This window comes from Gobio gobio (genome assembly GCF_949357685.1).
Source record: "Gobio gobio genome assembly, chromosome: 9".
NCBI lineage: Eukaryota > Metazoa > Chordata > Actinopteri > Cypriniformes > Gobionidae > Gobio > Gobio gobio.
In genome coordinates this window covers 13,377,816-13,663,863 of record NC_137115.1, presented here as the reverse complement: position 1 = coordinate 13,663,863, position 286,048 = coordinate 13,377,816, and the positions used below count along the sequence as shown (strand labels likewise).

Below are 286,048 nucleotides of genomic sequence, written 5' to 3'. Positions count from 1 at the left end.
CATATGTTATAATCGCATTGCGCATTATAACCAATCACACGTGTTTCTATTGAGTTTATAAATGCAATGTCTAATAATCAGAGGCATTCAGATTAGCTGGAGTTTTGTTCAGAGCACAATCTCACTCACTGAAATCTGCAATGTATGTGCAATGTATGCAGGAGATTGATTCATCATACAGTGGTTGACTGTTTTTGTTCAATTTCAGCAGCGAAAATAGTTTGAAACAAACACAGCAGAACCATAGTGCATCTGAAATTACTGCCATAAAGTTGGCTTGACGTTGGACCATCTCTAAATTGACATACAACATTGGTATATACGTTTCTAACTTCAATAGCATTTGAAGACAATGACTTACGGTCATAAAACTGCCTTTAAAGTGTTCATCTGGGTGTCAGGTATTAATATACCTATTAATATGGGAAAAATAACAAGCCCAAAGATACCTACAATAAGTGGACATGGCAACGTTACAAATGCACTCTTGGTGAAGCTTTACGAGCATAAACAAAGACACAGCAGAGCGAGATGCGAGATGCGAACACAGCGGTCAAATATCTTTTTTCAAGAGCATGTTTACATTGAAAAAACATGGAAAATTAGCACAGTGGAATGGGAAAAAAACCTTAAGGTTTAGCCAACAAAATTAACTAATAGTATATAGGCTATGGTTATACACCAGGGGTAGGGAACGTTGATCCTGGAAAGCCACTACCCTGCAGAGTTTAGCTCCAACCCTGAAAAAATTTATTAGGGTTGGATCTAAACTCTGCAGGGCAGTGGCTCTCCAGGATCAACGTTCCCTACCCTTGTTATACACACTCACTCACACAGCCTACATTACTCACATATCCTGTGATAGCACAAAGAAAGCACAGCCATTTGCATTTGCACTTTGCAACGAAAATATAAATGAACACTCCCTTGCATTTTTAATAACTTAAAAAAAAAGTTAAAACATTTTTTGCAGATATTTACTGACAACTATAAGCTGTTTGATCAGTTATTGGGTACTCAAAGAGCTCTACTGGTTACGGTATACAGAGACTCGTATGGAAGAGAATCTATGCCAGGAAAAAATGCAATCATTATAAATACAGTTTAACCAGTTTGTTGAGATGCAGTTACATGAAATCCGTTTTATGCGTGTTCCATTCCACATCCGTTTTAAGGTATTCCATGCAGGATATACAGTCATTTTCTCTACATTTGAAGCAGGATTTTTTTTTGGCCATCCCAATAAAATCACTAGGTCTTACCTGGCCATCTCTGAAAAAAAGTTCTGGCTACGTCCCTGCTCCAAACATCTTTTTTTTATATTGCTTAAGTTTTTATAATACAACATAAAAAGAAATAGAACTACAAAAATTGTTGCGACCATGTATGAAAATGCATATTTTATATATTAAACAGAACTTGAATTATGTGTGTTCCATACATTAGGTAATTACTCATCATAAATAATTAAAAAATAACATTTGTTACTTTGTCATTAGCGTTAGCAGTGTTTAAAATAAAATATAATAAGTTGTGAAACCTTGGGGTCAGTTCAGAGGAATAAAATGTGATTTTCCTCACTTCATTAAAAACATTTCATTATATATATATTTTTTTTTTCACTTAATTTACACAGGTCACTGGTGTTCCAGATTTCAAATATTTATTTAAATGTGTTGATTTACTCTAATCAGTGATGTGGGTTTTGCAATGCTATATTAAAATCATCTGAAATTATCTTTTATAAAAATGTGTCACTGCTGTTATGTTTTCGAATCACTCACACAAAATTGTTCCCTTTAAGGTACAAGTGTCCGTCACTGGGGTGGTACCCTTAAGGGTACGTTTTTGTACCTCTAAGTCAAGGGTAGGCAAGTTCGGTCCTAGATCTGCTGTCCTGCAGAGTTTAGTTCCAACCCTACTAAGCCACCATGTGGTATAAAACTCATGACTCCCAGCATGCATTGCAGCATTAAGTATGTCACCACTGTTGAGATTCATATGCTGATTCTTGATATCTGTGTGGGTCTTAACTTTTTCCCCCTAGAATGTATTTAAAAATCAGAATTCAGAATGTCTGATCTGTGGCAAGAAAGTATTGTTGGTGAATATTATCTATTAACATTTTTAGTCAGTGATGAGCTTAGTCAAACATTTTTCTTTATGACAGTTTTTGTTTATGGCTTCTTTTGATTTGAACAGATTGTGTTTTGTTAACACTGTAACAAAAACCACAAACTCACATAAAAAGCCAAGGTTCAAACTGCCAAACTAAATGAAACACCAGACATCCCAAGTCTCCCGGAAGTTCCGGGAGTCTCCCGCATATTTATAGCGGCTCCCTGATGCCCGCAAATTAGTTAAATTCTCCCGCAATCTAGAGCGAGCGAGCAGGAGAGCACATGCGAGACACAAACTGTGCACGCGCGCACGGCAGAGAGGGAGAGAGAGCGAGAGACCTTGCGTGTGTGTGTGCTAGTGTGCACCTATTGAAGCGCATGTAAGACGGAGAGCATCCTGATTGGCTTGTTTCGGTAAGTCAACCAATCAATTGTCAGTGTGGGCGGGCTTTTATCTCTTCTCCCGAACCGAATTAATCAGTTCAGTGTATTTAGAAACTGGAGCGCCATGGCAGAGGGAGAGTGCCCCAAAAAACGAAAGTATAAAGTATAAACATAATGGCAATCTTGCACGCTGTACAGTTTGTAACTGAAATGTTATTGTTGAGTTAAACAAGTTTCATTTCATGTGCATATTTTTCAGTTCGGCTAGTTGCCAAGGCTATATGAAAACAACAAACTCCTTAGACCTGTTTAAAGTTGCAATGAAATATAAATAAAAGCAGTTTACATAAATAAAAGCAGCTTATGTAAATAGTAAAAGTGATCTACATAATTTTACTTTTTTTTTTTTACAAATAATTGCATAGGCCTATAGAAATTATATATTAATGATATATTATATTATACTATACAAGTAAAGTCATGTTCTGTGGTGAAATTCGGGATACCTTTCCTCCTTTCATGTTTTTTTGGGGGGGGGGGTTGGAGAGATACCTCCCTGAAATGACTTTTTTCAGGTTGGGATGTCTGAAACACTGATCACCATGATGTTTCAATAAAACATCAACATCTAAACCTCTGTTAATTCTCAATAAGAGCTTATATAGATGTCTTTCAGGGTTGGAGCCAGACTCTGCAGGACAGCGGTTCTCTAGGACCGATCCCCAGGGAACAAAATTGTACCTCCACTATACCTTTTTTTCTGAGAGTGATGAATTAATTACTTTGCATTATATATTTTACCTGAGGCTCACCCAACCATCATAATAGATGACGAATTTGGTCAGTTTTAGACTCACACACTGACTTATTTGTTTCTCAATGATCATCCTCCACCACTGTAGAGTTAAAGCAGTCTACACAGCAGGATCAGACAGAACTGGAGAGAACGGAGTGAAAAATTAGCAGAATAGAAGGACAAATAGAGGAGAGGGGGCACTGGGGCAGGAAAGCACAGTTTCTTCTGGCTGTGGCAGGGAATGTGGTTGGACTGGGTAATGTGTGGAGGTTTCCTTATCTCTGCTACAGGAATAGAGGAGGTATGATACAGCCTAAATATACATATTTCATTATACATCAATCAGGCATAACATTATGACCGGTAAAGTGATTATCTCTTCATCGCGGCACCTGTTAGTGGCTGGGATATATTAGGCAGCAAGAGAACATTTTGTCCTCAAAGTTGATGTGTTAGAAGCACGAAAAATGGGCAATCATAAGGATTTGAGCAAGTTTGACACGGGCCAAATTGTGATGGCTAGACGACTGGGCCAGAGCATCTCCAAAACTGCAGCTCTTGCACTTGTACCTGGTCTGCAGTGGTCAGTGTCTATCAAATGATGACAGGATCATGGGCGGCTAAGGCTCATTGATGCATGTGGGGAACGAAGGCTGGCCCGTGTGATCCAATCAAATAGACGAGCTACTGTAGCTCATATTGCTCAAGAAGTTAACCCACTGAACCCTGAGCTGTTTTCTGGGCCCTGGTGGTGTTTTGACATGCCCTGACAATTGTGTTTATTTCTGTTAATCGTAACATTTTCATGGCTAAAGTCTGATTACACTGTATTCAGCACAAACTGCTACAATAATATGTGAGCAGCATGCATGTAAAAGTTTGTAGTTTTGAGAAAATTACTTTTAAAAAAACCTAAAGAAAAATTAAGTCACTGAAATAAAGGAATGAAACCCATACTGAATATTTGTTCACAAGACTTTTGATAACTGGATCACGTAGGCTAGAATTTTTGCTTCAAGCCGATGTAAAAATCCCTCTGGCCACTCATTCACATAAAACAATATACTGATTTAAAATGTGTCCATCCATCCATCCATCCATCATCTTCCGCTTATCTGGGTCCGGGTCGTGGGGGCAAAAGTCTAAGCAGAGACGCCCAGACTTCCCTCTCCCTAGCCACTTCCTCCAGCTCTTCTGGGGGAACCCAGAGGCGTTCCCAGGTCAACCGGGAGACATAATCCCTCCAGCGTGTCCTAGGTCTTCTCCGGGGCCTCCTCCCAGTGGGACGTGCCTGAAACACCTCCCTGGGAAGGCGTCCAGGAGGCATCTGAAATAGATGCCTGTAAAAACGGCCATTATAGTCAGAAAATTAGTATGCCTTCTGAATAAATCTCTCTCTGTTTGCCGAGATTGAGTGACACTCAGCATCCAGCACAGCAGCCAATCAGCACTCACAGATCAACGTGCAGGCAAACATCCCGCCCACCGCGCTCAGTGTGAAGAGAGTCTGTCCGAGCGCTGATGCCGATGCTGAACTTTGCCGTTGCATAACACATATCATTTTCCTTTTTGTTCATTGTCCGGGTGTTGTGCGTCTGTTCAAAGTAAGTGTGTTATTTATCTTGTTAGAGATCGCGGGTGCGATATGCCGGACTAAGCTGTCTATCACTATTTGCTATTATAACGGACGTTAGTTTATTACGGCCAACGATAGGATATAATTCTGTCTTTAGCAGGATGTTGTGCTGTATCATATATGTTTCCTTTATTTGTAATTGCTTATATTGATGTTCTTATGTATATTTTTATTTTTATTTCGGTGAAAAGTGCCCTTTTTTTGAGGTATTCTAAAGTTGTAAACAACTTAATGCGCATGCGCGCAGGACATGTCCAGACAGAGCGCCGCTGATACAATACAGAACAAATGAAGCTATTTACTGTTTAAAGTAATGTGTATGACAAAGTGAGTTTTCTTCAAATCATTACACTGGTAATTCTGTTTTAATGAACATTAATCATGTGTATTTCGGTTAGAACATTTAATGTTATCATCATGTATATTTACCCTGCATTTCCTATGTTTATAGAAAAACCACATACTAAACACCTACAAATAAGGACAACTGTTCAACCATCTCTAATAACTGAGTTGTTGTGGTGACTAATAAACGGGGTACTCCCATATTGCGACCATCTTTGACTAAGTCTTTTACCGGACATCTTGTGGCGGGTTTCAAACCTAACCAGCAACATGCAACAAATGTGAACAAGCTACTAATAGCCACATCATTTCTACATGGTCCTTCGAGCCGGAGTGAGACTTGCTGCAAGTATATAAGATGGCAGCACATGCAGAAGCTGAGCCAACTGGGCGTGTCAGAAGGAAGCCAGCCCTTCCTGTCCGATATGAAGATTATGATCTTACTGGCTTTGCCTTGCCTAAGATGTATCCCGAACCCGTGTCACCACACACTCAGTTACCCTCCAATTTATCAGAAGGTGAAGAGCCACAGGAGGGTGCAACTGCATTCAGTCTACTGCAGATCTCAGGTGAAGAGCCTTATAGTTCAGAGGAGTAGTCCGACACTGAACAAAGCAGGTCTGAAAGGGACGTCATTAAGCAACGAAATATGAATCTTCGCCATGCAAATGAGAACATGCGTCACACTGTACAGATCATCCAGCAGGAAAATGATGCATTGCAGCAGACAAATCAGCGATATGCTCAAGAGCTCTCTCAACTTAAGCGGCAGATGCAGCAGCTACAGATTTATTTTGATCATCAACGGCCTGTAGCTCAACCCCTACCATCTGTTATACCAGCACGTCAAACATGTTCTAGCCAGCCTGTTCTTGCACCACGCCGTGGAATGAACATGCATGCAGCTGAGAGAGGGTTTAGGCCAGTGCCAGCACCACGCTTCAAACAACACGATACCAACTCCAATGATGAACCTTCTCCAGCATTGGCGGCGGCTCCCAGAGGCACAATTTACTCCCCCTATGACACTCCAAGTGCCAAGCCACTCATTTGGGGGGCTCCAGAGGAAGGGGGACATTACCACCATGACGGTGATTATTATTCCCCATACCAGCAGGAATATGAAACCTCCTCACCTTACGATCCTGCCTGGCGACCACAGCTCATAGTTCACCTCAAAGTTCACCAAGTCAAATGCCAGAGTCAATGTACAAAGGCCCTACTCCCATCATACCAGACTTTGTACATCCGAACCCGAGAGAGTTTTCACGGTTGAAAATCGCCTTAGAGAACATACTCCCTGCTAATGCCACTGAAAGATTTAAATTTCAGATCCTCACCGACCATCTCAAACTAGAAGAAGCGCTACTCATTGCTGATTCATACAGCCATTCTCAGAACCCCTTCACCAGAACGATGGCTGCACTGGACCAGCAGTATGGTCAGCCACACCAGCTTGCCTTACAACGAATAGCGGAACTTATGGATGGCCCAGATATCAGCAGCGGAGACATAAAGGCCTTCAGACTATTTGCTCTCAAGGTTCGTTCTCTTGTTGGCATGTTGGGGCAACTAGGAACTGAGGGCACTTACGAATTGCAGTGCGGCTCCCATGTCTCCAGACTGTTGGCAAAATTGCTGCATGATCTTAGATCGAGTTTCCGCCGGTTTGCCCATCCACACCATGTTCCTATTCCAACCCTTCTCGATCTCTCTGAATGGTTAGAGTACGAAATCCAAGTACAGGAGGACACTTCAAGGTTCGTAACCAGTCAACGTAGAGGGCCTACTGTACGAACCAGAGAGATAATCAAAGACCACAAATATTCTCAAAAGAATGCTAACATTCTGCTTAACACTGAGAATGTACTGCTTGACACAACCTCATCTGCTACCATGAAAGCTGTTCCAAAGCCTTACTGCCCCTACTGTGATCACACAAAGCACTCCTTGAATAACTGCTCAAACTTCAAGCAACTAACAACAGATCAAAAGCGCAATTGGGTCAAGGAGAAGAATCGGTGTTGGCGTTGTGGTAGAAGCCATCAAGCAACAGAATGCAGTCTAAAGATGCGCTGCAAGCAGTGTAACAGTCGACATCTGCTTGTTCTTCATGACATAACTGTGAAAAGTGCTACAAGTACACAGACTGTGCAAAATCAAGCTGCTAACGCTACTACCAATTCGTGTCTTCTCAGTACCATGAATGAGATCCTTCTCATACGAAAGCCTCCTGCCAGCCGAAAAGTCCTACTGAAGATCAGTACAGTAATCCTCAGGAACGGAAAACACTGCATGACTGCCTACGCTATTCAAGATGACGGTTCCGAAAGAACCATCCTGCTACAAAGTGCTGCTCAGCAGCTTGGCCTCAAAGGTAAACCAGAAGACTTACCGCTCCGCACAGTCAGGCAAGAGCTCCAGGTCCTCAGTGGTGCAGCAGTGTCATTTTCTATCTCCCCACTGTCGCAGCCCAAGAAGGTATTCCACATTTAAGGTGCATTTATGGCCCAGCAGCTAAGCCTGGCTGAGCATACACATCCAGTCAGAGCATTGAGAGAAAAATATCACCACTTGAGGGGGCTTCCATTCCATCTAGACACTGTCCGTCCTGTGCTGCTCATTGGCTCAGACTACCCTCATCTCATTACTCCAGTGGAGCCAGTACGCTTTGGTCCACCAGGGGGACCTGCGGCCATCAAGACACGTCTTGGCTGGACGTTACAGGGTCCAGTGCATAATCTCCAGCTGGAGATCAATGAACAACGCTGCTTTTTCACCTCAACTTCATCACCTGAGACAGATCTTTATAAGCACGTTGAAAGACTGTGGCAGATGGATGTGCTACCGTGGCACAGTGAGAAAACCAGCACAAGATCCAGACAGGACCACGAAGCAATGGCACTCCTGGATGCCAAAACAATCAGGGTCGAGATAGATGGGGTGAAGAGATATGCCACCCCTCTATTGCGGGTAAAAAACATGCCACAGCTAAAAGCGCCAAAAGAGGCAGTGATCTCACAGTTGAGAGCTACAGAGAAGCGACTGGTGAAAAATCCAGAACAAGCAGCTGCTTACATAGCAGAAATCCACAAACTGGAACAAGCAGGCTATGCTGTTAAGCTGGACCCGTATGCTGAACAGGACTCTGCCTTCTCATGGTACATCCCACACCATATGGTCCACCATAATGGGAAAAACAGAGTAGTTTTTAATTGCTCCTTCAGTTATCAGGGTCAAAACCTCAACAAGTTGCTGCTCCCAGGACCAGTGCTGGGACCATCCTTACTCGCTGTTCTGCTCCGATTTCGGGAACACTCCATTGCAGTCAGCAGTGACATACGTGGTATGTTCCACCAGGTCAGGTTGCTCCCAGAAGACAGACCACTGCTGTGCTTTCTCTGGCGAGATCTCAAGGTACAGGAACAACCTTGTATTTTCGAGTGGCAGGTCCTTCCCTTTGGGACAACCTGTAGTCCCTGTTGTGCAGTGTATGCCCTTCAAAAGCATGTCATTGATCACAGTGAACCTGAGGAAGATGTCAGGCATTCAGTTTTGAAGTCCTTTTATGTCGACAATTGCCTGCAAAGCTTCACTACGACAGAAGCAGCTAAAAACTTTGTTGACAAACTCAGGACTCTACTGGCAGATGGGGGCTTTGAATTGAGACAGTGGTCTAGTAATCAGCCGGAAACCATAAACCATCTACCCTCCGAATTGAAATCAGCTAGTACTGAGCTCTGGATTTCTCACGGCCAAACGGATACTCAAGAATCTGCTCTGGGACTGCTCTGGAACCACCAAACAGACACCATTTCCTACAGGTATCGTCCCATAGAGAGTGCTGAGACCACTATGCGTAACATCTACCGAACCCTGGCCAGTCAATATGATCCCCTGGGCTACCTTATTCCATATACCACTAGGGCTAAGCTCATAGTCCAACGTTTGTGGGACAAGAAAAGGGACTGGGATGATCCAAATCTTCCTCCTGGTCTATTGCAGACTTGGACAGAGTGGGAGGCAGAGTTACCATCTCTACCGCGCATTGCTTTCCCAAGGTCTTACACCAGTCCAGCCAAAGACAGAGAAGAAAGTCAGCGAGACATACACATATTTTGTGATGCCTCTGAACGGGCATATGGCTCGGTTGCATATTTGAGGACAGAAGACCAGCAGGGGGATGTGGAGGTCTCTTTCCTTACAGCAAGATCGAAAGTAGCACCGATCCTTACCTGGCTCAAGTCCGAGTCGTGTAGATTCAAGGTCTTTGTCGGCACCCGGGTGGCAGAGATCCAAGAGCTCACTGATATACACACATGGAGGTTTGTGCCATCCCCCAGTAACCCAGCTGATGACATCACCTGGGGACGAACCTTGAATGAACTCGGTCCAGACACCCACTGGCATCAAGGCCCATCATTCTTGAAAGACTCACAGAGTTCATGGCCTGAATTACCACATCCTGTGGATGTAGATGGAGAGGAGCTGCGCAAGACAGGCTTGTGCACACTAGCATGCTTCACAACCAGCACTTCAACTTCTGACTTAAATCAACATAAAACTTTTCAAGAGTTGATCGAGTCCACCGCCTCTCACGGGGCGGCTGCTAGCAGCCTGACTGCCAGTGCCTACAGAGATGCTGAAGTCTCTCTCCTACAACAATCCCAACAGGAGTCTTTCGCCTTAGACATCGAACAGTTAAGGGCTGGTAAACCTCTCTCTCACAACAGTCGCTTAAAAGCGTTGGCACCTGAACTTGACAGTGAGACCCAGCTAATTCGAGTTGGAGGTCGCCTACGTCACAGTCCCCACCTTGGAAGAGACACTGTACATCCCATCGTTCTTGAACCAAAGCACCCAATCACACTGCTTATCATACGAAGTTATGACGACAAACTCCACCACCCAGGGTATGAGAGAGTATTTGCAGAACTTCGACGCAAGTACTGGATTCTCCGTGGTAGGGAAGCTGTTAAGCAGTTTCAACGGTCATGTGTAGAATGTCAGAAATGGAGAAAGAATCCAGAAATCCCCAAAATGGCAGACCTCCCTCCAGCCAGACTACTATTATTCCGGCCTGCATTCTATTCTACAGGTATGGACTGTTTCGGCCCTTATGCTGTCAAGGTTGGTAGGCGGACTGAAAAGAAATGGGGTATCATTTTTAAGTGCTTAACCACTCGAGCAGTGTACATTGATGTTCTACATAACCTCGATGCTGACTCTTTCCTCATGGCCCTCAAACGTTTCACTGCCAGACGCGGAACCCCCTTTGAGCTCATATCAGATCAGGGTACCAATTTTAAGGGAGGAGAAAGGGAACTCAGGGAAGCCTTTGCAGCTCTTGCCCCTGAACTTCAGGCACAACTAGCCAGACAACAGATCAAATTCCGTTTCAACCCACCAAATGCTCCTCACTTTGGAGGTTGCTGGGAGCGAGAAATACGCTCTCTCAAGCAGGCACTGACAGCCACCATTGGAGCTCAGTCAGTAACCTTTGAAGTGTTACAAACAGTGTTAGTGGAGATTGACGGAATTCTAAACTCTAAACCCTTGGGTTATACTTCCTCTGACATTGCAGACCTAGACCCAATCACTCCAAACTCTCTCCTGATGGGGCGGCCGGATTCCTCTCTACCTCCAGTGGTATACCCAGAGTCTGAGCTTATAAGCAGGCGGCGATGGCGCCACAGCCAAGTTTTGGCAGACTACTTCTGGAGACACTTCCTAAAGTTTTACCTTCCGGGTCTGCAAACCCGTCAGAAGTGGCAAGGTGACACATCCGACGTTCAAGTTGGCACCACAGTGATGATAGTTGACCCACAGTTGCCCCGAGCACTTTGGCCGGTGGGACGAGTGTCAGACGTCTTCCCTGGGGCTGATGGCCGGGTGAGGACAGCTAATATTAAGGTGGGAGGAAAGACATACACACGCCCAATAGCACGTATTATACAATTGCCCAGCATTTCTGAGTAATGTGTTATTTAGAGGCCTTTTGGTAGTTGCACAGATTCTGTCCCCAGAATCTGGGGGCGGCTGTAAAAACGGCCATTATAGTCAGAAAATTAGTATGCCTTCTGAATAAATCTCTCTCTGTTTGCCGAGATTGAGTGACACTCAGCATCCAGCACAGCAGCCAATCAGCACTCACAGATCAACGTGCAGGCAAACATCCCGCCCACCGCGCTCAGTGTGAAGAGAGTCTGTCCGAGCGCTGATGCCGATGCTGAACTTTGCCGTTGCATAACACATATCATTTTCCTTTTTGTTCATTGTCCGGGTGTTGTGCGTCTGTTCAAAGTAAGTGTGTTATTTATCTTGTTAGAGATCGCGGGTGCGATATGCCGGACTAAGCTGTCTATCACTATTTGCTATTATAACGGACGTTAGTTTATTACGGCCAACGGTAGGATATAATTCTGTCTTTAGCAGGATGTTGTGCTGTATCATATATGTTTCCTTTATTTGTAATTGCTTATATTGATGTTATTATGTATATTTTTATTTGTATTTCGGTGAAAAGTGCCCGTTATTGAGGTATTCTAAAGTTGTAAACAACTTAATGCGCATGCGCGCAGGACATGTCCAGACAGAGCGCCGCTGATACAATACAGAACAAATTAAGCTATTTACTGTATAAAGTAATGTGTATGACATAGTGAATTTTCTTCAAATCATTAAACTGGTAATTCTGTTTTAATGAACATTAATCATGTGTATTTCGGTTAGAACATTTAATGTTATCATCATGTATATTTACCCTGCATTTCCTATGTTTATAGAAAAACCACATACCAAACACCTACAAATAAGGACAACTGTTCAACCATCTTTAATAACTGAGTTGTTGTGGTGACTAATAAACGGGGTACTCCCATATTGCGACCATCTTTGACTAAGTCTCTTACCGGACATCTTGTGGCGGGTTTCAAACCTAACCAGCAACATGCAACAAATGTGAACAAGCTACTAATAGCCACATCATTTCTACAATGCCCATGCCACCTCAGCTGGCTCCTCTCGATGTGGAGAAGCAACGGCTCTACTCTGAGCTCCTCCCGAGTGACCAAGCTTCTCACCCTATCTCTAAGGGAGCGCCCAGCCACTCTGCGGAGAAAGCTCATTTCGGCCACCTGTATCCGGGATCTTGTCCTTTCGGTCATGACCCACAGCTCATGACCATAAGTGAGAGTAGGAACGTAGATCGACCGGTAAATCGAGAGGTTCACCTTACAGCTCAGCTCCTTCTTCACCACAACAGACCGGTACATCGACCGCATTACTGCAGAAACTGCATGGATCCGTCTGTCAATCTCCCGTTCCATCCTTACCTCACTCGTGAACAAGACCCCAAGATACCTGAACTCCTCCACTTGAGGCAGGAACTCTCCACCAACCTGAAGTGGGCAAACCACCCTTTTCCGACTGAGAACCATGGCCTCGGACTTGGAGGTGCTGATTCTCATCCCAGCTCCTTCACACTCAGCTGCAAACCGTCCCAGTGCACGCTGAAGGTCCTGGTCTGAGGAGGCCAACACGACAACATCAACATCACCGCCAAAAGCAGCGACGAAATCGCATGGTCCCCAAACCGGACACTCTAGGGGCCTCTGCTATGCCTAGAAGTTCTCCATAAAAATTATGAACAGTACCGGTGACAAAGGGCAGCCCTGCCGGAGTCCAACATGCACCGGGAACAAGTCTGACTTACTGCCGGCAATGTGGACCAAGCTCCTGCTCCGGTCGTACAGGTACCGAACAGCCCTAAGCAGGGGGCCCCGGACCCCATAATCCCAGAGCACCCTCCACAGGACGCTACAAGGAACATAGTCGAATGCCTTCTCCAAATCCACAAAACACATGTGGATTGGTTGGGCAAACTCCCATGAACCCTCCAGCACCCTGGAAAGGGTATAGAGCTGGTCCAGTGTTCCACGACGGGGACGAAAACCACACTGTTCCTCCTGAATCCGAGATTCAGCTATCCGCCGAATTCTCCTTTCCGGTACCCTGGCATAGACTTTCCAGAGGAGGCTGAGAAGTGTGATCCCCTGTAGTTGGAACACACTCTCCGGTTCCCCTTCTTGAAAAGAGGGACCACCACCCTGGTCTGCCAGTCCAGAGGCACTGTCCCCAACCGCCATGCGATGTTGCAGAGACGTGTCAGCCAAGACGGCCCCACAACATCCAGAGACTTAAGGTACTCAGGGCGGATCTCATCCACCCCTGGTGCCTTGTCACCGAGGAGCTTTTTAACTACCTCGATGACTTCAGCCCGGGTGATGGACGAGTCCACCTCCGAGCCCTCAGCCACTGCTTCCTCAATGGAAGACGTGTCGGTGGGATTGAGGAGATCCTTAAAGTATTCCTTCCACCGTCTGACGATATCCCCAGTTGAGGTCAACAGCTGCCAATCTCCACTGTAAACAGTGTTGATAGGGCACTGCTTCCCCCTCCTGAGGCGTTGAACGGTTTGCCAGAATCTCTTTGAGGCCAACCGATAGTCTTTCTCTATGGCTTCACAAACTCCTCCCAGGCCGATTTTTTGCCTCCACGACTACTCGGGCTGAAGTCCGCTTGGCCTGCCGGTACCTGTCAGCTGCATCAGGAGTCCCACAAGCCAGCCAGGCCCGATAGGACTCCTTCTTCAGCTTGACGGCATCCCTTACTACCGGTGTCCACCACCGGGTTCGGGGATTGCCGTCTCGACATGCACCGGAGACCTTACGGCCACAGCTCAGAGTGGCTGCGTCGCCAATGGAGGTGGAGAACATGGTCCACTCGGACTCAATATCTCCTCGGGATCCGGTCATATCATTTACATATAATTGTACATATAATCGATCATCGACCTCCGGTCTAGGATGTACTGGTGCCACGTGCACTGGTGGACACCCTTATGCTTGAACATGATGTTCGTTATGGACGAGCCGTGACTAGCACAGAAATCCAATAACAGAACACCGCTCGGGTTCAGATCAGGGGGGCCGTTCCTCACATTCACGCCCCTCCTGGTGTCACTGTCACCGCCTACGTGTTCGTTGAAGTCCCCCAGTAGAACAACGGAGCACTTTCTAGCACCCATCCCAGAGACTCCAAGAGGGCCGGGTACTCCGCACTGCCGTTCAGCCCGTAGGCACATACGACAGTGAGAGACCTATCCCCGACTCGCAGGCACAGGGAAGCGACCCTCTCGTTCACCGAGGTGAACTCCAATGCATGGCGGCTGAGCAGGGGCAGGGTTTTTCCTGGGTCAAAAATGGTCTTCAGTGGTGGCTGACAGACATGGTCATCCACACACACAGTAAAATGTACCCTACCCACGTGATCTGCGAGCGCAATACTGGATATAAATTTAAAATAAATGCAAAGAAACAGTTTGTAATTTTTGCTTATCTTATTTTGATATCCTATTTTTTTACACTATTAGCATATAATTGTTTTGGTATATAATTATATAAATATTAAAAAGTAGAATTAAAAATGTTCTGCCACATCCAATTTAATAAAATGATCAGCTAGCTAACAACAACTTTGTTCTGGTTCCACCTCACTCTAGTCTAAACTAAATGATTTTAGGCTATTTATTGTACTACACATTGTCAACATAAATAAGCTGAAAGACTGTATAATTAAAACTAATTCTTACTATCCACTCTTGCTAAATTGGGTAAGCACACTTGTGTTCTCATTTCAGATGTGTTCTGAGTAAATGATTAAACTGAGTTCAGTGTTGGACAGATCAGATGTTTTAACCAGTCTTTAAAATGATTTGGTTCAAAGGAGTCATTAGGTATGTGTGTGAATCGCGTCTGTTAGAACATCACGAAAGATTTGTCAACACACAGAAAACAGTTCATAACTGGATATAGTTTATTTCCCATTTATTGCAAGTATGGTTTATGTCAGCTGGTCAGAGAAGAGTCAACGTTTTTTGAACGCAATTCACACCCAGCGGTAATTCACCCAGTGGGGCCACCAGGCGCTCGCATACGAACCCCAACCCCGGGCCTGGCTCCAGGGTGCGCCATGCTGGGCGACGTCTCAGTCCTTGTTTTAATTTTGATCATAATGGGTTTGTGAACTGCTCTTAGTCTGGCCCATCACCAATGACCTGTTTGCCTTCGGAGACCCTACCAGGGGCATATAGCCCCAGACAACATAGCTTCTAGGATCATTCGGGTACTCAAACCCCTCCACCACGATAAGGTGACAGTTCAATTTAAAATTTGTAAGACATGTTTTGTGTCAGGAATGCTTATGCGGGGAGGGCGTGAATACTCATGAATATTGATGTTTTTCACACATGTAGACAAAGACCCCTCCCCTAATCCTAATGACCCTATATCATCTGAATGACTGTGAGGGAACTAGAACAAAGAATGTGAAAAGATTAAAAGAATGGATTTTTGAATTGTTTGCATTTATTTACAACACAACATAACAAAGGACAAAAAGTGGGACAAAAATAAGGGATAATCGTGGTTAGTTATAAGGGACACTCAAAATGTTTGTACTGTAGCTACCACACTGTGTATGTAATTTCAGTGTCTGCAGTTAAGTGTGTGTATAAAAGTCTGTCAGATATAAACACATTTGTTTTGCTCAACCTAATAAATACAAAGCAGTATCAAGATGCATGTTGACTAAATTCAAGCATTAAAGAGAAAACAGTGTCTTCACTTTTATCTTTTTACACATTAATTTCCCACATATAATTGAATGAGGTAAACAGCAACAACAGACTAGCATGTTGACTACTTGAACATACATTTTGCTCTCCTTTCTTTCTAGCCAGAAAATTTCTCAATGACTCTCTGATTAAAGTCAGTCATCTCAGTAGTGTCATGACGTTTGCATTTTTCAGCCAGATATTTGAGGTCTCTTACCCCCGTTGTCCACAAAACTTCAGTACTGACACTTTGAAATAAAAGACATGGAAAGCAATAAAGGGCATTGCTAACAACACATCCAGCCAGCCACCTACGTTTCTCATAACAAGAGCGTGAAGCTCCGAGTTTAGCTTCATCCTCTGTCACTGGCCTGCTGCTGGATTTGTAAATCGCGTTGGTCCGGTTCGGGATCCTTTATCCTTTTTTTTCTTCCAGCGAACGCCTTGTGAATGAATTTATAATGAATATTTATGCAATAATTATGACCCATTTTTCCCATTGAATATAATCAAAAAAATTATATATATATATATATTATTTTTTTTATTATTATTAAAGCTGTATTTCATTTTAGAGTCAAGCCTAGGCCTCATGAAAGCAATTTTTTAAATGAGATCGGTGACATCCAGTGGACACATTGAGCATTTTTATCACGCAAAAGCACATTTTTACCACTATAGTGTATCTTGTGTTTTATTAAAAAAAATGCTTCATCGGAATGGTCCGAAACTTTGTGACTTTATTGGTACTTGGTATATGAACACCCCCAAAAAATGGGGACAGGATTTGAAAAGTCTAAGTGGTCGTAAAAAAAACAGTCACACTCAGGACCTTTGGGTCAAAAATGACCCCCATAGGAAATGAATGGGAAACAAATCAGTCATCAAGAGTGCAAAACAGACAAAAAAACCTCTCACACACACACACTTATACACACAAAAACACACGCACACACAAATTAACGCGTGCCATTCCAAAAGCTAATTGTGTTTTTGTGTGTGTGAGTTTTTTTGTCTGTTTTGCACTCTTGATGTTTTAGAGATTCACCCCTTCACTGTTGAGTCCTTTTTTTCTGCATCCTGGCTAATTTGTAGGTTGTATGCACACTAACAAAAAATGTATTTTCATATTTTTGCCAATTTCCCATTCATTTCCTTTGGGTGTAATTTTTGACCCGAAGGTCCTGAGTGTGACTATTTTTTTTACGACCACTTAGACTTTTCAAATCCTGTCCCCAATTTTTTGGGGTGTTCATATGCCAAGTACCAATAAAGTCACCAAGTTTCGGACCATTCCGATGAAGCTACGATTTTTAACATTTTCTATTTTAAAAAATTAAATGACAGAAATGACCGAAGAGCCCCAGAGGGTTAAAAGTGGCTTTCTCAAAGCGCTTTACAAGCTTACATAAAACAGAGAAAACAACACACTTTAAGTACAACAAATAAAATGAATATTCAAATAAAATGTTTTAAGAAGAGATTTCAAAGTTACTAAAGTATTTGCTTCCCTGATATCAGCCGGGAGAGAATTCCAAAGTTCAGGAGCATAGGAAGAGAATGCTCTATCACCCCTGGAACGAAGCTGTGTCTTGGGAACAACCAAGAACAACCAAGAGACCACTCTGTCTACACAACATGGAGTGTAAGGCATTAGTAGATCAGTCAAGTACTGAGGAGCCAGATTGTGCAAAGCCTTATATGCTAACATAAGGATTTTAAAATCAATACGGTACCTGACAGGGAGCCAGTGCAGAGACTCCAATACAGGGGTAATATGGTCACAAACCCTGACCCCAGACAGAACTCTAGCAGCCGAATTTTTTAAATATTGAAGTTTGTCAATTGAGGATTTAGATACTCCAGCTAGAAGACCATTACAGTAGTCAATACGCGAAAAGACAAAAGAGTTTATCAACCTCTCAGCAACTGAGAACGTCAACATAGGACGTAGACGTGCTATATTTCTGAGATGGAAGAAGGATGTCTTTACCGTATTCTGCACAAAAGGCTCGAATGACAGCGTGGCATCAAATATGACACCAAGATTTTTTAATTTGCTTTGAAACTCCAAGGCAACACCATCAACAGACAAAGTAAGAGAACCAGCATTGTGCAGTTGATGAGGAGAGCCGAGGAGCATAACTTCCGTTTTAGAGCTATTTAAAGACAGAATATTATTAGACATCCAAATCTTGATCTCAGTGATACAGTTCGAAAGATGCACAATGTCCACATGTTGACTTGGTCTTGAATGGATATAAATCTGCGTATCATCAGCATAAAAGTGATAGTTAAGGTCAAGAGATGTTAGTAATTGACCAAGTGGGTAAATGTACATATTAAAAAGTAAGGGACCCAATACTGACCCCTGTGAGACACCAGTATGAACAGAACCAACCTTGGACCTATGGTCACCCATGAAAACAAATTGACTGCGGTCAGTAAAATAAGACCTGAACCATCCAAGCACTGTCTCGGACAAACCAAATAGATTTTCAAGACGATAACAGCATATGATCAATAGTTTCAAAGGCTGAACTAAGATCCAAGAGAATGAGAAGTGACAGGGAACTGGAGTCGGAAGCTATTAGCAAGTCATTAACAAGGTTTTGTCGGAGTGACGGTGTCGCCCGCACACTTTCGCTTTAGTGGCCAAGAGCGTAAAGCTGAATGACAGGAGACGAGAACCAATAAGATTGGATAAAATAACAATCATCCAATTCTGATTCGCCAGGGACGCAGCGACCTGCGTCCAGAGGAGGATCTTTAAGAAACCAATTAGAGACCAGCTTCAGGTCACATGCTGCCCGTAGATTTTTGGACTCAGATAGACATCCATTTGTCCGGCGTCCCTCGCCCATGAAACCGCATGAAACATATTGAAGAACATATAAAATAGTTAACCGATCAAAACCAGTTTTTATTAAATGCTGAGGCTCTTACTAACAGCCGGCACATCATATGAGTAAACAATTTTATTTTTATTTAATTTTTATATCATTTTTGTATTCATGGGATGATATCATTTTGATGGGGGCGGCGCCCCAGCGCCCTCTATTGACAAGCCGCCACTGTTAGGCACAAAAAACGGGATGTCCCGGCTTATACAGGCAACCCTACTTTTATATCATGCTGTGTTTAATATTATAGAGCATAAAAATATCCCCATGTCGTACGTGTATCTTTATTTAGCATTGAAAGGTTGTCTACCTATTTCACATTTCAACATGTTTGATGATTTCACACATTTTAGTCTGGCAATAGTTCAACTAGTAGCACAATAGTACAATGTGAAGTTGATGCATCAATAATGCTAATATAAGTGAGAAGAAATGTTTACCTTAGAAATGTTCATGTTAAAATCACGTTCTGTTTCTGATGTAAATCCAAGGTAAACTCAGCGTGTCTTCCAAACTTGAGGAAAATGATGAAGCTGATTCTTTGTTTTGAGGTGATGGGGGGCGTTTACAGTTTTGCATTCCTTCCATGTGGACGATTTGCATGTGAATCCCTTTGGGTTGGTGTGGTCATATTAAAGATAATGAGGCTCTGCTGGAGGAACTGTACCTCTTGCTGTTTTCATACGGATTACATAAACAGAGAATATTTTTTATTTAATTTAATTAAAAATTAAAAAAGTAAAAAAATTAAAGTCTTCATTTAAAAGTAGACATTCCAAGCTTTGTAAAGAGATATCTGTTGTGTCTGTATGGCAATTTTTTGTTAAAGCTCATTTTCTGCCGCATTTCAGAGAGGACTTCACAGGGAGACAGACGAGAGAACGTGCATCCTGTTTGTTTGTTTTCTTTATTTAGCGAAAAGCACAACAATTAGTTTTTATTTTGATTGTATACAAATAAAAGTAGAATAAAAGTTTGGCCTCACAGACATGGTTCATGTCTGTGAGGCCAAAAATGACAGATTTTTAAAAGTTGTTTTACACTGTCATGAGGAAAAATCCAGCAAAACGAGCAGGCGCGTTTCTCGGGGCCAGAGGGTTAAAGCTGGTTCTGATAGAAAGGTGTCAGAATACACTGTGCATCGCAGTTTGTTGCATATGGGGCTGCATAGCCGCAGACCAGTCAGGGTCTAACCCCTGTCCACTGCCGAAAGCACCAACAGTGGGCACGTGAGCATCAGAACTGGACCATGGAGCAATGGAAGAAGGTGGCCTGGTGTTATGAACAATGCTTTCTGGGTGCGTGTGTGTCGCTTACCTGGGGAACACATGGCACCAGGATGCACTATGAGAAGAAGGCAAGCTGGCAGAGGCAGTGTAATGCTTTGGGCAATGTTCTGCTGGGAAACCTTGGGTCCTGCCATCCATGTGGATGTTACTTTGACACGTACCAGCATACGTGCATTTTTTCATACGTAAGTATTGTTGCAGACCATGTACACCCTTTCATGGAAACAGTATTCCCTGGTGGCTGTGGCCTTCAGCAGGATAATGCACCCTGCAACAAAATGGTTCAGGAATGGTTTGATGGAGCACAACGAGTTTGAGGTGTTGACTTGGTCTCCAAATTCCCCAGATCTCAAACCAATCAAGCATCTGTGGGATGTGCTGAACAAACAAGTCTGATCCATGGAGGTCCCACCTCGCAACTTATAGGACTTAAAGGATCTGCTGCTAACATCTTGATGCCATATACCCCAACACACCTTCAGGGGTCTAGTGGAGTCCATGTCTCGATGGGCAGGCCCGTCGCGACAAGGTAGGCAAACCAAGCAATTGCTTGGGGCCCCGAGCTTGCCTGGGGCCCCAAGACAATGACAGGTTAAGAATAAAATGCAACGACAAACTGGGTGAGCTCCCCTTTGATAGTCAATGCAGTAAAGTGCAATGACACTGTTATCGGGAACCCCCTTAAGGAGGCCCCTCTCAGTAGTCGCTGACAGCAGCCAGCCAACCACGCGATCTCTGCCTGCCGGCAAAATACAAAACCTCCTCGGCAGTCATCATTAAGCGGAATTATGCTTCAGGAAGCCAGAAAAGAAAAGAGAGAAAGGAGGAGGAGGATAAGAAAAAACAAGATAGTGGTAAGTGATAAATTACACTGGATAAAATAGCTCTACTTGTCTTGTACAAAAATTGTGTAATTTTGCAGCAGGTAGGCTAGCAAAAATATGTTTATGTTAGCTAACTTACCTGCTTGACGGCAAATGCTGCTTGTAACGAACAGTTAGTGCAACTTTTTTTTTCGAACGGACGGAATATGTTTACATACTGTAATATGTTTTTTAACGGGATAAGGAAGACGCAGATCTGTTCCAGAATCACTGTTTATCGTATTTAATGACATTGCTATAGCTTTGTATGAACTGATGACAATCTGCATAAAAACGCTATATAAATAAAGTTGACTTGACTTTGTAATAGGTTTTGATGAAAGTGGCATAGCATGCTATACTAACTATTATTTATGCTATGCATAAATAACCTGGAATAGTTCATATAGCAGTCTATATTAACTATTATTATAAACATTATTTAACCCGAAAGAGGCAGAGGAACATTATTTTTTCATAGCTTATCTTAATGTGCTAGTGTCGGGATATATACGGTAGTGACAGTTCATGCAAATATGACATTATTTTTATAAGTTACCAATGGATCTTGAACAGTTACTTTATTCTGTGTGGCAATTTTTACACTGTAGTAACACTTTTGAAGTACAGTATCAGGACAACCCACATGTTTTACTGGTACTGTTTATTAACTATTTAACAAGGTATTATAGTCATCTGTTGCAACTTTATAATAACCATCCAGATAATGTTTATAGACAGTTTACAAACCAACTAGTAACCCTTAACTAAGTATTAGGAATATCTGGTCCGTCTAACTATGTAATGTTTATAGATGTTTTAAAAATGGTTTCTTAAAGGTTTACAAAAAAATTTTTAATGGTATAATGGTGTTTTTTTGCAAATGTTTAATTGTTGAAAATGTTCAAATTTTATGCACATTATATGTAACAGCAGTATTTGCACTGTAAACATGTTTTATTTATGCACAGTATATGCAACAACAGTATTTACACTGTAAACCTTTTTTATTTATATAAAGTGTGGGTGAACTTAAACTGTATGGCATATGCTGTGGTTCCTGTCGGCTTTGCGTGCGTGTGTGTCGGGGGTCTGGGGGTGGTATTGGGGGGGGGGCTCCATGTCCATTTTGCTTGGGGCCCCCAAATTCCTTCAAACGGCCCTGTCGATGGGTCAGGGCTGTTTTGGCAGCAAAATGAGGACCAACACGATATTAAGGTAGGTGATAATGTTATGCCTGATCGGTGTATCTGCACATTGCTGAATGTAACATGTTACTGAAGGGTGAAATACTTAAACAGGATAAACTTGGTATAAAAATGTACTTAAATAATGTTTTACAAATATTGTACAGTTCTTAGATGTTGAAGAACATAGTCTTCATACCTTCCAAAGGATTCTAACATTTGTTAAGTTGCTGTTTATTTTCAACAAAGTGCCTGACTGGCTCTAGTCAGCGCTTCAAAAACAGGGTAGAAAATGGCCATTTGTTTCTAAATTATGACTGTTTTTATGTAAAAATCTTACCAACATTATAAGTGGACCTTTGAAGAACATTATAAAATAAAAAAGTGCAACTGATGACCCCTTTAGATAATGTATTATTGTACTGTTGTGTTCATACCCTACCTGGTGTTCCTGGTTACCTGTGGGGTGCCTCTGTTCCTGCTAGAGACCGCAATGGGACAGTACACACAGGAAGGGGGCATTACATGTTGGCAGCGCCTCTGTCCACTGGCTAAGGGTGAATCATTTAAAAAATAAAATAAAAATCTTAGTTTATTTAGGAATAAATCATCCTTTATGAAGAATTACAAATATTTAAAGAGGTGATGAATTGAGAAATCAACTTTCCTTTGAGCCTTTGATATATAAAATTTAATCGTGATATAAGAATATACTGTAAGTTTCAGAGCTGAAAACGTCCTTGTTAGTCAAAGAAAAGCTTTTATTGACACCAGGCCCAGAAAACTCATTCATTCATTGACTCGTTTGTGAGTCGATCCTATTTGATTAATTTGGATTTTGAGACTTTCATTTCGCCTTGCACGATCCACACACACAGCTGTCTTAGAAAACCTTCTGCCACTAGATGGCAGTATTCTGCCAAAACAGACACCGGCACCATGATTCTGCCTATAAGACGCTTTAGTTTATGTGTCTTAAAACGCTTAACAGGCTAATGTTAAAAAGGTATTAAAGGCTACTTTGGCAAGCAGATTAAATCAGGTTTTGAACACAACATTGTTCATCACAACATTTTTCTCCCACAGAAAACCATTATAAAATGCTTAATATGAAATATAGCACATGTTCAATAAAGTATAGTCTACTTTTAATATCACCGTTTTGAACAACATCTAGGAAGCCCGTAATAAAGTAATGGCCTCATCTGTTTTTATGTACATATAGGCTACTACATAGCTACTCTCCTATTCTTTATTAGTGAGGTATGTACTACAGATTTTGTTCTTTTAAAGTCCCAGTGAACCGGAAGTTGCAACCGACTTTATTTCAGTGATTTGATGTATTTCCGAGAGAAACGGAATACTAAATGAGCAGAACAGAGGGCGTGGTTTGTTTTTTCCTCCCTGTGACCTGATTGGATATAGAAACATAGGCGTTTCATTCAAAAAACGCACCTCCTCGCCATCTCTGTTTATTAGCTCGCGGGTCAGTTGGATGGGCGTGTTTAATGATGGCATGTCGGCGTCGAAGCCCAAGCCGTCAAAGAGACGTCATCAAAAAAGGCCTACCAATGAAGAGGGGAGGAGCATTTTCAGATTTTGATTAATGATTACGAAGCCAAATAATTTTTTGATGCGGATTGACTTGCACGGATGGATTGTTCACCACAAAACTAGCAATTTGCGCTAACAAAGTAAATATGGTCAATTTTGATTTCACGAGGACTTTAATATCCCTGTCTGTAATTAAGCCATGTTAAGCGTGCAGGAAAATGCTTTAAACGTGTAATTATAATCGTGTTGCGTTCATATTCTGGGCTCATCTGCCTTTTTTGTGTGTGTATGCTTTATTAATAAGAGCATGGTCTTGCACTGTCTTCTTTATGCGTTTTTCACATTAAGCGTTTTAGAATATTCCCGAGGAAACAATGTGAAATTTTGCATGTTTTGGGTTCATATTTTATACTTGTAATTATCGCTGTCTTAATGCATAAATGCATCCTGGGCTCATCGTGTATAGCTTCATAAGCGTTTTTCTCCCATAAAGTCTATTATAAAAGAACACACATAATGTGGCTTCCTGCAGTAAAACGGTGATATTAAAAGTAGACTATACTTTATTGAACATGTGCTATATTGCATATTAAGCATTTTATAATGGTTTTCTGTGGGAGAAAAATGTTGTGATGAACAATGTTGTGTTCATAACCTGATTTAATCTACTTGCCTATACAAAGTAGCCTAATACCTTTTTAACGTTAGCCTGTTAAGTGTTTTTCTCGTCTTTTATAACAAGGACATATAAAGCGTCTTATAGGCAGAATAACACTCCCGGTGCCGGTGTCTGTTTTGGCAGAATACTGCCATCTAGTGGCAGAAGGTTTTCTAAGACAGCTGTGTGTGTGGATCGTACAAGGCCAAACAGGCGAAATGAAATTCTCAAAATCCAAAAGAATCAAATAGGATCGACTCACAAACGAGTCAATGAATGAATGCGCGTCACCGGATCCACAAATGCACATCTTACTCGTTGCACCAACAAATTCTGACCTACATTAATACAAAATCGAATTTTGCATTCACAACTATGTCTTTATTTGTACAAATCGCTGCACATTCGTGTGCTTCTGTATTTTGCACACACAATTCAAGTTGTTTTCGCTGTCAGGAAAAAATGCCAGTGACCGCGCTGGCGCCTTCATGTCATGTAATCGCGCTATACTTCAGCTTCTACACTCCTCACAAACACTTGGATATGTTATAATTACAACGCATATTTATCTAGGTTAACATTAGAGCGAGTGGCCAAGCCAGACGGATAAGTTATCTTCATGCTTAACAAATCAAATCATGCATTTTCTACAGTTTGAAGAAGGCGGCCGATGCGAGGTGGCGAAAGCATTACCAGCGTAACGAGAGAGGGGGGCCCACTAAGGGGGATGCAGAGATGTCGCTGCATGTTTATATTACCATTTCTGATTGTTTAAATGATCAGCCCTCGGGGGCCCCCTCAAAATGCGGGGCCCCAGGCAAGTGCCTGCCTTGCCTGCCCCAGAGCCGTAGAAAAAGAGAGTTGCGACACTCTTTGATCTCGCCGCCACGTGGTTCATGGAGCTCTCAATAGTTCCAAACAACTTCCGTGTCTGAATGTCTGTTTTTGCAGTATTTCAATCACTACAGTGGGACGTTTTTAAAATGCTTAACGTGAAAAGCACTATAGAGTGAGCAACTATCTCCAATATTTAGAATTTGGGCTGCAGTACCCATTTGGACTGTCAATCCTGCATACCACACCTTTAAGATTACTTTTTCTATGGCGTACGTTATTGTATTCACGCTGTTCTTATGTGAGCGCGCACGGACAGAAAGAATGCTTGCGTGAAGCGAGAGATGACCGTTCTGCAGATGACTGCTGTTACTATATTAATGTGTTGATCTCCACTTTGATTTGTAGCATTATCAGAGTGTTTTTTTTCTGTTTATACACACTTTTTTAAAAGAGTGCTTGTGTAGACCATCTATAAAAACTTGTGGGACAACCAGTTAATTTGCCTCAGGTTTTCTTTCTTGCTTTTTTCATTTTCATCTTGGCAGACTTCAAACCCTCTGACAGACGTTACAAATTGGTGCCTGAACAACTGGATTCATACCGGTCATCTTCTGTTCTTTGTCTACATGGATGTTCGAATTTTTTGATAGAAGATTTTGTTGCTGGAGTTTTTCCGTTGCTCTGTGGCTGCCGGACCGTGCTGACTAGCTTGCTAGCTATGGGGACCATGTGGTCCCTGCATGACTGATTTTCAGGTTTTGTTAGTGTTTTTCTGACTGATTGCTTATACTATTTTCGTGGATCGCCCGAATATTGACTGTTTTGATAGTCTCTGCAAGCTTGGACGTATTTTTCGATGTTTTTGCCTTCTGGATCACTTATTGAACTGAACTATATTGTACTGCATAATGACTTAACAGGAAAACAGCGTATCTTTTGCGTTAATAGGACATTTATGCACGAATGCCAAAAAGGAAAGGTGAAACGTAAAGACTGAAAAGAAATCCACGCGTGGCATACAATTTGTCTTTCTCTTTTTTCTCTATTTTTTTGATGGTGTGCATCTGCTAATTTCAAGCCACCACATGCAGAAAAGATTGTTACTTGCAATGACAGTTGGTTGAGTAAAAATGTTGTAGTTTATTGTGCAAATCATCAGTGTTTCACCGTATTTTTCCTGATAATTTTTTTATATGGATCATATTGCTGTGTTAAACTGTTGGAAAGCATATCTTGGGTTGCTGTTAAAGGGGAAAATCAAGGTGCATGTTGATTATCTAAGAATATTTTACAGAAATACTGCAGTTTCTTTTCTGTGGGTGTTAAAAAGTAAAATTTTACAGAGTTAGTACTGCTTTTGATTCCAATATTTGTGGGAAATTTACTGTTTTTCAATGTATTATTTGCATTGGCTAATTGTGACTGTTTTTCTACATAATGGCTACTCACCCAGACTTTCAGTCTGACCTAACTGACCGGCCCATAGCCGCAGATGGTTTTCCACAATAGGGGGAGTCACAGCATACTCTAACAAACCTAGATGATTTCACACCAAGTAATCAGACATATGGAGAACAGAGGGTACATCACACCAAAACGGTATAGAAAAATTTCACTTTATTGATAATTTAATACAGCTAAATAGAAAGATCTTTTAAATAGCATTATTATATAAACATCAGTCTTATGCGCCCTCAACTAGGAGGACAAACTGCCATTAAAAGTGAAACTCATAGCACTGCACTGCACTCTAGTGGTTACTACGCATCCCACACTGCATTATCTACCTAAATGGCCACTGTGATCACACCCAAATCGTTGCAAAACAGTGAAAACGTGGAAAGCTTAGCCCAGCTCAGCGCATATAAAACGGTAATGTTTATACTTTTACAAAGCACAACTACAAGATTCATTCATAAACATACAAACACAAAAACAAATATAGCTGCAAGCAGCAATACCGGGGCCAAGCGCAAAGAAGAAGACAAGACATGCCAAAATGGCTGGCAGTGTCAGATCAACTGCAGCAATGAGCAATTAATCACGTTTTAAGATGATTTTAGGCAAAAGGCTAATAAATGCATTGTAGTCTGAGAGTGTCAGACCAACTGCAACAATTAACAATTATACAGTTTAAGAAGATTAGGCAAAATGGCTGAAATATCATATATAGAGTCACTGATAATATAAGTTAATGGTTTATCACTTTTGACCAATAGGTGGCACAGTTACGAAATTGATGTGCTGTGGTCAGAATAAGGGAACAATGACACATGCAAAGTTTGATGCCAATATGTCAAAGCATTGCAGAGATACAGCCTCAAGAGTCATTTTGGCATAATGGCTCAACTTCGTCGCTGCGGTTTACAAAAACGGTTTCATCTATTGATGCAAAATCCCTAACTTTTTGTTGACACAGTCTGAAGATGATACGATTCCATTTTGGTGGAAATTGGACAAACGGTCTAGGATGAGTTTGAAAAAGTAGGTTTTGATCAAATAAGAACATTGAGGACAGGATGTTTGACCAAATATGGCAAAATTAGTATCTCTGTTCTCGGCATGAGCCAATAAATGTATTATGACCAGTTTCATTAAACTAGGCTAATTTAATCAAAAGTTATTAGCATGTTTATAAATTTTGTTATAACCTCTGACCACAAGGTGGCACTGCCCCAAAACTTTTTGAGTACCTTCAAAGCATGGTGCGGAAGACATGATTTTTGGACAAACAGTTCAAAAGTTATAAGCAAAAATAGCCATTTTTTGTATCTACGGACCAGTAGGTGGCGCTGCGCCGAAACGCTGCATGTTGCTTCAGGTCATGCTTGTGATGACACATACCAAGATTGGTTTGAATACGATAAAGCGTTGTGGAGATATAGGCTTATGAGTGTTTTTGCAACCGCTACGCAAAATTTGTGTGCGCGTTTATCGAAAACGATTTGACAAATCAACTTGATTTGCAAGATTTTTTGTCAGCATGGTCTGAAGATGATCTGGTTCAATTTTCGTGCAAATCGGACAAACCGTCTAGGACAAGTTCGTAAAAGTAGGTTTTTTGGAAAAATAAAAATGGCGGGGAAATTATCATGACCGAAAATGACATCATAGGTTGCAATTGAATCGGCATGAGCCAATGACTCTATTATGACCAGTTTCAATATACTAGGCTAATTTAATCAAAAGTTATTAGCATTTTTGTCAAGTTTGTTATATCTTTTGACCACAAGGTGGCACTGCCCTAAAACTTTTTGAGTACCTTCAGGGCATAGCAAGGAAGTCACATACCGAGTTTAGTAACAATATACTAATGCATTTGTAAAATATAGCATTTTTTGACAAAATTCAAAATGGCCGACAGCCAAAATGGCCGATATGGTAAAATTGAATATCAGACGACTCGGCATGCCGTCCTGAATGTAACGAGACCACTTTTATGATTTTTGGACAAACAGTTCAGAAGTTATAAGCAAAAATAGCAATTTTTCGTATCTCCGGACCAGTAGGTAGCGCTGCGCCGAAACGCTGTATGTTGCCTTAAGTCATGCTTGTGATGACATGTACCAAGTTTGGTTTGAATACGATAAAGCGTTGCGGAGATATTGCCTTAAGAGTGTTTTTGCAACCGCTACGTAAAATTTGTTTGCGCGTTTATCGCAAATGATTTGACGAATCAACTTGATTTGCAAGATTTTTTGTCAGCATGGTCTGAAGATGATCTGGTTCAATTTTCGTGCAAATCGGATGAACCGTCTAGGACGAGTTCGTAAAAGTAGGTTTTTCGGAAAATTCAAAATGGCGGGAAAATTTTTATGACGGAAAATGACGTCATAGGGTGCAATCGAATCGTATTGAGCCAATGAATCAGAGGAAAAAAGAATTTTGTTTCTAGCCCTTATGGTTCAAAAGTTATTAGCATAAACATGAGTCAAATTTTGGACTGATGGTGGCGCTAGAGGGATTGAGTTTGAGACTCCAAATTTGCTACGGTGACATTTCAGACTGTCCTCTATTAGTGTGCCAAATTTCACAACTTTTTACCATACAGTTCTATGGGCTGCCATAGACTTCGTGGCGGAAGAAGAAGAAGAAGAAGAAGAAGAAGAAGAAGAAGATGAAATATAGCTGCAAGCAGCAATACCGGGGCCAAGCGCAAAGAAGAAGACAAGACATGCCAAAATGGCTGGCAGTGTCAGATCAACTGGAGCAATGAGCAATTAATCACGTTTTAAGATGATTTTAGGCAAAAGGCTGACAAATGCATTGTAGTGTGACAGTGTCAGACCAACTGCAACAATGAACAATTATACAGTTTAAGAAGATTAGGGCAAAATGGCTGAAATATATTATCAGTGACTCTATATATGATAAGTTAATGGTTTATCACTTTTGACCAATAGGTGGCACAGTTACGAAATTTATGTGGTGTGGTCAGAATAAGGGAACAATGACACATGCAAAGTTTGATGCCAAAATGTCAAAGCATTGCAGAGATACAGCCTCAAGAGTCATTTTGGCATCATGCCTCAAATTTGTCGCTGCGGTTTACAAAAACAGTTTCATCTATTGATGCAAAATCCCTAACTTTTTGTTAACACAGTCTGAAGATGATACGATTCGATTTTGGTGGAAATTGGACAAACAGTCTAGGATGAGTTTGAAAAAGTAGATTTTGATCAAATAAGAACATTGAGGACAGTATGTTTGACCAAATATGGCAAAATTAGTATCTATGTTCTTGGCATGAGCCAATAAATGTATTTTGACCTGTTTCATTAAACTAGGCTAATTTAATCAAAAGTTATTAGCATTTTTGTAAATTTTGTTATAACCTTTGACCACAAGGTGGCACTACCCCAAAACTTTTTGAGTACCTTCAAAGCATGGTGCGGAAGACCCATGCCAAGTTTCGTAACGATAGACTAATGCGTTTGTAAAATATAGTATTTTAGCACATAATTCAAAATAGCCGAGAGCCAAAATGGCCGATATGGTAAAATTGAAAATCAGACAACTCTGAATACCGTCCTGAATCTAACGAGACAACTTTTATTATTTTTGGACAAACGGTTCAAAAGTTATAAGCAAAAAAAGCAATTTTTTTGTATCTCCGGACCAGTAGGTGGCGCTGCGCCGAAACGCTGCAAGTTGCCTCAAGTCATGCTTGTGATGACATGTACCAAGTTTGGATTGAACACGATAAAGCGTTGCGGAGATATAGCCTTATGAGTGTTTTTGCAACCGCTACGTAAAATTTGTGTGCACGTTTATCAAAAACGATTTGACGAATCAACTTGATTTGCAAGATTTTTTGTCAGCATGGTCTGAAGATGATCTGGTTCAATTTTCGTGCAAATCGGACAAACCGTCTGGGACGAGTTCGTAAAAGTAGGTTTTTTGGAAAATTAAATATGGCGGGGAAATTATCATGACCAAAAATGACGTCATAGGGTGCAATTGAATCGGCATGAGCCAATGACTCTATTATGACCAGTGTCATTATACTAAGCTAATTAAATCAAAAGTTATTAGCATTTTTGTCAAGTTTGTTATAACTTTTGACCACAAGGTGGCACTGCCCCAAAACTTGTTGAGTACCTTCAGGGCATGGAGTGGAAGTCACATACCAAGTTTAGTAACAATACACTAATGCATTTGTAAAATATAGCATTTTAGCACATAATTCAAAATGGCCGACAGCCAAAATGGCCGATATGGTAAAATTGAATATCAGACGACTCGGCATGTCGTCCTGAATCTAACGAGACCACTTTTATGATTTTTGGACAAACGGTTCAGAAGTTATAAGCAAAAACAGCCATTTTTTTTTATCTCCTGACCAGTAGGTGGCGCTGCGCCGAAACGCTGTATGTTGCCTCAAGTCATGCTTGTGATGACATGTACCAAGTTTGGTTTGAATACGATAAAGCGTTTCGGAGATATAGCCTTAAGTGGGTTTTTGCAACCGCTACGTAAAATTTGTGTGCGCGTTTATCAAAAACGATTTGACAAATCAACTTGATTTGCAAGATTTTTTGTCAGCATGGTCTGAAGATAATCTGGTTCAATTTTTGTACAAATCGGATGAACCGTCTAGGACGAGTTCGCAAAAGTAGGTTTTTCGGTTAATTAAAAATGGCGGGAAAATTATCATGGCGGAAAATGACGTCATAGGGTGCAATCGAATTGTCTTGAGCCAAGGAATCAAAGGAAAAAAGAATTTTGTTTCTAGCCCTTATGGTTCAAAAGTTATTAACATAAACATGAGTCCAATTTTGGACTGATGGTGGCGCTAGAGGGATTGAATTAGAGACTCCAAATTTGCTATGGAGACACTTCAGACCGTCCTCTATAAGTGTGCCAAATTTCATAACTTTTTACCATACGGTTCTATGGGCTGCCATAGACTTCGTGGCGGAAGAAGAAGAAGAAGAAGAAGAAGAAGATGAATAATAATAATAATAGGAACGGGAACGGTTTCAATAGGTGCCTTCGCACCTTCGGTGCTTGGCCCCTAAAAATAACTAAAATATAAAACACTTCCCCATCTCCAGAAAACAAGACGCCATCGCAGGGTCTAGGGCAGGGACCCTCAAATCTGGCCCACGAGATCCACTTTCCTGCAGAGTTTAGCTCTAACCCTAATCAAACACACCTGAACATGCTAATCAATGTCTTCAGGATCATTAGAAAATCACAGGTAGGTGAGTTTGATCAGGGTTGCAGCTAAACTCTGCAGCGCATTGGCCCTCCTGGGCAAGATTTGAGGAACCCTGGTCTAGGGGTAGAAGGCCGTCTTGCCCAGTCTGCGTCCACAGATCAATGTCCTTCTCCAAACTCATGGCAGTTAGGCAGAGACAAAGGGGCCGCAGTCCATATGAAAGTGTTGTGAGTCCACAGTCTTTCTCAGCATAATCGCAAGTGCTCAGACATCCAGGTGCAATCAGCAAAGAAGAAACGAAAAGGCAGCGCTCCTATGTACCACTTCCACACTATCTAACTAAGTCCACAGATACTTAACTGTCTATCTTCATCGCCAGACAAACCCTAATGGTCTTGAGCGACATATAGCGTTCCCACTTTCCCCCGTGAGCGCAAACGCAGTCAACATTTTCTCACCTGGCCTCCCGTTTCTCTAGCTGCTTCTCTCTGCTATCTCCTCCACTACAGGTGAATTCAATCATCCCAGAGTTCCGTCACAGGGAATTTAACACGCTGACGGAATACTCCAGTTGGGAGGAGAAACATTCAGGGACACAAACACCCCACTAAAACCACAAAGTTCGTTACAATACTGTAGGGGACTTGCAGTCTCAAGTCAAGCTGTTACAAGCAGAGGTGGCAATGCTGCAGTGATGCCTTCGTGACTTGATTGACCTACAAAAATTAATTATGGACCATTTGGCACATCAAGAGTGTAGGCCTACCGTACCTGTTGCTCCACATCCAGCTCCCTTGGCCAGCTCAATGCCTTACAGTTTGGCAAGTTACGATGGCCTCAAAATGAGTGTATGAGAGTCAATGTAGTTTATAGTAATGTGCCCACATTTGCTCAGCCACTTGCTGTGGATGTGAATACCACGACCAATGCACTCACATATGCTTCACCAATCACTGCTCGAGCCACCCGTGTTCGCTGCAGATGGTTCCCTGAATCCTGAGGAATGGCTTCAGTTACTTAATGTATGCAGAACCTCCCTGGATCTCATGACATCATGACTTTGCGTAAACATACACGCCACTTTCTAAAGCCAAATGGCGTGTTATCTGTACTCATTTTCAGCTATCCGCGTGTATGTCTACGCCGTGTGATTCTGCGTGTATGTCTACGCCGTGTGATTCCACGTGTATGTCTATGCCGTGTGATTCCGCCTGTATGTAAATGGATTTATAAACATACTAAATTATGTCTTTTTGAAAATGTAAAAATGCAGAATGTTTCTTGTGATGGGTAGGTGCAGGGGCAGGGGCAGTGTAGGGGGATAGAATGAAACGCCGTTGATAAACACGCTAAAAAGCGATTATGCGTATTGATAGCATGCCAAAATGGCATACGAATTGGCGTGTCATACATACACCATTTCATGAGATCAGTCTGCCTAAATTCTCCTGGAGCTCCCACGTTTTCTGTCGTCAGAGTCAAGAAAATGGTTTACTGTGTAAATTTGACCACTTGGAATCAGTTCAGTGAGTTTTTTATGACTGTTTTTCTGCCTTCAGACAATCAAGAATGTATCCTGAGGGGTATTTTGGACCGTATGCAGATGCCTAACGAACCACTGGCGACTTTTGTCGCTCACATGTTGGGTGAGTTTCGTAAGCTAAAGACCCCTCCATCCCAACAAGAGCAGATATATTTAATACGGAAGCATGTGCTTGAGAAATACAGAGTCGCTCTTTATGGCACACCCATACCTTCAGTCATGGACTTTCTTTTGCGGGCTCACAAGCTTCATGCAGTCCTTGGTCCAAGTGTCGGTTGTCCGCCTCATACTCAGGCTAGCAGTACGCCCTCAAGGGATGGTCACTGTTTTAAATTCTCCTTGCCAGGATTTACTACTCGTACTTGCCCAAACTGTAGTCCAGGAACAAAGCCGTGTTGGTCTCCTTTTTGGTGCTTTACTCTTTACTCAACATTTATTTCAGTGAAAAAAATAACTTTCATTGAAATATTACACATTAGACAAAATAAATCCTCTACCTCCCAAAACCATCCTTACAACCTCCAGCCTGACTGATGGCTGTCACAAATAAAATAAGAAAATTAAACCAAAATGAACAATGAACATTAAGTACATATATATATATATTTTTTTTTTATGAAATCCAAACTAACTAATCTAGCATTTCTTTTTAAGAAAAATCAGCACGTCGACACTTTCGATCACTTAACATTCACTGTGTCCCCCGCTGTAGAGAACACGCGTTCTAAGGGCATAGAAGAGGCCTGGACACAGAGATACTTTTTGGCCAAGCTGGCCAGCATTGGCATTTGGTCCCTCTTCTGCCACCACCACAGGATAGGATCTTAGGACTTGCCAGGAAGCTCCGGTAAAGCCGTACCTCTTTCTTGGCCTTTTCAGTGACTGAGGGGCCACTGACATCCATCTTCACCGTTTCCAGCAGGGCCTGGTATTCGTCTTTGAAGAGCTCCCCAAGAGCTGTCTTCAAATAGATAAAGGCTTTGATAATTCATCAAGCATTATGTGATCAGTACAACAAGTATGTCAGTAGTCATGTCCACATCTTACATGTGCTGCTACTGCTGGTTTTCTGTCTTCTGTGAAACAATGCTCCTCCTCCTCCTCCACCTCCTGCAGCAGCAGCTCTTTTCCTTTTTCCTTCTGGCTCACATCTCCACCCTTTAATAAAACATACACAATAGCAAATTAAAACAATATGAATAGAATAGAACACATAAGTCTATTTTATGATCATGAACAAACCTTGTTTCTGTTTGCAAATGTGACAGCTTCTTTCTCTAAGCGGGCCCAAACAGCCTCATCCTGAAACTTGGTTTTGAATCGAACATCCAGAGCTGTAGCCTCAAGAAACCGTTGAAGGTTATAATTTATTTTATCCTAACAAGTTTAAATATTTGTAAAATTTTGATAATGCATTTTAAATGTTGATAACACAAGTGAATGAACTACTAAATTATTATAAATGAGCTACAAACCGTGTAGCGTGGGGAGAGATCTGTCCAGACCTTCTCCTTGATAGCTCTCTTGAAGGCAGAATCATCTTCCTCCACCTTAAACTTCTTCTCAAGTTTGTCCAGGATTGGGAGGATCTACCCTGCAGTAGAGGTCTTCACGGGTCCAAAAATTCATACCCGAACCCGAAGAGACCCGTAATGTGCTTAACGGAACCGACCCGGACCCGTCTATTATTTCAAAAGCTGGACCCGGACCCGTGAAGATCCGAGAAATGCCAAAAACGTAGTACCCGGAACCGACCTGGACCCGTCTATTATTTAAAAGCTGGAACCGAACCCGGCGTGAAGACACAGACCCGACTGGACCCGTTTGTCACATATTCCACAATAACTGATATTAACAAGTCAATAAACAAGTTATGAAAAATATAACTTTTTGTCTTACCTAGCCGTCGTCTCCCTTCCTTGTAACGTTACTTGTGATTCATTACATCCTTGCCAAAAAGTTAAATCCATGTTATTCCTCTCTTGTTATTCCAAGCATGCTTAATTCACTCATCATTTCAGCTTTAAAAGTCCACTTTATGTCACGGTGACGGATGACAAATGCGTCTTTGCAGATTTGCATTTCGCCAAGTTAACTCGCATACTAACTTTGACTGTTTGCCTTTTTGAACTATAATAACGATTGCTCGTTCGGTGGCCGCTGACGTCCGCATTATTTATTTGCTATCATCTCTGTGAGCCGAGTCTGACCACCAAAACTTTAAGAAATAAGATGGTTCATTCATATTATTATTAAAGTCAATCACAGCGGAAGCTCGGGTTGCCATAGAAATGACACGCGCTTGATACTGCACATGCGCGGTGGCTGGAGCAACCTGAAATATGAGCTTTTTTACGCAATTTGAGCATCATAGAAAACATTTGTGACAGTTCAACTGAGATTTTGTTGCTGATTTTAAATATATTATTTAAATATAATTTCAAATCAAACTTCAACAGTGCGTCACACGTAGACAGCACTTACTTTTTTCTCATGTTTGTCCACAATATGCATGAAGGATGCCCGGACAGAAGAGGTGCCCGTGGGTTTAACTTCTTTATATTCGTTGTTTTTTAGCTTTTTTCACACATCACTCATGAAGGTAACCATTATTATTACCGTGCGCTTGCAGAGAGAGAGAGAGAGAGAGAGAGAGAGAGAGAGAGAGAGAGAGAGAGAGAGAGAGCGCGTGAGGCGAGCGAGCAAGAGAGAGAGAGAGATCGCTCGTGTTTTTCTTCTTTCTTTTTTTTAAACCTTATTTCCCGGCTCACACTTTTCTTATCCTAATTTTACAGTTGCAAGTTACAAAAAACACACAAGCAGTGCTGACTGACTCTGATCACGGGCAGGTGTTCTCCGAGTCCGGATCGACTCGGGTATTGCACACAATGTTAAACAGACCCGGGACCCGTAGTAATAGATTGGGACCCGACCCCGACCTTGGGTCCCGGGTCCACGGGTCTCGGGGGCTCCGTGAAGACCTCTACCCTGCAGTGCCACTCTTGTCAGATGCCACACAGAACGTAGAGTTGTAAAGGACCCTCATGGTGTCGATGAAGTCCTCACACTTGCTCATGTCATCATCTGACACTCTCTCCAGTCTGAGAGGAAAACCAGTATTATGTTTTAGAATCAGTCTAATTCAACTTTCATGATTGGTTTTTAAATCATTATTCTATACCTGTCTGTCCTTCACCCTCTTCAGCCATGGGTCCATTGAAGCTGCCTGGATGGCAGGGTATTGTTCGAGAAAGCGCTCTACCATTAGGAAGAGGCTGTTACATACTTGTTCAGACATCCAAGATGAGAGCCTTTCAGGGGCCCGTTCTTCGTATGTTGCTTATTACATCTGAGATGATTTGACAGATCCCAGATCTTTTAATCGTGATAACTGATCTCAGGCTAATTTGGTTCTTCAAACGAATTTGCGGATTGGATTAAAATATCTGGATTAAATTATCTAAGATCACTGCGCGTTCTTGTGTTCCCTGAAGAGGGCAGATGCATCGATACTCGAAACCACGATCAGCAATGCAGCGATTGGCTGGCGTCAAGACAGCAACGTAATGACATCATATAATTGAAAAAGCCACCTGGCAAAAAAACAGACAAATTATACAATAAAAACCCCCCGAATTTCTGGACCTTTATAATGAAACAGCCAAACCACCAAACCAACATAAAAGTTATAATAGATAAATGATAAATGTTTTTTGTTTTTTTAACATGATTACCAATTATTTATATTCACGATTTTATACAGTATTTGTACACACTTTACATTTTTATTTCAATGTTGTAATTTAATTTCTAATTCAATTTGGAGCAGATTTGTAACGTGACAGTATTAAAGTTTCTTAAGGGTCAAGATCAAATTATCTGCATCTCTTGCGCTGCATCAAGCCATCCCATAATATCCGTGATCACTTAAATTAATGAACGGCTCAGAGTAACTGTACAACATGTGTGTAAACCTCCAATAAAATTATAAAGTAATTATTCCATCACAAATAAATCGCTCAATCAAGTGGCTGTGTCTATATTATTATATACAACATTATAATATTATATACATTCTCATATACATAAACAATATAAAATGTTAATATTATTATTATTATTATTATTTTAAATTATTATTATTGCCCCTGGTTCAGTAATGAACTCATGTAATAAAGTAGCAGTGGCTGGGACAGATTTTAAGTATCACCTCAAGATGCAATCTAATCCTGTTTACATGAAATAAGGCTGCTCATGAGCAGGTTTAAGCTTACGGACCTGTTACTATGACAGCAAGTCCAGGATGAGCTTCGAAGAACCAAACAATCCGAGATCATGTTAAATCTTCAACAATCAAATCCAGCTAACTGAGTTAGCGATGTACGAAGAACGGGCCCCAGGAAGGCCTTTAAGAACACAAACAAAAACATACATTAAAAAAAAAATTGGGGTTTGATCTTAGTGGAAAATAGTAAGAAAGAATATAGAAGAATTGTGGTGACAAAAAAAAATACTAATAATTATACAAAATAATAATATTATTAAATATGATTACAAAAAATATTTTAACTAAACAATGTATAAAAATGTATTCAATGTGTTTTATTATTGACTTCATCAAGTTTACAACTTACCTCTGGTTTTCTTTGAGGACAGGCTTGGCGAGGGTAGCTTTCCTAAACCACACGACAGCAGCCAGGAAGTCCTTCCAGACCAGCTGGTGACCGTTTTCACATTGTAGAGCTTTTGGGCTGCTACATTCAGTGTGTGTGCAAAACATCCCACCTTCATAATCTGCATCCTCTTTACTACCACATCCATATTTGCAGTGTTGTCAACTGTAATTGCAACTAATTTGACTTTAGGCCAAAATCATCTAGAATTGTATCTATCTCCTCCACTACAGCTGCCTCATCCATCACCATTCACTGCAACATGATCAACTGCTCTGAGCTCCTGCACTTTTTCCTTCTCAATGCTATACCAAGCTGGTATTATGGTTTTTTGGAGAGAACATCTCTGGAGGGGAGGGGGGAGTATTTTGGGTTCAGGGTTTTTGTCATCTCCCTATCATTATAAAAAGACAACAGAAATAAGTAATTAAACTACACAGCATTATCATCAGAGGTGTAAAAAGTACTCAAAAATGTTACTCAAGTGAAAGTACAAGTACTGGATGAAATTTTTACTCAATTAAAAGTAAAAGTATCTGGCCAGAATCATACTTGAGTAAAAGTAAAAAAGTACCACATTAAAATTGTACTTGAGTATTAAAAAAGTAAAAGTAGCAGCAAGAATGAAAACTAGAGATTCTTCTTTAAGCTTTTAATCTCTAAAAACATTAAGTGAATGAACCACATACAAGGTTTTATCTTGCTTTAGAACTGTTTGAATTTTTAATTTATTTAATTATCAAACTATAAGACTACTACCTAATGCCAGTGTGCAACATGCTACTCAAAGTTGTAAAACCCCGGATTTAACTTAAAGGGATAGTTCACCCAAAAATGGAAATGTTATGTTTATCTGCTTATCTCCAGGGCATCCAAGATGTAGGTGTTTTTGTTTCTTCAATAGAACACAAATGAAGATTTTTAACTCCAACAGTTGCAGTCTGTCAGTCGTATAATGCATGTGAATGGAAACAAAATCTATGAGAGTTAAAAAAAAACATGCACAGACAAATCCATATTAAACCCATGGCAGCTCGTGACGACACAGTTTGTGCGAGAAACCGAACAGTATTTGTAAAAAGAATTTACCTCGAATACGTTCTTTGTCCGACACCCGTTCAGCGTGCCATCACTTCCGGTAAGTGAGGTCAATGTACACAATCTGGCGTAGAGATACGTGCGAGAGATCACTTCCGGCACTCTGTCTGATCATTTGCTAGCAGCCATATCACCCTTTTGCCCAAGACTTGTTTCCCACTGAAGCTAAGCAGGGCTGAGCATGGTCAGTACCAGGTGTCTGCTGGTAGATGTGTTAGTGAGGCCAGCAGTGGGTGCTCACCCTGTGGTCTGTATGGGTCCTAACGCCCCAGTAGGGGACACTATACTGTCAAAGAGCACCGTCCTTCAGATGAGACGTTAAGCCGAGGTCCTGACTCTCTGTGGTCTTAAAAAAAATCCTAGGATGTCCTTCGGAAAAAGAGTAGGGGTTTACCCCCGGCATCCTGGCCAAATTGGTCTCTGTCCATTATGGCCTCCTAATCGTCCCCACATACCAATTGGCTTCATTACTCCGTCTCCTCTCCACTATGAGCTGGTGTGTGGTGGGCGCTCTGGCGGAATATGACTGCTGTCGCATCGTCCAGGTGGATGCTGCACATTGGTGTTGGTTGAGGAGATTTCCCCCTTCTATATGTAAAGCGATTTGAGTACCTAAAAAAGCGCTATATAAATGTAACACATTATTAGGGGTTCAAGCATGAAATGCTGAAACCCTATTGTAATTGTAAGGATTCGTAAAACGCATCGTGCAGGCCAAACCGTAAGGCCTAGAGACTTGAAACCTGGCCAGATGGTGGGCCTCAGTTTGGGGACAACCTATCAGAGTATGACCCCGAATGGCCCATAGGTGGCGCTACAGCAACCAAAAGTTCAAAATTGCTCATAACTCTTAGACTGTTTGTCTCAGGATCAAGTGTCTTATATCGTCGGAATCCTTGGCTCAAGGCAGACAAAATGGCTATCTCCGATTTTGATGTAGGCAGGGAAAGTTTTCTGCTATGTCGAATTTTGTCCAAAACCTACTTTTGCAAACTAGTCCCTGGTTTTTCGCCCGATCGGAACCGAACCAGTCTAGGACAATTCTCTGGACTCTCTAGATCAATAATTATCAAAAAAAAAGTTGAACTTTGGCATTTGGGTGGCTGTAACAGGGTCATTTAAGAAAGGGGCGTGGCAAAATACACTAAAAAGCCTATTAATCCCAAATGAAAACTCAGAACTTCACCAAAATTGATGACCATATGTGTCAGAACATGGTGAGGAAGCATGCAGAGTTTCATGGAGATCGGACCATAGGTGGCGCTATAACTGGCAAAAAGCCTTCCTTCTTATTAGGGGTTCAAGCATGAAATGCTGAAACCCTATTGTAATTGTAAGGATTCGTAAAACGCATCGTGCAGGCCAAACCGTAAGGCCTAGAGACTTGAAACCTGGCCAGATGGTGGGCCTCAGTTTGGGGACAACCTATCAGAGTATGACCCCGAATGGCCCATAGGTGGCGCTACAGCAACCAAAAGTTCAAAATTGCTCATAACTCTTAGACTGTTTGTCTCAGGATCAAGTGTCTTATATCGTTGGAATCCTTGGCTCAAGGCAGACAAAATGGCTATCTCCGATTTTGATGTAGGCAGGGAAAGTTTTCTGCTATGTCGAATTTTGTCCAAAACCTACTTTTGCAAACTAGTCCCTGGTTTTTCGCCCGATCGGAACCGAACCAGTCTAGGACAATTCTCTGGACTCTCTAGATCAATAATTATCAAAAAAAAGTTGAACTTTTGCATTTGAATGCCTATAACAGGGTCATTTAGAAGAGAGGCGTAGCAAAATACACTCAAAAGCATATAAATCCTAAAGGAAAACTCAAAACTTCACGAAAATTATTATGTATATGTAACATAACATGCTGAAAAAGCATGCAAAGTTTCATGGAGATCGGACCATAGGTGGCGCTATAACTGTTAAAAAGCTTTGAAAACCATGTATTCCTATGGTGAAATGCCTGTATTGGCTGTAAATGGTATTCTCCATCTCTGTAATCAGGTGGGGTTAAAAACATCCACATAATATGCATAAATTATGATAGATCTCCTCATACTGAACAACTTTGCCTCAAGAACCAATACTGTCAATCAAATCGTTATTTAAACATTCACAATTATGTTAATAACCTACTTTTGCAAACTAGTCATAGATTTTTCAACCTGATCAGAACCAACCCAGGGCAGTACAATTCTCTGGACTCTTTAGAGCAATAATTATTTTTAAAAAAAGTTAAACTTTTGCATCTGAATGGCTATAACTGGGTTATTTCAAGATGTGGCCTTGACCAAGTGTCCCCAAATGCCTATATCTATTCAATGAATGCTCAGATATTCTTAAAAACAAGTCAGAACATGTGTACTATGCCTCTAAACAAGCATGACAATTTTCAGACAGATAGGACCATATTTGCCTCTATAACAGTTAAAAAGCTGAAAATTATGAAAATAATGGTATATTAAGCCAATAAGTGGTCGTTTGCTGCCCCCCGCTGTTCATTTTATTGTACTACACTCTAATATTGATATACAAGTCATTTTCAGCTTTAAATAAATCACTATTTTAACATTTGCTATCACATTTAGTTAAAATTAATCTATTAAGTATTACTATTGACAATTGTCACATTGAGAAATGTGAATCTTGAAGGAGACTTGGAGGAAACATTTTGTTTACTGCAACATCATAAAGTTCAAATGTCTGTAACTACAACAAAATGTGTGTGTGTAGTCCTATGTTTCTGAATACATTTTTAAAAATCTGATTAATAGTTACAAAGAGCTATGTGAAATGATTATAGACCATAGCATTAAAAAAGTGTGTGTGTGTCTGGCCTTGACCAAGTGTCCCCAAATGCCTATATCTATTCAATGAATGCTCAGATATTCTTAAAAACAAGTCAGAACATGTGTAATATGCCTCCAAACAAGCATGACAATTTTCAGACAGATAGGACAATATTTGCCTCTATAACAGTTAAAAAGGTGAAAATGACAGAGTTCATATGAAAATAATGACCAATAAGTGGTCTTTTGCTGCCCCCCGCTGTTCATTTTATTGTACTACACTCTAATATTGATCTATGGTTATAGATACATGGTTAATCATAGTAAATAATACTAGAACGTGGTGCATTTCACAAAAAAATGTGACATGCTCATAGACCATTAAAAGATATTTTCACAATAACATATCTCAAAAATATTGTGTGTGTGTGTGTGTGTGTGTGTGTGTAACCATGCATAATGGAACAACTGGTTTGAAGCCTGTTTCAGAGCCTATTTTACTAAAAGGGCTATAACTCAGGAACGAAATGAGATATCTTCACCAAACTTGGTACACTTGTGTATGGGATGAGTCTTTGGTCAAGGTAAAAAGAATTGTGAGGATTGAACACTTGGTGGCGCTATAACATAAAAAAACATGAAAAGGGCTATAACCACCCGACTGCCAGTCCGATTGACTTGAAAGTTGGTATGCAGTGTCTTGGTCCAAGGTACCACGCATGTCTATAAAGGAAATTGGCGTAGCTCAAAAAACATGGCCGCCATTGGCCAATGAAATGTAAGCACTTATTAGACAAGGTTAACAGAGGCTGATCGGAAAAAAAGTTGGCGAGCATGTTTGACTCAGGGTCCTAGAGGTCTGTAATAATTTTTTAAGAATTTGGCCACTAGTAGGCGCCAATTAGTTTTATGGCTCTGTAATCACGTGATGTTTCACATATTCTCACAATATTGATATAATTTGATAGATCTCCTCATACTGAACAACTTTGTCTCTAGAAACATTGCTGTCAATCAAATCGTTCATTAAATATTTGTGATTATGTTAAAAACCTACTTTTGCAAATAAGTCCCTGTTTTTTTGCCCGATCGGAACCAAACCAGTCTAGGACAATTCTCTGGATTCTCTAGATCAATAATTATCAAAAAAAGTTTAACTTTTGCATTTGGATGGCTATAACAGGGTCATTTCGAAAAGAGGCGTGGCAAAAAACCCTCAAAAGCCTATAAATTCTAAGGGAAAGCTCAAAACTTCACGAAAATTGGTGGCCATGTGTGAGATTAGATCCTTAACAAGCATTAAACGTTTTATAGAGATCGGACCATAGGTGGCGCTATAACTGTTAAAAACCTTTTAAAACCATGTTTCCTATGGTGAATTGCCTGTAAATTGAATTTTCCATCTATTATTTCAGCGTTTAAAATCTTGCTAAATAAAACTTAATGTCTTTTGATGCTTGTGTGCTTAAAGGCCTTAAAGGCTTGAACCCCGCTAAATGCTGCTTGCAGCTTTAATTATTATTATTATTATTATTATTATTATTATTATTATTATTATTATTATTATTATTAATTATTATTATGTACATTGACCACACTTACCGGAAGTGATGGCGCGCTGAACGGGTGTCGGACATAGATCGTTTTTGAGGTAAAAATATTATATAAATACTGTTCGGTTTCTCGCACAAACCGATCGTTTCATGTCTTAGGACATCAATGTGTTGTCACGAGCTGCAGAGTTTAATATGGATTTGTCTGTGCAGGTTTTTTTTACTCTCATAGATGATGCTAGTAGTCATGTACCATTCACATGCATTATACGACTGCAACGGTTGGAGTTAAAAATCTTAATTTGTGTTCTACTGAAGAAACAAAGACACCTACATGTAAGCAGATAAACATCACATTTTCATATTTGGGTGAACTCTCCCTTTAAGCAGAAGCTGATTTTCAAAATTGTGAGTGTCAAACGTCTTTTGGGGCTGAAAAGCTATCTTGCAGTGCTGAAAAGCCTCTCACTCTAATTTCCAGGGCTGCGTTTCCCAAAACCATTGTAAGCTTAAGTTGATCGTAGAACAATTGCCACCAATGGTCTCACGATCAATTTAGGCTTACGATGGTTTTGGGAAATGCAGCCCAGGTCAAGGTGCTGCATTGTGGTAATTGATGCGACATAAAGTCACTTCCAAAGGACCAATTAACATGTCTGACCAATTTCATGGAATGTGAAAATGAATCTCATTGGCAGAATAAATACATTTAAATTAAACATTTAAATTAAACTGGGCATCAGCGCAATTCAATTGGTTTGGTAATATTAAGGGGAAATAGAATGAAGTGATCTCTAAAAAAGAAGTACTTTTTGACTGTAAATAAAATTGTAAGGAGTAAAAAGGACTTTTTTTTTCTTAAAAAATGAAATTAAGTAAAAGTAAAAGTATTGATTTTTAATTGTACTCAAGTAAAGTAAAAATCCCAAAAAATAATACTTAAGTACAGTAATCAAGTAAAATTACTCAAGTACTTTACACCTCTGATTATCATTATAGTAACTTGGCTTCCTCATCAGTCATCTCATCACACACATAATCACTCATTTATGCAGTGTGATAATTTACCTAAACCATGGGGCCTCCACTGTTGAGAAAGGCAACATCCCTTTAACAATAAATGCTGTCACTGCTCTATGGCAGTCATTGACTCTCTGGCGAGGTAATGATGAAGACTTCAGCGCCAAAGTGAAAGGTGTAGCCTCTGCTGCTCTCACTGTGACAGAATGGCAGGTTGACAGTGGGACAGGATGACCTGTCAATGAAGGCGAGTGTAAATAACATGACTCACAAGCTAACAATGAAAATAATAATTATATTTCAAAAATATATTATGCAATAGTAAAACCCTATATTACTAAAAGGAACAATGGTATTCTTCAACATGGGCACTATTTTTTTGGCTTTACTTTACTCAAATTACCCTTTAATAGGCCTGCATTTAGAAACAAGCATTTATTTTAGGCATGTTTACCTCAATAACTGTAAAGCAACTAAGTCATTTATGGATATGTTATTGACATTATGCCTGAGCTGCCTGGTCGCTGTCTGCCATCGTTTGTGATGTTTTTATACTGTAATATTTACAGTACTAATATTTTAAGTTAACCGCATTAACTCACACTAGTAAAAATGCTACGATAGCGTCAATCAACACAGTGAAAATTTTGTTTTCTCCAACAACAACTTATCAAATTAGTTAGGTTAATTAATTACTTGAAGATGTTGAAGTTGATGTCAACACTGATGCCTTGCTTAATGTTTCATCGTGGTCCATGAATTGAACTTCGGTAGAATTGGCACTGGCTGCAGCTGCTGGAGGGACTTTTGCCATTTTGCGGGAGATCAGGCTACCAAATATAGTACACTCTTGAGCTTTTAAATAAATCTTGTGTTTAACTAGGTGTTACCTCAGGTTAGATGTGTTGCCATGGCCTGCCTTGCATTTAGCATTACAAATGTTGCAAATAGTGTTGTCTGCATCTTGTTTTGTGAAATGCAACCACACTCCTGAACGTTTTCGATTAGCCATCATTGCCCTGCATGTTGTGTTTGAAGAAGTTGCAGAGGTGACGTCACGTGGTCTCTCTCTCTCTCTCTCTCTCTCTCTCTCTCTCTCTCTCTCTCTCTCTCTCTCTCTCTCTCTCTCTTTCTCTCGTACGTTACTCAGATGCGCCCAGATGCGTTCTCAGGTACCACAATTTGACACCCACTGATTTAATGTGAATCGGTACTCGGTAGTACTGACGTAATTCAGAGTTCGGTATCCAACCCTAGCTGGGTATCTTTGGGTTTTCTTGGGCCGGCTTTTCTATCATCGCTTTACTGTTGCCCATAATCTTTCTTCTTCTGTTATTTTGGGAATGGACTTTATGTTGAGATCTTCAGTCACAATTCATGTTCCATCCAGGATAGTGGTGCTCGGGGATAAGCCGGTGACCCTTGAGGAGTAAGGGATAAAAAAGGTATCCTGCCAAATGAGGACAAAGTGAGGGCAGTGACTGATTTCAAAACCCCTACTAACACAAAATAAGTCAGTTTCTAGGAATGACCAGCTACCATAGATGCTTTATCCATGAGTATGCCCGCCATGCTGAGCCCAGACTGATCTAATGAAATGGTATATGTATGACACCCCAATTCGCTATGCCATTTTGGCGTGCTATCAAGACGCATAATCACTTTTTAGCGTGTTTATCAATGCTGTTTCATTCTATCCCCCTACACTGCCCCTACCCCTAAACATACCCATCACACACACACGCACACATACAAACACACACTGCCCCTGCCCCTAAACATACCCATCACAAGAAACATTCTGCATTTTTACATTTAAAAAAAAACATAATTTAGTATGTTTATAAATCCATTTACATTCACACGGAGTCACACGGCGTAGACATACACGCGGAATCACACGGCATTGACATACACGCGGAATCACACGGCGTAGACATACATGCGGATAGATCAAAATGCATACAGATAACACGCCATTTGGCTTTAGAAAGTGGCGTGTATGTTTACGCAAAGTCATGATGTCATGTTGCAGAGCCACTCTTTCAGGTTGACCAGGTCGGATGTCCCCTTCGTGTGGTCAAATGAATGTCAGGCGACCATGAATTTTTTCAAAGAAAAGCTGTCTTCCGTGCCTGTTTTGACATTCCCAGACTTGTCCATTTTTTATCCATACGGATGCATGCGACAGTGGACTTGGAGCCGCACACATGCAAAGGGACAAAAATGGCAGAGTTGTTGTGGTGGCCTACGCGAGTCGTGCCCTGCATAAGTCCGAAAAACCATATTCTACTCCAGAAAAAGATTGGTTGGCCGTCATCTGGGCCCTCGAACACTTCAGGCCTTATGTCAAGGGTCTTCATGTGACTACCTTTTTTCGTACCACAGCAGTTTGAGATGGCTGATGTCTCTCCCAAACCTCTCTGGCCGGCTGGCTTGGTGGTCTCTCAGATTGCAGATTGTCCATAAGCCAGGGACAAGTAACAAAGTGCCTGACGCTCTTTCTCGTAACCCTGTTCCTTCCTGTGGTGAACCCTTGGAACTTCTCACTGACTATGCCATAGTTGGGGGCCTTGACCTGCGTACTCCCCATAATTTTTTCAGAACCGTAGTACCTTAGGCAGCTGCAGCTCAACAACCCAGTGACGGGAAAACTTCTGCAGATGTTGGAGGGGCAGGCTGAGAGTAACGCTGAGGAGTTGTCTCAGTACGAGATCCAGGATGGACTCCTGTACTTTGTGGATGAAAAGGTGTCCAGTAATCTTCACCCTATGAAGCGCCTTAAACTGTAAACCCCTACGGCTATTAAAAGGAGTTTGATGGAGTATTATTATGATCACCCGATAGCTGGACACTTGGGAATGACGAAGATGATAGTGAGACTGAAACTTTGTTTTTAGTGGCCAAAGATGTCATCTGATGTTAAGAAATATGTTGCCTCCTGTACTGTCTGCCAGTTCACAAAACCAAGCCAGAGGAAACTTGCTGGGTTTATGGTTCCCATCCGCCCACAAAGACCTTGGGAGTATACTGGGGTGGACTTTGTGGGGCATTTACCGCGCACACCCAACGGAAATGCGTACTTCCTGGTCTTCGTGGGCTATTTTTCGAAGTGGGACGAGGTCAGTGCAGTGAGAGAAGCGACTGCCCAAGTTGCCGCCAGCAAGTTGCTTAGCGAAGTTTACGTGCAACATGTTGCACCCACTTACCTGATCTCTGACAGAGGGTCGCCATTTGTAAGTGAACTCTTCAGGCATGTACTCACCACCCTTGGTTCACGACTCACTCACAACTGCATATTACCCCCCAAACAAATGCGACGGAGAGGGCGAATCGGTCGCTGAAAACCACCATCCGTTCTTATGTTGCTGTATGGCCGAGAATTGAATACTCCTCTCGACATTATCACCCAGCCAAACTGTAAAGGAACGGATGAGCCTGGTATCCCGTACCCAGAAAGCTTGGAGTCATTAATCAGAGAAGCGCATGATCATGCTAGATCCATTTTGGTTGAAAGCCATGCCAAAAGGAAGAAGTACTACGACCATAGACATCGGCCTGTATCTTACTCCGTGGATGAATTGGTAATTGAGCAAAGACTCATCCCCTATCATATGCACCGGCAAACTTCACAGCTAAGCTAGCACCTGTGTAAACCCTACCGAATTGCACAAAAACAGTCGGAAGTGAATTACAGACTCATAAACATGAGTACAGGGTTGGACGCAGGTGTATTTCATGTCGTAAATCTGCTGCCTTTTCGTACCTGGGATCCGCTTGAGACAGAGACTGTGCCCACAAGTAGTTCCGTTGTAGAAGCATCAGCTGACATTTCTTGGTTTGATGAAATGCCTGATGAAACATGTAGTGGTGCTACCGCCATAGACATTACAGACTTGCGAGTTGAGAATGACTATAGTTGCCCTGTGACAACCAGTGTTCATGATCTGTCTGAAAGAGTGGACAGAGTTGATTGTTTGCCTGATCTGCAGGTTGGCTCTGGGACTCAGAGCGATGACTTGACTGTTAATGATGATGATCTTGACATACACCACTATGACTTGAGACCTCAGACTGGTCGACTAGTAGGTGAATGAATGTGTAACACAGAGACAGACTAGACCTTAAATCAGTGGTCACCAACCTTTTCAAGCCAAAGATCCCTAACCTCGGCCTTGATGAAAGGCAAGATTTACTTATCGAATAATAGATAGAAAAACATAGCCCAGATTTGCCTTCCAATTTGAGGCCTTTTATTTAGTATTTTAATTGTATTTGAATTACATTTTCAACTTTTTTCAAACTGATGCAACCAAGAAAATGCTGTAAAAATGTAACAACACTGTAACACTTGCAGTGATCAGATCATATGAAATGGCACTGAACTGAAAAAAGTGCCATTGTCAGCAGTAAATGTACTACCATTAACATTTTATAGATGAACTAACAAAATGCTTGACAATCTCAATTAAGCTAAGTGCAGTTATATGTCCCATCTTATGCAACATCACTTTTCACAATGCCCTCAGAAGGCAAAACTGCTGCAGTAATGTTAATCACTCATGTCAGTGTGATGGCTGTGACTGAAAACTGTCTGTGAGTCCTCTGAAGTCTGGCTCATAGCTAGAGACAGCAAGTTTGAGGCAGTCAGTGAAGTGTCTGTCAGTGAGGCGGGTCCCATACTTTGATTTAATTATTTTCATCTGTGAAAATGCCATTTCACAGAGGTAAGTTGATTCAAAGTAGGCAGACACTTTTAGTACACATGCAGTGAGGATAGGAAACTTCTCTCTGTTGACAAGTCCCCAAAAGTCACTGTCCCTTGATCTGGCTTTCAGCTCTATGTCATTTTGCAAATCAATCATCTCCATGTCAACTCCACTTGACAAAGAAAATACTTGCTGGAATTTGGCTGCAACCCATTCTACATCAATGAGCATGAATGGGTTTGAGACAAATGCAGCAATACATGCCATTTCGTTCAACTCACCAAAACGCATATTTAACTCTGTTGCAACTTTGTCCAGGTGAGCACAGTATTTCTCCGGGTGAAAAACATCCTTGTCTTTAATGCTCTGTGACATTTTTTCCAGGTTGGGAAAGTGTGTTAGCCTCCCGTTTTTTAGATGCCTGGTCCAAACGTCGAGCTTAGACTTAAAAGCGTTCACTGCGCTGATCATGTGGGGAAGGTGTCGGTCTTTTCCCTGGAGCTCGTTGTTGAGTGTATTCAGCTTTGCGGTCAAGTCTGTCAGAAACCCCAGGTCCAGCAGCCACGCATCATCTGATAGTTCCTTGTGCTCCTCGTTTCTTGCAGACAGAAAAGTCTTTATCTCAGGCAGTAAGTCAACAAACCGCTGCAGCACTTTCCCGTGGCTCAACCACCGCACATCAGCATGAAGTAGTAGATCTCCATACGCGGCATCGAGCTCATCCAGTAACTCCTTGAATAAGCGATGTTGAAGTGCTTTTGCTCGTATCGAGTTTATCAGTTTGACCACCAGTGGCATTACGTGAGAAAAGTCCACGACCTTCCCTGCCAAGGCCTGCTGGTGAATCACACAATTTTTGAAGTCGGGAAAATCAGGGTCATTACGGCACAGTGCTATAAAACCAGAGCGCACACCACGCATCGCCGGTGCTCCATCTGTGTTAATTGATACCAGTTTATGAATGAAGATATCCATTTTCTCTTACATATTTTTTAAACTCATTGTACACATCCTCACCTCGCGTTCTGTCCTTTAAGTGCAAAAGAGTGAGGAAGTCCTCTTTTGTTGTAAAATCCTGGAAAACCATTCCAACAAAAACAACAAGCTGAGCTGTGTCCACTGCATCCAGAGAATCATTGAACTGCAGTGAAAAATATTCACAAAGTGACAAGTCCTTTAACAGCTGTCTATCCACGTCCTCTGACAGTGACTCGACCCTCCTTGTCACTGATGCAGGACCGAGAGGTACAGCACGGAGAGAGGCTTTTATGTCGTACCTATTTTTAAAATCTTTGAAAATGGTCTCTGCGGTAATGGCCATTGCTTCTTTGAATAATTCGCCATCCGTAAAAGGTTTTTTGTTTTTAGCCAGAAGGTGGCTTACGAAACGATGCTTCAGTAGCGGCCTTATTTTGATCAGCAGATTTAGTAAAACATTCTTGCTGGGCCTTCAACTCGGATTTAAGCTCGTCAACTTTCTTTGCACGGATCGCGCTCTTTGGCGGGTAGCTGTCCTTAAATTTCGGATGGTTGGTATTGTGGTGCCGCTCCAGATTCCCTCTTTTACATAATGCTTGTTTTTGGTGGCACAACATGCATACACAATTATCTTTTACCATGGTAAAAATAAATTCCTGTTCCCATTCTTGATGGAAATGGTATGTTTTACCCTTCTTTCGTGGAGCCTCCGCCATTCTAATTTGACAGTTACCTCGCGGCCGCGGGCTATCCCCATGGAGATCTGTATATTGACGTTTGCGACAGTTATCTTACCGGTCCTCGTCTCTTATCGCATTCGTCACTTTATTGAAAATAAATACAGCAATTGGATTAAGAAATACAGATGACTGCAAAACTGAACATTAATAGGGCGTGATGTATGCCTATTTTTTGTACTTTTTTATCTTTTCTTTTCGGGAGCTACCAGAACAGTGGCAAAGATCTACCAGTTGATCGCGATCGACGGGTTGGCGACCACTGTCTTAAATGTGTCAATTATGTGAATGTGAGTTCATGCTTCATTTGACATTGTGAAGTGGAGAAGGTTTAACACTTAAAAGAAAAAATGTGAAAGGGAAAAAATGAAAAAGAGATTTAGTATTAGTCAGTTTATCAGCTTGTTGACATTCTGTTTGTTACAATGTTGAAAGGAAAAAAGAAAAGAATGTAAAAGGAATGTCCCATATTATATTTATGGTTGGTTACATGCTATTCTCCTTTGTTTGAAAGATGCTGCTGCAGACTATGTTTTGGTCCATCTGTACTGTCATGTATGCCAGTGAATGCCTTAATACAAGCTCCTGAATGATTCTGTAATTTTGACAACTTTTCATGTACGAGGTTGTTTAAAGTGATGTTGTACTCAGTTGTGCACGGCTGAGGGCAGCCTTTACCTTCCTGGGGGGGATAAGTAACGGCCACATGTTTAAAGGGGTGGTAAAACACATTCTTTTGAAGGCTTGACTGTGTTTGTGGGGTGCACTGTAACATGTGTTCATGCTTCGTTTTAAAAAAAATTGCCTTATTTTTCATATATTTGACCTTTATTCTACACTGCTCTGTCCCTCCTTGTAAAACGGTCTGATGCTTTCCGGGTTGTATGAAGCCAGTCCCTCAAAAATACGCAGTGGGCTCTGATTGGTTAGCTGGCCCAGTGTGTTGTGATTCGCTAACCGCCTAGTGTACGTTTGTCGGAAACGTCACGCCCCTTACCGGAGGCTGTGCTTTGGTCATAGAAACAACGGCGTCAATAAAACCATATGAGCCCGAATCAGACCCAGAACATTTGAGTGAAGATGATCGAGCAGAACCTGTTCAGTCCTCAAGAGTAAAGACTGCGGATCTATAATGATCGCTACTGAATGGCACTTTAACTTTTGTATTTTTAGAACGATTATAGCCAAATATCTGTCGCAAGAACTAACCCAAAACGAACACTAAGCACTGGCTTTAACTAGTAAGTTAGCCAAATCACACACAGAAGCATGTTTAGCAAGCCTGTAGATAAACAATACATAAAAGCTCTAATCAAAGAATCATTTACACTAATGTCAGGTTTGCTGTTGAGATTTTAACGTTAGTGTTTGTAATGTTAGGTGTTCGTCGGATAACGTTAAGTATGAATGAGCATTTAACAGACTGGTTTGCAGAACAGCGCTGTCATCTGTTTACTTCCTTGCTACAACCTATTACAGGAAAACACATCGATGAAAAATAAATCAGACTTACAGGTTGTGGCCCGTAAACAGCTTCTGTTTGTAAATCCAGCTTTCAGGACAAGCCGTTGTGCATATCCTGTATTGAACTCGCGAAGTTTGTGTTGTCCTCCGTGAAATGTGCAGCGTGTGCGTCGTGCATCCACGCACCGGCAGTGTTTTTTTCACGCAGCTGACGTTGTGCAAATCTGGCATTGAAATCGCAAAGACGGTGGATGTTTTCCTCTGTTAGATGTGCTGCAGGGAGCCCTGCGCGCGCCTGATTCCCCGCTGACTCAAACACACGTGCATATAACATGCTGTATGTTAAACGCTCTGCAACGCACCCCCGTCCCAAGGAAGGCTGAACAGAGCAAGTACCCCAGACCTGCAATCCGGATGAAAATAACAGCGTTTCCTCGGCATCGCGGCAACAACACTCCAGCCTAACTATACCACAACAGCGCCGCGATACAAAATGGCCTCACCCCCCCCCTTATTTAATATTCTCGGAGGAGGGGTTTATGTAAATATTGAGCCTGGTGATGTCACCAACCCTGGAGGAATGTGTGTAGTCGCCTGCTGGCCGTTTGCTGTAGTTCTTAGAAACTGATTTCTTTAAAAGCAAATATCTCCCTTTGCTTTAAACTTTGAACGTTGTAACTTTGCAGATGTTGTTTATGCTCAAGCAGCAACATTACACGTTAGCTAAAGTTAGAATAGTGAAATCGTGGTTTACCACCCCTTTAATACTGATCATGACATGAATGTTGATGTGCCTTTAAGATTACTTCTTCTATGGCGTACGTTATTGTATGCATGCAGTTCTTATGTGAGCGTGCACGCACAGAGAGAATGCTCGAGTGAAGCGACAGATGACCGTTTTACCGCTGACTGCTGATACTATTAATGTGTTGATCGCTTTGTTGATCGCTTGATACTTTGATTTGTAGCGTTATCAGAGTGTTTTCCTTTTCCTGTTTATACGCGCTCTTTTACATCTATGTGAAGAGTGCTTGTGCAAGACCATCTATAAAGACTCATGGGACTACCAGTTCGTTTGCCTTGGGTTTTCTTTCTTGCCATTTTCATTTTCATCTGGGCAGACTTCAAACCCTCTGACAGACGTTACACTGTTTACATCCTCAGACTCGGATTTATGCCCACCACCCAATTACCTACTGTTTTTTGACAAACACCACAGATGTGTGGTAATTTAATTGCCGCCCAAATCCACATCTCTGAGTCTTCAAAAATAAATCGCTTCAAAATTCAAAATTGTTTATATCCTTTTTGACCACTGAGTGGAGCACCGTATCATTGCGCTTTGCTGTTATTTAGATGCATTTTAAAGATCTAGCCTACACTTTTATTACTATAATATTGGAAGTATTTACAAGAATAATCTTTATTAACGCTCAAAAGAGAAAGAGAAGAAAAAGACGTAAATATGGGCCGCTATTATGGCAGTAGTTAAAGGAAGGGTAGGTAGGATTTGGTTAAAAAACTTTTTTCCAAATTTGTTTAAACTTTCTTTATATATCAATATGTAATTAAAATGTAAGTACTCAGAAAAAGAAAGTATAAAAATTGAGTGTCTGTAGACCTCTCAAGTTTTAAAGACAGCTCATTCTTTCCATTCACTCCACCTTCTCCCTTCTGGGCTCTTTCCAAAGCCACGCCCCCAAAACACATGAACGCGCTACGCCGACCAAGATCAGGGGCCGTTTCAGAAAGGAGATTAAGTGAAAACTCTGAGTATGTTAACCCTGAAATAAGGGAAACTCTGGGTTTTCTGTTTCAGAATGGGAGGTATGTCAAACCCGAGAAAGCAGAGTAAGCCAAGCCCGTTTCTGAAAGAGAGGTAACTTATACTCAGAGTCAGTTACCAGGGTAACTTACTCTGTGAACCTAACCTGGTCAGAAGCAGGTTTTCTTTGGTAAACCCAGAGTTTCTTTCGTTCTCCTCCCCCTTTTTAAAGCACCAGCAGTGTTTAAATACTTTATTCATTCATTCAAACGCCACAAATGCTTTTCTTACGGAGTATTTTGGTCGTATTTCAAGTATAAATATAAAAAATATATAAATTTAATCTAAATCTAAAGTAAGCAAAGTTTACTTAAAATAAATTAAATTATCTGCCACTTGACAAAAATGTTGTTTGGCTGGCCTGAATAGAAGTCATAATGTCATTACCCTGATTAATAAATGTAACAGGTGGGATCAGAGAACATTTCATTATGTGAAAAGAGCATAGACCCTTTTCACATTTCTGGGTTTCCGAAACTGAAGTCGTCATAGTTGGGTTAACTCTTATAGCGGTGAATGAGAGAATACATTAAATATATATTTTTGTGTCTCCATTTGCTCAAATAGCAAAAGAAAAACTCCACAATAGTGGTTTCACAACTTTCAAAAAGATGAAACAATTAAAGTGAGATTGATAACGGCTGTGAAAAGAGAGAAAGATGTTAATTTTAACTATCACTCCCATAGACGCTGTATTAGAAACACTCTCACAGCAGCGGTAACTTGATTTTTGTAATTTGATGCAAAAGTAATATAATACGAAGTATTAGTGTTATAAATGTACATACATAAAAAAAATATACAAAAAACGTTGCAGGATTTACGATATTGATGACCATTAAAACACGTCATCACAGTCTGTGAAAAGGGTCTATGTGGGAAAAGCTGCTGCACATTGGACACTGAATGATATTTATTTAATATGTCAAATGTTTGTAAAGTCATTAAACCTACACCCATGAACATTTTATGCTTAAAAGCTTTTCCTGATTGAATTATGTTTTTTTTTTTTTTTTTTTTAGCTGCTGCCACATTCTTTGTTTGCCTTTTGGATACCATGAAAATTAAACTTAATTAAAATAATTAAGAATTAAACTTGTGTATTGACCCGGAAGTATGCAAACGTCTTTTTGTTGAGTGCTGTTGCCATGGTGAATCATAATTTCGGAGCTCCATTGATCGAGGCTTTTCATAGTTGGAGTGCATGAGCTTAACTCAGAGTCAGTCTACTCAGAGTTGATTGAACTACCTCAATTCAGCTGTTCTGAAACCCAAAACTCAGCGTTTCCCATCTCAGAGTAAGTCAACTCAGAGTTCAGGTTTAAACTCAGAGTTGGTTGAACCTCCTTTCTGAAACAGGCCCCTGCTCAGCTGAAAGACGCATTATTTATCTGAGGCGAACGGAGAAGTGCATGTAGTGACATCATGTCAGAATCACATGTAATAAAAAAATCTAACTTTATCATTATGAATATAAACAAATAAGATGTCTTTTAGTACTCACTATCAAGCTAGAATAACGATACTGGTCAAGTTTAAAATACACACACAACAGTGTCTACGACACACACAGATACAAGATAAAAACATCAACATAAACATTGGTAGAGTATATAAAACAAACCAAGGGCCGAAATAAACGTGCAGGTAAAGTTCCCGGTGAACATGGTAAAAGAGTTTAGACAGAGGGTAGTAGCTAAAGCTAAGTTAGTTCTAAAAAAAGTTCCTGGATGCGGTGTACTAGCTTTTACACATGCATTTTGTTATCTAAAGTTACATTTTTACAATTCAACACGACAGCGATCAACTTGAGCTAAGCATATTGAGTATTTATCATCTCTACTAATGGTTCGCTAAGTGTATAACATTGTAACTTTATGCTAAGTAATGTTATGTTAGCTATATTAGGCAGCTACGTGTGCTAGTGATACTTACTTCATGAAAACATAAACCAAAAAAATGTATAATCAAAATGAAAGATTACCTGGGGCCTGTTTCAGAAAGGAGGTTCAACCAACTCTGAGTTTAAACCTGAACTCTGAGTTGACTTACTCTGAGATGGGAAACTCTTGAGTTTTGGGTTTCAGAACAGCTGAATTGAGGTAGTTCAATCAACTCTGAGTAGACTGACTCTGAGTTAAGCTCATGCACTCCAACTATGAAAAGCCACAATCAATGGAGCTCCGAAATTACGATTCACCATGGCAACAGCACCCAACAAAAAGATGTTTGCATACTTCCAGGTCAATACACAAGTTTAATTCTTAATTATTTTAATTAAGTTTAATTTTCATGGTATCCAAAAGGCAAACAAAGAATGTGGCAGCAGCTAAAAAAATTAATTAAAAAAACATAATTCAATCAGGAAAAGCTTTAAGCATAAAATGTTCATGGGTGTAGGTTTAATGACTTTACAAACATTTGACATATTAAATAAATATCATTCAGTGTCCAATGTGCAGCAGCTTTTCCCACATAGACCCTTTTCACAGACTGTGATGACGTGTTTTAATGGTCATCAATATCGTAAATCCTGCAACTTTTTTTGTACTTTTTTTTTTATGTATGTACATTTATAACACTAATACTTCGTATTATATTACTTTTGCATCAAATTACAAAAATCAAGTTACCGCTGCTGTGAGAGTGTTTCTAATACAGCGTCTATGGGAGTGATAGTTAAAATTAACATCTTTCTCTCTTTTCACTGCAGTTATCAATCTCACTTTAATTTTTCCATCTTTTTGAAAGTTGTGAAATCACTATTGTGGAGTTTTTCTTTTGCTATTTGAGCAAATGGAGACACAAAAATATATATTTAATGTATTCTCTCATTCACCGCTATAAGAGTTAACCCAACTATGACGACTTCAGTTTCGGAAACCCAGAAATGTGAAAAGGGTCTATGCTCTTTTCACATAATGAAATGTTCTCTGATCCCACCTGTTACATTTATTAATCAGGGTAATGACATTATGACTTCTATTCAGGCCAGCCAAACACCAGCACCACTGACAGATGAAGAGGAGATGGAGGAAGAATATTAACACCCAACAGGAAAAAGAATAAAGTATTTGTAGGAAATAAAGATGACTATAAAAAATGTAAATAAATTAACAGCTGTGGTGGTAGTTATGCCATATATCTCGTACTACCATCTGGCAGCATCCTTCCATTCCATACAATAATCAGTTTTTCAGAAAGTGTGATGATGTGTATATGAGTGTCATAAATGCGTCCAACCACTGGAAATCCTAAAGGAAATTCGAATTATTAGGATACTTCTAGAGGATTATCAAGTGAACGTCAGGATCCTGTATAAAAGGACATGCCGTTTTTGTCACTTTGACAGTGTCCTCATGATGAAAATATGAGCAATGAATGTTCCTGCAAAGAATGCTTTTCTTACTTTGTATTTTTGTCAAGTGGCAGATAATTTAATTTGTTTTGAGTAAACTTTGCTTACTTTAGATTTAGATTAAATTTATAATTTTTTTTATATTTATACTTGAAATACGACAAAAAAACTCAGTAAGAAAAGCATTTGTGGCGTTTGAATGAATGAATAAAGTATTTAAACACTGCTGATGCTTTAAAAAGGGGGAGGAGAACGAAAGAAACTCTGGGTTTACCAAAGAAAACCTGCTTCTGACCAGGTTTGGTTCAAAGAGTAAGTTACCCTGGTAACTGAGTTATGTTACCTCTCTTTCAGAAACGGGCTTGGCTTACCCTGCTTTCTCGGGTTTGACATACCTCCCATTCTGAAACAGAAAACCCAGAGTTTCCCTTATTTTAGGGTTAACATACTCAGAGTTTTCACTTAACCTCCTTTCTGAAACGGGCCCCTGTCCAGAAGAAATACAGCCTCTTGAACTCAAATCAAACGGGTGCGCCAGGGTTGCCAGGTTTTCACAACAAAATCCGCCCAATTGCTACTAAAAACTAGCCCAAACAAGCCCAAGCGTGTTTCTCAGGTAAAAATCGCGTTTGGGGGGTAAAATATGTGTCTTTTTGGTAGGGCTGCCTGCTAAAATTCGCAAATGCCGGGGCAAAATATCACATAATTGGGGTCGCTTTAACCCGCGGACATGAAAAACAGCCCGCGGCAACAGTGTTTGAAGTAGCCCGACTTGTCAACACTGGGGCGCGCGCAATGCACAACTCATGTACAGATGATACCTCCGCAAATAACTGCAATTGCAGGTTTAAAAACAGAGATGGCGACACAGAGGCAAAACTCACTGCAGCTTTAAGTAACAGTACTTACACTTACACAAAAGAAGAGCTAATACAACTTTTTATCAGTTCAGGCCCTCGCAAGTTTTTAGACAAATGATATTTGCATTCAAAATATTAATATAAATACTGTTTTATCTAAGATTTCTTCAGGCAGAATAAAAGTAGTCATGTGATAAAACTGCTCATAGGACCTGTTTGGAGAAAAGTAGGAACAAGTATTCATATTCCCAAGAGAAACGAATGTGACATTAAATGTATACAACAAACCAAAAGCCTTTTAATGAAGCTTTTATTTTAATCTGCATGTAGTGTAATAGTGTATCTGTTGCAGTGATCCTGACTTCAGCAAACACTGCATGGAAACATTGAGAGAATCATTCTTCAGATGCTTCAGAATTGCATCACATACTGCTTGTGCTGCTACATGGGGAAGCACAAATATCGATCATGTCATAACATGCTATTCATTTCAACAATCGTATTATCAGCTTCACCTGGACATCAAACACACACTCATGACTCAGATCATCCCTACTGTACTGCCATTTATTTAGACTTAAGATCATTGCTGTGTAAAAACACCATCAACATCTATAAAATGAAAATTAAGAGCTAAGTTAGAAGAAAAATATCTGTCATGAAGGTGGTAACTGCAGTTCTTTCATCATTTTCTTTACTGATTTTAGGGTAAAATCTGAAATTCTGAGGTATTGAAACATAAAACATGTTAAACTACGCTGAAAGTACTCAATTCTGAAAGCATAATTAAATTAGCCATAAATGAATATGCAATGATTATGTATACAACTTTGTGAATGACAGGAATTCATAATTCTGCAAAATCTCTATGTAGGCCTAACGAATCAAATCAGTGAATTACTCAGAAATACTCAGTAAGTAAATAAATGGAAATATACTAAAACAACAACAAATAATATATTAGTGTAATGTCAAGAGTATCAAAATGTGCCAAAAAGCTTGGTGCAGTTGTAGAGAATCGGGGAAGAAACGTAAAGATGTTGCAGAATACATTAAGGCTGGCACAAAACACCATTAATACAAGCAAACTCACAAATACATAGATGTTAAAATCTGTGATCAAACAAAATGGGAAAGAAGCTCACATAAACACTCCAAATTGACCCTTCATCTCAGAGTGAGGCCAATCCAAATGGCTTGAGAAATGGTTGTCTTGGTCCATGGTCAAAGATGAAGATGTAAAGCAAGCAGATTAATGAAGTGCGTACTGCATAGAAGAACACAAGCTTCATGGTCCTTACCACAATCACTGTGAGAATAGTTCTCACACAATTCTAAGTATCTTTGCATGTGTGAACAGTTCTAAGCTTTGACTTTTGGAATCTTCATGCACAATCCTCATGCTCTTTAAAGTGATAAGGCCTCACAGAGGGGATCTCATACCACATTTTAGCAAAATACCATTTCCAGACAAAGGTGAACGTGTTCTTTAAAAACACTACATGCTACAAACTGTTTCAGCAATTGAGAATTCACCTTGCCTATGATATAAAGCAACATAAATTAGGGAACAGAATGCTGTGTGATTACTCTGTGATCGACTGCATGAAGCGGATGCAGATAACCGTGTCAGTGACTAAACTAACGAGTGGCAGTCTGTAGCATGCGTGTTCAATTCTGCATATCTCTCATCAGACACTTTGGGTGATTGCTGATGCAGATGAGTAGAAACGTGACAAACAGTAAGATGGTTCACAGCACAGTCGAGCTGCTGTCCTTGAGCATAGCCCTGAGTTACCATGGAGACTACTGAATCTTGGGGCATGGACATAACTGTCATGTTTGAGATGTTCAAGAAAGTGTTGTTAAGTCTCTCTTGCTATTTCTCTGCTGGGAAGGCCCAGTGCTCAGCAGGTTTCTATGCGCAGTCTAAAGCAGGTTTCCATGGGTAGAGCTGTCTGGAGGCATTATAGGATCATCCAGCAGACAGGCAGTTCCAATGTGGGCTCTGATTTGCTCAAAAGTGATGGTGCTATCATTGCTAGAATCATATTGACCTGTTGACTGGCATTCTGCATCTGGCATGGGAGCTAGGAGAGGAGATGGGGGCGCCACCTCTTCAGTCCCATTAGCTCTGTATCTGTATAGCACATGCGTATCAGGTTTTGTGCTAGTGGCTGCCTCGACTTCCAACTTTGATTGAGACCGGTCCCCTCCATCACTGCTGTCTGTTGGTAGGCACTTGAGGCTGGGATAGTGTCCAGACTCAGCCATGACCTGTTGGAGCTTCTCCCAGGCAGCCGGCGCATCAACACCTGCTTGAGCAGCCTGGAAAAGCAGATGGGCATGTTGGCGGAGCTGGGCTATGTCTCGTTCGGTGGCGGCATTTTGCCGCATCAGATCCTGCGTTCTTAAGGTGATGTCAAGTAGCCCCGACTGGCTCAGAATCTCCACTGTGTTGAGGAAGCGACGATGCCGTGCTGTCCCTTTGAGGGTGTTTGACCCTTTGCCCGTGTCATTTTTCGGCCCTTGGCAATGCTTATGAGGTTCTTTTCTGGACTGAATAAGATCGTCGGAAGAGGGTGGGGATGGAGTCTGAGTGCTTGAGATTGACGGAGAGCTCACACTGAGGGAAGCAGAGGGACTAGATGGGCGACGTGGGCTTCGGTGTTGGTGAGAGACAGAAAGTCTCTCATGGCCCACAGACAGCGACCGTGAGGGGGAATGAGAGTCCAACAGTAAGTTGTTCTCTGGCTGCTTGCGCAGATGCTGCTTAGTCGCTTGTGTGGTTGTGGACACCTCCTCTCTTTTCTCCTCTGTGCATACTCTCTTACTCAGGCGGTGCTCTTCTGTGTTACGTCCCCTACTGCTTGTAGGCTTCTCTGGGGTTTTCTTACTAGGGTGAGGTGCGATTCGGGGGTAGGAGTTTAGGATAGGGAGGTAAGTGTTTTTACTTTTCTTTACACCCTTGCTTTCTGATCTCTGTGACTGGGGTTTAAGGGTTTGCATTGGGGCGCTTTGATTGATGCCAGGCTGTTGTAGCAAGAGAACATGGGTGGCACCCTGATTGCTTGTAGCACCTCCACCCCATGATAGAGATGAAGGGTGGATGTGGTCCTGAACAGACTGCCCAGGCTTTGGGAAAGAGAAAAAGAGGAGAGAAAGAATTATTTTTGTACAGAGCAATTTCACAATAGGAAATATCAAGTAAACTGTTTCTTTTGAAGTATATTTCATATGAGAAATGGCATGCCAATATTTTATAGGATTTGTTGTTTTCTATGTGACTCAATTCCACTATTGTGTTCACAAACACCTAGGACCTTCGGACACCTCTTACCCTCTGTTTCAATTTCACGCATTATTCGGTTTTCTTTGTACCTCTTTCTCATCCGTCTTTTCCAAACATCCGTGTAATTAATTTTTGTCTGGCTCTGGTTCAAAATATACTGATCTACTTTCTACATATGGTGCTGCCTTAGAATACAACTGCCTAAAGCCGACTGTGTCCAACTAAATTTTTGTCTGTGTGTGTGTGGTATGGTTGAAAAGAAAGGTCCACTATATATGTGTACATACGTCAAAAGCATCCAACTGATCTCAATGGAGTATCCTTTGAAAGGCTTCCATGCTCAACTGTGCGTGAGGCGGAGCGGAAAACGGAAAATCAAGTATACCTGGGCCTTAACTGTCATTGTGAGAAACCTCATAAGTGACTGACCTGGAACGATTTGCATCGGCAGCAATTCTATGTGTCATAGAGGCATATGTTGGCTTCATATGTAGGCAGTTCGCTATGTTTTGGAACCGAGCCTCTTACTCTTTCCTCTTGGATTGTCTCACCTGCTTCAACACCACATTCTTAATGATGAATACGGGGGTGAGTTCAGGGGTCCCGGACACCAGTATGTGGCTTCCCTGTAGGGGGCCTTGATCCACCCCACCCAAACTTTTGCAGACCTGAGGCTCATTCACACTGCTCTGCTGGTCATCTGCATAAGTTTGCAAGGAATCTGAGCCAGTGTCTGGGAGAGAAACAGAGCAGTAGGAGAAGCAAAGGCATTAGGTGAAATGAAGGATCACTGATGTTATTTAAACTTCATGAAGCTACACTACATGGTCAGAAGTACATCCATCAACTTCTAATGAACAGGTTGACTCTTTCAGCTGCACCCATGACTGGCATGTGCATATATTCAAGCAAACAGCCTTTAAATCTCCTTATACAAACATTTTCAGTTGAATCGGGCATATCAAAGAACATGACACAGTCATCAACTGCAACCAGTAAAAGTGTTTACTGAATATGATGTGGCCTACACAAAGCCCAGACCTGAACCCTATTGAATACCTTTGAGACTGACTGGAACGGTGACTTTGAGCCAGGTTTTTTTTTCCACACCGTGTCAGGGCTTGACCTTACTGATGGTGCGTTCACACCAGTTTGCGCGTAGTTGGACGCTTGAACATTTTGAGTTTACTCGCTTCATTTGCGCATGACATTCACTTCACAACAGACGTAAATTTGCGTCATGGGAGGGGATTCTGCCAGGCAGCTCATCTTGTTGAGTAATGCCATAGTTGTAATAATGTAGTTGTTTAAAGCTCAAATCTGTGGTTTATTTATAAAATGAGTGCCTATTTGAAAATTTTATCAGGAGTTTTAGGAACACAAAAGAAGAATGTTTATGCTGCTCTTTTCTAAACATATGAAGCTTCAATGTATTTTTTGTTTTTTATTGGGTTAATAATGCCACTTTTGAGGGCGAGCAAACGTGTACCAATTTTGTGTGTGTCCCTTTAAATGCAAATGAGGTGTATCAGTGTATCAATATACATAAACGGTGAATCAATATACATAAATACAAGTGAATTTAATACTACTTACCATTAACGTGACTTTTGGTGCTGCATGTTTTTGTGCAGTGCTTTGTTTGTTTGTTGACAGTTAACATCCATTTTGTCAGCGATATGCAATTTGATTTATAAAATGAGACAAACCGCAGGAAATCGTTCCAAAAACGTTAGTTCGTCTGTCCATGTAATTTTCAACCGATTTATAAATTAGAATAGAAAATTGCCGCTACCACATTGCCCAATGGAATTTGAACTTGTTAATGAAATACTATATAGATTTTTAATTAAATCGACACATTAGCTTTGATTATTGATGAAAAAATGTTTGATTTACTTTTTTCACCCCGTAAAGCCACAGACACTCTGAAAGAAATCATATATAACTCGAGGGCCTTTTCGATCAGACTGTGGGAAATCAGCCAGTCAATCAAAACGCACGCAACCAATAGCAACGCGTTATGGCAACACCTCAGACCGACTGATATGTAAAAATAAACAGACTATTCTATTTTAGTTCATTACTATTGTATACATTGTCATGTTATTATAGTGAAATTTATTTTGTTTTATTGACCACAATATTATAATTGATATTTGTCTGAGAGGGGCACTTTTAATTCATTTTGAAAAAGGGCAGGGGCTCAAGCACCTGAAAAAAAATATATATATTTTAGCGCTCCCGCTTAACTGCTTCTCCATCTTCCCACCGATTTCAAATTTCAGAGCGTCAAGTCACGTGATTCGACGTGACAGCTCGCCCTCGCTCGCTGCGCACGCAGAAAGCTACAGACATTGTTTTTGACGTGATTTAACATAATATTTTGATCGAACGGGTTGCAAAAATCTGCATAGAATTAGGAAAGTGAGGACTGACTTTATAACGTGATCTAACATAATATTTGACGGTGCCCAGGGCCCCTTAGATATCCTGTGCCCCTGGGCAAGTGACCAGTTGCCCTAATGGTTAATCCGGCCCTGTATACATAAACTCTCTCTCTCCCTTGCATCATCAGCAACATACACAGAGAATTACACGAGAATTACACTCGTTACAACTCTGCCCTACAAAGGCAAAAGGCCTTCACCTTAAAAAGACCTTAAAGATTTTTAGTTGTCCAGTCAAATGAATTATAGGTAGGACACTGGAAATCTGGCAAATAGATGTTTTAGTAATGAAAATTATCTATATAAAAATCTTGAGATCAAACTTGACTTTTGACCCCTATTTTGAAGTTACTGTACTATGCCTTTGTATTGTCTGCAAAAAGCGAGAAGTCACTTCCACATTATCAATATTTGGTTGCTGATCATCATTTACAAAATCATTATAGTAACACCTGTATAAAATCTAGTGATCATGGCATTTATTTTGGCTGATTTATAATTGCTTTTTTATATGGAGCAGTTTGGTAGCCTATTCATTGGGTAGCTGACTAGCCTATTTATGCTGGCTGCTAGCTAGCTAAATGAAGTAGATTGCGATCTAATTTGTTTGTCTAATGCATCTATAGAGTTACACAATATCTTACCTTTACCTTGATGTCTGCGTTTCAAAGCCATCACAACCAGGCCCGGCTCCAAGGGAGGGCCAGGGTGGGCCGGGCCCACCCAATCAGAAGCTTGGCCCACCCGGGCCCCATGTCAAATAACCGATTTCTATATTTTAGCTCCAGCTTTTGAGAGAGATCATGGTTTTCGGTTGCTTGCCATCCAAAAATGTTTGTTATTTAGAAACTAGAAAGCCTGATTTAAGTCTCTTTTTTCAGTTTAAGCATTCAAACTATTTTAAATCATTTTGCGAAAAACGCTCACTCGCTCTTTTCTCTGCGCATACACTTGGAAGCGTGCACAGAGAGCCGTGTCTAGACAGTTGTCTTTTGCGTCTAATGTTCACGCATCATTTCTTTACAGAGAATGATCTTTTATTTTATTTTTCCACTAAACTGTGATCTGAAGGGGTTTGAGTGCTCTCTCCCATCTCACTGCCATCACACTACAGCTGGGCAGAAATGTCATCAAAATGTGTGAGAATTTTTTTTTTTATGAGTTCCTGTTCTTTATATTTATAACATAAATCTATGAAGTATGAGTTATCACACAAGCAACAGTGCTGTCTTTAGTTTCATATTTAAAAAGTTGCCTATTATTTAATTTTTTTAAGTAGCCTATTATTTAATTAATTACAAGCTACTAATTACATCTTCAACAGTGTAATTAGATGACCAATTATTCTCTTTCTAAAAACTATTCCATTACTTATTACTTTCTAAATCCCATATCAACCTCGACCAGTTGGATATGAAACTGCTCTAAAATCTTTCAAATAAATAATATAAAATTGCATAAATTATTCCTTAACTGACCAAAGTATTTTTAAGGGAGAAGGTTACATTATATTTTAACATAAGATGTAAAATTGTTATGTTAAATCCACTATTGTTTTATATAGAATTGTTATATACAGTATTTAATGGAGTCACATCAGAAGTAACTGTAGTTAAAAATACAAAGAAATTACAGTAATTAATTAATTAATTCGTTAGTAATGCATTACACCAACACTGATTATGCAACTGCAGTGTAAATCCATTCATGCCGCATCGGAGCTGCATTAAAGGATTAGTTCACTTTTAAATAAACTTTTGCTGATAATTTACTCACCCCCATGTCATCCAAGATGTCCATGTCTTTCTTTCTGCAGTCGAAAAGAAATTAAGGTTTTGGATGAAAACATTCCAGGGGTTTCCTCCATATAATGGACTTCAATGGGCTGCAAACGGTTCAAGGTTCAAATGACAGTTTCAGTGCAGCTTCAAAGGGCTTTAAACGATACCAAACGACACCAGACGATGAATAAGGGTCTTATCTAGCGAAACGACCAGTTTCTGCGAGAAACCGAGCAGTGTTTATGCTATTATTTTACCTCTTAACTGAGGAACGCGATCATCTCTGAGCTCCACCATCACTTCCGGGGAGTGAGGTCAAATTCGATCGTGGTTATAGATATATCGATAGTAGATACCTCATTCTACTGATCCATGCAGTCGCTAATGAGGGATCTACGTATACATCTATGACCACGATCTAATTTAAAGGCCTTTGAAGCTGCACTGAAACTGTCATTTGGACCTTGAACCGTTTGCAGCCCATTGAAGTCCATTATATGGACAAAAACCCTGGACTGTTTTCATCCAAAACCTTAAAGGGGGGGTGAAATGCTGTTTCATGCATACTGATCTTTTGGCACTGTTAAAGACTTGGATTCCCATGCTAAACATGGACACCGTTTCATAAGCTAAGGTGGACGTTTAATGGGAGTATTTCTTTGCCAAAATTAGTACTTCCTGTTAGTCATAAGTTTCGGAAAGTTTTTTTCGATCATGGGTCCGCTTGACGTCAACAGGGCGGAATTTCCTTGTATGGGCCGTACGGAAAATTCTACCGGAAGAGCGCGCGCGAGAGAGAGAGAGAGCGTGAAAGCAATAGGCTACGCTCATCAGAGCGCTGGCTCGTACAGATGGAATTTGCTTTTCCGGATCAACAATAAGTTGCGTAAATATTTATGTCTGTTCCCTGCATTTCGGTGCCGATTGTTTTATAAACAAGGCCCAGTTCGACGCCGGATTTTCAGATCGCCTAATACTGAAGGATGGAGCGGTCCCAACGATAAAGGTCCCAACGTTGGAACCGCAGGTTTGACTGCTTCAAATGTCTGTTTTTGCCTATGCCCATCAAGTAATGTTAGCCCAAACATGATCACGTATTGATCAATGGAGCATGCAATGTATAGTGTGTGTACATTTGTTTAGCTGGCCACTATATGTGTATGTTTGTGTATTGTAAAAGCACTCCAAACAACAATACACAAAGAATGGGGAAATATGTTGAACTAAATAAGCGCGGTTCTTCATTCAAATGCGCTACTATTCCATGTCTTTCTATGTAAACACTAGCCTGACGCGCAAAACCAGTCCGCTTACTACAAATCATGTCTTCACAAACCACGCGTAAACACACACACACACATTGTAACACTCGCGCTTGACATGGTGTTCTAAATAACACAAGCCGCTAAACATATTATATAGTTAGTGTAACTTATACCACATAGTCGACGTCCTGCTCTAGTCGTTTTTGCTGCTGCTCCTGTTCAACTTCAGCCTCTGGGTCTGATTCCGGATCATAGATGTATGGCTGTATCTGATTAAAAGCCATTTTTTATGTTGAATAAAGTTTTTCCCCGCTTTTAGGGATGACGCAGCTTTCAGACGCACTCAACACAGTAATGCTGCGTTCACACCAAACGCGAATTGAGCGTCAGGCGCGAGTGATTTCAATGTTAAGTCAATGGAAAGGCGCGTTGACGCGCGTCTGGAGGTCCCGCGGCGCGGAAGGCGCGTTACGCGCGGCGCGAAGGACGCGAATCCGCTTCATTCGCGCGTCCAGTTCGCGCGAATGGCGCGAATTGGACGCGAATTGAGCGTCTTGCGCGATACGCGCGTTACACGCGAATGGTGCTTTTGTGCATTCACGCGTTTGAAGCGAATTCGCGTCTGACGCCCGAGTTGAAAAATTTGAACTTTGGCGTCAATTCGCGCCGCGTTAACCAATCAGGAGCCTGCTCGCTGCTGTCACGTGGTAAAGTGACGTGTATGAGAAACCCTGCATAAATTAAAAACAGTACTATTGTGTCACAAAATGTAGTTTTAAGACGTTTTCAGGTGGGAATGTAGCTGTTTAAAGCTCAAATCTGTGGTTTATTTATAAAGAGAGCGCCTATTTTAAAAAAATAATCTTGTGTTTTTGGAGTTGTGAGATCCAGGCGATCACCGGGCAATCACTGCTCATAACCCCGGCGAAGGCAGCCTTTCCTCGGCCAGTCCTTCTGGCGTCTGCCGCTGGCTCTGATGTCCTGTAGTGGTTCGTTTTGTGTAGATCTAACGGCCGAGCTTTGCTCTCATGAATCTATAATTTGTTGTCTGCCAAATCGTTTTGACTGAGGGCAAAGAGAAGTTTAATAACTTTACATTTTAAGGATATTTAAATATACATGTACTGAACATGATGTAGGAGTTGCCTGGACCACATTTGTGTGGCTATTAATGCTTAATATATATGTTTAATGAAAATGAAAAGAGGCAGAGTGGTGTTTTATGACATTTCTCCTGGAGTGCCTTGAACGCGCGTCAATTTCGCTTCAAACGCTCGATTTCTACGCGCGTCCAATTCTCTGCTGACGCGCGAATGCATTCAAAATGTACGCGCGTGAAACTAGACGCGGTAGACGCGATTTTGACGCTCAATTCGCGTTTGGTGTGAACGCAGCATAACAGCGGCGCGCGCTCGACATTCTTTAGCTCCGCCCACACGATACGCCCCCAGCCGCACGGCTTTTTCCGGAAAGACTCGGAACAGCGCATCTTTCTTTTATAATTATAATAAAAATAAAGACTTTTCGGAGATATGCAGGATGCAGTGCTACTCTATAGGTACTCAAGATTGACATGAGACTGACTGAAACTGAGTGTTCCCCCCCCCTTTAATTTCTTTTCGACTGCAGAAAGAAAGACATGGACATCTGGGATGACATGGATTGAGTAAATTATAAGCAAAAGTTTATTTAAAAGTGAACTAATCCTTTAAGTGTACAAAGATGGATTTTATTGATACTGACTTTATTTGTTTGGTAATAGATGCACAGTGTCTTCTTATTCTGTTTGAATTGATTGATTTAATGTAAGAATCTGACATAAGAGAACACCGATATGACAATGCATTTAAAAATACAGTTCATCTCTGGCGTTATTGCTCAGTGTTATTTCAGGGTTTTGATCTTCTCTCGACTGAGAGACACATTCTGTATTTTATTGTATTATAATGTCTATTTAATATTACCTCTAAACTTTGACTAGGCTAGGCATGTTGCATATTAATTGTTCTGAACCTCAATGCACATTTTAATATTTGTGTATTTTTTGCTACTCTATTATGATGTTCTAAGTCGCGTTTCCACCGCAGGAACTAGAGACTTTGGGGTGGTACTCAGTGTGTTTCGACTGCAGGAACCGGGGTCTAAATGAAGTTCTGGGTAAAAATGTCCCCCTCAAAACAGCCCTGCTCGCGAACTTTTGGGGGTGGGACTTGGGCGCTGAACATGCTGATTGGTTGAGCTCACGCAGCATTTTATTTCAACCTAAAAGTCAGTTGCGGTGCGTGCAGTAAGAGTTGCTATTCCAATCAACAATTAAGTTTAAAAAATTCGACCAATGGACCGACGACCAGGTTCAGGCTTTATTAAGTGTATTTGCAGAAGACGAAATCCAGTGGGCTCTGGAAAGTTGCGTGCAGTCCTACATCACCGGACTAATCTTCACGGTACTTTAGACCACGATGGAAACACAGACAGCAACAGGTCTGGGGGAAGAGTTCCTGGGACAAATTGTTCCGGGTAATTTCTGTGGAAACGGGGCTCTAGTTGAGGTCATTTGTAGCGTAGTAGGTACGGCCCAAACAAACTCGAGCACAGGTACCCCCAGACCCCTCAGTCCTGCCCTGATTCTATGCATTTGTGCTATTGCTTGTAATTTGTTTTACTGACTGTTTACTTGTCTAAATATTTAACTTTTAACTTTTTTTTTTTTTTTGGTGGGGCCAGTGAAAATTGTTGCAGGGCAAGTACAAATCTGGACCAGAATGAACCTGTAAAAAAAGCTCCTTTGCATTGAGCCCTCTAAATATAGAGAGTTCCTTTCAAGACCTGCCTCTTTTGTTATAAAGTAAAGTTTTTTTACTGGGGGAAAAAAAATGTAAAATGTCTGGGCCCACCAGGAATTTCACTTGGCCCTCCCTGTAGCTCAAATCTGGAGCCTGATCTGAACCATCAATTTCCTTTAAGAGCAATGGGCCATCCTTAAAAGCTATTAGTAAAAACAACCACTCAACTATTTGTTTTATCTATACTTTTATTCAGGTATTGTGTGTGTCTGAAGTGCTTCAGTGACAGATGTATGACACAGAAAGAAGTTACTGCCTTTTGCCTTTGTAGGGCAGAACTAACAGTAAACAATTATATACAGACCTTATCCCTTTTCGGGGATGCTTAATAAACTGGTAAACTTTATATCCGTAAAACAACTCTGATTAACTGTAATAAAGTGCACACATAAGCAAAGTGCTTATGATTTATGGGGATTTAAAAAAGGAGTAGGTGGATTTTTACCATTATAGGGTGGTTGTGTACAAACACTGCCAGTATACATTCATGTTCAAACTGATTATGATAAGGGCCGTTAACATTTCTGACACACGCTTGAGGTGTTTGGCCAATCAGAGCAGTCTGGGTTTTCGGAATGAGGGCCTATGTAGAAACCGGATTGTCAGTCTTTCTGAAACGCTTTGATTGTTAGAATAGAGGTGCTGCAATAACATAGTATGTGAAAATATACAAAAATATACTATAGCTGGCTCTTCCCAGCTTTATAATGGCATTGACTTGATGGTTCATTTTTGAAGTCCATAAAAGTGCATCTATCCATCATATTACTGCTCCACGCGGCTCCAGGGGGTTAATAAAGACCTTCTGAAGCAAAGGGGCGTGTTTGTGTAAGAAAAATATCCATATTTAAAACTTTATAGACTAAAATAACTAGCTTCCGGCAGTCAGTGGTATGCAAGTCGACTTGCGCTAAAAGAGTAACCCCTGATGCGATGTACAGGAGCATCGCAAGCTTTGACGCCTATCGTGGAACAAACTTCTCTAATATCGAAATTCTCTGCCATTTCTCTTTAAAAATTCTCGTTTTAGACTTCTAATTCAAGACCGGTGTTTTGTTTTGCTCTATCCTCTGCACTTCTGTGTTCGTCAATATGCATACGTCAAGGGTTCAAGGGTTCCTCTTTCTCCATAAGTCGACTTGCGTACTGCTGACCACCGGAAGCTAGTTATTTTAGTCTATAAAGTTTTAAATATGGATATTTTTCATACACAAACAGGGCACTTCGCTTCAGAAGGCCTTTATTAACCCCCCGGAGCCGTGTGGAGCAGTTATATGATGGATAGATGCACTCGAATGGACTTCATAAACGAGGCAACAATTCAATGCCATAATAAAGTTTGGAAGAGCCAGGACATTTTTAATATAACTCTGATTTTATTCGTCTGAAAGAAGAAAGTCATATACACCTAGGATGACTTGAGGGTGAGTAAATAATTTGCTAATTTTCATTTTTGGGTGAACTATCGCTTTAATATAACAGCATGTTAACTTATTCTAGTACACCCAATAAACAGAACAATAAACTTTTAAAATAGTATGGCCCCTTTAATAGCCTTTGGAAACTTCCTTGTATGGAAAAGAGTACGGAAAATCTCTTTTTATGTTCTACAGAGAGAAAGTCATACCAGTTTGGAACAACATGAGGGCTGATGAGAAATACAGATAAAACTTGCTGTGTGTGTGTGTGTGTAGTGACATGGTCACATATAAACAGAGGGATATAACATGGGATGAGGCTATTTTATGCATGCACGTGTTCCTAGTTTTTCCGTATTAATGCTATCAATGTGAGAGACGCCTTTTTTGTACTCGCAATATTCAGTAGGACTGGTGATGTTGTGATTTGGTGCTGACAAAATCAAGGAAGTGCTTTTGAAGCAGGTTGAATGGCGGGTTAGGGTGTGTACGAGTAAAAGAATTTACAATGGCTATGGACTTCTACTGTTTTGTTAGATAACTCTCACCATTAATAGTCAAATATACCTGGTGTGGAATATACTTTTCTTTTTAAATGTATTTTCATTGCAGAGATTTCATCATAGGTGTTCCAATCCCCATTCGACTATCAGGTGAGATTGATTTATTGACAAATTACTGTATAAATTACTCTATATTAAATTGAAGGGGACTGAAACCTAATGGGATTGCTTTTGTGGTTTTGTATATTGAATGTTGGGGCAATTGTAGTTCTTAACACACTATGGGTTTTGAGTCAATTGTTTTGTTTGTCATCATAATAGTAATAGTGTGACCTCAGTCTCTTAGGGGTGAATGTTACAGTAGGACTGTCAATCAATACTCACCTGAGTAACCAGAGTCTTTCTCAGAGCAGCGGGAGCCACGTCCACTTGTTTTCTGTTCAGTGTGTGCTCTTGCTCTAGATGCCAAAAGGGCGGCATTGTTGCTTTTGTCCTTAGCATTTTTACTGGCTGGACGAGAGGTGCGTTCCCTCTCCACTACACACCCTTGGGCATCTCCTCTTGGTTCCTTGGGCATCCCGGGCCCTGGTATCAGAGAGACAGAGCTGGCAGACAGTGGACTCATGCAGAATGTATTTACCCATTTCTAGAAAGAGTTCATTCTCAAGGTTCTTACATACAAACATGTTTGATCAGGAGCACTAATAACATAAAGAGTTACAAAATGCTACACAAAAGGTGAACCAAGGTAATTATCTTTCAACAGTTGTCTAGAGGGGAGTTGTTTTTTAAAAAAAATAGATAGCAAAAAAAAAAGAAAACAATTTTAAAGAGCACATATTATTCCACAGGACATGTATGTAAATCGTAAATTCTAAACACAAGGTAGACATTGTGTCACAAGTCATATTTTTTCTGAATGTCCAGCCTTTCCAGTAGAGACAATTACAGTGTATTCAATGCTACTGTACAAAATGTAGCCTTTTTCTAAATGATTGTAACTACTAAAGTGACTACTACAAACATACATTATGTATAGCCTGTGTATACACTCAACACTCTGAACTCACTGCTGAAACACAATTGCTTTTTACCAGCATATTAAATTTACATGGGACCTGTGCTTATATTTTAGAAGGATACTTCCAACTCTAATTCTGATTGGTTTAATTGACTATATGCACGGAACATTCTTTAGAACTTCCGCAATAATATAAGCCAGCTGGAAAACTTCCGGTGACATGTCACTTGTTGGTGTGTCGGTATCTTCAATGTCCTGAGGTAGCTTTAACAGCATCAATAGTGTAAACCTTAATTTATAATCAGAATATAGTCGCTTAAATAGTCAGTCCTAGCATTAATTTAGTTATTCAAATGTTAAAAAAAAAAGTTATTCAAATGTAAAACTACATAAAAAAGACGCGTACCTTTCCTCCTCAGCAAAATTCAATTCGACCATCAGTTGTCAACACAGATTCATTGAACAAAATGGAAGTTTTCACAAGTGTGCCGAAATCATTGAGCTTGCGCTGCTCTGACTGACAGCTTCTGTCAGTGATTATAAATGGAGTGCGCGGTGCTGCTTTCGATGTAATTCATTCGCAATAAAAGTTATTGTTTTTCATGAGATTTTTGTGAGTACTTCATACTTCACCATGACAACATTTATTTTTAAACCTAGTGATTTTATAATGCTTCATATTTATTCAAAAGCGAAATGTGTGGGGGAAAAATATTACTGGAAATGGCTAAGCCATATGCTCCTCTGCTGCCATCTCCTGATTATAGTGGTAATTAATGTCTTTTATTTTTAAATTTTACAATTTACAATTTTATGTTTTACAATTTACCATTTTACAAATGGGGACAATCTCAGAAGGATGAACAAATAATGTTTTTGGTCATCTCATTAAAAATAACATTTAAAGTGTTGGAAAAATGTTGTGCGTAAAAACTGGTTTATTGGCAAAACTAGGTAAGGTGTACAGAATGGCAGCTAACAGTTCACCGGAAATGCCCAAACTGGCTCATCGCAAACCAGGAAGTCCCCGTGCATATGGTCAATTGTGTTTGGTGCTGTAATGCTGCGTTCACGCCATGTCATAAGGTGGTACAAGTAAGTGCGATCAGAAAATTCCCAGTTTACAGGTTGTAATTATGAATTCTAAGAGGACGTGAGTGCTTTTAACAATTCGGAATCTCGTAATTACGGTTATTACGACATGGCGTGTTCGCACCTTAAAACGCTGCTAAATGTTGCCATCTTTGCTCATTAACACTCATGAACTCTGGGATAATTTGCATGTGGTGTCTTGTCAAATGCAGAGAATGGGGACAAATTCATTTCACACTTTTAAAAGATCTCAAATCTCATCATGCATCACAGATATTTCATCATATTATTGTATTTGTTGTCCGGGGAAATATATATGGTCAGAACATAGTTACGTTTGAATGTAGAAAAATGATTTTTGCCGTCATGGTGTAGTTCTGGCATCTACCAGCAGGGCCTACCAGCATTGGCTAGCCAATTCCATAACGCATTTTGTGTACTGTTGAAGAAGAAAAGTGATAAACCTTGCCAGAAAAAAAACTACAGCATGTGAATGATAAAATATAGGCCTATATATAACGGGGGAAATGGACTAATTGGCTCTAATGATTCTTTTGATCATCATTTTGCATTAGTGCTAAAAATCTGTAAAATATAAAAGAAGAACATTTAAATAAGTCCATTGATGTTAAGGCTGATTTCATTATGACCAAAATAACTCCTCATGTCCTAATTACAATTTTCAAACTCATAAATAGGAACTTCCCCAGTGGACTTGAACAAGGCAAATGAATGCGCCCAAAAGTTGTGACGTTACTTGGCAATCATTTACAGCCCACAGTTATACAAATGCTGTAAACAATACTTTGCTAAATAATTTTTTTCTGACTATTACTATTTTATTGATCAATAGTGCTTGTATTAATGTTATTCCATCGGTTTTATAACAACTATAAGCCACTAAATCCCGAGATTTTAGCCATTCGTTTTGCTTTAATGATTCCCCCCCCTGTAAAAAGTCGGGAAAAGTTGCACTATATCGTCGATTCGAATATGTCACAGAGGAGCTTACATTTCCGCATCTCTCGTGTAAAACTGTAAACTTTCTGTCAACTGTCTTTATTACACGCATTTATAAACATCATTACTGTATAGGCTAGTAAGCTAAGATGGTCAAAAAAGGGGGGAAAGACGCGATGTCAATTTGCATTTTTACTCAATAAATTATTATGAGCACTACAAAATAGTTTAGTTCTTGCTTTGGTCTGTGGCATGAATTATTCTGCCAGGAGGAAGGTTATTTATTTAGGCACATAAACTAACACACACACACACACACACACACACACACACACACACACACACACACACACACACACACACGGAGCTGAGAGCCCTCCCTTCCTCTGACTGTTATGTAATACAGCCGAGCTCAGTCTCCACTTCCTCCTGTTGACACCACACACACAGTAAAAAATAACGTGCTTTACCACCTTCTTAGACAACCTTATGTGCAAATAAAGCTGGAGCTGTCAGTCAAATACATTATCAGTACCAATGGGTAAAAATAAACACCTAAAGTGACCTAAAAATACATCACGTGTTTGCAGAAAAACTCAAATATAAACAACACACCAGCACTGCCTACCTTGGTAATGTACAATACTGGTCCTGGTCCCGAGTGTTCGTCTCTTCTCCGTCCAGGGGTGCACACACACACACACACACTCCTAACTACCTGTCCAGGGGCAATCTGTGCCTCCCGTCATCTCGCTGTCAAGGACGATGACCACCCAGCGTGACCGAGCCACATTACCTTTTCCACACTTTTTTTCTGATGTTCTCCAGCTCGGGTTTGTTAAACCTCCTCCACCCCGTGCTTCAAAATTGCCGAATGACAACTCCACCTGCAGTAAGCCCCGCCCTTCCCAATCGGGACCCGCCCACTCGCGTGATTGACATTTCACCGGGCCAATAATGGCAAAGGGATTCCGCCTAACCCCGCCTCAAGCACGAGTGACGCAGGGGAATAAGTGGCATGGCCAATCCTGTGAGCAGGCACGTGGAGAGGAGGAGCGAGACGGTATGACAGGACGCAACTGAACAACAGACACGAAATATAACCACCACACGGAGGAGTGGCGAAGAAACGAACGACGCATTAGTGTAACTACATTTGGCTGTCCATGTGTTCGATATTTTGTAATCCTGAGCACTCTTTTGAGTCAGATACGGGAAGCATTTAACACGCATCATTTTCTTTACTTTTCTATATATGTTATGTCATTCTTAGAATGCATGAATTGTCCGATTATATGCTGCTAAATAAGTGCCATATGACAAAAAATACATTGGTAATACTTTGCCAATTTTAGTGAAGCTTAGACAATTAAGAACCCATCAAATATTGTAAAGATAGATTTTATTGGACATGTGGTCTCAATATAAGCAGCAGTGGAACTGCATCAAACTGCAAAGTGGTGACTGCTACATTTGAGTTGTTAGGCACCAAAAGGTTGTAACCCCACAGAAATACCTCACGAATAGAACAAGGGACATATACACTCTTAAAAATAAAGGTTCCAAGAGGGTTTTTTTCTTTTTCTTTTCTTTGCAGTGATTCCATAGAAGAACAATTTAAATGGATGGTTCTTAAAGGGTTTGTTCACCCAAAAAGAAAATTCTGTCATTAATTACTCGCCCTCAATTAAATAACCTAAATTATTTGCACACAAAAAGTATTCTTCCGTCCTCCAGATGAGAAGTTAAATCGAGGTCCTGACTCTCTGTGGTCATTAAAAATCCCAGGATGTCTTTCGATAAAGAGTAGGGGTGTAACCCCGGCATCCTCGCCAAATTTGCCCATTGGCCCCTGTCTATCATGGCCTCCTAATCATCCCCATATATATATATATATATATATATATATATATATATATATATATATATATATATATATATATATATATATATATATATATACGATTGGTATCATCACACTGTCTCCTCTCCACCAATCAGCTGGTGTGTGGTGGGCGTACTGGCGCAATATGGCTGCCGTCGCATCATCCAGGTGAATGCTGCACATTGGTGGTGGTTGAGGAGATTCCCCCCTTCTATGTAAAGCGCTTTGAGTGCCTAGAAAAGCGCTATATAAATGTAACAAATTCTTCTTCTTCTTGTCGCTTCATAAAATTTAAGTTGAACCACTGTAGTCACATGGACAATTTTAACAATGTCTTTATACCTTTTTGGGCCTTGAAAGCGGTAATTAAATAGCTGTCTATTGAGGGGTCAGAGACGGATTGCATCAGAAATATCTTAATTTGTGTTCCGAAGATGAACGAATGTCTTACGGGTTTGGAACAACATAAGGTTGAGTAATTAATGACAGAATTTTCTTTTTTGGGTGAACTAACCTGTTAAAAGAAGCTTTTTTTCACTAGCCCAGAAACCCACAACCTTTTTTCTCGATGGAAGGATTCCTTTGACGTTAAAGGTTCTTTGTGAAACAATATAAGAACCTTAATTGTATGTGTACGTGCAGGCTATTTTATGTTTTCATATGTTGTCTCTTTTTTTGCCATGCAACGTTTATCTGGGCTATTTCATGTGTTTACAGTTGTAATGTGTTAGCTTTATTTGATTAGAACGATACAATTAAAAATAAATAACTCTACAATCACTTTCAATTAACTCACAATTAATGTGGAAATAACAAATCCATTGTTGTTGAGTGTTAAGGACCAATATATTCTCATAATGAGATTTTTTTCCCCTATCATTTAGAGCCATCTTTTTGCGTTACTGGAACATAACTCGAGTGAAAAAGGGTAGCATTCTGGCCATTAAAAAAGTACAAGTGGGACCTAAAACTTACAGGACCGAACTCGACGAGACTGCAACGTGTGAAACATACGGGCAGTCAATGAAATATACGCGTCAGACTAAACTATATAGCAGAACTCCCGGGAAGCAGGCGCGCGGGGGAAATGTTTTGCTCCTTGTGCCTCACACACGCGCCTCTCAAATGTGCCAGATCTAGAGCGCTCAGCTGTTCTACTACAGCGCCACGTGGTTTTTGCAGGGCGGAATGACGTCTCGCGCTCGGGTCAGCCAATCAGCTGCGCGGGTGTGCGCGGACATGTGAGGGCGAGAGTAGAGGAGCCGCGCGCACATGTTCGGTACTGTGCACAGGCTCTCGTTGACAAATTTGCGCTCGGTTTAGGTGACGTCATTAATAGACGGGGAGAAAAGACAGCAGTTGCCAGATCAGTGTTTTGTTTTTTTTCTCGGCGTAATTAAACTACTTTTAAACGGTTCACAGTTTGACATTTCGCTTACAAAGCAGATTAATTACCCAAATACATGCTACTCTATAGAAATTATTTACAGTTATAGCACTGCTTACTATATAGCCTGCTTACCACTGCTCCCCTAATGATTTCAAAATCCTGGGAAGTCAGCAAAATAGTAGCCAATACATTTCCATTTGCATGTCTATTATTAATATGCACTCAATCCCTTTTAATATAATCTGGCAGTAGTGATGATGGCTTTGCAGGGTTAAGTGTAAGCTTTGTTTGCTTCACATTTAACAACTGAACCAGCAACAATAATTGTCATTATATAATAAACCTACAGAAATCTAAATAGTAGTGTTTTTGCATTACCAGGCTAGTTTTGACCAGTCTTAACATGCATGCAGATCTGGCAACTCTGCACATGATGGCCCTGCTGAGAGTGTCATGAGAGAAGGAGTGAACTGAACCTCCTACACATTTTTTTTTTTTTTAAAGGAACACTACACTTTTTTTGAAAATAGGCTCATTTTACAAGTCCCCTAGAGTTAAATAGTTGAGTTTTACCGTTTTTTAATCCATTCAGCAGATCTTTGTGTCTGGCGGTAGCACTTTTAGCATACATCACTGATTCTGATCAGTCCATTAGCATCTCATTCAAAAAAAATGACCAAAGACACTTTCAATATTTTTCCTATTTAAAACTTGACTCTTCTACAGTTACATCGTGTGCTAAGACCAACTGAAAATTAAAATTTGTGATTTTCTACACCTATATGGCTAGGAACTACTTTCTCATTCCTGCGTAATAGTCGCGGATCTTCGCGGCAGTACCATGGCTGCAGCAGCGCAATGATATTACAGCACCTGACAGTAGCCCCCCAGGTAACTTTCAATGTGACCGGCTCCAAGTTCGTGTAGTTGCAGAGAAAGTTTCAGGCTTGCAGCCGACAAATTGTGTTGTGGATTTACCTGTGTGATTAGCCATGGTTCTGTGAGTTGTAAAGGGCTGTGATAGTAAGTCGAAGGTGTATACTACCACCATGTTTCACAGAATACCAAAGAATCATTGCGCTGCTGCAGCCATGGTACGGCCGCGAAGATCCGCGACTATTACGCAGGAATGAGAACGTAGTTCCTAGCCATATAGGTGTAGAAAATCGCAACTTAATTTTCAGTTGGTCTTAGCACACGATGTAACTGTAGAAGAGTCAAGTTTTAAATAGGAAAAATATTGAAAGTGTCTTCGGTCATTTTTTTGAATGAGATGCTAATGGACTGACCAGAATCAATGATGTATGCTAAGCTACGGTATGCTAAAAGTGCTACCGCCAGATACAAAGATCGGCTGAATGGATTCAAAAACGGTAAAACTCAACTATTTAACTCTAGGGGACTTGTAAAATGAGCCTATTTTCAAAAAAAGTGGAGTGTTCCTTTAAAACAAGTTACTTTTCATACAGTGATATACTGACACAAGAATGCGTGGATTCCCGATGCGGTTTTCCGAAACAGATATTGCATTTTTATTTTTCACAATCTTAAAACAGACATGGAAAGCACATTTTCAAAAACACTTAAAAACAGTAAATGTTTCAAAGTGCTTTCATTTCATATGACACCATAACACCTATTCCAGTTTATAGCGTTTTCACCATAGCATTGATAAACACTTAAAAGCTACATACATAAATACACATTTCTTTTTTTTTATCCTTTTACATCGTGACATAAGATTCCTATAAAAAGTTACTGTTAAAGTTACTATTCAGTCCAAAAAGAGTAACCAGCTCTCCTACAGAGGTATTTTGATGTTCACTGATGAATACCCGAGACTGGTCACATTACACATTTCTTTTCCTCCCCAGAGTAGCAGTGCTATGCAGCTGTCCTGAACATTTCCGGCCCCACTTGGCCTCCTCGCTGGAGTTGATAGAGCATCACGTACGAGGGCACAACAGGCCCAGTAAGCCAGGGGCGGCCTTCAGGGCAGGGTGCATGCTGACATGAAGGGTTTGTATAGTGGAGAACTTGATGAAAGTGGCACGGGTCTCACGAGCGTGTGCTTTCGCTGCTGCCTTGACCATGATCTGCATTATACTGAGGAGAGCTGCTTCACTGTCTCAGGAACAGGGGTGGTGGGGGGGGGGGGGGGTTGAGAGAGAGAGACATACATTTAAGGCTTAGCAAGAGTTAATTCAAATGCGATTTAATTGTATGAAAGCATCAAATAGTACAAGATAACTATTGGGTTGGGGGCGGGATGGGTAAGGTTGATGCCACATGACTTATTCTCCAAGGCCACATTTATTTGATCAAAAAGTACAGTAAAACTTAAAATTGTGAAATGACTACCATTTAAAAAAATTCTACTATTCGAATGTTTAGATTGGTTTTAAATTGTAATGTCTTGTGATAAAGCTGAATTACTCCAGTCTGCAGTGTCACATAACCTTTCAGAAATGATTCTAATATGCTGATTTGGTGCTCAAGAAACATCAATGTTGAAAACAGTTTTTTATTTTTAATATGTCTGGAAACTGTTAGACACTACAATTAAAAAAATAAGACTAATTTTGGGTCAAGACAGACTTAAATGCTGTTCATTGAACTTTCTATTCAAAGGATCACAGTTTTTACAAATAAGCAGCAAAAAGCATCATTATTATAAAATCAGCATTACAATGATTTCTGAAGGATCATGTGACACTGAAGACTGAAATAATTTTGAAAATGCAGCTTTGCCATAAAAATAAAATTATAATTTCACAATATTACTTTAATGCATTTTTGCTTGCATAAAGGCAGTATGGGTGAGTATAAGAGGCCTACACATATATACATAAGTTTACTTTAGGCTATTAGTAGTTCAAACTTTTGACTGATAGTGTACATTTCAAAATTACAGCTCAAACTCCCAGAAGTCAATCTTAAAACTGTTGTTGGGCTACTTTTCCTGACCTTCCTATATGGATACTAGAGGCAATGCACCAGGCCGTCTCTCCATCCGGAGTGGGAGCTTCCTGGAGGATCCTTCGGGCCAGACGGAGGGCAGCACCTGCCACCTGGGCGGGCAGATACACCACACACTGCCCCTCCAGGAGCGAGAGCTCCAACAGGTATCGCGCCATCCAGACCACCTGAACAGAAACGATTTAAAAGTATAATCAGTGTTGGGGAAAGTTACTTTGAAAAGTAATGCATTATATTGCATTACTCCCTTAAAAAGTAACTATTTAACATTTAATTATTGGAGGTTTGCATAGTACTCTGATTTTGCATTTGAGAAGAGAAGTTCGAAAAAAGTAGGTTTTGAAAGAAATTCAAAAAGGCAGACAGCGAATTCGAAAAACAGTAGCATTTTTTAAAATGTCATTAATTTGACCAGAAGGTGGCACTGTTCCAAAACTTTAAGTACCTTCAAGGCATGGTCCTGACACAGAGCTTCGTAATAAACGTAAAATACAGCATTTTACAACAAAATACGGTAGTTCATGCCAATTTCATGTTTTGTTCGATTATACCACCACCAAATGGTGCAAACTCACCACTTTATGCGTCTCATACATAAGTGTCACAAATTACCCATGTCTTACTTAGGCTTTCAATAATTGGTCAGCTTGCTATGATTCCGATTTTTCTGCAGTGGTTTCATCTCCATTGGAATAACGAAAATAGTCGTGAATATATATATTTTTTTTGCTTTTTAAAAAAAACACACATACATATACCAACATTGGACAAACCATAAGACGAAACATTGCATGTTAGATATTGTTGGACTCTGCAAGACTATTCAAATCTGAAGCCATCAAGCCAAATATCTCACGGGCATCGAAGACTCATTGGCGAGTCTCTCTGATCTTTGATCATTCACACCGTGTGACTGTCACTCACAAGCACCGATTTGCCCATGATTTCTGGCATTTGTGTGCGATTTTGCAAAACCTGTCGGCCAGTCAAAATCAGGGCTAAAATCTGTGTGAACTCGGCATAAAGCGTTGCAGAGATATAGCCTTGTGTCCAATTTGGCATGTTCTGTGTCAAATTTGTTCGGGCATCATTCAAGAATGATTGGGTTTATCAAAAAACCCAGCATGGTCTGAAGATGATCCGATTCTTGTGAAAATCGTACACACTGTCTAAGAGGAGTTCGAAAAAGTATGACAAATGTCATGGTGCAATCGAATCGTCTTGAGCCAAGGAATCAGAAGAAAAGATTTTGTCTCTAGCCCTCATGGTTCAAAAGTTGTTAACATAAATGTAAGTGAAACTTTGGACAGTTGGTGGCGTTAGAGGGATTGAGTTAGAGACTCCAAATTGGCTGTGGTGAATGTTTGGGCGGTCCTCTATCGGTGTGCCAAATTTCACAACTTTACCATACGGCTCTATGGGCTGCCATAGACTTAAAGAACGGAAGAAGAAAACTAACGGATGCAAAAGGTGCCATCTTGCGGACAGCAACCATGCTTCTAAGCAAAGCAATTTGATTGGCTATTTGGGCTGTCACAATATGATGTTCAAGTAAGAATTTTTGCAATTCCATTTCGTCCTCACCTTTAACAATACAATTTAGTGCAGCTCGAGGTTAAGAGTCAACTGACCTTGTCGCTGCAGCGTGCAATGGAAGCGGAGATGAGAAGAAAGTGAAGTGGGGGACAGTAATAGAGATCAAACTTGAGCCCAATTAAAACTCTCCTCTCCATCCGCAGCAGTTGTTTCTTACTGTAGGCATTCTCCATCAGATAGCAGAGCTCTGACACCTGACAAACATTGACACCTTAATAGTGTTGAGTTCACATTTCCATTACACTTATTTATTTAAATACAGAAGTACCTCTGGTAATAGACATTCCTCTTTTTTGGCAGCCAGAAAGAGGCAAACCACACCCAGCAACTGCAGGCCGGAGATAGACACTTTGATGAGCCTTAGCGCTCGATCCAACAGGTGTACTGCCAGATACAACGTTTCCTCTGAGAACTGAAACACTTCCTGAGGTAATAAGTTAAAACAAATTAAAAATTACATAATGCACAGGTCAAAAGTTTGGAATTAAGGTTTAATATTTTTGAAAACTTATGCTTACCAAGCTTGCACTTGTTTGATAAAATACAGTAAACACAGAACAGTCTAATATGCTGATTTGGTGCTCAAGAAACATTTATCATCATTATCATACGCGCAAAAAGACACAATAAATTATTAGGCTATTAAAATGTTCAGGGAAATATATTTGAGCAAGGACACATTAAACTGATCAAAGGTGTCAAGTGTTTTTAATGTTATAAATGTCTTTACTATTTAAAATAAATTATTCCCTTTTGAACCATTCAAAGAGTTCTGGAAGAAGAAAAAAAGTTCCCCTGAAAATATTAAGCAGCAAAAGTTTTTTTTTTTTCAACATTAAGAACAATTAATCGAGCACCAAATCAGAATATTACTATGATTTCTGAAACCTATTATGACACTGGAGTAACCGATGCTGAAAATCCAGCTTTGCCATCATAGGAATGAATTATATATTTTAACACATTACATAGAAAACAATACTTTTAAATCGTATTTTACTGTATTTGATTAAAATGCTGCCTTGGTGAGCATAAGAGACTTAAATATACATTTAAAACAAATTATTACATTAAATGTACATTAAATTAGTTCAAAATTGACTAGTAGTGTAAAAAAAACCAATTAGGATAACACACAACTCCTATATAATATAATCCACAGTGTTAGGATAATTTTTCCTCAGTCATTCATGAACAGAAATGGAACAAACCGGTCATCCTTCTAAAATTTGCATCTATTGCACTTACATGGACTTGAATTAGCCAGTCAACCAAAATAGCTCTGGTAGAGTCAGTGAACGGCTTGGGCAGGTCAGCGCTTTGAAGCGCGCATTGTAGCTGACTTCTCTGTAACCAGGGGAAAACACAAATACATGACATGACCACAGTGATGGGAGAACCAACAGTACTTTGCATCATACCCTCACCATCAAGTCTAAAAATATGTCCCATGCGTAGGTGGGGTCATAAAGGAGCCCCAGCTTGCTGATTGCTACTTCCGCCTCTCTGCGCAGAAGTCCAGGCATCAGTTCCCGCAGACTAGGTGGACCTGGCAACCTGTTCAGATACTGCAGCAAAGCCTCCTCTTCATAGACATCTAGCATTGTTGCAGAAGATCGATAAATGTGCAACTGAAGGACTATAAGCCTTCTTCTGGATTTCAGGAACAATGTTGTGCATCAACATGTTAACCCACAGCAACATGTTAACCCACAGTTTTATACAACAGGTTGAGATGGCATATACAGTACATAGTTCATTAGGAATCCTTCCAAATGAAAGCACCTGCATTACAGTCATCCATATACATACAAACTACATAAACAAAAGAACTGCACTTAGTGCACTAAGAAAAGTCTGTAAAAATAGGACACAAAATAGGCTACTGTGAATATAAAGGAATGTTCCGTATTGTTTTTTTTACAGGTATTTTACCTGCATTTCGAATTACGTGTCCCATTGTGTTTAAGGACTAACCCTTATGTTGTATTTGAGTCATTTTGACCTGGATAGGTTTTTCTTTTCCCCCCAAAATGCTAATGTTATCGCATTGGACTAAAATGTACGGACTTTGTGTGCACAGGGTACTACTAATTACTTTTGGGATTTTTTTTCTCCCACCTTGTGGTGTTCCCAGTCAAAAAGGACCTGCCTACAAAAAAGAGCTTATAAATCTCTCATTATGCTATATTACCAATGATTGGAATCAATCTTTGTCAACTTCTTTTCCTTTTTGCCAACTTCCTGGTTAAACATTAAAAGACACCAGTGTTGATAAACAGTGGACCCCCCCATATTTTGTTGAACATTGACAGAATTATCCAATGTTATCCAATAATGCCCTTTTCACTCAAGAACTGAGGTGCATGAGGCCTACGATCAATCAGAGCCAAAAATAAATAAAAAACCTGACCTAACTGAAAGAAAACAAGTTGACAAAATGATAGCATAACGAGCAAATTACAAACAACTTTTATAAGACCGGGAACAAAGGTGTTGAAAACCCTGTAACAGCATAAGGGTAAAAGTTTAGGACAATCCCACACCATTTGTGAATTGAGCATCTTGGCGGACAATAAAGTGCAGGAAAATATATCTCAGACCCAAACCGGAGGGACCAAAAAACCACCCAGAACCTAGCAACTGCATAGCAACAGTCTGGCATTTTTAACAACGCGGAAATTAGTTGGCATTTTGAATGCACAAATAAAAATTGCAAGTTAAAATGGAGTCACTGCATTGGCCATATTTAAATTGGGTCTCCGGCCTGACGACCTGAGCGTTCAAAACATTGTAGTTGTTGCATTAAATTGAGAGTTAACATCAGTGCATGGACATTTACTCTGTTACATTAGGTCCTGTAGCAGTACTTTGGGTTAAGGGGCTGTCACACTACACTTTCCGTTCCACTGACTTTATACGCGTGCGAATGCAGGAAAGCGGAAACGCAAGCTCATGCAAAGACGTTTTGCTGCGTTCCAAAGTTTAAGTTTGGTGAACCTGCGAATTCATATCATGTGAAGCCACGTGACCAATGGTAGATCAATAAGTCATGGCTTGACCTCATAGCTGAATTAAAACTGCATTATTGTAGGAAAGTGGACTAGATTGTATGATCTTAAATTTTGGATTAGTTACATGTTGAATTTTATGTTTTTCAAAATATGCTGCATATATGACCACTGTAGCGTCCGAAGAGATTTCTAGAGAAGTCTAGCATGACCGTAACTTTAGACTTGGTTTCAAGTACAACAAATTGAGAAAAATCTAAGCAGCATCGAACAAGACACTTCATGTCACCTGAAGTTATTGATTCGTCTTGCGGAGCATAGTCCATTATGATCCCATCCTCTGCAGATATGGGAAGCCTTCGAACCTTGAGAAAAACAAATACTGTGATTGCAGAATGGTGATGACGAGAACAATTTGAAGAACGACTCGTCTACCAGGGTGATTTTTCTATTCATTAGACTCAGAAGGTTACAAATTATTGCATTAAACTGGCACATAATGACAATGAGGTCTTCATCCCTGCTCCTGGGGACTCACTGTCCTGAAGTCCTGTCCAAAGTTTATTTCCAACTTGTATCAGCTCACCTGTCTGTGTATCTTCAAGCCATCCAGAAGAGCTTGATTGCATGTCCTGATTTGAATCCCAACCATATCCCTACCCATAACTAATACCTAAAATTAGGAGGAGACGATAGGTGAATAACACGGATGTAGACGCATCTAAAAATTAGATTCTGATTAACTGCTTCAGGTGTGCTTGGTTAGGGTTAGAGCTAAGCTCTGCAGGACAGTGGATCTTGGGGAGCCTGGTTGAAGACCTCTGATGTAAAAGGTGCAGTTACCCATCGACTCTCCTGGGCAGATTTGTAGTGCTGCCCTGACCCAACCTCCTCTCCTTCAGCAAACACCCTGCGCTCCCTCAAAACACAGGAGTTTGCCCACGTCCGCAGAGGTGCTTGTCTGTCCTCAGTCTTTTGAAGTACAAAATTATTTAATTTATTCACAAGAGTTAGTGAAGCATTAACTTCTTACAGAGTGACAATCTTTCAATACAAATGCTTTATATCCAAAGACATTCAGTTTTCAGTCCGAACCCTGGAAGAGAATTAGCATGGATTCCTTCTGGAAGTTTTCAATTATAAGCAAAGTGATGTCTTTGGATAATCATTCTACAACAAATGGCTATATACTTAAATGTGAAGCGTTGAAACCCTTGGTCGACTGAGCTACTTGTATTTTTCAAAAGGACAACAGTTTCAAAGTTCACATTTGAGGTATATCTGTATACACTCTAAAAAAAAAGGTTCTATATGGCACCAAAAATGGTTCTTGGCTCGTAATCATAGGGGAACCTTTTTTAGTGCTATATAGCACCAATTTTAGTGCTTCAGTGGTTCTTCAGGGGTGCTATATAGCACCTTATGCTGCCTTCACGTGCTATCGGAAATGGGATAATTCCGACTTCTGAAGTCGTGATTACGAGCTCATTGCATTCAAGTTTCAGAATGTGGGGGCGTTCATGTGCAATTTTTACCTCGGAAACTCGTATTTACGATAATTCCGATAGCACGTGAAGGCAGCATTAGTCAAAGAATCGGTGAAGAACCTCTGAAGCACCAAAATTGGTGCTATATAGCACTAAAAAAGGTTCCCCTATGATTACGAGCCAAGAACCATTTCTGGTGCCATATAGAACCTTTTTTTTTAGAGTGTAGAACAATGGTTTCTTCAAGGAACGTTAACCACAGACCTCATTTTACGCAAACTAAAAACTGCTGTTCTAAAAACGCAGAACTCCTAGAAGGAAACCATGGGAAGTTGTCTTTGAGGTTGGTCTTCAAATTGATGTCATGACTAATGCTGCCTTCACATGCTATCGGAAATCTCATACTTCCCACTTATGATTATAAGTGATTTTAAGCTCATTGCATTCAAGTTGACTTGAGAGGGTGTTCATGCCTCATTTATATAACTAGGAAACTAGTATTTATGATCATTTCAATAGCATGTGAAGGCAACATTAGTCCACATGGAATCTGAATATTTTGCTTAACCTGAGTATGCCTTCAGATATCAATAAGAAAGTAGATACTGGTGAATTTATACCAAGTTTCCTGCTGATCGGTTAAAATGGTTTTACTGGTCACATTTTGGACATTATTCACTTTACACAAGAGGTCTAGGAGTTAAAGGAGAGATTTTACAGGCATTCTCACCATATGGAGGTCCAACAGTTGCCTGGAATCACAAAACCCAGTTCGAGCCATGATTCACCTGGACACTGCAGCTACCTTCACACACTGATTCTACAGCTGTTCACTGACATGCAGCATCAGCTAATTAACACCAGTGGCACTAATAAAGCTTACTAATTGACCCTTCATTAAGCCCCGCCTTGTGCCGCTAGCTTGCTCTTGTCATTCATGTTTCTGGAAGTCCTGAGTGCTTGGGTAGTTTTGGAATTGGAGAGAAATTGTCCAAATGTATAGTAAGAGTTGCTATGACTATTTCCCCTAAATAAAACATATAATATCAGCATTAAATTTGTCCAAGATTAATTAAAATAATATAATTCGGTTGTCTGCAGTTTTTCCTGCTAGGGCTCATTATCATAAAATACAACTGTTAGTTGATCTAAAATATCTAATAGTTACATGAACATGGATTTAATCATGTTAATGTTTGAAAGTGTGCCATATTCACAGAACGTGTCAGGTACATTTGTGTTAAGAATGTTCTAGTGGTCATCGCTGATTTATTTCAAATTAATTTCAATGACAAGAAAGTTTATAATCCCTTTGAAAATTGCATTGATTGCGCATAAAATGGGACCTTATTTACATTTACATTACATTCATTCATTTTGCAGATGCTTTTTGTACTCCTTTCAAAAGAGGAATACATCAAGCGATTCATTGTAAAGAGGCAAATAAACACAAGTGCTCATAAAAGTTTCAAAAGTGAAAGCATAGATTTATTTAATGATGAGGTTAAGTGCTCACGGCACTTAAGTTTTCAGTTGTCTATTGAAAATTGTCAGGGATTCTGCATTCCGGATGAAGGCAAGGAGATCATTCCACCAGCAAGGAACAGTGAGTGAAAATGTTCTGGAGAGTGATTTTGTGCCTCTCTGTGATAGTATCAGGAGCCGTCGCTCATTTTCCGATCACAGACTTCTGCTAGGGATGTAGAATCGTAAGAACGAGTGGAAGTGGGAGGGTGCTGAGCCTTTGTTAGATCTGTAAGCAAGCATCAATGCCTTGAACTTAATGCGAGCAGCAAGTGGTAGCCAGTGCAGAGGCTCATTGAAGACAAGACGTGCTGCAGCATTCTGAATCATTTGGAGAGGTTTGATTGCTCATGATGGAAGTCTAGCCAGAAGACTATTGCAGTAATCAAGCCTAGAAATGACCAGGGCCTGGGCGAGAAGCTGTGGTGCATGCTCAGTTATAGGAAAGGCCTGATCTTCCTGATGTTGTGTAGTGCAAACCTGCATGACCGAGCTGTCTTTGCAATGTGGTCTTTGAAGGTCTGCTGGTCCTCAAAGATTACTCCTAGATTTCTGACTGACCTTGATGGGGTAATCAATGATGAACCTAGCTGGCGGGTGACATCGTGCTGTAGTCAGATTGGCAGGGAAGACAAGAAGCTCAGTCTTTGCCAGGTTGAGCTTCAGGTGATGCTCTTCCATCCATGCTGAGATGTCCACCAGTTGCCAGATAGCTTGAGATTCGTGCAGCTACTGTGGGGTCATCTGCAAATGAAAGGTAGAGCTGTGTGTCATCAGCATATCAATGGTAGGAGAAACCATGCACCTGTATAATGGGTCCCAGTAATGTAGTGTATATGGAGAAGAGGATGAGTCCAAGAACTGAACAATTGATCAGAATTTAACTTGCATTTGTAGACAAACATAATCTGACTAAACTAATAACACACAAACAATTGTATTTTTCACATTTTAATTGAATACATCAAGGGGAAGTTTACACGACAACCATGTCCTAAACAGGAAAAGTTTTTCCTTCACATGGTCAACGTTGACAATGTTGTCAAAACAATCCCTGTTTACACGGATCTGCGAAAACGACTAAAAAAGAATGCCAGGCCAATAGTTGGCGATGTCACTTTGTGAAGAAACATTACGCACCTATAGACTGAACACGTAATATGCATGCGCAGATTGCACTGTTTTCACAAATTCTATTTTTTTTTGTTTTCTCTGAGACGATAATGGTATCATTTTCAAAATGTTGCTGTCAGATAATGAAAAAGACGCATTGTGATTGACATCTCAGATCATTATCTAGTATTGTGCATACTTAATTTAGCAAAGGATGCAAAGCTGTCTCCTCATTTCAAATATGGCAGGACTATCACCGCTGCCACTAAAGACTGCTTTGTAAATAATCTTCCTCATCAGTTCCATCTCCTCAGCATCCCAGATAGCCTAGAGGAATTCGATGTTGCAAACAGAAACTACTGACTCTCTCTTTTCCAGCACTTTAGACACAGTTGCTCCTCTGCGCTTAAAGAAGATTAAATAGTCCAATGCCGTGGTACAACGAGCACACTCGGGCCCTTAAAACAGCAGCCAGAAAATTGGAGCGCAGCTGGAAGAAAATAAAACTGGAGGTTTTTCGCATTTTGTGGAAAGAGAGCATGATTGCATGCAGAAAGGCAGTAAAAACTGCTAGATCTGCTTATTTCTCGACTCTCTTAGAAGAATACAAACACAGCCCTAGGTATTTATTTGATACAGTGGCTAAATTAACAAGAAATAAAGCTTCAACTTCTGATATTTCCAAACAGCACAGCAGTAATGACTTTATGAACTTCTTTAAGTGCAAGATTGATAATATTAGGAAGTAATTATAACTATGCAACCATCTACTACAGTAGCATTGTCTTGTTGCATCACCAAACCTCTCTAAAGCTTGAAGACATGATCTGCTGTTCTGACATTCTCCTGTAAAATGTCTTGATACAATTTTTAATCCATAGTTGCTTCAAGGACTGCAAAGTGTCCAGGTTTTGAGTTGGGATCTTGTTGGTGTGCTTCTAAATAAAGCACTGTGCTTTTTTGACAAAAAGTTCAACGTTTGTCTCAACAGTTGTCTCAACTGGCTGCACAGATCATTTCCCCAGACACATTGTGGAACATCCAAGTGGGTTTGGTCAAACATGAGACATGCCTTGACATTTTTTGCCAGCAGTGGCTTCCTTTATGTTATCCGTGCCCTTTCATGAACACCATCCTTGTTCTGGTGATGGACAAATGAACAAAGATTTCAGAAGTTTGTAGTTTTCTGGAGGTCTTGGGTTCACCTCATTCAGGATTGCCTGCTGTGTTCATTGAGTGATTTTTGCAGGATGTCCTCTTGGGAGAGTAGCAACAGTCCAAAATTTCCCACATTTGAAGACATGGTATCTTACCATGCATGGATCCAAGAACACCCAGGTTGTTAGCAAAGCTTCTGTAGTCTTTCCAGCTTTTTACACATTTTAAGGTCCCGTTCTTTTAAGGGCATGGTTCACACAAACCATTTTCTCTTGGGAAGAACAGATTTGTCAGGAACCAGGCTTTGTGTAACCAATGCAAAATTAAACAGCTCTTTAATAAGCATTTTTGTGATTGTTCAATTGTGTTTTGGATGTAACCTTTCATTACAAAGACTACTGGAAACATTTTTGATGACTATGCATATAATTACTCAGTTTTAGATGACTTTTTTTTTTTAAATAATTACCCAGTTTCTCATGAAATAATTAACTTATTTTGATTCTGTGTTCTAGTGATATGACATACGCAAGTAGAAAATCTTGTCAGACTTAAATGGACCCCTTTGTACAGATCAGTGGATCAGATCACGGCAAATATTAGGTACTGTCATCAAGATGTGCTCGTTGTGCATGTAATTCCAAACCTGTATGAATTACATTCTTCTGCAGAACATGGAAGATTATATTTTAAAGGTGGTAGCCACAGAGTTTTGGTGACCGTTGACAATATGGGGGGGACCCTGAGATATCACTGAAACATCTTTTGTGCCACTGAAGAAAGTCATACCGGTTTGGAATGACATGAATATTAATTTTTGAGTGAACTTTCAATTTAAGGGTAGGGTTAGAGGTTAGTATTTGATTTGTGTGGAATCGGCACCGTGATGGGCATGACCAAAGAAATCTTTAAAATCGACTGTGATTCCAAAGATCTTCATAGTCCAGCATAATATTCGATCACCCATATAGGTTATTATACTTAAGATGTAATGTTGACTTTCAATAGATTAATCAGATTATTTATTTACATACAATAAGCAAACGTGTTTATTATAAAAATGTCCATTACTTTTAAAAAATTTAAATCTTGTGGTATTTTATTTTACGTCTAGAAATCACACATTTAAAACGCGTTGAAACTCGTTCTTAAAAATGATTGGTGACAAATTAAAATAAGAATAATGCCAGTTTAGATTTTTTTTTTATTTAGCATGTCTAGTCTTATTTTAAATACTTTATGCCATCTTATGGACCCCTAGTGAGCTCTCGTCCCCTGGTTTGGATGCACTGCTCTACAGGAACACCCAACAAAATATCACTGGTTAATAAATGGATAGTTCCAGTTCTGGATGCTGATTGGTCAAAAGCAAAAACTGTTTCCCCGTATTTTTTATTTATTGGCCATGAAAGATTTTTTCTGTGTCATCAGGTGCAGATTAATATCCAGCCCACTGCTAAAGTAGACTGAATTATCATGCAGCATGTGTTACTCATCTAACCGCTGTGGGAGTAATCACGGTCACGATTCATGATCCTCTATACAGGTTTTTAAAACCATTTTGTAGATATTAAGGCATTTTTCATCTCCATTTACAAATAATTCCAATTAATACTTGAGACAAAACTTGTTCTCCTGTGAGCTCTCCTTTTTCACCCCTGGCGGAAGAACGCCGTCTCAAAAACATTTCCACTAGGGTTAATTTCAAACACGATTGGGTTAGTAAAAGAGGCAGACATACAGTTTTTGGTAAAAGAATTTACTTGCATGAATGTCCTAATAGCAAAGCATAACCCATAGCACTCTGTAGCAAAAAAAAAAAAAAAAATATCCAAAAGTTTGCTGACATATTTCAAGTTTCCCCCAATGTTTGCATCCCCAGCACTAAAAAAGCAAACTGAGCATCAATGATGACATTCGTGATTGTTCATCACATTCAGAACAGAACAGTCGATGGTTAAAGTTGCAAAATAATTTCACTTCAAAAGCTGATTTGTCCTACAGGTAGGTATATACACACAAGAAAGATGGGTGAAAGCACTACAGCAGACCACTTCAGATCTTTGCCCCTCATGTCTCCACCCAAAAGTTTCTTTTAAAAACTATATTTGAGCATCATTAATGGTGTGAATGAGAGTGCACAAATGTTATTCATGTCCGGAGCAATGTATTATTTAATGACACAGGCAAATGGCACCATCTAGCGGTCTCTCTCAGTCAAGGCAATAAGGGCCGTTTCAAAACCTAGCCGGCACGGTTTGGGCATGATGTGTTTAAGAGCCATAGAAGCAATTCAGTTCGGCCCTGCAGTTGAAACCAGTGTGGACCTTCCTGTATGATTAGGTCTATGGAGGAGGGTTGCTAATATATATGACGTTTAAACAAGAAGGATCGTCATATCTTGAAGGAGGTTTTTCATTTCCCGTTGCAAATATATACTGTGACTACCTTATTACACACCCACACATGCACAAATGAAGCACACACTCACACAAATGGAAAAATGGACAAAAGAAACAAACAAACAAACAAAAAGAAAAACTTTACTATTGTAATATATATTTTATATATATTTTATCAAGACAATTTAATTTCAGGGAGTGGGTGAATGGAACAAAAAGACGAAAAAAATTATCCAAATAAAATAATGAATAAAACAAAAATAGTTTGATGTTCCTTACATGAAGAATCTTTAAAAAGGCAAAAGAAGAAAATAACACCTCACACATCTAAAGCGGTGCGTTCTGACAGCTTCTGTCTGGAGAAGCACACCTAACGTTACACATCTGGAGATGAAGTTAACATTTCCTCTCAGACATCCTAACCATTTGTTTCTTACTAGGCTAATAAAAAAGGAGAAATGAAAAAAGTGTCAATGCTGCGACAACAATGGTGTGGCACGCAGGTACACGTTTCCACCGTTTGCTACTTTAAGCAGTCAGTCACGCTGTCGCAGTAGCTATTGCAGTTAAATAACAGGACATTTAAATCCTCGTTGTTGTTTTTTTGGTTGTTGTTGCCTGTACGTTTGTCTCTAAACTTCCACATCAATGCCTGCAAAACTTTTGAGAGAATGAAAACAACATGATGGAGAGTTTCTATGATACACTGACCTTGGAACATCAAGCCTCTGGGGGCAGTGGATGAAAACTGGAAAAAGGCCTCTCCAGAAAGCCGGTTTCAAGGTTCCCGCTTGGGGAGGCAGGAAACCACGACCTCCCTGTTAACACGCTAGAGATGTCTCCCTCTCTTTTCCCTTTAAAGCACAAACATTTTCACATCTATAGTGTGTGAGCCTCCCAAACCCCTAACGATCCCACCCCGGTCTACTACTCAACGGTATGCCCATGTACAAAAATCGAAACAAAAAAGACACAGTTTAAGAAGTAGGTTTGAGAACACGCATCCGTCCGTCCGCACACGCACACAGCATTCGGTACGCTACCCAGGCCGAGAAACAGCACTATTCCTTTCGGTGTTACCCCATCATCTGTCCTCCCGCTGTAAAAACACTATTGGTAACAGCTAGTTCCAGAAAGAGCACTTGTACAATTGCAGAAATATGGCTTTAAAACTGTAACAATCAGTGGGGGGAAAAAGTCCAAATAGTTTGATTTCTTTTGTCCCCACAAGATGATTTAGAGCGTGTTCAATATTTGTGTTTACAAGAAGCTTTAGTCCTGTAGTCCAGTGTTTTGAGTGTGAGCGTGTGTCCTGAAACCTGCTGGTGCTGAGCGGTGTTCTCGATGGTGCTTGATTGGTTGAGATTTATTCAGTGATTGGTGGATTGTGTTGCAGTGTGTAGTGTCAGGCTACGATTGGCTGGATGGAAAGCCAATCGTAAACCAGGACTGACCAGAGGGTACCACCTGTTCGGGATCATTCACAGATGCCGTACTCCCGCCTAGAACCCGCTTCCTCAGAAGGCTTGGGTTGCTGGTGCACGTGTCCTTTGTACGAGTTTGCGTTTGTGTATGTGAGGGGCGTCCGGTTTGCTGGTAAGGGTGAGAGAGTGGCGGGGGGGGGGGGGGGGGGAGAGGGGGGTGTGGTCAATCCCGCACACTGGCTGAGTAGGAGAACTGCGAGAAGTGTGTGCGTGTATCTGGGTCCTCCGCATCAAGACTGTCATCTGCAAGCAATGGAGACACAAACCAAAGAAAAACCAAATCAGCTCATCTTATTTTATTCAGTATTATCTATCACAACTATTATCTCTGTTTAAATGCATGTTATAGATCTTATTGTGAACAATTCATCAATTTTTTTTGTGAATTATACCTTATAAGCGGAGCCTTGGATAAAACCAACTCTATAAATCCCGAATCGCGATGTATCGTCACATCCCTAGTTCATACGTTTAATTTTTTACAAATGTTTTGAGCATTTAATATTTAACCCTATAAAGCCTACAGTATGATATACATCTTTGTATAGAATAATTCTAAAACATCTTTCGGGTCGTGGCTCACAGAGAGTGTTCTCATTTGCTTCTTTTTGTGCTTAAATGGACAGAGACAAAATTATGTCAAAATATCCTTCTTGTCAAATATCCTATCAAATGACAGGCCGAAGCAAAAATATTTTCATAGTAAAAAGACCAAGCCTAAAGAGACTACAAAATTTGATCTATTTATATATAGCCTATAACGCGTCAAGCATTGTGGGGGATAATGCAAACAATATGTTACTTTCTGTTATAAAGATATGATTGATTTACATTACAAGGTATCAGAATTTCATCTTAATTTTTGGCCATTTAAATATCAACAACTGCTCTAAAACTGGGGTGTTTCTGATTCTCAACAAAAAACATTTTTCTTTTTTTAAATTGAATAAACCATTCAATAAAATTCTGATCCATTTCATATGTCAGGGTTAGGCTTGCTGCGATAGTCGCTGTTACAGTGTTTAGCCGCACACCGATTACATTACTTGCCCACAGCGGCACCACCCCCTACGGTCGTTTAGATTTTTTTTTATAGTAATACTAGGGATGCGCGGTATACCGGTACTGGGAAAACACCGGTATGTATTTTATTTCAAACGGTACGATATCAAGATTTTGCTCATTTCGGTATATACTGCTGTTCCGAAGTTCACCGCTAGGTGGCAGTGCGCTACCCAAACTGACGCGAAACCGGCAAATGTCATGTGGCGCCATAGAGGAACAAAATTAATACAGCAGTTGAATCTCACTCAACACGCACAAAAGGAGTTAATAAAGAGAGGATTAGACGTGAAATTTGGAATTACTTTGCTTATAAAACTGCTGAAGAACCATCAAACCTTGCCAAGCATCTGCCACTTGCCCATCCTGACTTGTACAAGACATTAAGAGATTGACAGGTGAGTGCATAAATCAAACCATCTAATTTAGACATTTATTTTCTTTTAACAGATCAACGCACATACATAAGATCGTATCGTTTAAATATAATGAATTCTCCAGCGTTCGTTTCAACCAATGACATTTAGATTTCATAATATTTGCACGCATACTATTCCCCTATATTCGCGTAAGATGTAACCAACTGTGTTTATGTGACTGCTCACTAAAGATGGACATTTGACATAAGTTTGTATTTGACTAAGGAAAAACAACTTAATTTGGAATGCGCGACGCTCTTTAGGCTTGTCTGTTTGTTGTTGGTATGAGCACAAAGAAAACTCTCTTAGCTCCCATCCCATGTGTGACGGAATGCTATAAAATCGCTTGCATGTTCAAATTGGCAAGATTTAAAAAGACGTGGGTAGTGATTTCCGTCAGCTGTCCCGAAACGAAAGCATAAGTTTTGAATCGGAGCGCGCAGATTGCTTTTATTGTGCATGTGTGATGTCTTTTGAAGCTAGAAGCAATTTGCTCATTTTCAGAGCTAGAGAAGGGTGTATTGCTGAAATTACTTTGCACAAGAGTTTCCAAATGACTGATTTGATAATCTTTGTTGATTCATTTAATAATAAACATTTGCGTTAATTTCCCGCTTTATAAACCTCAAACCTGCGAGAGTGAGTAAAATTATGCGCATTACCCGCGCCAAAATTCAGACCCTGTATGGTATCGATTTAATATCGGTACTTCGGTATTAGATTGTGGTACCGTACCGAAGCCAAAATTGTGGTATTGAGCCATCCCTAAGTAATACAAATAATTTAGTTCAGTTAGAAAACAGACACTACAATGAAAAATGTAACACGTCTGCTCAATTCAGCGTGAGTGTGTCGCAGCACAGATCAGCAGCTGGAGTCAGATCTCATTTATCACGTGACAAGAGTGAGGTGAGCTGACTGGCAAGACAATGGCGGAAGATTCGGTTTTAAAGCCAAATGTAAAAGTGCCTATTTGGCAATATTTTGTAAATGCTAATAGGGAACCTGCAAACATTAATGAGGCAATCTGTAAACTTTGCCTGATGAAGATGTCAGCATCCAGAGGTAACACTTCTAATTTACGCGCACCACAAGAATGAGGCTGCTGTGCTTATTCGCTTTGTTAATGAAAGTTCTATATTTAATTTAAGCGCGTTTGTCAATGTACTGTTTTGTTATTGTGTTTTTGATTAAGAATAATAATGAACCCACCATTCAAGCAATCGCCGCCCCTAGGTTACCCCTAATTCGAACGCGGGCATTCATAAGCGATTCAAATCGAGATGGAAAAGAGGGAAAAACTCCAACTTCAAATATATAAAATACATTCCCATCACTATTTGGAGTTATTTTCCACAGAGTGACTGTTTTCTCAGACACACTAAGAGTCGTGACTCCTCTCATGCAGACAGGCAGTGAAGAAGGACTGAGGTACTCACATTGGTCAGGTGGCGTGACAGTAATGGTCTGTGCAGTGAACTCGTCGTCAAAGTAGCGTGTGTCTGTCTCTGAGGTCACTTGCGGCTTGAAGGGTGGGATGAGCTGCAGTAAACATGGTGGGTGAGAGTGAGAAAAAAAACTCTATAGAAAACATTCAGTTCACACATACCTCATTAGCCAAATGCAAAGATCAGCATAAACAACCAATGTTAAAGGGGTGGTAAAACACATTCTTTTGAAGGCTTGACTGTGTTTGTGGGGTGCACTGTAACATGTGTTCATGCTTCGTTTTAAAAAAAATTGCCTAATTTTTCATATATTTGACCTTTATTCTACACTGCTCTGTCCCTCCTTGTAAAACGGTCTGATGCTTTCCGGGTTGTATGAAGCCAGTCCCTCAAAAATACGCAGTGGGCTCTGATTGGTTAGCTGGCCCAGTGTGTTGTGATTCGCTAAACGCCTAGTGCACGTATGTCGGAAACGTCACGCCCCTTACCGGAGGCTGTGCTTGCTTTGGTCAGTGTTAGAAACAACGGCGTCAATAAAACCATATGAGCCCGAATCAGATCCAGAACATTTGAGTGAAGATGATCGAGCAGAACCTGTTCAGTCCTCAAGAGTAAAGACTGCGGATCTATAATGATCGCTACTGAATGGCACTTTAACTTTTGTATTTTTAGAATGATTACAGCCAAATATCTGTCGCAAGAACTAACCCAAAACAAACACTAAGCACTGGCTTTAACTAGTAAGTTAGCCAAATCACACACAGAACCATGTTTAGCATGCCTGTAGATAAACAATACATAAAAGCTCTAATCAAAGAATCATTTACACTAATGCCAGGTTCGCTGTTGAGATTTTAACGTTAGTGTTTGTAATGTTAGGTGTTCGTCGGATAACGTTAAGTATGAATGAGCATTTAACAGACTGGTTTGCAGAACAGCGTTGTCATCTGTTTACTTCCTTGCTACAACCTATTACAGGAAAACACATCGATGAAAAATAAATCAGACTTACAGGTTGTGGCCCGTAAACAGCTTCTGTTTGTAAATCCAGCTTTCAGGACAAGCCGTTGTGCATATCCTGTATTGAACTCGCGAAGTTTGTGGAAGTTTGTGTTGTCCTCCGTGAAATGTGCAGCGCGCGCGTCGTGCATCCACGCACCGGCAGTGTTTTTTTCACGCAGCTGACGTTGTGCAAATCTGGCATTGAAATCGCGAAGACGGTGGATGCAGGGAGCCCTGCGCGCGCCTGATTCCCCGCTGACTCAAACACACGTGCATATAACATGCTGTATGTTAAACGCTCTGCAAGGCACCCCTGTCCCAAGGAAGGCTGAACAGAGCAAGTACCCCAGACCTGCAATCCGGATGGAAATAACAGCGTTTCCTCGGCATCGCGGCAACAACACTCCAGCCTAACTAACTTATACCACAACAGCGCCGCGATACAAAATGGCCTCACCCCCCCTTATTTAATATTCTCGGAGGAGGGGTTTATGTAAATATTGAGCCTGTTGATGTCACCAACCCTGGAGGAATGTGTGTAGTCGCCTACTGGCCGTTTGCTGTAGTTCTTAGAAACTGATTTCTTTAAAAGCAAATATCTCCCTTTGCTTTAAACTTTGAACGTTGTAACTTTGCAGATGTTGTTTATGCTCAAGCAGCAACATTACACGTTAGCTAAAGTTAGAATAGTGAAATCGTGGTTTACCACCCCTTTAAATGTCTAATGAACTACAAATAAAAGACGTTTGGTTTGAGGGTATAGTTCTTCTGATCACATCGCAATCAAATCACACTGATGCACCCCATTTGAACACGAACGCAAGCAAGATTTGAGAGCATTTGTCAAAGACATTAACCGTGTACTCTTAACTTGTGTGATGAACTCATCTGATGAATCGGTTCTCTCACTGTTTTAAACTCTTTTACCTTCTTTTGAAGGACATCTTGCCAGTTCATGGAATTGAAGAACTTGTGTGTCATCACTTCTTTGGCATCTTCAGGACCTCCTCCAAGCCTTGAAAGCACCAAATCCATGTTGTTAAGACATACGCAAGACTTTCATCACAACAAAAGTAGAAACAGACGCTCCTCATACCTCTGTTTGGGGTCTTTCTTGAGCAGGCCGGCCAGCAGGGCCTTAGCCTCGGGCGAGAGGTTTCTAGGAAAGCGAATCTCCTCCATTAAAATGAGCTCAAACAGACGCTCGTGGTCCTGGTTATAGAATGGCAGCCGACCACACATCATCTCATACATGACCACTCCCAGACCCCACCAGTCCACAGCACGGCCGTAATCGTTGTCTTCTAATACCTACAGCAAAAAATGTGGTGGAAGAGATGAAAAAGGGAGCATATATAGAGAGAAAGAGAAAGAAAGAAAGAAAACAAATAGCTGAAACAAATTCTTTAACATTAGGATAGTATATTAAAGTGTTGGTGTGTAGTATAACTGTGTTGCACTAGTAGCCTACGACGTACCCTGACGTGCACCTCTCCAATAATGTAACAACGCGTCAATTCTACGCGGACCGCAAGCGCTGTGATTGGTCTGCTCAGGTTAATGAATACATTTTAAAAATCTGCGATAGGAGTGTGTGTGTGTCCAGAAATGGGATGATAGTTTCATCCATACATCTGCTATATAACAATATTTTGTAGTCCAGAGATTCTTTATGTTAGTGAATAAATACATAGATCCGCTGTGTATAGTTTATTTATTTTCTCATTAAAACCAAAGATGTTAATCAGTGATTGTATATCAAGAACCGGGACACATTTGGGTGCATTTTGTTTTGTGATTTCAACGAAACGAATAATGTCTCCGCTACAGCAATCGATTGAAGCGCTTGTCTGCGCACGAGCCACCGCTACTGAAAACAGCGGCCACGAGCACTCGGCATGATTTCAAAAACGCATTCCAGCAACAGATCGCCTCTTATTTAACTCTACTAATCAACTACAGATGCTTAATTTGTATTAGATACAACAACTCAAGCTGCAAGAAAGCCATCACTGCTGCTGCTTCTCCGACAATGTACACAAACAAGCTGCTGCTTCTTTGGCTTTTGCATTGATACTGTGGGTTACACGATCAACATGCCTGTGGACACTGCCTCCTAGAGGTCTGTATGTGTAATTGCACATTGACGCGGACAACAATGCAGAAGTATAAATCAGCCATAACCCAGTTTAAAGTATTACACAGCGTTAGTTTAAGGCAACCATTATTTTAGAACGCATCACCTTATTATTTATAAACTTTTATAATGATCATGTTAGCAGATCTATAACATGCGATGAGTGCCGCCATGTTAGTTTGCACCGCAATTCAGAGAATCTTATCTGTCCGATTTACAACACGTCAATTCATCCTCTTCTCCCGAAATTCATGAAAGGGGCAAGTGAAGTGGGAGAAGAAGAGTAAATGTAATATTCACAAGCCATTTTTCTTTCATAATGTGCCATATTTATGATAGAAGAACATTAAATGTGAAAAAGAAAAAAGACCAGGTTTTCCTAGCGTACCACCACATTTCCCAATTGAAACATCTTAATTGGAATTATTGCCATAACCTTTATTACATTAAAGGTGCAGTAAGTGATTTCTGAGAAACACCCAAAACATTAAAATAAAACACCCAAACAAATAATTTTGTGAATATATGCTAGATGTAGTCCTGGCTGTGAAGAAAAAACAAAGTGGATCTGACCAAAACACTCTTGTAGCCAATCAGCATCCACTCATGATGGGGGAGGAGAGAGCGCGAGCAAGCAGGACGTTAGTAGAAAGACTGTAGAAAGGATGACTGAGAAATTATCAAACAGGAAAAGGCCAGAGGAACATGATCAGGCAAGAGCTAGGACCCGCCGATAACACTGAAGAATCTTTCCAGAGCTGGAGAGACAATAGAGGATGCAGAGGTTGCTTCTTTCTGCTCAATATGTGACTAACATTGGTTTTGCTAGCTTTCACAGAAACAAGATATGATGTTGTTGTAATATTAGCTGTAGTAACGGGGCAGTCTGATGTGCCAGCTGTTAGACTTTTACTGTGTTTCGCAGTGCGTGTTATTTTCGGGGTGGAGCAATGAAGGGAGGGGTGTGTTTGTTTGGGTGTTGATTTCAGAATCAACAATGTTTCTCAGAAATCGCTTACTGTACACCTTTAACAAACAGTAAATGACTGTCAAATACTGAAAAGATTTTATAAAGAATGCATTACAACAACAGTACCTTAAACCATTATTAGCTAATATTTGGATATCGTTTAAGATCAATGACGAAAGCTTACGAAGATTACATTTTTTCTTCTTTGGAACAACATGCACTGATGAACTGTGAACAATGAGAACACACCGGGAAGAAACAAGTCAAGGCACCTTTATTTCTATAGCGCTTTTCACAACACAGATTGCTTTACGGTGCTTTACGGTGATAGGAATTTAATTTTGTTTTAGATGAAAAGCTAAAGGAAGTTTTTGATTGATTAATTTCTGTTGTAAAAACTGATTACAAAATGTAAAAATGGATGTAAAAAATATATATAGCACAAAACTAAAACAATAATGTAAAAATGATTATTATTATAAGATTTTAATAGTCCTATACCATTTTTAAAGTCCTAATTTCAACTGTTCATCTCACAATGACTTAGCATGTCATATTTTTGACTTTTTATCTAATGATGAGGACTTTTAAAATCATATTTTCAACATTTTATCTTATAATTATGACTTAGCATGACGTATTTTTGACTTTTTATCTCACTATTATGACTTTTAAAATCATATTTTTGACTTTTATCTAATAATGAGGACATTAAAAATCACAATTTTCAAAATTTTATCTCTAAATTATGACTATGATTATTGAAATGAGCTGACCAATAATATAATTGAATATTTTGTCCCCAACTGAGCAAGCCAAAGCCAAAGGCATCAGAGGCGACGGTGGCAAGGAACCAAAACTCCATCAGGTGACATAATGGAGAAAAAAACCTTAGGAGAAACCAGGCTCAGTCGGGGTGCAGGTTCTCCTCTGGCCAAAGAACAAAAAGTATATGATTATGATTCTGGCAACATTAAAGGTCAGAAGTCATATTAGATCGGAATCAGAGAATAACAGACTGATACTTTGTTTACAAAGCATCTTTTTCTGTTAGCCAAAAGAGTAATTTTGCCAAAAGATTTGCCTTTTTTCTACATCAACTATATTAATATAGAGCAATAGCTTCACCTTTTGTCTTTCAGTTTATTCGGTCTTCATTTGCTTCAAATGAACAATGTTTAACAATTCCTTTTCATCTTTTAATATTTAATATAATGAAATGTATATGATACACTAAATTGGACATGAAATGATACTTTCAGAACTGAGCCTCAACACATTTTTAGTTTAACGCTTTAACTAGTCAATAGAAGAAATACCTCAGAGCAAAATATTTTCTTAAACCTTGATCTAGTACTTCTTGACATGTATTGTGCAATATTGTGAAGATGACTTTCAGCTTCTGCTCTCCTTTCAATGTGGAGAAGTTCAAAACACCCAAACAACTAAATTATTTCCTGCTTTAAAGGCACAATATGCAAGTTTCGCCGCTAGAGGTCGCTTAAAGTAACAGGACAGCCCTTTTTTTTTCTTCCTTCAAAATCCTCAGTTTTGCCTTGTTTCTGTAGTGAAAAGGGCTTTATAAATAAATCAGACTTGAGACTTATACAAAACAATAAAGGCGTAGCCTGACGATGCCGTGAATGAGCGTGGAATCATGGGAGTTGTCATTTTCACCTCCACAGCTGATGGAAAGCAATCCGCCGGGACTTAGGCAGAAATCATGTTCATGGATGAGCTAATGTAATACATTTATTAACAGTACTTTGGTATGAAGCAGACCACAACCAAGAGCATGGGACCTTTAATGCTGCTGTTTTCATTATGTTATTATGCTGCAGTCCTTTCTTTTTGTTGTTTGTCTATATTTTTTCGATTAAAGTTACGTTTAATGTCTGCCTCCTCCATTGAACTTGAACTTTGTTAGAGTTATATTTGATCACTTAAATTCACATTTCACCTGTCTAATAAAACATAATATATTAAAGCGTCTTTGGGGTTTCCACGGAAATCTAGGGTAACGCGGATGTGATGTCATTGACAGGTGACGCATTGATATAAAATTGCAGATTTCTCTGGATGTAAGCAGTATTGGAAACATTTTGGATAAATGCAAGTACACAAGTCAACAAAATGTATAACACTGTCCTAGTGGTTTTTGAATACTGAATAATGAACAATTCAGAGATGAGCCTAATTTAGAGTTTTTCCACTTTTATCTGGTACCAAACTATGATCTATAAATCGGATGAGAAAACATGTTAATGGAGAGTTGGCAGTACCTCAGGAGCAAGGTACTCTGGGGTCCCACAGAATGTCTTCATGGTGGCCTCATTAGTAATGCCCTCTTTACACAGGCCAAAGTCTGTGATTTTAATGTGACCATCTTTATCCAGCATTAGATTCTCCAGCTGCAGAGAGAAACGCAATTCAAACAGAATTAGGAAATCTGTCATTAGTGGTAAAAAAAGAACACAGACTTCATCTTTGTGGTCTATGACACAATTACATGACATACTTTTCAAACACAATTCATAAACTATTTTCACAATAATTACACAGCACATAAAAGGAGGAAACCTTTAGGTCCCTGTAGACGACATCTTTAGAGTGCAGATACTCCAATGCTGAAACAATTTCAGCCCCGTAGAAGCGAGCTCTATCCTCTGTAAACACACGCTCTCGAGACAAGTGGAAGAACAGCTGGAAACAAGTAAAAAGGAGACAAAACAGAATTTTCAAAGAGACAGAACAGTGAAGGCTTTCCTAGTTTGTTTTTGTAAGGAGCGAGAGGATGTGACAAACCTCGCCCCCATTTGCATACTCCATGACAAAACACAGACGATCTCGTGTCTGGAAGGCGTATTTTAGTGTCTGTAGTCAGAAAGATAGAAAAACATTTGAATTAGCAAATCTAAAACCAAGAAAATTGTGCAATTAACCAAACAAAACCCTAACAGTGATGGACATACTGTAAGGAAGGGGTGCCGTGTGTTCTGCAACACTCTGCTTTCTGTGATTGTGTGTGCGACCTCGTCCTGAAATAGACACACACACACACACACGCCACCATGTCATTAATATGAAACAAATGATTCAGGAGCATTTTAAACTTTGATTTGTGTGGTGCCCACCTTAGCAATGATGACCTCTTTGCGTAGGATCTTCATAGCGTAGTACATGCCAGTAGCCTTTTCCCTCACTAGAATCACCTTTCCAAAAGTGCCTTTACCCAGCAGCTTTAAGTAGTCAAAGTCACTCATTGTCTGATGAAGAAAATAAAGAAAAGTTTATAATTCTATAATTATAAAACCTCAATAGAACAATTACAGTGATGCAGATTAGAATCGTTGAATACAAAAAATAAACTGAAATAAACTAAAAAATTGTCCCTATTGTCATGCAGTATGTACTATAGCTGTTTGTGAATGTAAAAGGTCTCAAAGATCAAAGTGCATGATAAATTGGTTCTCTCAAAAGCAAGAGTATTGTTCTACTTACTGAGAAGTGAATCGTGCTACCCAAACAACCAGAACGTGGCTAAATGTTGAGGCAAGGCAAGGCAAGGCACTCACCACTTTGGTGCGGGATTTTGCGATTGCAGCCTCCATCCCTTCCAGGCTGTTATCTCCAGGGGAGCCAAAGTTGATGTCCATTGGCTCCTCCTCTTCCCGGGACTTGAGCCCATTGGCCACAGCTTGGATGGCACGTATCCACTCCTCTCTGCAAAGACATCAAGATGAAGTCATATTAGTCATTCATTAAATGCAAGTAGCAAAGCAGGTTACGGTTCCTCTTGTTATTTTGTGTGATCCTGCTGACCTCATGTACATCATTACAATCCTTTGGAAGAATCGGGCCTTTTAGTCACAAAATGACCTAAACAATTCCGGTTTCTACTGAAATGTTTTTCACCTATTTCACGGTTCATTTTAAGCAACAGGCAGTGAGTAATAACCTTTTTGACCATTTCGATTGGCAAAAATCCAGTTAACACAACTAAATCTGCTTTCCCAGAAAAAAAACAACATTCAACATCTTCCACTAATTTATTCATTCACAACAAAGACTGAATCCAGCAGGACTCTCCATCTCATTTCCTCACCTTTCAGCATTGCTATCCACGTGGAAGGTGCGCTCAATAACAGTGGTCCACTGCAAGCAGCGGATGACAAACGTGTTCGGTCGAGGTCGTTCAGTCTTCATCAGCTGACACTCTGTAAAGGATATTCAAGTTTTATTGCAGTTGCATTTGGGATTTAAATTTCTTGAATGGGTCAAAAAATTCTAAACACCATATTAAAAGTGAACTGTGATTTGATCTGTGCCTCGTGTTGTCTTAATAGGGCGGTAGGAGATTTAAACACCAGACCATCCAGCATTGATTGAAAAAAAAATAAGCAAATGAATAATACAATAATTCTTATTATAACTATACACTATACTATAGAATTATTTTCATTTTTCATTACTTTTTCAAACATTTGTATTTATACTTTAGCTAAAGATGAATTGTGTAACTTGTCTCACTTTTCTGTGTCACAAAAACTTGCCCTTTCCCTTGAAAAGTGGAAAGGGCCATGAAATCAAAATGGACCATTCAATTTTTTTTTTATAGAATACTGCAGTATTTATTAAATGATTTATTTGTGCACATCACATGTGCAACGACATCTCTTCTCTGATGACATGTTTACTGGCGCGAGAGCGGTTCAACCCGTCACTCACATGAGATCACAGCAATTGCAAACTACAACGAGCCAATCAATTCCTGATGAACAAAATCAAGTCCCAACTACAGTTTCCCGCCAGATTTAAAGCAGGTGATACAAAACTTAAAATAAGCAGAAACAATTCAAGCAATATTGGCAGATATAAATCAATTCATAAAACCAAACAAAGCCACAACAAAAAAATGCTGATATCATCGAATTATCTATATTGGTGCATATGACAGTCAAACCAAAATGTATTCAGACACCTTCAACAAAACTCACACTAATCACAGTTTATTCGCTATAGTTTAGAAAATGGTCATAAAATATGACAAGAACTCAGAGTTAAACTGTGTCAGAAAAAATTCATCTTGATGATGTCAGATAACTTTAATAGAAAGGTATGTAATAAATTTAACAGCTGACAGCTGATTGGTTGATTGTAATCCACGTACACAATTAGATAATACCAATTTACCAATTTCCAAATTACCAATGCTTAATTTTGTCCGGTCTGTGGTGTAAAAGGTCACATAAGCAATTAAAGAAAAAACAAGCAAAACATGGTCAGGTCAAAGTGTCTGAATAACTTTGGTCCCAAATTTATCAATTTTACTGGTAGTCCACTGTATGAAGAATTTTTGGGTATATGTCGTCACAGTTTACTTTATTTTGCTTACATTAAATGAACTGGTGTCCTGCACCCACAAGTAAAAAATTATATCTGGTGTCTGAATAATTTTTGGTTTAACTGTATATCACACATCCCTTGCCTTAGCAATAGTTTCTGTAAATGATAATTGGTAAGTTATAAATAATAAACCAACTATGGGAGTAGGCCTGTCGCGATAGTCAATAAATCAATTAATCGCACAATAAAAAAAATGAGCTCGATAATTTTTCTGGCCGTGATAATTTCCAGCGTCCGTTTTTATATCCATTTTTGCCGAGCGTTACATTATATGATCACGCTCTTATACATGTAAATGCTTCTAAGCACGACAAGACACGAGAACGCGCTGTATGTCAATGTCCTGTCTCTGTGTGTCAGTGTGTGTGTCAATGTCCTGTCTCTGTGTGTCAGTGTGTGTGTCAATGTCCTGTCTGTATGGCTGCGTCTCATGTCAGCCAACTTAATCGAGGGACACTCTGACACACACACACACACACACACACACACACACACACACACACACACACACACACACACACACACACACACACACACACACACACACACACACACACACACACACACACACACACACACACACACACACACACACACACACACACACACACACACACACACACACACACACACACACACACACACACACACACACACACACACACACACACACACACACACACACACACACACACACACACACACACACGACGCAGTCTCCTGCTCCCATCGAGTTCTCTTTTGCTCTGGACAAACAATAACAACAACACCACAGAGAGTTATATTAGGATATTAGGAGTCTTAAATGAATTTAAAGAGTTGTGAGGAAATGAGATGAGATGACGCGGATCTCACGCGCTGTCCCGCGCATGTTCGGCTGCGGCTGTTCTTAAAGTGACAGGAGCACTGATGACACCTGTCATTAATGCTCATCAAAGAACAACGGGAACAGAAAATTGTAGCTTTAATAATGATTAATCTATATTTCATTTATTATTTATGCAGTTAAGAAAGGTGTTTGATAACTATTACATTCTGTATATGTCTAACAGGGAAGGCACAGGTAAAAATAACATTTATTATAATGGGTTTACGTAAAGATTGTTTTAAGTTCACTTAAATTAAAAGTTTTTTTTAAAGCCTAATAAATGTTGAAATTGGGAGCTTTCAGTTATACTCTAATGTTACGTCATTAATGTTTCATAGAGACATCAGTGATACTGGCCTTCATTCATAAAAACATGACAATACAACACATATTTAAAATATGCTGTCAATAAATTGTTTCTACATTAATTTGGAGAGTAACCGAAATTATTACAATATCAAAACATTAAAACGTATGAATCGTAATTAATTACAGAAAAAATGTGATTTAATTAGTTCATTTTTTTTAAATTGATTCCCAGCACTACCTAAAACACAATCATCCGCTGCAGTTTTCCAGCTGTTTATTCAAGTGCATTTTTTGTTAACAGACTGAGAGTCCATTGCTTTTTTTTTTTTTGTTCATTTATTGTGGATATTTAAAATGCTCTCCGTTTTCAGTGTTAAATAGTCTTTAGAAATAAAAGTTTATTGATCTCTGAAAAGGTGTACCTGCATTATTATGCCATTATCATTATTTTAGATGAAAATGGTCTCAGAACGACAATATCATCGTTTATCGCAATCATTTATTGGCCAATTTATCGTCCAGAAAATTTGTTATCGTGACAGGCCTATATGGGAGCCATATTTTAGAACACTACACAATCTGGTGTGCATGGAGAGAGGCAGCAGACTGTAACAGACCTGCGACTGAAAAGTTGTTAAGAGGTGGCTGATTGTGGTCTGACGTCTCAGGCTTCTCCTTGTAGCCGATGAAAGAGCCATCACTCTTTAGGATGAAATACCGGGGCCTCCAAGTCTTAATATATTCACCTGCAGACAGGAGGAGGAAGAGATACAAGGAAGTAGATGGTGTTTACAATCCAAAAATATGATACGGACTGTTCTGATGAATGAGTAAGCAGTGCTCACCTCTCTTGTGGAGCCAGCCCTCTCTGACGATGCTGACCTCGTTCATGCTGGGTTAGGGGTGTGTGGGGTGTAGGGCAGGGTGGCAGGGTGGCAGGGAGGTTGGGGGAGGGGGAGCGTTGAGTCTCAGGTCAGGCAGACGTTAAGTACCACAGAGCCAGACTCACCTTGGGATCAAGGCAAATAAACCAATGTCAACCACAAAGTACAACACAGGAAGCACCACAGACTAAGAAGTTTTGCATTTCTGTTGCCTATTTATAACAAATTGTATTTATGAACAAAACAAAATAATAATGGAAACAACATTAGACCCCATTGCTTTTCATTCTTTATTCCACAGAGTAAAGAAAACCGTAAAGGTTTGCAACACCATTTGGTGAGGAAATGACAATTTACATATGGGAAGGACCCATATTTAATGGTCATTAGGCTGCAACCCAATTTTTTTAGGGATCTGAACCAAACTCATTTATTTCTCAAGAATGGTTAAAGGTGCGGTACGCGATTTTTTGAAGAAGTGGATCAGAACAAGCACTAAAACACACTTGTAGCCAATCAGCAGTAAGGGTATACTCATGATGAGGGAGGAGAGAGAGCTCAGTGCACCACACAGACATTAGCAGAATGACTATAGAAAGATAGAGATGGGAGAGAAAATACAAATGAGGAAAAGGCCAGGCCAGGGGAATAGAACTAAAAAGAAAGGTAAGAGGAACTGTGTTAATATCGGAGAAGCTTTGCAGGAGAGATCTTAAGTAGCGGGAAGGCCTGAAAACAGATGCCGAGGTTGCTTTATTTTTTCTCGATCCTCGAGTAACGTTGGTTTCGCGGTGTTTCACAGAACTAAGAAATACAGTCTTTTGCTTGAATATACAGTGGGTACAGAAAGTATTCAGACCTTAAATTTTTCACTCTGTTATATTGCAGCCATTTGCTAAAATCATTTAAGTGATTTTTTTCTTATTAATGTACACACAGAACCCCATATTGACAGAAAAACACAGAATTGTTGACATTTTTGCAGATTTATTAAAAAAACTAAAATATCACATGGTCCTAAGTATTCAGACCCTTTGCTGTGACTAGACATGTGCCGGTAAACGGTAATACGATATACCGCAATAATGAACATGCACAATATTGTTATCGTGGGCACTTCAAAATACCGTGAATATTTATTTATTAGCCTACCTATTATTCCGATTTTTAGAATGCATTTACTTTACCCATCAACCGTTTAAAATGAACAATACATCAAAGAGGAACGAGCACTGATGTAAACAAAACCCAACGTGCATGAGCACATGGCGGAACGAGTGAAGGACGTGCCTTGAATGAAACGCACATTCACTCTCTGACAGCAGAGGGCGCTGACGGAACAGCAGAAATGCAGCCGTTTCTCCGGTAATCCCTGGTTAGGGTTAGGTGATCATCACATAACTATAACAAGTACTTAAAGACTTAAGGCTATTCATTTTCAAACTTAAACATTTTATATTTTAATCTGGACTAAATCACATGCCCTAGATATTGTTTGAATATGTTCTGATTGTTATTCAGTCACACACTTTACAATAAGGCTCCATTATTTAACATTAGTTCATTCATTAACAAGCTGACAATGAAAAATACTTCTAAAACATGTATTAATCTTAGTTAAATGTAAATTTCAGCATTTAATAGCACATTATTAATATCAAAAGTTGTAACTGTATTATTTAATGAACCCGAGCTTACACTGCCTAACAGTTGCTTTTTTAACTAACATTATCAGAGAAGAATAACTGTAAAAATGTAGCTATTTGCTCTTTGTTGATGTTAATGCATTAACTAGTGAGACCTTGGTGTAAAGTGTTACCTATTGTTCTTTATAATTCTTTAGCTCTTTAATCTGTTTTAAATATGTTTACTTTATACATTTTTGTGTATTGCTTTATTATATTTAAATGTTTGGTTATTTTGTTATTAGAAAGTTATTAAACCTGTTATAGTATGACAACAAATTTTGCAACAAATTTCATTATCGTGATAATACCGTATACCGTGATAAAAGCTTCAGCAATTAATCGCAACATGAAAATTTGATACCGGCACATGCCTAGCTGTGACACTCATATATTTAACTCAGGTGCTGTCCATTTCTTCTGATCATCCTTGAGATGGTTCTACACCTTCATTTGAGTCCAGCTGTGTTTGATTATACTGATTGGACTTGATTAGGAAAGCCACACACCTGTCTATATAAGACCTTACAGCTCACAGTGCATGTCAGAGCAAATGCCTGAAGAGCTCAGAGACAGAATTGTGACAAGGCACAGATCTGGCCAAGGTTACAAAAAAATTTCCGCTGCACTTAAGCTTCCTAAGAGCACTGCTCATCACCTGTCCAATACAGTCCCAACAGTGAAGCATGGTGGTGGCAGCATCATGCTCTGGGGGTGTTTTTCAGCTGCAGGGACAGGACGACTGGTTGCAATCGATGGAAAGATGAATGCAGCCAAGTAAAGGGATATCCTGGACAAAAACCTTCTCCAGAGTGCTCAAGACCTCAGACTGGGCCGAAGGTTCACCTTCCAACAAGACAATGACCCTAAGCACACAGCTAAAATAACGAAGGAGTGGCTTCACAACAACTCCGTGACTGTTCTTGAATGGCCCAGCCAGAGCCCTGATTTAAACCCAATTGAGCATCTCTGGAGAGACCTGAAAATGGCTGTCCACCAACGTTTACCATCCAACCTGACAGAACTGGAGAGGATCTGCAAGGAAGAATGGCAGAGGATCCCCAAATCCAGGTGTGAAAAAACTTGTTGCATCTTTGCCAAAAAGACTCATGGCTGTATTAGATCAAAAGGGTGCTTTTACTAAATACTGAGCAAAGGGTCTGAATACTTAGAATTGTTGACATTTTTGCAGATTTATTAAAAAAGAAAAACTGAAATATCGCATGGTCCTGTGTTTTTCTGTCAATATGGGGTGCTGTGTGTACATTAATGAGGAAAAAAAATTTACTTAAATGATTTTAGCAAATGGCTGCAATATTACAAAGAGTGAAAAATTTAAATGGGTCGGAATACTTTCCGTACCCACTGTACTTGTGCGTCATCTTCGCTTGTTTGTTCATTTGCATTATTATTAATAATATAAGCCTGGAACATCTAAACCTCCTTCTGCGCCCATTTCAAGCATCAGCTTCCAAAGTGTGTCTGTAAAACGATATAACATACTCCCTCCTTTAGTTAACTGGACTAGTGTGTTATGTAGGGAGTTGTTTACGAAAACAATGTTCTAACACAAACTGCATTAACTTATTGATGATAAGGCGGCAGGCACAGCAGATTCCGCCATAGCCGTTGCTTGTGTGGACGTGAATGTGGGGGCGGAGGCATCAAGATAGGGTTGTGATTAGGGTTGGGTAGTAGCCCTGAAATTCGGTACCGGTACCCTTTTTGGTACTTGGTTACCGAAATTTGGTACCGATTGATTTAATGTGAATCAGTACTCGGTAGTACCGACGTAATTCGGTCGGTGCCCTTAAAAGTACAGAGTTCGGTACCCAAACCTAGTTGTGATCCTTTTGGGTAGGGGTGTATTTGTTTTGGTGATTTCAAATATCAACAGCGTTTACCAGAAATAACATTGTTGTTGTATGTGCGTAATTTAATGTGCTCTTTTACAGTATACAGCGCGTGCCTCCACATTTGCACACAATTGAAGAGTGTGTGCTCGAGCACAGTATAACGTCTGACAGGACAGGAACGTTTGTTTTTCTAACTTCAAAAAGTTACGAAAATAACGTTAGAATAATGACACTGACATACAGTATAGCCTTACAATATCTCATCTGAACGAAGATGAATCAGGACGTGTTTTTTTTTCTTCGAAATACTTTACTTAAACTGCGTCTATAAGAAAAGTCAACAGCGTTCACGCAAGTCTTTCAAAATCAAAGTTTTGCATCAGAAAAACGCTTAGAATTAAGTTTTTTTTTGTGGTTTTTGACTACACAGACACACTTTGCGACACACTAAAAATCCAGAAGTTAAGAAACACTAGCACATAGTGCTGGGGCTGTATACCGGTTCATACCGAATACCGGTATTTATTTTTGTTATGATATGAATTTTGATGATACCGCAATATCGGTATAGGTCGCTTAAACAATGGCCGGAATGCGGCACAGCGCGTCACTGTTTGAGAGGGTCCCGTTTCACTGTTGCACTGTAGTGAGGACACAGCTGAGATCGCATGGTCAGTCCGAAACTAGTGGACTAGTGTTAGACCGATATATCAGCTGGCCGATATATCGGGCCAATATTTGCGATTTGTACGTGTATCGGCCGATACAAGGCTGCTGTGTTCGCCGATATTTTTCCCCCGGCTTTATTTACAGACAGGCGTCCACAGGCAGCTCTGAGTTGCTGGAGACGCTTTAGTTCATGCACTGCCCCTCCCACTAGCAGTGCTGGGGAATCTTCTCTTCAAGACAACGATAAGTTTTAAACTTTCAAAGCATCTTTTAACTTAGTTGAAATATTGCCATACACTTTGAAAGTGGAAACACGTTGCTCTATATGTGCTTGCAACTATAGCTAAGAAAGTTTGTGCGTCCAAATGGAAAACGCAAATGCTGAATGCCATGTCTATAAAACTGCTTGCCATTGTATTTAGGGAGCTGCAAATAGCTCAGTTGTAGGCTATCCGTATGCATACGTTAGCTGTTACGAACACTGGCCATAGGATTAAGTAATGCCGATGTTGTTCCGCGGTATTTGTGTGAGTTTTATTCAGTGACCACCTGGCTGAGATTTAGACGCTTGTGGTGTGTGTGTCTCTCCAGTGTTTCCCACACATAGACTAAGTCGCGGTGGTGCGCCACAGAATCAACACCGGCCGTCACATACTGCGTTTTTTGGCGGCTGCCAAAGCTAATTTTTATCCCGCTAAAGCCTAATTTGATCGATGAGTGATGAGACTGACTGTTGCGCTTCTGTTGCTGAGAGAACAAGCTGAGAGCGCGCCCCTCCTCCAGCCGTGCGCGTGCACTCTCACCGTCTTGCTCTCCCTCCCTTGCGCATTTTAATCAAAATCAATTGAGAATTGACACGATGGAAAAAGGTCGAAAGACCGAAGTTTCACGTGGAGCATTGGGAGACTTTTCCTGAATTACCGCTGGTGTTGCTCTACAAGTGTTTAAGTGCACCTAAGCATTAAATGACTAGGTTGCAAATAGTTTTAAAATTAAGTATAATACAGTCAGTGTGCACTTTATTATGCTGCTTGCTTGTTGATACTGTGTGCAATAGTGTAATTATTTTATTTATGCTTAAATATTTATTTTCAGAATTTATTTTCACTACTGAACTCTTTTTTTCTTGTTCTACCTCACCTGGGGCCAGTTGCATAAACTAAGACATCATGTTAAGACAGTGTCTTAAGATCTAGTATGACCCACTAGCAGTTAGGCAAATGGCATTCAGCCTTACTTTTCCTATCAAATTAGGCCAGTCTATGTTTTTATGTAACTGATTTTAAAAAGTTATGAACAGTCTTAAAGAAAAAAATGTATGTCTAACTTGTAAGACTAGTCTTAACGGTTTATGCAACCGGCCCCTTTTTTTACTATTTGTTAAATATAGTTTTTTTTTAGTTCAACAAATATTCCGTTTTTAAATTTTAAATTATCATCATGATCATTGTGTCATTTTTATGATGTCAATTGAGGGAGCAAAAGCAGTTTTGGCTCCAAATATCGGCTCAAGAAAATCGGCAGCCCGTATCGGCACTAAAAAAAATCCATATCGGTCGACCCCTAATTCGGACAGCCATTGTGTGTACATTGGCTGTACACTCGTTATTGCGGTGCAATGTGAGATTGAATGAGTGCACTCAATAACGTCCCCTATGGTTTCGGACACAGATACAGCCGTACGTCGGATCACGACCGCGATGACACGATGGGTTATTCTGCTACACTGAAGACCGATGTAAGTTAATAAATAAACTGACAATTCAAAGAAGAATGAGCAAAAAAGTAACTGCTTTATTCTTTCTGTGTTAAACTGACGTGTCGTTTGTTCAGAGACTGTAGTGCTCTTAAACGTACTGAAAATATCCTTAGACTTTTTAAATGTTCTTCCGCGTTTCTCCCTCGTTTTGTTTGTTTGTTATTGTATAGGGTTAGATATTTAAAATGCTTAAGGTGCCCTCAACTCTCCAAAGTGTTTTATTGGTTGTTGTCTCCCCACAGCTTTGCAAACCAGTTAATTGACCATTCTAGTCAATCTACTGCAGTATTTCCTGTCTCAATTAGTAGAAAACGCATAACCAATATAATTTTGAAAAATACAGTGATATACATTTTTGGTCATGCACATAACTGAAAGATTTTACACAAATGGTCACCTGACTACAGCTACAGGAATGCCACCTGTTCAGAAATGTTTGTAATGTAAACTTGACATAAATGCAGCATTCAGCACTCTGTAACAGATAAGCATCAATCTCTAAGGATTTCATATTAAACGGAAGAGGAACAGCTGAATTCCATTTATTATCATCTTAGAGGAATAAAACAGAGCGTCCTGTATATCGAACTCTAGCTGTGGGCAGGAGAGGAGCAACGATCGTTCGTGACACACTTGGTAAGTGCAAGACTTCTATGGAAAATGTCAGAGGTATTATACACTGCATTTTAGAATCTAAACATGCCGAGTCATCATTCACATAAAAGTGTCTTTACATGTGGGATAAAGTGCTGATCGAGGATCAGGGTCCCATCCTGGTGGATGCTGATAATCAGGTTTTTTTCTTGCACATCTTTAAGATGATGATTATATGAAGACTGTGTGTGTTCGCCACTAATCGTCACATTTTAGTATAAATGTGCAAATGTGAAAAGCAATATTAACCTCATGTCTGTCCTGAACTAAAATGAATGAGATCTTATCAAAAAGATAAGATGGATACTTTAAGATTTGTTATTAGAATTTGTAAGATGTCCAGTTCTTGGAATGAACAATTTATTGTAGCTATAATGAAATCAAAATATGAGAATTTATGATATAAAATTACAAACATTTAATGTTGAATATAATTAAATGTATTACGCTTATGGTAATTATATGTATGGTGCAAAACAACCATGAAACCTGCATTCCCTGTTCTTATTTGCAAGGTTTTTAACTCTGATGCATGTATAATGCAAATGCTGTTTTTTAATCACAATACGTGTGAAGAGAATAGCACTTAGACATGGGACAAGGATGAGCCTCATTTACTGCAAAGTGTTTTTAAACCATTTCTAACGGGAAATGCGACAGCGCTATTCGATCACCATGGAGATGCCAATTAGACTGCAGTGAAGCCAGTCTGATCCACAGGTGAACACACCACTCTGTACACCGAACAAGACAAGACACCTGCTGTTTTCAGAATCAACATTAGAAAGCAGACGTTCTTGCTGCATAAAGCAATGCTTAAATGACAATTTGGGAGCAGAACTGTTCATCCACATGAAGAAAACGTAATTGCCGCATGTACATGTAAAAGTTGACAGGGTGATGTGGGTGATTGCCAAGACAGCGCTGGTAATTCTTTTTAAGCTTCACAACACTGATTTGGCAATGATTAAAAACTTCTGATAAGTTCTTTAGTGCGTTTAATTTATTCACGTTTAATATAGTTAGAATTTTTGTATAAATTAAATTTTAGTTTTATTTGACGGAATAGTTCACCCAAAAATTCTGTCATAATTTTTGTCATCACTCCATGTAGAGCTGCACGATTCTGGATAAATTGAGAATCACAATTATTGTGTGTAAAATGGAGATCGCAATTCTTCTACGATTCTGAAGAGAAAAACAGACAACTAACAAAACATGCAAACCAGAGGCTCTGACAAAATGCTCATTGCTTTAACCTATTTCAAAAATATATTAAATTGAACAAAATCATAAAAATAAAATACTTAAACGACAATGTTTTTAAACACTCACTTGTCACCACCTCCTGGCGTAACGATAAGCAATACAATAACATAGGCTACAAGTTTTTTAAAATATTCTTTTGATCACAATCATAGACATCAGAGTTTATACTCAAGCTATGAACTTTTATCCTAGTAGCCTACATTTTATACAGTGTTATTTAAATGTTTGTAATACATAAATAATGATGTATGGTTGAAAAGCTGCTTTATACACTGTACTAGTGATGCCACAATTATCAATATAATATTGAACCATTCGGTACGGCATTCACGGTTCAATACGCGCTTGTGAATGGCGTTTTTTTTCCGGTTTTGCATTTAATTTTTAAAAAAATTCTCTCCGTTTGAAATATTTCCCTCAGTTTATTTCGGCACTGTTTGAGTGGGCCTGTGAGTCTACGCGCTAATATGAGCAAATATCCAATCACTATGCACTAAAGTTAGGGGGTGTTTAACCACGCTTGCAATGCTGGTGTCAGAGTTATACTCACGGAACACTATAGTTATTCACAATCACGAAAGTTCATTATTTGCATGCGTTTTAAAGCCTTGCCGGTTAAACATTTCATTTGCATGCTTATGCACTGTTTTAACCTGCGCAAGCTAAAAGCGTGTCAAACACGTGATTACTGGACTAAGTAGTCTTACTGCGCTAATACTGTCAAATACACACAAGGTTAACAAACACAGTCGGTTAAGTCTAAAGTGAAAGCAAAATATATCTGTATATTAGATGCGTGCAGGTCTTAAATTGACAGCAGCGCAGCCTAGTGAACATGTCGATGTCAATAAAAAATGCGTTCGATAATATTTTTCTTCGTTGGAAGAAACCAGAGTTTGCGAAACAAGTTTGGTTGCATGAACAAAGGCACTCCCTCTCTGGTAACCTAGCAACGTAGGGAGTGACACGCCATATCGTTGTCTCATGTTGGATTCTTCAGTAACAGAACCGGCGAGGAGTAATTGTTCTATAAACCATCAGGAAACAGTGGTGAGAAGTAGTAAGGTACACACGTGAATGTTTACTTTAGTCAACTTTACCAAAACCACACTACGAAAGAATCATGTAAAACCCAGTAAACCCAGTATTACTTGTGACATTAGAACAGAATTTATGGATGGGAGAACATGTATACAACTAAACTTAACGATCTCAAACATTTTCTAATTTCTCTAAACATTTTCATTAAACATGGATCTTTATTTCCATTAAAAGGGCTTATTTCAGCTATTGGTGGCTCATTTTGTAAATATAAGCAACTGATTTAGACGCGCAAACTGGGTGCCGGTGTGAGGAGATGCCATGCTCGGCCAGATTCACCTCGAACTTGTGCATCTTCGGTTGCGGAGCCGCGCGGAAAGCTCACCGCCAAGCGAAATGGGGGCTGAATCCGAAATCATCCCCTATACCCTCAAATAGGGCATTATATGAGGGGACAGGCATCTATAGTGGTGTCCGAAGCCATAGTGGTCGTTATTGAGTGCACTCATTCAATCCCACATTGGACCGCAATAACGAGTGTACAACTGATGTACGCTCAACGGCTGTCTGACTTCACGCACTCGTTTTCATTCACTCCTTCAAGTGAACTGTATTAGTGGACTAACGTAGGGAATGGTGAATGAGGGTTTAGGGGGCGATTTCGGATTCAGCCTGGGTCTCACGCTCTCAATGCGCAAGTTGAACATGAACTTCCATAGGAATGAATTGAAAAAACTCTGTTCCATGCTGGAGGACACGCACCTTAAGAGGATCGGCCGCCACACTTCCGATGTGAACTCTCTCATTCATTGATGGGCAGTGACAAAACACATGCTGCTCGCACACTCTGCTGACGCTTGTGATGTGAAACTGTTTAAAACGAATGAGTGTGTTGCAGGTCTGTGTTTTATTGGTTCTTGTCTCCCCACAGAAGCATTTTGTGAGGCTTTGCAAACCTGTATTAATTCTAGTGTGGAATTTTTCTACAATATTCACTCATCATGACAGCAAAATAGGGCATTCTAGTCAATCTACTGCAGTATTTCCTCTCTCAATCAGTAGGTGGTTAACACCCAGTCATCATGCATAGGGACTGAGAAAAGAGAAATGAGACTGGTATAATTTAGAAAAATACAGTGATATACATTTTTGCCCATACCGCCCAGCACTACGTTGAGCGTACATCAGTTGTACACTCGTTATTGTGGGATTGAATGAGTGCACTCAATAATGTCCACTATGGTTTTGGACACCACTACAAATGGCTGTCCCATCAAATAGTGCCTCGTGTTTTAGCTGCCTGCTGCGCCTCTCGTTTTTGTAGGACCGCTCAAAGCACCTGAATTTGAAAAATAAAAAGAATCAACTGAGCAGAAAAGTGCCCGACGTCATCCACATTTTTTTCCCCAATATCCAATTGAATGAATGGAGAGGCGGGCCTTTCATTGTGGTGCCAGTTACCTTAATTAGACTGACAGCACAGCTGATTCAGGGCTTGCCTAGCGACATAAAAAAAAAAAAAAAACAGCGCACTGCTCTTTTTTCTAAATTAAAAATTGCCTCGCATTTTCAAACCTGAAAAACTTGTTCTGTCTGATCGGGACCTCATACTACCATTGGTCCGTGGCTATGTAAAAGCCATGCGCAGAGGCTCCAACTTCTTGTATGTGGAAATCTTTTCCGCTTCATTTCTCCTGTTCAGTCCGTGGAGGTCAGACGTCCGCGAGTGAAAACATGAACACACCAGAGAGCTGCTTTATAGTAGAAAATTAAGTTGTACTTCTGATGAAATTAGACACTGACACTTTACTTTTTCATGTTTAATTTGGTAAACCTGCTTGATTTTAAGCAATAAACTGTATAAAGCAAGGCTGGTCCGAATACCATTTTTTGAGCTTCGAATCTTCGGTAGTAATCAACACAGAATATTCAAAGCTTTGGAGGGAGGGGGCTAAACATTCTTCTCTCTAATAAAGGCAGGAATCTCGAGAAGCGGCACGCCTCACGTGGGCAGTAGGGCTGTAGCGATACACTAATCTCGCGATACGATACGATACACGATATTCAGCTCACGATACGATTCGATATAATTCGATACACTTACATCATTTTCTGAAAGATTTAAAGGGGACAGAGTGATTTTGGTGACATCTTGTGAGTGTTTCATTTACTTGGATTGAATTAACTGAACTGAAAACTAAAATTATCAATATATGTCTCTGACTGGACAGAGAGTCTACAGCTTGCAAATGCTGGACAAAATGAATCAAAGATGTGTTCAGAAAATTAGTTCCATTTATTGAAACAGTGCAAACTGTAGCTTACAAGCCTTTGAAAAGTAAATAAAGTGCAGTATTGCAATTAACAATGGAGTTTTAAAAAATTGCAGCAAGTGGCCTGTTCTGAACAGTTTCTTTGACAGCTTTTTTAGCTTGACACTGACATTTGGTGGTATTTCCAGAGTATTTCACGTTTGTGTCACACAGCTTGCAAATCAACCGCGATGCTTTGTCTAAGTCAAGGGTCTCCAACCTTTTTTCATTTGAGAGCTACTTTTTAAAAAAGAAAGTCACAGAGAGCTACTCATGTTATATAATACTTAAAACTCTTAAATAATGCATCATAATTCTCATATTAACAACTATCCAAACTGTTTTACACCTGAAAGAGTATAGTAGTAGTTCCAGTAGTCGGTACAATACCACTATTTTTTTTTTAAATAAATGTTTTATTATATATGATGATAATCATAAGTAAATAATGCATAAACATGTAAAGGCTGTATGCTGTTTAAAAGTAAACATTGTTTATAAATGAAAGATCAAGTGAAAAATAAGCAACCATTAATAATTATATAATTAGTATTATTTATTTCATAATTATTATTATTAGAAGAGACGTATTATTATTACATAGAGACGTAGCTAAATGTACTGTAGGCTACAATCTGTAGTCAATCTCTTCACGTTAAACCGAACTTTTATTTTGACGGGTTGCCGTGATTACCAGTGTCTGTGTTCATGATGATATGACAGTGGGTGTGCGTCTCAGTCATTCAGCTCCCTAGTTCAGTCAGGGCACTGATCAGGGATCAGCCCATTGACTCATGTCCTGATCAGTGCCCTGACTACTGAACCAGGAGCAGAATGAGACGCAGCCAGTTTTCTTAAATTAAACGGTAAATTCTCATGAAGTGAGGTTTGTGTTCGTGTCGGCAGAGACTACAAGAGCGAGTGCGCGCGCGGCGCGGCGCTCGTCATCCACACAGACGCAGAACATGCAGGAGTAATATTTAAATAGTATTTTGCAGTTTATTATTTACAGACACTAGTATATATTCGGCTTCAGTCTGGAGCCCTGCGCTTAAATGAACACAGAAGCGACTGAACGCAGCTGCTATGGTGAGCTATTTTAAGAACAGACCCGCGGGCAACTCGTGTGGTCCTTGCGGGCGACTCATGTTGTTGACCCCTGAGTCTAAGTCGTCGCTTTCCTTCTTCTTTTTAAACCCAAAGTGCTCCCACACATCTGCTTTTAAGCATGAAGGCGCTGGATTTATATCCGCCGCCATTTATTTGAATCTCCTCGCTCTGACTCCGTAAACAAGAAGAGGTAGACGTCGGCGTAAAGTTAGTAGTACGGGTAACTTGCTCTACAGCGGTACTAGCGGCTGGCTGACCAAATCGCTCTTCCTGCAACGCAAATGGGGGTAAACACGGGGATTTGAATGGGACTTATGTATCGATACTCGCGGCTTAAAAATCGATACTTTCTTGGGAGAAAAAATATCGATTTATATCGCAGAATCGATAAAATTGCCCAGCCCTAGTGGGCAGCGCTTATTTGCTCCGAGAATGGACATTGCACTAGTGATACAAAACACACAGGTCCGTTACGTCCCAAGAAAAAGCGCCTATATTTCACAGTAGATTCATTTAGATTGATAATAACGGGTAATATTAGGCTTGCTGCGATAGTCTGTGTTACCGCCATTCAGGCAATACACCGGTTAATTCACTTGCCCACTGCGGCACCGTCCCCACTAGGGTTGGGAACCGAGAACCGGTTCTTATGCAGAACCGAAACTGATTTTTGAAAAATACCAGAACCGCGCGAAAGTCCTAAGTTTCGGTTCCGAAAACGGTTCTGGTGCAATGTGTGTGCGAAGCGCTGGAAGCGTATCCTTTAATAGCGAGTGACAGCCAGTGTTGCCAAGTCCGTGGTTTTCCCGCGGAATCTTAAACACTGTTGCCGCGGGCTGTGTTTCATGTCCGCGGGTTGAATCGATTGTGCGGGTTTTGTTGTGAAAACCTGGCAACCCTGGCTCACCTCATCATGAATATTAATTACGTTGCCTGCCGCTTCCAGGAGTGCAACGCAGTTCAGCCTGAAAGCCCTCGCGCTACACATTTATGGTTTTGCGTCAGATATTTTCTCGTTGACCACCAGCATGGCGAAGAGAAAGTCCCAAGTATGGATTAATGGATTAATTTCCAAAGAATTAATGATAATGAAGCAAAATGTAACATGTGAAAAGTTAATAACATGCAAAGGAGGCTGCACTAGCAATTTGACAAAACATTTGCTACAGCACAGATTGCCACAGGGCTTATACCAGATTTATAGTGAAAGACCTATATATATATATATATTTATATTTGTCAACCGTTGAGTCACCATGGTTTAGGTAAGGGTTTAGGCACAATTACCTTTTGTAATGCTGAATTGCAATTTATTATTTACAAGTTCACTGAATAACTGAATTACTATTAAATTAATATACAACTAATTAATAAATATAACTAATAAATATAATTTATAACTTGGTTTTATTCAGAGACAGAGAGATAAAATGTAATAAGACAATTTCAGAGGTGTTCATTTGAAAAAAAATGTGTTGCAAGAATGGCTTAATTAATACTGTAATATATGTACAGTACAGGACTTTTTTGACATTGCCAACCTGTAAATTAATTTTAGAGCAAGTAATAAACACAAAATGGATTGTTTGAGTTGTGTTTTGTGCCTTTTTCCTTTACCACTATTTGTTTAATAATTTTAATGGAATCGGAACCGGAATCGTTAGGCGGAACCGGAACCGGAAAATTTCTCACGATTCCCAACCCTAGTCCCCACCGTTGTTTTGATATTTTATAGTAGTAAAACTTGTAGTTTAGTTAGAGAACAGATTAAGGAGGACAATTTAAAAACTGAACGTGCAGCGTGAGCCGAACGAGTCACAGAACAAACTAGCAGCAGGGGTCAGATTTCATTCATCACGAGGAGTTGAGCTGAATGACAAGATGATCGCGGAAGATTTGGTTTCAAAGAGTTTGTCATTGTCCTGTTTTGTTGTTGTGTTTTTTATTAAGAATAATAGGCTAATGAACCCACCATTCAAGCAACCCGCCCCTGAACTGGCAAACCGAAAGTAAAATGCGCACGGCTGCACTGTCATTCGTTCACAGCCGCTCAGTGCACACACACTGCAATGTGACGGTAAGGGAACATTTTCTCACCGTCACATCCCTAATGGGTAAAAAGGGTAATACATTTTGATTCTATTATTATATTTTCCACAATGTCAAACGAATCTTTGTGATTTTAAAACACTTGAAGGAAACGGTTCTCTTTCAGCAGTTATTGTCTATGGGGCAGATTTCTGTTTGTTGTACATCAGATACAGATAAATTAACACAGTAGGTCTACATTACATTTATTTGAATGCATTAATGAGAGAGTGATTGTGTGTGTGAATTACTCATACCGTCTCTATTCATTATGAAGCTGTGGTTTGTATTTACTTCAAAGGTATTAAAATATATGCCTATAACAGTTGAGTTTCTAAGCTACTTTAGTTACTTTACTTTAGTCACAGGACAGTGTTGACACTGCGTTTCTGTGCTCTCTGCTCACAATCTTCACGTGATGTGCGAGCTTATGTCTGAGTGTTCGTGTGTCACACTATATCAGGCATTAGTTCAACATAACACACATCTGATGGTCTAAACTCGCTTTAATGTTCAAACTGGCAGGGCTTAAAACACATACAAATGACAAAGCTTTGTGAGGACCCAGGTGAAAGAGGGCTGCCTTCAGGGCGCGCGCGCGTTGTCAGAGACGCGACACGGCTCGGATCTGTGTCAAACAGAAAAACGCTGAGCACTGAACGGATACGTATTGTTGTTTTTGAATAGTGCACAATAGCTTTAAATGTTGAAACTGGCAAGCCTTTAAACGCATTTACTTGACAAACTTTATGAGCACGAAAGTGAAAACGATCTGGCTTCGTGGCTTGCGCGCGCCGTGTGTGTGTGTCGGTGGCAGCGCGTATAGGCTATAAGAACGGCGATTAACTGACCGGTATATAAACTGTGTAAAACATGCAGTTACTATAATGAATCTGAGCATCTATAAACACAGATAACTGCTCCTGCATCTCTCTGTGTGCCTGCAAACTGCACTTGATGTGACTGACGGGGCGGAGTCACGTGAAAACCGAAATAAGTTATTTTTCAATTAATCGTACAGCCCTAACTTAGGCTAAGAATATATTTATTAAGTACAGTGGGGAGAACAGGTATTTGATAACCTGCAAAATCAGCCGTGTTTCCTACTTACAAAGCAAGTAGAGGTCTGTAATGTTTATCATAGGTACACTTCAACTGTGGGAGATGGAATCTAAAACAAAAATCCAGAAAATCACATTGATTTTTAAATAATTAATTTGCATTTTATTGCATGACATAAGTATTTGATCACCTACCAACCAGTAAGAATTCCGGCTCACAGACCTGTTAGTTTTTCTTTAAGAAGCCACCCTGTTCTCCACTCATTAACTGTATTAACTGCACCTGTTTGAACTCGTTACCTGTATAAAAGACACCTGTCCACACACGCAATCAAACAGACTCCAACCTCTCCACAATGGCCAAGACCAGAGAGCGGTGTAAGGACATCAGGGATAAAATTGTAGACCTGCACAAGGCTGGGATGGGCTACAGGAAAATAGGCAAGCAGCTTGGTGAGAAGACAACAACAGTTGTCGCAATTATTAGAAAATGGAAGAATTTCAAGATGACGGTCAATCTCCCTCGGTCTGGGGCACCATGCAAGATCTCACCCCGTGGAGCATCAATGATCATTAGGAAGGTGAGGGATCAGCCCAGAACTACACGACAGGACCGGGTCAATATCCTGAAGAGAGCTGGGACCACAGTCTCAAAGAAGACCATTAGTAACACACTACGCCGTCATGGATTAAAATCCTGCAGCGCACGCAAGGTCCCCCTGCTCAAGGCCAGTGCATGTCCAGGCCCGTCTGAAGTTTGCCAATGACCATCTCGGAGAAGGTCATGTGGTCTGATGAGACAAAAATAGAGCTTTTTGGTCTAAACTCCACTCAACGTGTTTGGAGGAAGAAGGATGAGTACAACCCCAAGAACACCATCCCAACCGTGAAGCATGGAGGTGGACACATCATTCTTTGGGGATGCTTTTCTGCAAAGGGGACAGGACGACTGCACCGTATTGAGGGGAGGATGGATGGGGCCATGTATCGCGAGATCTTGGCCAACAACCTTCCCTCAGTAAGAGCATTGAAGATGGGTCGTGGCTGGGTCTTCCAGCATGACAACGACCCGAAACACACAGCCAGGACAACTAAGGAGTGGCTCCGTAAGAAGCATCTCAAGGTCCTGGAGTGGCCTAGCCAGTCTCCAGACCTGAAACCAATAGAGAATCTTTGGAGGGAGCTGAAAGTCTGCATTGCCCAGCGACAGCCCCGAAACCTGAAGGATCTGGAGATGGTCTGTATGGAGGAGTGTAGGGGTGCTCCGATTGATCGGCAACCGATCTCGATCGGTCGATAATCGCTTTGGGATGATTGATCGGCAGTCTCCAAAAAGGCCGATCTCATGAACCGATCGCATGCTGACGACACATAAAACTGCACCTGCCGTGAGAGCTAGGGCATGATATGCAGCGACACCATCTCATTCTCTTTCCAGCGCGGGTAAAATAATTATAATGCTGAAGGTGAGGTACAATTCATATTTCTATATTAAATAACTTACGCAGTCATTTGAAAACTTTCTGTGGGACGTAAGTTCACAAACACGCGCGTGAATCACCGCGTGCGCGCGCTCTCTCCCAATCAAAATGCTCAAATGGCTTCACATCATCGCATCTGCACTAAAATTGAGCTGCACAGTTGACACAGGATTTGCCACTTTGCACAATCGAGGCAGTGTCGCATCGTCACTAAAGTTTACCATTTGCATTTATTTTTACGTCTTGCCAGTGTTCAAACCGCTCAGCACTCGCGCGCTCTCTAGACCGTGCACGCGCGCACGCACACACACACGCCATCTCACAAAAAGCTTGCGAGTACAAATTGCGCTGAAATGGTCAGATACACACAAATGTATGTACTAAATGACCGTCTTGACGAGTATGCACGTAAACCCCGTCGTGACTCGCGAGTGAACGTTTGTGCAACTGCATGTATCCTATCCGTGTTCGCTCTTAAAGTGACAGCTGTCGAATAAACTGCTGCCGTCTCTGAGTTTCTCTTTGTCTTGTGGTGTTTGATGAACCTTTATGACACTAACTGCTCTTGAATGACTAACTTTTGCAACCTTAAGTGTAAGGATTAATCTAATTTAATTTATTCAGGGAAGACCAATATTAATTTACATTTGATTTCTTATTAAATGTCTTTAGTATTTCTTACCTCAATACTAATGTTAGACCTACCTGAAATTTTTTTTTTTTAAACAAAAATGCACTGCATGATCAAATATTTAGGTGAGATAATTATATACATTTTAGAGCTGCAACTAACGATTATTTTTTCTGTCGACTAATCTAACGATTATTTTTCCGATTAGTCGACTAATCTAACGATTATTTTTCCAGATTAATCTTATAATTCTTTTTTACTGATTATTGTATTTCAAAGAGGGTAGTGAATTTGTATATTATTTTAACATGAAATCAATGAATGATGACAATATTAATTGTATTTCAGGAAGGGTAGTGTACATAGTATGCCATTTTATAATGAAATATATGAACACAAGAAGCTTTTTAAACATAATATATAATGATACTATTCATCATAAAATGTATACAGAGTAGGCCTAATTAGGAAAAGTTGTTTACTATAGTAGTTGAGTATGATTTACTTATTGATTTGTGTCAATAGTAAACGAAAATGCACTTGTATTTATCTGCAAAAGGTTCACATACAGGAGCTTCCAGCATAGTGTTAATGTATAACTAGTCGTCTATTTTGAAGATATACATGTGCATAAACAACGACTAAAGCTGCCAGAAGTTTTTGCCCAAACTTCAAAGACACATTTAAATGATTAAAGCTAGAGGCATATCTTAACTCTAATGTTACTTTAATCATGCAAACTACCTATATACAGCATGTTATTATGCATATGTGTTTGGGACAGAGGGGAACCAGGTCGCATTTACAGCAGATATATGCAGCCCATAATAAATAAAAGCACGAGACGTACTGGGGTCGGAGGAGAACCCAGGAAAATGTGACCGTCTGTTGCAATACACGCGCCACGGTTCAGCTGCGCGAGAGAACCATGGAGAGAACACTGACAGCAGGGTTGCCAGGTTTACACAACAAAACCCACCCATTCGTTACTCAAAACAAGCCCAATCGCGTTTCGGGGAGGTTCTCTGGTAAACATCGCGTTCGGGGGGTTAAATATGTGTGTTTTTTTGCTTCAACCCGCGGACATGAGACACAGCCCGCGGCAACAGTGTAGTTGCCCAATTCCGCGGAAAAAAGCGGACTTGGCAACACTGACTGCAGTGTGAATGCTCCCGCTCTCCACGCGCACAGCTCCTGCTCTGCCACCGCGCTCAGTGTGAAACCGGCGTTACAGAGCGAACAAAGCACAGTTTTATTCGGCTTCTGTTTAAAGTCCTCCCACACTTTTGAATGTTGCGGTCTGGCTTTATATGATAAATGATCATTTTCACTATGCCCGGGTGCAGAAGCTGCCATTATTCTAGATCTTCTGTTCCATTCTAGAACGTAAATAATGTGCCGCCGACGCGTCGCGTAGTCGACGTCATCGACGACGTCATCGACGACGTCGACGCGTCGTTGCAGCCCTAATACATTTATTTGGGAAAGATGGCCTACAGTAGCCTTAAGTTATCTAATTTTCTAAAATAAACACTTGGTGTTTCTCCTTCATTTAGAGTTTGTTTCATTTCTACAAATGGTGCAAACTCTGCAAGATTATAGATAAAAGATTGCCATTCCCCTGCCATTCTGTGATCGGCAGTGATCGGCAATCGGAAGATCATGATCTTGGTGATCGGTAATCGGCCCCAAAAATGCTGATCGGAGCATCTCTAGAGGAGTGGGCCAAAATCCCTGCTGCAGTGTGTGCAAACCTGGTCAAGAACTACAGGAAACGTATGATCTCTGTAATTGCAAACAAAAGGTTTCTGTACAAAATATTAAGTTCTGCTTCTTTGATGTATCAAATACTTATGTCATGCAATAGAATGCAAATTTTATTAATTAATTACTTAAAAATCATACAATATTATTTTCTGGATTTTTGTTTTAGATTCCGTCACTCACGGTTAAAGAGTATCTATGATAAAAATGATAGACTTCTAAATGCTTTGTAAGTGGGCAAACCTTCAAAATCGACAGTGTATCAAATACTTGTTCTCCCCACTGTATAGCGAGGTTGGGTTCCTATTCAACTGTCCATCCTATTAAAAAAGGCTAGTCTATAAGATAGAAAAAAGTAGGAGTAGGAGTAGGAGTAGGCCTATTGTATTTCGCCAGATTTTATAGTGTAAACATACGCGAATGAAAACCGTTTCGATGGGGATGCCAGGTGTGCGTGGGGGCAAAATACAAATTTGAATCCCAAAATTAAAAATCAAATACCAACCCATCGAACGAATATTCTGGTCCAGCCCTAGTATAAAGTGCTACATAAATAAACATGATTTTACTAGAGTGCTGAATTGCAGCGCTCATGCAAACATATCCACGTTGCTAAGATCATATGCTTTTCATTTGCTTTGTTTTTATTTTTTTTAAATACTTTTTTTGTGTTTATTTTGTTATTGAGAGGAAAGCGTGCACTGCAGCACATTTATATATTTATCTAACCATCGTTCTCAGCATTGTGGGAGTCGCCGGATGTTCGACAGTATATCGCTGCTGACGTATTTCCAACTTCATTTTATCCCCAAGCGAAGAACGAAAAAGAACTATTGTCTATAGGGGTAAATAATAAGTTCACAATCTGTGACCAGCGGTTTACTGTGGTATGACATCCCAACGCCACCCACACTGATGAGAGAGCGACAATTAGATGAAAATGTAATTATGTGCTGTGAGCTTTCCTCTCAATAACAAAAACACAACAAAAATAGGGTTCGACCGATATGGATTTTTTAGTGCCGATGCCGGGTTTTTTTTCATCAGCCTTAGCTGATGACCAATACGGGCTGCCGATTTTCTTGAGCCGATATTTAATGCCGATACTGCTTTTGCTCCCTCAATTTACATCATAAAAATGACAATGATCATGATGATGATAATTTTACAAGTCTCAATTTAAAAAAAGGAACATTTATTGAACTAAAATTGTTGATTCTGTGGCGCACCACCGCGACTTAGTCTATGTGGGGGGAAACACTGGAGAGAGACATACGCGTCCAAACCGCAGCCAGGTGGTCGCTGAATAAAACTCCCACAAATACCACGGTACGTCGGCATTACTTAATCCTACGACCAGTGTTCGTAACAGCTATCGTATGCATTTGAATAGCCCCCAACTGAGCTATTTGTAGCTCCCTAAATACAATGCCGAACCGTTTCGGTACAGGGCTTTCGGTTCGGTGCGCGTGTGTACCGAACGGTTCCGAATGCAATCTTTAACAGTCGGCTTGTTTTAAGCGCGGAACACACTTCAATCCTAGTTCCCACTCGAACATATTAAGCATTAAGCTAATTTTATCACAAAATTCAAACGATAAATGCCGTTTTGACGCTCTATAATGTGACGACTGATCACTGTATAGGCACGTCAATTCAAGCGGCACGCGCGTGAGTGAACGCGATCGATCATTACTTCCAGAAGAATAAACATGAATTAATATCTTATGGTATGTTGAGAAGAACACTTACTGAAACGTATTATATGTCGTGTAATCGCTCAATTAGTGTTTAAATCGCGCAAAGATGTCAAACAGCTTGTAAACAATGTCACGCAGCATCATTTACCTCAGAGTCAGAAGTCATTTAGTGTCCACAGCTGTTAATTCACTAGAGAAATCAACTCTTTCACTAAATATATGCACTATATTAGCCTATATATATTAATTCTACTTAACCTGTTAGTGATGTCTTGATTATTTAATGTTTAGATAAATCTGTCATGAAAAGGACAGTCACTAAGATTATATTTCAACAACGAATTGGAGAAAAAAAACATTTTATAATTAGATTTAGGAGTTAATGCAAAAACTGCCTTATGTGAAGTTTACATGTTTGCACACAGTGTTATTTGAGTGATGATTATCCTATAACTAAACATGAATATCAGCTGAATCTAGGCTCATAGTTTGGGCTCTGTTGTTAACCTTTAATATTATAGTAATAATGTGCAAGTAAGGGCTCCCTATATAGTTTACAGCATTATCTTTAAGAAACTCTTAGTTATAATTTAATTAATTTAAGGACAGACACAATTTTTTCAGTAAACCACTGTTTAATAAAAAATAAATAAAAAGGCATTTTTTTAAAACTGCTGTACCGAACCCGTACTGAACCGTGACTTCAAAACCGAGGTACGTAACAAACCGTTAGTTTTGTGTACCATTACACCCCAATTAGCTATAGTTGCAAGCACATATAGAGCAACGGGTTTCCACTTTCAAAGTGTATGGCAATATTTCAACAAAGTCAAACAGTTAAAAGATGCTTTGAAAGTTTAAAACTTATAGTTGTCTTGAAGAAAAGATTCAGCTCTGCTAGTGGGAGGGGAGGTGCATGAACTGCAGCCAGAGCTGCCTGTGGACGCCGGTCTGTAAATAATGCCGGGGAAAAAATATCGGTGAACGCAGTAGCCTTTTATCGGCCAAAGCCGATACACGTAAAAATTGCATATATCGGCCGGACAATATATCGGTCTAACACTAAACAAAAATGACAGCATTGAGAAAACAGCAGTTAAGAAAGCATCTAATCATAGCGATGAGCTTATGAGCTCTGCAATTTGGCACTGCAGTCAAGTCACGTCACATATATTTTTATTGCACTTTACATAATAGAACAGAAATGCTTTACAGTATTAAACATGAAAAAAACGCAAGTGCTGCTTTTGATTAGAATTACAACTTCATTTTCTACTATAAAGCGACTCTCCAGAGTGTTCATGGTTTATTTTCTCACGGACGTCCGACCCCGATTGACCGAACAAAAGAAATTAACCAGAGCACATTTCCATGTTAAAGAAGGCGGAGCCTAATATGTAATCGTCACAGACCACCAATGGTAGTACGGATGTGTTTACCAGCCAGAGGGAACTTTTCCTGAAAGTTTGCTTTGGCAAGCCATTTTGAACCCCCGAAACAAACTCTAAACAAACTTTGTTTTGGCCTGATTTTGTTTGAAATGGCGTCACACCAGTTCGTTCTTTAATTTCTCTTGAAGTATATCCGGGACCTTCAGTGGGATTCCAGTGTTGTTTTGGACATTTTACAACATATCTGTTTTTGTGTTCTACAGACGAAAAAGACATACAGGTTTGGAACAACATGAGGATGAGTAAATAATGACAATTAACATTTTTGGTGAACTATCCCTTCACAAGTTTGGTAACTTCAAAAACTAGTGAACTGTATCAAGTTAATGGTTTCTGCCATAAAATAAAACCTTGAAACATTGGCATGTTAGATGTTGCCGTCATTGATTAGAACATTAAAGTTTAATTGTATGGAAAACAAATGCCCAAACATTCTTCACAAGATCTTTTATGGAATCAGTCATGCAGATTTCAAAATGGGGTTTAAAAAAATTGGCCATAAGATTAAATTAATTATTGGCTTATTGTATCAGACTCAGAATGTTAATATTGGTGCATCCATTGCTTAAAAATAAAAATCTAAACATGCACCAAGGCATAAAAATCAATCTACTTGAAGCAAAATTGCATGAAGTACTAATCTAAGAAGCAAAACCGTGTCAGACAAGTCAAAGAATAAATCTTGCCAGAGGGGTAAGATTAAAAGAACTCTAGATTTATTATCTGAAAAAAAAAAAGTGCTATATAATGTTTACTAGTTTTACCACAGAATTATTATTTTTTTTAGCAATGTGGTCCAAAGTCCAAAAAGCCCAACTCTGAGTCGCTCATTTTTGGAGTCTTGAATTTGATATGTCTCATAATGCAAGTGTGTGAGATTTTATCTATAGCTGATCGCTTAGAAAACACCTCTCCTCAGCAAGACCATATTTTGAGATATCATTCATGTTAGTAGCACAAAGTGCTACTACATTTAGTGTAAGGTGTTTGTTCAAGCCACTAACCCTACATAAACAATTGGAACAGAGATTGCTGCCTCAGCAAACAGCACTAAACAGTTTTTTAAAAAATATGTTTTTCTGCCTTTTTATTATTGTTGTTGAGATGCGAGTGTAGGATCAGTGTGTGCCAGAGGAGTTTCCTGGCATAGCAATGCCTCTGGCACAAATCTGGCGTGCTGTCCTATCACCATGGGCACAACACCGGATTATCCCTGCAAAATAAAATCCCCACCTTGTGACGCCCCTGCTAGTCCCTTACACAACTGCTCAACACATGCACTGGCATTAAAGCACACGGACTGTCTCTATCGCTGGCATATACGTGCCGTGCATGTAGTGTGCGTGTATCAGTTGGTCAGTGGTCTGCCTGTTCCGCTTTTTCAACAACAACTCTCTCGCGCGCGCGCACATACGCACTTTGAAGTCCACATCAGAAAGACAAACAAGCGCGGTGACCATTTCAACAAACTAATGATTACACATGTTCTGTGCTGGGCGGAATAATTCCAGATCGAGGAGTCCTAAACCTGACCCCTTCTCAACCCCAATAACCTTCAGGCCTCGTTTCCACTCACGCGCTAACCTGATGGATGCATTATTTCATATCTGTCAAACATCTGACCGCTTCAACCTTAAATAAAGTTGAACTATTTTACACACGCAAACATAATTGAATTGAACTCCACGTGGAACAGCATGGCAGCGCTATTAATAAAACCAAAAGCAAAGTGGCATCATTTTGATCGATCATCCAGCATGTACAGCGAATCCTATAGATTGTGAATCCTATACATTCACATCCATCATGCATCTGTACATCGTGGAAATGATTTGATCGATAATATAAACTAATTTCCACTAATTTAGCTATTATTTTATTTTACCTCATGGATTAACCGCCAAGACAAAATGATGCACTTACAGCAAGCGAGAGAGATGACCATAAGCGCCAAATGGGTTTAAATGAATCTATAAGCGTTCTTTTCTCTATTAAACTGATTTGTAAAGAGAAACGGGGAACAAACGTGTGTTGTGACGGGAGATGCGGTTCGTCTATCCAGAAAGCATAAGAAACACATTTTCGTCAAGAGATTCTGTCTGGTAAAGTATCCCAACGGGCAACAACACATAACATTTAAGTGAATTTTAAATATAGCGACTCGGGCTAGGCTAAACATCACGCTAGCCATCAATCATCGATGCACGTTTTAGTCCCTTACCTCCACTTTTATTCTCCTGCGTTGTGTTGGTCAACCGAAATGTAAAAATCCTCAAAAGCCCATGTAAGTTGAGTGAAACGAGGGTGTTTAGAGACGTGAAGTGTGTATTTATTCCTCTCGCGAGCTGCTGTGTATTGAGCTCTGCCAATGACCACTCAGCTGCCCCAAAAATAACAACACCCAACCGCCCGATTATCCTCACAAGCCGCCCCTCAGTGGCCCAAAACACGAGCCCGGTCGCTCAAACTCATCCCACAACGCTTATCTGACGCGTTTAAGGCTTTTAAAACCTCGTCGTGCCCGTCCTTTGTAGGTCTGTGAGCGACGTTACTGCGGTGGTAGTGGTGGTGGTATCGCGAATAGGCCTCCGTCTAGCGACTCAACGGGAGCACAAACAGGAAATGACCTCAGCGCACGCTCGGCGCGACGTCACAGGCAACGTCCGAAATTTGAAAAGGTTCGGGTTTTTTTGTGCTGCTGTGTATCAGTAATGTAATAATAGCGAGGGTGTGATTGTAGAGTGAAATCATAAACGTTCGGATTGTTTAATCGATTGCTATTTCAATACAATAACACATTTATACATTTATTCTGCATGCATGCGCCCTCTGCTGTTTGTGTGTCACATTTCCTCTGCAATATTCATTTTTCAAAGTTAAAGCCTTGAGGTTGAGAGAGAATAAATTTGTACTCCAATATAAGCATGGTTTCATATTGGCTAATTATAAGGTTTGTGGGTAATTTTATAAACGGTCATAAAATGATCATCAAAAAGCACTATGGTACGTACTACCATTTTTGTTGCTATTTTTGAAGTGCATTGAAGGACAAAATAATTACCATGGTATTTGAATATGGTAATAATGCGCTACCATGGTATTATCAGATACCATAATTGTTCCATGGTAGCACCACAGTAGTTTTTTGTAAGGAGTAGGCCTACGTAAATAAATTCTGATGAAATCTGTGGGAAAAAAATTGGAATTTGCTGCATCACAGAATTGGATTGGATTGGATTGAACTTTATTGTCCATTCTGTTTGTCACAGAGCGGAAATCTATCTTTGACACTGGTGACATATACTAAATTCACATTACTACACAAAATCACATCACACATTTACAGAACAAATACACAAATCAATTAAATTAATCAATTAGACATTGTTTCAAAGAGAAATTGTACTACTTTAGAAAACTGTACGGTTTAAGATAATCACTGCCATTGGGGCAAACAATTTTTTCCATTGGGGTAGCCGTAACTACCATAGCCTCCTGGGACCCAGAAAAAAAAAGTGTTCTGAATTTAGTATTTTTTCATGTCATTTCATTGTTTAGAGCATAAGACATAATAACATTTTTGAAAAATTATATTTTATTAATATGTTATGATGTGTCCTCTGTAGTTGACACCAGGACTGAGTTGTTAAAACAATTAAATGACATGAAATTGCATGTATAGGCAAAAACAATGGGATTTATTTTTAATTCACCAATCAATTTTTAGGTTTCAGGATTTTTTTAAAAAACAAACTTAGTTTAAAGATGATTCTGAACTATGTTATGAAAGATATAATGAAATGTATTGATATACCATTTTACTTTATGAAATATGTGGGTAAAATGGCCATACTTGGATTTTCCCATTCAATACAATGTATCTATACACTGCATCTAATTTGCATATTAATGTGTTCTCGGTGCAACATGTAATGAAAAAATAAGTGTAATAATGGGAGTAATAATTGGCAACATTTTCAAAATAATATCTAATATTTCATAGGAATATTGATATGTAATTTCTTTCCCTATTCACTTGTTATGTCTCCAAAATGCCTGATAAACATGATTTAAGTCCTGGCGTCCGCTACAGTGGACATGTATGAAATCAATACCCCGTTTTGTAACAGAAAGTCATATTTTGATTAGAAACCCCATAACATTTTCCTGAGATGCTGTTTTATAACAAACAATTAGAAAATTAATCAGATTTAAATTATAATTAAAAAATATCATATTTCCATAAGAGTGCTAAACATTAATGTCAGCAATTTTTAAAGACCAAGAAGAAGTTGTTGTCCTGGTGAAACCTCCAAACATTTGGTATCCCTACAAAGCCCCGAATGTGCTCTTTACAGGACATCCAGACTGTGACATGTGACAGGTTATGATGTCAGAGAAATTCACTCAGATATAATGTCCACTACAGTGGACAAAAGTCTATTCGTGGGTCCCAGGAGGATATACATTGAATCATTAATTGAGTCATTAATAGACATTGTGTGGTTAGATTTAAGTAACTAAACATTTGATATTTGACAGCTGTTTTACGTTATAAATGTTCAGCATGAAATGTATTACTTAAAGGTGCACTGTGTAAATTTTAGCCGCATCTAGTGGTGAGGTTGTGAATCGCAACCGTCCACCGCTCACCCCTCCCTTTCAAAGCACAGAGATGCTACGGTGGCCGACACAGGACAAAGATGTCGTCATCTGAGACGAGGGCTGCGTCCGAAAACCTAGGCAGCTGACTCGTTGCCTCGCTGCCTTATCAGACAATGGCTTGAAGGCACCTCACGAAACTGATTTCGGACAGACTTCTGAGGCAGTGTAACCGTTTAATGATCTACAGCAAAATAGAGAGAGCTTTGGTGAGAACTAAATAAATATTGAATTACTACATTAGTAATTTCTCGCTAGAAATGACATCAGAAGTGGAAAATGTTGGTAAAAAATTTTACATTTACACACAAATTGACCAGCACAACTGTGACAGAATGGAAAGCACAGGATTGTGGGATATCCAAGGCAGCGAAGGATACATCTATGCTGCCTTCAAAACTCGATCAGATGAAGGTATCTCAGGAGACAGGAAGTGAAGCTAACATTAGATTCGGACGTGCCTTGATGCCTTCCTACCTTAAAATGTGTCCCCCGAAGGCAGCATTTTCCATTTTTCGGACACAGCCCGTGCCGCACACGTCCTGGAAAGTGAAGACAAAGCGTCTTGATCGTCCCCAGGTGGTTGGTCCCAGTATAGCTCATAAACCCTGTCCCTCCATATATTCTAATGTGACGCGAGACAAACTAAACAATCAAATTACACTTAATTTTACTTAATTACAATTTTTTTTTTTTCAAAAGATGGTTTCTGTCATTTTAGGTTTTTTTTTTTAACATGCTGATGTAAGTTCAAGTGTTCGTTTTTTTAAATAAGTTGGGTTTTAGTTATTTGATGCTATAAAAATGGGGGTGTGACGTCATGATTGACAGCTTCTCTGAGCGAAGTTGTCACTGAAACGCCAACAGATTTTTTTCGGGAGGAGATTGGAGCTTTAACTTTAATTTCTACATTTCCACAACTGTTTATTTCACACAAACATAGAGTTGTTCTGCAGCTAACAGATACTGTGGGAGTGTGGGCAGGGTTTTGATATCGTGGCTCTACTTCCTGCTCTCTACTGCGCAGACTCAGGTTCCAAATCAGCGCAAGATGTCAGCCCCATATTTGGACGTTGGCGGCTTCACTGTTCACCAATAGAAGATAGTGAAGGGGCGTCGTCCATCTTTTCTACAGTCAATATCTCAGACAGCAGAGAGTAGCTAGAGCTCTGTAGAGCAGTTTGTTCATTTAGGGCTACTGTAGAAACATGCCGCCGCAAAATGGCGACTTCACTGTAAGGGGACCCGTGGTGTATATAGATAGAAATGGCTCATTCTAAGGTAATAAAAACATAACAGTTCATTATGTAAGTTCTTTATACACCACTGAAAACATAGTTATGTATATTATATTGCATTTCTGTCAATAGATCCTCATAAATACTACACACTGCACCTTTAATAACTACGTTCTTATTTCTTTATTCCCTTAAATCCCTTTTTTAATACTTTAATTATTTAATTCCTTTAAATAAAAAGACCCCTACTATCCAATGAGGTCAAGGCATATGAGTTGTGAATGGCAGTGAAGCAACACATCTGATGCTGGTAAGTCCCATGATAATGACAACATGATGAATGTAGTCTGGATATATGGAGCATTCTTTTAACCCTTAATCGCCCCTCAAGTAGGGTTTACGTTTGAGTCCCTTGGGGTCAGATAGACCCCAAACTTTTACAGAGCGATTGCATAAGGAAATATAATTTTTTTACATGGAAAACTATATATCATTTTTTTTATTTACTTCTCAACTATACATTTATGCTGTGTTTTTGTGGGTATTTGGTATTTTTTACCTATTTACTGCACAAATACTTAACTATGTCATAAATTGGCTCATTAAAAATCATTTTTTTATGAAAAAATCACTTGAATGATGATCTTAAATAAATATAAATAGTTTTTGGACATTGCTCTATGTGTTAGGGATAGAATACCGCCATCTGTAGGTTTGTGGAAAAACTTTAGGAATTATAGTTAAAGAGAAAGAGAGTGCAATGACCACATTATCCAATAGAGGTCCATAGGGAAGTTATGCAAAAGTTAAGCTGCCTTTCATCTTTCTTTTATTTGCCCCTTTCCCTCTCTTTCTCATGATTGTTCCATGTTGCATTTGTGCTCTAGTATTTGTCCTTCATTTATGTATGGAATTTTTTCAGATTTATGCCAGTTATGTTGATTTTATTTGCCAGTTTCTATAAAAATGCTCTCTGTTGCAGTCACACACATGTGTGTGTTTGTGTGTGTGTGTGTGCGTGTGTGTATGAGACAGAAAGTTCGTTCCACTTTGTGTTTATGCTCTAGGACCAGATCTTGATATAAATGTAGACATTTTCAGATTTATACTGGATTTAGTTGATTTTTTTTTACAAACAAAGTGAAAAAAAAGCATTTTTTACATTTTCCCATTCATTGCCAAAATCCAAAAAAATGCTCCAGACACCTGTGTTTGTGTTTGTGTGTGTGTGCGTGTGAGTGAACATGCTTGTTCCATATTGCATTTGTGCTCTAGTATTAGTACTTCATTTATGTATGAAAATCTTTCAGATTTATGCCAGTTTTGTTGATTTTATTTGCCAGTTTCTATAAAAATGCTCTCTGTTGCAGTCACACTCATGTGTGTGTTTGTGTGTGTGTGTGTGCGTGTGTATATGAGACAGAAAGTTCGTTCTACTTTGTGTTTATGCTCTAGGACCAGACCTTGATATAAATGTGGAAATTTTCAGATTTATACTGGATTTAGTAAAAAAAAATTGACAAAAAAAGTGAATTTCTTTTTATTTTTTACACTTTCCCATTCATTTTCAATGTGGGGTCAATCTGACCCCGAGGGACTTAAACGGTAAATTTTTTTTTACACACCTTTAGAACAACCAAATCAAGCCCAGATTTTTTGTGCATGTTTAGATAGATTATTTAGGAAAAGTCACAGAGTCTCATGGCCCTGAGATGAAGGGAACACTTTTAAAAAATGGAGGAAAAGTCCAGTGGGGTCAGCTGGACCCCAAGGGACGATTAAGGGTTAAGTCACCATGTAATCAAAATATTTTATTTTATCTTATTTATTATATTTTATTGAATATTACAGTATTTATTATAAATGATTTAAATATGCACATTATTATTGTTTGATATAACTCACGTGCCCTAGTAATCTTTAATGAAAATAACTTCCCCTTCCTCTTGCAGTGACATCTCTTCTCTTCTCTGATGATGTGTTTACTGCCGTGAGGACGGGACAACCTGTCAATCGCATGTGATCACAGCAGCAAATGACATCGATTCAATTAATCCCAACGGACAAAAACAAGTCCCACCCTACATTCTTCTCTTGTTCGAGAAGCTGTTTCACACAGATATGTATGGAAGCTTGTTCCATACAAAAAATATATGTAACTTTTTATTTCACAATTGTGACTTTATAACACGCAATTGTGACTTTATATAGAAAAAAGGCAGAATAACTACATCGATTAGGCATAACATTATGACTTCCTAATATTGTGTTGGTCCCCTTTTGCTGCCAAAACAGCCCTGACCCATCGAGGCATGGACTCCACCCCTGAAGGTGTGCTGTGATATCTGGCACCAAGATGTTATCCGCACATCCTTTAAGTCCTGTAAGTTGCGAGGTGGAGCCTCCATGGATCGGACTTGTTTGTTCAGCACATCCCACAGATGCTCGATTGGATTGAGATCTCGGGAATTTGGAGGCCAAGTCAACACCTCAAAGTCGTTGTTGTGCTACTCGAACCATTCCTTAACCATTTTTGCTTTGTGGCAGGGTGCATTATCCTGCTGAAAGAGGCTACAGCCACCAGGGAAAACCGTTTCCATGAAAGGGTGTACATGGTCTGCAACTATGCTTAGGTAGGTGGTACGTGTCAAAGTAACATCCACATGGATAGCCAGACCCAAGGTTTCCAAGCAGAACATTGGCCAAAGCATCACACTGTGTCCGTCGGCTTGCCTTCTTCCCATAGTGGATCCTGATGCCATGTGTTCACCAGGTAAGTGACATCCAAGTGATATAAAAGAAAACGTGCTTCATCAGACCAGGCCACCTTCTTCCATTGCTCCATGGTCCAGTTCTGATGCTCACATGCCCAACTTCTTGAGCGATTTGAGCTACATTAGCTCGTCTGTTTGATTGGATTTTTTCCAGCCTTTGCCCCCCACCCGCATCAATGGGCCTTGGCCGCCCATGACCCTGTCGCCGGTTCACCACTGCTACTTCCTTGGACCATTTTTGATAGATACTGACCACTGCAGACCAGGAACACCCCACAAGAGCTGTGGTTTTGGAGATGCTCTGGCCAAGTCATCTAGCCATCACAATTTGGCCCTTGTCAAACTCGCTCAAATCCTTACACTTGCCCATTTTTCCTGCTTCAAACACATCAACTTTGAGGACATGTTAACTTGCTGCCTGATATATCCCACCCACTAACAGGTGCCGTGATGAAGAAATAATCAGTGTTATTCACTTGACCTGTCAGTGGTCATAATGTTATGCATGAATGGTATTTAAGCTCTTGTAGGGCGGGACTTAATTTCGTCCTCTGGAATTGATTGGATCATAGGAAGTTGGGAGTTGCTAACTAAATGGAGGCAGATCTAAATGCCATTTCAGTCAGTTGTGGAGGATATTTAGTTCCACTCTCCACCAAGAGATATTGGTGGATACCAAAAAGAGGATACCATTTTTGATAACTGGTTAAAAGAGCATATGAATTCAAACAAATGATGTGCCTGGATAAATTATTTCTAATGCACACCAAAACATCCTGTAAAAAAAAAATATATACTGTATATATTTGTCCATTTTGGTTTCATGGTGACTCTAATTCAATCTGCTGTGGCTTTGTTTCACATGTTTGTACCGAATGATCATATTCATGTAACACAATATACAATCATTGTTCTTTTAATGACCTTCTTTATTTCCATATGACGAGGCCGGTGGAAATTGGAAAACATGCGTGACAATGAAAACACAGAAAAATATTTCTAAAGAACAGATATTATCTGCAGAATTGTAACATTGGTGTATTGTTATTGCGCTCGGTTTGGCCTGTTGTTGAGGTTATTCTAATCCTCTATTCTAAAATCAAATGTGTTTATCAGGGCTGGCTTCTAAAAGCAGAGTGAGATAGCAGTTGTTGACAACTCTGCTTGGGTCCATTCATAACAGGAAACAACAGCTCATTATCCTTCTGCTGTTGCTCTCTCAGCCACGGCTAAATAAACATTTATATAGTCAAAGAAATTGTTTCCTGGATTTCATAACAAGCTTGTTTTTATTATGTGCAGTATGTGTGATGACAATACATGTGCTGCAAATATGTTTCCTTAACTCAAGAGCAAGTTTTACTTGTGTCATATGTAGGCTACTATATATTATTCCGAGCTGATCTCAGGTTTCACTTCAATATTTCTCATCCTATGTGTCCCCGTTAGGTTAACCTGTATTATCATATCCATTTTTTTAAATCTGAAACATCAGAAACAATTGAATCAACAGAAAAAAACAGAGAAACCTGAAAATCTCCAAATGAATAAGCCAAATATGTTTTGTAGCGAGGCTAAATAACAGATTAGAATTCTTTTTCTTGTGATATGTGGGTATATGGGGATAATAAAAACGAGGCAGACACAAGTGCAGTAGAAGAAGCATCTGTATTTGACTATAAAGGCATCTAATCCAGTGTCTCTACGCAATTTTCTTTATATATTTCAGTGTAAAAAGCCTATATTCTATAGAAAAAAGAAACAAAAAAAGATAACAGAAAATCGAAAATAATCTCTGAAAAGAAAACATTATAAATCACAATAAGTCCCCATTCACCAATTATTTCAATTAAAATAGAAACATTATCTCAAGTTTTCTATCATTTTCCCTCAAAACAAATATATATACCTTATATATATTTATATTTATATGTATTTTCCAAGGCAGTTTGGCATGGCCAACAGACAAAAATGATCATGGCCATAGAATTTCATATCTCAACACAAAGTTTAAAAACATTTCAAATGAGGGCTGACGCTATGAGAACAGTTGTTTCGCACCAACGGAGAGTGGTGGTCAGGTGACCACATACAAAATGGCACCCATAAACGGAGGTAAGTGCAGCCATACATCCATACACGCAAACATGCAACCACACACACAAAACATGAAGCTCAGAGCCTCAAATTAATGTGTTAAATATGTTATTGTTTTCCCTATACCGAAAAAGAGGTGCTAAATCAGGTCTGACATGAAAAATCTCCCAGCTGAAAGCACAAGAGTGGCATGGTGACATGGTGGTTCGGTCACGTGTGGTGGATAGTGTGTGTACTGCAGGTCTTTTTCTCCAAGATCCGTCTCGTTTTTGCCTCCTTAGTGCTGCATCATAACTTGCGGGTTCTGAGGGTCTGTGTGTGGCCATTACAGTCACTGGGATAAGTGATATGATTTATTCCCTGAATACAATAACTCTAGGCAAGTTTTACGGTGAACATTTATGCACTGTGTATTACAGGAATCAAGTGTGAGGGTGACGACGTGTACGGTATGTAAAACATTAAGTGGAAAACTAAATACGCAAAACTAAATGTGGAGAGAAAAGAAACGGATGAATGTGAAAGAAAACGATGGCAGGTAAAGGTACAACAAAGCTCATTTTTTCAGTTGAATTGTAATGATTTAGGGTTAAGTCCCTGGATGATTGTGTGTGTGTGTATCCCTGGGTTCTCAGGACCGAGCAATCCCTTCACATCCATTTCTGTGGGACTATGTAGATCCTCGTTTCTGTAACTCCTGAATAAAGGCTGTGAAAGAACACATGGGAATAAATGAATACAAAAAATAACCCTTCATTTCAAACACAGCAGGGACAGGAAGGGAAAGGCAAAGGACAAGTTGATGTACTCACCTCCGATGATTTCATTTTTAACCTTCTGAAGCTCTTTTCTCACCTCCTCTAGCAGTTCCTAAAGAATCAGAAGGACACATATAAACAAATTCATGTTCACATGATAATATCTTTGTTGATTAAAATCATAATAATATCAAGGTTATAAAGCATGTTTACATTTTCAATAACACAGCCCAAAGAACAAACTCATTTATTTAAAGAAATGAAATCAGAGTGAAACTTCTCAAACAAGAAAAACTGTAGGGCGGGACTTAGGGCTACTAATAGCCGACTAAACATTTAACGCATTTATTTTTTAACGACCTGAAAATTGTATTAGCCGGTTAGTCGCAGAAAAAAAAGTTGCAAAGTCACGCAGTCCATGAGGAACAGATCGTTAACAGCGGGTCCTTGTGGCAATAACAGCATGTCAGGCAGGAAATCCAAAAGCAGCCATATCACCCAGTAGCCCAAGACTTGTTGAGCCCGGTCAGTACCTGGATGGAAGACCTCCTGGGAAAACTAGGTTGCTGCTGGTAGAGGTGTTAGTGAGGCCAGCAGGGGGTGCTCACCCTGTGGTCTGTGTGGGTCCTAATGCCCAAGTATAGTGACAAGGACACTATACTCTAACAAGCACCGTCCTTCAGATGAGACGTTAAACCGAGGTCCTGACTCTCTGTGGTCATTAAAAATCCCAGAATGTCCTTCGGAAAAACAGTAGGGGTGTAATAATGAGCAAATTTGCCCATTGGCCTCTGTCCATCATGGCCTCCTAATCATCCCCATATACTGATTGGCTTCATCACTCTGTCTCCTCTCCACCAATAAGCTGGTGTGTGGTGGGCGTTCTGGCGCAATATGGCTGCCGTCACATCAGCCAGGTGGATGCTGCACATTGGTGGTGGTTGAGGAGATTCCCCCGTTCTAAATCTAAAGCGCTTTGAGTGCCCAGTGCTATATTAATGTAACAAATTATTATTATTATTACAAGTTTGCCTATCACCGATCAACATCAAGTTTGGCTTATTTAAATATGGAGCTATTATTAGGCACACATCCAAGTGTTTGTGCAAGTGTGGAAGCTAAAGTATTAGTGTGCTTACTGCATGACAGAGGAGCCGGCGAGATCACTTATTAATAATAATTATTATCATTATTTTATTTAACAACAGTAAAATTAAAATACTAACATTTATGGTTGTCTTAATTTCTTTGTTTTCAAACGTTTAACCATTGAGCTTTTATTTTGGCAGAAAACCGCATGGAGACCATATCGCTTTTCTTTGTTGACAACAACAACAGATGTAGAAACGCTTCTCATGACGCATGTTGCGTCCCCAAATGCAAATTATAAGCGACTCAAACACACAGCACTTGCAGAGTAGCATTTACTGTGAATCGAAACTGAAACACGGTGCTGTGACAGTACTCTGAAACATGCAGTGCTTCACACTATATATTTATATAAATCACATTCACAATCACAACCGTTGCGATTTGATCATTGCACCAAGTCATATCAAATTCTTACCACCATGCATTGGCAAAAATGTAAACATTTAACTCGCATTTGCCCCTTTGAACCCTGGTTAACATGCTAATAGTGTCCCGCAATCCATATTCTAATGGTGTTAGAAGCATTAAATAATTGTATTAGAAAACGTTTCATTTTGCAGTTTATTTCGGAATTGTTTAAGGCCATTTCACGATTTCAATCATCATACAGTAATCTGGACAAACACATCCAACCCTCTCACAATCACCTTAAAGGAACACTCCACTTTTTTTGAAAATAGGCTCATTTTCCAGCTCCCCTAGAGTTAAACGGTTGAGTTTTACCGTTTTAGAATCCATTCAGCCGATCTCCTTAGCATAGCTTTTTTAGTATCCTATTTAAAACTTGACTCTTCTGTAGTTACATCATGTACTAAGACTGACGGAAAATGAAAAGTTGCAATTTTCTAGGCCGATTTGGCTAGGAACTATACTCTCATTCCTGCGTAATAATCAAGGAACTTTGCTGCCTGAAAATAGACTAACCTGCTGACACAGGGAGCATGCTGGGAACTATTTTCAGGCGCTGCATAATACAATTGCGCCTGTTGCACCCATGGGTGGTAGCAAAGTTACTTGATTATTATGCTAAAAGTTCTACCACCAGGGGCCTCATTTATAAAACTTTGCGTAGGATTTGCGTCAGAAGTGGTGTACGGATTAAACATAGGACGTGCGTACGCACAGAAATATTCGGATTTATAAAAACGCACATCCTACGCAGTTTTCCCTTAATAAATCACAATCAATTCTAAATGTAGCGCAGCTTTTGCGGCTTCATGTCACGCCCATAGTTGCCCATAAATAGTCCGTGAAACGCCCACAAGTTAATATTCATCGATTGCGAAATCATGGCAAATACAGAGAGGAAATCAAAAAAACGTAACTTCACTCAATGTGAAGTAGAAATGATCGTTGGCGAGGTGGAAAAGAGGAGAAAAATATTTTTTGGAGGGCACAGTGTGGGCATTACTAATGCCAAAAAGGCACTTGAGGTGCAAAAGGTTGCAGACGGCGTAAATGCTGTAGCCTCACAACCTCGGACCGTGAGCGAAAAAAAAAGAAGAAATGGTCGGACATCAAAGTCGAGGCAAAGAAGCGTCTAGCGCTCCATCGCCAGAGTGTGTCTGCCACGGGTGGGGGAGAGGGGACACCGGAGCTGACCCCTCTTGATGAGAGACTGGCGGCAATTATTGGTGCATCCCTATTAATCCCTATCCCGATTATCTACGTGGAAATGGGAAATAGTTCAGTGCAAATGTAATTTCTTGCAGCTTTCTGAATGGTTGAGACATGCGTCATATGTTATTTTATCGAAAATAAAACAAACTAAAGGCATTTGCATGAATACCATGATTCCGTAGCTGATGAAGAAATTTTTACTACGAAAACAACTTTCCCCAGTGGACAATTAATACATCTATCTATCTATTTATCTATAGATCTCCCTAATTATCTATCTATCTGTCTATCTAATTGCATCTATATCTGCTCCGCCAGACGGACACATTGATGAGAATATCAGTTGTGTACATTATTTCGTTCTGTTTACCATATTATTTATGAGGATGAATTGCATAACATGCCAATATTGTTGCAGAACATATTTCCCTTTTTTTTATTTGCATTTCTGTTGTAATTTTCGTTTGATTTTGTTTGTTTTACACTGCAGATCGATCAAACGGGTGTTCGTGTAGGCTGTTAATTGTAAGACTTGCTTTGTGAAGTCTTCATGTTATTTATGAGAGGCAGTATTGCCATTTCTTTTACACAACGGTCTACAGTTTCACACACTTTCATGTGTTTCTTCCATCTGCCGACGGTGTCGCCATTTCTCATTTCACCCGTTTTTGTGCGTACGCCTGGGTCACAGCTTGCGTGAAGGACCGCACATTTTCCAGTCAAGTTTGCTTTTTATAAATACCAATTATTGCGCAGAGAGTGGCGTACGCCTTCTTTTGTGCGTACGCAACGTTTATAAATGAGTCCCCAGATCTGGAGATCAGCTGAAGGGATTCGAAAACGGTAAAACTCAACGGTTTAACTCTAGGGGAGTTGGAAAATGAGCCCATTACTAGAGTGTTCCTTCACGTAATGTGAATAAAAATTTTTTTAACAATGATTTAACAAATATCTAATATATTAATTGTTAAATAATTAACAATTCACTCAACATAATTTGGTGCCACATGTGAGAACCACTACATATTCTACTGTTCAAAAGTTTGTGCTTGAAAAGTCCCTACTGCTTACCAAGGCTACATTTATTTGATCAAAATCACAGTAAAAACAATAATACTGTGAAATATTATAAACTTTTAGGGAGGGGTATAACGATCCTCCACTCTTTGATAGCAAAATGGAAATATTTGCAAGACTTTCTAACATTTACAGATGGAGAATATACCTGTGAAATGTAAGTTATAGACTAAAGAAAACACCTCTTCTCTTTAAACTATACGTGTTAACCAGTCTAAATTTATTTTCAAGCTCTTAATATAAAGCATGTCTCATGTTTAGGACAATTTGGATTTATTGACTTTAATTCTGACCTGTTTAATTCGTTCCATCTCTGACTCTCCTTCTCCACTCTCGGGCTCTGCTGATTGGTTAACAGTTTTCATTCTGAAAAGACAGGAAGACAAGTAATTAATAAACAGAAATAGGTCAAAAGAGGAGGGAAAAGGAGAAAGCCTGTACACCGTCCCAAATGGCAATAGACCGGCTTAAAAGAAGTGACTTCTAGTGTTATTCAGAGGAAAAACCCAACATCAAAGTCTCATTCACTTCCATGGCTTTCAACGTCACTGCCAAAAAGCTGCTATTCACAAATACGAGTGCAGTTTATTTCTATATCTATACATTTGCTTTGAGTCAAAAGCAATTAACCCTCCTCTTCCAATGTGCATGGGCTTGTGGGCAATATTAGCCGGAAAAAAGCAAGGATACACACTTTGAAAATCCACTGGAAAACGTGATCATCTGTGCTCCTCTGAACTAATATTTTAAACACAAATTTCGGGTGTTACTTCTAATTTGACGTGCTATTTAGGAAAGTTTTATGTGAATTTGAACGCAGCAAAAGTGATTTAGGATTTAAGTCATGGATGTGAAGAGAGCTTTAATATGGGCTCTTACACAGATCTTCTGGAAACAGAAGTAATAAAGTCAGTAACACGGAGCCCCCTGTGGACAATAAGAGAATAGCTGCAGAATCAAAGCAATAAACCCAAGCCTGAAGACAAATGTAAATAAATACCCTTAAATAAACCATGTAATACTGTTGAAAAAAAAAGCATGTAATACTGTGACAGTGTTGCACAGATCTACAGACACTACAGAAAGCCAAAGAGTTTTCCAAAGCCCACAAGTTTAAAGATGGCAAAACCAGCAAAGATGAAGCCAGACAAAGATGAGAAACTCAGATCCACTCCACTCTCATGATGGGTCAAGTTAAGTCCAGTCTCCCTGAACAACCAACACTGTGTGTGTGGTATAGACTAGTTTGAATCGATCCATACTTTAGGTTACATTCATACATTTTTAATAATTGCTGACAATCTGCTTAGTGACCAGACTTCGTTAACTTGTAACTTCTATGAGAACTCATTTTGGGCATGTTCTCAATGAAAAAAATTACTTCTATGAGAACTCATTTTGGGCATGTTCTCAATGAAAAAAATTGCTTCATAAAGTAAATGTTCCCTTTTATAGGTTCACTTGACACTGTCTGTAGCTGACACTATAGGAACACTCTCCAGGTGTGACAATTTTCTGAAGCTCATATACAAATCACACCAATTCATTGGCTAATGACACAAGTGCTACCCTATGAGGCAGTGCTCTACTGATGCAGTGTCTCGGTCCCTACTGAGGGAACCAGGGTTAACCACACGTAACCGAGAAGTTTTATCAAAAGTGTATGTTTGTAGAAATAATAAATAGTTGTAAAATTGATAGGTCTATGCAATATTGGTACATTCCCAGTAGTGCAACACATAAAGAGTACCATTTTTAAAAGTTTGAGAAATTCATACTTTTATTAAGCAAGGATGCATTAAAATTATTGACAGTGGCAGTAATGACTTTAACATTATTACAAACTATTTCTATTTCAAATAAATGCTGTTCTTTTGAGCTTACTAGTCAAAGAATTCTGGATTATGGAAATATAAAAATTTTAAGCAGCACAACTGTTTCCAACATTGATAACAATAATAAATCCCTCAAAGGGACATGGTGATGGACAAAAATATGAGATGGGAGAAAACTTATGTCAATGCTTTTGAATTCTCTCAAGAAACCTTGCATTTGCTCACAAAACTTTTGAGTTCTCTGCCAGTGAACGCAATGTTTTTTTGGGGGAACGCTAAAGTTATTGCGAGGGAATACAAAGTTTCTCAGGACAAAGCAAACGTTTTTTTACGAAATAATTTATTTATTCCCATCTCATATTTTTGGCTCCATCGAAATGTTTCTACATATTAGAATTATTTCTGAAGGATCATTTGACACTGAATGATAGATTAATGGCTGCTAAAAAAAAAATCAGCTTTATAGTAGTAATGAATAAATTGAATTTAAATAGAAAAATAGTTATTTTAACCCATAATAATATTTCACATTATATTAAAGGATTAGTTAACTTTCAAATAAACTTTTGCTTATAATTTACTCACCCCTTTGTCATCCAAGATATCCATGTCTTTCTGTCTTCAGTCGAAAAGAAATGAAGATTTTTGATGAAAACATTTCAGGATATTTTTCCATATAATGGAAGTCAATAGACCCCATACGGTTCAAGGTCCAAACGAGAGGTTCAGTACAGCTTCAAAAGGGCTTTAAACCACATCAAACGGTACCAGACGATCAATAAGAGTCTTATCTAGTGAAACGATCAGACATTTTTTAAAAAATAAATAAAGTTTAAGTTTTATAAGCACAAATGCTCGCCGTGCTCTGTTCAGTGATGCGCGCTCGTGATGTCATGTACAACGCAATTACGTTGAAAAGGTCACGCTAGACGCAGGCGGAAGTACCGAGTCAGTGTTTACAAATGAGCGGAAGGAGGACCATATCCATATATTCAAACGTCTTTCCGCCTGTCTCGTGTCTTAGATGGTTTAAAAGCAATTACATGAATAAGAGCGCATAATGAAGATCACATAATGTAACGCTAAGCAAAAATGGATATAAAAACGGACACTGCGTTAATTGTGTTAAATATTTTTATTGCGTTAAATTGAAAAAATGAATCGCCCGTGTTAACGCGCTAATTTGCCCAGCACTAATATATATATTATATATATATATATATATAATATATATATATATATATTATATATATATATATATATATATATATATATATATATATATATATATATATATATATATATATATATATATATATATATATATATATATATATATATATATATATATATATATATATATATATATATATTTATTTATTTATTTATTTATTTATTTATATTTGTTGTATTAATGGGAATACCAATATTGCATAGATTTGAACGGTAGTGTATGCATGTGTATAAATACAATGTATAAAGGGTGTTTTCGGGCATGACACAATGTTCTGTGTTCAAAACTGCTCAAACTTTGATAACATGGGCTTGCGTGGCTTACTACTTTATTGCATTGCATGTTTTTGTGAAAGCAGGGGAACCAGCGGCGCTGACAGCGTTAGACCATAACCACATGAGAGCATGCTGTTGTAAAAATACCTGATAAGTGGGCTAGAGGCAGAGGGTGATTCCAGACTTCTGGGTGCTGAGTTAGTCCTGTTTGAGACATTACTATATATATACACTTTACTTTAAACTACAGGGCCCTATGGACAGTCACACTGTCCATACTTACACAACAGCTGGAGTTCTTCAAACATCTGACTAAAGGAGATTCAGTGCTGTTACATGATTTAGACAGATGTTTTCAATGCAATATTTAATTCAGTTCAATGTGTGTCTGTAAACGAGTGTTTACCTGGGCATGGTGGCTGATTTCTCCCATGGTTTCCTAAAGTCTGTAAATGAAAAATCACATATGAGAAAAGACTCGATGAGTATCTAAAATGTTACAAATATCAATCACAAATGCATTGTATTCTTACCGCCTGGGCCTTGACTGTCGGAATCATCCTGAAGATCAATCGGTAAAGGAATAGAAACAAACCGAGAGGAAAATGAAAGTGTTTCTTCAGCATTCAGTAATAGTGCTGGTGTTTCAAGTCTAACTCAATTTTACTACTTACATTTACAGTAATAGCAGCTATATTCCATCTCAAGTATATGGAAAGGCTCTATAAATCTTTTAAGACTTTTGCATGCACTTATAGTCGGTTTACAGGAAATGTTTTTTTTTGCAGGATTTACCCATAATGAGCCTTAAAATATAGAAGGTGTTCTTACATTAGTGGGCTCTTCTGCTTTGGGAGGCGGCTTCTCCCCTTTATCGGTTGCTTTTCTCCTGTGTCAGCAAACATTGACAATAGTCATTTACAATACATTTTTACACACACGCCAAAGAAATATCATGGGTTATTTACAACTTAATATCTATAGACTGCTTTAGTAGCAAGTCTGTAAAATAAAATGAAAAACGCATTTACAGTAATAAATTTGGTGCAAGGATGAAATACTTAAATGGATAGTTCACCCAAAAATTCGTTCATCATTAAAAGACAAATGAAGATATAATTTTTAATGAAACCTGAGAGAATTCTGTGGATCAATGACTACGTTTACATGCGCACTAATAATACGATTATTTCTAATAATCAGAGTAAGCTCTTATTCCCAGTAAGATGTTTACATGACAAGCAGAACTCTTTACTCCAGTTTACATGCAATTTTCATTATTCGCTATTAAGTACGGTTATTCCACACTCGGATAGGCATACAGTATGCATGTTACCAGCCATTGTTTTAATCTACTCACATCAAATTCAAAATACATTTTTATGGAGGTACTGGATATTATTCAGCGCCGTGATGAACATCGCAATACCAGGTTTGCCTATACAGTTCGCTGTCGTTACGGTCTGCCGGGAGTTTTGTTGACAGAGTTTAGCAATTTGGAGAAGAGAAAACTTCAGAATAATGTCACAGAGTTCATTCGTGAAGTTGTGTGAACAACATACGCATCCGTGTAGAACCGAGCACATGCGCACTTTGGTCAGAGCAGTAATAATGTGATTAAGGTGTTTACATGCCTGTTTATTGAGATTAAAATCACCGTAGACCACCACATAGTTAACTTTAATGCAAATATGGTTACTTCAATTATGAGCTTATTCGACTAGTTTGATCAAAGTATTGCATTTACATGAGGAAAAGTTAAATCGCAATATGTGCAAAATCCCATTATAATCGCATCATGTGGGTGCATACGCACTGAATTGTGAACTGTGACCTGATATTTTTTTTATGCTATTTTCATATTTTTATTCTTAGAATTTGTATTGCTATGTTCTTGTTGTGTTTGTATTGTATATGTGCACTGGAAGCTTCAGCACCAAGAAACAATCCTTGTGTGTGTAAGCAAACTTGGCAATAAAGCCCTTTCTGATTCTGAATGTTTGTGAGTAAAAGCCAAAATTAAATCTGTTAAAGCAATTGTGTCTCTTGAGAAGATTTAGAAGATTTAACAGAGAGGTGAGTAAATGATTTTTTATTTTATTTTGGAGTGAACTAATTACCATTTAAGGGACAATTAGTCAATTTACCCTAATAAATAAAATATTTATATATACAAACATTGCTCTCAAAATATTTGTATATATAGGTGTTTGGATCTTTTGCAAGAAACTACTCGATTCTATAGATACAATCAACAACTCTAAATGAATTGTTTTATATTTCTCCATTGTCTCCATCAATTGTCCTTCACAATGCTTCATGGGATTGTAGTTCTTTCCCTCATTATAGCCGTTAAGTATACAGTCTTGTACCTTAGTTTTTTTTTGTTTGATTTTTAAATACTTTTTTGCTTTAAATCAAAGTTTGTAATGTTATGATTAGGGTTGGGTACCGAACTCTGTACTTTTAAACGGCACCAACCGAATTGCGTCGGTACTAGGGATTGACCGATACAGATTTTTTAGTGCTGATGCCGATTCTTTTTTTTTTGAGAAAAACTACAGTCAACGCACAGAAACTCAAAGGTCTTCACGGCAACCCGTCAAAATAAAAGTTCGATTTTACTTGACAAATACATTACTGTTGTACAGTAGAATTTAGATACGTCTCAATGTAATAATAATTCTAACACTAATGTAATAATAAATGATCAAAACTAAAAAAAAAATTGTAATAAATTAGAATTTTTCTTCATGTTTTAATTTTAACCATATAAATCTCAGTTGTGCAGCACATTGTTTCATTCAAAAAGTTTCATTAAATTAAAAGATAAATTAAATTAATGTCTTGTCTTCATTTGATTACCAGAAAATACACAACATGATTTGTGGGAAATAGTTTCCTAGAAATGAAATTAAAAAGAAAAAAATAACAATATAGTTGTTGTTTTTATTAATTAAATTAAGTACCTTGTCTGGCGATCACCAGACCAAGCTCAATTTAAGATTGAATATTGGTCTGGGGAGTCTGCTATGTATTTTCTACAGCATAAGAGGGGTGAAAAACAAGTATACATTAAATGACTCTGTACGCAATTGGATAGTCCTTCAACCAATCAGACCACAAGTGGTGTGATCAGCGGGTATCGATCCATCGCTTCTCTATCCATCATCGTGTTAAACCCGCCAATAGCATGCCAGGTGGATAAGCCAGTCCGTGATTAGTTCCCGCAAAAGTGTAACAGAAGCAGTAGAAATGAATGTACAGGTTTCCAGACTGAGTTGCAGGGCGAAATCAAATCGCCGGCAGATCAGGCTGGGTTTACCCAGTCTATTAAGTACCTAGTAGCCTACTATTTACTAGTAAATATTACAGTATACAAACATCACAGACAATGGCAGACAGCGACCAGAGCAGCTCTGGCATAATCTCAATAACACTTCTATAAATGACTTACAGGTTCTTTACAGTTATTGATGTAAACATCCCTAAAGTACCGAAAAAAGGTACCCTTGGGGACCGGTACCGAATTTCCAGTACCGATAAAAATGTGAACGGTACCCAACCCTAGTTATGAACCTCATAGCTGGTAGGCTTGGTTCATGGCTTATAATGCTTTAACACAGACTTTAAAATCCCTAATAGAAAAATGAATGGAAAAAAAATACTTCCAGAACCACCATTGCTAAAAAAAAAAGTGGACGTGCACTAATGCACTCTATAAAGCTGAGTTCAGTACCTCCAATTACAGGAATGTCAGTAATGCAGAACAAGAAGTTCATCCACCTAGTCATGCCTCTTAACACACTTCACAGCTCAAATAACAAATATTTTTGTAATAGGAAATTAATTTAATGAGGAATTCTTCACATTGCTGCATTAAAGTACTTTGATCAACAGTCATCTTCTAACACCCCAGGCTGTTATTTTCTAAACATGCAAGAACATCTTTCAGGTTGAACAGGGAAAGACTAAATTACACAAATGTAATCCATCAGTCTAGTATTACAGTGTGTGGTTTGAAATGTGCAAATTCAGAAACTGAGAATCAGTTTTTATTTAGAACCGGTTTCACCTTTAAATAAAAAAATTTAAAATAAAATTAAAACTTTAAATGACTTTTGGAACTTGAAAATGCATTCTGCCACCAATGCACGAAGCGTGAAGAGTTTCTGTTTAGAGAAATGTTTCATATTTTTATATTGTATTCATGTATCCATGTTTAGTTAGAACAAATTACTGAACTGCATTTATAGTATCTCTAAAAGACAGAATCCTGCGGGAGCGGGATTGAAAAATCCGTCCCGCACAGTTCTCTACATTACATCACCATTAGGCTGTAGATCATTTGGAAAATTCCTTCAAACTGCTTCAAACTAAGACATGGTCCAATGTTAATGAGGGGATACGTTTGTGATCTACACATTTACCATGTCGTTTTGATTATTTTTTCCTAATAATTTTTCAACTGACCGTCGTGCTAGAATTGCGCTCATCTCTCCCATCAGGCCTCCTCCTCCGCTGGGCATAGATATACTGCTGCGGCTGCTGTCGGGTTTAGGAGGTGCCGCCACACTGACCGGAGCACTGCTGCCACCTCCTCCTCCACCACCAGCACTAGCAGCAGCATCCTCCTGCAGGGGGAAGCACTGAGTCAATAACAGCAGCCAGGAATGAATGTGTGTGCAAAATGTTATGGGAGATCAGTCTAAACATTTCAACTACTGAACAAATGGAATAACATGTACATCTATTTGTAATTTCATCTTTGTAAATCGATGTCTTAGCATGTATTCTTTTGCTTTACATAAAAGTTCATTCTTTTTTCTTTCCATTTGGAAAACCGGATACTTTTAATCAATTAAGTTCACACCAAGAAAGATAACTAAAAAGATAATTAAATTAGAACTTTGAGTGTGTCAGTGTGGACGCTATTTATTATATTATATTTATATGGTGCGGCTCCTTAAAGTGGAGTGGATTCTGATTGGCTGCCATTCATCAGCTGGAAAAAAAACACTTCTGAACGTGAAACCAACCATATCGTTCCTCTGTGTCATTATCGTTATAGTTATATAGAATTAGAACGATTATTAAAACTTTGTATCACATTTGTTATCATCCTTGGAGTGAACAGGCCTTTAAACTCTTATTTGGCCACTCTTATTTGGCCTTAACAGGCCTTTACACTCCGTCCTTCGGATGAGACGTTAAACCGAGGTCCTGACTCTCTGTGGTCATTAAAAATCCCAGGATGTCCTTCGATAAAGAGTAGGGGTGTAACCCCGGCATCCTGGCCAAATTTGCCCATTGGCCACTCTCCATCATGGCCTCCTAATCATCCCCATATACAGATTGGCTTCATCACTCTGTCTCCTCTCCACCAATCAGCTGGTGTGTGGTGGGCGTTCTGGCGCAATATGGCTGCAGTCGCATCATCCAGGTGGATGCTGCACATTGGTGGTGGTTGAGGAGGTTCCCCCATCTATATGTAAAGCGCTTTGAGTGCCAAGAAAAGCGCTATATAAATGTAACAAATTATTAATTATTATTATTATTTCACAACTGCCTTTTATGTGATATGTTGTCACCTACCCCATTTCTACTGGCTACATAATTTTTGTAAACTTTTAGTATGCAAGTTTTAGATTTGCCAATAATTCATTATCTGTTTCTCCAACACAATATTGATTTTGCAATATTTCCCACTTCTACTTAGTATACATTCCTGGTCTTTCAATTGAGCATGATTCACAAGAGTACGTTATTCCACGTATTAAAAAAAAAAGGTGTATCATTAAAATGTAATGACTTGATCAATATTTCCTTTTTGGGTGACGTCATCAAGACGGTAAATAATATTACAAGGAAATTACATTATTTCAAATTCCCTTTTGATTCTCCTGTGAATCATTGTCTCACCTTGGCCACTTTGCGGAGTTTGGCAGCTGCCAGAGCAGCAGCGAGACCACCGCCACCTGGTCCTCCATCCCCACCTCCTCCAGAGGGGGGCAGAGGAGGAGCAGGTGGAGGTGGAGCTCCTCCTCCCATGGGGGGAGGCCCAGGTGGTGGGGGAGGTCCAGCCGGAGGGGGCCCAGGGGGAGGTGGGGGTCCAGGGGGAGCTGGAGGGCCTCCAGGGGCCAAAGGTGGTGGAGGAGGAATGACTACTGTAGAACAAAAGCACTTGATTTACACACAAACACTAATACAAAATGATGTATCAATTACGTATTAGCTCAGAAATAGGGGTAGATAAATCATTTGTTTGAAAAATACTTTTTGTATTATTGTTTTTTTCAAAAAGTTCTACTGAAGAATGCAATACTTTTTCAATAGTTGTATATTTTTTATATATTTTATATTTTAATAATTAAAAAGTATAATAATTCATTGGGATTTCTACTGTAACCTGATTGTTAAAGCAATGACAACAATGACATTACACCACTGTGCACTCAACAGGATACAACAGTATTAACAGATAATTGTGATCTAAACTTGTGGTTCCCAAACTGGGGGGCGCAACCCCTAGGGGGGTGTGGGGTTATGAAAAGGGGGGCGCGGCAAGGCTGATGGATATAGTAGTCAGAAGATTATTTTGCAAAAGAAAACTCTACAGGGTGATAAAAGACTACACTGTAATTATATAATAACTATAATTGAACACAAAATATTAATTTTACATTTTTATTATCTCAGAATGACGCAGGAAACGCTTCAATGGCCTGTTATCAATTGTAGCGGTTGTTGTTGTGCAATAACACACCACTAGATGGCGTGATTGAAGAATCAGGATTGAGTACTTCAGGGAGCTGTGTAGAAATATAATATAATGCATGGTTCTGATCTAAGCATGGAAAATTTTGTGAATGGATTGCCAGTGAAAGGTAAATGTAAAGCAGAAGATGAATATACTCTTAAATTCACAAATACCAAAACAACTTGTGTACACCAGGCGCGAGTGGTGCGACGCAAAAAAAATCAAATAGAACCCACTGATGTTCAATCTGTTACTGGGCGCGACATGACAAGACAAATCCCAGACAGTAAAATATTTTTCTCTGCAAAAGGGGGGCCTGGCAGAAAAAGTTTGGGACCCACTGATCTAAACAGAGTTTCTTCCATTGAGGTGAAACACTTTCTACTGACCTGGAGCTGCTTGCCGTTCTCTTTCTTGTCTTTCTCTTTCCTGCCGTTCTTTCTCTTGTCTTTCTTTTTCCTGTCTCTCTCTCTCTAGCTGCTCCAACCTCTGCTGTTCCAATCTGCAGGGGAAAAACATGAAGAAGGCATTGGAGTTATTTTAGCAAATACTGCAATTTGAAATGATATTTGTGAGTTAATAAGTGATTTCATAAAAAAAATTAAAAAAATCTAAATAAATCCAAGAAAGAAAAAAAACAGCAATAAAAAATAAGAAATATTTTGTTCACCTGCATGTCATGTGACCATTAACTGACATAGAACCGTAAACATGCAGATTGAGTTGCATTATTAAAATATTAACTTCAAATTTCAGGTGGTAAATATTTGGGTTTCAGCTGGGGGGGAAAAAAGGTTGAGAACATGTTCTCTCATTTTGGTGCTGTTTAGGTATTCAGGCAAAAAAAAAAAAAGCTATAAGAAATTTTAAAAAGCAATTCCCATATTCAGTAGAATGTACAAAAACTATCAAGGAATGCCTTTGAGAGCTCCAAATGAAAGTTGCATCGAAATGGAAATAGTGATAAATCGTCCACATTACATACATCGGGCACGTGCGAGGGGATTCGGGGGCTTGAGTCCCTGCCCTTTTCCAAAATTAAAACAATATGCATTTTGAATACAATTAACATGACAATATGTACAAAACTAAAGAAGTCTAAATTCTAGTTTATTTCTACATATCTGTCAGTCCGAGGTGTAGTTGCGTCTGTCTTGCTTTTGAATTGACTGATGGGGTCTGCTGACCGCGTTTTCATGTTACATATTTTAAAATATTACATAATTCAGTGATGTCTGTTTGTCATGTTAAATACAACGACCAATAGCCACACTGTAAAATAAAATCAGGTCTCCAATTGAAAATGTTCTAGTGACCGATCACATCTAAATTTTGTAGTTGGCCAAATTGAATTTCTGTTATTTAAATTGCATCAATTCACAGAAATTCAATTTGGCCAACGGCAAAATTTAGATGTGATCGGTCACTAGAAAATTTTCAATTGGAGACCTGAATTTTTTTTTTTTTTACAGTGCATCTGCCACAACAAGTTCAAATTTCATTGCAATTATTTCATCAAAACTATCAAAAAATAAAAAAATAAAAAAAATTTATGTTATCGGTCACTAAAAATTTTTCAATTGGAGACCTGAATTTTTTTTTTTAACAGTGCATCTGCCACAACAAGTTCAAATGTTATTGCATTTATTAAATTTAGATGTGATCGGTCACTAGAAAATTTTAAATTGGAGACCTGATTTTTTTTTTTTTACAGTGCATCTGCCACAACAAGTTCAAATTTCATTGCATTTATTTGATCCAAAATGCAGCAAAACATTATTACAATTTAAAATAATGGTTTTCTATTTTAATATACCTTAAAAAATAAACTTTCTGATGCAAAGCTGAATTTTCAGCAACATTAATCCAGTCTTCAGTGTCACATGATCCTTCAGAAATCTTTTTAATATGCTGATTTATTATCAATGTTGGAAACCGATGTGCTGCTTAATATATTTTTGGAACCCGTGATACTTTTTTCAGGATTCACTGATGAATAGAAAGTTAAAAAAGAACAGCATTTATTCAAAATAGAAAGTCTTTTTATCAATTTAACACATCCTTGCTGAATAAAAGTATTTTATTTTGAAAGCGTCCAAACTTTTGAACGGTAATGTCTATTCTTACAAAAGATTTATATTTTAAATAAATGCGGTTCTTTTTAAACTTTTTATTCATCAAAGAATCCTGAAAAAGTATCAAAGATTATAAGTATATTAAAATAGAAAACCATTATTTTAAATTGTAGCAATTTCACAACATTACTGCTTTTTCTGTATTTTGATCGATAAAACATGATGAGCATAAGAAACTCAAACACATCAAAAAATAGTAGTGTCCAAACTTTTGACCGGTACTTTTATATATGCCCCTTTTTTACATTTGAGCCCCTGCCCCTGAGGAACTCTCTGCACGTCCCTGACGTATATAGGGCGGGGACTTGGTTCTAAGCATTGGTTGTTGATTGGATGTTGAGATTGAGGCAGATGAACGAGAAATTTCAGGGTCAGGGTTTAAGCCGACTAAATGATTGGAGAAATCCTGCATACGCCACCAAAGAGAATTGTCATTTTCACAGTTATGACATTTTGATTAAAATATACACTTTTTTTTTAAATGAATAACTGTTGACAATAAAACCTATCGCATGCATTTAGAAAATGGGGTGAAAATAGATTTTCATTGTTGCCAATAGAGTGAGTTCATAAACAGGACATGCTTTTGACTGAAGTCACTGGGGTGAGTCAGTGAGATGGCAATTATTTGGTGGGGTTTACATATTTTGAATCATTCTGAGGCCTCTCAAATGAGCCAGTACATATAAAACACGACTTAAAACAAGCAACATGCATGCAAACATACACACATAATCATATACTCTTTGTAAGACTTACAAGACTGCAAAGTCAAGTTTCATGTTACGTCAAGCCTTTCTGAGAGCCATTCAAAACATTTCAGTCAAGTCAGGGCATGAGTCAACACACTCCATGTAAAGTCTTTATCAAGGTAACCATAACAACAGGCAGACAGAAAGGGAGAGAGAGAGAGAGAGAGGGAGAGAGAGAGAGAGAGAGAGAGAGAGAGAGAGAGAGAGAGAGAGAGAGAGAGAGAGAGAGAGAGAGAGAGAGAGAGAGAGAGCGAGAGAGAGCAGCATGTTCTGGAATTACAGTCTCATTCCAGAGATGGGGGGGGGCTTCAGTTTTCCTCTGCTGCCAGGAATATTGTCTCATGAATTTTCTTGTTCGTTTAAACACTATTATAGAGTGCCGAAGTTATGACGTCACTTTGTAGGACAAAACGCGGAAGTGAGTTAGCATTTTAGCCCTATGGGTTCCCTCGCCCTAAAGTCTATGGGTTTTTTGAATGGGTTTTTGCTAAATCGCCTGAAATAAGGTCTGTGGTTAACAAAGCCTCTAAATATTTTCACGTTTTGATCTATGACATAAAACACATTAGTTAAAACCTGCTTGTGATTTTTTTAAACTTTATTGTGTCTTAAAAACGGTGGTTGCTAACAAGTTGCTAAAAGGGACTACATCCTTTGGCGGGGACTTTAGACGTCATTGTGACAAACAGGAAATCTCTCACTAGCCCGCGTTTCAGCCTCACTTATGAAGAACTTATGTGGCGTGAATAAATCACGCTATTCGTGCGAAGTTGGACGCTTGAACATTTTGAGTTTACTCGCTTCATTCGCGCGTGACATTCACTGAACAACAGACGCGAATTCGCCTCATAGGAGGAGCTTCTGCCAGCGGCTCGACTCGTTGAGAAATGACTGACATGGGCTGTGTTTACACGTCTTTTTGTGTTAAAATCTACTGTTAATGTGTGACAAAACGTAGTTTTAAGACTTTTTCAGTCGATAATGTAGTTGTTTAAAGCTCAAATCTGTGGTTTATTTATAAGAAGAGTGCCTATTTAAACATTTTATCTGGTGTTTTCGGAGTTGTGAGCTCCAGTGTGTCAGCGGCGGTCAGCGCTTGTTTACCCGGCGAGAGTTGACTTTCCTTGGCTAGTCCTTCTGACGTCTGCTGCTGGCTCTGATGTCTCTGTGGCGTCTCCAGCTATAATTCGTCTTGTTGAGATTTAACGGCCCATATTTGCTCTCATGGATCTATAAATTGTTCCCTGGCAAATCGTTTAGGCTGAGTGCAAAGTGAAGTTTCATTACTTGTTTATTTTTAGGCTATAACTGTACGTTACCGTTGTAAGTTAGCCGACTAGCACTGACTTTGAATGTTTGACTGAATTGTCTGCTTTATTAAATGTATAGCTTATTTAATGTTATCACAGTGATAATCATATTGTCTGAAAAAACATTAACAAAAGATAAATCTCAGAGAGGCACGCATAAACAAAATTAGTTTCTAACATTTTTGCAAAAAACGAATGGGCAATATTTCTCATGAAAAAGTGGATAAGTGTTCATACACAGCGCAGATCATAATGAGAGAGCGTGTTTTTTAAATAAAGTTTGAGGAAGCTTGATGATGACGTTGATCCGCGACCATGGTGTGCTGTAGTCCGTTTATAGCCTACCGTTAGCATTTTATATCTGACGGCTTTATTTAGGCTTCAAAATTTATACATTTTGGATTAATTTGTAAAGATTATCTTGTTAGACAAAACGTGTAAGGGTCATAACTCTTTATTGAACACAGATCTTAAAGTGACGTCATAACTTCGGCACTCTATTACCACTCTAAAATAGCTGTAAAACAACTCTGTACAATTCACCTATAGATAGGGTGATGTCACTTTTGACTGCCACAAACTTTTATGCCACAAATATTTGTTAAAGGGATAGTTCACCCAAAAATGAAAATTAGCCCATGATTTACTCACCCTTAAGTAATCCTAGGTGTACGAGACATTCTTCTTTCAGATGAATAAAATCTGTTATATTAAATTATATTAAATTTTTAATAAGTTATATTAAAAAAAGTCCTGGCTAATACAAGCTTTATAATGGCAGCAATTGTTGATCTGTTTTTTAAGTCCATAGAAAATGCATCTGTCCGTCAAATAACATGCTCGGAGGGGTTAATAAAGGCCTTCTGAAGCAAATCGATGTGGTTGTGTAAGAAAAATATCTATGTTTAAAACTTTATAAAGTAAAGTTCCGGCCGATCGCCTTCCGTATTCAATTTATGGAAAAAGTGTTGAAAGTGCCTCTGCAGTTCAAAATGCTTATGATACCAGTTACGCTCGTCAGACGTAGCGCAAGCATTTTGAACTGCAGAGGCACTTTCAACACTTTTTCCATAAATTGAATACAGAAGGCGATCGGCCGGAACTTTACTTTATAAAGTTTTATAAAGTGACAACAATTGCTGCCATTATAAAGCTTGGATTAGCCAGGACTTTAATATAATTTTATATAATTCTTTTATTCGTCTTTAAGAAGAAATTTCATATACAGGTGCATCTCAATAAATTAGAATGTTGTGGAAAAGTTCTTTATTTCAGTAATTCAACTTAAAAGGTGAAACTAATATATCATATAAACTCATTTCATGCAAAGTGAGATATTTCAAGCCTTTTATGTGTTATAATTTTGATGATTATGTCTTACAGCTTATGAAAACCCCAAATTCAAAATCTCCGAAAATTTGAATATTGTGAAAAGGTTCAGTATTGTAGGCTCAAAGTGTCAAACTCTAATCAGCTAATTAATCCACAACATCTGCAAAGGGTTCCTGAGCCTTTACATTGTCTCTCAGTCTGGTTCAGTAGAATTCACAATCATGGGGAAGACTGCTGACCTGACAGTTGTGCAGAAAACCATAATTGACACCCTCCACAAGGAGGGAAAGCCTCAAAAGGTAATTGCAAAAGACGTTGGAAGTTCTCAAAGTGCTGTATCAAAGCACATTAATAGAAAGTTAAGTGGAAGGGAAAAGTGTGGAAGAAAAAGGTGCACAAGCAGCAGGGATGACAGCAGCCTGGAGAGGATTGAGAGCAAATTTTGCATCTCATTTGGAAACCAAGGTCCCAGAGTCTGGAGGAAGAATGGAGAGGCACACAGTCCAAGATGCTTGAAGTCCAGTGTGAAGTTTATATTGGACAATGAGTCTATATAATACATTAGTTGGCATCATAACTCGGTCTCCTCTCCACCAATCAGCAGTCAACGCACCCGTCTACCAGGACATTTTAGAGCACTTCATGCTGACTTCATTTTCTAGCAGGACTTGGCACGTGCCCACACTGCCAAAAAGTACCAAAACCTGGTTCAATGACCATAGGATTACTGTGCTTGATTGGCCAGCAAACTCACCTGACCTGAACCCCATTGAGGTATGGATAATCTATGGGACATTGCCAAGAGAAAGATGAGAGACATGAGACCGAACAGAAGAGCTGAAGGCCACTATTGAAGCATCCTGAGCTTCCATAACACCTCAGCAGTGCCACAGGCTGATAGCATCCATGCCACACTGCATTCAGGCAGTGATTCATACAAAAGGGGCCCAAACCAAGTACATATGCATGATTATGGGCTAATTTTCATTTTTGGGTGAACTATCCCTTTAAGCACAGGACGGGACACTAGAGGTCTTCACGGAGCCCCCGAGACCCGTGGACCGTGGTCAGCCGGGTCCGGGTCGGGTCCCAATCTATTACTACGGGTCCCGGGTCTGTTTAACACTGTGTGTAATACCGGAGTTGGAGAACACCTGCCCGTGATTAGTGTCAGTCAGCACTGCTTGTGTGTTTTTTGTAACTTGCAACTGTAAAATTAGGATAAGAAAAGTGTGAGCCGGGAAATAAGGTTTAAAAAAAAGAAAGAAGAAAAACACGAGCGATCTCTCTCTCTCTTGCTCGCTCGCCTCACGCGCTCTCTCTCGCTCTCTCTCTCTGCAAGCGCACGGTAATAATAATAGTTACCTTCATGAGTGATGTGAGAAAAAAGCTAAAAAACAACGAATATAAAGAAGTCAAACCCACGGGCACCTCTTCTGTCTGGGCATCCTTCATGTATAATGTGTACAAACATGAGAAAAAACTAAAGTAAGTGCTGTCTACGTGTGACGCACTGTTGAAGTTTGATTTGAACTTATATTTAAATAATATCGTTCAAATCAGCAACAAAATCTCAGGTGAACTGTCACAAATGTTTTCTATGATGCTCAAATTGCGTAAAAAAGCTCATAATTCAGGTTGCTCCAGCCACCGCGCATGTGCAGTCTCAAGGGCGTGTCATGTTTCTATGGCAACCCGAGCTTCCGCTGTGATTGACTTTAATAATAATATGAATGAACCATCTTATTTCTTAAAGTTTTGGTGGTCAGACTCGGCTCAGAGAGATTATAGCAAATAAATAATGCGGACATCAGCGGCCACCGAACGAGCAATCGTTATTATAGTTCAAAAAGGCAAACAGTCAAAGTTATTATGCGAGTTAACTTGGCGAAATGCAAATCTGCAAAGACACATTTGTCATCCGTCACCGTGACATAAAGTGGACTTTTAAAGCTGAAATGATGAGTGAATTAAGCATACTTGGAATAATGAGAGGAATAACATGGATTTAACTTTTTGGCAAGGATGTAATGCATTACAAGTAACGTTACAAGGAAGGGAGACGACGGCTAGGTAAGACAAAAAGTTATATTTTTCATAACTTGTTTATTGACTTGTTAATATCAGTTTATTGTGGAATGTGTGACAATCGGGTCCAGTCGGGTCTGTGTCTTCGCGCCGGGCTTTTAAATAATAGATTGGTCCAGGTCGGTTCGGGTACTATGTTTTTGGCATTTCTCGGATCTGCACGGGTCCGGGTCCAGCTTTTGAAATAATAGACGGGTCCGGGTCGGTTCCGTTAAGCACATTACGGGTCTCTTCGGGTTCGGGTATGAATTTTTGGACCCGTGAAGACCTCTACGGGACACACCAATCCAACCTCAAAGAACTAGCGGCGATGAAAGTTGACTGTGTTGTCGCCTCTCGTTGGCTGCATCTCGACCAAAAAGCTGTGCTTGAACACACCAAAAGGACTAAAGGCGACTGTCAACTCACACGTGTGTTCTGCGTCTGCATGTATATTTGTTTATATCAGCAGGTATCAATAGTCGAATCTAGGACTGCAGATATACAAACCATAAACAAAACCGCACTTTCTTACCATTTTGAATATCAATCACGCTGATCACTTTCTTTATTCCAGTCGGCTTGTGTTATTATGAAAATATTTGTGCAATCGAATGCTCAGGTAAGATGATGTAAAATTAAACAGCCTTCTGTTCTTGTGAACATTCTTGTGCACCAACTCGTTCGCTAAGCTGAACAGCCAATCAAAGTTCTCTCTCTCACCAACGGAGATTCAACATGCTGAATCGGCCCAAAAAACCCTGACAGTGGCCCGGCCTTTACATGTCCAATAGTGTTAATTTACATCAATAATGGAATCATTCAGTTAATTTATAAAGCAGCTATGGAGAAAACAGTTATATCATCGTCCAGCTCAGTTCAGTTCTAATCCAATAGCGTCAGTGCATTCAGTAAATAATATTAAGTGTCCCCAACAAGATTTTAAGTTTGAAAAGACACCATTTTTTTTTCTTTTTTTACCCTGTAGTCATGCAGGGAGAAAGAAAAGGAAGAAGAGGATTGAAGTGTCAGAAGGCCTGCCCTGGACTTTTGCCCTATCGCTTCAGGGGCTCACAGAAAGCTAAAGACTTGAGCGTTAATACCAGTAAATCTCGAGATTTTGTTGTGTGTGTGTGCGCGCACATCTGTAAATGAGGTCAAAGACTGACCAAGGAAACAGTGAACAAAATCACTTAATGAAAATACTGGTAAAATAAAACCCGTCAAATTCTGTTACACACACAACAACAAATAAGTTTGTACCTTCTCTGTTGTTCCAGCTCTTCTGGGGACGGTCCATTGGACACCGGCCGTGTGGGGTAACCTAATGACAATGCAGTTGTAAAAGGTTGCGTTGAACAGATATGCTCTTTCACAATGGGGTGTAAATGTGAGTATACGTTACCTCCATCAGAGTTGGTGCCGATGATCTCGAGCGCATGCGTCATGCCATTGGCAAACAGTGCTGCATCTTCCTTGCTGCCAAAATTCAGTCCCCACACCTGCCGAGCGTCCCGCCATTGGTGGAAGTTTGGCGTGGCCTGATTATATTTTAATCCCTTTACAATTGGACAGTTTATCACAACCTGTACAAGAAAAGACACAAATGTCTAAATGTAAACTAAGCCATACATACACACAGTTTCTCTTTTATGCAATTTGAGCATTTTTTCCACAAATGATTATTACTTTTTAGTTATTGTTATTTCAAATTCTCTATTAAAAAAACACTTCAAAATGATGTATGATTTGTTGGAGTCAGACAAAATATGACAGCTACACCTGTTTGAACCCAATTTTGAGAAAGGTTTTCTGAAGGTTTTAAAACAAAATCACCTAGCAACCATACCTTAAAATCCCTGGTAATAACACTAAATTCAACACCAAATATCTATAGCAAAAATCTATATTAAACTTTTTTTTCCATGATACCACAATTGTTTGATTAACATTAATGAAACTCACAGCCTATATATTAAGACCTAGTGTACCGCACCGATCAATATAAATGTTACACATCAGATGTTTTCCCCCAACAGTTAACACAACGTTCATTTAAGACATAACAGATAATATTTGCGTCAATACTCATCAAAACAGATATTTGAAATACTGTAATTCTGTGTATGTGTGTATATCAGGATTGTGCACTGTCAGATGTGTCTTAGTGTGCACACAGTCAGCGCGAGGTGCTCCTCTTAGAAAATGTACAAATAAAGATTCTTTTAGATGTTTAATTGCTATGTGGAGCATTGGGATCGCTAGATGAGGGCTTAAATGTGAAAAATGCAACTCATAATATATTATATATATATCATACAGACATACATCCATTCATATACACTGATCAGGAACATTATGACCACTGACAGGTGAAGTGAATAACACTGATTATTTCTTCATCACGGCACCTGTTAGTGGGTGGGATATATTAGGCAGCAAGTGAACATTTTATCCTCGAAGTTGATGTGTTAGAAGCAGGAAAAACGGATAAGCGTAAGGATTTGAGCGAGTTTGATAAGGGCCAAATTGTGATGTCTAGACGACTTAGCCAGAGCATCTACAAAACTGCAGATCTTGTGGGGTGTTCCCGGTCTGCAGTGGTCAGTATCAAAAGTGGTCCAAGTAAGGAACAGTGGTGAACTGGCGACAGGGTCATGGCCGGCCAAGGCTCATTGATGCACGTGGGGAGCGAAAGCTGGCCCGTGTGGTTTGATTAAACAGACGAGCTACTGTAGCTCAAATTGCTCAAGAAGTTAATGCTGGTTCTGATAGAAAGGTGTCAGAATGCACAATGGATCGCAGTTTGTTGTGTATGGGACTGCATAGCCTCAGACCAGTCAGGGTGCCCATGCTGACCCCTGTCCACCGCCGAAAGCACCAACAGTGGGCATGTGATCATCAGAACTGGACCACAGAGCAAAAATGGTTCAGGAATGGTTTGAGGAGCACAACAATGAGTTTGAAGTGTTGACATGGCCTCCAAATTCCCCAGATCTCAGTCCAATCGAGCATCTGTGAGATGTGCTGAACAAACAAGTCCGATCCATGAAGGACCCACCTCGCAACTTACAGGACTTAAAGGATATGCCGCTAACATCTTGGTGCCAGATATCACAGCACACATTCAGGGGTCTAGTGGAGTCCATGCCTCGATGGGTCAGGGCTGTTTTTGCAGCAAGGGGGGACACCAACACAATATTAGGAATATCAGGTCATAATGTTATGCCTGATTGGTGTGTGAATATGTATAATAAAACAATTCAGATTTGAAAAATACCTAAAAAGTCAGGATGCAAGAACTGAACACAACTGAAAGAACCAAAATGCTGGGCTCTCAAATAGCGTTTTGAAAAACAAAAATATGTAGAAGATAAGCAAATGAGAATGGCCCATAAAAAAGAAAAATGCAATTGAAAAAATTGATTGCCATGGACTGTAGGCCAATGACAAACATACATTAAACCATATGAAATAATCTCTAAATTCACTTTTCTATTATAGTATTCAATTGTCTGCCACCATAAATATTTTGTTTTAAACTATCTACATTTGGGTGCTTTTATGTCAGCAAATATTAAAATAGGATTTTTTTGCGATTATTTAAACTTTTAAAATGAAATCAAGAATGAATACAGCATAAATACAAAGACTGCACGTCCAAGAACTTGGCACGTGACATGCGCATGTGCGTTTTAAACAAGATTTAGATTCACATATATTTAAATTCACCAAAAGATTTGCTCATGCCCGCCCTCAAAGTACTTCAACCCTAAAGTGTCAGATTTGTAAACTTATTTGTATATTCCAGCAAGAATATATGCTTGTTTAACGGACTGTCCAGGAGAGGGCTCTGCCGCTGCAGAGCACATACTTTTGTATGTGTGTGGTTCAGGGATTCCCTATGTTATGGGGACCAAATGTCCCAAAAAAATTGTAATACCAGAAATATTTGACCTTGTGGGGAATTTTTGCTCCCCATGAGGAAAGGAAAACACAGTTTCTAAATTATACTAAATGTTGTTTTTTGAAAATGTAAAAATGCATAAAGTTTTCTGTGCTGGGTAGGTTTAGGATTAAGTGATTGGAAATACAGTTTGTACAGTATGAAATCATTAAGTCTATGGAAAGTCCCCATAAAACATGGAAACCCAACACCTGAGTGTGTATGCGCATGTGTGTTCGTCTTTAGTGAATGTGCTGACACCTCGTTTCTCTGTTTGTATTACAATCATGAATTCCACAAAGCAGAGTGGCGGAGAGAAGGGGAAGAGAGAGAAGAAAAGAAGAAAATGTCCAAAAAAGCTCAACATGCCAGCCACACAACGGAAAGGCAGACACTACTGAGGAGATAAAAGTCACTGAGTCATTCAGACAAAGAGAAATGAGTTTGTGGAATCAGACAGATGGACTGTGGAGAGGTAAGAGTCATGGGAATGGGGGAGGAGTGCCTAACTGGCACAGGAAATGGTTTGGCTATCTTACAGGAAACAACATCTACTTTAGCAGTCATCTCTGGGGAGCATTTGTGTCTGTGCGTATAGAGGGCGACAGTGCTGGGAGGGGAAGAGAGAACTCCAGATAGAGGGATACAGGTGATGGATGGACTGTAAAACTGAGAACTAGACAAATTTCACCTAAAAATGCAATTTTGGTCATCAGGTGACAGACGTTTAATAGAATGTCCAGGCTGCTCTTTTCTATACGATCAAAGTGTATGGACGCTGAGGATGTTAAGCTTCAGTGACATCATGTCCCGTTTTTGGTTCGTTTACATGTCTTTGGTCCATGTGCCGTTCATGTTTCATTTCCCCGCACCAGAGTTCCTTTGGAAGTGGACCAAGCGGACCGGACTAGTGTCCGCTTGTTTGGTGCGCACCAGTGTTCAGATGGCAGCGTTCACACTTGTTCAAAAGAACCGCACTAACAGAGCAATCACACCAGAGTTAGTTTTAATCAAACCAAACATGCCAAGTGAACACACCCTCAAAAATGACAAAAAGTCCATATGATTTGTGAACTTATTCAAAGGGGACACTTAAGTCAAACAACGTATGTTTTAAGTCAGTATTCACTGAAAATGATATGGCAACTTTATGAAAACATATGGCAAATGCTTGCTACGGCTGAATTTATTTGATGAAAAATACAGTATAAACTGTAAATTTGTATGTAACGATGCCTAATTCTATTTTAAAACAACTTAAACTGTAATATTTTCCTGTGAAGGCAAAGCTGAATTTTGAGAAGTATTATTTATTAGAATGATATATATATATATATATATAATAAGGGTGTAACGGTACACAAAACTGACGGTTCGGTACGAGTTCGGTACAGCAGTTTTAAAAAATAGATTTTTATTTATTTTCATTAAAAAATAGTGTCTGTCCTTAAATTAATTCAATTATAACTAAAAGTTTCTTAAAGATAATGCTGTAAACTATAGGGAGCCCTTACTTACACATTGCTATTAAAGGGTTAGTTCACCCAAAAATGAAAATGATGTCATTAATTACTTACCCTCATGTCGTTCGACACCCGTAAGACCTCCGTTCATCTTCAGAACACAAATGAAGATATTTTAGTTGAAATCTGATGGCTCTGAAAGGCCTCCATTGGCACAATGACACTTTACACTCTTAAGACCCTTAAAAGGTACTAAAGACGTCGTTACAAAGTCCATCTCACTACAGTGGTTCTACAATAACTTTATGGAGTGACGAGAATAGTTTTTGTGCGCAAAAAAACCCTAAATAACGACTTCGTGATGACGATTTCAAAACACGGCATCATGAAGCTTCGAAGCGTTATGAATCAGTGCCCACTCCAATTCGGTACCGGTCCGGTACCCAATGGTACCTTTTTTCGGTACTTTAGGGATTTCATCAATAACTATAAATAACCTGTAAGTAATTTATAGAAGTGTTATTGACATTATGCCAGAGCTGCCCTGGTCTCTGTCTGCCATTGTCGGTGATATTTGTATACTGTTATATTTACTAGATAGTAGGCTACTAGGTACTTAAATTTAATTAATAAAAAGAACCATATTTTTTTCTTTTTAATTTCATTTCTATGAAAAGATTTCCCACAAATTATGTCCTGTGTATTTTCTGGTAATCAAATGAAGACATAAGACCTTAATTTAATGTATCTTTTAATATAATTAAACTTTTTTTGTCAAACAAAGTGCTGCACAACTGAGCTTTATATGGTTAAAATTAAAACATTAAAACAGAACATTTTTAATTTATTACTTAAAAAATAAAGTTTTGATTATTATTATTACATTTGTGTTAGTATTATTAATTGAGACGTATCTAAATTCTACTGTACAACAGTGATGTATTTGTCAAGATAAACCGGACTTTTATTTTGACGGGTTGCCGTTCCTTTGAGTTTCTGTGTTTATGATATGATGGTAGTTTTTCTCAAATGACACGGTAAAATACTCATAAAGTGACTCTCAGTGGCTCTGGAGATGACATTCGTGCGTTCATGTCCTCATATGAGACTGCAGAGATGGGAACACGTGACGTCATAGTGATAGTGAGCGCGATAGTGAGTATGTGTGTGTGTGGTAAACCACGCTTCTACGGCATTCATTCGCACAGAGACACGCAGGATTCGTATTTAAATATTCTTTTTGTGGTTTAATATTCACAGACACTAGTCTATATCACCAGATGTGTTCTCAGGTAGCGAAATTTGGTACCGATTGATTTAATGTGACGTAATTCGGTGGGTGCCCTTAAAAGTACCGAGTTCGTTCCCCAACCCTAGAAGTCACACCCCCCGTTTTTATAGCATCAAATAACTAACTAAAACTAAACTTATTTAAAAACAAACACTTGAAATTAAATCATTGTGATAAAAACTGCCTAGAATGACAGAAACCATTAAACACAGATGAGAAGAGATTGTTGAATAAAGCCGTTATTATTGTTTGCTTTTTGCGTACAAAAAGTATTCTCGTCACTTCATAAAAATAAGGTTGGACCACTGGAGTCCCATGGACGATTTTAACGAATTCTTTACTACCTTTCTGGACCTTGAAAGTGGTAATTATATAGCTGTCTATGGAGGGGTCAGAAAGCTCTCGTATTTCATCAGAAATATCTTAATTTGTGTTCTGGCGAATTTTACAGGTTTGGAACGAAATGAGGGTGAGTAGTTAAAATGACAATTTTCATTTTTAAACCCTTTAACATCCCAGTAAGCACACAAAAAAAACCTCCTGGTAAATTTCTCTGTTGTGTTCTGAAGGGAAAAAATATGGGCAAAAAAAAATGAATATCAGACAATTTATAATTTTTTGGTGAACTATCCCTTTAAAAACAGAGTATTAGACTGCAGTACGTGCTGCTACTCTTTAACAGTGAAAAACAATTCTTGAAGTCAGTTCTTGCAAACTATTTTAAAGTGTGAGCTTGAGGCAAAGTTTGGAATGATTTTATTTCCAGTTACCCTGAATGTGTCACCTCCCTGCAGCATTACCTTCAATGAAAAATGCTTTGTTTATCCACAACCACAAGCTACATCTGTCTGATTGTAGTTTTTACCTGCTGGTCGGTCTGCATCTTGCGTCCCACCACTCTGAAGGCGTTATTGCTTGGATTGTGATATATTTGGACCCTGCTGAAAGCCTGGGGGCCCGTGCCTGCTGGGACCCACTTCTTATTGGCATCATCGTAGATCATCACAGTGGCCCGTGCCTGACAGATACTTGATTCACTGTGCATATGAAAGAAAGAAAGAGAGAGATGACATTAAAAACAGCATCATCCTTTCATACCAATAAAACTGAGAGAAAGTGAAAACAGGAGTTGGACACTGGGAAAAGGATGACAAACAGAGGGGGAAGAGAGACTGAGGCATAATGAACAAAGAGACAAGTGTGGTTGGAAATGTGTGAGGTAGGAGGAGAAGTCTGTCTGATCGAAACAAGCCCAGCAAGTACCAACAATGGGGGCAGACAAAGAAAGGAAGTGCTCAACATTCCGCTGCTCAGGAGAGAAAGCAGGTTCTAGAAACTTCAAACTGACCGCGTATCACATTCTCATGACATACATGCACAAACAGAGGCTGTTCTTGAAGGAACAGTTCAAATGGAAACTCCAGGGCTCGACGATAAGGACTCCCCGATGGCCCGTAGCCACTATAAAAGATGCTCGGGACAGTCCTGATCGGGCCAGTACTGCGTTGTCCCGAAATGTATCATTTGCAAATTTTTTACGTTTTACAGTTTAAGCATTCAATTGATTTTAACGTGCCCAGCGGTGTAATGCAACGGAGTAATAAAACTCCGTTACAGTACTTGAGAATTAATTGGTAGAATCTGTACTTTACTTGAGTTTTTATACTTTTACTCCACTACATTTCCTACATAAAACAATTCACTTCAAAAACAGATTTAAAACCTAGACAACAAAACAGTATATTATACAGTACATGTTTTCCTTTTACCATAAAGTAATTCATTTGTTGACTAGATGCTGTATTAATGCCATCGAGGCTGAGAGGATGCTAATATTAGATCCTCAAGCGGTTAAAACAACGTGACAAAAACACAAGCAAGTCTGACCCAAATGTTTAATGTCAGGTTTGTTACCATCTAGCCTATTTGCATTGTTTTATATCCATCTGGGTGCTTTTATGCAGTCGTTATGCAGCGAAGTGGCATATTTGAAGCTAGTGGCATGAGAAACCAAACTGTATCCTCATTCCTCATGCAGCCGACAGAAACAAATCAGAAACTCATTCGATTTCTGTTTTTTTATTGTCACTGTAACATGTTTTGATTAGATAACCATCAAGTGTTCTAAAGTAGAAGCAAATAAAGTGTGAAATATACATATAACATACATACTGTGTCTAATTTCAATGCTATGACTTTGTGTGTAAAGATGGCCATTTTTAAGCATGACTGTTTGGTAAAATTTTACAATAAGAGTCCATTTTAAACATTAACTAAGATTGATAAAAGTATCGTTCATCAACATTTACTAATACATTTTAAATCTCTTACATTAGTTACTGTACTATGAATTAACATGAATGATCAAGGTATAATTAATACATTAATATTTTTGATATTTAAAACTTTTCTTCAAAGAAAACAAAATGGAAGAAACTTAAACTGTATAGAACAATTTAAAAAAAATGTTGCTCCTTTTGTGTTTTGCATTTAATTGTACTTTTACTTTCAATATTTAAGTACGTTTAATATGAAAAAAATACTTTTCATACTTAAGTACAATAAATATCACATACTTTAAAACTTTTACTCAAGTAATATTCCAACCAGTGACTTTAACTTTTCATTTTCTGGTCATTCAAATTCATTTTCTGGCAAGATATCTATACTTTTACTCAAGTGTGGCTTTTGAGTACTTTATCCACCACTGAACATGCCCCTATTAACATTTTAAAGGTTCCTATTTTTTGTTTTCGGAGGTCTCCTACAATAGGTTTACATGCATCCAAGGTCAAAAACACTTTCATTTTCTCATAATATACATAACACATCACCTCATTTCTCAGAGTCTGAAAATAGCTCAGTTGAAGCATAGATGGTAAAGAAGAAGATTCAGTTATTTGAAACCCCTCCTTTCCAAGAGCCTACTCTGCTCTGATTGGTCAGATGGCCCAGTCTGTTGTGATTGGTCTTCCGCTTACAGCGCGTGTCGGAAACGAAACAGCCATTAATTATAAAATCTAAATTTCAGCTTCCATGCCCGTCTTGATGAGTATCCTAGCAGACATAGTCTGTTATGCCTTAAATTAACTTATACAGTCTAGAATGACAATGCATGTTTACAGTATTGGATCCGTGCATTATATCCATGTAAAGTGACAGCAGCCTGGTATTCCTGCTGTCTGTGTTTTTAATGTTTTAATGTAAATGTCAAACAACAAAAGACAAGGAAATCACTCACTGCTCTTGACTGAATAGCTTAACTTTAATAAGGATTCATCTTTAATGTATACAGTCAAATATGCAGTTATTTTACATTTGATTACTTTATTCAATTTCTGTACCTGAAAACTGTTAGACCTACCTGAAAAACATGGTTTATTTTATTTGCCCTATTGTATTTCTTTGCGCTGTTGCTTGTAGTTCGATTATTTGTCCTTTTTTATTAAATTTTATTTGACAGAAGTCTTTTTTTCCCCTGAATATAGCATATACTGAACCGTACTGTGGAGCTACAACCGTGATACAAATCGAACCATGAGCAATTTGAACCTTTACACCCCTAACAGTAACGCAAGTGTACTAGATTGGCTGAAAGCATGCCATATGAAACACCAGCACCCACTATTTATAAAAATTGCATGTACATGGAAGTCCAGGCATTGGTCCATTGACGTTGTTTAATGCCACGCTTAAATGACACCGCTGCCGGCCGGCTTACATCACCTTTGCTGGTCCAAATGCAACCAGAAAATGGCCTTATGGGAACATTTAGCTCCTTAGTTTAACAGAGTTTCTATATCTACCAGGTGTGAAAGCCCCTATTGTTACATAGGTATGCAACAGGAAGTGACGACTCGTTTTGGCAGTTCAGAATGGATTCTTTCTTTTAGGAGACGCTAACTTTAATTGTTGTGCACTTTAACCTTATACATTCACAAACAACTTTTTTACACACATGAAAGGTAATATTTGAAAAACATTATAGTGGCACTTTAAAACATATCAAGCGCAAAAATATGCAAAAGAGAATTCAAGTCAGATCTCATGATAGTGAAAGACTATGCAATGTTGTTTTGCATTTGATTACTACAGTTTTCAGGTAAGAAATACTCAAATACTAAAATGTAATATTGTTAGACTCACCTGAAAAACAAAGCACTATTTCATTTGTTCTATTGTATTTTAACTATTCCTTTTTAAATGTTCATTTGAACTGTTTACTTGTCTTTCATAATGTTTGGAACACTATAATAATTAAAATACCCGGTTACATGGGTCAAAAACAACAACAAAATTTTGGCAGGCCAGTGAAATTTTTTTTAAAGTAAAAATCTGGGACAGTAGAAAAAATCCTTAGCTTTGAGCCCTGCATTCTGTTATTTACTCGGCCAACACAAAAGCAGAGATTTACATTTATATTTGTGTGCACTTCTAGAATAGTGCTTTGGAACAACATGAGGGCGAGGACAAAAATGACAGTTTTCATTTTTGGCTGAACGAGTCCTTGCAGAATTCCGCTGACAGTGGATGGAAAAACAAAGCTGTTTTGTCAGTCACAAATATATACAAACAAGGATATAATCAGGCAAGGGTTGTGATGTCACACTGACATCATCTTACTCGTGGTGCACGCATGTGGCGGCACATTTGTTCCTGGACTGTTTATAGTGTCTCTAGGGAAATGAATCGGGCACAAACAGGCGGTTAATTTTCAAACTCAAATGCTGCACTGGCTCCATGTTCACATTCCTCCATGCTTATTAAATGAAATCTTTTCACCTACATGCACAATTACTCAAATAATAGCTGCCTTCTGGACAAAAGAAAATGAATAGATGTTTCTAGTTGTTTCATAAATTACAGAAATGGTTGGCCCTGTGAACAGGAAATAAATTATCTTAAAATACACTTTTCACACTCTCATTAGCTTAATTTGTCTCTCAACAACAGTAGACATGCATGCATGATGCATCACAACAGAAGTTTGTAATTAAAAAATATATATATCAGTATTCCATAATTCTTTTGCCTTTTATGAGTTTAATAAAGAACTCAGTCTAGTCTTCTATCCAAACATACCACGCCCTTTTTAAAGAATGATTGACTTTTACATTCGCCAGGTGATCTGTAAATGTAAAAAAAAACTGTTTCCATGAAAAACCACCTTGTGTGAGCGTAAAACATTTTCAATGTGCAATTTCAAGGATTATGGAAACGCATCTAGTGTTGCTACACACAAGTGTGAGTAGGTTTTTTTAAAAGTTTTTTTAACCATGTCACTATTGTTTTGTCTGTTACAGATGGTTTGATATCTAATCACTTTCCTGAAAATAATGGATGAATATAAGAACGACAGTGCAACAAACATTGATATATTAATTCATAATTCATTTACACAATACACTAAGTTATCGTGTCAACTATAACTGTGGTAACTCCAAATACTTACAGTGTGTGCACACCAAAAGCGAAGCGAATATTCGCATTGCGTTACTCACTCTAATTTACTTGTGGGATAACTTGTTTTTCACGTCTCTAGCACGAATAAAAACATTGTGCGATGAGGAGTGTTTTCACGCACATCGACAACATTTCTTTGTCATTTTTCCCGTCATTAAAGGTCCCATGGCATGAAATTTTCATTTTATGAGGTTTTTCAACATTAATATGAGTTCCCCTAGCCTGAATATTGTCCCCAAGTGGATAGAAATGTTGATCGGTGTAAACCCGAGTTCTGGCTGTCTTTCTCTGCCTTTGAGAAAATGACAGGCCAGACTAGCCAATCCTGAAGTCTCCTGTTTTGACGTCAAAACATGAACGGTTACCTCCCTTTCCTCCGCCCAGAGAATCTGGCACGCCCATGCAAACGAGATCATGGCTTGTGAAGTGAATGCTGGCAGTTTCTCAGTGTTTGGATGTACAAATGAAAACAGAAGTCTTTTTTCAGTTTCTTCTGATCTGTGATCAGTGATTTCTTACGTGTAGCTAATTATTTATTATTCGTGCACACACTGCGGCTTCTCTCTCTCCCGACAGAACGGTGTTTTCGTGTTTTCTATCTTGTGAGTCAGTGTTTTTGTACGTCCTCGTCGCGTCTATCTGTTCTAAAATGTGCATACAGTCGTTTCTGCTCAACATCAGCAGAGTAACATCTTTAGAGATAAACCTCACGCACGCCGAAGCTCGGGCTGCACTGACGGGTCGGCCTCCAACATCCCCGACCCCCAGTACTGCATCTTGGCCCACAACGGAGGCACCAAACGCGGCACGAGATTAAGCAGAAGGGGGGTAAGCGTAAAGCTATCCAGGCTAGGCTAGCCAGCTATCCCCATAATAAACTGGATTACATTCGATTACTGCTGTTGTGTCTTTGTTTGCGCTATGTACTCAATGCGCGTCACTGATGCTTTTCATATGATAGGAACATATCTAAAAATAAGGCTAAAAAATCAACACTTACTCGTAACTCGTTCATCTCGACAGCTGTAGTGGTACATTACATGTGTTACAAAGTTGGTAATAATGATGAAGACGGACTCGGTGTGGCTGGGACTCGTGTTTATTCAGAACTCTCAGATACAAACACAATAAACTCGCGCTGACAGCGCTCTCATAACTCAGTAGTTACTATAAATAACTTTGTTAGCAATCGCTGAGCTCCGTCTCTGGTACATTAGTGATGTCCGGTTCGCGAACTAATCTTTCTTTTGAACCGGTTCTTTTTAGTGAACCGAATCAGTTCACCAAATCGGACTGAATCATTCTAAAGGGTAGCGTCTCGAGTCAGCGCTGATCCATAATTTACTAAAGTTATTAACTTTCTGACATGAGTGACAGTCCCTCCGACTAGAAATAAACTAATAACCTGAAGTATATGCTAGTAACTACAACAGTTCACTGAACTGAGACTGACAGAACTGAAGTGAAGTGAACTCAGTCTCTCTGGCAGCAGCTTGTGCCTGCTCGTGCCTCGTAGACCCCGTTAAACCACGCCCCCTCCGCTCATTTAAAATGCAAAGATGTCAGCCAATCACAACAGTGGCCGTTTTTACTGAAGTCTCACAGCAGACACGCCTCTTGAAACAGGGCATTCAGCCACAGGGCAAACATCAGTATTGAAAAAATGCCTTTTATTTCTAAATTATGACATTTTATGATGTAAAAATCATACTAACAATATAAGTACACATCAGGAAACATAAAATAATAGAAAATGCCATGCCATGGGACCTTTAAACATGTTGGAGATAACAACTATTGCTGCTCTGTACCTGTTGTGGAAGTCCCAAATACCCCGGAAAGCTAAATGCCGACGTGTCTGAGGCGCGCACAACTTCTTCTCCAGGAACCAAAAGCGCTACTTGAGGATGACGGGTGTCCAGTTTGATAACCTGTCAAATCGGATGTGTCAATAAGCTCTTCACTGATTGGCTTGCGCGACAACGCATCATGCGAATTTTCCACTGAAATTGAAATGTTTTAACTTGTGCGGAAGACTCAGAATTCAGGCGGACGCTTTGCGACTTCTGATACTGGATCAGACTCTGGCTCAAACATGTATGGCTGAATTTCACCGGTTGCCATTTTTCAGCATTTGAAGTTTTCAAAACAATTCCACACGTGTAATGGCAGGGACATTGAAATGTATTTTAGCATGCCGAATGGTTAACCAATCATAGCAGTGGGTGTCTATTTCCAAGTCTTGAATGCGACACGCCTATCAGAATGAAGAGTTTCAAAGAGAGGGTCAAAAACAGGGTAGAAAATAGCCTATTACTTTATAAATCAGGATGTTTTTTGATGTAAAATATTGCTAACATTATGGCCCTCAAAGAACATTACAAAACTTTTTACCCCAAGTACACAAAATAAAACAATATTCTAACACTATCTGCATAATTTGACAAAATTACAACTTACAATATTCTGCTCACAAATTCTTTGTCTTCACTGACACTGCTGTCTAACGGATACTATTTGATAAAAGTTTATTATGAGTAAGTATTTCACTATTTGTTTATATCATACATTCAAAAAAATATAATGGATTTTCAAATGTACAATAAATAATAGAATCTATTCATAAAAGGCATTAAAAAGTAGAAAAAAAATATAAAGCCATTGTGGGAAAAAAAAAAATTCTCTCCCTCATTCCCTCCAAACTGTGATATAATCTCCTCTTCCTGTGACATCACACTGATGCCACATCCCACTTCCTGCTCCAAGAAATGCCGAATAAGGACTGACTATATGGCTTGCCGAGTGCTTGTTTGCGCGCGCACACACACACACACACACACACACACACACACACACACACACACACACACACACACACACACACACACACACACACACACACACACACACACACACTCACTCTTCAAGCCCAGATGTTGATTGCTATTGGAGAAGGGAGATTAGGTTAACCAGATGGAAGGAAAGATGGGATAAAAGAAATCACAGAAAGAGATAAAGAGCAGAGGATGAGTGAAGGAGAAGGGAGATCAGGATGAACTTGGCTTACACTCTACAGACAGCCATACTGTTATGGGAAATACATACATGTTTAATATGGGAAGGCAGAGCTAGGGACGAAACAGTGTGTACAGTGAATTATTAATGAAAGACACACACACACATCCTGTACGTAAACAATTGCCTTCATAAACAGATGACAAGCAAATGCAAACTGCACACCAAGCGTTCATGACAGTGACTAAATGCATCTTTGAAACAGATGTAATATATTGAGAGTGTGTCTATAAGTAATATATTGGATGTTTATCGGCCAATATTGGAAATTTAATTGTTTCTGCCTATTTTAAATGGTCAGTTTTGGCTGATAACCATGGGTGCTGGTTTAGGGTAGCAATATATTGTTCATCCCAAGTTTTATAGGGTGAAATACCTTCAAGACAAGCTGGACTTTGTTTCAAAAACAAGATGAAGCTAAGCAAGTCTCAAGGCAAACATAGTGACAAATCGGACCGGTTTATCATCCAGAAATATTAACTGGCCAAAATATTAACTGGCCATTTTGTTTTAGTTATGCAGGGTTTTTCCTACATTGAAATTTTTTTGGCGGCCGCCAAAACAAATTTTTGTCCCGCCAAAGCCTTATTTGATCAGTTATTGTGATTTATGAGTGATGTGGAATAGATGACTGCTGCGCTTGCATTAACTGAGTGACAGATAGAACGATCAGAGAGCTCCTCCCCCGCTCACACGCTCTCTGTCTTCAAAATAAGCATTCGCTTTCTAATATTTCACATATTACGTTAAACAAAATCAAAAGGTCGGAAGACCGAATCCATGTTGCACGTGGCACTATCAGACGATGTTTTCCTTTAATTACCGCTGGGTGTGAATTGCGCTCAAAAAATGTTGATTCTTCTCTGACCAGCTGACATAAACCATACTTTCAATAAACGGGAAACAAATCCCATCTAGTTATGAAGTGTTTTCTGTGTGTTGACAAATCTTTCGCCATGTTCTAACAGAAGGGATTCGCACACAACGCGTGTGCTAATGTCCGATTCGCGACCTATATGACTCCTTTGAACCGAATCATTTTAACAACTGGTTAGAACAACTGAACTGTCCAACACTGAACTCACGAATCAGTTTAATCATTTACTCAGAACATCTCTGAAATGAGAACACAAGTGTGCTTACCCAATTTAGCAAGAGTGGGTGTAAGAGTTAGTTTTAATTATCCACAGTCTTTCAGCTTATGTTCACAATGTGTAGCAAAATAAATAGCCTATAAATCATTTAGTTTAGACTGGAGTGAGGTGAACCCAGAACAAATTTGTTGTTAGCTAGCTGATAATTTTATGAAATTGTATATGGCAGAAAATTAGACTATTTGATTTTTTTTTTTAATACTACTTTTTAATATTGATATGATTATATACCAAAACAATTATCTGTAAATAGTGTAAAAAATAAGGTATCAAAATAAGATGAGCAAAAATAACAAACTTTCTTTGAATTGATTTAAAATGTATTGTCAGTATTGCGCTTGTAGATTACGTGGGTAGGGTACTTTTTTACTGTGCGTGTGTGTGTGTGTGTGTGTGTGTATGGATGACCATGTCTGTCAGCAACCACCGAAGACCATTTTTGACCCAGGAAAAACCCTGTTATGTTTTCAGCAATTTCCTTCGTGCAAAGTTTGAGTCTGTTGCTCTCTAGATATCAGTATGAGCAAATGAAACCACATACTGGGCAGAATCAACTTTAAAAATACACTCCTCCGACATAGCACCAACAATACCCACAGTTTCTAAGTAATGAAGGAGTTAACAGGAAACTGCAGAGCATGTCTGAAGAAATGTCTGTATAAGGCTGTGCAGACAGCTGCCCTTGAACACTAACAAGTAGAGTCAAGCCCACTAATCGGTCTCAAACTCACTCTCCCTCCCTTATTTCTCCTTTAACGCCTCAAATATGTTCTGTTCCCCTCCACTCACCTGGTTCACCAGCTCACCAATGACAAAAAGACAGAAGTTAAAAGCTAAATGGTCACCTTGTAATTACAAGTGACTCACTGAGGATAAAACACACAGACTAGCAGATGAGCGTTTGGACAAAAGAAGAAAAGAATGTGAACTCAAGGGACTTGTGGGACTTGAAGGGTCTTTCCCTCAGCAGAGTGTCATGCTTTATAGCTGTTTAGATCAGCTGTCAAGTCTTGCTTGCACTGTTTTAACTCTGTATGGGTTTTAAGTAAATTTCAATAAATGATCACACCCAACACATCCTCTGGTCAAACAATTATGGAGTGGTATAGAATTTACAGCTTTTGACGATATTCAATATATAAGAGGCGGCATGAAAATGGCCTACAGGTAAAGCCTTCAGGGAAATTAAATTATTTTAAAATCATTCAATATTAACAATATTGCTTAATTGTTTTTGCTTTAAATAAATAGCAATAAAATCAATTGGTGGGAAATATTTTGAAGTTGAAAGAAAAAACTGTTTTCATGATCGTTCACTGCATGCTGTCCTTTCCAAGTACTCAAATTTTATGGATACTTGTCCATTTTAATGGGTGGAATTCTAAAGGTCATTGGTTCAAGCCCAGTAAAGAACTATGTTGAGCAAGACAACCAACACCACCATATCAGAATGATTATCATATGAGAACCATGGCATTTGCAAGGTACTTCAAAGAAATATATTGTAATCACATGATACACATCCAAAGAAACACGGTACTACTATGGTAATGTTAAAAAAAATGGTAGTCACATGGAACTTTTGATGTTAGAATATGATCAAACTTGAGACGTTTTTATTGTAACTTAAGTTTAGAGCTTGCTCAAATAAAATCTTTTTTGTTAAGAAGTACTATGATTAATTCCTTTGTCGGGACCAAAATAAATGAATTAAAAACTTTAATTTCGTCATTCAAAGCTGTGATGCCTGTCACTGTGGCAAGGCAAAGCTAAAGAGCAACTTGCTTTGCTAAAGTAACTGTCCTCTCTTTGTCTCTCTTCTCTCACAAGTCTCAGCTTGTTGTTCGAAGTGCTGCAGGCTAAAGCTTTCAAAGTTTTTCTCTGCAAGAAGTAGGGATGTGCGCAACGACTAATTTCATAAACTTTTAAATGAAATTTTGCAACCCCCCCAGAAACAGTCTGTATATACTATGCACCTGAATTAGACTACATCTATGAACAGTCAAATCCCAGTGAATGCCACAAAAAAAAAAGATCAGATACATTAGATTTGCTAGCCTTGCATTGTGATCGTTGTATATTAAACTTAAACGTTTACTTAAGCAACATTAGCCATTATAAATATAATTCAAATCAACTGAATCAATAGGCAGCGCAAGACCAATACGTTCAAGCCTAATAGCCTATTACAAACAAATTTCCTCAAATAAAAGTTAGGCCACATAAGTCAGCATTTTGAGGTATTGCTCGTTACCACGGCAACCACTTGCGTGTCCGGGTTTGAGCGCATTTCTCATGTATGAAAAGTATCTCTACACATGATGGGTGGTAAAAATCGCAAGAAAAGCTTGACGTGTACTGACAACTTTGCATTATTTAACCGCATTCTCTTCGTTAGGGTGTTGATATGGAAACTAGAACTGATATGGAAAAAAAATTACACTTCTGGCATTAAATACTCCTTAAGACTACGTAAGACCTTCGTTTCCAATCATCCATTCAGGATTCAGGTCGTCCATCAAAAACAGTCCAAGAGCAAGATGTTTAATAGTTACAAAGAAATCCAGGGTAACCTCTAAGAATCTATAGGCCTCTCAAGAATTGCTACGGTTAGTCCATGAGTTCATGGTAGGATAGCAAAGAGCAAGTCACTGCAAACACTGCATTCAGTAGGAAATAATGGGAATGTGGGTTTGTAGGTGGTTAAAGCAGAAGAATGCCATGTTTTGGAAAAGCCCAGTCAAATTCCTGATCTGAACCCAATAGAAATTTCGTGGAAGGGCCTGAAGAAAGCAGTTAATCCAAGAAAGCCACAGATACTAGCAGCATTTGGTTGGTTTCCAGAAATTCATTTTTGGTTCATTTTGATTAAGTGAAAATATGCAATGTAATTTAGATCTCTATGATGAAGATGAAGATTGGATCAAGATCTCAATGTACCTCGGGTCAACTGTATGCCAAAAATATTCTTAAGAGGAAATGAACATTCTGTAATCATTTACTTAGGTTTCATATCACTCCAAACCTGTATGACTTGCTTTCTTTTATGGAACACACAAAAAATCATGATTCGGATCGCGTATCAAACCGCCAAACTGCTGAAATTTGGCGATTCAAACCGCTGAATCGACTTGCTGATTCATAACGATTCGAAGCTTCATGATGCCGTGTTTTGAAATCGTCATCACTATGTAAGTCGTTATTTAGGTTTTTTTTGTGCACAAAAACTATTATCGCCGATTCATAAAGTTATTTTAGAACCACTGTAGTGAGATGGACTTTGTAACGACGTCTTTAGTACCTTTTAAGGGTCTTGAGAGTGAACCGGGCCGTTTTGTCAATGGAGGCCTTTCAGAGCCATCAGATTTCAACTAAAATATCTTCATTTCTGTTCCGAAGATGAACGGAGGTCTGACGGGTGTCGAACGACATGAGGGTAAGTAATTAATGACAGAATTTTCATTTTTGGGTGCACTAACCCTTTAATGAAACTCAGTGGGGTCAAATGTTGCTTGGGGTGGACCACAATGTTCTTGAAAATATCTGCTACAGAAAAAAAAAAGTAAGTCCTACAGGTTTGGAATGACATGAGGGCAAGGAAATGATAACAGAAGTCATATTTTTGTGTGTATTATCCCTTTAAGTGTTCACAAGTTTTCTACCATGATCATATATTTCCCATCATGGCGTAGACATAATGTGCAAATCGATATAGATTTTGCTATATCATTTATATTGCAGCATGTAAATATATCCACTTAGCACAGTAGTGAAAAAAAGAGTGAAAGAGCTTTTTTGTATCAAGGATGTCCCGCTCTTTATTTGCTTTTAAAAGCACAACAAAACGGAAAAGAGAACACAATTCACTTTCATTGTATGGAAAACAGAGGCCAGGACATTCTTCAGAATACCTTTTATGTTCCACAGAAGAAAGTCATACAGGATTGGAGTGATATGAGGCTGAGTAACTGAATACAATTGTAATTTAACAGTGGCCTAGCCCTTTAAAACACTGCTTCCTCAACATGCAGCGAAAGCTCTTTGAAGCAGCGACAGAATAAACACATTCCTCCTCCTTCACGTCCCTGGCTGGCACTCCACATGGCCATATTTGGCCAATCAAACACAGCAGTAGGTTTATGCTCTTAAATCCTTTTACAGGTTGGTGCACATCCCCCCCTGACAGATATTTTTCCTGGGAGAGCCCTGTTTCACAGGGAAAGAGAAGTCAAGACGAGGCAACCAATCATTCCGTTCCCTGTTGTCCTAACATGCTTATCTGTAATACACCAGGGGAGCTTGTAGTTAATATCAAAGTGGACTCAGTTAAAGCCAAAAAGGTAAATGTAATATTAAAATTCCTAGAGTTAATAACGCAGCAAATGCGATTCATTATTGGAGATCTGTTGGGGATGAATCGTCTGGTCTGGACACGCTGATCTGCAACAGAACGGCGAGAGCCACGGCCAACACTGGGTTCAGGCATCAGACATCCCAGGACACCAGACCCATTTATCTGAGGCTGTCCATATGACCGCCGCACTTAACCTCAGATCACAACAGCAACCTCAAACGAGAACACATACTGTAGACTGATCAATGATTCTCATTAAGGCCCTGTTTACACCTGGTATTAAGAAGCGTTTCATCAATATGATCACAAATGGACAACGCTAAACACAGGTGTAACAGGGGTCTAAAACGTTTTGAGCTTGTCCACTTTCGACCACTTCTAATTCAATTAAATTCACATTTATTTGTATAGTTGTATAGTTATTTTCACAATACATATCGTTTCAAAGCAGCTTTACAGAAAATGCATGCGTCTACATTACAATTTAAAGTGATTTGTCCACGTTATGCATTTCAGAAATGCACATATACAAAGCACACAGATTAGGTAACAATGTTTTATTAATCAATATAATAATTCAATTAAGGCATCAAGTAATCAAGTTTGGCGGTTTGACACGCGATCCGAATCATGATTCGGCTCACTGATTCATAACGCTTCGAAGCTTCATGATGCCTTGTTTTGAAATCGTCATCACTATGTAAGTCGTTATTTAGGGTTTTTTTGCACACAAAAACTATTCTCGCCGATTCATAAAGTTAATTTAGAACCACTGTAGTGAGATGGACTTTGTAACAACGTCTTTAGTACCTTTTAAGGGTCTTAAGAGTGTAAAGTGTCATTGTGCCAATGGAGGCCTTTCAGAGCCATCAGATTTCAACTAAAATATCTTCATTTCTGTTCCGAAGATGAACGGAGGTCTTACGGGTGTCGAACGGCATGAGGGTAAGTAATTAATGACAGAATTTTAATTTTTGGGTGAACTAACCCTTTAATACCAGGTGTAAACATGGCCTAAGATAAAAGGCATTTCTCAATACTAAGTATGCAAAGTTCGGATTTGACAAGTTGACAATATATATATATATATATTGATTGGATTGAGAACTGGGGAATTTGGAGGCCAAGTCTACACCTCAAACTCGTTGTTGTTCTCCTCAAACCGTTCCTGAACCATTTTTGCTTTGCGGCAGGGCACATTATCCTGCTGAAAGAGGCTACAGCCACCAGGGAATACAGTTTCCATGAAAGGGTTTACATGGTCTGCAACAATGTTTAGGTAGGTGGTATGTGTCAAAGTAACATCCACATGGATGGCAGAACCCAAGGTTTCCCAGCAGAACATTGCCCAAAGCATCACACTCTGACCGGCTTGCCTTCTTCCAATAGTGCAAACTGCAGTTTTGGAGATGCTCTGACCCAGTCATATTTTTTTAGCATATATAGTTAGGACCAATTATTATTAATTGCTTTTTATCAAATTTGACAAATTTTTCACCACAAAGGACTTGTCTAGTCTTGGAAATCACAATTCTCATTTAAAATATGATGTATATTTTTCCATATCCAGGGGAGCTTTGTCCATGAAAGTGATGCAACACAGATCAACAATTTTTTTTTTGTGCTAATATGGTGCTATTGAATTTCTTAGCATCTGTCTAGACACACTAAGAGACATTAGATCTATGCTAATAAAGACTAAATCACAGACTCCTTTACCACCAGGTCCATTAAACTCCATTACAGCCCCTCTCTCTCGCTCTCTCTGACTATACAGAGTGTGAGTTTAAAACGGTTGTTCTCTGCGGAACAGCTGGTTGTTATGACATCACCGCCTGTGCAAGTGGGTATCAGTGTTGTGTTGTCTGGATTCATATGCTGAAAGAAATATTCTTCAAACAAATAAGTGCAAGATGATAGCTAAAACAGAACACATCACAGATTCAGGGCTACTGTCTGTGTAAAAAACACTCATGGCCTACAACAACTTCCTGCTGTTAAAGAACAAATCAACACAAGCCACACCAGACCCCAGTGAATAAATTTGACTGTTTCAATCAGGAGCTTTGTTGGCACCATGAGGCATCAGCTTTCATGTTCAGCTGTTCAGTAGATTAAGAGTCGGTTGGTTTCCTGGATGTCTCTATGTAAATCCGGCTCTAACGTTTTTGCTATTCCCTGAGCAACACGTCTCCTTAATATGAGGGGTTAGCTTTACATCCATTTGAATTTCATAAAAAATTAAACTATGACATCCAACAGAAAAAAGTGCCACAAATAACTTTTAAGCTCCATTTTCCCTCAAACATATCTATCTCCTCTCACAATGATTTATGCAGATGTGTCAACTAACCAGCTAACTGATTAATGGACTAATATTCGGCAATTTGGAGATTTTTATCATTTGCCAAGAACTATGTACACTTGTCAAGAAAATGTGCATTTTATGATTTAATATAAGTTAGAACGCATAAATTAGAACTCAAACTTTTCAAGCCTTTGCATGACACTGTGAACTCGGGCTGCACCATTTGGAGAATTTAGATTAAAAATGCTTTTATATATAAAGCGAAATAGCTCATTGCATCCGCTTGTCAGAGAAAGTATTAACAGCAAGTGTTGAACTGACAGTGATATCTATGGACTTTTAGAGTCAGCTAACCTAAAGTTCACTTTATTATTGCCGTTTTATTCCATTTAAATGTTAGTGTGAAGAAGAAACATTTTAAGATATCAATCTGTATATTCGAGAGACATCGGTTATGCTCATCTTTGCTAGCTCCTTTTAAGTTATCCTGAGTAAAACAGCTAATTTTTCATGAAGCACATACAAAAGCCCTAAACCGAAAGTGATCCAATCTGATTTACAGAATACGGAAGTTAAGTTGCACATAACCCCTATAACACACAAAGTTTGGTGCCAATATGTCAATATGCCAAAGCTTCAAGAGTCGTTTTGGAATCATGGCATCAAATTTGTTGATGCGTTAAACAATAACCGTTTGGTATATCAACACAAATTGTTTTTCTTTTTTTTTCACTCGAATTTGGCAACTAGCCTATGTCATAATTGGTATCATTGTCTATCAAGACCAGTTACAAAAAACATAAGCAAAAGAAATCAAAAGCTATTTGCATTTTTTTATAATTTGCCCTAAAATTGGAGTACCTTCAAGGAATCATGCCGAAGACATACAGAAGCCATGTTTCCACCACAGGAACTTTCCCCAGGAGCTAGGAACTTTGTGGTGGTACTTGGTGTGTTTCGACCGCAGGAACCGGGGTCTAAATGAGGTTCCGGGTAAATATTTCCCCATCCAAACGGCCCTGCTCGTGAGGTAGTACTTTTTCAAAGTTCAGGAACTTTCGGGGGTGGGACTTAGGCGCTGAACATGCTGATCGGTTGAGCTCACGCAGCATTTTATTTCAACCGGCATTTTTAAAAGTCTTTTGCGAGGTTCGTTCTGCGTTCAGTAAATATCAGTCTTGCTCTTTCTGACCGATGGAGCGCGTTGTCTCAGCAATCGCACAGTCAATGTCCGTAATAGCTGATAATAACATACGTTGTCTTATTTTAAATCTAGCTTTACGAGCTTTCAGAATACGCTTTAGTATCAGTCTCGTCTCTTTTCCGCCGTTTTGTTAATTACCTCTTTAGTAAACCAATACATAACTAGCAAAAGCAGCGCTGCTTGAATCTCCTCCATACTTGTTATTGTTGCAGACAATATCTGCAATGATTACTGTCCGTGGGTGACTGGGAGGAGCAGTCCCACGTCTCTGGATTAATTTGCCTAATCTTCACGGTACTTTAGACCGCAGTAGAAACGCAGACAGTAGCAGGTCTGGGGGGAAAAAAGTTCCTGTAAAAAAAGTTCCTGCTAATTTCGGTAGCTAGAGTTTTGCATCGATACTACAATGTGTTAAAAAATATGTCGTATTTTATAACAGAATTCAAATATTGTTCGACTTGGCATGCAACGTCTTGTGACTTTTGATAAAACTGTTCAGAAGTTACAAGCAAAAATAGTAATTTTCATATCTCCTTACCACTAGGTGGCACTGTGGTGAAACTGTGCAGGAACCCTCAAGTCATAGCTGTCATAACACACAATAAGTTTGGTCTTTATACACTAAAGCGTTGCAGAGATATAGCCTCATGTTTACTTTACTGTACTCTTCGTTGAATTTGCTTGTGCATTATTCGAAAACGGTTTGACAAATCAACTTCAATTGCAAATCTTTTTGTCAGCATGCTCTGAAAATGAGCCAATTCGATTTTTGTGAAAAATCGGAGCAAAGGTCCAGGGGTAGTTAAAAAAGAAAATTAGGGTATTTTTAAAAAAACTGGAAATGTTGTTTCTAATCCTTACGGCTCAAATGTTATTAGCATAAACATCCGTGCAAATTTGGACAGTTGGTGCATTAGAGGGGTTGAGTTAGAAACTCCAAGTCATGTCAATTCACCTTTATTTATATAGCACTTTATACATTTCAAATGTATTAATAGTAGGGCTGCATGATTTGGGGAAAATATCTAATTGCGATTATTCTGGTTAAAAATGCAATTTGCGATTTGAATACAATTTCTTTCTTTTTTTTACAAATGAAAAGTGTGTGTGTATAACATTTTGTGTTTATATATTAAATGACTAATAATAATTATGATTATTGCAAAAGACAAATATTTAAAGCTACACAGTGTGATATTTTCCCCCATCTAGCGTTGAAAAGGTATATGACCATCCAGTGAATATTAGTTTCTCTTCCTCTCAAATCCGATTTTGTTTTAACTCCTATGGTGGCCGATTTAGTCCAAGATTAACATGAATTCCAGCTCGACCTCGTCCACATTCGACACGGTGCCATCGAGTGTTAAAACGCGAAAGGCGAAGCTTGAATTTACCGGTATGTCCCTCTTTGGCTAATGTACTTTCAAGATGGAGGGGCAACATGGCGACCTGCATTCGAACCCCTCACCCGTATGTATTTTCAATGGCATTTTATAAACTTACGAGAATACTTTATTACTTGAAAGAAGTAAATATACAATAATGAGCACATATATTTTTGAAAGAACTAAGTGTTTTTAGCTAAGAATAAACTAAAAAAGTTACACAGTGTAGCTTTAACAAAATAAGAAATATTACTGTTACAACAATATTTTCATTATTAAAAATTGAGTATTTAAGAATAAATATAACAATATACTACTACTACTACTACTACTACTACTACTACTAATAATAATAATAATAATAATAATAATATTATTTATATTTTACAGAAAATTTATTTTACAATAAAAACTGCTGGGTTACCTGTTAATATGCAGACAGCCTGACTAAAAATCATTAGAAAGGTCTAAGGATGTATTGTAAAATTATTATTATAAAAATCTGTGCTTTTTATCTGTGATATCAATTTATTAAAGTCCATGTCTTTCATATGAAATATGAGCCTCTTATGCATCCACTGTGGGGAATAAAACGCCTGTATATTTAAGAAAAACGTATGGATTGTCATATAAATGTATTTAGAGAGTATTTATTTAGAAAGTATTTTTCTCGTCTGTTACCAAAAAGTTTCATTCATACTGAGGCCAGAGGGCGCCCTCGAGCAGAAACTCCACATTTGCGTTAGAGAAGTTATCGTTTGTTTTCAGGAAATCCCTATAGGAAATCCCCAAAGTGAAGCTAAGCTAGCGCTGCAGGCTGAATAAAAGGAAGATAGAAACGCTTTGACTGAATAAACATGAGGACAATAAACACTACTGCATCAAGATATGGTGTATTTGAGTTCTTCAAGCCTTCTCAGGTATTATCATAATAATAAAGCAGTGCTGATTGACATAGACTTTATCACTGCCTATAAAATAAAGCGTTGTCTGCCTCATTCTGTGATAAGAAGCCACGTCAGCTCACAAACACTCGACTGACTATATGAAGTGAGTTAAAGTGTGTTATTAAACGTATTTTGTTGGACAACAGGTTTATGAACACTTCACATTACTAGTTTGTGAAGTTGTTTGACACGTGTTGTTTTTTCAAACGCATGTTATAAGAGCCGCTCTTCACTAACACGCTGGGCATTTATTTATTTAATTAAAATCGCAGCCTTTGCACTTTCATAATCGCACATAAGCCAAATCGCTATTGCGGCTCGATTTCAATTAATCGTGCAGCCCTAATTAATAGTGACACTATTATGGCTTGTTTCCACTGAGCGGTACAGTTCGGTACGGTTTTTCGGTACCCTTCCGTTGGGGTACCTAGCACAGTGGTCTGGTACTAAAGGGTGGAGCTAGACTCACTGCAGAACGCTGATTGGTTGACAGAGAATTGTCACTTGCGCGTGCGACAGGGGGATTGACAACGTAAGAGGCGCCATTTTTAAACCACGACTATCAAGTGACGTTGATTACTACTTTCCGGCATACACCACGCCTATCAAAAAGGGTACTGTTGGCAGTGGAATCGCCGAATTCATGGTTTACCAACCCGAACCGTACCGTACTGTACCGCTCAGTAGAAACGAGGCAAAATAATGTAATTGTTCAGCTGAAGTCAGTTCAGTGTTGATTTAGTTCCATTGTAAAGATCTTCAATTATTAAATTAGTTAATTCCACCTATAAAGCAGTTCTGCAGAAAACAGTGATGTTATCATCCAGCTCAGTTCAGTTCTCATCCAATAGTGTCAGTGCAGTCAAATCAATAATATTGTTGAATATTGAGTGTCCCCAACTAGGCAAGCTAGAGGCGACAGACAGTGGCAAGGAACCCAAACTCCCAATCAGGTGACAGAATGGAGAAGGGAAAAAAAAGTGTTTTTGTGATTTTGATTTCAGGCTGCATCACAAGTCAGAAATCAGATTGTGGATCGGTAGCATTCAAATATTTAATCCAGTTCCACTTGTTTGAAAATCGGAATCATCACTCCAGTATGGAGACAAAGTAGGGATGAAACGGTATGGAAATTTAACATCACGATTATAGTGACCCAAATTATCACGGTTATCAGTATTATCACGGTTTTCTTCAAATGAGCTGAAAGTGTTCAAAAGAACAGATGCACACACTTAAAACATTTCAACAAGTTTTATATTTGAAAATCAACAAACAACAAATAACTAAAGCAGCTCTATGCACTTTTTTAAGCTAGATTCTATTCTGTGGGATTTCCTTCCTTATAATGGCCGTCGCCAATAGCAACGCATAAATAATAATTTGTCTAATATTATCTCTGTAAATATATTCTCAAGCAATATTCTCATCAGTGTTGCATTTAAATCTAACTAGCATACTATTTTGTGTAAGAGCCCAAACAGTAGGCCTATCCTAGTGAAATAATGCATATCCATAATTCCATATGATTTGACAGTTTATTTTATTAAATATCAAAATATGTGCATCATACCTGACACCTAAATGATCACTTTACAGTCAGTTTTATGACTGTCATTCTCTTCAAATGCTATTGAAGTTTGAAACGTGTATAACGTTACCAATGTTGTATGTAACTTTAGAGACGGTCCCTAAATTTGCCTGCGTTATGCCAGTCATATCAGATGCGCTGTGGTTCTGGCTGCTGTGTTTTTTAAACCATTTTCGCTGCTGAAATGGAACAGAAACAGTCATCCACTGTATGATGAGTGAATCTCTTGCGTACATCGTACGTTTATCACTGTTTTGAGAGCAGATTTCAGCGTGAGAGCGGCGCGCGCTCTGAACAAAACTCCGGCTGATCTGAACGCCTCTGATTATGAGACATTGCATTCATAATAGAAACACGTGTGACTGGTTATAATGCGCAACGCGATTATAACAGATGGCTTTTGAGAAGACTATAATAAGTTCAACAGCAGAGTGGCTAGTGTGCAGCCGAAGTAATGTTACACCCGCAAATGGCGGTTGTTAATGTCAAGCCCTGATTATTATCCCTTAAATGTCACCCTAGTCTTGACTGAATTTGTTCGTTCGCTTCACGTTATTATTTCCCAGACGTAGTTTTGGTATTGAGGTCAAAGTCCACTTGCCTTGCGTTCGTAGTTTTGAAGTGTTCCCCCTAGCGACTTTCTTCTGGCATGTTCTGCAGACAGGGTGACCATCTTCGATTAAGTTTCCCTCAGGACTTTTGTAAAAGCCAAAATATGACAACGCCTCAGATTTTGTCCTTTTAGAAGTCTGGAAAATCTCCCAGAGCTGTCACTGCCTTCTGCCATTTCTTCTCATTCAAAAAACAGCGGTGCGCACAACAGATTGACGCTGACTGGACAAGATTTACCGAGAGTTTTCACAATCGTGAAAATCACACGCGGTTTTAATGATAATTAAATTTGATACGATATTACTAACCGTCACTAAATTTTATCGTGGTTTATCGTGAAACCGGTAATCGTTTCATCCCTAAGACAAAGCTGGTCATAGGTCTGTGCAGAGGACCTATCTGGTTCTTGTGCTCTTTACTGAAGATCCAAATTTGCTATAGTAACAGTTCAGACTGTTCTCTATCTGAGTGCCAAATTTCATAACTTTCCCACAAGCGGTTCTATTGGTGGAAAACTGCAGGGAGTCCTTAAAGCTTCTCTTTTGTTGACAAAAGTGCTTCTTCTTACAAGCGTGTGAAGATAGTTGGCAATTTCTGAGTAACAAAAAGTTTATTAAATATTTTGCTTATTGTATTGTATATTCAGCAACCAGTTGAGAGTGTAGCTCTATTTAACACATTTTAACATAAATATAAAAGATTTTAGTAGAATATCTTTAAAAATCTGCACATTATGTTTTAAGAAAATTTAAGCTGATAAACACAGCAAATGAATAAAATGTCAATTCACATGACACAAAACGAGCAATTTGGTTATTTTTAACAAGCATTTCAGAAAGAATAAAATGGATGGATTTTGCCAGCATGTAAATCTAGAGGATTCTGTAAGCAACTTGCATGCACTTAATACTGTCCAAGGGCTGTTTCACCAGCCATTCAAAAGCAATCAAGCTGGATAATGAACCAATCAGGAAGTGGCGAGGGCGTGACGGAGGCTCTGTAAGGAGGGCAGAGGCCCAGCTAAGCAGTGTGACCATGGCCGAGCGCCAGGATCCTAACTGAACAGAGGCCAACGACACTGAGCAAATACACACGCTGCAGGGTGCAGGGTGACCCCTACCCCTGATCTAACATGTTAAATAGATTTCAAAACCTCTGAGACATCATATTACATTTGAATACAAAAAGAGAAGTGAGATTCTCAGCTCGGGGCTTTTTGAGTAGTATTGTTTTTATATTAATGTAAAAGTCTTTTAAAGATTTCCACGATTGCACAAAATGGGTTCTCCACAGTTACTGTAAGAGCACAACATTGACAGCCCACGTTGTGAAAAGCCTTAGTTACAAAAGTATTTCCCATATGGACTTCAAACAAACAAAGAGTACCATACACAAAACCAAACAGCCCTGAGATTAATTATAACATACTAATAGTGTAACGAAACCCTCATTTCACGATTCGATACATATCATGATACTAAATTTGTGAAACAATATTATTGCGATTCTCAAAGACATATGGTAAAAGGTTAGGAAAAAATGTACTGTTGATTAAAATGCTAAATTTGGCATTACATTGGGGGTGTAAATGAATAGGCTTGGACTTGGTGCTGGTAATCCAATGCACAGGACAATGGTGACACCAGAATAAAAATAGTCATGATTCTGAAGCTGAAAATACAGAATTATTTTAGACGAATATGCTTGCACTTTGTCACTGACTTGATATATTTAAAATAATGTAGGCCACTTTTTTACTGGTGACATAAGACATTTGGCATTATTAGGCAGGACCCACAAATATCCCACTATTGCATTATTATACATTATATTCAACATTATATACAGTAGTTTAATGTGGTACTGACATTAAAACTGTATTTTACTCTCACACAGAAATTCTCATTTTGGTTGAACTATACAAATGTATTTATAATAAATTACATTTTGGCTTTTACAGAAGCATATATCAACATTGGTCTTAATTGTCTTTGTTAACATTATCGCGAAAAGCAATTCCTCTATGGAGAAAAGGAATTACATTTTTACATTTCTCTATTGAGCCCATACAAAGGACTCAATATAACAGCTTGGTTCTTTCAAGCAGCTATGATGTAAAGGAGCCATACATTGAAACATTATTTCAGATTTTTTCTAAACATGCTGTGATTGGCTATAAGCATTGAGATTTGTCAGCAGCACAGTACAGCAGGATTGAAATGGCTGATATTTTTCATATATTTTAAGCCATTTGAATACGTAGAGGCTCAGATCAATACGCATTTGCGCTTTCAATGCATGTGGGTGATTCATGGTTAGGATAAGGGCTGCAAGTCAAAAGATTTACGATGGGCCAGCACCATAAAAAAACACCAAAGAGAATCAAGACATGTTGAGGCAAGAAAGGCTGTAATTACACAACCAAGTGTGTGCTTCATGACGAGCAACACTTGAAATGAAACAGCCATTTTTGGTTTTGGCCATAACACAAGACTTATGTATGATTATAGACAAGTGGTGTAAGAAGCCAAGTCCTCAAGGTAAAGAATAATTAATGACGATCCATTGAATTATTGAAAATTACTGGATATATAGTGCATTAGGCTCTCTGCAGTGTTGGGAAGTAGTGTCTCTACAAATAGCAAAGCCATTAGTTAGTAACTACTTCAAAAATAGCAAAGTTACCTCACTTCTAAGAAATGTAAAGCAATTTTTTTTTCCTTGACTAATGTTTTCTGGTTCTTCTGTGGAAGGCTGCAAGGCTCTTAATTTGGCAAAGTGATGTAATGTGTAATGTGGTCAACAGCTGCATGGCTATAAAGTAATCAACACCTCAGAATGTCTGTTAGCCAATCAGAGTCAAGCATTCAACATCACTGTGCTGTAAGTTCTTAAACATGTCCTAAGATCCACGTCCCCTTTAATGGTTTTTCTTGGCAGTGACTATTTCCTGCAAATGTTCTTCAACAAGGATTTACATTCAATGATGTCCACTTAGGGTTGATGGAGTCCAAATGAGATCCACAGTATTTGACCTCAACCTGACCCCTCCCCACAAGCCATAGCTGCAGATATGCAAGGAGAGAAAACAACTTTTAACATAGCTCATTTTTGTCGGTGTATGATCCATCCATTATTACCAGCCGAAGTTTACAATTTAAACATACAACCTTGCTTTCTCCATCAACTATAGACTCATATAAGCTAACATTTATAAGCTAAGTTTAGCCTGAAAATTTTATTGCCAACAACAAAAACGCATCCATGCAATTTTGATACATCCCTAGTTTCTATCTTGCTCTTAATACAAATGTGACCCTGGACCACAAAACCAATCATAAGGGTCAACTTTCTGAAATTGAGAATTATAAATCATCTGAAATCTGAATAAATAAGCTTTCCATTGATGTATGGTTTGTTAGGATAGGACAATATTTGGTCAAGATTCAACTATTTGAAAATCTGGAATCTGAGGGTGCAAAAGAATCTAAATATAGAGAAAATCGCCTTTAAGGTTGTCCAAATAAAGTCTTTAGCAAAGCATATTACTACTATTAATACATTTTTTATATATTTATGGTAGAAAATTTACTAAATATCTTCATGGAACATGATCTTTACTTAATATCCTAATGCTTTTTGGCATATTAAAAAAAGAAAATCAATAATTATGACCACAAATATACCTGTGCGACTTTTGACTGGTTTTGTGGTCCAGGGTCACAAATATCATTGATTTTCCAAGATTCGTTTTTCAACAACAATGTTCTATTGCCATTAGGAATGCACTGCTCATGATTTTTTACATGGCCGATTCCAATTGTCTTCTTTAAGCAAATTTATATGTTATTTATTTGCTATGTTACAAACCAAACTGGCCTTAAACAAAAATATATATATATATTTGTAGCCATTTAAAATTAGAGGCAACCACTGCATTATAATCACAATCCAAACAAAGATGGTACACACATGTAACATGTTTTTGATTTAAATTTGATTGTATAATTTCAAAATTTAAAGCAAAAACAGAATGGTCTGAAGGACTGAATGAAAATGCAAGTTCACTCCCTGACAGTAGGTGGCGCTTATGGAACAGCAGCAATATAGTGTTTCCTTGATAACGTCTGTACACAAAGGCATTATATGGAGGTAAGAGGGGGGAAAAGCCCTTAAAGTTTCCTTCAGAGATACGTTCATATAAACCCCCACCCCCAATTGAATAAGTATATTTTTTCCTCCAATATTTTACGCATCTTAATATTGCATCCTGGTACAGTATTTTCTCTGCTCTCCTCTTTGCGGAAATCTTCAGTGGGTCTCGTCTCTGGCTTGTGTTAACATCCTGTTTACAAACTTCATAATATTTCCACAAAAATTAAACTTTGAGAAACGGTCAATGCAGTTTGCGTGCAAGTCCGGAACAAAATCGGCCAAAAAAACAACAACAAAAAAACTATTCCGAATGATGGCTGGTTGACCGGTGCATATTTAATCGCCATTTAACGTTTCTATCTCAGCCCTCATCTTAATGTTCTGCTCTTACCCAGAACTCCGGTTCCTTGCGGTGTTCTCAACTTCTTATAAGCATTAAAGGCCAATTTATACTTCTGCGTCGAGTGCACGCAGAGGGTACGGCGTACCCTACGCATAGACGCGTTGGTTACGCCGTACCCTGACGCGCACCTCTCCAAAAATGTAACAACGCGTCAATTCTACGTGGACCGCAAGCACTGTGATTGGTCTGCCAGAACCCTTCCCTCAGGTCAATAAATAAATAAAAAATCTGCGATAGGAATGTGTGTCCAGAAATTGGATGATAGTTCCTTACGTCTGCTATAACACAATATTTTGCAGTCCAGCGATTCTTTATGGTAGTAAATAAATACATAGATCCGCTGAGTATAGTTTATTTATTTTCTCATTAAAACCAAAGATGTTAATCAGTAATTGTATATCAAGAACAGGGACACATTAGGGTATATTTGTGAATGAAGTCTCCGCAACAGCAATCGATTGCTCGAGCCACCGCTGCTGAAAACAGCGGCCACGAGCTCCGCATGATTTCACAAACACATTCCAGCGCCTGTTCAGCCAATTTTCTTGTCAATATATAAGCTTAATGAAGGGTAGAGTAGGGCTGGGCGATATGGCCAAAAAATGATCGCGATAAAATCTTTTCATATCAGTCAATATCGATAATTATCACGATAAATGTAAAAAATGTATTTCTTTCAAATTTAAACGCAGGTGTTTGCTCCTAAGTGAAAGTCATAGAAACCAGACTGTTAATTGTGGTTTTAAACTACTCTTTTTTGTCAGAATATGACAAACACTTCATGTTTTTGAATTCCTTACACTTTTCCAGTCATTTTTCCTTAAATACATTTCTTAATAGAAGAAATTTCTTAGTTTCCGCATGTGCTAACGGGTGATATTGTTTCTAGTCATGAAACAGGTTTATGTTGCCTGATTTTGGCATATATCTTCAGCTGCAGTATTAATAATATTACATGTTTTGTCTTAGAAATGCACATTTGACAGGGAGTTGACAGTAGTAGTAGTTACGAGTTCAAAAACATGGACATCTGTAAAAATGGTAACAAACTAATTTTTATATGGTAAAATTAAAAATTTTATTAAATGAACCATTGGTCTTCCATAGTCTCATAGATTTAGATCATGATAACCACAGTTAAAAACACGCATATAGCTCTTCACTGCCATGGTAAAATGTATCTAGGCTATATGGTTTCTATGGTATTTGTGTGAAAAACAGTAGCCTAAAAAAAATGAGTAGCCTATAAATGCATAAATTCTATAGCTAAATAAAAATACTGTAACAAGATTCCATTACTCCTTTAATACATGTCTACATTAATAATATAATACAATTCTATATGAATATATCCCACATTTCTACCACAGTAGGCCATGGTGCAGCTAATGTCAGAACAGTAAATCCAAGGTAAATTATGGATAAGATCGAAAATCTTTCTGACTGTATCATTGAGCACAGCGTTTCTCTTGTTTGTCAGCGCGGTTTTGTCTGGCTTTAAAATAGTTTAAATCACCGAGACATTTGTGTTTTTCGCTGAATGCACGCGCTTCTCACTGGATCTCACAGCGCTGTTTAGTGCTTGCGTGACCGATCAGAGTAAACGGATCTAGTGAGCTCGCTGCTGTTTGGACTTTGACCCGAGCAGATAAATGGTCTGTGTGGCGCGGTTCAAATGAGTAACAATTGGTGCTACTTTTATCAACAAATTCGTCGTCTTTTGATGATGACGACTCAAGGCTAGTTTCACTTTTGATTTAACGTTCGTCGCCGCTTTCACTCATTTTTTTCCTTCTCGTGTCGAGTTTTCTTTGCCAGTAGAGCGTGATGAGCAAGTTAAAGCTACACTGTGTGATATTTTCCCCCATCTAGTGGTGAACTTGTATATGACCATCCAGTGAATTTTAGTTTCTGTTCTATTCAATTCCGATTTCGTTTTAACTCCTACGGTGGCCGATTTAGTCCAAGATTAATATGGCTTCCAGTTCGACCTCGTCCACATTCGACACGGTGCCTGTGGGATATTCTGTGCGCAGTGGGATGGTTGGAACTCAACTGGCCTAATTATTCGGCTAGAAAGAACTGCAGCTAATCCAGAGTGAACTTTGATGATAGTAATGTTTATTCAGTCATCCAATTGCAAGGCATAAACAGGTTTGCATGGATATGTACATAAATGTGGTTTCTGTGAGAGAACAAATTAGGATGGTAAATATACATGATAATGACATGACAGAATATACACAGTTAAGAATTGTATAACTATACTTATAAGTTACATTTGTATAATGTAACCGTAAACCAGAGCTTATTGTACCACATATAGGCGCTAAATGCAGCTGCATTAAAAGGAGCGGAGCTGCCGCTGCTGCTGCTAACAAGCGGTGTCGGATTACAAAAGTGTGTGCGCAGGTTTAGCTCTGTATAACAAGTGTTAATATGCCGATCAGACCTGATACATATTTCCATCAACATACATTACAAGCAAATATTTTCTATAAACGAATAAACATTGTTAATAACTGAATGACTATTCAAATAGGTGAGCATTACGCTATTGTATGTTGACACAAAAATACTTCTGAGGTAACATCAACTGAATTACGCGATGACACACTCTGAAACACATCCACAATGACAATAACTATTATTACTTACGGAGTTATTAACGCACAGAAATACCACACAAGGAAAAACAAGACTTTTTATGAATAAACAAGCCAGGAAAACTCCGTATAACTCTGTTACTGGAGCTGCTGAGATGAAAACTCTCTGCGCATGCACCAGACAAGTCTGAACAAGTTGACGCGCACAGTGTTAAAACCATAGACTGTAAAAAAATGTGTTAAAACCGGTTAAAACGCGAAAGGCGAAGCTTGAATTTACGGGTATGTCCCTCTTTGGCTAATGTACTTTCAAGATGGAGGGGCAACATGGCGACCACCGTTAGATCCCATTACCTTATGTATTTTCAATGGCATATTATAAACTTACGAGAATACTTTATTACTTGAAAGAAGTAAATATACATTAATGAGCACATATATTTTTGAAAGAACTAAGTGTTTTTAGCTAAGAATAGACTAAAAAAGTTACACAGTGTAGCTTTAAAAGCTGCACGCTGACTGGCTCTGACTGGCTGGTGTTGCGTTTATTTCTGCTGTGTGATTGGGTGTTAGAGTAATCTATATCGAGTAAAAATGTCCAGAGCTTATCATCGTTATCAACATAAATTTGATCGCGATTCGATATGATATTGTTTATCGGCCCAAGGGTAGAGGGGTACAAATATCTGGTTAAGATTCTTCTGTACCATTTTTACCACAGTAGATTTGTGGCACATTTTATAAAACCCAACCACTAACATATTTTAAGAACACTTTGAATACGTGTACACAAAAAAGTATTTTCTGACTGACATACACCCGAAACTAATGTATTCAGGATTTGTTTTAATAAAATCCACCGCCTCTCAGAGAGCATGCAATCTGAATTTAGTTCTATTTCGTGGAGTATTGTGCTTGAACAGACCTTACATAATGTAGTGTTATGTTTTTACTACCTTAGAATGAGTAATTTCCATCTCCATACACCGCGGGTCCCCTTACAGTGAAATCGACTTTTTGCGGCATCATGTTACTACAGTACATCTCAAACTGGACATACTGCTCTACAGAGCGCTAGTCACTCTCTGCCCTCTCCGACGACGACATTTTTGTCCTGTGCCGGCCACCGTTGCTTCTCTATGTGCTCCGAAAGGGAGAGGGGGGGGGATGCAATTCACAACCTCACCACTAGATGCCGCTTAAAAAATAATAATAATAATTAAAAAATAAATAAATTAAAAAATAAATAAATAAATAAATAAATAAATAAAATAAAATAAAATAAAATAAAATCACACACTGCACCTTTAAAGGGTTAGGTTAATTAATTACTCACCCCCCATGTCGTTCCAAACCCGTAAGACCTTTGTTCATCTTTGGAACACAAATGAAGATATTTTTGATGAAATCCGAGAGCTCTCTGACCCCTCAATAGACAGAAATTTACCTAGCGCTTTCAAGGCCCAGGAAAGTAGTAAAGACATTGTTTTAAATAGTCCATGTGACTCCAGTGGTTCAACCTCAATGTTATGAAGCGACTTATATGTTTATATCTATTAGGGCTGGTACGATTTGACCTAAAATCAAAATCTCGATTAATTGAACATTTTACCTCGATTCCGATTAATGAACGATTATTTTGCTCTTTTTTTTTTTGCTTTCCTTTTTTTGCCCTTGTAGTTCTCTGATAAGGTTTGTACAAGTGTTCTAAAAAATGATACCTACCTTTCGACTCTCCTTGCTATGGTTTTGGAGTTATGAGCCTTTAAATTTGTGTATGTCACTCAGACAAAACAACTCTAAAAATGCCTTCAGGGCTTAAGGGGTTAATTGACAAGCTTCATGAGGACGCAAGTGAAAGTGATCTGGCTGCGGGGCTGTGTGTGCATGTAGCAGCGCATATGAGAACGGCGATTAACTTACCTGTATAAACTGTGTAAAAACATGCAATTACCATAATAATTCTTAGCATCCAGATTGTATAAACAAAGATAACCGCTCCTGCATCTTTCCGTGTGCCTGCAAACTGCACTTCATGTGACTGACAGGGCGGAGTCACGTGACTAAAATCGACATGGGAAAATTATGTTGGTTAGAGGTTCTGATTTTCGGTTTCGATTACTTTCGGATTAATTGTCCAGCCCTAATATCCATGTTCTACGGTTATATCAGTCAGCCTATTTTTCAAGAAACCTGCATCAGCCATTGAAAAGCCCATTTTAGTTGACCCCTTTGTTCTCCTATATAATTTCGATATCTAATGGTCTGTAATCACCCAGCATCATAAGAAATTAAATACCGGCAACAGAAGGACCACACGGCAGCATCTGGCATGGGGCGCAAAGCCACCAGTGCCACCCTAAAGCCCTTTAGCCTGGAGAAGCACTAGAGTGGAAGCCATTTAGATAAAGACATGCTGGGCGAGTCCCTCACAGTCATCAGTCTGATAACAGCAGTGAATCACAGCGCTGCCATTAATCAGACATGCACTTCCAGGATGACAGGCTCAGTGTGTCTCAGTGACAGAAATACACACAGGAACAAACTGGACTGATTACACAGCAAGTGTCCAAAGCCAGCTGCGGACCACCTGTGCATTTGTGTTTTCATTTCAAATTGAAGGGTGCCATTTCAGCTCCACTAGGGGCACCAAACAGAACTACAAAAATAATGTTTTCAATTTCAAAAATGTGTGTGTCATTGCTTAGACAAAACAGACTCGCGCCATAACAACTACACGCCATAACAATCACTTCCTTTTACACTCCTTAATAACAAGTTTTTCCTCATCTTGACTTGTTTGGGATGTGTCTTCCTCTATACAGGGAGTGCAGAATTATTAGGCACGTTGATTTTCTGATCATATTTTTTTTTCCAGACACATTTGACCAATTCCAAACCACAGTAATCCTAATAACTACTATTGATTTAGTATTTAATAATGTATAAGTGATATATAATTGTTCATGAAGGCTGGAAATGAAAATCACCTTATATTCAGGTGTGCAGAATTATTAGGCATGTTTTCTTTTACAGATAAATTGAGCCAAAAAAGAGATTTAACTCAGACTGAAAAGTCAAAAAGTATTAAATGCCCATGAGAAGGATGCAATACTAATGCAATACTAGACATTGCAGTTAAGGCATGACCATTGGACAGTGAAATGCTCGTTGGAGCAAAAGAATTAAGGTGAAGAATTAAGGGTGAAACCATCAGGAACCCTTTAGTCTCCAGCGCCACCATTTTCCATCTCTGCAAAACGGACTTCAGGATGGACTAAAATTAACTCCCAAAACGTACTGCCAGATTCTGGAAGATGAATTCTTCAAACAGTGGTACTAGAGGATGTGGTGCTGGTCCTTCAAGAGTCACTCTCAACCTATCTGTCCATAAAGCCTATAAAAAAACCTTCTTCACGTATTTTACAACACTTCAGCTTGTGATTCTTATTTAGTGGGGGTAATTTTTTAGGATTCTTTACCTGACTGAAGTCTCTGAGATCCTGACACCTTGCACTTCTGGAGACTCCAGGTAGGTTGAAGCTTTGGAAAATGGTGGCGCTGGAGACTAAAGGGTTCCTGATGGTTTCACCCTTAATTCTTCACCTTAATTCTTAATTCTTTTGGAGTTAACAGGTGTCTTTTCTTCACCACCTGTTTTTGTCAGATCCTGCTGACCCAACGAGCATTTCACTGTCCAATGGTCATGCCTTAACTGCAATGTCTAGTATTGCATTAGTATTGCATCCTTCTCATGGGCATTTAATACTTTTTGACTTTTCAGTCTGAGTTAAATCTCTTTTTTGGCTCAATTTATCTGTAAAAGAAAACATGCCTAATAATTCTGCACACCTGAATATAAGGTGATTTTCATTTCCAGCCTTCATGAACAATTATATATCACTTATACATTATTAAATACTAAATCAATAGTAGTTATTAGGATTACTGTGGTTTGGAATTGGTCAAATGTGCCTGGAAAAAAAATATGATCAGAAAATCAACGTGCCTAATAATTCTGCACTCCCTGTATATTTGCACATTACTCAATGTTTCTTCAATGCTCTAATGTGTAAATATTATAAAGCAGTCTGCACCACTAATAGTCACGCAAATATATCTACTGCGGTTTAAATGGTAAAGCAATCAGTCCAATCATAAAAATTGTATTTACTGTATAACACAGAATTTCATTCTGTCCCTGTCACACATAAGTTTTAAATATTCTAGCTAAGGCTATGTCCACACTATGTGCGTTTTCGTTTTAAAACGGACAATCCTCGCCCATACTGGCATTTCCACTGGGTTTCAGAAAAAAATCTACGTCATGTCACATGACCATTCACTCACACTGGGCATGCGTAGGCATGCCGATTGCTCTAATAATAGCTTGCCTCTTGTGCATGTCAGCTGCAGTATTATAAAATGCAGAGTTTAACTGCACATGCACAATGGCTGCTAAAAATTACAACAAAGTCAGCAAAGCTTGCAGCTCCGTCTCCATGTTATTGTTTACACCGTCGCCGAGGATGATCTGTTATTGTCGTCTTCCGGTAGCGTAAGGCCGCGTGTCCACCAAAGCATTTTTAGCTCACTGAAAACGCTAGGCACTCTGCTAAAAATGCTGTGAACACTTGAGCATTTTGGCAGCGCAGCGTTGAGACTCTTTGCTTGTTATGATACGGAATAACTAATTTGTTACTAGTATCTAATTTCATAGATAGTTTTGTTTCTGTATTGATTCTATATAAAAATGCAGATACAATGTAAAGTATTTGCTCTGGCTCTTGTTTTAAATTACTTTGTTCCGTTATTATGCTGCTTGTTTTCATCAGTTGACGTTGTACAAGCAAAATGTGGAAGTTGGTCTGTGTTGTATTTGTCCCACCCCTCCTCCACTGTGATTGGATGGCTGGGTGAAAAGTGACAGTGATGAGTGCTGCATTTTACTCAAAGTTGAACATTCTTCAACTCTCGGCGACCAGTAAAAAACACGTGAAATACTCGCTCAGTGCCTCGTTACGCTCATGGCGTTTACGCTCATTGGCTCCCATTGAAAACAATTGAATACGCCAGCCAGCCATGTGACAAAACGCTTTGGTGGACACACGGCCTAATGGTCATATGATAGGGACTTGAGTTGACGAATCAGTGAAGGATATGCAGTGATCCAGAAGACCCAATCAGCCTTTGTTTTCAAAAGTCTCCGTTTTGGTCCATCTACACTGAAACGCAACCCCAGGGTTTTCAAACTACAATGGGATCTGCAGCATTTCTAGTGTAAACAGTCTCCGAACTAGTGTACACGTAGCCTGAGCCCACTGGCGAATGTTTTTTAGAATGAATCACCTTATTTTTATGGTGATGCATCAAGCTTGTCATGTGACACACCACAGCCAAAATAGCGTTATAATGCTGCGTTCACACCAAACACAAATAGAGCGTCAGGAGCGAGTGATTTCAATGTTAAGTCAATGGAAAGGCACGTTGACGCGCGTCTGGAGGTCCGGCGGCGCGATGGACGCGATTCCGCCTCATTGACGCAGCGTCTTGCAGGATACGCGCGTTACACGCGAGTGGTGCTTTTGTGCATTCGCACATTTGAAGCAAATTCGCGTCTGACGCCCGAGTTGTGAACTTTGGCGTCAATTCGCGCCGCGTAAACCAATCAGGAGCCTGCTTGCTGCTGTCACGTGGTAAAGTGACATGATGAGAAACCCTGCATAATTTAAAAATACTACTATGGTGTCACAAAATTAGGTTAAAGTCCTCGTGAAATCAAAATTTATCATATTTACTTTGTTAGCGCAAATTGCTAGTTTTGTGGTGAACAATCCATCCGTGCAAGTCAATCCGCATCAAAAAAATTTTTGGCTTCGTAATCTTTAATCAAAATCTGAAAATGCTCCTCCCCTCTACATTGGTAGGCCTTTTTTGATGACGTCTGTTTGACGTCTTGGGCTTCGACACCGACATGCCATCATTAAACACCCCCATCCAACTGACAGTCTGCTGCCCGCGAGCTAATAAACAGAGATGGCGAGGAGGTGCGTTTTCTGAATGAAACGCCTACGTTTCTATATCCAATCAGGTCACAGGGAGGAAAAAAACAAACCACGCCCTCTGTTCTGCTCATTTAGTATTCCGTTTCTCTCGGAAATACGTCAAATCACTGAAATAAAGTCGGTTGTAACTTCCGGTTCACTGGGACTTTAAGACTTTTTCAGGTGAGAATGTAGTTGTTTAAAGCTCAAATCTGTGGTTTATTTATAAAGAGAGCTCATTAACACGGCGAGAGCAGCCTTTCCTCGGCTAGTCCTTCTGACGTTTGCCGCTGGCTATGATGTCCTGTAGTGGTTCGTCTTGTGTGGATCTTACAGGTGATCTTTGGTGTCATGAATCTATAATTTGTTGTCTGCCAAATCGTTTTGACTGAGGGCAAAGAGAAGTTTCATAACTTTATTATTTTAAGGATATTTAAATATACATGCAGTGAAGATAATGTAGGAGTTGCCTGGACCACATTTGTGTGGCTATTAATGCTTAATATATATTTTTAATGAAAATGAAAAGAGGCAGAGTGGTGTTTTATGACATATTTCTCCTGGAGTAGCTTGAACGTGCGTCTATTTCGTTTCAAACGCACCATTTATATGCGCGTCCAATTCGCTGTGGACGCGCGAATGGATTCAAAATGTTCAAGCGTCCAACTAGACGCGGTAGACGCGATTTTGACGCTCTATTCACGTTTGGTGTGAACGCAGCATAAGGCCGTGTCCACCAAAGCCTTTTTTTCCCTGAGGCTAGCGTATTTTTCCAATTGTTTTGTATGGGAGCATCACTTTTTTTTTAAAGTCAGCAGTGTAACAAGGCGCTGAGCATGTATTTCACACTGAGCAGTTCGCCGTTTATTCTGGTCGCAGAGAGTTGAAGAGTGTTCAACTATGGGCAAAACGCAGCACTCATCACTGTCACTTTTAACCCAGCCATCTAATCACAGTGGAGGAGGGGCAGGACAAAAAAAAAAAAAGGTAAAACAATGATGTCGGACGATTTTGAAGTTGAAGATGGAGTGTTTTTTGGTAAGGGGCGTTTGTATAAGTCCTCACACATTCGCTTGGGGCGGTACTTCCGTCTATGTCTAGTGTGACCTTTCCGACGTGATACTGCCATCCATGGCACGTCGCAGAGTAGCGCAAGATGAGCAATTTAGGTTAAAAGGTATATTCATTTTTTATTTGTTTTGAAAATGACCGATCGTTTCGCTAGATTAGAACCTACTCCTCGTCTGGGATCCCGCAGAGCCTCTGAAGCCCTTCCTTTGAAACTGCATTGATTTCGACCTTCAACATTTTGGTTGCCATGGAAGTCAATGGAGTAGAGAAAAATCCTGAAATGTTTTCCCCAAAAAACACATTTTCTTTTCGACAGAAGAAAGAAAGAAAGACATGAACATCTTGGATGCAATAGGGGTGAGTAAAATATTTGAGTACCTCAAAACCTTTTGGAGCCTGTTCTGAGCCACTGATAAATGGCATACTTCACCTTTATAAAGGCTACGTTCAGACTGCAGGCAAATGTGGCACAAATCCAACTTTTTTTTATCATGTGATGAGACCTATTTCAACATATCCTAGCTTTTTACAGAAAATATTCAGATGTAACCCCCTTTGTAATCATTAACATTTTCATAAGCAACTAATTTAATTACACTTAATTTTCTTTCATGTTCTCCGTGTTTTCTTCCGTATGACAGCGTACTGCGTGACGTCTTTGTATCATTCTTTTGTTTATACGGGTCAGTTCAGGACCACGTTCACACTGGAATCTGATATTGGCCACATTTAAAACAATAATGTGAACAGCTAAATCGGATCTGAGCAATAAATCGGAATGGAGCGCTAAGGCTTGCAGTGCAAACGTAGCCAAAACGAGAACCATGTATAGTGTTTGAATAACCCTGGAAGTTTGATTGTTCGTTGTAATCTTAACCCAGGGACTGCAGGTCAGTGACTTAGCCTGGGTTCCCATGAATTCAATACTGGGCTTCCCAAATAACAAGGTCAGTTTGAGAAACCATTGTTACTTTGGGTGGCCTGACAAAATTCAAAATGAGGCGCTAACCGCTCCAATGCATTCTGGTGTTGACGTTCCACAACATGACAGGACAATAAACTTGTAAATGTGACAACATTCCATTCTTCACCTATTATGCAAGCAGACCCGACACAGTAAACTCATGGTTGTGCATGTGGTCGGCACCTTTTGCTTGGACCCAGCAGCACTCCCTGAGCCAAGTTTCCTGTGTGTCACAATGGCAACATGACATTAACTCATATTGTCCGATAGCATCGTTGAACTGAAATTTGCCTAGAAATGCATGGTTGAGGGTTTTAAAACGTGTGGTTAATTACTGCATTTTTATTTTGGTGCGAGACAGATCTAATAGTTGCATTGAAAAAAACCTGTCAGGCAGGTTGCTGTTGTTGTTTACATAGCAAAACAAGTGTTTTACATTCTCAAGATGTTGGAAGAACATGTTGGTGCTGGCACTTCCCTATTTTAAATAAAACTGGATGGTTGCACAACACTGCCATAGGAAGTGTCTATCCACTTTCTAGAATCTGGAAAAGCTATGAAAAAAACTAAATTGCATAAATTGTTTTAAGGTTTTGAAACTAAAAAATAAACTTTAAAAAACATAATGAAGAAGAAATACTTGCGATTCTACTACAGTATTCTACACTATTCAAATAAAAACAAATTTGTGACATTATGTACAGATTATGTACTCCTTTGTATAGATGATCAGATTTCCTTGCATCCATTTAAGTACAAAAAAGAAACCTTTCGAATCATGCTGGAGAACATGACCATCAGGTTTTGTTTTTGTCAGCTTCAGTGAAAAATATGTAGTAGTTTATTTTTAATCTGAAAAATATGTAGTATTGTACATAGTATTGTAGGATAAGTTTTGTTTAGCTTAAAGGGATAGTTCACACAAAAATGAAAATTACCCCATGATTTACTTACCCTCAAGCCATCCTAGGTGTGTATGACATTCTTCATTCAGGCAAATATAATCAGAGTTATATTAAAAAAATGTCCTGGCTCTTCCAAGCTTTATAATGGCAGTGAATGGCAGTCAAAAATTTGAAAACCAAAAAAGTGCATCCATCCATTATAAAAGTAATCTACACGGCTCCAGGGGGTTAATAAAGGCCTTCTGAAGAGAATCGATGGGTTTTTGTAAGGAAAATATCCATATTTAACACATTATAAAGTAAAATATCTAGCTTCTAGCAGACTGCCTTCCGTATTCAACTTACGGGAAACGCCTCTCACAGTTCAAAATGTTTACGCTATGTCCGACATCATCGTCGATCCAGTTCCGGGTTTTTCGTAAGTGATTTGGGATTTTTTAATATAGCTCCGATTATATTCGTCTGAAAGAAGAATGTCATATACAACTAGGATGGCTTGAGGGTGAGTACATTTAATTTTCATTTGTGGGTGAACTATCCCTTTAAGATGTATACAGGCCAAAAAAAAACACTCTGTTTGAGATTTTGGGATATTTGGCTTTTCATAAAGTGTTTAAATTCTTTTAATTTTTCAATCTATTTGCTTATAGATTTCAATTACAACACATACATTTAAATTTTTCAAAATGAAATCTCTACTTCAGAAACTTTACAGTTTCGTTCCTATACATATTCGGAAGGTTTTTACAGAGAGGTTTAGTCATATATAATTTGTCAGATTTTATACATTTTATTCCTAAAAAATGGTAAAAATTTGTTTTTTTTTGGCCTGTTTTTTTACCCTATTCACCGGTGTCTTGCCTTAAAGGCACAATATGTAATTTCCGCCGCTAGAGGTTGCTTATTCAAAACAAAGGAAGGCGTAGCTTGTTTTTGCGGAACAGTGGGAGTTGTTGTCTTCACCTCTACAGCGGGTGGAAAAGAATCCGACGGGAATCATTTTCATGGATGAGCTTATGTATTAAAGATTTATTAGCGTTACTGTAGTATGAAGTAGGGTGGGGCTGAAAGCCGCTGGAGCGATTGCTAATGAGAGACAAGCGCGAAACAGGGTTCAAGAGCAGTGGAGCTTTTATTATGCCAGACGAACGCTTCCGCTTCTTCCAGTCATGCGTATGTGAGGTAACGCAGCGCTGTTTTATCATATTAGATACATTTGAGTGTGTTGAAAGTTGTTATAATGCTACTCTATGCTTTGCTCGATGGCTACTATGAGAAACTTGTTGCACACTGCAGTAAGCTAGATCGATATTAGGCATGGTAAAACATGGTACTCACGGTAAATCAAGAAAACGAGATGTAAACAATAAGACGAAGTGTGTTGAGCTTAGGGATGCACCGATACCGATACCAGTACTCGGGTGTCGGTCCGATACTGTTGTGAAGTACTCGTACTTGTACTTGTAAAACTACCCCGATACAACCGCACCCGATACCACTTTATGGCAACGCATCTTCGGATGCGGAGCCGCGCGGAAAGTTACATAATTCGGCGTGCACACCGCAGCACCAAGTGCAAAGGGGTCTCGCGCTTTCAAAGCGCACGACTGCCATAATATGGCTTCATTTTTGCCGCGCGCACCCGAGCGCTAGTGCGGATGCGGCGAGTATAAACCAAGCTTAACCGCTCGTGAGGCAAAACTATCTCTCGGTAGTGAGTGCTGAAAGTGAAAGGCTGTTTAGGATAAAGAAGGATAAAGGCTGTTTAGACCCCAGTAGTATAACAAGCCTAAGCCAGCTTAATTGTTATACTAGTTTGACATGACATGGAAGAAAATGGAAAAGTTGTGTAAGCTTTCAAAATCCTCCTTCACCCGAGTGGAGATTTATCTGAAGCCTCCGCGAGCACCAGAGAAAACCAACGCATGCAAAACCTGAGGTAAAATTAAATGATTTTGTTTTGCTGCAGATATACACTTTTCAAAATAATATATTAATTTCAAGATATAACATTAACACGACAGTAATTTAAACAGCCTTTGTAAAAAAAAAAAAAAGAAGATATATAGATATATATATATAAATGTGCCCAAAAAAATGTAAACGACTAACGTTAGTATTTTCCAAGTCGTCTTGCTCTAACGTTTAATCGACTAGTCTCGCACATCCCTAAGTTAGCTCAGTGTCACATATCGTAGATGAAAACAGAAACAGGCTCATATCTGATAATGCAGAGAAGCTTCTTTTCATCAAAAAGAACCAGCCTCTCACTTTTCCGAAAAGGGCTGTATGGCTATGATAACAATTTAATTCAGTTGTTCTGCTACTATGTTTTGTGATACTGGAATCCACTGAATGTTACAGGTTACATTTATGTGAAATGGGCAGCAGTGCCATGTTTGTTTAGGAAAACACCAAGTTGAATGTTAAAATGTCAGTAACAGCATCAATCTGTGTATTTACTTTGTTACAGTCAGAAAGTGAAAAACATCTGATGAAAATAAAACTTTGTTATAAGAACTGATGGTATAAGTACTCGTATCAGTACTCAGTATCAGCAAGTACCCAAATGTAAGTACTTGTACTTGGTCTGAAAAAAAGTGGTATCGGTACATCCATATAACAATTTGTTTTCAGTGGATGAATATAGCCAAAAAGTTGTTCACCTGTCTAATAAAACATAAGTGTTTCCATGGTTTCTACAAAATTCAAACAGAATTCGAGGGTAACAAGGTATGATGTCATTGACAGGCGACGCACGGGAAAAAATGCTTATTTCTCTGTATTTAAACATTCTAGGAAACATTTGGGATAATGTAAGTACACCAGTCAACAAAATCATATAACATTTATTTATTTTTAGTTTTTTTTTTTTTTTTGGGGGGGGGGGTTGTTGGTGGTGGTGGTTTCTGGTGGGTTTTTCTTATCCAAAAATCTTACATATTGTGCCTTTAAACTAAACAAAAAGTGCCCTTGAACTCTATAACTGTAAAACTGCACAGGCCGCGGCAGGATGTGGAATTATCAGGCTTCAGTGCTCTATACATGGCGCAAATGTAGGTTAGTTCCGGGTACTGCCATGACAGTCAAATTATAAATCCTACTATGGCACAGGATTTAGTCTTGAATATTAATTAGAATATCTGACGTTCGCTACTGGGTGAACGTCCCGTGACCTAATTAATATTCATGACCTAAACCTTCCCCACAGTAGGATTTTTGAATTCGCGCCGCGGCCAACTCCCAGAACAGAAGGAACAGGGAGGGCTCACAAAAGAGGACTGGCTACGTGTTACAAAGGGCCAATTTACCGGTTGACAGCTGCATTTTTAACATGCACAATAAACAATTTCGTACACACCGCCTGGGGATACAGTTAACGATACTCGTTTATGTTTGTAAAACAAAGTTATTAATGTTATACAAACGATCACATCTAGCTCACAATGCAGGTGCACCTTATTTTAAAAACTACTTTTAGTTTAGGGAAAATTAAATATTGTTAAAATATTTCCCCCAAAAACGTAGAATTTCATACCACGTAAATTGTTGCCTTTTTTGGTCTGCCCACGGAACAGTTCTCCTTGCTGTATCAGAACATTTTAATTTAAAAAAAAAAGTGTTAAATGTGTAAATAAACTAGCCTATATACAATATTGTTTATTTAACCTTGCACTAAGAGCTTGAACAGAAAACTACTAATTTATATATATATATATATATATATATATATATATATATATATATATATATATATATATATATATATATATATATATATATATATATATATATATATATATATATAAGAAAATGTCAGCATTAATTTTTTCTAATAAACACATTGTACTACATACATAGTAGCCTACAACGCTAGTAATGGCTAAAAATGAACAGAAAAGTGGCCAACCCTGTTTTTAAAGAGGTAGCTCGATTTCTCTCATCATAGTTAGGCTATTTTAAAAAGCTTTAGATGCCAAAATGCTATGTACTAGCAATGAATGGCATTATTCCTTTGACAGAATATGTTACCTTCTCAAAACGGAAAAGAACCCCATTTGATTGCATGGCCCGTTCAATTCAAACTCATTCAAACTCAAAGTAGGCTATCTCACGAGAAATCAGAGCAAAATTGTTATTAAATGTTCAGCTCCATTCAGCAGCAATAGAGCAACACGATAAAAGAAAGAAGAACTATTCGGCTGTCAAAGCCACACCAAACGGACGAGCTTGAGTGTGTAAACGCTCAGAAAGGACACACTTGCTCCTGTGATGGTCTCCCACTTCCAGTAGGTGTGAGTAACAGGACAGAAAGTGAGTAACTGACCAAACTCACACACACATGCGGCCTCGGTCATTATCCATACTATGCGTTACATTGTAGCGCGCAAAAGTAAGTACACACAAAAGCGAGGGCAAACAAATGTGCTTTGACGTGCTTTACCTCATTGTTCGACGACAGTGCTGATCCCTTTCAGATGTAAAGCCGAACTTCCAGAGGCGAAAACGACGAGATCCTCATGGATAAACCCACTGAGGGGTTTGATGTTTTTGTTTAATCTGTGGGAAGAAGGATAAGCAGCACAGCACGATGATTTCCTGGTTGAGGAGTGAAGGAGGGGGTTGGAGGTGAAGTGTGGATAGAGTTGCTACTGGAGCTGGGCTGGTGTCAACTCTAATCAGTATCCTGGACTCATGTCTCGCTCCGAGCAAAGTCTACACATATTCCGCCTCATGTCCTCGTCTCCATTCGTGCGGCTGTTTGTCAAATGTAGAAGCGGTTTTCGTCAAACTCCTCTTGTTCGCCGGTCGGTCTGTTAACGTTCATTCGCGACCGAAGCCCAACCTGCTCCCCAACTCTGAGGAAAAGCTTTCATTCCTGTCTGTCTCTCCCCCTCCCGAGCTGAAAAACAGGCAGAGAAATGTACTCATCCACTCCCTAGCGGCCGAGCTCCATTACTGCCCTGCGTTACTAAGCTGCTGATGGGAAAGATACGATGAATGTATACTTCTGACTGGAAATTTTTAATTTAATCTTCCATCTTTAAGTATGTGGTGTACGTCATTTATGCATTTATATAGGCTACTTACAATACCCACATTCTGCAATACACTCAAATGTGTGGCCTATTGTTGGAGTGGGGTTTCATGCTGTTCATTTTCAAAAAGTTATTATTTGCAGTGATTTTTGACATGGTACTGTGATAATACCATGAAGTTTTGACATTTTCCATATAATAGCTACTATGGTGTGTGATTTTTTTTTTTTTATGTAGGCCTATATGGTAATGGATATTTAATTGGTCATATTTTTTTCTCTTATTTTTAAATTTAAGATCAATGTTAATGTTTACATTTCAAAAAACGAATAATTTAATAACACTGTTAAATCTATCTATCATCTAGCTATCTGTCTGTCTCTCTCTCTCTCTGTCTGTCTGTTTTTGATTCTATCTATCTATCATCTAGCTATCTGTCTGTCTCTCTCTCTCTCTGTCTGTCTGTCTTTGATTCTATCTATCTGTTTTTTGTCTGTCTGTTGATTCTATCTGTCTGTCTGTCTTTATCTATCTGTTTGTCTTTGATTCTATCTATCTGTTTGTCTGTCTGTTGATTCTATCTGTCTGTCTGTCTTTGATCCGATCTATCTATCTTTCTGTATGTCTGTCTGTCTTTGATTCTATCTATCTATCTTTGATTCTATCTATCTATCTTTCTGTATGTCTGTCTGCCTTTGATTCTATCTATCTATCTATCTATCTATCTATCTATCTATCTATCTATCTATCTATCTATCTATCTATCTATCTATCTATCTATCTATCTATCTATCTATCTATCTATCTATCTATCTATCTATCTATCTATCTATCTATCTATCTGTCTGTCTGTCTGTCTGTCTGTCTGTCTGTCTGTCTGTCTGTCTGTCTGTCTGTCTGTCTGTCTGTCTGTCTGTCTGTCTGTCTGTCTTTGATTCTATCTGTTTTTTCTGTCTGTTGATTCTATCTGTCTGTCTGTCTGTCTTTGATTCTATCTATCTGTTTGTCTTTGATTCTATCTATCTATCTAGCTGTATGTCTGTCTGTGTTCTATCTATCTATCTATCTATCTATCTATCTGTCTGTCTGTCTGTCTGTCTGTCTGTCTGTCTGTCTGTCTGTCTGTCTGTCTGTCTGTCTGTCTGTCTGTCTGTCTATCTATCTATCTGTCTGTCTGTCTGTCTGTCTTTGATTCTATCTATCTATCTATCTATCTATCTATCTATCTATCTATCTATCTATCTATCTATCTATCTGTCTATCTGTCTGTCTGTCTGTCTGTCTGTCTGTCCGTCCGTCCGTCCGTCCGTCCGTCCGTCTTGCTAGCTTTTTTGCATGTTACTCACAGTGCTCAAAATCATGGAAATTAGGTAGCTTTTGAATAATTTCATTTAGCCTAGTTGATGTGGCAACTATATAGTGATAATGTGTCCACATGAGTCATTTAAATTAGAAAAGTAAAATTGAGCAAAATAGCTTGCAAATGCGAAGATCAAATATCTTCTAATTTCCTGGTATTTCTTTGGAAACATGGAAGATATCCAACCATGTGTGTGACATCTGCCACCTCAGTGTCTGTTTGGCTGTCTCGCTTTCTCTCTCACACACACACATACACAAATAGAAATACTTATTTCTGGAGGCCTATTAAAACCCCTTTAAAATCAAATGCCAAATTAGTTATGGATATGTCTGATTATAAACCACCCATAACCCTGCTGCGCACAGTTAACATTACTTACAGACATGATTTCAAAAAGTAAACATTTGAAGTAATTATGTAAGCCTTTGATAATTACATAATCAGATTTTCGGCCTGTTAGGCGTGTCATTTTGGTTCAGAGTAGAACATTTGAGAAAAGAGAGATATATCAAAAACCTTTTGTACATCTGTAGAGTTTGTTTGTGCATGTGTAATGTGCATTATACACATCTGACTGCTTTGATAAGCGTCTTATTTAAAAGGAAACTAGTCAGTTGTAATTTTAGGCTCACCCCTCCTCCATTGAGCCACTTTTACAAGCTCCCATTCTCGCTCTGCTTGCATGGCACAGTTTCACAGGATAGAGCCTCGGACTCTGTGGCCTATAACATTCTTTACGCTCTTGCGCAGTCATGCTTTCATATGCAGACCGCATTCAAACTTGAGACAAACAGAGCAATGCATTAAAGAACAAAACACCACCAGGAGAATGCTGTGCATATGCAAGTGTGTTTATTAGAGACTGACAACTAGCAGGAAATTTTAAAGAATTTCAAAAGGCATTCTGGACGGAGGCCAAACAACACTAACCCAGCTTATGACACTAAGCAACGTATGAGCAATATCTCTTGCACATGCAAAACGAACAAAAAAAAAAGAGAAAAGTCTTATTCTTCTCTTTACAATTGTTTTACAAAGTCATTTTCAAAGCCATTTACAAATTTAAATGATACATGGTTGTATCACGTCACCTAGTGGACAGTCTTTGGCTGTACATTACAGTATAAGCCATTTTGGTGTTTACCACTAGATGGGGATGTAAGTATGTGGATGGCATAATAATGTCACAACATAGCCGTCGGAATCTGATGCATGGATGGAAGTTTGTCTCAATCAGCTCCCTAGTTCAGTAGTCAGGGCACTGATCAGGGATTCAGTCAATGGGCTGACTCCCTAATGTCTATCAGGAGGGAATATCACCATAGTAATCTCAGACATTAACCAGGGCTCATGTCAAAATGCAACTAAAAGTGACAAAGGAGGTAATTTTTCCCCTGTAGTGAATTTCTCGGTTTTATCTGTTATGATAGACCTATATTTCACCAAACTTCTGGTTATGGCTTTAGTGTCTCTGCAGGACGTAATGACCTGTAAGTGTAGTGTTGCTGAAAAAAAATCATAAAACCAACTTACAGTTTTGTCCTTTAAGTCCTGTAAGTTGTGAGGTGTGGTCTCCATGGATCGGACTTGTTTGTTCAGCACATCTCACAGATGCTCGATTGGATTGAGATCTGGGGAATATGGAGGCCAAGTCAATACCTCAAACTCATTCTCCTCAAACCATTCCTGAACCATTTTTGCTTTAATGCAGGGCGCATTATCCTCCTGAAAGAGGCTACAGCCACCAGGGAATACAGTTTCCATGAAAGGGTGTACATGGTCTGCAACAATGCTTAGGTAGGTGGCACCTGTCAAAGTAACATCCACATGGATGGCAGGACGCAAGGTTTCCAAGCAGAACATTGCCCAAAGCATCACACTCTGACCGGCTTGCCTTCTTCCATCGCGTACCTGGAGAACACATGGTACCGGGATGCACTATGATGGTGCCATGTGTTCCCCGGGTAAGCGACACACATGACCACATTAAAAAACGTGATTCATCATACCCATGCCACCTTCTTCCATTGCTCCGTGGTCCAGTTCGGATGCTCACGTGTCCACTGTTGGCACTTTCGGCGATGGACAGGGGTCAGCATGGGCACCCTGACTGGTCTGCAGCTATACAGCCCCATATGCAATAGACTGATGCACTGTGTATTCAGACACCTTTCTATCAGAACCAGCATTAACTTCTTGAGCAATATGTTCTCGTTCTCACAGTCAGAATCATCTGTTTGCTCGGACCACACGGGCCAGCCTTCGCTCCCCACGTGCATCAATGAGCCTTGGCCGCCCATGACCCTGTTGCCGGTTCACCACTGTTCCTTCCTTGGAGCACTTTTGATAGATACTGACCACTGCAGACCGGGAACACCCCACAAGAGCTGCTGTTTTGGAGATGCTCTGACCCAGTCATCTAGCCATCACAATTTGGCCCTTGCCTCGCCCAAATCCTTAAAGGGCTAGTTCACCCAAAAATGAAAATTCTGTCATTAATTACTTATCCTCATGTCGTTCGACACCCGTAAGACCTCCGTTCATCTTCAGAACACAAATGAAGATATTTTAGTTGAAATCTGATGGCTCTGAAAGGCCTCCATTGGCACAATGCACGGTACACTCTCAAGACCCTTAAAAGACACTAAAGACGTCGTTACAAAGTCCATCTTATTACAGTGGTTCTACAATAACTTTATGGAGTGACGAGAATAGTTTTTGTGCGCAAAAAAACCCTAAATAACGACTTATATAGTGATGACGATTTCAAAACACGGCATCATGAAGCTTCGAAGCGTTATGAATCAGTGAGTCAAATCATGATTCGGATCGCGTATCAAACCGCCAAACTGCTGAAATTTGGCAATCCAAACTGCTGAATCGACTCACTGATTCATAACGTTTCGAAGCTTCATGATGCCGTGTTTTGAAATCATCATCACTATATAAGTCGTTATTTAGGGTTTTTTTGCGCACAAAAACTATTCTCGTCACTCCATAAAGTTATTGTAGAACCACTGTTGTGAGATGGACTTTGTAACGACGTTGACGTGAGTATATATATAAAAATTCAATTTGTTACCTAAACCCTTGAGCAATTGCTAACTTTTGCTTTTCATGCTATCTAGCCAGGCAAATAAAAGCATTATGGTTAATAACCTATATTTCTCAAAGAGTCAAAACACTTTCCTAGAAATATTAATCCATTTAAGCCCATTTCATTTTTAATGTCTCATTTTAATTGAACATTGCAATTGTTTTATGTCTCAATGACATGCAAGCAAACAATCAAATAAAGGATTTTAAGAAAAACAAAAAAGGTATTAACTTCCTTCCTGTCAAATGAAGCTGCCTACTTCCTACCCCTACTTCCAGGAAGCAGGGCGAAGGCAAACCCAATGGTCATTTTCATGTTTCTAAAAAGTATTTTTGTTTATTTATTTATTTATATATATATATATATATATATATATATATATATATATATATATATATATATATATATACATACATACATACATACATGCATACATACATGCATACATACATGCATACATACATGCATACATACATGCATACATACATACATACATACATATATATACATACATTATCATGAAGGTCTCTATCATCCAAACAAAACAAATCTTACAAGAGATCTATAGTTTTTTGTATACTAGTCAAAAGTCCAAGCAGCAACTATAGTTGCAAATGACTTGTAAGTACATATAATGGGGAAATGGGGTGTACTGTGTTAACAGGTAAATATATCAAGATTTTTGGTCTTGTTTAGTGCTTTTTGCTTTCAAAATATCCCACCTAAAATATAACTTAACCCTTTAACTGGCATCTCTACTGTACAGTAGACCTTAATTTGATTCGAAAATATAATATTTTATGATATTATGTCTTGTAATGGCCAAAATATTGAGGGCCTTTCATCCAGTTTCATCCAGCATCCAACATTCTAATCGGTCAAGGACCCTAATTCTTTTTATGACTAGTAGCTTACGATTCCATTATAATGTGGAAACTCAGACAAGCAATGAGTTTACATTTACATTATTATATGAAATCACCTACAGTCAGCCATTGAATACTATATGGGACTTTTTTGTTGTTGTTGTTTGTTATATAGATGTAATTTTTTTCGTCATTTCTATTTATTTATTTTAATTAAACTTTTTGATACACAATGCTCTGTTGGGCCAATTTAATGGCTGCACTTTTTTTTGTTCTGCACGGTTCCACACTTTAAAACAAATGGATTTGTTGTGTTTTCGTATTCAAAAGATTATAAGATATATGCAGCTTTTTTTGAGTTTGCATCGAATGTTCTTCCACTTGCATACATAATACATTTAAAGAAGATTAATCTGGGGGATTAAACAGATTAAAGATGAATCTGTTGAAATCAGTTATTTTGAGTTAGATGACATGTTCTCCTCCTATTATAATTTGACATTGAAGGGGTGCATACAAATTTGCCCACCGGCAACTAGTTGCTACACATTCCAATACGATTTCCAATACGATTTCCATGAAGAAGAAAAAAAACCTGGGGAAAATAAATCCAGAACATGTTCACATAGAACATATTGACATGACTATGAAACCATTCAGGAAAAAATTGGGGCACAAATGGGTTAAACTACACCAGCCTATTCAATTTTAAGTTACAGAGTGTAAACCATACAACTGTGCGTGACCGGAACGAGCCAGCTAACTAATGTGATGCGCGGTGCGCACAGAGACAGTGAGCGCACGAGATCCGGTGAAGCCGATGGGTGACAGCACAGTTCAAGCGCGGTTTGTGCATCATGACTGTGCTGTCACCCTTTGGCTACCCATGTGCGCACCTGATCTCGCGGCTGCGGAGCTGCTTGGAAACAAACTGCGGCGTCTCGAGTTACCGTGCGCGCGATCGATGGCTGATGTGAGAGCCCCGCGCGCCGGGCGACAGTATCGCGTTGCGCGCGCGGGGGAGACTGAGTATCGACGCGTGACCGATCACTATCATAATCACACTTCCCCTCTTATCGCCTCAACTTGCTGAATAAAACATAGCGCTTTCCTGCCAAGAGCAGTCACCCCGAGCAAACTTATTCAAGTTCATTTCACACACTCGGAGAAAAAGAAAGATGAAATGGAAAAATACAATGAAGGAAATAACTTGGAAATAGCTAATACATTCCACAAATATTTACAACGAAGCGGCAAGAAGGCTTACAATAAATTAAACGTTAAATGTTTAAATAATAGGTAAAACACTATTTAATTACATTCGAAAAATCGTGTTTTAGTGTATGGATAAGTCCTGAAGCATATTCTGAACTCTCTAAATTTAAAATGAATAGGCCTATGTTGTGTTGTCATTTCAATAATTATTTCTGTTGTTTGTTAATACTGATCATTTACAGGAAATTACATTACATTTTATAAAATCGTATAGCAGACATTTATAAATATATTCTGCTCGGGCTCAATAACCTTTATTATAACCACTGATCACTCTATATTATAACTAATATATATATAACTCACAAACGCATGAAAATGTTTTCATAATTTCCATCCAGTTCAAAGCCACCTTGAGGGATTTACAAATCACTATATTGCTGATGTTTGTGCTGTTTTCCCATCAATAATGGTGTCCGGTTTTGAGGATGTGATGTCGAAACTTTTACAACATGATATGAAACATTTCCACAAGATAAACGAAATGAAGATATGAATAATCGCCTGGAATATTTCTTGACCTGCTTTCATGCGAGTTTATATTTTATCCAGTAAACGGAGACATTTATGATGGGAAAATGAAAATGAATGTAGGCTATGCTAGAAGTGACCCTTTGGATGCTTCGCTGGGTGTCATGGATGCCGTTCACTCATGTGTAACAGAGAAGGCAGTGATATTATTTCGTTTGTTTCAGAAAACAGCAAAAATAAGTAAATAATAGGCTATTCCATGAACGATTTCAGGACACTTTTGTATTGATTTTCTCTCAGATATGTGATAGGCTTTATCCAATTTCTGGAGTTAGCACCTAACCCATGCTTTCTCACTTGTACTTCCATATTTATTTATTTATTATAAATCCATCAATGATTGGAGGTCTGCGTGTTAACACTAAATTTCCTTTCCTTTCAAAAATGACCATGGTAGCATACAGTTTCCCCTAAAATCTCAGTTATTGTTAGTAGGCCTAATAATTATTGGTAGCTATCTCATTTTAACAAGATGCTTTCTTTTGTAATTTGGCTAACACCAAGTTGCCATATTTTGTATTATTGCTACTAAATGAAGAGACCCCAAAGGACATTAGAGCATTAAAATGTATCAAAAGTGGCGTTTTTTAAAGGAAATAGCACACTTTCAAATGTAAAGTTTCACAAACGCATAATTTCAAGTGTAAAAAGGGAGTTAGAATAAAAATGGACATGCCTTATTATATTTTATTGGCTTTATTGGCATCTGTGGTTCAACATCCATAAAAACCTTTCCATTGCACACAAGCTTCTTTAAATTCTTTAGAATGTTCTTCAGTTCTTTACAGGTTGTTTAGATTATTAAAATGATCTTCACACTATAAGAAACTGTTAATTTTAATGAAAAGTTCTTTGGGAACAAAAAATGTTTCTCCTTTTGCTGCATGTTTTTTTTTTTTTTTTTACATGTTCATAGACCAGCCAAATAATATAAATAAAATACACTTTTTATACACTGACATTACACCAACATTTGTGTTGTATTTTTAGACCTAATTTGTCAATCTAACTGTCATACAATGTACCGGTATTTTACATTTTACCCCACTGCTCAAAATGAAGAATACTGTGACACAATATTGTCAACTGTTATAGATTACGTTAACGTGTTGAACTACACCTGTTAAATGATGTTTATTCTAAACAGCATTTGTGACCCTGGACCACAAAACCAGTCATAAGGGTCAATTATTATTTTTTAAATAAATAAGCTTTCCATTGACGTATGGTTTGTTTGACAATATTTGGTTGAGATACAACTATTTGAAAATATGGAATCTGAGGGTGCAAAAAATAAATATTGAGAAAATCGCCTTTAAAGTTGACCAAATTAAGTCCTTATTAATGCATATTACTAATAATAAAACATTTTTTTGATATATCGGTAGGAAATTTACAAAATATCTTCATGGAACATGAATAATTAATATCTTAATGATTTTTGGCATAGCAGAAAAATCAACAATTTTGACCCATACAATGTATTGTTGGCTATTGCCATAAATATACCTGTGCAACTTATGACTGGTTTTGTGGTCCAGGTTCATATTTTTTTGCTAATGACATGGTTTGAAATGTATGTAATCCAATGAGAATAAAAAAATTGAGACAATCAATATCCAAATACTTCTGGGACTAATATGACATGGATGGTATAACTATGTAGTACTTAATATCCTAATGATTTTTGGCATAATAGAAAAATCGATAATTTTGACCCATACAATGTATTGTTGGCTATTGCCATATACCCTTGCGACTTATGACTGGTTTTGTGGGCCAGGTTCACTTTTTGTTTTTGTTTTTTTGCTAATGACATGGTTTGAAATTTTGTATCTAATCCAATGAGAATCGAAACTTGAGACAATCAATATCCAAATACTTTTGGGACTAATATGACATGGACGGTATAACTATGTAGTTTGAGAGGTTTTGTTGTTGTTGTTCTTTTTACAATGGTTTCCCCTTATAACTGTTCTGTGGTACTTTGGGTCTATGGTAAATGATCCTAAAGGTTAAATTGAATTATGTCCTATTTACCAAAAAAAGCTTTTACACCTAAATTTAGGAATGCTGCAGTGGCAAATTAAGATGTTTTGGAAGTTTAATTCAGATCTATATGTTGAGCAATAATGAGGGTCTGTTTTTAACTGAAACATCCATGATCTGACTTTATTTGTGCAACAGTCACAATGGATCATTTTCCACAAGTTCATTAAAAGTTCACTTTTTGCTATAGATGGGTTATTCGGGATATTATATTATCTATTGTTTTATGCCATTATTTCTGTGTAAAATATCATATAGCTGTGAAGCAGGTGGATTAAAATAACAGGCACAAATATGCAGTAAGGTCAGGAAAGTTGTTTTTCTTTCTGCTAAGCAAGGATTAAGTACTCACTGCTGAGCGACGAGTTCTCACTATTTATATGTTTGACGGTACATATCATATTGTATAAACAAACCATGGTCCAATAGAAAATTCCCCACAAAATGAAAAAGGGACAACTCAAACATGACCAAAACATTGCAGTCCTAAATCTCACTTTTGACAGCAGTTGATGATAAGATCTCGGGCTGAAGCGCCACCTGTAAGTCATGACTCTAGTATTCAGAGCTTCAGGCAAACCCACACGCAGCATCCAGGTGCAGCGGCCCAGGGGAACACCGAGTACAGCAGGATGTGCGTCTCGCTGTCGGACAGAAGAAGCCCAAGGTGCAGAACACCTCTGGCCTGAACTCCGCTCAGGAGCCTGGGAAAATATCATCAACACTAACAAAAACAGACACGCTTTTAATGGTACTATAAATCTTTTTTCTTTACCTTTCAGTGATAGATCACAAGCAGCATTTGCTAAACTGTGCAGAAAACGTTCTTACATTTACTGAAGAAAAAGTCTGTGGTTATTGCCTATGCAAACCTCGCCACAACAATGCAATGTTCCATATGCGGGACTTTTACTGTTCATTAACTCAAGACACTTAGAAATGTAATAGCAAACTTCTCCTCAACAAGCTGTACGATTTTAGGTATCTTTCATATTCATTTAATACACAACCGTGCAAACGTTTGGGGTCCGACCAATTAAAAATGTCCTCGATATATTTTAACATGTAATTTATTCCTGTAGCAGCCATTGCTTCTGTCTTCAGTCACATGATGCTTCAGAAATCAGTGAATAGAAAGCTCAAAAGAAAATAATTTATAATGAATAATACAGCCTTGCTGAATAAAATAATTAATTTCTTTCAAAAACAATTTTACTTACTTTTAAGCATAGTGTATTAAAACTATATATTAATATTAATATAGATGTTTGCCAAATCAAAAATGAATAAAAGTGTAATAATTTATAGAACATACCTTAGCAGAACCCATCAATTTACATTTGTTTTATATAGTTTAGTATTAAAACACACAAAAATGAATGAATAAACACATTTAATAAATATGACACCAGTGGATCACAATAACCCAAACTGATACACCGAGTTGGATTTTCACCGTTCCACTGAATATTTAAGTAACCTGACTGAGTGATTTTCAGACACTGTCCTCTCAGGTCAAGTCCTGAAATAACCCTTTTGTCCATATACACTTTTAAAACACACATGATTAAACCTATAACTTTTTTACCATGATAAAAGAGCTCGTTCTAATTTTCGTAACCTAAATTGTCATTTTCAGAAACATTAGCCAAATCCTTTTAAACAAAAACAAATTGCTTTAAATGGCTTTTAGTACAAGGGGTCAGCGGAGACCACGGTGGAGGGCAGGGGTGTGAAGTGACAGTCAGCACATCTGGTCACATTAATAATGCAGAGACCTTTAAACGGCAGTTTGTCACTTATTGAGTGCTGCCTGCTGAAATCTACACTGACACCCAAGCTGCTGCCAAGGGACTCTACCAAATGAGGGTCGGATGAAGGGAGGGGTAGAGAGAGATAGAGAGAGGGGATGAGAGGGGCATCAGACAGCGGGAGGGGAGGAAAGAGGACAAACAGCAACGTGAAACTTTAGTCTGATGAACACTCTTTCTGCTTTGTCTGTAAACGGTTAAAGGGGTCATAATATGCTTTCTTACAGTTTCAACTTTCTTTAGTGTGTAACGTTGCTGTTTGAGCAGGAATAAATCTGCAAAGTTACAAAGTTCCTCCAAAGGGAGTGATTCTCTATATCAGTAAACACTGTTTCTGAAACACCTCCATTGTAGTCTCGAGTTTTCTTCCGGGAACAGACACATCACAGTTTCCCCCATTTAAATAATTTCCGCCCAAGGCATAAACAAAAAAAAAATTGTGAGGCCTGCTTGAATTGCGTTACTGCTGAAACCCACGGTTATGGTAATGGTGACATTTTCTTAAACTCGTACAAAGTGGATGAACAATCATAACCAATCAGAGCACACTGTGCTTTTCGGAAGGAAGGGCTTCATAAAGACCTTGGCTGAATCCGAAATCGCCCAATATACCCTTAAATAGGGCACTATTTGAGGGGACAGCCATTTGTAGCACTGTCTGAAACCATAGTGGACCTTATTGAGTGCACTCATTCTATCCCATAATGCACCACAATAACGAGTGTAGAGTCTTGTGTACAGCCGAAGTACACACAACGGCTGTCCGAATTCACTCACTCGTTTTCATTCATTCCTTCAAGTGAACTGTATTAGTGGACTAACGTAGAGAATAGTGAGGGTTTAGGGGGCGATTTCGGATTCAGCCCAGAGTAAACATGGCTGTGTTTCTCAAAAACACCATGAATTAAGTTGATTGCAGAGGACATTGGTGCCGATGATTCTATTTCTATGATATACTTAGGGTTATGAACCTTTTCAAGAAACACAGCCCAAAGCATTACTGACAGACTAGGAAGAGAGGTAATGTAATATAGATATAGTTTGTAGACAAACTTTAAGTTGGCTTGAAAAAGCCTAGCCAAAAAAGTATGAAATAGTCTTAGTTTAGTAGTTGGTACGATGACAGATAGATAAATGAGATAAAATTAGTCTAAAATGGATTAGAAATAGTTCATAGAATGGTAGCTAATGGAGTCTAATGAGCCTCCCCAACTGTCAACATTTGAATGGGAGTTTGAAAGGTTTTGGCTCATTTGAGCATTCCGTCAATGAAAGTCTGTGGGATCTTTCCATGTTTTGATCAGCATTTTTTGGAAAACCACAAGTCAGATCAGTCTGAAAACACATAGCACACTAAGTCAGAACAGTCTGACAGTCTAGTCTAAGTTTGGTGGATGTAGCTTGAATAGTCAAGGAGTAGCATTTAGAAATTTTAATCTCATAAGAATAAAAAGCTGAAGTACAATATCAGTAATTTGGCTTTTTCAAGTCAACTTAAATATGGAAAGGTGTTTTTGGAACATTCAAGCATAAAAACCTATAGACCCTTTTCACAGACTGTGATGACGCGTTTTATCGGTCACCAATATCGTAAATCCTGCAATTTAAAAAAAAAATTTGTATGTACATGAATACTTTGTATTATATTACCTTTGCATCAAATTACAAAAAACAAGTTAGCGCTGCTGTGAGGGTGTTTCTAATACAGCGTCTATGGGAGGAATGGTAAAAATGCACATATTTCTCTCTTTTGACTTCAGTTATCAATCTCCTTATTTTTTTCCCTCTTTTTGAAAGTTGTGAAATCACTATTGCAGAGTTTTTATATTGCTATTTGAACACATGGGGCCACAAAAAAAAAAAAAATTTAATATTTAATTAAACTCCCTTTTACCGCTATAAAAGTTAACCCAACTATGTTGACTTCCGCTCTGAGAAACCTGGAAATGTGAAAAGGGTCTATTCCAGTAGACCTCAAAAACACAACCAAGACTTTAAGAAAAGGGCATAATATGGACTCTTTAATTTCTGAAAGAATCATACAACACATTTGAATATCCAAATGTTTATTTAGAAAACAAAGCACATTTTTATACAACTTGAAAAAAAAAAATCAAATGGCAACTTCTTTGCATCTTTTCTTTGACCAAACAATCTCTCATGATGATGCTAAACATTTTCCAGCAAAATACAACTGTTACAGCACAAGGCAAACCGTGTACTGTCTCTTGAGGGCAAAATTATTAATTTGCTCAAAGGCCTAATTAACACTTTAACACGTGCTGATGAGTCAATGGGAGTTCAGCTCGCAGGCGAGCTGGCGTACGAGTGTCCAGGAGATTGAGTGTACTTGAACAGACGTGTCACACGTCAAGTTTATTTCCCGGTGATGAGTGGGTTCCTCAGCACCACGATCACTGAATCGCCTCTCAGGAACATCTTTGAGATGTAGCGATCCTTGTTCACTGGCTTTGACTTCTTCTTGCCCTTGCCGCTCTTGGGCACCTCTGTCCACATTTCTTTCACATTCTCCAGAACCATGTTGCAATGTCTGAAAATCCAGAGAAGAGAGACGATGTAGCTTCGTTTACATGCACCCAAATAATCTGTTCTGATGGATGGTTCAATCGGACTGTAAAGCCTTCATGTAAACACCTCAATTGACCTATCGGTAAGCCCCTCCCCTCATACGCAGATGAGCCAATAGCAGTTGAGTATCATTTGCGCTGGGACCGGAACTCTGACATCTTTAGGTGTCAGCGCCATAGAGATGCATTGGAAAATCCGAAGCTCTCATCGGTTGCTATCGTCCATCGGCACAAATCTACTAGCGCCAGCTGAGCATGGACACGCTCATATTGTACAGGTTACAGATGCGATTGCTCTCATTCATTGATATGCTCACGCTCCGCTGATGCTTGTGATGTGAAACTGTTTAAACTAAAGATTTTAGGGACTTTGGTTAACCTCTTAAAGTACGATCATCACACTGGAACACTCAAATCTGCCTTCGCGCTGCTGCAGATCCGGAGACAGCAGCTGCCATATAAATGTACAGTATGAAGCAGCTTCACAAACAGTCTTTTCAACCACACATTATCGTTATTTATGTTACACAAATATTGAAATAATGGGATAAATGTGTACTGGGATAAAAGTTCATAGTTTGGGTAGGGCTGAGCGGTTTTCGAGATTTTTTCATTTAAATCTTAATTTTTAAATCGAGGTTTTGAATAAAAATGTTTGCAAACGTTCTGAACAAAGCATTTAGAGCATTGATAACAGTTAAGAGAAGAAAATGATCCAACCACAAGCTAGAACACATCATGTAAGCAGCATTCACACAGAATGCGATATTGCATTGAAAAAACAAGACCTGGGCAGTGGAATGGGAAAAAGGCAAAGATATTAGACGCGAGATGAACTTTCTTCTAACTTGAGCGCCGCGTTTTTAGAATGCCGTTTCATGCTCGAGATGCTGCTAAAGACACGAGTAAAAACAGCCAAACACGTCAGCCACACATAAAAATAACATGTTTACAAAAAATTTGCTGTTAATAATAGCCTATTACTGGTGTTATTTATTGCTATTAACCTACTTATTGGCTAAGAAATATTAAGCAGTTTTCTTATTTTATATTATTTGAGTATATAGGATATATATATATATATATATATATATATAGGATATGAGTATATAAAGATTAGTTTGTCTTCATATTACATGCATATTTTTTGCAAAGATATTTAACAAATAAGTCATTTGTTTTACATTTACACCATGATGATCACTTCAGGCTTGGTGCACTTGGAATATAATTTTTTTTAACCAGATGGTTAATAAATAGAATGTTACCTGAATGGTTTTGTAGTTATGTATTTTTTTTTTTTTAAGTTGACTAGTTAACATTATAAAATTAAATCTTAATTGTGAATCATTCTGAGAGAAAAAAAAAAAAGCGAGATTTCAATTTGTCATATCGCCCAGCCTATGTTTGGGTATAAACGTCTACAGTACTGATGAAAATAAAATTAAATCATCTTTTTAAAATATTTTGACACTTGTATGTATAATATTGCTTATCGTTATGCCCGGAGATTCATCCATAACAAAACAAGTAATGCATTCAAATTATTTTTAACTGTTTAGTTCTAATTATATTTTTTAAATAGACTAAAGCAATAAACATTTTGTCAGAACCTCTAGTATGCATGTTATTTTGTTAAGTTGTCATTTTTTCTTCTTCTTCAGAATCATGGGAGAACCGTGATTTCTATTTTACACAAAAAAATTTTTGATTCTCAATTTATCCAGAAACATGCAGCTCTAAAAGCCTGTAAAGAAAATGGTTTGTGCATTTTATGCAAATGATTACTCTTGGGCAAGTGGTCACTCATATAGAATACTCCAAACATGAGAACGAGGTTAAGAACTTAAAGGATTAGTTCACTTTCAAATAAACTTTTGCTTATAATTTACTCACCCCCTTGTCATCCAAGATATCCATGTCTTTCTGTCTTCAGTCGAAAAGAAATGAAGATTATTTTGATAAACATTTCAGGATCTTTCTCCAAATAATGGAAGTCAATGGCCTCCAAACAGTTCAAGGTCCAAATGAGAGGTTCAGTACAGCTTCAAAAGGGCTTTAAACCACATCAGACGATCAATAAGGGTCTTATCTAGCGAAACGATCGGCCATTTTTTTTTTAAATAAATAAAGTTTAAGTTTTATAAGCACAAATGCTCGCCTTGCTCTGTTCAGTGATGCGCGCTCGTGACGTCACGTACAACGCAATTACGTTGAAAAGGTCACGCTAGACGCAGGCGGAAGTACTGAGTCAGTGTTTACAAATGAGTGGAAAGAGGACCGTATCCACATATTCAAACGTCTTTCCGCCTGCGTCTAGCGTGACCTTTTCAACGTAATTGCGTTGTACGTGACGTCACGAGCGCGCATCACTGAACAGAGCAAGGCGAGCATTTGTGCTTATAAAACTTAAACTTTATTTATTAAAAAAAAAGGCAGATCGTTTCACTAGATAAGACCCTTATTGATCGTCTGATGTGGTTTAAAGCCCTTTTGAAGCTGTACTGAACCTCTCATTTGGACCTTGAACCGTTTGGAGGCCATTGACTTCCATTATATGGAGAAAGATCCTGAAATGTTTTCATCAAAAACCTTAATTTCTTTTCGACTGAAGACAGAAAGACATTAGGGCTGTGCAATTAATCGAATTTCGATTTCGATTTTGCCTCCCAACGATCACCAAAATAGTACAATCGAGAAAAAACGATTATATTGCCATTAGTGCTGGGCGGTATGGCCAAAAATGTATATCACGGTATTTTTCTAAATTATATCGGTTTCACAGTATATGACGGTATTTTTTTTCCCCTATGCATGACCGGGTGTTAATCACATTTTCTACTGATTGAGGGAGGAAATACTGCAGGAGATTGACTAGAATGCCCTGTTTTACTGTCATGACGAGTGAATATTGTAGAAAAACTCCACACTAGAGTTAATACTGGTTTACAAAGCCCCACAAAATGATGCTGTGGAGAGACAACCAATAAAACACAGACCTGCAACACACTCAGAGTCATACTTACAGACACCTGAATATTAAAAGTTGAGTTGAGGGCACCTTAAGCATTTTAAAAATCTAACCTTATATAACAACAAACTGCCAAAACGAGGAGAAACGCGGATTTGCAATACATTTAAGAGCACTCTCTGAACGAATGACACACATCAGTTTAACACAGAAAGAATAAAGCAGTTACTTTTTGGCCAATTCTTCTTTGAATTGTCAGTTTATTTATTAATTTACATCATTATCTTCTGTGTAGCAGAATAATCCATCGTGTCAGCGCGTTCGTGATCAGACATAGGCGGTTGTATCAGTGTAATCAGTGCATACATTTCATTTTAATAAGACGTGATGAAATATGTGCGCATACACGCTTCTGGTTCATGCCTAGAGCACTATAGTATATGAAATATGTCCATAAAAAATGTAAAAGCGATCGCTCCGGTCTATATCTGTGCTATATGATCCATGTGGAGAGCGCTGTTAATCTCATCACGGCGCTCCGCGCAGAAACAGCTCTCTCTCGCGCGCCGCGTGTAAGTTAGTTTGAATTGTCTACTGTAATCAAGGGTTGAATCCGAAATCGCCCCCATAACCTCAAATAGGGCATTATTTGATGGGACAGCGCTTTGTAGTGGTGTCCGAAACCCTAGTTAGTGAACGTTATTGAGTGCACCCATTCTATCCCATTGCACCGCAATAACGAGTGTGCAGCCGATGTAGCCTACACACATTGCTGTCCGACTTCACGCACGTTTTCATTCACTCCTTCAAATAAAGTGATAACATGAAGAATAATGAATGAAAGGATACGGTGCTCTGACTGCTGCTCTTACTACAGTGCATCAATGAAATGGGTCCCCTCTCAAACAATGACGCGCTGCGCCGCGTTCCGAACGTTGTTTAAGCGACATATACCGGTATAGCGGTATCATCAAAATTCATATCATAAAATAAATAAATACCGGTATTCGGTATGAACCGGTATACCGCCCAGCACTAATTGCCATGCTCAGTTTTGCAAGAACACTCATTTTGTCTTGCGTTCTGAATGAAACGCGCACATCCGCCCCTCCCGAAGCCACAATCTCTCTCAGGTCGTGAGTCTCGTGACTCGTGTGCATTTCATCCGCTGGAATTTAAAAACTCGGCGCGAGTAAAGATGGCAGAAGGAGTGCAGTTACAGCAGCGTTTGGTGAGCAAAAAAGGCAAAATCAACTCCGTTGTCTGGGAACAGTTTGGCTTCGAGGAATCAGATGACGAGCAGAAACATGTTGCGTGCAAGATTTGCTACATGGTAGTGTCTGCAACGCAAGGGAACACCACGAATTTGTTTAACCACTTGAAAATTAAACACAGAGTGATCTATGACAATCTAATAAAGAAACAAAAACTGACGAGAGCAGGGGTGCCGTGTAAACGTCCTTTTTTTCCTTCATATTTTTCAAATAATTCTCTCTTTGTAAACTTTGTTCAATGCATGCGAGTGCTGCCGTATGTTTGAATATGACCAGTCGTTTTCGCCGTCATCACCCGGGTTTAGTGCCAGAAGACGCGAATGAGAAGCCGCGCGCGCTGTGAGAAAATTTGTCTCTGTGCGCTCATCCGAGAGCGCGCACACGTCTCTCAGCGCGCAAATATTGAGTTCTCTTTCAAGTCTTGCTCTTGAACGGACAAACTCACACAAAGCGTATGTCAACATGTCCATCTTGATGAGTATCCTAGCAGACATAGTCTGTATATGCCTTGAGTAAACTTTATACAGTCGAGAAAGACGACGCATATCCGAGCATTATAGGTCTTAAAGGGGCAGTAGCCTTTACTGCTGTCTGTTTAATGTCAAACAACAAAAGACAAGGACATCACTCACTGCTCTTGATTGAATAGCTTTTGTAAGTTTAATAGGATTAATCTTTAATTTATGCACTCAAATATGCAATGTTATTTTACATTTGATACATTTCTGTACCTGAAAACTAATGTTAGGCATACCTGAAAAGCATATCTAGCCGAACCATATTGTTGATCTTATTTGTGGTGATCATTTTTACGTGAATACTTTAAAACTTTGATTTGAATATATGTTATATTATTTATTTTAATAGTTCAAAAAGTACAACAAATGTTACAATTTCAATTGAATTGTTGAAAGGTGTATTTTTAATAAATGCAACACATTCCCAAAGTCATGTGAAATAATCGTGTTACATAATCGTGATTTCAATATTGACCAAAATAATCGTGATTATGATTTTTTCCATAATCGAGCAGCCCTAAAAGACATGGATATCTTGGATGACAAGGGGGGTGAGTAAATTATAAGCAAAAGTTTATTTGAAAGTGAACTAATCCTTTAAGAAATCAGGTGCATATGTTGTCAATTAGCTTTTTTGTGATAAGTTATCCTGCAAATACGAAATAATCCACAATTATTAGCAGGGCTCGACATTAACGCTTGTCCGGGACAAGTGGATTTTTTGAAGGGACAAGTGAAAAATAATTTTACTTGCCCGACGGACAAGTAGCCCGAGTAAAACGTCATTAACAAAAATTACTAGGGAATCACCAAAATGCAAGAATGATTCTGCATTCATTACTGTAATTGGCGATCGTCAGTGAATAATTATAATGTATAATGAACAGACGGTAACGTTGCACTGTTGACGCTCACGCAGCCTCTCGAGGAGAAATCGAAACATGTGCACTGCTCACACACAGAAACTCAGTTAACACACTGCCGTAAAAATGTATAAATGTGGAGTTTATTTATATTTATAATATGATACAGTTGCTTGCAACGTCACATTACCAAGAGTGCTGTTTTCCTGAATAACATCACGACTGAAAAGGACACTGATTTCATATGACAGTTCCATAAACAATTATTAACATTAAGTCACTTACATTTTAGATGCAATATTGAGTGTTTTTGTTCTATTTCAGCAGCGAAAATAGTTCCAAAAGATCACAGCAGAACGCGTGTCACAGCAACAGCGTGTTAGTGAATGATTCAGCGTTTTGAATGAATCGATAGAATCAAAGATTCAATGAACTATTCGTAAACGACTGCCTCATTCTTGAATGAATCAGCGTTTGAACGAATCGACTCAATGACTCACTCATTCAGACGGTCACCTGCTGACACCTACTGGTGGTTTAGTTTCATCTTTCCCTCATTTCTTATTTGTATATTTAAAACAATCTCATAACATTATTTAATGCAGTTGTAATTTTTCAGTGTAAATTATTTAATTTGACTGGTAACAGCCAGTGTCGTCTTCTAATTTAATTGATTGATCCAATTTAAGAATATAAAAGGAAATCTGAATCATAGCCTATATTTAATAAGATAAGGGGAAAAATGCCCTTTATAAAAGGTAAAAATATCACAAATATGCATATGTCAAAGCTGATTGAACACTGGTGAGAATGTTGCTTCAGAATAAATTTTATTTACAATACAAACAAAAAAAAAAATCTTTTTTTTTTCCGGACAAGCACATTTTTTACTCGGACAAGTGGATGACAGATTTACTTGTCCGAAGGACAAGCACGTGAACATGCTTAATGTCGAGCCCTGATTAGTGAATGAGACCCACCGTCTTGGCTTTTCAAAGGACACAAAAGCTTGTGTGTTATGATTTTGAAACTGAATGCAGCTGTTAGTATGTGCAGACATTTTGTTCAGAAAATTCGGACTGCGCTATTTAGGATATATAAGCAGGATCGACAGAAATCTGCACACAGTCAGTATGTAATCAGTGTATATAATAAATCCAAAAGGAGGCATAACGTACCTATCGAATGCTTTGACTCTGCCCAGTAGCTTCTTGTTGTTGCGACAGTTGATAAGAACCTGTGTGTTGTTTTTCACAGACTGGGTGAGAACTGAGAGTGGACCGGTGTTAAACTCTTCCTCCTCTCGCTTCTGGAGCTCCTCTGGAGTCATCTCAGATTTGGGCTTGTTTAACAAACTCCTAACAAAGCATTTAAACAGTTAGAATGTATGGATGAAGAGGTAAGATGAATATCATTCAATTTAAAATGTGTCTATATAGTGTTCAGTAAATCATATGACAAGTTTGTGCTCAAGAGCCTAGAACACCTCAAATGTATAAGTTAATATAGCTTTCCCCCCCCCATGTTTTAGGAATATAGATCAGATGACCACCCGCACTACAACAAATTATTCACAACGTGTTCCTCCAGCAATAAAGTGCGCAAAGGACGAAACAATAAAACTAAATTAGTAACAAAGCCAATATCCAATCAATTTGACAACGCTTGCAAAACAAACACATGAATATTATAATAGTATTCGCTAAGAATTCCTATAATCAGTACAATAGAAGGTTTTGCAGCTGCTAACGTTAGCATTAGTCTTGCTAAGTGACTTTTTTCCCGTCCATTAAATTATAAACTGGTTATTTCGGTCCTAGCAGTACAACCCAAACATTTATTATAATGTACTGTGTGCAGAAGAATGAACTTACATGTTTTAGTAGGTATCGACTTGTCAACTTTCTTCAATGAAAATAGCAACTGCACACAGGCGCCTCACGTTTCCAAAACGTTAAAGTCACTTCCGGGTCTGTACCGCCTTACTCAGTGGTAAGTTCCGGTTCCGGGTATCTCCCGCAAAGTAAATATAAACTTGTTTTTTTTTAGATTTATAAAGAATTGTAATAATAAGTAAATTATAATTAATGATTTAAAACTTAAATAATTAAGCAGGGTAGTTGTCACACAAGAAAGTTGTCTCAAAGGCTACATCTCAGTAACTATAATGTTTTGATACTAAAGTTTAATTAGACAAATGTTTATTTGTTATAGCAGTGGTTTGTATGTTGATTTAAATCATCTATTTCACAGAGATCTTGAATTAATCTATTTTTGTTATTATGTTTGTGTGAATTCAGTCCATCAATCTATGTAAAATATGTAATTTTTATAACAAATTATATTTATATATAATATAAATTATATATACAGTATATACATGCAAATATTTCTTAAATATATACATGCATGTGTGTGTATTTATATAATATTGCTAATATTGTGTTGGTCCCCCTTTTGCTGCTAAAACAGCCCTGACCCGTCAAGGCATGGCCTCCATGGATCGGACTTGTTTGTTCAGCACATCCCACAGATGCTCGATTGGATTAAGATCTGAGGAATTTGGAGGCCAAGTCAATACCTCAAACTCGTTGTTGTTCTCCTCAAACCGTTCCTGAACCATTTTTGCTTTGTGGCAGGGCACATTATCCTCCTGAAAGAGGCTACAGCCACCAGGGAATACAGTTTCCATGAAAGGGTGTATATGGTCTCCAGCAAGGCTTAGGTAGGCGGCACCTGTCAAAGTAACATCCACATGGATGGCAGGACCCAAGGTTTCCCAGCAGAACATTGCCCAAAGCTGCCTCCGCCGACTTGCCTTCTTCCCATAGTGCATCCTGGTGCCAAGTGTTCCCAAGGTAAGCCAAGCACACGCACCCGGTCATCCACGTGACAAAAGAAAATGTGATTCATCAGACCAGGCCACCTTCATCCATTGCTCTGTGGTCCATTTCGGATGTTCATGTGCCCACTGTTCGCTCCCCACGTGCATCAATGAGCCTTGGCCGCCCATGACCCTGTCGTCGGTTCACCACTGTTCCTTCCTTGGAGCACTTTTGATAGATACTGACCACTGCAGACCGGGAACACCCCACAAGAGCTGCAGTTTTGGAGATGCTCTGACCCAGTTGTCTAGCCATCACAATTTGGCCCTTGTCAAACTCGCTCAAATCCTTACGCTTATCCATTTTTCCTGCTTCTAACACATCAACTTTGAGGACAAAATGTTAACTTGCCGCCTAATATATCCCACCCACTAACAGGTGCCGTGATGAAGAGATAATCAGTGTTATTCACTTCACCTGGTCATAATATATATATATGTATTTATTTATTTATATGGCCTACATATGGTTTCAATTGCTAAGATAATCTGTTTTTAATGCTTAATGCTTTACTACTTTTACTTTTGAATAGAGCAGTCGGATCTGGTGATCTGCCTCATTGAAGTATTCATGTATAGATAACAGAAGAATGTGTCTGGCCTCTTAGCCGTGGTGTGGGGTAAAATTTGCGGGGCAGGGGTCAGGTCTGTAGACCAAACAGACATCTCTTTGTTATGTGTCATGACTGACAGGGAAGACGGCTGTATGATGGGGTGAGTTTGTGAGACAGACAAAGATGTGTGTCTGTACGGTGCTCAGACTCCAGGGGATTGGCTTACTGCTTAGAGACAGGCGGGCGCCCGCAGAGCACAATCCCACCCATGTGATTTCACAGGGTGGCGAGTTGGCTCGGGATAATCGCACCCTATAGTGTGGAGATTTGAGGATCATGTCTGTGGAATTGGTTTACAAAGCTTAGCTATCGTTAGGAAATGCACACCGAGCCCAGAGTCTTTCAGGTACATCGGCTTATGTTTTCACCTCTCCAGATCACTTCCTTCCTTCCAGACTGGTTTCTTTCTCGACTTCCACCATGCATCTTTAGAGTCTTACAAGTGTTCCTTACAAACAGAAACCAGAGCATTGAATCTTACTATGATCAAAGTTGTTCAAGGAGTGCAGATGTGCTTAAAACCTCTTTAAGTTGTGCTTTAAACCACTTTTGACAAGTCCTCTAAGACATCTAAAGGCATCCTCAATTGATGAAATAACACAAACATTTATTTTATTTTTAATTCTAAAATATGTAAAATTTGAAAACCACCTTGAAAACACAAGTGGTAAAGAGAAAGCCACATGATGAATCAAAGTTCATCACTATTAGCTAATATAGGCCTATAGAAGGTGCATGGTATCATACACACAAATATTAAACACCATCATGGCACAAAAATATTGCAATAAACATTAATTAAACAACATAAGATGTAACATAAAACCCTTTTTTTACTTCTAAAAACTGTACATTTAGCAGTAAAAAAAATAGCATTGCATGAAACGTCACAATAAATTACTATTACAGATTATATATTATTATATTATATGCAGACTCACCCAAATCATATATACAGTACATATATATATACACACAGATAATATAATTATATAAAATAGGCAATAATTCTGAAATCTTTATAAAGATTTGGGTGAGTCTCATTAGCATTACAAATATTAGAAGTTAAATAATTATACAAATAATAGAAGTTAAGTCCATTTAGATAAAATATTTTAAATACATAAAATACATAATACATAAATTGTATAGGGATGCCAAAGTTAACTGTACAACTGCTTTAGAATGATATTTAGTGTAAAAAGTGACGCAGAAATATATTTCAATTAAATTGTAAATGTTTCTTTTTGGGTTTATAGACATGTCATCCCTTTAATATAGAATAAAAATATAGAATAAAAATGCACTGCATTTGCTAATATTTTATTATTTTGCTTTGGCTTCAGATAAATCACAGATCAGAAAAACCTAAGAAGAAGCAGTTATTTCAACAGAAATACATCAAATGTGAAGTATCACGCAGGGAATTCTGGGAATGTCAATTTACTTGTTTTTCACTATAAATCAAACAATGACTTGTTCTTTTTCACTTCCAAAAACTGTAAATTGAACTGTATTTTACTGTAAAATTACATGATTACATTACATTAAATGTAATATATTACAGTTATTCACCGTATATAGTACGGAAACTTTCTGTTAACCAATTAACTGTTTTTCACCGTAGCATTTTTACAGTATTTTACCGTTAAAATCAAGGTCATGTTTTACAGTGTACAATATAAAAGCCAATTATTTAATTTTGTTGCATATTGTCTATAATACCTTAACTTTTCTCACACTATATGAATGGGTCTTTCTTTATACTTTAGCCTACAACATTTAACGGCCATTATATTTTAAGATAGGGGTCGTCGGCATCAAAATGTTTGAAACCCCCTGACTGTACAGCAAGTGTGTGTGTGTGTGTGTGTGTGTGTGTGTGTGTGTGTGTGTGTGTGTGTGTGTGTGTGTGTGTGTGTGTGTGTGTGTGTGTGTGTGTGTGTGTGTGTGTGTGTGTGTGTGTGTGTGTGTGTGTGTGTGTGTGTGTGTGTGTGTGTGTGTGTGTGTGTGTGTGTGTGTGTGTGTGTGTGTGTGTGTGTGTGTGTGTGTGTGTGTGTGTGTGTGTGTGTGTGTGTGTGTGTGTGTGTGTGTGTGTGAGTGTGTGTGGTCTCACCAGCAGGTTTCAGTGGACACCTTCTCTTCCAGCCTCAGGGAATCACGTGAATAAGCACATGCTCAAAAGTTTCAGATTTATATCTCAGCTGTATGTTTTGCAGGCTACATAGTGTGATCGACGGGTGTAGAAATCGTTAGTCACGCCTGTCAAAGGGAGGATGTTATTTATTACACAAATTAAAGTAAAATAGTATCAACTTACAGCAGCCTTTGGGCATCTCTTCACCTGTCTATTTGTTTTCCTCTAACTCTTTCTCTCCTCACTTCCGCCTCTCGTTCCCCTGCAGACTAATTACACGATTACTCAGCAGACATATCAATATTATAGTTATCTTTTGCATCAGAGATTGTAGTTTGCCAACAGTTTTCCAGTAAGGTTATTGTGAAGCATGCCCGAAGTCGCCTGTGTTCACCGCAATCGCCTGTGTGTGTGTGTGTGTGTGTGAGAGATTGGTGAAACAGCATTGTGTCCTCATAAAGCTCTCTTTGTTTGATGAAGAAGAGGCTCCAGAAACCTGTCTTGAGAGGCGTCTTCACACATCTGTGTGTTCCTCTCTTTATATCAGGTGATATTGAGAGGTGAGGTGAAGTTCACCATGTATAATGAGATATCATGTGAAACTACAAATTGAGTGCTGCTACAGTAAGCATATAGGGTCCCACTTTATACTACATCAAAATAAATAATTAATAATAATAAAAAAAAACAATAATAGTTCTTAGGTACAATGCACTTATTGTTTTTCTCTTACTGCATTATTTGAGATTATTATAGTGTTAAAGGTACAAAGGGTACTTTTTTTGTTCAAAATAACCAACATTTTGTCAGTACATCTTCAATCCTTCTTCCAAAAAGTGTTTTTGTCTTACCCTGATATACAATGCCTATTATAAGTGTTTATATTTTAGACCTGAAGGGGATGGTTGTGTTTTTGATGGGAAATTGTGAACATCACTCGTCATATCTGTGAATAGACAAAAGTTGCTCCGACTACTTTGATGCCTGCATGCATCATACATTAGTTGTCTCAACAAGATGGAACGTCTTCAGCTAGTCACCTTAAGATCCTTTCTAAACACGGGTGACGTGAACCATATTCATCCGCACAGTCACACAGAGCCAAAGCACAACGAAAACAATATTTGGCAAAATCCATCCAGGGCCAGAAGGTAATGGCCCCATCATACGCCCATGTTTTTTGCTAGTTTCAGCCTAACGCAGTTATCATTTACACGTCCAGCGCCATGTTGTTTAAATTGCAAATGCATTTGCGCCCATCTGTTCGCCCATGGGAGTGCTAGTCTGAAAACAAAATGGCACATTGCTATTTTGAGGCAACTGAAAACGACTGCGCCATCGACCAACAAAAAGTATTTTTTGTGTTAAAGGGCACGTTAGTAATATGCGCCTATAGGCAGGTGCACAACGCTCGTACAATCTGCTTATTACACACACACGGACTCGCAGCAGCACACAAACAGGCCAAATATTAAAAATAAAAAGATTCCTCTCTAGAGAATCGTTCAGTCTTTCCACTCGCAAATTCCGCCATGTAAATAGCGAATCCGCCATGGTGCAAGCACAACTGGCTTTTAAAGGGAATGGGAGATGAGACTCTGATTGGTTTTTTGCCTGTTACACCAAAACACACCTATTACGAGACTAGATACAACCCTTTTGGACCATGCACCTGGCACGCCGGCCGTTTTTTCCGTTGTTAAACTAGCAAAAGTGGATTCAGACACGCCCTATAGTGCACCTGCGCCATGCGCTTCAGACCATGTGCTCAGACCGTTAAAAGTTACATATCGTGTTCCTTAAAGGAAATGTATGTAAGATTGTGGCCAAAACTGGTACTGTAATCACTTTCAAATTACTGTAGAGCGGTGTATCCCCTCTCCCCCTCCCTCTGACTCGAGGTTGCCAGATAGGCTGCAGGATCCAGCAGGAACGTAGGCTGCTACAAGGAGCTTCCAATGGCAAGTGACGAGTCCTACACAGCAAGTTCTTTGTTTTTTCATTGTCACAACGTTTTTCTGATTCATAACGAGGTCTTTTAGGTTTCGTAAAGTTTTATTTTTTATCCAAAAAGTTTGTAGCTGCAGCTGTGGTAACTAGAGCTGGCAACCCGGATGCCGAAACACTACTGACTTCGTGATTAGTAGATAGGAGGAGGGTGGCGCTTCAGGCCAAAACACAACTTGTCAACATCAACATCAGTTGAGGGCTGCAACTTCACTTTTAAAATGACAATATCCTGGCCGGACAACTGTTGTCAATGATATAAATATTTGAAATTTACATGATTTCTTAATGTCTAGTGACATATCAGGGCGATTTTATAATTAATTGAAATACATTTCTTACCTACAGTTCCTTTAAATATTTTTTATCTGTTTTTATTTTTAGATTTTCCTTTTAGATTATAATTTTAGTTAAAGTTTTAGTCATTTTGTTGTGTGTTTTTGTCATTTTAAAATGTCTATATAGTTTTTATTACGTTTTATTTTAGTTTTAGATATTTTAGTACCTCAAATTAAAATGAAAAAAGTTTGCTTTAGCAACTAGCTGAAATAAAATAAGTTAATGTTCTTATTTCAGTTAACATTTAGTTTCTTTCAAGTAATAAAAATGTACTTTTATGGTTTTAGTTTTTCATTTTAGTTAACTATAATAACCCTGTAAACCTGAATAAGTTGGCAAAACTCAAAACACTGAGGCAATTAGTTGCTTCTTTTTTTTTGTATTGTAATCTCAGAATTTTAGTAGTGGAAACTTGACTTTTACTAGCTAATTCAATAAATGCCTGCACCTTGCTAATTGGTTACACAAGGCTTTGGTAGCATTAGCACAGCACTTGCTGAATGAGAACAGCAATATAATACATTTAACATATATCTGTTCTCAAACTAAGCTCATCCACTCGACACCATGATGGAAACCCTACAACAACAAAAATAAAAATAACAAAAACTCTTCTAAATTAGCATAACAAAACATTAAACAATACTAAACGTTAATTTTAATGTTAATCTTGCATAAAAAACATAATAGCTGTGTCCCAAATGACGCAATATGCACTTAGAACTTATGCACTATGTACTCAACCATGTAGTGTATGAACTTTACATGGTTATTTTGTCATTCAACATCGGAATCTGGTAGTGCCTCCCCCTCCACTACGCAATTAAAGCTGCAACAGTTGAGTGCATGAAGTGTCCAACATTCCACACTTCGGGTTTTTCTGTTAATTTAGTGCATCATCCAGGTGAATAAAGTGCACTTTTTCTTTTTGGAATTTTCAGTGTGAACACACTAACACTATTTATACTTTAAAACGTTTTAGAATAGTGCATAAGTATGCGAATTGGGACACACCTAGAGTAACACTTACTTTTGGCATTTACTGTCCCTTTTGAGTGTCATGGCAAAGCATGTTGGGAAATAGAAATCCCAGCCCAGTTTTGTTTTAATTTAAGTTAGTCTAAATGAAAAGAAACAAGTTCATAAAACTCAAAACACTGAAACAATTCAGATTACTCAACTCAGAAGAAAAGGAAAGTTCTAAATACTCATTCTCATATAATTTGTTTAATTTGAGTTGGCTCTACTCAAACCAATTTATTATTTTGAGCGTTAGGGTTTATGCAAAACTCATTTGCTGCTATTGAGGAGGGATGCAGGTAAGGTTAGGGACAGGGTTGGTGGTATGGTTGGGTTTAAGGGTGGGTTAAGGTGTAGGTCAACAGAAATTAGTTACAGCTGTGATTACATACAGGTCTTTTTTTAAATAGTCCAATGTAAAAACATGTATAAATTAGTGCATTGTATCAAATGATTCATTTACACAGGCCTTGTAGACATTTTAAGATTTCATTATACCACTCAAAGAAAATTAAATTGGGTGTAATATTAAAATCACCTAATTTAAATGTAGTCAAGAAAAAAATGATTTTTAAAATAGATTTGTTAAATGGCAAAGACTCATTAATGGCTCAGACGAGGGCATGTAAGGCCTGCTGAGATCGGTCATTCAGCGGAGGTGAAACTCAGAACTGGTTTCCTTAGTTCAAGGGCAACACTTTTCATCTAGCTCACTCAATTACCACAGCTTGTACAAATGTGAAAAACCACTTGTGTCTATTTGAAGTGGTGTAATCTGATGAAAGTGATTTTTATTTCCAGCGTGCTGTGGTTGAATTCTCTCTTTCTCTCTGAATTTCTTCTATCATCTCTTTTTATCTCTCCCCTCCTCAGCCATTTGAAAAAGGAGATCCACTTCATTACTGAGCTGAGGCTGTGATCGCACTCTAGAGACCCTCAGACATTTCATGTGTGTGTGTGTGTGTGTGTGTGTGTGTGTGTGTGTGTGTGTGTGTGTGTGTGTGTACAGGTTTGGCTACTTGTGAGGGCCAAATGTCCTCACTTATATAGTGAAATATTATGACAACTGACTAGTGAGGACATTTAACTGGTCCTTACTAGTTAAAAAGTCTTATAAAACCGGTTAAAACAAGTGTTATGCACATGTTTCTGTAATAGTTTAGGGTTAGGAGTTATAGGCCATGGAAAATATAATTAACCTGATATAAAATCAAAGAAAGTATTGATATTGAATGTCCTTGTGGTAAAACAAACGTGTGTGTGTGTGTGTGTGTGTAGTCCAGGTAAACCCTTGTTATTGGGGCAAAATGTCCCCACAAAGATGGCAATATCAGAATTCCTTGTTCTTGTGGGGACATTTTTTTGGTATAACAGCTTATAAATCATACTAAATTATGTTTTTTGAACATTATCCCCCAGTTTCACAGACAAGGCTTAAGCTAGTCCTAGACTAAAATGCATTTTTGAGTTGTGTTAACTGAAAGAAACTTGCACTGATGTATCTTAAAATATGTCAGTGCCATTGTTTTGTCTTAAGATACACACCGGAAATGTTTTTTTTTAGGGCACATTTATAAAAGTGACTTAAATGTACTAATTGAACTAATGCCTAATCCTATTTTAGCCTAAGTCCTGTTTGTGAAACCGGGCCATAAAAATGCAGAACGTTTTCTGTGATGGGTATAGGTTTCGGGGTATAGGGTTAGTGTAGGGCGATAGAAGATGCAGATTGTACAGTATAAAAATCATAATATCTATGAAAAGTCCCCATAAAACATGAAAACATCATGTGTGAGAGATGGGAGAAAGATGTACAAAGCACTGTACAGTATTCTTTTTTTCCTTCGGATAGCCAATCAGATATTTATCGGCATATTGTTTAATTCACACACTAAATTCTAGAGAATCTAGAGCATTACAACAAATTGTAATGGTTTATGAAATGGTTTAATTTCATAAACCATTACAATTGTTGTAATGCTCTAAATTCTCTAAATTCCCTGCATTGTTGAATAAATTAATCTACTCCATTCATTCATAAGATGAGGTTTAAGCATATGAACTCCCAGACTCCAGCTTTGTATTGTACAATACATGGGCTTTTATTAGTTCTAACCTTTATAAATCAGGAATATCAAAGTGCAGTACAAAATAAAAAATATAAAAAATATTAAATAAACATAGTTTCACATATTTTTGGAGGTTGCTGTTAATTGGAAGTAAAAATAAGCAAAAAAATAAAGGATATTTTTAGATACACGTTTTGGATATATGAAAAGTTGGTAAGACTTTACAATAAGGTTGCACTTGTTAACTAACATGAACTAACAATAACAATGAACTAGCAATATTTTGACAGTATTTATTAACCTTTGTTAGTGTTATATAATGTTCATGTTCGTTCATGTAACTTCACAGTGCATTAATGTTAGCAGATACAATTTTTGATCTTAAAAATATTAGATATGAAGTAAATGTTGACATTAACATTAGGCTGACTAAGATTAATAAATGCTGTAGAAGTATTGCTCATTGTTACCGATACATTTGACTATTGTTAACAAATGTTAAAAAACCTTATTGTAAATTGTTACCAAAAAACCTGTCTGCAAATTTGAAATTGCAGTAGATTACTTTCATAAAACAATTAATAAACAGTTAATTGCACGAACAAAAAAGGTCTGTTCCTCCAAAACATTTATTTATTTACATGTTTGGGGGTCAAAATTACAGGCCAAGACCTGTAGGCTTCTTAGACAAATATCTACAGTATTAAGATTATGTGAGTGAATGTAAATGCTGAACAACATGAAAGACATCTTATGAAAAAGCACCCGACAGAATCATGCAGTTAATATTTTCTTTTTTGTATCCTATGCAAACTTATCCAACTACTCCGCGCGCAGCAGCCATCAAACAGACAGCATAAAAAAAGACATACAGTATGTGGTCTCTTTTGTTTCCCTCGGCTATTTCCCTTTTTAAGAAGTGCATTGAGTTTCAGATCGGCATGTTTAGTTCAGCCGTCATGTGCCTAAAAATGCATTGCGTAACTAGTTAATTGGGTAACTAGACTGTAAACAACTGGAAATTACAAAAGCAAAATTGTTTGGCTACAGATATTTGGCCTCACGTGAAATTAAATAATTGGTTAAAAAAAAAAAAAAAAAAAACTGCTTGTTCATATAATAAATCATTCAGTGCATGGAACTGGCTGTGTTAAAATGAGGAAAATAACTAGGAATGTCTGAACATAGTCCCCCAATGTATTCAGAAGAAGGAGATGGCTTTCCAGGGAAAAGCTGTCCAGAGGGAGATGTTTTGGAGAGGTAAGATTCCTCCTGCGACCAGGGTGACAGTCCCGCTGTGTGAGGCACCTGGTGAGAGTAAAAGTAACTGGACTGATTGGAAAGTAAATTAAAAGAGCGGGGAGAAGAGAGAGGCAGAGGCACAGAGGCAGACGCGGTGAAAGAGGAGGTGGAGGTCATCTGTTCACAGCCCATTCCATAATAAGTTGCCTCTTGGGCGGACGGGAGGAGCAGTCTTTCCGCAGCGGGACCGACCGAGCTGAAGTGGCGCGAGCTCTGGGACAAAACCGACGCGGCGTAGTTGTTGTGGTGAGCCGCGGAGTTCGGGTGACGGTGCTGGAGGGTCATGAACGGCGGGACGGGCCAGTAAAACGAGCCCGCGAACGCCAATCCTGCGGCGGTGGTCGCGGCGGAGGATAGCCGTGCGCCTCTCTTCATGGCCAGCTTGGCGCGTGACGCCGCTGTAGACCGGCGCCTCAGCTTTCCAGTGGTTCCGCCGATGAACACGTCATCGCTGGACGGGTCCAGCATCCAGTAGTTGCCTTTTCCCGGGTCATCGTAGTGGCGTGGTACCTTGACGAAGCACTTGTTGAGGCTCAGGTTGTGTCGGATGGAGTTCTGCCAACCCTGCCTGTTTTCTCGGTAGTACGGGAAGTTGCCCATGATGAACTCATAGATGCCGTTGAGAGTGAGCCGTCGCTCCGGGCTCTGGCGGATAGCCATCATGATAAGCGCGTTATAACTAAACGGAGGCTTATCTGGTTTACTCTTCTTCTCTTGTGACTGTCCATCTGTTCCTTCACACTTGGGCTCTCCAACTCCCCCAGACTCTTTTTTATCCGGTCTGTTCGCTTCGTTCCGCTTTGGAATCGTCTTCTCTTTTCCGTCAGTTGACTGATGGTGCTGGGGGCGCGCGGGTGGCTTCGCGGCACGAGAGCGCGGTGCTTCCGGCGCGGCGCTCGAGTCGCTCCTCGCGCGCTCGTGTCGGAGCAATAAGCTGCTGATGCTGAATGACGACTTGTGGAAAAAACTAACAGGGGTTTTCAGTTCCTCCATGTTTGACAATACAAACACGCTCCTAAAGGTGTCCAACAGGACTTAAACGTTTAGAAAAAAACACAGAGAGTGCCCGCTCATTCTTCAAAAACGCCTGAGGACAAACAGAAAGATCTGATAAGTTTCCGGCTCAGCCAATCTCTCTGACTGATCAATGAACTCGAAGGCTCAATTATAACACTTCGAAAGCCGGTGAAACTCAAGCCTCTCACCTGAGACCGCCCTTCTGTTTACACATTCATCTGACTGAATGCCTGTCAGAAGCGAGCGAGGCAAAACGACGTTATGCTAAGGAGTTCAGATATACGACAACACTTGGAGATGTGAGTAAACAAACAGCTTAGGATAGACATGAACCCTAATCTCTGGAGGATGAACCCATAGAGGAGCGTGTCCTTAACGGACCGTGCAGAAAATACAGTCAACGAGTAAGGACGAAAAACTTTAACGTCTGTAACGCAGTGCTTTTTTTCGCTATGTGCTTCAAACTTTGACAATAACATTCCCATAGGCTATTTGTCTGCTTCAAATTAACGTTGTTTTGAAAATCTACTTATTCGTAAACTGTAAATTAATGTCAAGTCGGCCTGGTTACAATCATCGGAGCGAGTTAGACCAGGGGTTTTCAATCCTTTGGATGCCAGGGACCCTCAAATATGACCATTCCTATGTGAGGGACCCCATTCTAAAATGTATAAGGCATCTGTCTTTTATAAACACTAAATTTATACACACACAAACAAATACAATTAGTTTCAGTTACATTATTATATATTTTGTTCTACTCAATGTAATATTATATGAATTATTTATTTATATCTTATTTATTTAATTTTAATGTATGTTTTATTTATTTATATTAATACATTTTTAATCTAACTAATATTTGTTATGTTTTAATCACATTTATTTATTTAGATCTAATTTGTGGCTTTATCATTTATTTTAATCTAATTATTATTATTATTATTATTTTACAGTTTTTTTTTCTAGACTTTTCCACTGTCACTCCCTTGCGGCCCCCTGTGGGTCCCCGGACCCCAGTTTGAAAACCCCTGAGTTAGACAACATTAGAAAACATGGGCTTTTTAAAACTATATATCAAATTAAACAAGAGAAACTGCCTATTCATATGGTACCAGTTCATGCATTGCAAATTTAGGTCACACTTTATATTAAATTTACTCAAACACCTTCAACATTTTCTCACATTATCACAGTTTATTCGCTATAGTTTAAAAAATGGTAATAAAATATGACTAGAACTCAGAGTTAAACTGTGTCAGAATTTTTTTTTTTTAATAATGTCAGATAACTGATAGATAAGGTATGTAATGGATTACAATCAACCAATCAGCTGTCAAATTTTTGGTACACAATTACATAATACCAATTTAGGTTAACCAATTACCAATGTTCAGTCTGTGGTGTAAAAGGTCACATTAGCGGTTAAAGAAAAAACACTTAATCAAAACATAGTCAGGTCAAAGTATTTTGGTCCCAATTTTTTTTTATCAATTTTACTGGTAGTCCACTGTATGAAGAATTTTTGGGTGTAATATGTCACAGTTTATTTTGCTATCCTCACTTACATAGTGTCCTGCACCCACTAGTACAAAATGATATCTGGAGCTTGCAACTTCTATGAGCAGATGGTCACCCTGTAGCTCATTTCTAATTGGTTAAACTGATAGATGTTTGGCATTGTGCAGACAATAATTACATGCAAGTATGTATTCTAAATATGTAGCATTTCATCAAATAATTAAATTAAGCTAAATGATAGTAGTTAAAGACAATTCATATATAATGGGACCGATTTACAGAAGCTAAATAATACAAACAACAGATAAAGTAAAATAATTAGGTTATGTATTTGTCTAATTATTGTATAATAGGAAGTGCATATAAATTACAAAGACTACACACATAGGCAAACAGTAATAATAAATACAAGTTTAGTGATAAAAACAGACACAAGGACATTCACTCACTGTCCATCATAAGGCATCAAAACATATTAAGCAGACATGTGTTTTGAAGCAGGCTTCAAAAATCGCTTTTGCTATTTTGCAGAATTAAAAATACTAATCAATGCACAAGCTCACAAGTACATTCCACGTGTAAAAACATGTATTAACATAGGCTACAACTGTATTCACATCACATATATATGTTTATACAATTGACCAGAGTACTAAATTATTGCACGTCACAGTACAGTACATTTTAAGTCGCTTTTTTTTGTGCAGAGAAATTAAAACATAATCATGATTTTGCAGATTTCAAGTCTAGTCTCCAAACAAATCATTTTAATCAGTAAAATATCTAATTTAAAAAAAAGTAGTGCTGGGGAAATATTTGCATGTATATACTGTATATATAATTTATCTATATATATATTTTTTTTTTTTAAATGTTACATATTTTTCTTAAATATATACATGCATGCGTGTGTATTTATATATACATAATAATTATACACAGTACACACACATATATCATGTAAACACAAAATGTTATTTTGGATGCGATTAAACACAATACATTTTTCCCCAGCATAAAAAAAACAAAACAAAAAAAAAACACATAAAGCAATGCTAATAGGATTTCTATAGGATTGACCAGACGAATCCTCTTAGAATCAAATAACTTCCTGGACCTTACAGAATTTTCAATTCTTTAAGAATTTCATTATTTTTTTTCAGTAGGATCATGTTTGACTGGACTCTTAATTATGTCCTTCAGAACTTGTTCCAAATTGTGATAGAATTTATATTAATAAATACCGGTATTATAATTAAACCTTCACAAGGTTCCTTGTTGGACGCAGTCGTGGCCCAATGGTTAGAGAGTTGGACTTGTAACCAGAAGGTTGCGAGTTCGAGTCTCAGGTCTGGTAGGGGGAGTGAATAACCAGTGCTCTCCTCCACCCTCAATACCACCACGACTGAGGTGAGACCCGAATCCCCAACTGCTCCCCGGGCTGCCCAATCACCATACTTAGCCACACTTCACAAGGCACACATACACTTCCGCATTTGTGTTTCACACAGTGCTGCACACACCACAAGGAAAAGAAGCCATCAGGGGTTTTGTAATTGTTCTCTTAGTTTCGGTAGCAGGGAGTATAAATGTTCCCCCGGACACTCGGTTTTTGCCACGTCTCTATGTCCCACAAGCACACAATTGGGCCGCACATGACCGTGAAGCACTCCAGTGTGCAGCAGTCTCAGCAGAGCCGACAGCGATGCAGAACTGGGCAATTCATCTACAGACAAATAGACAATACAACAAATCTTCTTTATGATTTCTGAACATTCAGTACTTCATTATTATGAAAATCTTATGCATGTTGATTTCTCTTTCCATTTACAAACCCACTAAGTATCCCAAAAGAACAATAAATTATATAGTGTAAGCACCACAAAAGACAATAAACATTAGATGAAAATGAATGGAGGTAGTCGTGTTCTCACCGTTGAAGTTGCCCATGAAGGCGATGCCAACAGAATATAAGTTATGTTCCTTTGCATGGGCCCCTACAATCCCCCATCCCCGCCCTTCATACACCACCCCATCTCCAGAGATCAGAAAGCTTGAGGAAGACAGAGAGAGTTGATGTTTAATGTATAGACTAGAGCCAGTCCTGTAATGTCAGCAGAATTTAAACAGGACAAAACATGCCTTTTTATAAAAAGATGAAAATATATTATTATATAAAAAAACACGACAGTCATAAGGGTCTACAGGGCACCTATTTGTATTATGGTTTTCTTGTCACATGACCAAAAAATGGCTTCCTCTGTGTTAGTTACACCTCCCTGGCTTTGTTTTGGTGAAAATAGTTCACATTCTCAGAACTTTGGCTACCGTTCTGGCAAGGTTCTCTCAAAGTTATGATCAACGATCTTCTAGTAACATTAACAGAACGTTTGTTCAAAGTTATAGTCTTTAATAGCCTAATGTAGGCACAAAAACATTATTTACATCGTTCGTGGAACTTGTTTGTTTAAATGGATGTTTTTTAAATGTTACTTTAAGAATTTTAAAAGAACATTCAAACGTAACATTACCATAATGTTTGCAAAATGACCGTTCGTAGGCTATAAAACGTTTTTAAAACAATAACAAATCTGGATGTTTTGAACATTCAGAAATAACGTTTTCATAACTTATTGTGAACGTTGGCAAAATTTTCTTGGAATATATTTTTGTTAGCTGAGTGGGCAGTGACACCACGAAGATATTTTTTGGGTTTCACTTTATTTTACAGTATGTAAGAATAAGGTAACTACATGGGTTAGGTTTAGGGTTTAGTAGTTATTACCCAGTTATTACTATAATAAGAAGTGAATGTAGGTAGTGCATGGGCCACTTTTTGTTAAACATGTAATTTAGATACCTATATGTTTTTGAACTTTAAGGTCCAGCTATAATATTTCACTTTGAATACAGTTGATATAATGTGTTATTCGCAAGGTATATATCAATAAACATTTCTTTTCAGGTAAAGTGGGCCAGCTGGTCTGGTAAAGTGGGCCATCCCTGATTTATCAAAAATCATCTTGTATCTTAATTTAAAGCACATGATTTATTAACACATATCAAACATATTCAACAACGTATTTAACGAAACCAAAAGCATATAGCCTAAGCTTTGAGTAAAATCAATCAGTTCACTCAATGCATGTGTTGTGTTGACTCTAAATTGGATAAAATCTGAATATCAGAATATTTATAAATCAGAATAACGGTGAAAATTAACTCTACGACATATTAAAAATGGGACTTTTACACATGCAACAATAAAAAGGCTAACAAAAATTCAATAAGAGGAACACTCAAGAGGAACAACATTTTATCATATTGTAAAACTTTTTTAACACTTTAAATGAACTTCAATTGTGTCCATATTTTTAAGCTTTATATTCTGCATCTACATTTTGCTCCTCTCATTTTTTCTTCACTACACAAATGGAACTTAACGCCTTGTCATATTTTCTGCTCTTTCTTTCCTTTCTCCCATCTCTGACTTGAATTTCCTTATGGCACACTCATTTCTGTTTTCTAAAAGAGTAGATTAAACATGTCAACTAATAAATAACCAGTGAATGTCAGTTTATTTAATTGAGTATAATTACTGAAGGTTAAAGGTCGCCTACTTTACCTGAATTCCACTGGCCCACTTTATCTAACACATTCAGCCAAAGTGGGCGAGCCATGTTTAAACACCTTACAAGAAAACGTACAAATTCTTAAACATTATATTCCATGTTAACTGTAGTAACAAACAAAACAGGAACTGTCGCAATAATATTTGTTTACATTTAGTGAGAAACCTTATATGTTAAAAAATAATATAGTCACCTTGAGGGTGTTCTCCTTTGAGGTGTGGCCACACCCACCAGTGTCATATTAGCCTACGTCAACCAAAACTATTTTATAATTGAAATAAATAGTGTCTCATTAATTAAAGACCATTGCCATGCTCTGAAAGTGTAAACCGAATGAGCACTTAAATGGCCCACTTTACCTGCATTCACCCCTACAAGTGCTACACATTTTTTAAAAACGTAGCCTAATAATCATAAAAAACGTTCTAAAAGTTTTCTTTTTTTGTTTGTTAAGTCGCATTTAAATAGTCAGACCTAGACAAAAAGAGTAGGCTACGTCATTGATCCATAAACCATGCTAAAATATTTATTCACTCTAGAAACTGCTGGGTTGCTTTAATCCAAATTTGGGTCAAATATGGACAAACCAACCTTTGGGTTAAAAATATAATGTAAAAATGTTACCCAATGGTTGGGTTTGTCCATATTTGACCCAAATTTGTGTTCAAATAACCCAGCATTTATTTAGAGTGTTCATTATAATCCATTGAATTACAATTTGACATCCAAATAAAGTGTATACAAGTAGTTTTGCAAATCAATTACAGACATTTGTATTAATTAAACACGTAATAACGTGTGGGCATATGTTAAATGTAATGTTCTATCTTACTTGTAACCGATATCGTCGAAGCCCCTCTCTTGCATGTGCATGCGCTGGATGTGAGCGAGCTGAGAGACGCTGTCGCGCGGGTGCGCGCAGTACCGGAGCGCTGTGTGGTGAACGATCACAGTCTGCGCGGGACTCTTCATCTCTGTCCTTTCTCGAGGATCCACTGCGTTCCAAGCACGACGACTCACTGCGAAACAACAGTGAGATCAGATCAAAATGCTACAAATGACATAAGTACTGAGCGCGCGAGCGCTTGTGGACGATATTGCCCTCACCGGGGTTCATGTCCACAGTTTGTCCAGGAATGTGTCCGTCCATATCCGCGACAAACTTTTCTTTCAACAGCCGGCGAATGTACATGACTTGCAAACTTGACAAGTTTATTGACAGGGAGGGACAAACGTTACTTCCGCGTATTTTCCTGTCTCGTGCAAAAATTCCGGTCGCGAGTCCTGCAATAACAACATGTGAAGACATTATGCTGCACGGGCTTTTTATAGATCGCTATGGAAATGCCACTGAATGAATGGCGATATATTCTATTGCAAAAATAACAGAAGTAGCAGCTTGGCATGAAAAGAGGCAGTTACGCTTGCATTAACACTTTTAACCATTACACAATCCCTGAGCACAGTGGGAACCTTGTGATTATTCTCTTTGTAATAATAACTTCATTTGTATAACTGTAGCTACCCCAAAAGTGTGGATTCTGTTGTATTAGATTTAAAGGGATAATTCATCCTAAAATGTCACCATTTGCTAACCTTTATGTACTTCTAAATCTGTATGACGTTCTTTCTTCTGTGGAACACAAAGGAAGGTATTTAAAAAAAAAAGGGTGGATAACCAAACAGCTTTGGTTACCATTGACTCCATTGTGTGACTAACAAAAACACCACTACAAAACTGTAAATATGAAAAATGACAAGTGGAAACTCTGGACTTTCTCTGAGCCCAGAGTTTCCGAGTTGGGGGCGAATCAATGAGAAAACTGTGGAAGCAATGCACACATCTGCAGTTAATTTGGATTTATTAAAGGTCCCTACTTTTTTAGTTTTTCATGAACACTTTTTGTTATACTGGTTGAAACTCATCACATCCTGATAGCAATCAACAATAGAAGTGGTCTAAATAAGCTATTCAAAATGTACATACCTTCTGTTGAAGTCGTAGGACCAAAAATTTTTCGTCCAATCATTGCATTCGGTCTCAATGCAATGTTAGGATGTTCTACCTGCCTGTCAACATGTATTTCCATACCTCACGCATGACATCACACCACATGTCATCAGCGCTTTGAGGCTATGCAGAGTTTTCTCTAACAACAGCAGCCGCCTTTTACAGTTCCAAAACACAAGCTTAATTTTTGCTTTTTTGCTTTAATTTATGCTTTTTTCACTGTTAAACACTTTGATTTCTAAGCTAAATATGGACAAAGTTTAAAAAAATTAGTTGGACGTTTGATGGGACGTCTGTGCCAAAAATACTCCTTCCGGTTTGTCACTAGTTTCGGAAAGTGTTTTTTTCGAGTGTGGGTCTGCGTGACGTCAACAAGGGCAGAATGTCCTTGTACGGGCTCTTCTCCTGGAAGGGCGCGCACGACTAGAGCGAGAGAGCAAATGCACGCCCATTAACGCGCTATGCTCTGCTTTAGGGAAGCCGGCTGTGCTGCAGTCACAGGACTTCACGAAATCAACCAAAGAAGTGTCACCAAAGATGTGTGTTTTTGGTTGTCAGGGCAAGACAACCCTGTACAGCTTCCCAAAGAACCCAGCGTTAATGGGACTGTGGATGGAGTTTGTTTTTCCGGAGCAGCAACGGAGTTGCGCAAGTGTTTTGTTTGTTCCCTGCATTTCGGCGACGATGGTTATAAACAAGGCCCAGTTCGACACCGGATTTGAAGGTTGTCTAATGCTGAAAGATGGAGCGGTTCCAGCGATTAAGGTTCACGGTTGTGACTCGTGTGTTGGAAGCAGGTGGTGAGTAAAACTGCTTCAAATGTCTTTGTGTTGTTAGCAATCGACTCGTTCATTCAAATACGCTACTATTCGATTGTTTTTCTATGTAAACACACACTAGTCTGACGTGCAAAACCGTTCCGCTTGCTACTGCTATCGTTAAATCGCATACAAAGTCCATAAACCAAATGATGTCCTCATAAACCACGAGTAAACACACACAAATGTTGTAAAACTTGCGCATGACAAGCCGCTAAGCAAATATATGAAGAGTTTCGTTGCAAAACGAGATATATCCATTTTGAGAAATGTTGGTTATTTGACATTATTATTTAAAACATCAACTGTCAAGTTCATTCACAATTTTTTGTACATTAAACTATTACTTGAGCTCAGTGAAGGCCAGAGACAAAATATTCTTCAAATCCAGGATATTTTTTATTTAATTTTATGTCCATAAATAGTTCATAAATAAGTCAAAAACCATGCCAAAATGCAACATATTTATCTTAACATTGTCAAACATCTTAAATTGGTTAAAAAAACAATACATCATAAATATATGGAATAGTATATACAAAGATTGATTAATAATAATAAGATTCCGAGTTAGTTTTGGCCAGAACATACACAACATAAATTTTTTTTTTTTTTTTTTTGCAAAACGCTATATATCCACCTTAGGCTATATTCTACTACTGTAATACCATTAAGAAAAGCTAGTGAATCAATGTTATCCTGGTCCACTTTTGTAGCGTTTTTATACATTTTTGTGAAGTTGAAGGCTACATCTTCATCTGACAGTTTGTCGGCATGACACAGACCAACATTACTCGCAGTCGCACGATGACCACAATTCATCTTTGGATGTTTTCCCTCCCCTGAATGCCTTGCCCGTTTGGTGTTCTCCCTTTGATGATTTTCTTTAGATGCCTTCCTCTTTCTCCCAACAGCAGCTGGAATGACCGGCTCCAATCCGTCATCGAAATCCATAACGTTAGCTTGACTCTGAAGCTTTGATTCTCTGACTGACAGACAGCTGTTGATCAGTGACGTAGCCTACGTGACTGACAGCTCGCCTACAGTATAAACAATTAAATGGTAAACGTTTTTTAGTTAGCCTATTGAATCCTCTTTTTAAAAATATGTTTTTTGTTTTGATATTATCGTTAAATCACTGAGCAAACTCGGAGCACTTCACCGGCGGTGACTCTCTCCTTGCGTGACATCCTGAGCTCGCGCAGCATCCTGAACGTTCTATATCGCACTTTGTAAAGAAACTGGGCTGGCGGATATCGCGTTTTGTGAAAAAATACATTTTGTAGTAGGCTTAAAATGTACATTTTTAAATCTTATTAAAGGCAGCAATTAACACATAGATTAAGGTACATCTAAACAGTGATTTCCAATAATAAAATCCAAATGTCAAAAAATGGCGTTTATCGCGTTTTGCAACCGAACTCTTCATATACAGTTACAGTACACACCACATAGAGACGTCCTGCTGTAGTCGTTGTTGCTGTTCAATTTTAGCCTCCGGCTCAGATTCTGGATCATATATGCATGTCACATGTCATGCTGCAGTCACTCACACGCGTATCCTCTATTTTGAAGGAGGCGTGATTTTGGAGAGCGCTCTGAAGAGACTCAAGGGAGGGTGGGATCTAATGCTTTCAAATCTAGCTTGCTATTGCTAGCCTCTCTGAAATTGCCTACCCTACCTTCAAGTATTTTTTTTCCCCATTTACTGTAAAACTGTACAAAATACAATGGTGCAATAAAGATAGTATAGGGGGCCATATCAATGTAGCATACTAACTTTCTTACTTTATTTATAAATCACATAAATAGTGAAAATACACAATGCAGATTCATTGTCTTTCATATTGTTGAAGTGAAATTAGGCTTCTGTATTTTTGGGGTCAATTAATGCCACACGAGTTTGGAAGTGAGAATATGTGAAATTAATGCTGCATTTCAGACGGCATGTAATTTGGATTTTTTCCCACCTCCAGAATAACATCTGAAATGCCACACCAAGTCTGACATCTGACCCGTGAACTCAGAGCAGATCGATCAACACCGGCCTCAGTGAGACACGTCATTTGATGTCACTTCCACGTCACTCACTGCTTCGAGCATAGCATGGAACTACCTTGCAAAAAAAAAAAAAACTAACTTGTGTCAAAGGTAAAAAACAAATATTAATATTAGACATTAAGTTCATATAATGATACCGTAATTCTTAGTTTCTTTTTTTTTACGGCAGCATTTTTCTTTACTGTTTATGCCATAATTGACACAAAATGCGCTTGTATCATGGAAACATCATGAATAAAGTCCCACTTCAGCCATGACACAAATAGTGCATATCTTGTTTTTGTGTTGTCAATTATGGCAAAAACAGATTTGATTAGCAAAAAATGTATATCTAAATTTTTGTTTGACACAAAGTAGCTCTATGCTATGCATTCCAGATGTTTTTTCTAAGTAGGAGGTGGTAAAAATCCAAATTCCCAGTTGTCGGGAACGCAGCATAAGACAAGGTACACACCAACTCAGAAACAGTCTTAAGGAAAATCCTCAAAAATGCAATATAAAGCATACTGTCTATAAAACAATTAATAAAATAACAAAAAATAATGATTATTGACTAAACACAAATATGAAATTAGGAAAATATTACTATTGTAATATCAAATAAAAATGTGTATTTTAAAAATATTACAGTAATTTTTATTTTACAATAGAACTGTAAAATTACAATACCAGTATTTATTTTAATTTATGCATTTTCAAACATCAAACCATCAAACTTTTATTTTGGCTGTAAAGCTCAGTCAGACCTGACACATTTCTTTTGTTGACAAGCGACTTTTTTGTTGAGTTATATGCGCTTCTTATTACAAGTTTGTGAGGATGGTTGCTGCATGTTGTGCTTTCAAATATACATTATAGGCAACCAAAACTCAGATCAGATGCACAACAGGGGGAAGGCATCAGTAAAACAGCTTGTAAACGTCACATTTACCTCAGAAAAACCCTATCCAGTGTCCATAAACTTGTTAGTCAGTTAGAAAAAAAAATTACTTTAGAGAGGAGCATTTTGTTAAATATATGCCCCATCACATATTCATAATTTTTAATGTTCTTCAATATTTAAAGCATTAATAAATCTAAAGTTTTTATGACAGCCACCATTTAAATGTTTATATTTCAAAAAACGATTGAGTAGAAATATGATTTTGTAATTGTAAAGTTACTATTATAACTATTATTATTAAAAACATCATTGAGTGTAATTTAAGTGTTTGTATACAATCCAGTTAATTGTTACCTTCAATATTATAATAGGCTAATGTATAGGCTACAACTGACTCCTATAGTTTACAACATGTTTTCCTTGAGAAAATGTGACATGTATTTTACCTGATATGTATCCAAAATAATCTATATTGAATCGAAATCAAATTGCAAGCTTGTGAATCGAAATCAAATCAAATTGTGAAATTTGTGTCAATACCCAGAGCCCTAGTATCTGTTATCCAAAACTCTTAAATTGAGAAGGCCTACTTTTTCAAATAAAAACTCAACTCACTTTTTGTAATCTTTTATTACAAAACCTTCAAAGAAAATACAGTGTGAAATATTAAAATAAGAAACTATAAAAGATCCATGGGGAAAAGTCTCTGGCTTCATGCTGGTTTCAGGTCACTGACCAGATTCGTCCACTCCACAACATATGTCCCACAAACTGAGAAATAACATGTAGGAATGGGACAATAGTGACACGGGACCCCAGAACACCTCATCTTTTGACATTCATGGCTTTATCCTTCTCATTCAGTCCATCTGTGGCCGCAGTGTGGGGCGGTGCAGACATAGTAAAGCCTCATGGCATCCTGTATTCAGAAAATCAAAACGCACCTCTTCAATTTCAGTTTTATGCCAAGTACTATTTGATATTGCTATAATTAAAATGATCAGAGCAATATCTATTTTAGTCTGTTTGAAAACACCAAAATATAAACCTTTTTAAACTTTTAATACCAATCACAAAATCTCTCACATGGATGCAATGGATGTGCATGAAAGTTAGTGTTAATAGAGGAAAACACTGTTCAAGACACATGGGTCTGCAACTGCTGAAGGCCAGCAGAAAATCGTGATTGTGCTTTACCTCAGCCTTCATGCTGTGAGACTGGAAGAACACCGCCTCCTTGTGGCCACACCTTAAAACAAACATGGATTCATTTAAAAATGGCCAATCATAAGAGCTTATGGGAATTACCATTATTAATATACATCTACAACAAGAAACATATTTATCACTCACTTTGGGCACGGGTGGTCCTCTGTCCGAGGCAGTGTTGGATCTTGGGCCACGTCTGCAATAATCTGAGTGAGTTCACTAGCAGAGAAGAGGGATGAGACAAGGTTAGAGGCGTCTAAAAATCCCTTCAACCGATAAACATAATAGAACAACTGAATCAGAGTTGATCAGTGTGGTAGGTGGAGCATTTGTGCTTTGGATAGGCTATTTACATATTTATTCTTATTTTATCCACATTAGCTCCGAAATCTCTGTGCCCCCCTAAACAGTACTAAATATGCCTCTTCTGTGACCTGTAAAACACTGTCACCAGCACAAAGCCAAAGTCATTCCACATGCATATAGTCCTGTTCAGTACAGGTGACACCAGTGCATCCTCCAGTAGTGCTATTAACATTAAGTGGCATGGCATCTTAGCATACATGGAAGCCATCAGCTCATGTCGCTATGTTGAGGCACATCCGGTTGTCAGTTATGCGGCAGTGGAAATTGCAGAAATTGTGGCACCTCCATTAGTCACTACTGGTGATACATGCCACCATATGTTGAGGCATCCCACACGCACCACTTCACTTCAGAAGGCCTTCATTAACCCCCTGGAGGCATGTGGAGCAGTTATATGATGGAAAGATGTAGGGGTGTCGAAATTAATCATTTCTACGATGCAGACAAGGACGATTCGGTATTACGCGTACGTGCCGTGTCGCAGTACCATACAATGGCAGAGGGAGGCGAGACGCAAGTAAGAATAATTAAAATGCTCCAACTACTTTAAAAGCAAAACACCTGGACACATTTCGGCTTTTATGAACAACCTGGTGAGCACGACCTGGAGAACACACACGCTGTGTGTAAATCAAAGCTATCCGATTTATCAAAACAATTACATTTATGTGCCCAAGTGTAAATGAATCTCCACAAAATGGATCCGATCTACAATTTCCGCACCATATGCAGATTTATTGTAGTTCACGTCACCGAAAACAACAGATATGAGCAGCATTTTATTAATCATCAGCTAATTTCACAATCAAAGACCGCAATAGGAGCAAGCGCTGCAACAGCCCTGGTAAGATCATTCAGTTTCTTTACTTTTAGAGAATATGATTGTATGTTGAGCACCTGCGACTTTACTTTCGGTAGTGTGTGCATTAGCTTGATGAAGAGATACGCAGCTGCTCGTCTAGTATTTTGTGTATTTGTTCTAAATGCTCCTGTTGTCTTCTGTGCCCAGACTTGAGTTTTGTTTGATACATTCAAGAAGCGTGTTTTCTTTGAGCAGTTCAAATTAAAGGTTCAGTTCATCGACTGACAAAATTGTATACATGGGGAGGATGCAGTGCATTGTGATGCATCGTGATATCGAATTGAACCGAATTGATGGCATGATAATCGTAATCGAACCGTGAGACCAGTGTAGGTTCACACCCCTAGATAGATGCCCTTTTGTTTTTATACATTTATGATACGAGTCCTCATGTTTTGCTTGTATATGGAGCTGTCACTGTAATACTGGTGTAATACTCTGACACATCTTTGTCCTTCACTGACTACCTTTCGCAACTGTCTTGATATAACTTCATAACTTGATATAACTTTCATAACGAGCGTGCTGTCTTAGCAATGTGTTCTCTGAAGGACAACTGGTCAACTGGTATATTTACTACTATTGTCCTTTTTACCACAATGTAAAAATGTAAATACACAATTAATTTTTTGTTGTTGTTTGTTGCTTTTAATTGATAGTGGTTGATTGCAATAGTCTTCCCTATAGACTTGGTCGGCATCGTGTCATAGCTGGGGGCGTGGGATGGGGGCAGAGTCGGCGTGGGGGAAAACAGTCCATTCCCCGCAATGTAAATGCATGGGGTTAACCCAGTTTATCCTGTGTAGAATCACTTTTGCCACTTGACAGAGCAAGATGCATAGAAAAACTGAGCCGATATTGGGTCAGATTGTCCGTACAGTATCTGTGACTGATAAACGACCCAACGGAATCAATGGCCAGAGGTATCATTTTCTCATCAAAATACATGCTGCTACGCCGACCCCCATATAGGAATGACATGCCTACTTCATAAATCACAATCTTCCCATGAAGACGTTAATTCAGTGTTCCTGAATTAAAGTATGCATTACATACATTTAACGTTTTAAAATGATCATAAAACGGGTCTTGTGCTATGAAATTGACATGTCAGTGTCACAATATTATTAGAATTACTGACAATAGCGAAGTTTTTTTATTTATTTTTATAGCATCCGTCTTCATAAAAAAAGGGTGATTTATGAAGTAGCAGCTATTATGTCAGGTAATATTTGTGGGAGCAGCATGCGCATTTTGACGAGAAAATTTACATGTCGTACATATAGTGGCCCTCATTTATCAAAAGTGTGTACACCAAATTTCCAGCGTACACCTGGCGTACACCCAAAACCACGGTGACTTTGAGATTTATCAATATGGACGTTGGCGTACGGCACGCTCAAATCCTACGCCAGCTCAGGAGGTGGTGTACGCACGTTTTGAGTTAGTGCGAAAATGCGCAGAAAAACAATTCCTAACACCACAAAACGCACTGACAAAGATATGCTATATTATGACCCACTGTAAAAAAAAAAAAAAACAACAACAACAACAACAACAAATAAAGCCCTATTTGCACGGGATAAGTAGGCTAGGCTATTATCTGGGGACCTCGTGTGATTTAGAAATTACTCCCCCACATCTGAATTTTGCGTGGCGCATTCGCACGGGATAAGCTGTGATTTTACTCGAATTTACTGACTTATCTCCTGGATATGATGTTAGGCCTACTTGAAAATGTTTTTTCGTTATATAGCTGTATGAAATTATAAACAGTCGTATCGATATCATTTTGATTGTTTTATAGTAACACAAATAATTTCGTTCAGTTAGAGAACAGACGCAATTAAAAACGTAACTAAGCAATAGCCTATCCTATAATAACACGGCGGAAGATTCAGTTTCAAAGCTAAATGTAAAAGTGCCCATTTAAGCGAGTTGTCATTGTACTGTTCTGTTTTTGTGTTTTTCATTAAGAATAATATTAAACACACCATTCAAGCAATTTACTCCCAAATTGTGCTCATTCTAAAGTGAAAGTGGTAGCCTATAATCCGCGCGGCCGCTCATGAAGTCATAACGGTGCACATATGCAGTCTAGCGCCATTCTTCGTGAAAGATAAAGATAGAAATGCTCACAGGACACGAAAACCTTGCAAAAATTATATACGATCGGCCTGATATCCCGGCCAAATAGATGCCGATTCGCACGGGACTAATATTATCACCTCGGTGTTCGGCGAAATATGGTAATTTGCGGGGGAATTTTTACTTTAGGCCTACATATTACAGACATGGCCGATTCGCACGGGATTAAGATCACAGACATTATCTGCGATTATTAGCCTACAAATCACCAGAGCTCCCCGCATATACTAATAATCCCGTGCGAATAAGTAATTATAAACTTCAGTGTTTATTTTTGTGCAACATGAACTTCAATTTGTGTGACTTTACCAAAGCATTTGATTTGTAGGCATGTATTCGTCCAGTTGCGAGCCTGTGCGCTTTACCTGACGTTGGTTAGGCCCGGCAGCTGCGCACGGACTGGACTGAAAATAATTCAGACTGACAAAATAATAAAAATGACATTCTTCTTCTTTTAAATAATAATAAAATAAATAATAATAATGATAATAATGACATTCTTCTAAATAACAATAAGCGTCATTAATAATACAAATCATAATAATAAGAATCTTACAAATTGTCATGCAATTATATTAATGTGAATGAATGGTACTCCACATCACATCATCATCACTATTGTACACATAGGCCTATTATTTCTAAACACGTGCTGTAAAATAATGAATTGTGATAGGTAATTTCTCATCCAAAAAGCTATTTAAACTGGATTTCCACCGTACACCTTTTTGTGGGCGCCTTTAATCCCACTCTTTAAACTCCCAAATAAAACAATTTTGTTTTTTTCCACTTCCCTGGTGATGGTCTCGATCTCTACTTCAGAGAAGTTTCGCTTCTTTGCCGTCTTCCGTATGTCCATGGCGTAAAATGAGGGCGTGGGGGAGGCGGAGACTTGAATATATAGGGGCGTGTTAATCTACTGACGATCGTTTTCAGCCGCGGCATTTATCAAGGGCAGGTTTTGCGTACCCCTGGATTTCAGAGGTGCGCACAGCTTCATAAATCAGGCGGTGAGAGGAGTGTAAGCATAATCTTACGCCAATATATACGCCCGTTTCTACGCAAGATTGATAAATGAGGGCCAATGTGACTATCAGCTTGAAGCACAAGCATGAGCCCAGCCCTTCCCATTATGAAATAAAGAAGACTTTTGAATGTTTTGTACATTAAAGGTCCTGTTCTTCGTGATCCCATTTTTCAAACTTTAGTTAGTGTGTAATGTTGCTGTTAGAGCATATATAATACCTGTAAAATTATAAAGCTCAAAGTTCAATGCCAAGCGAGATATTTTATTTAACAGAAGTTCCCTTTCAAAGCCTACAGCGAACGGCTGGTTAGGACTACAACTCTGTACATCCTGCTTTAATTACGTCAGTAGAACAGTTTGTCGACTAACCTCCGCCCACAAGAGTACGCGGAAAAGGGGGCGTGGTCTTGTTGCTCCCACGTGGAGAATAGGAAGTGTTGCGTTCGCTTGCGTTTGTAGAGTTTGTTTGTTGCCATGTCGTCGAGACGCTGTTATTTTCAACCCGGAGTCAAGTCACCTTTGTTTGGCTTTCCCAGGGACGCTGTACTTAGAGATCATTGAGCGCATGCATCCCCGTTATGGTAAGAGGTGTGACCTTTCCGGTAACGTGTGCTCTGCGTGCGCTAAGCTGCTGTCGAATCACAACACGGGAACCGCTGGCACAATCAGAACTCGTTACGTGTTTCTGAAGGAGGGACTTCATAGAACGAGGAAATTCTCAGGCCGTTTTGAGGACAGTGAAAACAGCAGTATACAGATAAGTAAATTGTGTGAAAAATACTGTGTTTTTTTACACATGAAACATGAACACATGTTATATTGCACACTGTAAACACAATCAAAGCTTCAAAAAAACACGAAAAACGGGACCTTTAATAACCTCACGCATTATGTGGGTATGTGATCGCTCATCGTGAAAAACTGCTTTAACGAGTCCCGTGACAAGTATGACTTTTATTGGCGTTTTGTTCAACAAACTTTTGCCATTGCAATTAATGAAATCTCTTTTTTTTAATCTTTACAATAATACCAGCATCATGTAGTGCAAATGTTTAATTGTAATGGACGTATTGCACAGGTGTTCGGAATTGACGAACGGCCCCGTCTGTTTATTATTTGGCATAATAAAAACTTACTAGAGGTGCAGAACGCCACATGGCAACTTTTCGGGACTGCACCAAGCAAAAATAAATCGTAATCATTACAAAGAGTAAAGATAAAGCGTCTAACAAGGTCTACGTGCATTCATTCTAATGGCTTGTTTTCCCCCACGGCATATGGCGGATATGACGTTTTGTGGGCGTTCCCAGTAATGCCGACCAAGTCTATTGTGATGTATATCGTATGAAAGACCCTGTCTCAAATGGGACCCAAAACCCTCACGGTCTTCCTCTGAGTCCGCACTTTCAAGACGTAAGGCCGCTTTGACTGCCGGGAAGAAGTCTGCTGCGTAGCTCGCAGAAGTGCGCATCGAGGGCGCATATCGACCTCAAAGGGGGCGCTCACAAGCACCCTTCTGAGACCTAAAATGACAAATGGGACAACCTGCAGTCTCGTGGACTTAATGAACACGCACACAGCGGCACAAGACCGAAAGTGCACATGAAGTGTGCCATTTGGGACAGGGCCAAAGATTCTCGAACAAGAAAAAAAAAGTAGGGCGGGCTTGATTTTGTCTATCTGTAATTTATTGGATTGTTGTGGTTTGCTATTGCTGTGATCTCATGTGAGTGACAGGTTGTCCAGCCCTCACGCCAGTAAACACATCATCAGAGAAAACAAGTTATTTTGATTAGAGATTACAAGGGCATATGCAAATTACAAAAAAAAACTATGTGCACTAATAAATAATTTATAATAAATACTGCAATATCCCATAAAAAATAAGATTTGCCTATTCTGATTGACTTGAATGAATATTGTCACTATGAGTTACCACTAAACATGTGCCGATGACTTCTGTGCATAAGATGCCTTATCACTTGTTATTAATACTAATGTCAATGCCTCTCGCATAGTCTGTGTTTAAAAAAAAATAGCAAGACACTCACTCAACCTCATGGGTGATTTTGTTCACATAGATGCAGCTGTTGTCGGCTTCCTGTTGATAGTCACAGTTTCTGCACTGAAAACATGCATGAACACACACAAGTAAGGGATTGTTCTGTCAGACACGAAGCATTAACCTGTTTGAACACTTCCCATCCGTAAAACTATCAGCCTCTTAGCACGTCTTCTCAAAAGTTAGCTTAATGCATTCCAAATCATTAAAAGATAGTTAAATCATGTCTGTTAATTAAATCAAACTGAAATCTTTCTGAATTAACTATCCACTCTCCCTTAGATTAAAGAACTTTTCATGTAAACAGATGTCAAAAAAATAACTTACAGCATAGAGCAGAATGCGGTTTTCTTTATCCTCTTTAGGATACAACATGTTATTACTGTAGAGAGAGAGAGAGAGATTCATATGAGCCGCCACTGCCATCAAAACAAACACACGCATCAGATCAGCAACATGCGTATGAACGCAGTTCAGTAAACTCATTAAAACTCACCACTCCTGACAGAACCTGATGCCCACAAAACCAGGTTCATAAGTTCCACCTTCCAAATCCATGATAAAGTTACTGTAGCTCTGTATTAAAGGCTGTTGAGCTGATAGTGAGGACAAATCCGCCTCCCTCCACTGCGTCGAAATGACTGGAAATAGTTTGTGCGCATGCGCAGCCTCCGTTTAGTGCTGCGTAAATAAATCACAGCGACTCCATGTGGCGGCGGACACTACAATGATTTATCCTGGGAAAGAGACACTGTATTTAATTATCTTTTACATACCTAAAGATGTCATAACTGCCTTGCATATGAATACAACTTTGACTGAAGGATGAAGTTGCAAGAAAAATACTATACTTATCTACTTCTCACACATTTTTCATGGAAACCCACACTGTAAACCCTAATAAGTTGGTAAAACTCAAAAATATTGAAACAATCAGTTTTTTTTAAGTTAAGAAATTTAAAGTAAGTAAAACTTGCATTTTCATTGCTCTAAACTTATTTGAGTAAGCTCATTCATACATTTTTACTTCAAAATATAATGTAATCTCAAATTTGAAGTAGGCCTATACTGGAAACTTAACCAGCTTTAACTTGCTAATTCAATGAATGCTACCTTGCTAATTGGTTACACAATGCTTTGGTAGCATTAGCATAGCACTTGCTGAATGAGAACAGCAATATTAATACATTTAACATAAATCTGTTCTCATAAACTCATGTTCCACTCAACACCATGATAACCCCAAAACCCCAACATAACAGAAACTCTTCTAAACTAGCATAACAAAACATTAAATACTACTAAATCTCCCACTTTAGGGTTGTGCGTGCATCTTGCACGCACAAAAAACACATGATATAACGCTTAATTAAGAACAATCAATATAATTGTATTTCTATGAGAAGGATCTAATCCAAGTAAGGTCTATTAGTAAATTAATAGATCATTTTGGTGGTGACAAAAAAAAATCTGAAATATGTTAGTCGATTTATTACAAGACGTTTGTTATTGATTAGTTTTACCTGTTCATTACAGGTTATGGGGTTTTATTATTTTGCACCATTATATTGCAACATTTGGAGCTATACAATCAGTAATTCCTTATTAAATGTAAGCTAGAAAAGACAAATTCCACATTATGCAGTCTTCATGTTTGGATTCACTTTATTTTGTGAGGTACCAGAACAGAGCCAGACAGATGGTAAATCCATAAATGAATACAACAGTGCAGTATCATTCTTGGCCATAGGGTGGAGACAAAACCAAATTTACCAGACGGGCAGACACAGAATACAACCAAATGAATGCTAACTCCGTCTTTCACATTATTCTGTAAAATATAAACATTTCATGTATTAAATTGTTAAGAAAAGAAAAAAACACAGGGCTCACATTCTGTCAGCTAAGATGTGAAGGGAGAAGGAAACGGAAGAAGCACTTAAGAAGAACAAACATCCTTTTGCTATTTCAAGCTCCCAATAGAGTGACATAAAATAAGATCTGATCCAGAACTCCTGCTGGTGTACCACTGACAATAAATTCTTCATAATCCGTGAGTCTGTTGTGTGTGGTCACACTTGGTGTGCGGCTGTTGTCGAACACAATTCAGACTACATAAAGGATTAAAAAACGATGGTGAAAAACTGAAACCTTGGTAAAATAAGTCATTCTTCTGTAATCCAGTAACATACTTTCAATATCCTCCAGAGTCCAGACAGATGAACTACTTAGTTTTTCCCTTTAGCAAAGAAAAAATGAGACAATTATTATAGGTATTCATACTTCTATGAATTCATTATGACATTAAGCAAATACAGTGTCCCCAAAAATGATTTGAAGGTTTCTGAGGTAAGCTCCAGCATCATTTGTTTACATTTATAAAGACATTTTTAGTGTTTAAATCCTTTTTTAGGGCCACTGTACACTAAATTATGAAGTTAAATTTTTCAGTAGCACGAAATATTATACAGCACCTTTGTCTTTCTTCTCTTTTTAGCAGATTTAAGTTCCTTTGCACTTTTCAAAATGGCACTGAATGTTTCTGTGGACATGCGTGTTGAAACTTGGATTTTAATTGGAGATAGTTTAGCTGTCAAGTAGATAGAAAAGTTATTTACAATCTCATTTTACCAAACTGTCACCCACTACCAGCAACATATCCAGACTTTTATCAGACTACAAGTCTTCTGAATCCATAAAAGCCATAGTTTGCGTGAAGAACAGACTTAATTGAAATCATTAATTGGCAATAGCGTTCCTCTCCAATTTAGCACTCATGAAAAAACAACCCAGCTAACAAAAATATGTTCTAAGAACATGTTGCTAACGTTAGGCCTACCATTAAAGGGGTCATGAACTGAGAAATCAAATTTCCCTTGAGCTTTTGACATAAAAGAGGTCATCATACTATATAAGAATATCCTGTAAATTTCAGAACTGAAAACTTCCTTGTTAGTCCAATAAAAGCTTTTATTGACACCAGGCCCAGCCTGTTTAGCCCCGCCCACCGATACGCGCATGACATGTAGATCGAGCTACCAAGCAATAAACATGCCATTGAGGATTACAGAATATTGTGCAGTGCCTGGGCTCGACAGTAATGCAACATGGATCTGAAATGTAATGATTTATGTACAGTCAGATGTTCTTTGTCATAGGATGAAAATAATCTGTTATTTAACAGTGATTAAATTCTATAAAGAGAGCGATCAAAGAAAGCTCCCTTTGCAATCGTTGGAGCAGCGTGCGCTGAAGCTGTCAATCAAACAGAGAGAGTTTATGGTAACGCTTTAGATTACGGCCCGGAAAGTACTATGTAATAAAGCGAATTTACAGCATAATTTTCGGTAATTATAGTGTAACTATAAAGTAAGTACGTGTAGGTATAAGGGAACAATATGTAATATTGGGGGAATAAAGGGGTAACTATCAGGAAAATTTACAAATTATTTATACTGTAAGTATTTTTTAATTAAAGGGTAATTATCTGTGTAATTACAGGGTAAGTTTGAATCTACGGGCTGTAAATTAAAGTGGTGCTTGTTCCCCTCTTGTTTCATGTAGTTACAGGTTAAGTGTGTCCGGACTTTCTATCTGGATGTTATTATTTGAAATGAAAAGTTTATTTAAAAAAATTAATGTGTCATAAATCTGTTTTGAATTAAGCTGTTTTTCAAATAAATATTTTCGAGTGATATCAGATTTTGTATGTGTTGTTTGTTGTACTTACCCTGTAACTACATGAAACAACAGGGGAACAATCACCACTTTAATTTACAGCCCGTAGATTCATACTTACCTTGTAACTACATGAAACAAGAGGGGAACAAGCACCACTTTAATTTACAGCCCGTAGATTCATACTCAGTCTGTAAATACATGAAACAAGAGGGGAACAAGCACCACTTTAATTTACAGCCCATAGATCCATACTTACCCTGTAACTACATGAAACGTCTCGGTTATGTATAGGAAACCCTCGTTCCCTGAAGGAGGGAATGGAGACGTACGTCGGACGTACCGATGAATTGGGATCACTTCAGAGAGCCTCTATCAGCTTTGAGATATGGAGAACAGGCCAATGGGCCATTGGCGTGCAAGATTTGCATCTCGTGCTCCGCCCCGCACTGCGGGTATAAACAGGAAGCGAGAGCAACATGCAGTTGTTTTTCACTGAGGAGCCGAACTAGTGACTCGGCCATGCAGTGATGGTACAGCAACTGTGGCGACGGGAGGTACGTCTCCGTTCCCTCCGTCAGGGAACAAGGGTTACCATACGTAACCGAGACGTTCCCTTTCAGTCAGTCACGTTCGACGTACGTCGGACGTACTGACGAATTGGGATCCCTTTGGAAAACGCCACAGTTACTACCACTTCCAGCCCCCAGCGAGGAGCCCCTCAGACCCCGTCTGTACCAGGCGGGAAAACTCATGCAGGGAGAGTCACACTGCTGTTCCGCAAGACCCATTCAGCAGACCTTTATTGGATAACGCTGGGAAAGCGTGCCCGGAAGGGCCGCTGCGGAAGCCACATCATGCCCGGAGGGAGTTAACATGTGGAGAATACATGTATGGACTGACCTTGGGCAGTACAACATACGGCAGTCCCAGGGGTGGCCCCGGCCAAGTCGGCGGGGGAACAACACCGTACCGGGACGGCAGAGGAACTCTGCCAAGGGAAAGAGAAAGCTCCCGTAGGGAGCCGTACAGTGGAAGAATACACATATGGGACCGCCGTGGGGGTCACAACATATGGAACCCAGCCTAACACAAGTTCCACCAATGCATACGAGTGTTAAGCCTGGCGTCGGATGCTCTGCCACATCCGACTGCCGCGGGTTGCGGAGGACTCGACAGGGTTCGCCTAAGCTTAGGGGAACTCGACTGGAGTAGATGAGCGCACATATCCGTTCCATGGGAAAGGGAATGGCGCAGCAAGCCGACACTAGAACGGGCACTCCGGTGTTACTGACTATGGGAAGCGAGCACACGGGAAGCTACCGGCTCTACACTGTGCTGGGTTCCATATGTTGTGACCCCCACTGTCCGTCTATGTGTAAACTGCTTGTTATTTACTGTTATTGTGAAGCGTCCTTGAGCTTGGGAAAGGCGCTATATAAATTAAACTTATTATTATTATTATTATTATTATTACACGCAGGCTATAGAATCTAGGGAACGTGTTAGGTGTCGCCCAGCCCGCAGCTCTACAAATATCTGTCAGCGAGGCGCCACGAGCCAACGCTCAGGAAGAAGCAACACCCCTAGTGGAGTGGGCTCTTATCATACGCCAAGACGATGGCATCCACTATCCAGTGGGCCATCCTCTGCTTGGAGACAGCCTTTCCCTTCTGCTGTCCTCCGTAACAGACGAAGAGCTGCTCTGAGGTTCTGAAGCTTTGCGTTCTGTCCACGTATGTCCACAGGGCGCGGACGGGACAGAGAAAAGCCAGGGCTGGGTCTGCCTCCTCCGAAGGCAGTGCTTGCAGGCTCACCACCTGGTCCCGGAAGGGAGTGGTGGGAACCTTAGGTACATATCCAGGCCGGGGTCTCAGGATTACATGAGAGTTACCAGGCCCGAACTCCAGGCACGATTCGTCGACCGAAAATGCCTGCAGGTCCCCTACCCTCTTGATGGAGGCCAATGCAGTTAGGAGTACTGTCTTTAGAGACAGGATTTTCAACTCTGCCAACTACAAAGGCTCAAAGGGCGCTCTCTGTAGTGCGGTTAGCACCAGAGTTAAGTCCCAAGAGGGTATAGAGGGAGGGCGAGGCGGATTTAGGCTCAATCCCATTTCTACCCCTTAGCCCTTCTCTTTCCCCTACCCCTTCGTTTTGCGCGTTCACGTGAAGGGGTAGGGGTGTCTCGATTCTTTTTTGGCTGGAGTGGTAGGGGTAAGGGGAAGGGCCAGATAGCCCTTCAAACGAAGATTTTTCAGGACCACACTTCGAACGAAGGGGTATGAGTTTCCCTCCACCGACTACCGTGCTGCATAGAATGTGTGTGTGTTGCCACTCAGGATCGATCACTTGCGTGTCGCCTGGCTGCCGTTTCTCCGTAGCTTTCGAAACGCACTATTTGGGTGATTTGAACACATATTAATAATAGTTAAAAAATATATATCTGGTCATCCTTCATAACGCAGTCGATATTTACAATACATATCGTCTGTAAACTCTCGCGTTACCAAGGCAATGACTGACTTGACGTATAACGTATGAACATTATCGCAACACCACAGTAGATAATGAAACCATATCCGTACCGGCCGGCTCGGATCAGCACGGAATGGAACGGTTAATAAACAAAGAGAACAGTTTGGTCCAATGGAAAAGCGGCTTCACTAGTCTTGTATGTTCTGTATCATCTTAGGAAACTCTGGCTCATATGTTTTTGAACTGAAAACGAGCGCCATTTTATTAAGTCCAAATACAGCGCAAAACTCTGTTGGGAGTGAGTAATTTGTTAAACGTGCTCGCGCCTGATTTCTGTTAGATATAGCCTACGCACTTCATTGCTGTTCATACAGGTTAAATGTCACAGGATTTTATAATAAAAGAAACGGGGTTATGATGATGTGTAATGGTATAGTAGTGGTGTCCCATTTCTTAGGGGAATATTTTCACCCCTACACCTTGGCACTCTGTTTCAAGGGGCAAGGGGAACAGGTAGGGGTAGGGGAAGGCGAAGGGGTATAAAATAGAATTGGGATTGGGCCTTAGTCTCCTCGCCCCCCTCAGGAACCTGATGATCAGATCGTTCTTCCCAACAGACTTACCATCTACCATGTCATGGTTTGAGGCGATAGCGGCAACATAAACTTTGAGGGTGGAGGGAGACCAACCCATCTTGTAGGAAGGAAAGCACTGAACCGATCGAGCATCTCCGGGGGTCTTCTCGGCGAGAAGAACACCAATCGACGAACAGGTTCCACTTCAACACATAGAGGTGCCTCGTAGAGGGAGCTCTAGCGGAAGTGATGGTGTCTACCACATTCTGTAGCAGGCCACCTAGAACCTCCGCGTCCCGTCCAGGGACCAAACATTGAGTTTCCAGAGGTCCGGACGCGGGTGCCAGAGGGTGCCCCATCTCTGAGTCAGGAGGTCCTTCCTCAGAGGAATGGGCCAAGGAGGTGCTGTCGCGAGGAGCACTAGTTCCGGGAACCAAGTCCTGTTGGGCCAGTACGGCGCGACCAACAGGACTTGCTCCTCGTCCTACCTGACTTTGCGCAGGTCCCGGGGCCAGCTGTGTGCCAGGGCATCCGAGCCGAGGGTCCCCTCGGTCAGGGAATAAAACAACTGGCAATGGGTCGAGTCCGGGGCGGCGAACAGGTCTACCTGTGCAGCCCCGAAATGACTCCAGATCAGCTGGTCCGCCTGGGGATGGAGTCTCCACTCTCCCGGGAGCACTGGTAACCGCAACAGCTCGTCGGCCGCACGGTTGAGCAGGCCCGGAATGTGAATGGCCCGACGCGACCTCAGATGCTTCTGACTCCATAAGAGGAGATGGCGGGCGAGTTGTGACATGCGTTTGTTGATGTACGCAACGGCCGCAGTGTTGTACGTACGGACCAGAACGTGATTGCCTCTGAGCGGCTCCTTGAAGCGGCTGAGTGCAAGAAGAACTGCTAACAACTCTAGGCAATTGATATGCCACTGCAGTTGAGGCCCTGTCCCGAAACTGCACGCCCCTTGTACGTGGCACCCCAGCCTGTGGATGAGGCATCCGTGGAGACAACAGCATGCCTGAACACCTGTTCTATGGGCACTCCGGCCCGCAGAAACGAAGGGTTCGACCATGGGCTGAAGGTTTGGCTGCACCCCGGCGTCACTTGGACGCGGAGGGATCCGCTGTGCCACGCCCATCTCGGGACTCGGTAGTGTAGCCAGCGTTGAAGCGGTCTCATATGAAGCAATCCGAGCGGCGTTACCGCGGCCATGGATGCCATATGCCCCAGGAGCCTCTGAAAGTGTTTCAGTGGTACCGCTGTCTTGCATTTGCAATTCAAGCAGTTCAACACCGACTGGACGCGCTCCTCGGTGAGGCACGCTGTCAAGGCGACCGAATCCAGCTCCATCCCGAGAAAAGAGATCCTCTGCGCAGGGCAGAGTTTGCTCTTCTCCCAGTTGACCCGAAGCCCCAACTGGCTGAGGTGCCGAAGCACCATGTCCCTGTGTTCGCACAACTGCTCTCGCGACTGGGCAAGGATCAGCCAGTCGTCGAGATAGTTGAGGATGCAAACACCACGCTCTCTCATGGGAGCAATGGCCGCCTCCGCGACTTTCGTGAAGACACGGGGCGACAGGGACAGCCCGAAGGGTAGGACTCTGTACTGATATGCCCGACCCTCGAACACAAACCGTAGGAACGGCCTGTGTCGAGGGAGAATCGAGACATGAAAGTACGCGTCCTTCAGGTCGATCGCTGCAAACCAATCTTGCGTTTCTGCGTTAGCATTCTGAACGGCAGCCTGTGAAGGGACCGGTTCAAGAACCGCAGGTCCAAGATCGGTCGTAACCCGCCACCTTTCTTGGGCACAATGAAGTACGGACTGTAAAACCCTGACTTCATATCGGCTGGAGGGACCGGCTCTATCGCATCCTTCACCAGCAGGACAGCAATCTCCGCCCATAGGACAGGGGCATCCGCCTTCGCCACGGAGGTGAAGTGAATGCCTCTGAACTTGGGGGGATGCCGGGCGAACTGAATCGCATAGTCGAGTCTGATGGTACGGATGAGCCAGCGAGGCGGGCTGGGGAGCGCTAGCCAGGCCCCCAGAGACCGCGCAAGTGGGATCATCGGCACCACCGACGTACCCGGGGCGGGGCAGCGTAGCGGCATGCAGGGACCCGACTCGGACGGCATGGGAGGGGCCCGAAGTGGGGTCTGAGTGTGCCGTGCAACACTTACCTGCTTCCGCTGAGGGGATGTGCGAGTTTGGGAAGACTGCTTGTGTGCGTCCCCACAGCCGGCATCCCCTGCTGGCGATTGGAGAGGCACTTGAGGGTGACAAGGCATGGGAGTGTCGAACACCGAGATATTGGAAACTGCTCTTTTATTGAGAATTTGGGTGCCGCTGGCACTGGACCTCTCGACCGCGTCGCCGAACAACCGGGCCGTGGAGATGGGGTAGTACAGGAACCGATATTTATCGGTCTCCCTCATGTCGGCCAGGTTGAGCCAGAGATGCCGCTCCTGGACCACGAGCGTGGACATCGCCTGACCAAGGGAACGGGCGGTGACTTTCGTCACCCATAGGGCGAGGTCTGTCGCCGTCCGGAGCTCCCGGAGGAGCTCTGGGTCAGGCCTACCCTTGTACATGTCCATGAGTGCTTGGGCTTGATGCACCTCAAGCAGTGACATGGCATGCAAGGCAGACGCGGCCTGTCCACAAGACCTGTAAGCCTACGTGGTCAGACCGGAAGAGAACTTACAGGCCTTGGACGGGAGACGCGGGTCACCACGCCAGTTGGAAGCGGTCGCCGGACACAGCTGCATCCCGACAGCCCGCTCAACTGGTGGGATTCCCACGTAACCCTTGGCCTGCCCGCCGTCGAGGGTAGTGAGGAGGGAGGAGCCCCAAGGTTGGTTCCGAGCACTAAATGGTGTCGACCACGATCTAGTAAGCTCCTCATGCACCTACGGGAAGAAAGGCACCAGGGCGGGACGCTGAGAACCAGCGCGACCCACCCCGAGAAACCAATCGTCCAACCTAGAAGGCTCGGGACGTGGTGGAGGGTTCCACTCAAGCCCGACCTTTTCGGCGGCCCGGGAAAGCATAGCCGTCAACTCCGGGTCCGACTCGACCGTTGCCACTCTCCCAGAGGGAGGCAGTACAGCCGTATCTTCATCCCCAGAGGACTGGAACTCCCCCTCCGATGCAGTGAGCAGTGACATCTGATCGTCCGCTGGAGCCCCGAAAGTCACCGCTGGACGCCCATGGGAGGGGCCAGTGGGTTTTCCCGGAAACTCTACCGGGAAATAGCACTAAATCGAGGTATGGGTAGGGGGGACTCCGCCTTCCCGAAGGTAGGTGAGTCTCGACCTAAGCGCCGAGATAGTCATGTTCCCGCAGTGGGAACACGAACTATCCGCAAACGCTGCTTCAGCGTGCAGGATGCCCAGAAACGTGATGCAGCGATTGTGACCGTCAGCAGGCGATAGGGAACGACCGCATCCAGAAACGCACGGGTGGAATGGCATCTTGAAAAAAATGCAGTGTCACACCTGTGTACTCTTTTGTGAGGAAACGCTCTTAGTGCTGAAGCACCCAGGGATAACCACGGCAGAACACAGGGAAAAGGTGCAGCCTGTGTCTGCACTCACTGTACGGAACGCCCTCACCGAACCAACTCAGAAATTTGTGGTGCTTTGAGAACAGCAGTTTTTGCTGCATGCAGCGGTGAGCACGCGGTCTCGCAGTTCCGTGCCGTCTCGCCAACACGAGCGTCCTCACGTCCTCCTCTGCTGATAAGCAAAAATTCTCTCTTTGAAGAATTGTGTCTGTTCTTCGAATTAACGCCAGTTCGGCTCCGAAGTGAATGACTACTGCGTGTTGCTCTCGCTTCCTGTTTGTACCCGCAGTGCGGGGCGGAGCGCGAGATGCAAATCTCGCACGCCAATGGCCCATTAGCCTGTTTTCCATATCTCGAAGCTGATAGGGGCTCTCTGAAGTGATCCCAATTCGTCGGTACATCCGACGTACGTCGAACGTGACCGACTGAAAGGGAACAAGAGGGTAACAAACACTGCTTTAATTTACAGCCCGTAGATTCATACTTACCTTGTAACTACATGAAACAAGAGGGGAACAAGCACCCCTTTTATTTACAGCCCGTAGATTCATACTTAGCCTGTAAATACATGAAACAAGAGGGGAACAAGCACCACTTTAATTTACAGCCCGTAGATCCAACCTTACCCTGTAACTACACGGATAATTACCCCTTAATTAAAAAAATACTTACAGTATAAATAATTTGTAAATTTTCCCGATAGTTACCCCTTTATTTCCCTAATATTACATATTGTTCCCTTATACCTACACATACTTACTTTTTAGTTACACTATACACTCTAAAAAAAAAAAGGTTCTATATGGCACCAAAAATGGTTCTTGGCTCGTAATCATAGGGGAACCTTTTTAAGTGCTATACAGCACCAATTTTGGTGCTTCAGTGGTTCTTCACCGGTTCTTTGACTAAGGTGCTATATAGCACCGCTAACTAAGGTGCTATATAGCACCGCTACCATATACAGAACACGTTAAGATATGGTGCTATATAGCACCAAAAGTGGTTCCTCTATGATTACGATGAAGAACCATTTTTGGTGCCATATACCTTTTTTTTTTTGTGTAATTACCTAAAGTTATGCTGTGAATTCGCTTTACTTACATAGTACTTTCCGGGCCGTAATCTAAAGCGTTACCGAGTTTATCAGTGGCGCGTTTATCAGTGACTCACATTTTATTAAGTGCATCTCTTAACTATATCACATTTGCACTGTTAGTGAAGATGAAAGCATTCATCTACATGTCTGTGATCGGCTACAATGTTCATCTCTGCAACCTTTCATTCTTAATATAATGCCATAGATCTAAATGTAATGCAACACTTTTCATGATTAGTTTACCATGAGAGCTATAATAGTAAAAATGCGGTAAAAGAGAGAGTAATACTTAGCTATTTCAAATGGAAAGGCGTTAGCCAATCACAGCAGTGGGTGTTTACACTGAAGTCTCACAGCGGACACGCCCCTTAAAACAGAGCGTTCAAACCAAAGGGCTAAAATCAGGGTAGGAAAAATGCCTTTTATTTATAAATTATGACAATTTTTGATATAAAAAGCATGCTAACATTATAAGTGCACCCCAGGAATCATCATAAAACAATAAAAACAACGCAGATCATGACCCCTTTAAGTTATAAAAACAATCTGGATGTTCAAAACGTTAAAATGTTTTTAAAACTTTTTTTCTTTGTTATGTGAACGTTGAGGGGACATTCCATTTTGCAAACATTATGAGAATGTTTTGAATTTTAACTAAAATATTTCTGAGAAAGAAAAACCTTCCATGAATGATGTACTGAACAAACATTCTATCAACGTTACTGTAGGCTAGGGAAACGTTACCAGATAGGGACAGTTCTGAGAACATTCCCTGTTAGCTGGGAAGTGATGAGAAAGAAGATAAAATAATTAGTATTTACTTTTTAAAAATGGCATCTCTAGAATTCAATAATTTAATATGAGTTAAACTAATTACCAAGAAATCAACAATAATGACTATGTTCAGGTCATGTTATTCACTGGCCCTTGGTCACCACACATTTTCTAAATGCAGTGTAGTTTGAGTATTCCTTCAATAGGAGTTAATTCGGACACAATTTTGATCTCAGGAATGAACTTTACATTTCAAGTGTGGACTCTTAGAGGCATATTTCCATCACAATAAAGTTCACACCTGCTTTTCTTTCTCTCAGGGCCTCTAAAAGCACTTTCCCACCATCCTCTCCGATGTGATTCTCACCCAGGTCCAGTTCGGTCAGATGACTGGAGAACTTTACTAGACTGAAAGACATTTATAGACACATGTCCAGTACAATGAGACAGCTCATATGATGAGTTAGGATGAGTCAACTGTTCAGACATATGGTAAAAATATTTACTCACTGTGACCAATCCAAACTTAAGTCTACCATCTAACAAAACAATCCATACAAACATGTTGAGAAACGCTAACAGCTGTAAATAATTTCAATTGCAAATGCTGACAGAGGGTATTTTAATCAGTGTTAATTAAAAATATTCAGTGAGTCGCCAAAGAAATCAGTTTCTGGTTCAATTATAATGCTAGCCCATGTTGTTTTGCGCCAAAAACAATCTTAATTTAGTTGTTCATTATCATTTTCCACCCTCTCTGGCCCTTCCTGTTTTACAGAAAGCGAAGTAGCAGCATAACTACAACAGCCTATTGTGCTTTTCTGCTGTACAAAATTTGGGCTAATTGGGGGTAACCACATTTACATTCAAATGGTAATTACTCAGAACAAAGTGTATCTATAAACTGCTTAAATCGTTTGGATTCAGTCAGATTCAATATAAATGTTTGTGTGCCTGTCACAACTTGCATCAAGTTCAACAGGCGTTTTAATTCATACAATAGGTGTGTATTTTGTTACGTTATAAAAGTTTTACAATTTACATAGTTTTGAGTGTATGTGGAGTGTATTTTACATTTGATATGCAAAACTTTACTTGCCAAATTTGGGTTCTGCTGTGCAGCTGTGAGTGCTGTAATCTGTTCATATAGACATTAAAATAAATAATACCTGCACTCATGTTGCAGATGCTTTTCTGTTTTGTGTAAAACAGAAATGGAGTGTGTTTAGCTGCTCAGATGGCAATGCCAAAAGTCTGTTCACTGAACTCAGGGGAAAAAATAATAACCAGTAATGCATGATTTGCCTAGTTTAAGACTACTGTGAAAAACAGTTTAATGAAAATTTCATTAAAAACACTCATGTTGGACTTGTTGAGAGGGAAAAGGGAAATGCTTTATTTTTAATGGCTACTTATCATAAAATCATACTTATCATAAAAAATATTACCCGCATTAATATCTGTCCAGAAACTAGTATATGTAGATGTATGAGCAACTAAGAGATCAGCAATCTGACAGAAGATGAAATATCACATGTGGGCAAAATATCGCCGTGAGAACTGAAAGCAGAAGGTAAATGTCTTATACTAACTAGGTCAACCGTTATTGAATCTGACATTTGTGCATAAAAGACAATGGTGAAGTTATGCAGGCTGAGGAGAAAGACGGATGACGGAAGCTAAATCTCAGTATGTGCTTACAGAACCCATGTGAAAAAGAAGTGTGCTTACCTGTAATGTACTTCAAAACTTTAAAATATATATTTAAAACACTGTACCTGCAGATTATATAATATTAAAGAAATCAAGGGCCACTTAAAGGTGCACTATGTACAATTTTTTCAGTAAAATATCCAAAAACCACTAGGCCAGTGTTATATATTTTGTCCAGTTGAGTACTTACAATATCCCAAATGTTTCCAACTATTTGTAAATCGTGAGAAATTGCTAATTTAACCAGGGAACCGGGACGTGTGAGGGAGTCGCCTGTCGATTGCGTCATATCTGTGTTACCCTCGGTTTCCGGTTTTATTTTTGCAGAAACGCTTTACTCTTACTGCAGTGTGCAACAAGTGTCATAGCAGCCGCCGAGAGAACGCACAGAGTAACGTCATAACATAATTTTCAACACACTCAGATGTATCTAATATGATAAACAGAGCTGCGTTACCTCATACTCATGACCGGAAAAGCGGAAGGGGTGCCGGCGACTGTCATAATAAAAGTTCCGCTGCTCGCGAGGCGTGTTTTGTGTTCATCTTATTAGCAATTGCTGCAGCAGCCTTGCTCAGCTCCCACAACACTCGGTCCTGCTCTGCTTCATACTACTGTAATGTTAATAATCGCATCCATGAACATGATTTCTGCCCGAGTCCTATCCCGATTCTTTTCCACCGGCTGTGAGGTGAAGACCACATGACCCAAGATTCTGCCCTCAAACTTGTCATCATCAAACTTCGCCTTTGTTTTGAATAGCGACCTCTAGTGGACGGAAAAGTTACATAGTGCACCTTTAAGTGTACTTAAAGAGAGTACACTTTGATGACACACTTAAAGGCCCTCTGAAATCAAATGTTTTTTAGTTTTTAAATACTAAAGGTATTAGCCTTAAGGTTATGAATAAGCTGGTGTGTTCCAAAACAATGATACAATTTGTGTTTAGGAGATATAAGCATTCAAAACTTACAGTCTCTCACTTCCGCTAAAACAGATCACGGATTTTTATGACATCACCGCGGACTTCAGCTTCTCATCACATCTTCTGTCCAATCAAATGCTCTCTAGAATCTGAAGCGTCCCGCCCCCTAAATAGACGCTGACGCCGGTTTCACACTGCACGCGCAAGCAGTGCAGAGGCAGCACAGAAGCTGTGCATATGGAGAGTGGGAGCAGCGCACGCCCGTCGTGCTTTCTCGCAGCTAATCCGAGGATTGTGTAGGCCTATTGAAAATACAGACGAGTATCATCCATTCTGTGACCTTTTCCGGTGTTTTCCTCTGACCCCTGTCTGTCTCGTGCTTTGATTTATGATGGGTAGCATGTATGGGTGTATCTGCTGCGAATGCGACCGTCTGTCCCAAACACATATGCATAAAACATGCTGTATATAGGTAGTTTACGTGATAAAAGTAATCTTAAACTTAAAATATGCCTCTAGTTTTAATAATTTAAACGGGCCTTGTGAAGTTGGGGCAAAAACTTGTGGCAGTGATGTGTTTTCGTGTATTGTTTTTTCTTTCACAGTGCTGAATGTCATATGGTGATTGTGAAACACGGAGGACTTCACTGCATGATTTCATGGAGAAATTTTTTATTTTTCCTGTTAACCCTTAAATGCATGACTGTTTTGCAAATCATTCTTACATATTTGGGTCTTTAGTGACCCGGATCTATATACACGGATGGATTTCTACCTGCCGCGATAATATAAAACTCTCCTAAAATTAGTGTAACAATTACAGAAGAATAAAATAAAACATATTTCGTTACCTTTTTTAGCTTGGAAGGGTTCAGTTTGAGCAGATGTTTTATACCATCATCACTGTTTCCCCCATCAGAGTTAATTTCCCAGTACATTAAGCATCTGTCTCATATTCGCGATCTCAAACATATTCTCAATGCGATCATTTTCAACATCTTCAAAATTTATATTTTGATCGCTGACAGCTTATTCACCAGATCCACCATGTGACAGCGACACAAATATTTGATTGCAATCAGTTCTTGCTCTGCAGTAAATTGCTGGAACATTTCAAGTTACGCAGATTATACTTATTATTGTTTAGTTTTCAGTCTGCAGTAACTATGATTGAAACGTCACTTCATCATTGTGTATCAGACATTGCTGACATTATCAGACATTATGATGCGAAGCTGTTAGAGATTAGGAGGAAACTGGAGCTTTACCGAGCTGAAAGGCTCTAGTCAAACTGATATAAAAAAACGCTATTAGCTGTTTTTAAAAAGGGAGGAGCTGCTTGATGTCCTGCCGTGTGTCTTCCTGTTTCAGGGGAAATTACGTCAACACATTGAATAATGCTGTACGTTTAAAGGCACTTCAGTGGGCCTTTAAGTGTATACTTTTTTTTAAATCACTTTGTAATAATGCCAAATTAAATGTTGTACTTTAAAGTACATTTAAATCGCTGTTTTAACAACCTTTTGTCATGCTTTAAAGAAATTAACTTATTTTGATGTGTTGACAAACATACTAAACCACATGTAAAGTACTTGATTATAATTTCTCTCTAGTGTTATTCAATAATATTAAGTAAAGATATTTTAAATGTAATTGCAATTTCATTGCAAATGTGTAATTACAAATATATGTTTATACATTTTTACATTCAATTTTAGTTGACCATAAATGCTTGTTGTCTACAATTTAACCATATTTCAAAAGACAATAGAAGTAAATAACATGCAAATAAGAGTCAGAAAATATTACATTACATACAGTGTATGTTTTTCACAAGAGAAGAAGAATGCAGAACAGAAAAAGAAGGGACAAATTGGATTTAGCTAATAGGTCTATCTGCAGAGAACATCAAATTCCTTAACTGTCAAATAGAGAGGATAGAAGGTCTTAGCCAAATCCAGACATGACATTAACGTCCTGCCAAACATCAGATTGGGAATATACAGCTACAAAAGTCTCTCTCATATGACCAGTAAATTCTGAATGGACTAACTGTTGACAAACAGACTTAATTGAGAGATTTAGTTTGACCTCCATTTTGTCCTCAACTGTCTCCTGATGCTGCTGGTGTTTGTAATGAATTGAGTCTCGTGCTTGAACTGTTTAAATGCAGTCAGCAAGTAATTTTTCTGAAATAGCATGCATAAAATGTCAGCCAATCAGGGTTGATAGGCAGCCATTTTAGTGTGGTTCCAGAGTGTTTATTCATAGCTCTGTTGATTGGCTAAAAAACAAACAAATTAAGTGCACAATAGCAAAGATAGCAGCATGCAGGTCACATACTTCCCCGGGCATGCACAGCCTAGTAAAGCAAATGCCATTGAGATGAATGGGAATGCTAATTAATGGTACAGGTTTTTAGACCAAGGATGAGTGGTTGAAGGGACAAGGCTAATGCACACTGCAAAAAGGGATTTTCTTACTCTCTATTTTTTTCTTGTTTTCCAGTACAAATATCTAAACATTCTTAAATAAAGAAAGATAGGTAATACTTTACTGTTCCATCATTAACCCTTGTGCATCTATTTAAAAAAGTTACACATAGGTGCATAGAGGAAAAAAATGTCCATGTCAAAAAAAATGTTTTATATTGGTAACAATATTGGTCTCATTTTAAAGACCATTGGCTTCAAAGTTATAGAGGTTTAAGTTTATGAAAATGATTTATGAATAATATTTTATATAAAATATATTTTTTTGAAACATGTTGAACTCTAAAACTGCTAGAAAATCAAAGCCATAAATCTAAAAAAGTTGTGTTCCAAATTTTAGGTTGATATTAATTGAGTTTGTTTGGGCGTGCAGTGCCAAAGTTTCCCCAAAACTCCACTGATACGGATTTGTTATTTGCTGTACAGTTTAGTTTTTCTCTCTCAAATATTACAAGCACGCGCATGCACGCACGCACACCCACACACATTTTTTTTATTACACACATACAAACCACTCTCTGACATCCATACCAACACACCCACACAGTTATAACTGCATAATTTATCCAGTTGTCTTTATAATACGCAGAAGCAGAAAACAGGAATAAAGCTAGTATTTGCTTTCAGGGCTCCAGAGTGCGACTAAATGGTCGCATTTTGCGACTAAAATTTGAGAGTGTGCGACTGAATTTTACATCCAGTCGCACATGTGCGACCAGTAAATTTGCCTGCTGTCGGTACTGGAGAAATTAAGAAAATACACTTACTAATTATAATTGATAGACGTTATGTCTGGCAAATTCTATCTTTGCCAGCCGTTTCTATATGAGAGAAATAGAATATTAAACCATTTGTCCGTGATGCATTTTTGCTATTCGCAATCCAGAAGAGAGAGAAAGCGAGCGCGCTCTGTCACGTGGAGCTGCGAACACAACACCACAGTCAGCTTAATGAGTGACGATGGCCAAGAACTAAACAAAAGTTTAGTCTGCTTACACTTTAGGGATGTGCTGTGATATTAATCTAATTTTATTTTCGATTTTGGCTTCCAAGAATTATAAAAAGATGGTATGAGGTAAAACTATTTCTATAGCAGTGTTCCGTCGAGCTCATCCTTCCCGTCACAGCCTTGCGCTGTCCTTTCTCCCTAAACCTAAACTAAACGTCAGAATCAGTGATTGTTGTAAACTGCAGTCTCTACTGTTGCTAAACTGCGGGATGTGTTTGATAATAAAGAGCTATTAAATGCACAATAATCCGCGCAAGAGATGCTGTTTCCAGCTTCAAGGCGGCTTATGTGTGTGTGCTGCGAAATGGACCGGCTTGCACTTAATATTTTAGGCTTCGTGTGCGCGTCTAAACCATCAAATAAACAACAAATAGCCGGTGTCAAAATGACCGGATTGGAGAGTAGTTATTTTAACAGTTTATATCTTAAATGGGCGTAAATAGTTTGGAGAAATAGGAGAATATGATATTATTAGTTCTACATTCGATCGGTCTTAAAGGGGCAGCGTCTAATAAACCGGCTGACGATTGAGCCATTAATGCGAATCGAACAAATGGCAAATAGAAAATATTCACATCTCTTGGATTAATAACTTTAGCTTTTATAAGCATTAATCTATCAATTTATACAGTGAAAACTATGCAGTGTTATTTTACATTTCATTACTTTATTAGATGTCTTTGTAGGTTTGTTCTTTACTGTAATATTAATGTTAGCAGACCTTCTGAATGCTGCACACTGGTCCGTTTACAAATAGATGTTTTATATTTTTGTTCAAACTTTGCGGTTTCTTTTGCTATAGATATTTTACTTTTCAGATTATAAAGCCATGTTAATTATGTTCTTAATTATGTTTTTTTTATATAATAAAGTATAATAAAAAGAACCGGTAAGAATACTGTTAAAGTACCGGATCGATAAGCAGTATCGGTAAGACTAGTAATACCATTAAAACCTTAACGATACCGATTCCTATTAGTAATACAGTGGAAATTAGTAGATTTGGTTAGCATGTTGATTTACGGTGTGCGCCCCTAAAATTTCTGGTTGTGCCCCTAAAATTTTCAGTTGGGGGCCACTGTGCTCCTAGTGAAAAAAGTTAGTCTGGAGCCCTGGCTTTATATGCCAAACCTGAAAAAATGGCACCATCTGGTAACATTTTGAAGCCTTCCAACATAATAAAAGCATATTAACAAAGATTGCCTCATTTTATAGTTAAATGGCAATGGGATTAAAAATTGCAGTTTTAATAGGTTTCAGTGCTGAGAGGAAGTATTTTGTGTAC

At 39.1% G+C, this 286,048-nt stretch overlaps 8 protein-coding genes across 12 annotated transcripts; all 8 read right to left on the bottom strand.

Moving 5' to 3' along the window:
• Positions 1-58,811: 58,811 nt before the first annotated feature.
• LOC307131260 (CLOCK-interacting pacemaker) lies at positions 58,812-76,019 on the bottom strand. 2 transcript variants are annotated; one of them, XM_079824820.1, is made up of 5 exons: positions 75,769-76,019; positions 74,516-74,619; positions 72,452-72,652; positions 62,359-62,540; positions 58,812-61,650 (listed from the first exon to the last, which is right to left on the bottom strand). In XM_079824820.1, exons 2-5 carry the CDS (start codon positions 74,562-74,564, stop codon positions 60,445-60,447), a joined length of 1,638 nt encoding a protein of 545 aa, XP_079680946.1. In that variant the 5' UTR covers positions 74,565-74,619; positions 75,769-76,019; the 3' UTR covers positions 58,812-60,444. The 2 variants fall into 2 exon arrangements, with proteins under 2 accessions (XP_079680946.1, XP_079680947.1); XM_079824821.1 differs by lacking the exon at positions 74,516-74,619.
• Positions 76,020-79,927: 3,908 nt separating this feature from the next.
• ccnp (cyclin P) lies at positions 79,928-88,269 on the bottom strand (the record flags this gene model as incomplete). The annotated part of the gene is made up of 9 exons (XM_079825420.1): positions 79,928-80,539; positions 81,383-81,561; positions 83,026-83,184; positions 83,259-83,414; positions 84,239-84,337; positions 84,418-84,587; positions 86,291-86,366; positions 86,845-86,973; positions 88,219-88,269. 9 exons carry the CDS (start codon positions 88,267-88,269, stop codon positions 80,362-80,364), a joined length of 1,197 nt encoding a protein of 398 aa, XP_079681546.1. The 3' UTR covers positions 79,928-80,361.
• Positions 88,270-88,950: 681 nt separating this feature from the next.
• On the bottom strand, positions 88,951-134,818 carry akt2 (v-akt murine thymoma viral oncogene homolog 2). Of its 2 annotated transcripts, XR_013817244.1 has the most exons (15): positions 134,427-134,818; positions 109,636-109,799; positions 109,408-109,536; positions 106,313-106,424; positions 105,783-105,930; positions 105,342-105,473; positions 105,180-105,245; positions 105,013-105,081; positions 104,788-104,910; positions 104,490-104,618; positions 100,197-100,411; positions 100,028-100,115; positions 98,090-98,192; positions 95,140-95,412; positions 88,951-89,756 (listed from the first exon to the last, which is right to left on the bottom strand). XR_013817244.1 is itself a non-coding variant. In XM_079825944.1 (14 exons), exons 2-14 carry the CDS (start codon positions 109,679-109,681, stop codon positions 95,333-95,335), a joined length of 1,440 nt encoding a protein of 479 aa, XP_079682070.1. In that variant the 5' UTR covers positions 109,682-109,799; positions 134,427-134,818; the 3' UTR covers positions 93,807-95,332. The 2 variants fall into 2 exon arrangements, 1 of the variants encoding a protein (XP_079682070.1); XM_079825944.1 differs by lacking the exon at positions 88,951-89,756 and having other exon boundaries at positions 93,807-95,412.
• Positions 134,819-142,533: 7,715 nt separating this feature from the next.
• On the bottom strand, positions 142,534-215,188 carry vaspb (vasodilator stimulated phosphoprotein b). Of its 3 annotated transcripts, XM_079825946.1 has the most exons (14): positions 214,669-215,188; positions 172,849-173,020; positions 166,689-166,869; positions 166,547-166,607; positions 158,077-158,189; positions 156,850-157,094; positions 155,401-155,561; positions 151,759-151,816; positions 151,461-151,488; positions 151,334-151,373; positions 151,075-151,131; positions 147,877-147,949; positions 143,789-143,846; positions 142,534-143,684 (listed from the first exon to the last, which is right to left on the bottom strand). In XM_079825946.1, the coding sequence occupies exons 1-14, from the start codon at positions 214,671-214,673 to the stop codon at positions 143,647-143,649; spliced, it is 1,290 nt and encodes a 429-aa protein (XP_079682072.1). In that variant the 5' UTR covers positions 214,674-215,188; the 3' UTR covers positions 142,534-143,646. The 3 variants fall into 3 exon arrangements, with proteins under 3 accessions (XP_079682072.1, XP_079682073.1, XP_079682071.1); XM_079825947.1 differs by lacking the exon at positions 151,075-151,131; XM_079825945.1 differs by lacking the exon at positions 151,075-151,131 and having other exon boundaries at positions 166,547-166,869; positions 214,669-215,158.
• Positions 215,189-228,254: 13,066 nt separating this feature from the next.
• Positions 228,255-236,444, bottom strand: snrpd2 (small nuclear ribonucleoprotein D2 polypeptide). Its single transcript, XM_079825952.1, has 3 exons — positions 236,344-236,444; positions 235,648-235,827; positions 228,255-228,806 (listed from the first exon to the last, which is right to left on the bottom strand). Coding segments are annotated over exons 1-3 (357 nt in total). The 5' UTR covers positions 236,346-236,444; the 3' UTR covers positions 228,255-228,631.
• Positions 236,445-245,556: 9,112 nt separating this feature from the next.
• Positions 245,557-247,834, bottom strand: foxg1c (forkhead box G1c; the record flags this gene model as incomplete). The annotated part of the gene is made up of 1 exon (XM_079825418.1): positions 245,557-247,834. The coding sequence occupies one exon, from the start codon at positions 247,832-247,834 to the stop codon at positions 246,668-246,670; it is 1,167 nt and encodes a 388-aa protein (XP_079681544.1). The 3' UTR covers positions 245,557-246,667.
• Positions 247,835-250,248: 2,414 nt separating this feature from the next.
• pglyrp5 (peptidoglycan recognition protein 5) lies at positions 250,249-254,228 on the bottom strand. Its single transcript, XM_079824687.1, has 4 exons — positions 254,119-254,228; positions 253,844-254,030; positions 251,314-251,432; positions 250,249-251,105 (listed from the first exon to the last, which is right to left on the bottom strand). Exons 1-4 carry the CDS (start codon positions 254,201-254,203, stop codon positions 250,921-250,923), a joined length of 576 nt encoding a protein of 191 aa, XP_079680813.1. The 5' UTR covers positions 254,204-254,228; the 3' UTR covers positions 250,249-250,920.
• A 5,168-nt stretch (positions 254,229-259,396) lies between these two features.
• On the bottom strand, positions 259,397-267,101 carry polr2i (RNA polymerase II subunit I). Its single transcript, XM_079825951.1, has 6 exons — positions 266,955-267,101; positions 266,786-266,840; positions 266,448-266,521; positions 260,138-260,212; positions 259,982-260,033; positions 259,397-259,703 (listed from the first exon to the last, which is right to left on the bottom strand). The coding sequence occupies exons 1-6, from the start codon at positions 267,014-267,016 to the stop codon at positions 259,641-259,643; spliced, it is 381 nt and encodes a 126-aa protein (XP_079682077.1). The 5' UTR covers positions 267,017-267,101; the 3' UTR covers positions 259,397-259,640.
• Between the last annotated feature and the right edge of the window lie 18,947 nt (positions 267,102-286,048).

Coding starts and splice junctions, on each gene's coding strand:
- akt2 (XM_079825944.1), bottom strand. CDS start 109,681: ATGAACGAGGTCAGCATCGTCAGAGAGGGCTGGCTCCACAAGAGAG. Junction 105,931..106,312: donor GTGGATAGCAATGCTGAAAG/GTGAGGAAATGA, acceptor ATGTCTTTGCAG/AGAGGAGTGGATACGTGCCA. Junction 100,116..100,196: donor AAGAAAGACCCCAAACAGAG/GTATGAGGAGCG, acceptor GGTGCTTTCAAG/GCTTGGAGGAGGTCCTGAAG.
- pglyrp5 (XM_079824687.1), bottom strand. CDS start 254,203: ATGTACATTCGCCGGCTGTTGAAAGAAAAGTTTGTCGCGGATATGGAC. Junction 254,031..254,118: donor AACTGTGGACATGAACCCCG/GTGAGGGCAATA, acceptor GTTGTTTCGCAG/TGAGTCGTCGTGCTTGGAAC. Junction 251,433..253,843: donor TTCGACGATATCGGTTACAA/GTAAGATAGAAC, acceptor GTCTTCCTCAAG/CTTTCTGATCTCTGGAGATG.
- vaspb (XM_079825945.1), bottom strand. Junction 166,870..172,848: donor AGATGCAGACCGACCAGCAG/GTAAAAACTACA, acceptor TTTCTTGTACAG/GTTGTGATAAACTGTCCAAT. Junction 151,817..155,400: donor AGCGCAATTCTAGCACGACG/GTCAGTTGAAAA, acceptor TTGCTGACACAG/GAGAAAAGCAACCGATAAAG.
- LOC307131260 (XM_079824820.1), bottom strand. CDS start 74,564: ATGCCAGAACTACACCATGACGGCAAAAATCATTTTTCTACATTCAAA. Junction 72,653..74,515: donor TCATTTTTCTACATTCAAAC/GTAACTATGTTC, acceptor CTCTGATACCAG/GGCCCGGGATGCCCAAGGAA. Junction 61,651..62,358: donor AGAATGTGGTGTTGAAGCAG/GTGAGACAATCC, acceptor TCTTTCCCAAAG/CCTGGGCAGTCTGTTCAGGA.
- polr2i (XM_079825951.1), bottom strand. CDS start 267,016: ATGGATTTGGAAGGTGGAACTTATGAACCTGGTTTTGTGGGCATCAGG. Junction 266,841..266,954: donor ATCAGGTTCTGTCAGGAGTG/GTGAGTTTTAAT, acceptor CTCTCTCTACAG/TAATAACATGTTGTATCCTA. Junction 259,704..259,981: donor CTCACAGCATGAAGGCTGAG/GTAAAGCACAAT, acceptor TTCTGAATACAG/GATGCCATGAGGCTTTACTA.
- snrpd2 (XM_079825952.1), bottom strand. Junction 228,807..235,647: donor AGAGTCAAAGCATTCGATAG/GTACGTTATGCC, acceptor CTGGATTTTCAG/ACATTGCAACATGGTTCTGG.